Here is a 229,474-nt window from a genome sequence, read left to right as displayed (position 1 = left end):
GTCCAAAGCAGAACATCTCAAGGGTCGGTTGACTTAACAGTTCAGTGATACCTCCCAGGACTCAAATTTTTCTTTTCCACCCTTTCATAGTCAATGAATGACTGGCACAAGTCAGACTTTATAAGAAGACATGGAAATGTAGAAATTCAAATTGCCATAATTGATAGTCTAGTCCCTGAATCACCTGAAGAAAGGGTGAATTTCCAAGTAAAATCAGAGTTCTACTTAGCAAGGATAAACAGGAGAGGAATCTTGGGTAGATAGTCAACAGTTTCTGTTACAAAAGTCTAGACTATCTCCTTTGTAAATTAAATGATGTCTCTCATGACCTCAAACAAATAAACTGAACAGTTTGGGCTTAAGTTCTATTTTTCATTGGGCTCTTTGGAACTAAAGAGCCCAAACCTAAAACAGTGTTTCTCAGGCTGTCAAGGAGCTCAAGTTCTACCAATTCAGGATTCTTTTTCTATTCATTAACGAACACAATTCGTCTGGTAGAAAACAATATTGGTTGCTTTGTGTAGGCAAGAACATTTCATCTTCCAGTGAATCTTTTTCCAGAAACATGGAGATCATCCATTCGTTGGCAGGGGAAACACTTGAAGGCTGTGCTACTGACCGTCAAGTTACAGGATCCGGTGAGTGATGAGGTAAACACTACTGCCTGGGTTTTTTGTGGAGACTGCCATCCAAGCAGAGGTGCACTTCAGAGGACTCATCTGTGTTGGGAACCTCTGCCTCAGTAGCACTAGAAAGTTTAAATAAATGTTTCCCAGATTAGTATTAGTAGACAATGTATTAGTAGACAATGTTTCCAGATATTAATAAAATAAAACATCAGGGGTCCCTGATGCCAAATAAGTGTACCATCAGGACAGAAGGGCCATGCTTAGAAGGTAAAGGTGAGATACAAGCTATGAAGAAAAACATTGGGAAACAGAATTTCCACAAAGAGGAAATTCAGAAGCTATAGATGTTCTGCTAAGAGCAAGCTTCAGAGACACCTATTCTTTTGGGGTCATGCCATCAAAATTATTCTCTGCAAACAATAAGCAACTGGACTAAAACAGTAGAATTTAAAGGTATTTAATAGGAAAACAAAATTTGTTAATGCCCCTGATACCTCAATAGTAGAAGTCTTCCAATGTTTGAAGATCAGTTTTGAGGTATTTGGAAGAGCAAAAAGGTTGATGGGAATATGTTGTCTAGCATTGCATGTTTGTATTGAAACTTGTTAGAACTGGGGGCAGGCAAAGGGGGGTGTAGGAGTGAGGATGAGGAGTGAGCAGAAGGGGGAGTGCTCAGCATTATTGGCGGAAGTATTGAAATTCACGAGGATGGTTCATTGTACAAATTATAAGGTGTATTCCACCCATTATGGTAGTTCTTATTTCAAGTGTACAACTAGGTAATAAAGAAAACAAAACATCATTTTAGACATTCATCTGGCTGTCTTACAAATACTGTAAATTTTTCATCACAGGTATTAATCATTTTCCATATTTTCTCCCTCCACTCCTGCCATCTTTCTTTCCTCTAATTTTTTCAAGTTTCATAAAGGACAGGAGGGAAACAACCTCAGGAAAGGAGAAATCAGTTAGCTGCAGAATACTGTAAAATAGCTAACAAAGAGGCACTGCCCATAAGAACATTTAGATCCATGCTTTTAGTCATTTCACATCCCATTCTCTTTCACAAATGCATTTCAAGTGAAATAACTTATAAAGTAACATAAGTACATTCCTTATCTCATAAGCCATCAGCCTGAAGACAATTAGACATCGAAGGTGATACCACCTCACACTTCTGAGAATGGCCATCATCAAAAGGAACAGAGGTGAGTGTTGGTGAGAGTGTGGAGAAAAGGGAACCCTCCTGCACTGTTGGTGGGAATGTAAATTGGTACAGCCTCTATGGAGAACAGTATGGAGGTTCCTAAAAAATTAAAAATAGATCTACCATATGATTCAGCAGTCCCACTCCTGGGTATATACCCAAATGGTATGAAACCAGAATCATGAAGACATATCCACACTCCCATGTTCATTACAGCATTATTCACAGTAACCAAGATATGGAAACAGCCTACGTGTCCATCTATGGATGAATGGATAAAGAAGATACACACACACACACACACACACACACACACACACACACACACAGGAATATTATTAAGCCATAAGAAAAGGAGAATCCTGTCATTGGCAACAACACGGAGGGAACTTGAGGGCATTACGCTAAGTGAAATAAGTCAGACAGAGAAAGACAAACTCTGCATGATCTCACTGATATGTGGAATCTTAAAAAAGCTGAACTCATAGAAACAGAGGGTAGTGTGGTAGTTCCCAGGGGCTGGAGTCTGGACAAAATGGAGGGATGGTGGTCAAAGAGTACAAACTTATAAGATGAATAAATTCTAGGCATATAATGTACAGCATGGTGACTGTAGTTAACAATTCTATATTTTATACTTGAAAGTTGTTAGGAGAGTAGATCAGAAGAAATGGTAATTATGTGAGGTGATGAAGGTGTTAATTAACCCTGGTGTAGCAATCATTTCTCAATATATAATTGTATCAAATCATCACATTGTACTTCTTAAATTTACCCAATGTTTCATGTCAATTATATCTCAATAAAGCTAGGGAAAAAAAAGAATTAATCTTGATTTCCAATCATGTCCAAAAATACATGTTTGAGTCTTTGAATCATTCAGTAGGAAAAAAGAAAAAGTAGAGAGAACTATTAGCAAATAACTTATATTTTTATATAAATATTCAGAAAATTGGTAAGAATAGCCAGATTTTGGTTATGGGACTACCAAACCTATGGACTAAGCATGAAGGGAACATTGTTAGTGTGGGTGTCTGATGTAATGCATGTAACCCATGTTTGGACAGGCAACACCTAGAGAAGTTGGTTTCTGCCAGTTGCATTTCAGCTTATTCATCTTCTTTGAGTGACTGGGAGGCAAAATTATACAAAGAATAAAAATTATAAACTAAATATTTTAGGGGTTGAAGAAGACAAATAGTCCCTCTTATCTGTCAGGATACCATTTTATAAGGCCACATTCTCATCCTCTGCTGTTCAGAGTATGTTGCTTAGGGATATTCTTTGTTATTAAGACTCTAAATTTACGATAGTGGCAGCTCTAATATTTTAATTGGTAACTGCCCTCACATAGGAACATATGAAAGAGGTCTGAGTAACCAAAGCAACTTTAAAAACAGGAAAGGATCCAAACATTATACTATTGCCTTACAACATATTATAACATGTATGCAATGGTAATGGATATTTACGTTTATTTATTCATGGTCTGGTCTCAGAAGCCTCTATTCCCCTGATGATGAGAAACATATCTTAAAGTTGCCAAGAAAGGTAACCAAAATGCTTATTCACCTGAACTCGGCCCTCTTGGAAAATGAATCAGCTATTTTAACTTTGAATTCCCAGTTCGAGGACATCTCACCTCTTTCTCTCCTCTCCCTCTCCAAGAGAGTATATTTATGAATGTAGCATATGCTTAGGTATATGCGTGCTGCCTTCTGTATCTTTGCTGGTGTCTGCTGTGAGTGACTGTCCTGTCTGGTCTCTGGTCACACTGCAGCAGAGTCTGCTGAGGATGGCTTGTCCACCCTGCTACTTTGGGTACCGTGGTTCCTTGTCAAGGCTTTCAGTTTTGAGGCTCCCATATATGGCAGCTTTCTTCCTCTTATGTTGGGCCTCTTCTGGCTCCCTAGAGAGGGTCTCTGCATTCTTACATTCCTCTGAGGAGCAAAAGGGCCATCTACTTTCTTTGCACATGGCTATATTATGCACTATTTTGTTGAAGCTAATTTCAAATCTTTCCTTCAGTCATGGCTCCTGTCCTACTAGAGTTCCAGTGCCACGCAGATTTGGCAATATAATTAACGTACAACTTTGCTGAGAGGAAAGAAGTAAGGCCTCTTATGCTGGGATTTTCCCCAAACTTATATGGGTGTAAGCATTGTTCCTCATTTCTGCCCTGGTCCCTAACACCCAGTGAGATCCCCCATGGATGGGATGGGATAGTGACGGGGTAAGGGGGGGGAGTGGTGGTTAGGAAGGAGTTGGGGCAGGATGCCAAAGCTTAAACTCTCACCTATGCCTTTCTCTCTCCTCCATCTCTCCAAGGTCACTATCTAACGTGGCCTTTTCTTGCCCTATGTCCTCCATATTTTTTATGCTATATCTTTTAGTGCAACTTTACGACTCAAGTTTACCAGAGTTGGATCATGATATATACAAGGACAGTTTTATCAATAGAACTTAGAAAAAGCTACTCTCTTCACAAAGCCTGGCTTTCAATGCCATTGTTTAAGTACTTGAAAAGGCTAGATTTTAAGCTCCAACTGAACAATGACTCCTTTGTTCTAAGACTGTACACAGTCTTTTTCAGGAGTAATGGATACTTGTTGCTTTACTGGTTTTGGAGCTGTAGAGAATCATGATTCAAGGAAAATGAAAAAAAAATGTGATGGCTTAAGATTTTCCATTATGTTCCTGTCACAGACATACAATGTTTCAACTAAAAATGAAAGTTATTAGAGAGGAAATAAAGACAAGGAAAATGAGAGGAAAAGAAATGAGGTGATGTGAGGAAATGAGAAGAGAAAAAGGGGAAAAAAAGAGAACAAGGTGCCAGAGGATTTGACATATTGGTCCTGTTTCCCTCTTTTTCCATTTTCTGAATTATCTCTGCTCTGTTGCAGGCAGAAGACAAGAGGGTGCCTATTACAGGGGAGAACCCCGAATATAAAACCACCTATGAGACAATGCTTGCAGGTCTATTCAGATTAGGCCTTTGGAGGTTATAGTTTTGTAGATCACTGGAATTATCATCACCACAGGTCAATCAGAGAAGCCCCCAAATCAATTTCCCCACATTGGATTTAATTTGCTGGTCAAATGTAAAATATCTTTGTTAAAGTCCACAGGGCATAGTTGAGAGTTCTGAACTAGAAGTAGTTTGATTCCCCTTAGGAACTGATTTACGTTTAAAGTACCCCTGGTTATACAAACTTTTATGATATTTTTATTTTCTAATATATATTTGAATTTGCCTTCATTATCTACTTTATTTATGATAATACTCCTAGTAATAAGTGTAGCAAACAGGATAGGCTGGGTTATCCTACAGTAACAAGCAATCATGAAATGTCAATGGATTACAATAACAAAGCTCAATACAGGGAAGCTCTGATGCCATAATGGGGAGGTCCAGGCTAACAAAGCAGTTTTTCTCCAGACTATTACCAGAGGTAAATTAGAGATTGTAACAATGTACATGTTGGGTCTTAAACGTTCCATCAAGGATAATACCTGACATTTCCACTCACATTTCATTGGCCAAAACAAGTCATATGGCTGCCTGAATCAGTGAAGTATAATCTTCCTCCAGAGAGGCCCAGGGAATATTTGGGGGTAACAGTACATTCTATCAAAATAGGTAGCATTTATTTAAATAATTCTTCGGAACCTGGCATTTTTCTAAGACAGGCATTCTTCTAACCCTAACCCTAAACCTAAACCTAACTTTAGCCACTATTTTATACCAGTTCTTGTGGTGGACCTGGACGTGACAGCCAAGGGCTGAAAGTCAAGTAGGGGTGACTTAAACTAAATAATAATTAATATCAATTGAGGCAGCATTAAACATTTTGGCAACACATCCTTTTGCACTCTCATTACTTGGTATCCTGAATTTGACAGGAAAGCAACATGCAGATGTATTCATTTCAAGTTTACTATCAACAGAATGGTTGACTCTCAATGGAATGGTTGTATCTCCCCCAAACACATATACTGGAATCCTAAACTCCAGTGTGATGGTATTTGGAGGTGGAGCCTTTGGGAGGTCATTTAGGTCATGAGGGTGGAGTCCTCAGGAGTGGGTTTAGTGCCCTTATAAAAGAGACCCCGAGAGATCCCTAGCTTTCTTTCCCCCATGGGAAGACAAGGCAAGAAGCCAGCAGGTTGCAACCTGGAAGAGGGTTCTTACCAGACTCCAAACATGCCAGCACTCACATCTCACAATCCCAACCTCCAGAGCTGTGAGAAACAAATTTTTATTCTTTATACATCAGCCAGTCTATGGTACTTTGTTGCAGCAGCCCAAACTGACTAAGATATATTATGATTAATTTATACTATATAATAGAAGGCAGGCATTTGGAGTCTTGTAGATAACTATTCATGACCAGGCAGGGATATGGAAATATTTTTTTATCAGAATTGAAAACTTATATCTTGAAGCTGACCATTTTTGAAGGCTTACAATTTTTTTTTAAATTTCCTCATGAAATTTAAAAAGAGTTCTATTTAGTACTTAATAGATTACACAACAACATTCAAAAATAATATCACAGGTACTTATGAGTAAACATTAATGTAGAAAATATCTTTGTTAAAATTTCATCCATTTCTTCTTATGAGAACTGAAATTATGTTATAATAGACTTCTTTTAAAGTCTATGAAAATAAGAAGTACTATAAATTTAACTTTACTATAATAAAAAGCCTTACATTTTCTGGTTTCCAGAATCTATAACCATACATTATGTTCATCCTTGAATATCTTGAAGCATACATACTAGGAAGTTTAGCATGAAAGAAACAGGCACTCAAGCTGGTGGATAACATAATTTTCATTTTCCTAATGTATACCAGAGTCTAAATTGCATCTTGCCTTCACTTGAAACCCAACCATTCAGTTTATGGTAAACTGACTTGATGGGAAGTTTATCTTAAGACTTATGTAATCTTTGCCCCTTGTGTATCATGATATTTGGGGGAATATATTTTCTGGGGATAACATATGGTGGAGCAATCTTTCCGGTTACCTCTTGTGACCCCGAGTTTGCCTTATGGGGGAAAAATATGCTTCCAATTAAAATTGTCCTATAGGGACACTATTCTTTATGAATTCAGAGTGAAGAATAGCTAAGGACTCCAGTCCGTGTTTGACAGCTGGTGCAAAGCACTTGAATCAATAAAACTGTTATTAATTCCATCCTAAGTACTTGCTATTGGTGCACCTTGACATAATTCTACAAAGAACTGCAGATTTGAAAACCTCTAATACAGGTTATTGTCCAGAATAAGGCCAGTATTCCTGAAAAAGGCCAACATACAGACAAAAATATTATAACATCATATAAATAAAGAACTTCACAACAGCAGTTTGTGGTCACTGTTTTAGGTACTTTGAGGGTCACAAAGAAATTTAAAGACATACTTTATTTCCCTAAATGATACTTCTAGAAAACAAGACATAGAACTTTAACTTAAAGCTATGTAGACCAGGGCTTATAGAAGTTCTTATCAAATACATAAATTCACTTTGTGTCAAATGACAACCATTCTTTAAAGGTCTCCTAGGTTGAACCCTGCATAATGCTAAGTCTACTAAACATTCTTCAGAGTCAAGTAAAATCTAATTACGGGATAATTTATCCTTTTTTTTCCCTTACTGTTCCCATAGCATAGTCTTTCAAGTTCTTCCATATTTAGTTTATCATCCAGTGCAAAGCAGGACAACACAAAGCCTTGTTAATTATTCATCATTTCTCCTTCATGACACATCTCTAGTGTGTTACTATACCCTATTTGTTTTCTGGAACATATTTTACAATTTTACCCTCTGATTCATGACTGAGTATACAGATCCAAAGAGAAAATAATTTTCTCTTATGTTACTAGAGCCCCACATCTCCAGGAAAAAAATCAACTTGACAGGCAATAATGGGGGAGGAGTTGACCATTCATTCCCTTCCTCTCATTACAAGAATATCAAGGTAATTTAAAAAATTTTAAAAGATATGGTTCTCACTCCAAGTGTTCCTTAACAGACAGTCAATAGGAGGAAAGATACATCCATCTCTTTTTTATATTTATTTAGACCTAAAGAATTGAGCATGGTTTGAGAAACATTTACTGGAATAATGAATGACATATCACATGGCAAAATTAATTCCTCTTAAGTAATTTAGCCCTTTTTAAATGTCTACCTTCTTTTACCAAAAATATACATAGATGCAAAGAGTGATTGCTATATCTTATCCATGAGCACCTGGGTGTGGAAGAAGTTTGAGGCTCTAAACATAACTCCCAAGTATCTGTCCATCTGAATTCCTGCATATTATAATTTCTGAGCTCTTTATCAACCAGCTGTGTCCACACACCCACATTGCCCCATTTCCCCCTGTGCTTCTGCCACACTGACATTCTTTGAGTTTCCCAGATGCATCCTTCCTTCCAAAGGGTCTTTACACATAATGTTCCCTTAAACATGAAATGGTCTTTTCCCTCCTCTTCTACTATTTAACAACTTAATTCTTTTTTCAGGTCTCATCTTTTGAATCATGTCCTACAGATGGAAATACTTGACAAGGTCATAACTCTACCATGCACATTTAAAGATTAGTTTCTCATTCATGGCACTTATTCCACATGTAATTGACACTTGATGATACTTTCTATGATCCCCACCATCAGACAGTTATATAAGGGACCACTGGTCATTTTGCTCATTATTATATCCCAGGATCCTCTTTGGCCTGACTGATATAGACAGTTGATTTCCCGGGATCCAGTCTCATGCATATCCATACAGAGAATTATGATTTTGTTTGGGGTGGAAATATACTCAAGTAAAATGCTTGAATTCCCTGTCTTTAGCAGCTAAGCACAGTGATGTGACACAGTTCTGGCCAATGTCAATGAGTAAGTTAAAATTTTCCTGAGAAAAAGAGACAGATGCACCAAGTCTTTTATTGTCCATCCTTCTGGCCTTGAATGTGAATATAAAGACTGGAGCTACAGAAGCTATATTGGGACCATGAGGAAACCAGCATAAAATTGAAAAATAACCTGCTTTCATTGTGGTGAAGCAGGAGGATAGCATTACAGGGTGTAATGCTATATACTCACATAGATGGGATGGGCCTCCACCAAAACGAGTTCAGATGTGAAGACTGATGATGCCAAACACACCAAGAGGGTATGAAGAGATGTATTTCTCACATAGGGATTCTTTCTGAGAAGATCAGGGAAGATATTCAAGCAGGTCTGAAAATGGCTTGTGGAAGGAAGGGGTGAATGGCCCTGAGCTTTACTGTGCTGGGGAGTAGAGCCAAGGGGCGGGGTGGTTCCTGCATAGTTTGAAATTCCCTGCTGGTGATGGCATGGTTTGAACTTCCCCTCCAGCACCAATGGACAGAGCACCAGGGCTTTCTTAAGAGCTTGCCCAGATCTGGCACAGAAGGATAATGGGGTATGGGGGTACTTAAATGCTATCAGTGGTCACGTGTCAAAAATGGAGTCAGACAATTTATTATTTAAGGCGTTAGAAAAATAACTGCAACCATGTACCTCTGTATTCTCATTAGTCACAGAAACATACAATCCTAATTATACAGTAGGTGCTCAATAAATACTTATTATTTTTTAATTGAGGTATAATTGACATTTTAGTTTCAGTTGTACAACACAATGATTTAATATTTGTGTATATTACAAAATAGTTATCACAATAAATCTAGCTAATATCCATCACTATACATAATTACAATTTTTTTTCTTGTGATAAGGACTTTTAAGATCTAGTCTCAACAATTTTCAAATATGCAATACAGTATTATTAACTACTGTCACCATTCTGTACATTACATCCCTATGCCTTACTTATTTTATAACTGGAAGTTTGTGACTTTTGACCCCCCTTTACCCATTCTGCCCACTCCCCATTCCCTGTCTCTGGCAACCACCAACTTGTTCTGTGTACTTATGAGCTTAGTAATACTATATTATATACTTCAAAGCTGCTAAGAGAGTAGACTGTAAATGTTTTCATCACAAAAAAGTAATGGTAATTATGTGACATGGTGGAGGTATTAATTAACACCATGGTGGTGATCATTTTGTAATATATCAGTGCATCAGGTCACCTCATTGTACATCTTAAACTTACACTATGTTACATGTCAATTATATCTCAATAAAGTTGGGGGGGAAAGAAAGCAAGCTACCAAAGATAGGTGACTAGAAAGAGAAATGCACCCAGGGCTAAACTTATAAAACCATGACTGAGGTTTTAAGTCCCATCCACCAATTTCATAGAAAAGGTTTTATTGAAATTCACTAGGTGGCTGCCATGTATATGTCAGTTATTCTTACAAAGTTACCAGAAGAAATTGGACTTCTATATTTTAAGCAAATGAATTTTAAAAAGAAAACTACTGGGGTTCTTGTTGTAAGGTTTTTAGACAAAGTGAAGGAGTCATTTTCCAATGTTGTCTTATAGTGAGAAGATAGGAAGTTTTTATGGGGAGAGGCGTACATTGTTTTTAGCAAAAATAAATCTAAAAATGGAAATATTTCCAAATAAACTATTTTCGGAAGGAAGGAAGGAACAAAGAAACAAAGAAAAAAGAAAGAGCCAGACACTGGTATTCCAATTTAATTGATTCCCCTCTACTTTGGAACATACACACATTCAGAATATGAATTTTATCAGCTGACTCCCAGATGATCCAGTTACATCTAGATGAAGCTCTTGGGGGAAAAAAGAAAAGCAGGTGGTGCTTCTCAGAAAGCTTCCAGAATATCTGCCCAACAATCCAATATATTAGCATCCATGTACAGATAGAGAGGGGTCACCGTGAAACTATGATTGAGAGATAGCTCTTCAGGATTCAGATGACTCAGGATAATGGTGTGGTTAGCCGTGACATGTTGTTGGTCTACTTTACCAATGATCTTAAAGAACTAGCTGTAGAAAGGAAAGTTCAGATGAAACAGTTACCAGAAGTTGTGAGATATTACCATTTGATTCCTAGAAGGGTATAAACCCTTCCCTAAGCCACATAAGCTTGATACTATGGCTCAGGTCAGAGGATGGATGGCTCCCATGGAACCAAAGAATAGTCTTTTTCAGCAAAGCTCACGACTTCATGATCGAAGCATATAGAATGATATTCTGTAGAACAAGGAGAAAAGAGAAGTCTGCCTAACTTGATAGCCCACCAAGGAAACACTGGCAGCTCCAAGGTGGCAATAGATACCAATCCAATCATGCAATCAAAAGAGTAGGAATAAATTCCTAAAGTTTGTGATATTTCTGTCTTTAGGTGATTCAGGATATGGAGACTAAGGCTGTTAAGATGTTCTTTAGACAGGGCTGCTCAGCATAAGTCTCATAGTAAGTTCCTACAGTAACTACAGTCCCATGAAATACAGAAAAGTCAGCTCAGAAGGCATAGTTCAATGACGCAGTGTAAGAAGTGAAGCATGGAAATTTGGTGCCAATTTAAGATTACATGGTTCTGGGGTTTAATAGTGAGCTGTCTCTTTTGGGATCATGGCAGGCCTTTTAAGACAATGCACCCTTTTCATGGAATAGAATACAGGATGATCTTTTATGAGAGCCTCCATGAGGGTTAAACCACTCATAAGGGAGGAGGAGTTCCACTCCAGGGCAGTGCCCTAGAAAGGGGCAATAAAAATGATGATAGTTAACATTTATTGACCACTTATGGGCACTTTGCCAAACATTTATAAGCATTATTTCATGAAATCCTTCCAACAGCTGTGTAAATAAGTGCCATTATTATCCAAGTTTTATATGTAAAGGAAGTGAGTTTTGAAGTGAGGTTTAAAGGGATTGGTAAATCAACTGAGGTTGCACAGCGGTTAAGTAATAGATCAGATGATGCCAAAGACAACTCAGGACAGATGGATGGGCAGTAAGTCCAGTACACCTCCTCTCTTTTGGGGCTGAGCATTTGGGTCAGTGTCTCCTTCTCACAATTGATGTGTATATTTTAATTTGCTGTTATAATAAGCTTGAGGGTTACCACGTATAGAAAATTGGTGAAATCTGTCTCCGATCCAAGCATCCTGGAGAAATCCTGATGACAAGCCTGTTCAATTGGATCTTGCCAGGAAACAGAGTCAAGGGGAGGAAGGTGGCAGGGGATGTGACATTTGTGTCACATACTCCCCTTCTTCTTGTTTGAAATTAACTCATTTCTATTTTTATTTTTCCACCTAACCACCATGTAATAGATAGTTATTGCTCCAGGCCCTAAGGAAGTAAGAATGTTAAACACAGCAAAGACCCTGCCCTCTTAGAACGTGTATTTTCTTGGGGAAAGAATAAAAAATAAACAACTAAATAAACAAGTAGAGAGTTAAATAAACAAGTAAAGAGTTAAATGAAACAAGTTGATGTGAGAGAAAGTAACTAAAGTCTTACTTTAGTTGGAGCTGTCTGGGAAGACTCACTAAGGAGGTGATATTTATGCTGTCAGGACCTGAGTGACCAGAAATCACAGCCAGAGAAGGAGCATGACCCATGACTGGAAGAGAGAATAACCAGGTAAAGGACCTGCAATGGGTCCCAGGCTGACTTGTTCCAGGAACAGAGAAAAGACAACAGGCTAGGACACAGCACACAAGGGGAAGTGCCACAAGGTACTTGGAATACATGGAGCTTCCAATACCTGTTAGATACCCGAGAGGAGGTGTCAAACTGGCAAGTGCTTCTCAAATTTTAATAAACATATGAGTCCTGCAAGGATCTTGTTAAAAATGCAGATGGTGATGCAGTCAGTCTGGAGTGGAGCCCCAGATTCTGCTTTTCCCAGAAGCTCCCAGGTGATGACAAACCTGCTGGCCACGGAACACATTTGGATGAGGGGGCGGGGTGTAAGGAATTTTGCCCTTGTGAGTCTCTAGTTGAACACGATAGAGAGAAGAAGGAGACCAAACAATGAAAGAGATGGTAGGACCTGGGACCAAGGATGTAGTAGGACCCAGGAGAGAGCAGGGCCACAGAAATCAAGAAGTGCTTCAAGAGGGGAGAGTGTGTGGAACACAGGTGTAAAGGTCGCATGAGGACCAGGAAGTGGACTTAGATTTAGCACATAACAGCCCCTGGAAAACTGTTACAGAGTAAGTTAACTTCCTTTTTTTTAAATTGAAGTATAGTTGATTTACAATATTGTTAGTTTCTGGTGTACAGCAAAGTGATTCAGTCATATGTATATATGTATATATCCATATTCTTTTTTTTCTATTCTCTCCCATTATAGGTTATTGTAAGACATTGAATATAGTTCCCTGTGCTATACAGTAAATCTTTGTTGCTTATTTATTTTACATATGGTAGTGTACATCTGTTAATCCCAAACTCCTAATTTATCCCCCCCCCCACACCTTTCCCCTTTGGTAACCATAAGTTTGTTTTCTATGTCTGTGAGTCTGTTTCTGTTTTTGTAAATAAGTTCATCTGTACTATTTTTTAGAGTACGTTAACCTCTCATACTGCTCTGGGTGGGTTTCACACATTACCATTCTTCTCAAGCCCTCACTCTACCCCCAGTCGTAATGCTGGCAGATCTCACTTCCTACCTTCCTGAAAAATATAGAGACCAATTAGCAAGATGGACTACTTTCCCCTTAAAACCTACTCCTCTCACGTTTGAAACTTTTTCTATTTCCATCCATTCCTCCAGTTTCAGAGAACTTGGATACATCTCCTTCCTGAGAGGTGTGAGCTCTTCTGCCTTCAATTCTCCCACCCTGTCTCACCAGGAAACGTGCTCCTACAGGGTTCTCTTTCCCCACCACCGCACGGATCCACTTAAGGTCACCCATAACCTTGGCTTGTGTATCCTAATGGTCTTTTCCGCACGTAAGTGGTTAAGGGAGGGGCACATGATGATGTTCTGCCCAGTGAAACAGGAGAAGAAGTTTGGGATGGGGTGGGGGAAACGCTCTTCATTGATTAAAAACAGGCATTCCAGAAGAAAAAGCCTTCAGCGGAGGCTGAGCCCTGTGGGAAGGGTGAAGCCCAGAAGTGCTACAACCATCTTGCAACTCCCAGGTGCAGGAGCCTGGAGGTGCCAACAGGGAAATGGGCAGAAACTCTTATCTTGTAACATAATTGAGTCACGAAGCTAAATGATGGTGGAAAAGCAATATTTCTGAGAAAAGTGTTGCTGCTTAAGCCCATGGAGTTGAGGTTTTCTATTGCCTGCAGTTTAAAGCAGCCTAACTGGTGCTTCTACCAGAGCAGGAGATGCCTTCCACTGGAGCTGCTCACAGGCAGGACGTAAATACAGTTTCTCAACCTTCTCTTTCTCTCCCTCCCTCTCTCCCCACCGTCTCCTCCTCCTTCCATCCTGCATCCCTCCTCCCTGCCTTCCTCCCTAGCCCCCCCTTTCATCCCGAGCTCTATACCTCCAAAACTATTCCTTTTTAACTTTTAGACCTGCCCCACACAAGCATAAAACTTCTATCTTCTAGTCCACAAAAGCACTTTGCAAACGATTATGGGTATTCACAGCAATTCTTCACATGCCTATTTAATACAGATTTCTGGAGGGTTCCCAGGCCTTATTTTATCTCTCCTTTACTGCTGTGATAGGGATATTGGTGGCTTACGTATTCAATGCTAAGTAATCTGTCACTTGCATGTCTGGAGTTCATGCACATAAATAGAAATGAATAGCCATATAAGTGTAGCTAAAAAGGTATTTATTAAATGTTATAGTGATCAGAATAAATAACATAAAAGGGCATTCTGAATTTTCTCAGCAAGTCATAGGCAGTTTCCATTTCTTTGCTTTATGAATTTCATGAATCCAGAATTTAGAAAATTTCTACGCTTTACAGTAGTCTTAAAGGGCAGATGTCATAAAAGTTTACTTCTATATGTATTTCATAATTGCTTTGCCATTCCTAAGCTTTCACCCAGGGCAAACCCTGGTGTGGGTTTATGTGTGGGTGGGTTGTTTGGGTAGGTCCTACAACAATTCCAAAGTTTCCTAGTTAGTGGAAACATAGCTTTGAGGGGATTCTGCCTATGGACTTCGGGCAGCTTTATTGATTATGTGATTTTTTTCCCCCAAAACCAGAAAAGAAACTCTCTTTAAGTTAGCAGAAGGGTTTAGATGGTTTGGGTGGAGAAAGGATAACAGAGACCTAAAACACAAACTTATCCTGTGATGCGTGTGATTAGGAATCTTCCAGGTGTTCTGGGATATGAACTGGTAGACTGATGTGTGTGCCATGTAAGTGTGTGCTAGGCTGCACCTGGGGTTCTCACGACTTGGTCTGTCTTTTGGAGAGTCCGTGGTTTTTATTTCTAAACAACAAAGTTTTGCCTTTCACTGTTTCTCTAAGCAGTTTGCATCAACTGATGCTTTGCCGAACATCTCAAAACTAAGAATTCCACAGTTGCATAAGAGAAAGGAAAAGTCAGTCTCCTCAGAAGATGGGTAGGTATCCTGTTGTGCACACTAGGGCACGTGTCCCACTCCTGCCCCGGGGTGCAGTGTCATGTTCTTCCTGAAAAGAGACGATGTAAGAGATCCACAAAGAGCTGCAATTTTGCTTGCTCTCTGCACTGACCCTGCCCCAGCACTAACCCAAATGCAAGGAGTCATTCAGTTCTGATGACAAGCTCCTGCTCTGTCACCCATCATGACCTGAGCCTTATCCATAGGAACTTAGTTTTTGTCAATTTCCAATATGCTTCCCTTGTGATCCTTTTCTTATGATTGTGTATCTTTAAAGTTAATGTAGGTATAATCAGTACTTCTCTTATTTTCTTGAATTTATTTCTGTGGTTTTGATGAATATTTAACAGAAAGCTCACAATGCTCACTTTCATATTTCAAATTCTATTCAAATTTATTCAAAGATAAGATCACCCAGTATCGTTGGAGAAGTCTACATAAATAATAAAACTGACGATTCAGATCCACATGGAATAATATTGTCCCCATATGATCTGCATAGGTTACAGAAATGTTTCTTTCTTAACATAGCTGTCCTGTGTCTCTTCTCAACTTTGATATATTAATTTTTGCTATTTCTGGCAATGCTATTACAAAAGATAAAATTTCAGCCACTTCAACATTAAAAATAACCATAAAAAGTCAGCCCCAAACAGATGTGATTTAATCAAACTGAATCAATGGAAAAGTTGTTTTTTTTCATGAATTTTAATAACTGCCTTAATATTCTTAGGATCACAGTGACATTTCTTGGACAATTTGGAAGTGAGCTGAAAATGATAAAAGTACATGTATCACTCTATTCTCATCACTGCAACTTAGACATTGGGATGAAAGTTGTACCCCTTATTTCTCAATAGCCGAGTAACACGCTCCTGGTTTTCACTACAGCTGATGAGAGGGAAAGCAAGGTAAACTGGATGCATGTGACAAACATGGAAGGTAATATGTTTCCAGGGTGTGGCAACATGTCACTGACCACAGCCTCTTGGAACAAGATAAAGCCACTGAAATAATTAACAGATGTTAGCGTACTTGAAATATAAAAGTTCTATCGCTAAAAATTATGTAGGGTCAGATGGAGATTTGGCACTTGGTCCATAATTTAACTGACTTGGCAAATGGGAAGTTGAGATCCAGAGGCACATAACGCATAATATGGAGCCCACACACTTTGCACACCATGCAGGAGCTCATAAACTACTGATGATATGTACGCTGTGCTAAGCCAGCTTGATTAAGTATTAACACAGTTTTTGATACTTAGGGAAATCTGAAGTCAATTTTCACGTCGACTAAATTAAAAAGTTATTTCTATAAGAGCAAAAGAGTAGACTTTTCTCCAAGTTCAAAGCATGTCCACAAATTTTATTATTTAGCCCCGGCTTGCAATTCACCTGATGGCTGGTGTATCTTCCGGTCAATTTTTGTAATCTATCCAGCCTACTCTTTTTCAAAGTATCTCTTTTTTTCCCCCACTCTTGTCTATTACTTCACATTTCAGAACAAGTTGGCAGTAATGATTTTCAGATGAGTATCTGTAGCTGAAATGGAGCTCCTCAGCCTTAACTCACAAATGCATTCAAGTCAAGCGTTGAATGAGGCTTGTGCTACTTTAGAGTTTGTAGTTTTATTCACAGCTTTGCAGATGAAGTCACCAGCTTCCATCACTTTGTAAAGATTCACACCCTGGTGAGACAAAGATGACAGTGATACCAGGTGGGAAAGGGGGTTAAGGAGAAAGAAGACAAAACAGATTCCTTTTAATTGTATTAGTAGTTACTTAACCATTTAAAATTACTAAACAAAATGCTGTTCATTATTGATGGGGGGGTGGCATTTATCTCCATGAATTATGTAGCTTTAGATTTTTCTGCTTTATTAAAACATATCTTGAATCTGACCCTAGTATAAAACCATAGGCTAGTCACACCTGAATAACTCAGTGTAATTCGTGCTGATATCTAAACTCTACAAAGGACAACAGTGGAACCAGAAAGACTCTACAAAATATCAGTGAAGGGCAATGAAAGTGATAATCATTTGGAGGAGTTCAAAGATAAGGACTTAGGGGGAAAAAGAAACCCTCTTAGTATATCTTAGGATATGAAGAAACAAACCTGATAAAGCTGTAAGAAATATGGGAAAGATGAATGTATAATTTTTAACCATGTTCAGAAACACTCTTACTGGCATGAAATTGAAGGAGGTAGTCCAATAAAATGAAGTAGTATTTAGTACACATCTGGAACTTGTTTGCCTGAGAGGCTGTACTGTTTGAAAGCATAAGTAGGATCAACAAAGGCTTTGGTAAATCCATGGATGACAGATCGACAGTTGAGTATGAAGGCCAAGTTCAAGGCAGGCTCAGCATCTTGGGCTTGGTGGAGCCAAAGATCACCATCGAGGTTTCCACCCTGCACCTGTGCTGTCACTGTGGGGGGGTTGGGGGGGTTGGAGGGTGGAACGGGGGCACAGTGTTAGGTGGATTAACCAGAGATTTGCCCCATGTAATATTTCGTAAGCTCCAATGTCCTCCCTCAACTCAGACTAGAAACAACAGGGACTTAAAATCAAACAGACTCAGGCTCCCTTGCTATTAAGGAGTAGTTTTTAAAATTTATGTAAGTTTGTCGTTTTCGTAAAACAGACAAGTATAAATTCTCATAAGGGCTTTTCATACAAGTGATCAAAAAGAGATCATCATTTTAATATAGGTAGTTACTTCTCTCTAGAAACTTTTAGGGCACTGTTTTGTTTGTAGTTTACTTCTGTTTAAAAATCATCAAAGGGTTTCCCTGGTGGCGCAGTGGTTGAGAGTCCGCCTGCCGATGCAGGAGATACGGTTTCGTGCCCCGGTACGGGAGGATCCCACAAGCTGCGGAGCAGCTAGGCCCGTGAGCCATGGCTGCTGAGCTTGCGCGTCCAGAGCCTGTGCTCCACAACGGGAGAGGCCACAACAGTGAGAGGCCCATGTACCGCAAAAAAAAAAAAAAAAAAAAAAAAAAAAATCATCAAAAATATTTTGTAAAATGACAGGTAAGTAATTTTCACTGTTTCTTTTTATTATGAAGTTGTTTTTAAGGTACTAACATGTGCTTTGGTTTTGTCATAGTAATGGTTTTGGGTGGAGTATCTGTTAGGCACATTTTGGTTTTACATCCTTAATCTAGTAATATGTAAATTTTGTAAATAATAAGCTACATGTGTGTCTTTCATTTCTGAATTACATCTAACAAAAGATAATAAGATTTTAGTCACCAGCATTCTTCTTTGCTTTCCAGTACCATTTATAGCAGTTACGCAGTGGGATTGGTTGGTATCGTACTAAAGGATTCTGTTTTGGCCTTCCTCTACCGTTTTATTTAATGAACAGATACCTTTATGAAATAATGTTGCATTTATTCTTAAATCTTTTAGCACTTAAACCAGGTGTTTAAATACGTCTCATGTACTATGATCCATTTTGGGGTTTCAAGAACTTCTCGAAGAATATGGTTTCTGTCTTAAGAGTGCCTGTGGTCAAGCAGGCAATATGGAGCCCTAAACAGGAAATCCAGTACTTCCACTAAAGTCACTGAGAGAGAGAGATGCTCGGATGATCATGAGGGCAGAGCTGCAGGGTAGTCAACCCACTGAGGAAAAGGGTATGGAAACAAATGGAGAGGAGTGTGTCAGGGAAGGGTGCCAGGAAGGTAAATCCTAACCTGAGGCTTGTACGGACAGTATGAGTCCTTGAGAAGAAGTAAGAGGAATGAGGCGCTGTCAGCAGAGAAGAGTACGAGACATCTGAAAAATACCATGGGATACATGGAAAGTAATGGGCCGACGTGACTGGAAAATGTATAAAAGGTGTAGAACACAGCCTTGCTTTTCAGAAAATGGGAATCCACTGATGAGTACCCAAGTGGGAGCAAGGGATATTCATATTTGTATTTTAGAGAAAATCTTTTATGGTAGCAAGGAGGATGAATTTAAAGGCAGTCTGAAGCCAGCAGACCAGTGTGGAGGATGAATATCCAGGAAAGAGATAAGAACTTGTGCTGACGTGGCTACAGCAAGGATAGTAAGGAAGGAACAAACAACCAAAATACTTTAGAAGTTGAAGCAGTAGCTCTTGGTAGTTGACTAGGCATGGGAGACATAGTGATACAGGTTGTACAGAGAATCTTGTCTTGTTGGCTGATATCCAATGTAACAACTGTCCTTGAACTGTGAAATTCTTAGGAATGGAGACATGGCTTATTTGCATTTGGACCCGCATGGCCTGACACATATAAGCAGAGTTCATATGTTGACTCAGCTGAGTTCAACCAAGTCATTTAAATCTTCAAGAAAGGATTTCTATGAATTGGGAGTTTGGGATCAGCAGATGCAAGCTATTATATACCGGGCAGATGAAACAACAAGGCCCTACTGTATAGCACAGGGAAATGTATTCAATATCCTGTGATAAACCATAATGGAAAAGAATATTAAAAAGAATATATATAGGCCTTCCCTGGTGGCGCAGTGGTTGAGAGTCCGCCTGCCGATGCAGGGGACACGGGTCCGTGCCCCGGTACAGGAAGATATCACATGCCGCGGAGTGGCTGGGCCCGTGAGCCATGGCCGCTGAGCCTGCGCGTCTGGAGTCTGTGCTCCGTAACGGGAGAGGCCACAATAGTGAGAGGTCTGCGTACCGCAAACAAACAAACAAACAAACAAACAAAACCCAGCTATATAAGGTGCTATCTGCCAGGTGACCATATTCAATACTTTAATAAATTATCCAAAAGTCCAGTGTTTCATTAAATCTATTTAAAAAGAAAAAAAAAGAATATATATATATATATATATATATATATATATATATATATATATATATATATATATATATAACTGAATCACTTTGCTTTACAGTAGAAATTAACACAACATTGCAGGTCAACTATACTTCAATAAAATAAATTTTAAGAAAAGAAAGTATTTCTACTTCTGTCACGGTCATACATTTCTAATGGAAATGATGGAAAAAATCAGGCTACTTTGTAATAGCTATTTCTAACCAGAGAAGAGAGGCTCCTGGTGTTTAGTGCCAAGCAGTATCAGTCTTTCACTGAACATTATTGAGGGTCTCTAGGCAACAGGCACCTGTGAATCAGCTGTCATACTATATTTCTGCCTGCAGGGGGACCTAGACACAGGAAGAAGATGGTTCTACATCTTCAGAGGAAGACACAAAGGTAGCCTGGAAACACGGAGGAGAGGAACCCAGCAGTGTGGGCCTCGGAAATCAGCAGGGAAATGCTAGAAGGTGCGTTTTTGAGGATGGTGGTGCCTCATTTTCCAGGTGAAATCGAGTATGGGCAGTAAGGCTATTCCAAGGAGTGGTGAAAGCAGGAGCAAGGGGTGGATGTGAGAAACCGAATGCCACAGGGAAGGAGACTGCAGACAAGCTGGCTGCTGCAGGATTATTGCTCAGTAGAATGAGGGAAGAGGAGAGAGAGGAGAGATGGAGAGGACAATTCCATTCTGCAATCCAGGTGATGCTTTACGTCTCAGAAAACATTTTGAACTTCTGATAATCTGTGAACAGTTTTTTACCTTTTATGTTTTATCCTTAAAAAAAAGAAAATCTGCCTTAGAGACTGGTAGGCCGTTTTAACAAGCATATGGCAAAACAAGGTACTAATTTTGATGGGTTATTATAGAGCATGTGACTTTGTCAGGTAGCACTTGTAAAGAGAGTATTCTTGCTCACATGCTAAGTATTATTAAGCTCTGGTCCTACACTGGCCATTTTAAAAGTGCCCTGGGCTCTCTTTCAGAAGCCCTACTTGTCACCATGAGAAAATCAAGATCTTAGTTCTCCTCCAAGGAAAACAAAACAGCAAAAACAATAATCATAATAGCAAAGACAGGCTCAAATTTGCAAAGTGTGTGAAATCAAACTGGATACTAGATGAAAAAGGACTTTGGAGGTCATGAAGCACCATAAAAATGTGAAATGGTAGCATTATTGGTGATCTAACTATAGCAATAAGTTACTTTATAAAGCCCGCCCCAAGAATTTTTTATTGTATTTTCCCACTATGCATTTTAGCAAAGAGCAAAAGTGTAGTAAAACTTGAACTCAAAGTTGCTTCCCAAATCCAAGAAGCATTCCAATTTGAATCTGCAAGGAATGTATGAATATTAAAATATGCTAAATTAACTTACTGTCTTGACCCCCAGGCCATTAAGCATGTAGATCAAATCCTCAGTGGCTACGTTTCCAGAAGCACCTTTTGCATAAGGGCAACCACCTAATCCGGATACTGCAGAATCCACCACATTAATCCCCATCTGGAAAACAAATCCAAACACCCAAGGTTTGTCTCTTTATGGCATGTAAGTTGTTGCATCTCTAACCTGTTCCAAAGAGCAAATAAGGAAAATCTGAACCGTGATTCCAACCTATTCACTTACCCACCTGCTGCTAGAACAGTCCCCGAGGTGCTAATTTCTTTTCTGACTAATCTCATCTTTTAGGCTAACAGACACTCTGCTAAGGATCTCGGGAATGAGAATAATCTTAGATCAAAATTGAAATGGTGTTTTCATTGATAACAGAACAAAGGTAGGGGATGAAGACTGAAGTAAGATAAATACACACATGGGGTGTATTTTCCAACCTAATTTTGAGCTTTAGTCTAAAAACCTTATATAACCAACAGGAAAGATTTCCAACATCCTGACTCAAAATCAAGGTGCCTTCGAAGACAGACGGGGGTTCGGGGGGGGGTGGAGAGCTGTCCTTATGTTTGAACTTGTATTTTGTGGGCTCAACGTATTCACTCAATTCATCCAATTTTTATTGAGCCATTACTTTATTTTGTGCACAAAACCCTGCTGTTTTGGGAGAAGTGAAGAGACATTTGAGAGGCAGGACATCCACCACTAACAATTGTAACAGCTCACATTTGCTGGGTCCTCACTAAGTGCTGGATATTATTATTAATACCTCATGATACTAACTCACAATTCCCACACAAACCCAGGAGGTAGATACTCTTCCATCATCCCCAAATCACAGATGAAGAAACTCAAGTACAGAGAGATCACACATTTTGCCCAAGGTCACCTGTGTCTCCAGAGAATTCACATTCTGCTGTGATTTGTGGCCTCTGGAAACATGCAAGTTGGTTCATGTTATGAGTCTGGGGATATTCAAGGTGGAGATCTCTGTGGACTGGAAAAGTTGTGAAAGACATGAGCACAAAAGGGTCTGAAAGGGACCCTGGGGATCAGATTTGAATAACATAAGAAGAGAGGCAAGCAGAGCAGCCCTCTCTGGAAAGGGACAATTGGGAAATCAGAAGCCATTAAGAGGCTAATCTGACTCTTCACTCCTGGACATTGAAGAAAAAGTAACATGAGCTCATCTAAAATGAGAAGTGCTGGGAAACAGAGCCCTTGGCCAATCTGCTAGATCAGCAGTTCTCAGTCACAGAAGCAGAATCACAAATGGCTGTTACATCCCCAGAGTTTCTGATTCTGGAGGTCTGGGCTGGGCCCTGAGAATTTGAATTTTTAACAAGGTCCCAGATGCTGTTCTCACTGCTGCTCTGAGGAATCACACTTTCTTTCTTTTCCCTTTACTTTTTTGATAAACTTTTTATTTTAGAATAGTTTTAAATTTTCAGAAAATTTGGGAAGAAAGTACACAGCATTTCCATACATTACACACAATTTCCCCTATTGTTCACATCTTACATCATTATGGTATATTTGTCACAACTAACGAACACATATAATATGTTATTATTAACTAAAGGCCACACATGATTCAGATTTCCTTAGTTTAGAAGCTAATGTCCTTTTCCTTTCCAGGAACTCATCCGGGTACCACATTACATGTAGTTGTCTTATCTCCTGCTGTGGCTGTGACACCTTCTCAGACATTCTTTGTCCTCATTGACCTTGACAATTTCGAATTGTTACTTGTCATGTGTTTTGCACAATGTCTTTCAAGGTGGGTATGTCTGATGTTTTCTCGTGGTTAGACTGGAGTCCTGAAGTTTTGTGAGAGCAACACAGGGGAAGTGCCAGTCTTAACACATCATATCAAGGGTGCGTACTATATGGTTTACAACTGATGATGTTCACCTTGACCCCATGCCCCCTTTTCCATATGGCACTTTTTGGAAAAAAGTCACTATGTGCGGCTCACACCTAAGGAGTGGAAAATACCTACCTAACTTATTTAGAAATTTCCCATATGAGAGATTTGTCTATTCTCCCATATTTATTTATTTCTTCAAATATTTGTTTATATCAGTAGAGACTCATGGGTATTTATTTAATACTTTGGGTTGTAATCCAATATTCCTTTATACGTCTTGTCACTCATGTTGTTTGAGATTTAGCTGTTGGGAGCTCTTCAGGTGGCTCCTATCTCCTTTGACATGCCAAGGGGGCTGAACATTTTTTTAAATTGAAGTATAGTTGATTTACAATGTCATGTTAATTTCTGCTATACAGCAAAGTGATTCAGTTTCATATATATGTATATATATGTATATATATGTATATATATGTATATATATATATACACACACACACACATTCTTTTTTATGTTCTTTTCCATTATGGTTCAAGGGGCTGCACAATTTTACTGTTCTGAATTTTCTCTGTTGAGAAGTAGAATGTTTACTAAAGCTCCCAAGGTCAGAACCATAGTCCAAAAGCCATAGATGCCTTTGGGACTAATGCAAAGTTTACAGATATAATTGGTTTGCTTCTGTACCTCCATTTTTCCTCATTATACTACTCAACATGGGAAGGTGGCAATGGCTCTTCTTCCTTTATCACGACCTCTCTCAAAGCTCAATCATATTTGGGTGTTAATAACTGACCAGCTAAAGTACTGGTCCATTTAGGACAGTCTACATTTGCAGTGAATCAAAATAGTAAGTTTAAAGAATTATGCTCTAGGAGTGAAATCTGTGGAATTGTCCAGTTGTTGGAAAAGACAAAGGTTCAGACACTGAGCTCATCTCTGGAAGTCTGCCAGGACATCAAATAGGCAGAGACATTCTTCACCTATAGGTTAATATTTATCTATTCAGTAGAATTGAATCTATCACTCCAGGAGAAAGAGGTTTCAGTGGTTCCCAGTCCTTACCAATTATAATCACCTGGGGACCTTTTAAAACTAACAGCCAAGTTTCTCCCCAGAATCTTTATCTAGGAATGGGGCCAAGCATTGGTATCTCTTTAAAGCTCCCTCCGGTGATCTCTTGTGTAATTAAGTGTGGGAACCCCTGAGGTAAGGTTCTCATCCATCTCTGACTTTATCAACTGTGGGTATGAGTCAGCTTTCATTTAGAGATGCTCTGTACCCTGAGGCAGCAAAGAGTTAATCAGGACAGATCAACTTTTCAAGAAAACCTGTTTTTGAAAGAACACCCCAAAAAGTATGAGGTAGTGAATGTCAGCAGTACCAGCATGAGAGGTGAAAGATGGCTTCAGTCTACCACGAGGGCTTATGATTAGTGCAATTTTCTGTATGTGCATTAGACTTTGATAAATATCAATGACAAAAAGGAGGTGTTGTTGGAGCTGAAGGTAAACAAGAAAACTTAAACTGGTAGGAAAATAACCTGGAACATTTTTTCTGTTGAGCAATTAACTAGTAATTAGTCTTAATTGCCAATATCCATTATCCTAGAAATTTCTATCAAAAAAGTACTTCCTAGGAATATTTCACAAATTCTCAGTAAATAATAAGGTAAGAAATAAAAACAAATAGATATATATGGATGAGTGTATGTGTGTCACTCATGAAACACACCCCTTATATATAGATTCATTACAGTATGTTTTATATGAATAAAAATTTGAAAACCAGCCAAATGTCTGTAATGGGGACTAATTTAAATTAATTAAGGTGTAGCTGTAAAATGGAATGATAAATGCTACATAAATGCATAGTTAAGGGAAAGAAACAGATTACAGGACATTATAATGGTGTATGGAACCATAATCCCATTTTCTAAAAAAAAAAAGGTAGAATTTGGATGATATACCAAAATGCCAACAGCAGTGATCACTGGGTGTGTGACCCTAGGTAATTTATTTTATTTTAATTCTGTTTGTCTTGTTTTCTAATGGCCCCACAATGAATGTAATTACAAATATAATTAGAAAAAGAAAAAGAAAGGTTTCTGCAAACTGTAGCCTGTCCTAGAATGACAGTAAATAAATGAAAATGAGAATAAATAAACCTACGACTGAGTTTATTGACCAACAATTTATTTTGCAACTAACTGATCTTTCTAGGATTTAAGTGTGCAGGGCTAATCTGTGTGCATAATTTCGTAAAGGCAGACGTGATCTGGGTGAAAGCCTCCCTGGAAAATGGTCCTTCCCTCTTTCCTACCATCACATTTGCTCTGGAACAGATTATATTTCTGTGAGTGCTAGTCACAAATCAATTGAATCAATTCTAAGAGCAGTATGTGGATTTAAAATTTCAATAAGCAAATTTAAAGAGAGTTTATTAAAGTATACCTTAGCTGTGAAGGAGAATATTAAGATATGTGTTCCTTTTAAAGTCTCTTTTCAAAAAAAAATCACAGTACTTTAAAAATAGAACTTTCTACATAATATCCTCTCAATTCTGTCCTCTATCAAATGTGCAATTGTGTTCCCCAGAAATACATATCTTCTCAATGGATAGTGTTACCCATACACTAAGTTAGATAACGTTATTTTGGAACAAGCTGCTTTGTAAATTTCTAGTCATAGTCATCTAAGAAAATTTGATTTCACTGTGTATGTTTTCTTTACCTCGACTTCCCTATTCCATTAGAAACGGTACATATTATGATGTAAACAAGTTCTTAACAGAGCAGGAAGAAAAACATTATTTCTTCTCTGTTGTTTATGGTAAATAGAAGAAACATGTATTTATGTTTGCTACTGAAATCATAGTATTATAGAAAATGCATTGCTATAATATCCTCATGTATTTGATAATAGTAGATGGGTTGCATAGCTTATATTATCATGCAAGAGACTGCATTAAAAGATTAGTCTTAGATATTTCCTTTCCCATGTCTCCAAATCTAAAACACTGCTTTTCAGATGGTCAGATTCCTGGCGTGTGTGTGTGTGTGTGTGTGTGTGTGTGTGTGTGTGTGTGTAAACACACAAGCACAAATGGTTTTCTGCACCATACAGTATGTTGCAAAACAAAGCATTTGAGTTTTGTTTTGAAGGAAATATCTTCAGATTAATAACCACAAGATGGCGATGTAACACCAAAATCCACCAAGTTAAAGTCGAGCAATGAACTGCCACTGTGCTCCAACCCAGAAACAGCAAATACGTAAGTAAATAGCTTTATATTATGCAAATAAATATTTTGTTACCTCTAAAATAAGGAAAATTTTACTAATGGTGTGTAGCACATCTGTGGTTCAATGTAATCAGTATATTTTTTATTATTCTTCCTTTGATTTGAACATGTTTATTGAGCATGTTCTATGTGCCAGGGACTTGGAATACATACAAAGCTCTGTAGCTCATGGAGATTAGTGTTAGAAATTAATATTACTATACATTTTGTCTGTCACTGAGAAATAGTTCACTATTGCCAAATGAGAAACGATTCTCTCTAGAACTCAGGGAGCTAATTCTCCCTAAAATGAAACGAATACGGAACTCAAAGGGTGGAGGTGACTTTGGCTTCCATTTCCCTCAAAGCTCATGACCAAAGCTATTAACACAGTGACCCAGGTTATGAAAAGCCTGGTGAGTGCGGTTATGGGCTCCATCTGCTTGAGCTCCCAGACGTGTACTTGGACTTAAGGCTGAGGAAAATGGATAAAATATGAGTGACCACTTCTTCTGGAAAATTGCAAATTAGCTGTAGATATAACACGAGCATTATCACTCTGTACTACAATCTCAGGTGAGCTATGAGGAGAGTTAACTTTGTTAATTTTACATAGTGCTTGGATGCCCAGATCATGCTGATACAATAACTGAAAGTATCATCTCGACTTTTTCTCGTGCTGTAAGGACTTATTCTCCAAACAAAACTGAGAAATATGATAAGAAGAGGAGTCAAAGAAATCATTTTCCAAAACGTATAATCGTCCATATATGTCTGATTTCAAAATATTTAATGAAATCTACAATTTTACGTATTGAAGTTAGTAAAGTATTAAGGAACATGTAGAAGAATTTTGGCAATGTTATTTTTTGAAATGATGTCTACTTTTTTTGCCAAGACCAAATTTTTCTTTAGAAATCTGTAATAATGTTACATTTGAATTAAAATAACAAGTGAATCTCTTACAGGGAAATTACTCATTGTGGGGATTTAAGTTACTCATGAGGAAAAAGGCAAATATTCATGAAGGATAAAATATTACAAATATACTCATTTTTCTAATATTTTTCCCTTCAACTTGTTCCTCACAGCTAATATTCCCTCCAACAGAGGATTGTAATTACCCACATGTGATGAGCTACTTCTCCCCCAGCAGCCAGACCAGTGTCACTAGTGGGTCACAGCACTCTTTCCAGGGAGCCCAGATCTTGCTCTGAGATGCTACTCACCCAGAACTCTAAAGAATTACCATATATGGAGTTTTGGTACCAACTACTTGCCATTCATGTGTACTGTGAACATACCATGCTTTGTAAACCACAGATAGTGAACCATTGGCATGCATGAATAAAGCCCAGTGTTTTCATACACTGAAGTTATACACCAAAATTGGTATGTAAATCATGATACCTTGCTGTTGGGGGTGAGTAAGCTACCGTGATGGATTATTAACGCTTTCATAGACCATCTCTTGTCTTTGAAAAGGGTTTCCTGCACGTTTCACTCCTTCCTGCCTTACCACACATAATGAGATAGATTATATTTGTACTTTCATGTAGTATATTTCAAACTGAGATAGAAATGGGGGTGTGTACATAGAAGGAAATAAGGAAATGGAAAAACATAAGAAAATTCTCAATTTCAGTAGACTGAGAAATAATAAATACTATTAGTGAACATTGATTGAAGGCTTATTATATCACAGGTACTGCACCACATACTTCACATATGAGAAAACTCCACAAAATCATGGTAAGTGGGCAGTAATTCATGCTCATTTACTGATGAGGAAACTGAGGCTTAGAGACGGGAAGTGACGGGCCGTGCTTCACACAGTTAGTATGAGACAGAGTTTAACAGGTATAACATTTGTGTGCTACTGTTCAGTATTAATAGTTAACTGACTATGTGCTAATTAAATGCCAGTTGCATTACTAAACACTTTACACACCTGGTTGCATTTAATCCTTATAACAACTCCAGGGGGAAGGGTGTGAATTAGGAAGAGAGCCATTGACAAATCAAAAGACTTCATTTTCTGAAGATGTGGTACGTATATGCAATGGAATACTATTCAGCCATAAAAAGAATGAAATAATGCCACTTGTAGCAGCATGCATGGACCTACAGATTATCATACTAAGTGAAGTAAGTCAGAGAAAGCCAAATATCATATGATATTACTTACATGTGGAATCTAAACAACGATACAAATGAACTTATTTACAAAACAGAAATAGGCTCTCAGACTTCAATAGCAAACTTATGGTTACCAAAGGAAAAGTGGCGGGGGGGGGGTAATATTAGGAGTTTGGGATTAACATATACACACTACTATATATAAAATAGATAACGAACAAGGACCTACTGTATAGCACAGGGAACTCTGCTCAATATTCTGTAATAACCTACATGGGAAAAGAATCTGAAAAGGAATGGATATATGTATATGTATAACTGAATCACTTTGCTGTATACCTGAAACTAACACAATATTATAAATCAAGTATACTCTAATTTAAAATAAAAATTAAATTAAAATTTTAAAAGGAGACTGAAAACAACAACAACAGAAACTCAATTTTCTCATCATACTTTCTTCAACTCTCTGAAAAAGTTTCTACACAACTCAACATTATCAAGAAATTGAGAAAGTAAAGGATTGTTGTCCCAATGGTTGTATTTCTAGGAAGCTAGCCCAAGAAAATAGCCAGAAATATTAATATAGACTTATGTTCAAGGATGACTATTCTTTGTATTATTATTTGTAACAGTGAGAAAAAAGCCTGTAAATGAAATGTACAACAGTAGGGGAATAGTTAATAAGTTATGTAAGACAGTTATGAAACAATTAAATGGTTTTGAAGAATAAATAATGGTATGGAAAAATGCTGATAAGAAAATGGAAGATAAAAGAGGAAAGTAACTATATTTGCTATAAGTCATTTGTATTTCCAGATTGTTAACAACTATCTGTAATAAATATATACCACTTGTAATTAGTACAAATGAGCCATATTAATAAATGTGTACCCTTCTTTCTCAATCATTTCCTTCTTCTGCCAGGTCAACACCCCAAAGTACACTGGCTGACCTCAGGCTCTATTTTCTCATTTCCTGGGTTCAATCCAAACCCTACAGATGACTCCTCTCAGAATCATCTCCTCTTTTCTGTGTGTGAGTGGATATCACTGGCTCCCATGGGCACTCCTTCAGTTACCATCCATGCTCTCCAATCTACTGGCACAAAATAAAATACAGATTTCTGTGCCTTACCCAAAAATCTGAATTTTTTTCTTGTAAAGCCCAAGTATATGCAACTGTTTCAAACTCCAAGGTGACTTTTATGGATAATAAAGTTTGAAGATCTCTAACCTTTCAGTTTAGCGGTTCATCTGTAGCAGACAGTACTGGCTTTTTACCAAAAAAATCTGTCTCCTCTTCTTCTGGGACTCAGCTAGACAACATTACCTAACTGCCCTTCTGTGTAGGTGAGGCTGCATGATGTGGGTTAGCCAATGGCATGAGAGCAAAGTGATGCAGGTCATTTCCAGAACAAGTCCTTTCAGAAACTACGCGTCTTCTTCCTTTTTAATAGTCAAATGCCCATGACAATGAGGCCTGAGGGAATGGTGTAGCCACAAAATGGAAAAAGCCAGGTCCCTGAGCGAACACCTGGAGGAAAGATGCCCACTGCCAGGAACACGTGCAGTGGACCATCTAATGAGTGAGGAACAAACATCCCTGTGTTTGAGCCATTATTTATGTTGGGGGGTTCAGGGTCTGCTATATCAGCATACCCAAGTAGAACTAATACACTAACTGATATGGTTGGATTAAAATCTGCTAGCTATTTTCTATATGCTCTATTTGTTCTATGTTTTGTTTTTCTTCTTTTTCTATCTTTTGTTAATTGAGCATCTTTTATGACTTTATTTTATCTCTTCCTTAATATTTCTACCTCTTCTTTAAGTTGTTGATTAGTTACCCTACGCTTTATAGTATAATTTAATACAATTAAATTAATATTATTTAATTAATAATAGCCGACTTTCAAATATCTATGCCACATGGAGGGAAGGATCTTACAGTATTACATATAATATATTCTCAATTCCTTCCACCCATCCCTGGTGTTACTGTTTCCCTACCTTTTACTTTTACATGTGTAAACTCACAATACCTTGCTACTTTTTTTCCTTTAGACAGTCGGTTATCTCTTAGAGCAATTAAAAATAAGAAAAAAGTAATTTCATCTTGATTTATTTCATTTCTGAGTTCTCTGAAGGAACTTGTCTAGCAAAGAAGAGCAGAGATTCAAATCCTGGTATTTAGTCAATACTCACTTTTTGGAATTAGAAGGGAGATGAATTAGTGCAGGGGGAAGTTCAGTGTCATAGGACAGGGTAGAAATTTCCCTAAATATACCACAGTGACGAATGCTGAAGGTAGTTAAAGAAAATGAGACCAGAGAAAATTTATTGGATTCATGCCATTGACAAAGGTTGAAATGGGTCATTTCAGCAGAGATAGAACAAGAGTGAGGTGGCAATAGATTCAAAAACAGAGAACCTACAGCCTTGTGCTTTCAAGATCAGTTTCAGGAGACAGATTTCTGCTTGAACCTGCTCTGCCACCTGTTAGCTGTGCGATCTGGAGGATGTTACTTTACCTCTCTGTTCCCCCAGCTGTAAAATGAATTTAATAGTACTGATTCACGGGCTTGTTCAGGATACAATGTGATGTTCCACGGAAAGCGCACATCCCATAGCTTGGTACATAACATGTGAGAAGTCTTGGCTTTCACAAGTATATGACAAGGATATAGAGGCAGACGGAGGATGTGTGTGTGACAAATGAAGAGAGTTGGGGCAGATTTCAGTGTGGAAGTATGCAAATGGAGAGACAGGTGAGTTGGCAGCCATGAAGGATAGGGTTCACTGAATGGGGGTAAAGAATGAGGCTGCACTAGAGGAGAAAATTAGCCAAAAAAGCCTTAGGGAGGTGGGGATGAGTTTGAGGTTAGGGCAGAAACATAGAGCTGAGCCAGGAAATTAATAGATAAAACTGTGCCATGAGGTAGGGCAAAAGGAGAGGACAGACAGAGTGCCAGAGACTCTTAAAGGAACAGTGACCCCAAAGCTTCCAAGGAAAATCAACAGTCAATCTTCTCAGAAACACAGTAACTGAGTTCATCGGCTGAGAGTCCTGGAAAGAGTTGACCATCTCATTCCAGCTCCTCGTAGACCCAGCCTTTCCCCGCTCCCATGATGCTCTCAACGTGTGGAGAAAAAGTGATGAATGGAGACAATGGTAACAAAGTGAGGGGGAAGAAAATGGGACACAGATGGATAACTAACACTGTGTAAATATTAAAGATTTTGCACCTATAAAGGTAGAAGTCACCATGTATTTTAGTCAAAATCCCTTATACGATTAATTGATTAGTGGATTGATTCTGGTTTAAAGGGAAGGAGCTAAGCCCCAGAGCTCTTAGGGGTTTCCCCAAAGTCGCAGCGGTCTTTGGCGGTGGAGACGGGTCTAGAATTCAGGCCTTTATGCTTCTGGAGTTGCACTGGTAGGAGATAAGTAATTTCCAGTTCCAAAATGGATGTTAGTGGGAGGCCTGCCTAATATTGTGAAAATATAACTAAATGTTCAGAAAAGAAAAAAGAACGTTAAGAGAGAAAAAAAAAAGAAGAATTGAAAACACAGTGGTGCTGACAAAGAACTAACAGCGTTATCAATACTCACAAACCAGACAGGGCTTGTGATAATGGAAAGATTACACCTTTTTATTTTCTTTTTTAAGTCAAAGCAGCAAGCAATATACATTAGCATAATGAGGTCAAGAACTTCACGCTACCTCACTCCATGATACCCTCAGTATACGGCATAATACTTAGAACAGAACAAGTTACTATTCAAATGTTTTTGAAAGTGTAATTGAACAAATTCAAATATCTTGAAGAACAATTGCAGGATCAAGGCCTGAGTGCAAGTATGACTACACATGGTGTGAACTGAACTTGATCTAATCCAACTGGAGACACAGAACGATGCTCTGAGGATAGCAAAATCAATGAGCCATGTCAGTGGATCACTACCTACTTTTCTCCCTAAACCTTCTTCTCTTGGAAATGCCATAAAGATAAGTTTATGGCACCTGCTTGTTTGTTTGCTCAGTGACTCTTTGTTAATCTTGGCGGCAGCTGTTGGAACCAAAATTGAGTCGGTCACAGGCTCCTCCCCCAGAATGTGGCACAGAGACAAAGACAGATTCTGTCTTTCTAAGAGGTGAGATGTACAGCACATGAGCTATGGACAAGCAATTTTTTCCATGGGCGACAAGCAGCAGAGTAATTTGGTCTGTAGGAGGGTGTGGAATAAAACATTCGAATTAGAGAAATGCCACCTGAATTCCAGGCAGCTTTTTGGTCCTTCCTGAGATCCAGCTTCATTTCCTCCCCACCTCTGTTTTTTTGTTTTTGTTTTGTGTGTGTGTGTGTGTGTGTGTATAGTCATCTTTATTAAGACATCTAGATTCTCATGGGTGTCTGCTTTTCTCTCATTAGAAAATCCACGGTTTATTTGAGAATGGTAAAAAGGGACACTATCTTAGTGTCATTAGGACAAGTTTTCACCTCATAGGAAACCTGAAAGGGGCTCTGGGCCTCCCAGGTCACCAGACTGCCTTAACAGACCTGCCCACACTCAAGTATCTTCTGGAATTCCTTATAAATTTCAATGGGCACCCAGGCAACAGAACATTCTATTACTCTGCTGGATTTTAAGGTGCAGGTCCAGGGTTAAATATTGTGTCCAAGCTTAACATTTTAAAATTGTCCAGGTTTATTTTCCAAAAATAGTGTATTACTCACTTTACCAATCTCCGTACCAAATAAAGGATCCCAAAGCATTAAATGATAACCACAAAGAAGTTCAGTGAGGCTCCTCTTCTCTCCCCAAATCAAATTATTTGGAATCCCAAGCAAATGCTAGTACCACAAATGCAAGGCAGTAGTCTTTCCCAAAAAGCCCCACCTTTGTTTCTGAAATAACATTTAATGAGAGCTGTGCCAAGTAAACCATGTAGTAATCCTAGGAAGTACATACTATTATTATCATCCTCATTTTATATGTAGGAAACTTGAGCCACAGAATGTTTACTATGACCACACATAGTGACACATATTGGCTAAGTGGTGAGAGCTGAGATTCAGAATCGAGTGAGAAGGCTTCCAAATCTCTGCTCTTTGCTTGTCTTATTCCTTTAAGAGGTTTTCGTGACACACCCCTATATCCTCATAATACAGTCTCTTTTTTGCTTAAGGTAGCTTGAGTTGGCCACTGTTGCTTGGAAACAAAGAGTAGTAACTAACACATCATTAAGTTAATGACCTGGCAGACCAGATATTCATAAATACAAAGAACTACAATGCAAAGTAGAGTGTGGTAGCTATTATGAAAATTATAAACGAAGCTGTCAGACACATCAGTGAGATGGTTTCTATATTTCATCATGAAGCAAGGTTGGGTGGGGTACGGTTAAAAGTTTGATGACTAGTTTGGCTCTGAATTGGGCCTTGAAGGATGTTGACAAGTGGGGGATGGTGATGGAAGGGATATTCTACAGGGAGGAAACAGCTTGAGAAAATACACAGATGATGAACAGGCCAAGGGTACACTGAGATTTTAATGAGACTTTTATTGTAGGGAGTGTTGGGGTGTGGATGGAGTACAGCTCCTAATCATGAGAGGCCTTGGATGCCTTTCTGTACGAGCTAAACTTTATTCTCTAGAAAATAAAGACCTACTTAAAGTTGATGAATAATCGTGCCATCATCAGCATTTTGTTTCAAGCAGATTTCGGTAGCAAGGGAGCAATAACTGAGAAGGATAAAAGGCTGAGAAATAATCTAAGTAGAAATACTAGTCAGAAAATTAGTGCAATGCATCCAATCAATGGTGGTGAGTATTTAAAGTGAAGCAAAAGTATAAAAAAAAAAAAAAGGGGGTTTTGTTAAGGAATAAATTTGAGATAAATTTATGAGATAAAATGGTGTCTAAATAAATGAAGACTAATAGTAGATAACATACAAAGTAAAGTAAGGCAGAGAAAGACAAATATATGATATCACTTATATGTGGAATCTAAAAAGATGATACAAATAAACTTATTTACAAAACAGAAACAGACATAGAAAACAAACTATGGTTACCAAAGGGGAAAGGGGGGATAAATTAGGAGTTTGGGATTAGCAGATACACACGACTATATATAAAGTAAACAACAAGGACCTACTGTACAGCACAGGGAACTCTACTCAATATTTTGCAATACCCTATAAGGGAAAAGAATCTGAAAAAATATATATATTCAGTTTTATATATATATATATACACACACACACACACACATATATATATATATATACACACATATATATATATGTATATACATATATATGAGGTGTCGTTAACAGAAGCCCTGTGATTTCTAGCTTAATAGCTAAGTGGAGGGTGCTCCATGAATGGGAATCATCAACTCTAGCGGAAGGTAGAAGCTGCTTTCTTGAAAATCATCATAGATAGAGAAAACTGGATATTTAATACATAATGTTTCTTAAAGCCTTCGTGATTGTTCCAAACTAACTTTAATTCCTTTCTAAATCTTTCATTACATACCCATTTCCACTTGCTTGTCTGCTTTGGGGATGATCTAATGGATTGGTAATGCTCAAACTCATGATTCAGTATTCTTATAACTCAAAGTATTGGGCTCCATGGGGCAGTAAAAGAATTTTAAAAGATATAACCATGTGCTTTCTGGGACCCTGAGAAGAGTCCAAGGCTCCTCCTCTCTGCTGAGTACCAGGGATGTGGTTGTGGGTAATGTGTGACAGAAATCCCAGACACATTTAGAGGAGCCCCAGAACAGAAGGGACTGGTTCTGCTTCCAAAAGGGTGGGCTGGAGCGGGATTACAAGACTCAAGAATCTCCCATCCAGCTGTGGGATGCCAGGGCAGCAAAGGCTAAGTGAGGTGCCTGGCAAGTGGGACTCAAGGCAGCTGGAAAGACAATAGGGCACTCACGCCTGGCATAGGAAGCATACAACAATTTCTCATTTTCCCCAGTGGGGCTGAGAGATCACTGGTGGGCAGGAAGGAACTAGGATCATGACCAGGAAGGTTCAGAGAATAGGCCAACATCCACAAACCATGGTCACAGTACCATCACAAGGACAAAAGATAAACAGGCTAGATAACTCCATCTCAGGGCAACAAGGGAGGACTAAGATGCCATCAGACCAGGTGACCCTTGCCCCATGGCAGGATGATACTTCAGCTCCCATCAAACTTAGCTCTCCTGTAGGAACGAGAGGAAAATGTGTGCAGGAGAAACTTGAGACACTATTTTAAATAAGAAATGACTGAGCTGATTAACAGTAAGCTGATGAATGTATTCAGCCATTTATTAGGAGATATTCACATGGGGGCATTTAAATGGACGGATTCATTAAACTGGACATTGTCATATATTTACATGGATAATAGGGTTTAAAATATTTTATAATATTATTTCACTAAGTATTAACACCCACCTCTTTATTGTTCATTTTAAATAGCTCAAGTTCAACTTGATTTCTAAATGAGTTACCAAGGATCTTGCTTACGCTAGAGCCACCATGATCAAAATATCTCACAAGATAGTTACGGTAACAATGGTATTAATTTTTCTAAGCAGTGAATACAACTTGAAAAAAGAGAAAAAGCTGAGTACACATGAAATCAAGAATGGATTTCTCCCCAGTTAAAGCCAGTTATTCAAAAAGTTGAGAAAACAAAAGTAGGTATAATTACAGTTAAATATATAGGAGATGAAGGAGGTTTGGAGCCAACCAACATATCTGGAAAACATGATACAACTAGTGTTTGAGGCATTTGTGAGTATTTATCTTGGGTAAAAATTCAGAGGTAGATGATGGTTATAGTTACATAGTTCAAGATCATTACATGGGCAAAAAAATAGACATATTCTGTATAATTCTAGAGGAAAATAGGCAGAGGTAGATTTTGGTTGATATGAAAAATAACTCTCTAGCCTTTCAAAGCTCCCCAAACTTAAATGAGCTCACTCTCAAAATAATGATCTCCCTGCCACTGAAGGTATTAAAAGACCATCTAAAGGTTGTAGAAGGAATCTCTTCTATGGTGACTGAAGCTTATTGACTTTGATTGTTCCTAGGGTTTTATCCAATCCTAAGGCTTTCTACAAATGCATGTTGAATGTAGCTTGTTCAATAACATCTAATTCTGTCATACAGCTATAAACATAGCCAAATAAAAATAAAATTAAGGGCTTCTGCTATTGTAGTTGAGACAACACATCACTGCTGTAGGTCCGTTCCTTGGAACATATGACAGGAAAATTCTAAGCAAGACAGTGACTTCTTGGGAAGGCCACATGCCATAAGCCTCCAGATGGCATCCAACTGGGATGTCCAGTGCTAATAGCCAAGAAAAAGTCATATAAAACACAGTTTTAAAAGAAAAACACTTGTTGAAGATTCTCCTTAAAGGTGCCAAACCCACACATACTTGGTATTTGTGGCCAGGCTGCCAAATACCATAGACATATAAAAGCTTCCACATGACCTGTAACATATTTTAGGATTTTTTTAACTTTAATACTTTTAAGTACCTAAAATTCAATGCCACCATTTGTTAAGAATGAAAGTAGAAAAGCAGATGGAAATCTTGAGATCTGAGTCCAATTCAAAAGCTATTTCCCTCACCGGCAAGATAACATTCAGAGAAAAAAAAATCACTTATAAGATATACAGGAAAATATACCAAATATCAATCATGAAAAAACAAAACAAAACAAAACAGATTGGCCAAATATCTTCTCTGGGCAAGAATACAAGTTAGGCTTCTCAGCTTTCCCAACAGAGCAAGAAAAGTGCCATCTGCACCTCTGTTCTCCAAAGGACACAGCCTTGTGCCAGTCAAGATGTTTGCTCCCAGAGGTCTTGCTTGTCCATCGCTGTTGTGCATCTTATCACAGGGGACTGATCCTTGCAGGTTGCATTCCCAAGCTCCCATGTCTGCTGGACTCCTGCTGGGTTCAAACAGAAGGCTCCATTGAATGGAGAAGAATAGCATCCCCTCTCTGACTGCTTCAGGTGGTACCTCTGTGCTCCAAAGGCCCCTGATGACCATGGTTCCAACTCCCTCCTGGTGACTCTGGATGATGAGCTCCAGTAACACTGTCCTCTTCCTTTCTTTTCCTTTCCTCTTCCATTGTCCATCCAGCCTGGGGGCCTCAGTGCGGTGCCAGTGGTGGTCCCCTTGCTGTTGCTAATCTCAGGAGCGCCTCCTTAGAAGTGAGGCACCCAGGGAGCAAGATTTTAGGAGACACTCTCAGGGTTGGGCAGAACAAGGTCAGCACCTGAACATGAATGCCTCCTAAATTTTGTATCCTAGGTGCCTGGCTTGCCCTGCCCTAATCCAGGCCCTGCTTATCTCCGGGTTACCTCACTGTCTGCTGTTCAGTTGTAGCTTTCTCCCTTTGCCCGTATAAACAATTCTCTATATTCCATTGCTTATATGTAACCGGCTTTCTGGCTGGACCTTGACAAATTCTGGCATCCCTTTCATGGAGTTTAATCATGAATTTGCTTCTACCTAGCTTTTGTCAGAGGCATACTAAGAGAATATTAAGACACTTTAAGAAATATACGTCCATCCTTTTCTAAGTATTTCAGTTCTATCTTTATGTCAATCTAGCTCACCAGAAAGACAGATACCTGGATCTCATTAGCTCAGACTGCTGCAGAGATAGCTTCCCTGAATCCCATTTTAAGGTTATTCTCTTGTCTTTTATTGACAGTCAGTATAAAACATTAAAAAAATAGATGTCTTTCCCCACATTTATTCTAAAAACACCTGCTGAAGATATTGTCCCCTAATTTTACTATATTGTATTATGTATTAATCAGGGTGACTACGTTGAAATATTTGAGGGAAAAAAAGAGGGAACATTTTTGGGTTAAGTGGAAAGAGTTTGGTGGAGCTGATCTTGGGAAAAACTAGACCAAGGACTTCAACAATATTTTTCTTCCTTCCTCTCTCCCCTTCCCTTCCCTTCCCTTCTCTTCCCTTCCCTTTTTCCCCTTTCTCTCTCCTTCTCTTTCTTTCTCTCTGTCTCTCTCTGTCCCTGTCTCTGTCTTTCTCCTCCCCTTTCATTTCTTTTCTCACTGTGTTGGCTATATTCTTTCACGTCTACTATGCCAAAAGTTACAGGTCTAATATAAGAAAAGTGAGCACTTTTTCATGAGCTCCAGCCAGAAAATTCTTGGGAGAGGAAAATTTACTGACCTTCCTTGAGTCACATTTCCATCCCTGGACCAGTTACTGAAGCTGATTCACACCCAGGAGGGGAGGGGGATGTGGGTGGAAATGCTGTGATTTCTAGGCCCTCCCAAAGAACCCCATGGTTGGAGTGATGAGGGTATAGTTTCCTAGATGAAGGGAGATGTGGCTGTGAGCAGACCAAATAATAAATAGTCTCTAGATACCATTTTTTAGAAGCAATTCAACATCTTCCATTTAAAGTTCAATACTATAAAAAGTTTAATGAGTGTTAAGCTCTCATGCATCTCCTTTTGTCTTTGTTTTCAGGGGATTTAAAACATGATTTAATGCTTGGTAGTGACAACTGCTCACTCTATCACTGAAAAGATATTTGCTGAGTTCCTACATTTTTCTGGGTGCCAGGTATACAGTAATGGAAAATAACACCTACAAAATCTGGGCTCTCGTGGAGCCAGCTGTGTGGTGGAGAAGGAAATCACCTGTGATGGTCAAACAACAAGAAGAATGCAGGAAAGCAAGGGCAGAGATGCTCGTTTCGGTCATTCTTTCCATGAACACTGTTCTGCTAAGAGGTATTTGAACAGAAACCTGCATGAAGCAGGAAAGTGAACTAAGAATTTATCGGAAATAATACTGTTACAGTATTATAGTGTTTAATGAAAATTAAACAAAGTCAGAGCAGATGTCTTGAACAGGGAGGTTGCTGGTATGTTTAGAGAGTAGGAGGGGACCATTAGGACTGGAATAGAGGGACCCAGGGAGGCAACATGAAAACATAACAGCAGACACGTGGCAGGGCCAGATGGTGTGGACTGATCTTCCATCTGGTCAGTATAATCAGTGTGTCCGTTTGGAGACCCATCAGCATCTTTTCAATGATAGGAATAGAATAGAAAATATCTTTGTGTGTTGAACTTTCTTATCTCAAAACTCTCTGCTGTTTGACAGGCCACAATGTGTTGAATTAGTAAACCACAACTGACAAGGGAGCATGTTCTGAGCCAAAGCTCATATGAAGTAATTGACAAATTCATTGGGGTCATTTTTTTAATTATTTAATTAATTTATTTATTTTTGGCTGCGTTGGGTCTTTGTTGCTGTGCACGGGCTTTCTCTAGTTGCGGCGAGCGGGGGTTACTCTTCATTGTGGTGTGCGGGCTTCTCATTGCGGTGGCCTCTCTTGTTGTGGAGCACGGGCTCTAGGCATGCGGGCTTCAGTAGTTGTGGCTCATGGGCTACAGAGAGCAGGCTCGGTAGTTGTGGCCCTCAGGCTTAGCTGCTCCACGGCATGTGGGATCTTCCCGGACCAGGGATCGAACCCGTGTCACCTGCAGTGGCAGGTGGATTCTTAACCGCTGTGCCATAAGGGAAGTCCCATTGGGGTCATTTTAATGCTTTCTTGTCAAATAAAATATGTTTACTTGAACAAAAGTCTCCTGTATTGATTACAGAAGATTTGAGTTTCTCATTGGACTATATGAATTTCATAAATATCTACCAGTTGAACAAGTTCTAATTTTACAGGGAGACCTCCTCTGCTGTTAAAATTACTATGGAAGGATATAGCTCTTAGAAGCACATTCAGTTTTATGTAAGTCAAAGAATAAATCAGGAATTCAGCCACTATTGACTATTTACTCTCAAAAGGCTTAGTGTGCCAATATATATAAGATACAGTCTGACTGAAAAGACTTATGATCTAGTAGAAAATACATGATGTATAGGTGAATACTTAAAATAAAAGAGAGACTGTGAGAAGTACTAATTTAGGTCAATTAGGAAAAAGTTGTATGAGTTCAAGAAGGACGGAAATGATCTCAGGCTGGGTTAATCAGAGCAGGTTTCATAGACAAAATGACATCTGAACTTGGCCTTGAGGAGTAGGATGATTCTACAGAGTATGGGGCTTGGGGAGCAGTCCTTAAAAAACAACTAAAAACACCAGTGACTAAACTCATTAATATCAGTCTCCTGTTTGCTAATGTTTAACGTTAGCCCTGACATAACTCTGGATCCCCCCTGTGTGTAGCACAGTCTGAATTATCCCAAATCAGTCACTATTTATTAAAACATATTTATTAAGTGATTTCTATGGAAAACTCATCATGGGGGACACAAATAAAAGTAAGATGTGGTATTATAAATAATTCTAGATGCTTGATAGAATGGATTTTTAAGATAGCATTATGATGTATGTATGTCTTCTATATATAAGAATATATAGGGCTTCCCTGGTGGCGCAGTGGTTGAGAGTCCACCTGCCGATGCAGGGGACACGGGTTCGTGCCCTGGTCTGGGAAGATCCCACATGCCACGGAGCGGCTGGGCCCGTGAGCCATGGCCGCTGAGCCTGCACGTCCGGAGCCTGTGCTCTGCAACGGGAGAGGCCACAACAGTGAGAGGCCCGCGTACCACAAAAAAAAAAAAAAAAAGAATATATATATCCTTATATATTCTTTTAAAATTTCAGTCTGCTACAGTATTGAATACGTTTATGATAGCTATATATAAATATATGTAGAGACAGGCATATCTATATTAGCTATCTATGTGTGTGTGTGTATTTCAGCTACACCACGCAACAACTGTTTAATTTAGAAATTTTCACTTTCATTATGGCTAGTGTCTACAGGACGTCTGTAAGTACTATTGCATTTCTTTTTTTTTTTTTTTTTTTTTGCGGTACGCGGGTCTCTCACTGTTGTGGCCCCTCCCATTGAGGAGTACAGGCTCCAGACGCGCAGGCTCACGGGCCCAGCTGCTCCGCTGCATGTGGGATCTTCCCGGACCGGGGCACGAACCCGTGTCCCCTGCATCGGCAGGCGGACTCTCAACCACTGAGCCACCAAGGAAGCCCACTATTGATTTCTTAATAGAAGTATGTCTGTTCTTGCTCAGTATTTCAGGCCAGTACCTAATCTTGTATCAATTACTCACATCACCTCACGTGTCTAGGAGGGATTTACATCAAAGTTTGTGAGCCATCTCACAGATGCATGCGTGTTTCTCTAAGACACAGACGTATTAGAGGCTGTACAAGGAGGAACGCTTCCAGGCATCATATCTCACTAAAGATGAGAGGAATCCAAAACCTTACACAAAAAGAAGCACAGTACAATACAGTTATCTATGCAAAAAAGTGCTAGCTATTTACTTCAATATATGTAAAACCCCAAATACTATTTTCAAGTTGGTACTTAGCTCTAAACTGAATCATGCATGTATACAAATAATTCATTTTCACTTTACCACAGACAAATGCCAGACAACTGAAATTCATAGAAAACACTTAAGTCTAATTTTATTCAAGTTTTTGTCCCTTTCACCAACCACATATTTATAAACATGATTCAAAACCAGACAAGGCTTGATGGAATCCTATGTAATTGTAATAAGGGAAGAACAAATCTGGCTCCATATCAGATTTGTTTCTTGTACTTTAACCTTTGCACTTTGTGGCCTGTGCTTAGTCATGCTGGCTCTGTACCTTATGTAAAAGAATGTTGCCTATAGCCTGAAATATACAGGATAGCCTGTTCTCAGGGCTGTGACTTTTAAGAGTCCATTCATATAGAGATAAAAAGTTGCAGAACAGAGAAAAACGTTTGTCTTGTTGGAGGTTTGCAGGAACATTGTGACCTGACCTATGTGGACAACTGCAAGAACAAAGGATTCCGGCACCAAGAAGTTTGCAACAAGTAACCACACTTCTCCCTCACCTAGCCTTTAAAAATGCTTTGCTGATACCCTTTGAGGAGTTTTTTTGTTTTGTTTTGTTTTGTTTGTTTTAGGCAGGAGCCACCCATCTCCTTGTGTGGCCCTGCAATAAACCTTTCTCTGCTCCAAACTCTGATGTTTTGGTTTGTTTGGCCTCACTGTGAGTCAGGCATACAAAACTTGCTTTTGGTAACAAAGATGGCCTCTGATTTTGTTTTTAATTCTTCAGTAACTGGATATTTGACTTTAGAAAAGTCAATTATTAGCTATAATCACCATGCTGTGTAATGATTCCCAGAACTTGTTAATCTTGTAACTGGAAGTTTGTACCCTTTGATAAATACTCCCAATTTCCTCTACCCTCCTCCCACCCACAGCCCCTGTTAAACATCATTCTACTCCATTTCTCAGAGTTTGTCTTTTCTAGATTCCACAATTAAGTAACATCATACAATATTTATCTTTCTCTGACTTATCTCACTTAGCATAATGCTCTCAAGGTTCATTCAAGTTGTCACAAATGGCAGGATTTTCATCTTTCTCATGGCTAAATAGTATTCCATTTACACATACAAACACACATACACATGCATAGTATCATCTGTTGATGGACACTTAGGTTGTTTCCATATCTTTTTTTTTTGGCCGCATGCCCAGTTTGTAGGATCTTAGTTCTCTGACCAGGGATTGAATCCGGGCTCCCTGCAGTGAAAGCACCAAGTCCTATCCATATCTTGACTATTGTGAATATTGCTACAATAAACATGCAATTGTAGGGGTGCAGGATTCTCTTTGAGATAGTGATTTCATTTCCCTCAAATGTACACCCAATCTTTTGCTAGATCATATAGTAGTTCCATTTTTAATTTTTTGAGAGTTTTCCATACTGTTGTCCATATGGGCTGCACAAATGTACAGTCCTGTCAACGGAGCACAAGGGTTCCCTTTTCTCTGCATCCTCTCCAACACTTGTTATATCTTGTCTTTTTGATGACAGTCATTCTAAAAGGTGTGAAGCTATACCTTATTATAGTTTTAATTTGCATTTTCATGATGATTAGTGAGGTACAGCCCCTTCTTTGGAAAAAAAATTATATTTAGTTCCTTTGCTCTTTTTTAAATTGAGTTGCTTTGTTTTTTGCTATTGAGTTGTGTGACTTCTTTACATATATTGGATATTAATCCCATACCAGCTAGATGATTTACAAATATTTTCTCCCATTCCATATTATCTTTTCATTTTGTTATTTCTTTTGCTCTGCACAAGATTTTTGGTTGATGTAGTCCCACTTATTTATTTTTGCTTTTGTAGCTTGTGCTTTTGGTGTCCTAACCAGGAAATCACTGCCAAGACCAATGTGAAGGAGCATTTCCCCTATGTTTTCTTCTAGCAGTTTTATGGTTTCAGGTACTATGTTTAAGAGTTTAATCCATTTCAAGTTACCTTTTGTGAGTGGTATAAATAAGGGTCCAATTTCATTCTTCTGCATGTGGTTATCCTGTTTTCCCAACATGATTTATTTAGGAAACTATCTTTTCTCCATTGAGTATTCTTGGCTCCTGTATCAAATGTTAGTTGACAGTATATGTGATGGTATAATTCTGGACTCTCATTTCTGTTCCATTGGTCTATGTGTCTATTTTTATGCCAGTATCATGCTATTTTGATTACTATAGCTTTATAGTATAGTTTGAAATCAGGAAGCATGAAGCCTCCAGCTTTGTTCTTTCTAAGGATTGCTTTGGCCATTGGGGTCTTTGGTGCCTCCATAGAAATTTTAGATTTTTTTTTCTATTTCTGTAAAAAAATGCCACTGGAATCTTGATAGAGATTACATTGAATATACATTCTCCAGTTTAGGATCTTGGGAATGAAGAGGAGAAGGACTAGAGGTGAGGCTGGGGTTGCAGGCCGAGGGCAGCCTGCCACGGGTTTGGATCTACTTTGATGATTAAGGGTACCATGGAGTCACAGAAGACTAAGCAGAATATGAGTTCTTATGTCTAACAATGTACTTGATAAAGTAACAATGGATTCCAGCTTCATGACTTGGGGATTATTTGAAAATGAATGACCCAAACTCGTCTCACAGACACATGCACACACACATACACCCAACAAAGTAAAAAAACAACCAGTCAAGTCTAGCTCCTAACAAAGAACAGTATCCTACAGAAGGTACTCAATAAATGTTGGATGAATTCCTTCAAGGAATACTGAAAAGTTCTTTCATAATGAAATATTGCCACACTCAAATACCCAACTAAATTTTAGACTCAGGGTTGATAGAAGAAGCCAAGTTTCAGTGGAAAGGTGGAATTCTTGAGTGATGTTCCCGATTCCAGTATGAAGGTGAAGCTGACTGTTAGCTGAGGAATGGAGCCAGTAGGAAAGTTGAGAAAAGCTAACACTTCCAGTGCCTACTGGGGACCTATATCCATTTAATCCTCACCATCACTCACAAGTAAATACTATGAATACCCCAAGTTTACAGATGAGAAAACATGGGGCATAGGAAAATAAAGTAATTTGCCCAAGTCAACATTGGAACCTAGACCTTAGACTCCAGAGGCCCTGCTTGCAACCTGTATGCTCCTCTCTCCCATTCAGGGGCGAAGATACCATACCATACCAACCAGAAAAAAACTGAGTTGGCTTAGAAGCAATAGCTGTGCTTTATTACTTTAAATTAACTAATGAATTCATTTATGTATTTACACATTTATTTTAATGAGAGACCACACCAGATGTTTGAAAACAGGGAGAGCAAACCTCTTAAGTAGCATGGATTTAGTGGGAAATTCTGTAGACCTATATGTAGTTGTCCATATTTGCTTTATTCACTGATTCATTTTATGAGTTTCAATCCAGGCTTTTAGGATATTTTTTGTCACTGGAAAAAAATATATTAATGCTGAAAAGAGGGATTTAATGAAAGTAAAAAACTTGGAAAAAAAAAGACAAAAGACAGTGAAGAAAACAAATAAAAAACCTTGAAATAGCAGTTCAAAGTAAGGAAATGTGCTAGGTGAAGTGGGGAGTGGTAGGCAGCCCAAACCATCACGGAAGCTAAAGGGAGGAAAACCCAGTCCAAATCGTGGCTACAGTGTACTGCTGTTCTATATGGCTCATGCACACAACAAGATCGAGGCAGCTTCTACGCTCCACGGACCTTGAAGCCAGACATTTATACAGTGACCCTAAAAGTCACTTATTGATAACACGCAAATATATATGTAAAAATAGTTCTTTTGTTTTATTTCTTTGATTATTTGAAATATTTAATGCAATGGGAGGGAGGGAAGAAAAGAGGGAGTTCTTGATCAGGCGGGAGAGTGAGTGAGCAGAGGCAAAGGGGAGAGAGAGAGGAGAGGGGAGGGAGAGGACAAGAAGAAGAATGACTTGCTACTGTTCACTAATTTTCACCAGCCAAATGGAACACATGTAGAAGGGGACAAATTACAAAGCCCAAGTGTAAACACAGAATCCAGGAGGCTTCTTAAGCCATGGGCTTGATGCAGGTGGATATCCATCTTTTGGTCCATGTGGGAAATGAAAATTCTATTCTTTATTCTAATGCCATTAAGTTATTTACAACTTGATCTGGAGGTTTCATATTTATCATCATGAAGTATCAAGCCAAATGTCCCTTCTTCGGGAACACCAAAGATTAACAGATTAGAATGTTTTCCACATGTCCATTTTTACTGTCAAGAGAGTTTTAAAGAAGTTTTCCAGCTTCCGCAACTAAGCCAGATGTCAGTGGGTCCCACGGTGAAACAAAATTGGCAGAGCAGCCTTCTCATGACCCCAGGGTTGTTTTATCAGGGATCAGTTTAACATCTAAGAGCCATTCTTTGCTGAAGACTGTAAAGTTTCTGGGGTCCAATCTGCCACAATTACAGAAATCTGCTGACTTGGTTGAACCTCTGAAACCCAGCAATTTTTCTTATAACCTTTCTCACACGGAGCTGTAATTGTTGTTTGTGTTGGCTCAAGAAAAGTAAAGGGTCTCATTTCCACTGTATGTTTCCGGTCTCTGGTTTCAGAAACATCCATAGAGAATATTTTACCAGCCACATTTTTTGTTGTGTAAACAAGCCCTGGTGATTTACCCTATTGGTCACTCCACTGTGTTGACCATAGGCTGAAAGATATCAGATGAACACTTTCTAAAATAACTGTAAAATAATATTTTTTATTTTAATTGATAGCTTTGGTTCAGAAAATCATGGCCAAAAATCCAAATGTGGTTATACTGATATATTTTTTTTCTTTCACTTCTCATTTCTGTTATTGTTTTGTGTGTGTGTGTTGGGGGGGGGACATTTTATTTTATTTACTTTTAAAATTTTTTTAACATCTTTATTGGAGTATAATTGCTTTACAATTCTGTGTTAGTTTCTGCTGTATAGCAAAGTGAATCAGCTATACGTATACATATAACCCCATATCTCCTCCCTCTTGTGCCTCCCTTCCACCCTCCTTATCCCTCTCCTCTAGATGGTCACAAAGCACCGAGCTGATCTCCCTGTGCTATGCAGCTGCTTCACACTAGCTATCTATTTTACATTTGGTAGTGTATATATGTCAATGCTACTCTCTCACTTTGCCACATATATACAATGGAATATTACTCAGCCATAAAAAGAAACTAAATTGAGTTATTTGTAGTGAGGTGGATGGACCTAGAGTCTGTCATACAGAGTGAAGTAACTCATAAAGAGAAAAACAAATACTGTATGCTAACACATATATATGGAATCTAAAAAAAAAGGGTTCTGAAGAACCTAGGGGCCAGACAGGAATAAAGAGAAGACGTAGAGAATGGACTTGAGGACATGGGGAGGGGGAAGGATAAGCATTTCTGTTATGGTTGATGTAAAATGTGTATTTAAAGTAGACAGTTTAAAACATAATAAAATTAACCATACTTCTACTTATCACACAGTTTAAGAAATAGAGCATCACCAATCATTGTGAATCCCCCTGTTAGCTCTCCTTGTTAGCATGTCTCCCACGGCCTACTCCCTCACAGAAAATTCTGCAAATCATTATTTTGTTTTTCTTTATAGTGTAACACTGTAATATGATTGCTAATTTTGTCTGTTTTTAAACTTTACATATCCAGAATATTACTTTATATATTATTCAATAATTTGCTTTTGTTCATGTGTTATTAAGTTTTGGAGATCAATTACGTGATCACACAGAGCTCTAGATATTACTTATCAGAGAATACTTCCAAGTAATTTGAGGTGGAAATTGGAACTGATTCAGTTTTTACAATTATGAACAATTTTGCTACAAACTGTCTTGTCATGTCTCCTGCTGTACATCTACAAGAGATTTTCTAAGTATATGTGAAGGAATGAACTACTGGATCACAGTATGCACATACTCAAAATTACTATAAAAAGTCAAACTTGTTCAAAAGTGGTTGTATAACCACATATTCTTACCAGCAGTATGTGAGATTTTCTGTAAATCCACATTATTTCCAACACTCGATATTGTCTGACTTTTAAATTTTTGCTGATATACCAGCATAAAATGGAATCATGTATTTTAATTTGCATTTTTTCTGATTAATAACAAGGTTAAATATATTTTATGGTTATGTGGTATTTGTGTTCCCTTTTATGCATAACGGTCCTTTGACCGTTTTCCTGTTACTTTCTTTCCTTCTTCCTTTCTCTTTCTTTCTTTCTTTCTCTTTCTTTCTTAAAGAAACTCTTTAAGTATAACATGCATATAGAGAAGAGCACAAATTTTAAGTATACAGAACAATGAATGACTTCACAAAGTGAAAACACCACCCACATCAAAAAAGAGAATATTACCAACACAGGGCACCCCTCTCATGTCCCTCCCACATTATCTCATTCCCATCTTAACATCTATCACTATGGATTGGTTTTGCATGTTTTTGAATGTTATATAAATGTAATAGTTTAATATAGACTTTATCACATCTGGCTTCTCTTGTTCAACATTTTTTTTTTAATTTAACAATGTTGATTGTTAAATGCAGTGTTTTGTTAGTTTTCATAAATGATAAATATAGATACCACAATCTCTACGTAAATTCTTTTACTGATGTACATTTGAGTTGCTTCCAATTTGGGGCTATCACAAATAGTGGTAGTGTAAACATTCTTGAACATATCTTTCAGTGAATATGTGTACACATTTGTGTTGGTATATATTTACAAATAGAATTGCTGGGTTCTAAAATATGCATATGTTACAAAGTGGTGTACCAATTTAAACTCTCAAAGCATCACGTGAAAGTACCATCTGTTTCACATTCTTGCCAATACTTGGCAGCCTTGATAATTTTAGCAGTTCTTGTGGTTGTGTAGTGGTATCTTATTGTGGCTTTAACTGACATTTCTCTGATGAAGTTGAGTACCTTTGCATGGCTTAATGGCCATTAGTATACCTTCTTTTGTGAAATGTCTCTTCAAGTCTTTTGTTCATTATTCTTTATTTTTTCATAGATTAGTAAGATTTCTGTATATGTTCAGTATACTACTGCTTTGTTAGATACATGAACGGCCAATATCTTTCCCCACATTGTAGCTTCTCTTTCCACTCTCATAATGGATCTCCCTGTTTTTTGTTTGTTTTTTGGTAAGGGGATTTTCTTTATTTGAGGAGGCACTGTTAGTTTTTGAGGCAAAGGACCCCAACGTACAACAGTACACGAAGGTCACAGCAGCCGTTCAGAATGCAATCCAGTGCTACTCCTGTCACCTATGAGAAAAAAAGAGCTACTACCCAGACATCACTGGATTGTTTTCCCAGGAGGATAGATAGAATTGAATCCAGCAAGGAACCAGAACCTCTGCCATCAACGTCAGGCATGAGTAAAATTACAGCTTGCCCATGGATCTCCTTGTTTTAATAAACTTTTTATTTTAGGGCAGTTTTAGATTTGCTGAAAAAAATGTAAAGATAGTACAGGGAATTTTCATATTAACCACATCCAATTACCATATATAATTTCTCCTATTATCAACATCTCTCACTAGCATGTATTCTGCTGTCATTGGTATTCTACAAATATCAATTAGAACAAACTGATTGATAGCCTGTTCATATCAACTACTGTATCCTTACTAATTTTCTGCCGTCTTGAGCTGTGAATTACTGCAAAAGGCATGTCTAAGTCTCCAACCATAATAATGAATTTATTCGTTGTTTTAGTTCTAATGGTTTTACCTCATAAATTTTGATGCTGTGCTGTTAAATGCATACACATTTACAGTTGTTATTTTTCCTGGATAATTATCTTTTCATCATTATGTAATGTACTTATTTATCCCTGATAATTTTTCTAGTTATAAAGTCAGCTTCGTCTGAAATGAATATTGCTACCCCAGCTTTCCTTTGATTGGTGTTAGCATAGTATGTATATATTTCTCTATTCCTTTACTTTTAGCACTTCCGAGTTTTCATGTTTAAGATGGATTTCTTGTAGACAACAAATAGTTGGGTCTTTTATTCACTCTGACAATCTTTGTGTTCAAATTAGTATATTTATACTATCACATAATATGATACTAATCATATAAATGATTACAGTTGGATCACAGGTGGATTAATATTTTCTTTGTAAATAAAAATGTTTTGTAAATGTTTGTAAATGCATTCTATTAATTGCATTTTTTTTCTATTTTTCTCCCTCTTTTTCGTCATTCTCTGGTTTTAACTGAGCATTTTAAATGATTTTTATACTTCTTTTTAAAACAGAGTGTTTTCCCTAGAGTTTCCAATACACATTTCTAACTAGTTTAATTTTACCTTCAAATAATACTATACCATTTCATGCACAGTGCTGATACCTTATACAGAGTATTCCCACTTCCTCCTTCCCATCCTTTATAACATTATTCTTCATTTCACTTATCCATATGCTAAAATTGACCTATATTTAGTAACTATTATTACTTTAAACAAAAAGTTTCCTATTAAATGAATTAAGAATAATTAAAACAAGAGACTCTATTCTACCTTCATTTATTGCATCTCTGATGCTCTTTCTTTCTTATGTAGATCTGATTTTCTGACATATAATTTTCCTTTTCTATGATGAATGTCTTCAACATTTCTAGCAGGGCAAATCTGATGATGAAAGCCTTCGGTTTTTCTTTGTCTGAGAAAAGTATTTGTTTCTTTAGCACTTTTGAAAAGTAATTTTGTTGATTATACGATTCTAGGATGGTGGGGTTTTCTTTAAACACTTTAAATATTTCACTCCACTCTCCTGTTTTCTGATGAGAAATCCAATGTAATCCTTAGCTATGTTTCATTATATGCAAGATGTTTATTTTCTTCTCACTTGTTTCAAGATGTTCTCTTTGTCTTTGGTTTTTTGCAGTTTGAATATGATATGCATAGGTGTTGATATTTTTATATTTATCCTGTTTGGTGTCGTCTGAGCTTCCTGGATCTGTGGCATCAGTCATTAATTTTGGAATATCCTCAGCTATTATTGTTTCAAATGTTTCTTCTACTCTGTTCTCTTTTCCTTCTCCTGCTGGTATTCCAATGGCACATTTGTTATACATTTTAAAATCGTCCCACAGTCCTTGTATAGTCTGTTTTGATTTTTCACTGTTTTGTTTTCTCTTTGCATTTCCTTAGATCAAGTTTCTATTGACTTATCTTTAAGCTCCCTGACCTCTCCTTGGTCATGTGTAGCCTACTGCTGAGTTTATCAAAGGTATTCTTCGTTTCTGTTACAGTTACACTTTTTTTAAAATTTCTAACATTTCCTTTCAATTCTCTCTTAGAGGTTCCATCTCTCTGCTTGTATTTCCACCTCTTTTTTGTATGTTTCTCCTTTTGCCATTAAAGACATTCATATATTACTCACAGTTAGTTTAGATTCCTTGTCGGAACATTCTAACAATATCTAACCGAATTCTAACCGAATCTGGTCCTGATGCTTGCTTTGTCTCTTCAGGCTGTATTTTCTTCTTGGTCTGGGACCTGCCTTGTGATTTTTGTTGTTGTTGTTGTTGAAAACCAGATATATTGTATCTGATGATAGGACCTAGGTAAATAGGCTGTGTAAGTGTGAGAGTTTGTCATTCTGACTAGGAGTTTGGCTGTGTTTAATGTTTGTTGTAGCTGTAACAGCCAGAGGGTTCAAATTTCTCTAGTGTCTTTGATTTTGCCTTCCCTCTTCACTGTGGCCTTCCCTAAGTGTATCTCCTCAAGGAGAGTCTGCATCTGCAGCTCTTTTATCTGTAAATCACTATATTGGGGACATGTTGGCATGATGATAAGTTGTAGGGGAAGGGAACCTTTCTATAATCTTATGAGTAAATCTCAGATGTTTAGTTGGCCTGTGTCTCAGGAGGTGACCTTCACATGTGGAGTTGATACCAAAATTTAATAATATATCTTCTTATGGACAGAAAATTCTAATTTTAATGTATCCTGTTTATCAATATTTTCTATCATTAGTCCCTTATTATGTAACATGTAATAAATCTCTGCCTATACAAAATATTATCTCTCATGCTATTTTTTTCCTGACTTTGATTTACAATCCACCAGGACTTGATTTTGTGTACAATGTGAGGTAAGTGTTGACTGGATGAGCTGGATGTCCCCCTGGGCTCTTTTCCCACTGGAGGTACCACAGGCTCAGGGAAGACCTCACAGCATGGTACTGCATGGATCTGGAGAGGGCAATGCAACTGGCATGTATTTGTTCCTCATACCCTTCTAATGCAATCTGTCTTGATCTCTGTGGTAAACTGTGGGGTGGGGGGTGGGGGTGTGGGTGCTTTAGCCTTACCCCCATGATCTAGGATTCTCTCAGCACTGTCTTGTACATGAAGTTGTTGGCTGCCCTTCTTGTGATGGGGAGCAAAGTTAAGAATGACCTATCTGGCCATCTTGATAATGTCACTTCCCTAAACTAATTCTGATTTAGGCTATTCTCTCATGGGACTGTACTAATTGAAAGATTTCATCCCACTTAGTTTCTTTTAATGAAAAATATATAAATTCAATATGTCGAGGGAGAAACCTTCCTCTAGAAATGTATTCTTCACTAGTATTTCTACCTAAATTTAAAACTTTGGAAGACCATGGATTTGAAATGCCCCCATGTCTCTCAATTTGTCTCTTTCTTTCCCCTTATCTTCTAACAGTGAATGGAACTCTGCATAACTTTAAGTGGCTTTGACATTCAATCAAGGAATCTCAGAGATCACTGAGTCAATTCTCTGATCTTAGAGCTGAAGACACCAAAGTTATGGATGTAGGAGCCATCTTCACCCAGCTTGGACTTTGTATACGGATCACTTCCTGTGCAACAGGAAAGCTCTTTACCAGCCTGTTCACATTCTCTATGGGGGTTTTTACTGTCAGTCAGCCTAGTATCTGCTGAAAAAAATTTGCCAATCCTGTTGTCCTTAATCACACGTATGAAACACATAGAAATGGCACCATTTTCCTTACATTATATTTGTACTTTAGTGCTGCGTATATGTTTACATTCTAACATATGTCTGAAAGTATGGGGTGTGGCTTATTTGAAATATGGGGTCCTAATAAAATTTAAGCAGGCTGAATAAATTTCCTGAACCATTTTCATGGAATATGAAATTACAAGTCCCCTGCCACTCTCATCCTAACCTTTTCATTTCTATAACTGCAAGTGATCCTCAGGCAATATTATCCTTTCTCTCCAGCTTTGATATAAATGCTTTTTTTTTTTTCACTTTTGTATTTTCAGAGCAGGTCAGTACAATGTAGAAACTCACTTGTAGACATTTAATGATTTTCTTTCCAAACTAAAGAAAAGAAAACACTACTTCAGTGTATGGAAGCCTGAACATTAAAAGGATATACAGAAAGATAATTACAAGTGTACTTTGTAGATACATTCTACTCCTTGTAGAACGTATCTACTTTGTAGATAGATCTATTCTAGAGTTTTTTTTTTTAACATCTTTACTGGAGTATAATTGCTTTACAATGGTGTGTTAGTTTCTGCTTTATAACAAAGTGAATCAGTTATACATATACATATGTTCCCATATCGCTTCCCTTTTGCGTCTCCCTCCCTCCCACCCTCGTTATCCCACCCCTCTAGGTGGTCACAAAGCACCGAGCTGATCTCCCTCTGCTATGCAGCTGCTTCCCACTAGCTATCTATTTTACGTTTGGTAGTATATACATGTCCATGCCACTCTCTCACTTTGTCACAGCTTACCCTTCCCCCTCCCCACATCCTCAAGTCCATTCTCTAGTAGGTCTGTGTCTTTATTCCCGTCTTGCCGCTAAGTTCTTCATGACCTTTTTTTTTTCTTAGATTCCATATATATGTGTTAGCATACGGTATTTGTTTTTCTCTTTCTGACTTACTTCACTCTGTATGACAGACTCTAGTTCCACCCACCTCACTACAAATAACTCAGTTTTGTTTCTCTTTATGGCTGAGTAATATTCCATTGTATATATGTGCCACATCTTCTTTATCCATTCATCTGTTGATGGACAGCTGTTATTCACTTTAACTCAGCAGAGTTCAACAAAATTCATTTTAACCTCCATTGCCTAATCATTTAATCCATAATTCCTCTACTTACTAAAGACCACCATCTCTATTTGAGTCCTGAATTACTAAGATGCCCCAAGTTCTGTTTACCAATTTACCATGACCTAATCCCACCACAACTATCTCCTCCTTCAATACTTAGATCATGTTTCTAAAACTCAAATGCTTGCAGGAGTAAACAAATAAGTGGGACACATGAAACGAGATCTAAGAACTTAGAGCACACCCAGTCAGTCAGTGTGAGCTGGAGAGGCTGGCCCTATTTCAGGGGCTACTTGTACCTTAGTTCCAGCCTATTTTTGTCAAGCCAGAATATGAACACACTTTGATAACCAAGTTAGCACTTCATGAAAAGCCACAGCAAAGCAGGATTCTCGTGAGAATTCTTACCATTTAAGAAGGTAAACAATCAATGGCTGTATACCTATTATCTGTTTGTTTAACATTGCGCATCAAGATTGAAGGAAAAAACAATACACATATTTGCCATATTTCCTTACTAACGCTCTCTTTCCAATTGCACATTTCAAGTCAAATGGCCAAGAGGGTCTCCTTTTCCGCCTCCTCCTTACTGTTTCTCCCCTTTTTTGCTCAATGCACATATAAAATTTCCTTAAGGAAACAGTGGTTTCATTTTCACTTCTTCAAAATTTAGTGATATCTTGCCACCTAGACCACACATGAATTCACTCACCTGGAATTTCAGACAAGAACACATTTCTGGTTTCCTGATATCGTGGTTTTAAATAAACACCATAACCACATTGGCAAACCTAGTAATATTTAAAAATCACAATTAACTTTAAATTAACATGGTTTCAGACACACTGGGAACTCTTAAACCTTGGGGAGTTCTATATTTTTATTTTTAAGCAAACAAGGCAACAATAAAGTACGATGAACTTCAGAAAGTTGCCTTTATCTCTTTAATGAAGTTGTCTCAGCAATCAAAAAGAATCCTCTTTCTTTTTAACAATTTTTTAGTAGATTTGTTATGGGTAACACTGTTGGCCTTCTTACAGCTGATGTGGGTCCTAATTCTTTTCACTCTAAGGTCTGTTATCTATAAAGCCTTGTGTATTTTCAAGGGGAAATGTTCCAAAATGTCTATGTAGAAAAATAAATAAGATTTTTCTTTCCTTACAGAATAGAAACAGTATTCTTTTAATTTGGACCTTCAATGAAAACAGTGGGTTTTGGTTACTGCAGCGAATGTTTCCTTTAAGAATGTTTACTGAACTGCAAACATTTTACTAAGAAATGTGAGCTTTATTTAGTTATCTGTTGTTATTATGAGATCAAAGTAAAAGAATCTAATTCTCAGAGCATACTCTTCAAACCTCAACTTTTTTACCTCAGGAAATTGAGGTCATAAACATATTTTCCATATCCTGCAAGGAAAGTTTTTCCCCAAGAAATTGCTCAAGGTATTCAAACATTTACTATAAATAGATTTAAATGTTTTAAACACAACTAAATACAAGAATGCTCTGAGAAATTTGAAGAAGTACTATTGATTAATGAAGAAATGAGTCTTGGTGAGACATAATTTCTGGAAGTTATGCTCACCACTATACCACCAATGTGAGACTTATAATTTCTGAATGAAGGGAGGAAGAAAGATTGATAGAACACAGGAAGAAGCATTTCAAAATCAGGAAGAAAAACAGTAGCACATATTACAATGATTCTCAACCAGGGAGGAAACCTAAATTCGTAGGCCTTCCACATAAAGAAAATCACCAAATTTCATTTTTATACAAACAAAAACCTGGATAAAAGGAAAAGCCTGTCAATTTCTTGGATGGGGAGATGAAATTCTTAAGTCAATCCTCTCTAAATTAGTCTAGGTATTTAATAAAATGGATATTTGGGGGATGAACTTTGGGACAAATTCAGTTTAAAATTCAATTAGATAAAGTTTATAAAAATTTAAACAGGTTTGATAAAATGACAATAAAAGGGTCATGCGATACTAGATTTGAAATCTAACATAAAGTCATGTTAATTAAAAGTATGGTACTTACACACATAAATGACCAAAGGGACAGGAAGAGGTAAGATAAACTGGGTTGGCATCCTTGTTCTACTACCTTTCAGATAAAGGGTTTTGGGCAACTGACCTAACCTTGGAAAGCCACAGTTGCCTCATGTAAAAAGTTATAGTTATAAAAAAATTACTTCATAGGATTGTTACAGGGACAAAATAAAATAATGCATGTAAAACATAGTTTAAAAATTCAATAAGTATCAGCCAATGTTTTCACAGAATAGAAACTCTAGAGATCAACTCAAGAATATAACAACATAGTATGTGTCATAACTGAATATTTTGTATCTCTGAGGAAAAAATAGGTTATGTAATGAAGGGATAGCAATGTGTTTATATAAAATATAGATTCTCATCTTGCATCATGAATAAAAATACAGTACAGTTGGATGAAAGACTTGATTATAAGAAATAAAGTCAAAGAAAAGATAGGTAATCAGTTTATATAAGTACTAAAGGTTTGAAGAACTCAAGGTCCTTCTCAGCAAAATTCCAAAGGCAGAAGCCATAAAGTGAAGACAGTATTATCAGTGTTGGTCCCCGTCTTCCTTTACCCAGCATTTCACACTGAGGATCACCTCCTCTTTGATAGACTTCTTCCTTTAGGGTCTTGCACTCAAGACTGTCTTGGTTTTCTACTACCTCATGAGTCACTCTTTCTGTCTCCACAATATCCTGTTTTCTCTGATCTCTTAATGATCAATATTTGGTGCTCTATCCTTGGTCCTCTTTCTTCTCTATCATCTCATGCATTCCTTGGAATTAAATACTATATATACTCTGTTACTTCTAAATTCATATCTTTAGCAAAGACTTCTCACCCCAAATCAATTCTTATATAACCAACTGCCTACATGTAAGGGTAAGGGGAGGGGAGGGAGTTATAGGAATCATGAAGTGCAGTTTATGTAGCTCAATATGCTATCAAATATTAATTTGTTTTATGTATATACATACATACATACACACACACACACACACACACACACACACACACACACACATCAAAGAGGCAGACCTCAGAGATCCTGCAGATTTGGTTCCAGACTACCACAATAAAGCCATAATAACACAAGTCACATGAACTTTTTGGTTTCCCAGTATATATAAAAATGATGTTTACATTATACTGTAGCTATTAAGTATGCAATAGCACTATGTATAAAAAAAAAACAATGTATGTACATTAATTAAAAAATAATGCTGTTGCAAAAATGGCACCAATAGACTTGCTCAACACAGGATTGCCACAACACTTCAATTTGTTTAAAAACATCAAAATAAATAAATAAATAATAAAGCGAACACTAATAAATTGTGGTATGCCTACATACATATATATGTATTCATGTATATATGAATGAGAATGACCTATTTTGGTAGCTAATACTAATCTTCCTTCTGAGCTAGGATTATAAGTAATTACTTTTTCTTTATACTTATTTATATTTTCAAAATATTTGAACATCAACATTATTTTTTAGCCATTAAAAACCAACCAATAGGAGGAGTGATGTCACTGTGATGACAACATAGGTCATTCCTGCCTTTGCTCACCCTTCCAAGAAGAACAACTAACAACTATTCATGGTCAAGACACCACTGTGAGAATCCTAGAACACAGGGATGAGGCTGAGCACCCCTGCACCACAGACACCAAGAGACCCCATTAGAAGGTAAGAGAAGTGGCTACACATTGATCACCTTGCCTATCCCCCAGGCTGGAGCAGCATTATGCTGAGAGCTCCCTCCTGAGCCTATGACACCTCCAGTGGGAAAGAGAGCCCAGGGAAACATCCAGCCTCCACCCAGTGTTGTGGGTCGCTTTCTGGGAGCCCCTACTTTGACTTCACTCCACAGGGATTTCAGAAGAATCTTCAGGGATCAACCACTGGGAATCTGACCATGACAGAGAAATTGGGTGGGAGGGCGGGGCTTGCAACAAGAGGACGTGGATCTTGGCAGCTCGAGTTCCTACCTGCAGAACCTAAGCAGTAGTGCCAGCCAGCAGTTTTGCTCAACTGCAGAAACCAAGTTTCTGTTGCAGTCTGACCAGGGAAATGGATGGGTGCAGGTCTGCCTAATTCAGTTCCTCAAATAATGACCTGAGTTTTGGTGGCTCTAAGAGCGTGATTTGCCCATTGCCAGGCAAGGTAGCTGAGTCACAGCCCAACAAGCTTCAGAGTGTGACTGAAGGACCTGACCAGAAGGGCTGGTGAGAACACTTGGAAGCTTCATAGTCTGGCAACACTGGAGCCGAGAGGCAGGCAGGCAGTGCTGATCGTCCACAGAGCAGAGCTATTAATGGGCAGGGAGGTTTCCCCTGCTCCACCCTGGCAGGGGAATTAATCCATAGCCTCACCCTTGCCATTTCTATTCAACATAGTGCTGGAAGTCCTTGCCAAAGTAATCAGGCAAGAAAAAGAAATAAAAGACATCAGAATTGGAAAGAAAGAAGATAAACCATCTCTATTTGCAAATAATATGATTTTATATATTGAAAATCCTAAAGACTCCACCAAAAAACTGTTAAATGTAATTAACAAATTCAGTAAAGTTGCAGGATACAAAATTAATGTGCAAAAAATCAGTAGCATTTCTGTACACTTACAACACATTATCTGAAAAAGAAATAAAGAGAATCATCCATTTAAAATGGTACCCAAAAAATACCTAGGAATAGGGTCTTCCCTGGTGGCACAGTGGTTGAGAGTCCGCCTGCCAATGCAGTGGACACGGGTTCGTGCCCTGTTCTGGGAAGATCCCACATGCTGTGGAGCGACTGGGCCCATGAGCCATGGCCGCTGAGCCTGTGCATCCAGAGCCTGTGCTCCATAATGGGAGAAGCCACAACAGTGAGAGGCCCGCGTACCGCAAAAAAACAAAAAACAAAAAAAACTTAGGAATAAACTTAACAAAGAAGTGAAAAATCTTTACTCTGAAAACTACAAGACACTGATGAAAGAAATCTAAGGAGACACACATAAATGGACAGATTTCTCATGTTCACAGATTGGGAGAATTAATATTGTTAAAATACCAATACTACCAAAAGCTATCTATAGATTCAATCCAATCCCTACCAAGATTCCAATGACATTTTTTATAGAAGTAGAAAAAACAATCTTAAAATTTAAATGGAAACAAAAAAGCAAAAGCAATTCTTTGAAAGAAGAACAAAGCAGGGGATATCACAATTTCCTGATTTCAAGCTATACTATAAATGTATAGTAATCAAAACAGTATGGTACTGGCACAGAAACAAACAAATAGATCAATGGAACAGAATCAAGAGTCCCAAAATAAACTAAGTATATAAGTTCAACCAATATTTAACAAAGAACCCAAGAATACTCAATGGAGAAAAGACAGTCTTTTTTAATAAATGGCACAGGGATAACAGATATTCACAAGTAATAGAATTAAACAAGGCCCCTGTCTTAAATCATTCACAAAAGCTAACGCCAAATGAATTAAAGACTTAAATGTAAGATCTGAAAATGTGAAACTCCTAGAAGAAAAAGTAGAAAAAATGCTTCTTGACAAGGGTCTTGACATTGATATTTTTGGATATGACACATAAATATAAGCAACAAAATTAAATATGCACCCCAATGTTCATAGCAGCACTATTTACAACAGCCAGGACATGGAAGCACCTAAGTGCCCATCAACAGATGAATGGATAAAGAAGATGTGGGGTATATATACAATGAAACATTACTCAGCCATAAAAAAGAATGCAATTTGCAGCAACATGGATGGACTGAGAGATTATCATACTAAGTGAAGCAAGTCAGACAGAGAAAGACAAATATCATATGATAACAGAATCTAAAAAAAATTATATAAATGAACTTATTTACAAAACAGAAACAGACTCACAGATGTAGAAAACAAACTTATGGTTACCAAAAGGGAAAGGGCAGGGGAAGGATAAACTAGGAGTTTGGGATTAGCAGATAAACACCTCTGTACATAAAATAGATAAACAACAAGCACTTACTGTATAGCACAGGGAACTACATTCAATATCTTGCAATAACCTACAAAAAGAATCTGAAAAATAATATATAAACATATATAGGTATAACTGAATAATGTTGCTGTATACAATATTGTAAATCAACCTACTTCAATAAAAAAATAAAATAAACAAGTGGGACTATATCAAACTAAAAAGCTTCTTCACAGCAAAAATAAAAAACGATCAAAAAAGTGAAAAACAAACCACTCACTTGGAAAAAGGATGTGCAGAGCATACATCTCATAAGGAGTTAATATCCAAAATAAATTAAAAAGCTCATAGAACTCCATATCAAAAAACCCAAACACTCCAATTTAAAAAATGAGCAAAAGACCTGAATGGACATTTTTCCAAAGATGATACAAGAATGGTCAACAGGTAAATGAAAAAAAGCTCAATATCACTGGTCTTTAGGGAAATGCAAATAAAAATCACTATGAGATATCACTTCATGCATTTTAAAGTGGTTATCACCAAAAAGAAGGGATAACAAATGCTGGTGAGGATGTGGAGAAAAGGGAAAATTTGTGCACTGTTGGTGGGTTTGTAAACTGGCACAGATCCGAGACAAAACAGTATGTAGACTCCTCAAAAAATTAAAAATAGAATTACCATATAATCAAGGGATTCTAATTCTGAAAATCTATCCAAAGGAAATGAAAAACTATCTTGAAAAGATATTTGTACCTCCATGTTCACTGCAGTATTATTTACAATAGTCAAGACATGGAAACAATCTAAGTGTCCATTGATGGATGAATGGATAAAGAAGATTATATATATATATGAATATATATATAATATTGTATTATATATTATATAATGGAAGAGTACATATAATATCATATATAATATTATATAATGGAATATTATATATAATATTAAATAATATATAACATATTTATTATATATTAATATATTAACATATATTTATATAAAACATATAAAAATATAATGTAATATATAAATATATAATCTCGATTATATATTAATATATAATCATATATTATACATTATATATTACAATTAACATATTATATAATATTTAAAAAATAATGTGACTATATACCACAGCAGTGGTAACTATAGTCATCATGTTGTGCATTACATCTCTAGTACTTTATTTACCTTACTACTGGACGTTGGTACCTTTTGACCACCTTTCTGCAATTATACATTATACATATAATATATATAATATATAACATTAATATATCATTAATATGTTAATATAATTTAACTTTAATATATTATATTATATCATAATATAATATTATTAATATGATATTAATAAAATATATTTTATACTATATAATATATGTTAGTGAAATATATATTATATAGTATATTTCATTTATACACACTGTATATTATATATTATGTATTATATATTACATATATTCTTATATTATATATTAAACATTACATATATTATTTATATTTCATCATATATAAAATATTGATTGTATTTAACAAAATATCAAATATTATGTGTAATATATATTATAAAATATAATTAATATATTAATATATGATTATTTATATTAATATAATTATACAATATATTATTTATATAATATATTTATGTATTGCATTATATTGTATATAATATATACTATATATAAAAACATTAATATTATATAATATATTATACATTATATAATATATTAATATTTCTAACATATGATATAGGTATATTAATATATATTATCTTATATTATTATAATTATGTAATATAATATATAATATGTAATATATTTTATATATTATATATATACGCACACACACACTTGTTTTTGTCATTAGTGGTGAGCCTACAACCATGAATTGGTTACATTACAATAGGCCAAAAAAATAGTTATGAGAATAATACTTTATGTTCAATACAAAACTACCAATTTCAAGCCAATATTCTTAAGGAAAAAATCTGGGTCATGTTACATTAATGGGCAAGAGTATAAATATTCTAATGTTTCCTTGTAAATAGATATTTTTGTGAGAGAAAATAATAAGTAAAAAGAAACTTGAAACGATATTCAAAAAACAAAAAGCTTAGTGTGTTCCTATACAAACAACAGAGCAAAACAGCAAGATTTCCAAATTAAAGGCGCATGTGTTAAGATGTGACAAGTACTTGATTGAAAATAAGGTATTGAAAACGAGATTAAAACAATCGGATGAGATATTTACAGAATGAATTAGAGAGGTGCTCGAAAAGGTAGTGAGTGCTGAAATTTCCACCTTTTACGTCAAAGGAAAAATCATATCGTATCCTGGCCCTAATCCCCATCAACAATGATCAATTTTTGTAACATTTGCCTAACTGATCAGCATGGATTAATTGCCATGGGAGAGGCAGAGCCGTTTGGGGCATCTTCTTTCTCGGTGAGTTTCAGGCTTATGATCTAAGTGTAACTCACTACATAAAGATTAAATACTTTCATATTTAGCATATTAGAATCAAATTCACACGCATTATTTTTAAACACTGATTACTTGAATTCCCGTTTAAAATGCCATCTAGCTCAGAAGGAGTTTTTTTCTAACTGCCCCTTCTGTGTATATAGAAAGAGACAAAAGCTATATTATCTCTGAAAAAAAACCTGACCGATTACCTATAGTCAAAATCAGAGAGAAGTTTATATTAATAAAAAGATGTTGGAGATAAACAAAACAAAATTATTCACGTTTTCTCATTTTTATCACTAATATAAGCAATCCAGCCACTTGCAAAAAAAAAATAATAGAAAGGAACTTTTTTCACCTTTTCTTACTGACATTTATGGCTCAAAGCCCTGTTTTTAAGCACTCAAAAATTGGACGGTGTTAAACTTCTGCTGGACTCCCTGTTCTCTTTTATTTACTTATTTTTGTCTTAAAAGTAGTTTTTAAATACTTGATAGTATAGTTGATTTACAATATTGTGTTTACCTCTTTTATTTATTTTTTGATGATAACTTACACCTCATCCCACCTGAGAATATTTTCAACATAATACTGTCCTGGAGAAAGTTAATTGTGTAGCAAAAAGCAAACAAGCAAGAAAACAAACAAAAACAAAAATACTATTTCATACTCAAAAAGCTTCTGGAGGTACTGAGTTCAACTAAACACTTTTCTCCACAACAGGACTGCTCCGAGATTTTACATCTGAATCTAACATCTAAGACAGTGTCTGATAAAATGAATATTTGTTGAATAAATTAGTGATGCATTTTGTAAAACCTATGTAGGAGCATCCAGTTTTCAACTTTTTGTTTTCTTTCTTGCTTGCTGATTTCTATTTAGCTCTTTAGTAGATGTTGAATAAATGAATAATATCTAATTCATGTATTTACAAATTTACACATTTGCAAAGCAATGCTTTATGCCTCTGGCTCCTTGAGTAATAAAGGTTATAATATTATTGCTATTAGTATATCAGCAGTAGTAATAGTTTTAACTGTAATGACGGTAATAGTACGAAGTATCAACCAAATGCAGTCACCAAGACAAATGTTCTAGAAACTCTGCACCTCATCTCAGTTTTGTAAAATCTGAGGACATAGACATCATTGTACACATTCTATAGGTATAGAATTGAGAAGAGAATTTGGAATTCTAAAAATTTTCTTTGAGAACCTCAAAAACAAATTACATGAGGAAATTGTTTGGTAGCATTTAAATGTGGTTTAGCAAGAGTCAGTATAAAGAAATGAATGCTTTGTTGTAAAAATTAGGTAAATGATTTGGTTCTTCTAAAAGAGAATACTAAACATATGGAAAACATCATGAGGAAAGACACATTAGCTAAATGTCTATTAAGTGTAAGAGAAGAAAAAGGCACATGGCATTTCTTTAGGGGAAAGCTAAATATTGCCTGTTCTACTCTCTTTGCTACCAGTTAATGGGGTACTGTTACTTGTGATATTGGAACTCATTTGTTTTACTCTGTTTTTACCCAGTTATGAAGACTCAGATCATTTGAGTGAAGAAAAACAGAGACTGTGCAATTGTTTAGTGTTAAGTAGATTAAGTAATTTGTTCACTGGTGTTTTACTTAGGTACTTGGGAATATGCAAAAGGGTGAGACTCAATTTTTACATAAAAAATTAAGACAAGTATATTGGGCCATGTACATTTCTTCCATTACTGAAATGCTGTATATTTTGTCACCTCATTTTCTTGCTTTTTTGGGTTTGGGTGGTTATAAATATCCCCCACTCAAATCTATAGTGTCAATTATTTCTCTATATTAAGGAATATCTGATAATTATGAATTATTGACTCATACAACCATGTACTGCCCTATAAGTCATATGTTTAAGTAATAAAAAAAATACAATAAACCTGGGAACCCAAGAATGATCCTTCTATTACATTATTAGTATGTGCTTTCCAGACTGAGGGGGATGTTCCATTTATAACTCTCATTTGTTTCCTACCATCATGGCCAAGTTTCCACCTACTACATGTCTCCTTGCCATCATTTTAACTTCCAGTTTGGAGCACTGTAAACTGTTTCCTAACCCCTAAATTAAAACAAATGATATCCACTCCACATGCACCAGCAATCTGACTAGAAGCCACTTCAAAGATTCCATTTTAAAGAATGAAGTATGGCCACTGCTTCCTGAAGCCAGAGTTAGCCTAGTTCATAACCAAGTGGGATTTTCTCTGACTTCCCTTCTACTTAAACACTGGCAGGTTTTGTTTTTGTTTTTGTTTTTATTTTTTTCCTAAGACATTTTTTCTCCTCTGCTCAAGGTAATCCTGGTTATTTTGTTGTTGCTGCTGCTTTTATTGGGAAGGGCCCAGGAGGACTCTGCCTCACTCAGCGTTGCCAGGGACCAACCAGTACACATATGTCTGCAAAGACATTCCAAGACAATGCTCCGCTGTCTGTGTGAGCATACACCTCCCCAAACATTTACAGACTGTCTCAGCTACACACACTTTCAAAGAGAGCAGAAGTGTATATTTTTTCTTACACTGGCACTGGCTTATCAAACTGGATGAAAGTGGATGAAACTGTTTGAAAATGGATGGCAGCAAACACAAACTCTACAACTCCAACGTTAAATTGTTCATTTAAACTGGCCACTCGGGCTGCATATTGCTTCTTACACAAGCTGCTCTTACCCTCTCCTCCACCCACTTACACTGCCACTACACGTCAAGGTCTGGGCAATGCAACACCACCACGCTCCAAGTGCACTTCCCCAGGCCCCTCGCCTCCCTTCTGCCCTCCCACCTCATGTACATGCTTAGAGCTTGTGCACATAGTAAAAGAACAGAAAACACAATGACAGATACTTGTGGACACGTTTCCTGCTAACTTGTGCCAAAGAGCACAAGAGATGCCAAAGAGCAAAATATCCACCCTTCCCCTGACAGACATACACACACACATACACACCTAGACATACAGATACACATAGACACATACACACCAATACACATATACATGTACACACACATGCATACGCACATATGCATATAAACATATACACATGCACACACAGAGACACACACAGGCATACATACACACACAGAGAGACATAAACACACACACATACACATACACACATAGACACATACACACACACACACCCCAAATAATTCAGCTTAAATTGAAGATATGTTCCTTCTGAAAAGATTTATATTCTTCCTGACCATCTGTAGGTGCTACTAATTCACACCCATTTGAAAATAATTTGACTGCTTGAGTCTTTCACATTCTGCAAGCAATGTGAATTTCAACCCTAAACTCACAACAGGGTCAACAAATAGTTATGACATGTAAAGGGGGCTTGTCTATTTCTCCTTCACCCATAGCCAAGGTCATTAGAATAAATATCCTTGCTGCCTTTTCCCGTTGCTAGGTGGTTTTTGCTGGTTCACCCTTTTTGACTGAAGGTGTGGTGTTTTTTTGCGGGGTGAGGGGACTCAGCCTTATACAGGTTCTGGCCTGTGCTCCCCATCTTGCTTGGGCCCAAGGTCCTTTCCTGTCCCCACCCCGTACTGCTGTTACAGTATGGATGGGCAAATGCTCCAGAATTGCAGTCCGCATCTCTTTGTAAATGGAGATTCTGCAGTTCATCTAATTCAGCGAATGTTATAAAGCTCAGGTTCCCCTCTGAATACAATAGTCGTCTTTCAGCTCCTAGGACATGCTCTTCCCTCTCCAAGGCCTTTTGCCCGAGTGGTGTTTCATGTGCTTGAACATTCTTTTCACACATTGATGCCCATACACACACACAAACGCATGCATGCACGCACACACATACACACACACACACACACACACACACACACACACACACCCCTTATTGAGGTTCCTTTCTTCTCATTCTTTATATCTGATTTTAAATCTTACTTTCTCAGACAGCCTTAACCGTCACAATCACAATGGGGTAACAGCAATATTTTGCAGTGGGGCATTTTCAACAGGCAGAAAGTTTCCAGAATCAGATCTTTGGGTTCCCAGAATGTGCACTATAGCCCTGGATCCCAAAACCCTAAACTCTCACTCATTATATAATAAATATGCTACATGAATAAAACATGACTCAAGCGTTACCGTCTAGAGGATATATCCATATGAGAAATGAGAGAGATGCACAGACACACACACACACAGACACACACACAGACCTCTCCAGGAACTTGCTGGTGAGGAACACTTAATAAGTTACAGTTGCAGCTGAACACAGAATCCTGAAGTGATGCCTAGTTCTCTATTGTTTTAGAAACTAGAATAGAGAAGGAAAATTGTCAAAACGCCCCAAAGTCCATGGGATATCATTTTTTCTTCTAATTCAATACAATGTTCCTTGCCTGCTTCCAGAGGACAAATAAGGATTTGTGCACATATGTTACAAAGTCCAAATAAGCCCTTGTGGGGCTTGATATTCACAGGTTTTTTTAACTTCTTCCAAACAACTGTGCACTGCAGGATGATGACATTAAGCTTTATATATTGATTTTCAGCCTCACCAAAATGCTTTCAGACACTCTTATCTTTAGTTGTCAAAATCTTGGGTTCGAAGAACATCCAGTGAAACTATTTTTATCCGAGTTTAAGAAATAACATCAATTTAAAAATAAATACATTAAAATGCAATTTATGTCTATTCCTTTCAATAAATACATTAAAAAGAACTGAGGTATCATTAGAATGTAATAAGCAACTCTTAATCCTCCAACTTTCTAGCTCTCTTGATTTTGATCAGAATATACTTGATAAAAACCAGGGGTTCTTTCAAAAGGATGCTTGCCAACATCAAGAAGACATCTTGAACAAAATAGTCTGTATTTCAGCACACCTCCTCATCACAGAGCACCAAATTATCCAAAAGAGCATAAGTTACATGATTACAACAGTACACGCTACTATCTCTGTGCTTTGCACTCCTCAAAAATGCCATCATTTTTCAATCTATCAACTTTTCAGGCTGAGAGCAAATGGGAGTTGAAAAAAGCAGACATAGCTCTGAGAAGATTAATACTTTTAAAAAGAACAAATTCAGGGATTTTATCAAATCAAATGAACAGTAATAAGAGACATCATTGCCCTGAAAAGCATGGGCAATTTACAAATATTTCCTGAGTGCACGTCGTGTGTCAGGTACTGTTTAAATGTCTCTTGATTTTTAATCTAGCTTTTCTTCTGTCATGTCACACTGCCTCCCTTCTAGTTTTCTACCAACCAAGTTACAGCTATTCAATGTTCTCCCTTCATTCTAAACCTAACCACAGCGTTCAAACAATGGCTCGATTAATGTATACTTCTACAATAACAATTTCTTACTGGGTCAGCATGTTAGAAAACTAGGAGAGAAGGCTTGGCATGGAGTCGGAAGCCCCAGTCTCTGGTCTCAACTCCAGCACTTTGTAGCTGTGTGATCTTGGGCAGGTCACGTAACCTCCAAATCCCGTTTCCTGATACGTAACAGGTTAATGTTATGTATACTGCAAAGGTTGCTGTGAGGGTAAAATGAAATAACATACATGGAAGAGGTGAACAAAGGGCTTGGAACACTGTGGATGCCCAATAAGTATCAACACTTGAATCTCAAAAAAAAAATGTTATATTCATAGCAATTTATAAATATTGTCTCACTAAATCTCTTAATATGTTTATATGGCAAATAAATATACACACTTTTATACATACACACAAATAATACAAAATACCTGAAGGGCCGTAAGGATATTTGCTAAGGCTTGTCCGTATGTGTCATGACAGTGAACAGCAAGAGCCCTGGGTGGGATTTCTTTCATGACACTTTCCAACATCCTCTTCATGCTTCCTGGAGTTCCCACTCCAATTGTGTCTCCCAGGGAAATCTCGTAACAGCCCATGCCATACAATCTCTTAGACACCTATCAAGAAAAGTGACAAGCTAGTAAAACAATGGAAATAAACACACTCAAACCCTGTTGTTCCTTAGCAAACATCATCTAGAAGTAAACATCACAACTAAGATAACTTGCATATCCATGGAAAATGTATATTTTAGTTTTCTAGTCCTTTTCCTTGCTCATTAAATCCCAAGCATTATATAAAACTTTGAATGACATTCCTGTAGTTATCTTTCTCTAATATTCAAGTTTGCCTCAGAATCGTATCTATCTAAGTAGCTACATGTTCATTTATGAAAGTATAAGCTACAATTTCATTTATGGGAGGCTTATTTTCTCAGCCCTTTAATCAAACAGAAGCATCACAGATTTACTTTGGAACTAGTATTTCTCAAGGTGGTCAAGAGATGTCAATCAAGTAGCTTTGTAATCAGTACAGACACTTGATATTTTTGGCTTAAATTTTCTAGCTCATAAATAGATGCTCTTGAGTTTGGTAAACTTTGTGCTCCCTTCAAGCCAAATAACTAATGTTACTTTCAAAGAGCAATATGAATTTTAATGAAGGCAGCATGGTATGTTGATAAAGACATGGCTTCTGGAATCAGACAGGCCTGGATTGAAATCTCAGCTGTTACAAATGCTAGTCATGCGATACTGGGCAGAAGATGAACATTTTGAAGCCTCAGCCCCTATTCTGTAAAATACAAACAATAAAACACCATTATTTAGCATGTTTTCTAAGCCTTACTAATTAATTTTTCAAAATCACAATAATAACGATGAAGTGAGTGTTGACATGTTTGGTTGTGAAAATGAGAATATATAAAAATCACTTTGTGCAAAATCAGACACATGGTCACCCCTTAACTCATGCCTTATGTGTGTCTTTGGTGCTTATTTTACATCAGGTGCTGCCCTAGATGCTGGGATATGATGGGGATGCAGATGTTAAGGGTCCAGGCTCAAGGTATTATGGAATCTGGAGTCAAGTGAGGACAGACCCTAATCAATTCCACTCAGGAATGTGTAAGCACAGCTAACATAATAATTTTGGAACAAAGAAACAGGATTCTAAGAGCATGTAGCAAAGGAAATTGACCTAGATCTGTCAAGCAGGAAGGGCCTCAGTGACAGCCTGAGATAAAGTCAGCATCAACTTGTCAAAGAGGTTGCGGAGGAAGGGTGTGAGAAGAACATTCAGGTGGAATTTCAGGCGGGTTAAATCACTGGTCGGGGAACTAGAATCCCCCATGCCACGGGGTGTGGCCAAAGAAAAAAAAAAAAAAAGAAGGAAGGTCAGATGCAAAGGACAGATGTGACAAGAAAGCAAAAACCAAGGGGGAATGGGACTCCATAAAGCTGGGGAGGAAGGCCCGGGGCAGAGCGTACAAACAGTACACACAGCCTTGCAAACTGACCAGGTTTAGGATTTTGGTTGAGGTGTCTATCATAAGAGCAGTAGAAAGCCTTGACCAAATGTGGAGTAGTGGTGACATAATGGGATTTATGTTTCAGAAAGGCAGTATCAATACAACATCAAAAATAGTTTGAAGGGAACTCAGAAGGGCTACCTAGTCCAGGTAGGAGACAATTATTGGATGGACACTTGGATAAAAAAAGCATAATACTGATTCTCCTCTTCTCCTTTATTTAAAAAGGTACATACATTCAACTGTTAAATATACAAGTCTTTGGAATAATATAGAAAGCATGTAGATGACTAACTGAATTTCTCTCTTCATTTCCATCTGTATGTTTTTGGCCTCACAAAGATAATTAATCACCTCAAAACTGTCTATTAAATGCTGGAATTTCTTAATGGCCACATAGAGAAGAATGAGGCTTCCATCCAAGTGGCTGGAGGAAAATCCTAAGTGTGGGGTCAAGGCAATCCAAGGGCTACAAGAGTGCCAGGGATGCTGACTTAAGGAAGGGAAGTTTTCACATGGAAGAGGCTTGAACATGTTCGAGTATCAGTGGGAAGGGCTCTGCAGTTGCATATACAGGGGAGTAAGAGACAGGAAGGGCTAGAGGTTTCAACAGAGGGAACACAGTCTGCAAGAGTCATTTTGGAAAGGAGACAGGGAGTTGTTCCACACAGGGTAGTGTGGAACAGAAGACCAGGTAAGGTTGCTGGTCATGAATTCCTAATGCTTCCAATCTGCCTGTTCCAGGATTCTCTTCAGCAACACCCTGGATATTATGGAGCAGGAATGCAGAGCCTGAGACTGTGTGTGGTCTGTCCAGAGGTGGCACAAGCCAGAGGAAGAAAAGCAAGGGGTGGGTGTATAGGCAGAGCTGGATTCAGGTTTTGTGGAGTCTGAAGTTATACTATTTTGGAAATGTTCTTTAAGAAAAGAATACATAAGGACTTCCCTGGGGGCGCAGTGGTTAAGAATCCACCTGCCAATTCAGGGGACACGGGTTCGATCCCTGGTCCAGGAAGATCCAACATGCCACGGAGCACCTAAGCCCATGCACCACAACTACTGAGCCTGTGCTCTAGAGCCCGTGAGCCACAACTACTGAGCCTGCGTGCTGCAGCTACTGAAGCCCGCGTACCTAGAGCCCGTGCTCTGCAACAGGAGAAGCCACTGCAACGAGAAGCCCGTGCACCGCAATGAAAAATAGCCCCCGCTCACTGCAACTAGAGAAAGCCCATGCACAGCAACAAAGACCCAACACAGCTAATAAATAAATAAATAAATAAATAAAAATTAAAAAAATAATAAAAACAGTAAACTGATTTTTTAAAAAGGGATATATAGTTGTGAATACAAATTAATAACAGAGCCTTAGAAGGGTCCCATGCCAGCGAAGGACTGCAAAATTTCAGCTTCATAAAGATGCAAACTATTATACATAGGATGGATAAACAACAAGGTCCTACTGTATAGCACAGGGAACTATATTCAATATCCTGTGATAAACCATATGGAAAAGAACATGAAAAAGAATACATATGTATAACTGAGTAACTTTGCTGTATAGCAGAAATTAAATGTAACATTGTAAATCAACTACACTTCAATAAAATTTTTTAAATATTTAAGTTTCATTATTTTATAATATTGATATATCTGCCTCTGTGGGCAATTGTCTTGCTTATTAATAGATGATGGTATATCTTTCACTGGAAACATCTGCAGTTCAAATGAATACACAAAACAGGAATTGCTTTAGCCAAACCGAAAGTTTATCCTGTCTAAAGTTTGATATTCTAACAATCCCATCTTCACTGCTTCGGCACCACATCCCTAAACTTATAAAAATCAACCTTAACAGCAGTGCACAAGAATATGCTATTTCATATACAAGTGAGTTTCTGAGTATAATATAATTTCAAAGACAAGCATTTTGTATTCATTGGTATCAATTAAGAAAAAGGAACAGGAAGTAGAAAATGAACTTCAATAAGTAGGTCCTTAATGACTATAATCAATTGCTGTAAAATTGCTCTGGAATAATAGCAACTTGAATCTCAGCAGAAAGAGCTATAGAATCTCAAAGGAACAAAAACACAGAAGCAGTATATACTCTGATACAAATGCCAAAATACGCAGGAGACAACAAAGGGACAGTACCTGAGCAACCAAGGCAAAGTTTGAGTATATGTGAAAAAACCGCCCCAGAATTCTGATAGAAAGTAGAAAGGATGTTCAATATGTTCTATTCACATAAAAACAAATCAGGTGTTTTTATTCCCTCAAACTTTGGACACCCATATGATAAGAATCAAATGTTAACTCTGGACAGTGATAAGCACTATCTAAGTCTTTAGTGTTAAAATAAAACTATTATCTAAGTGATCAAATAAATGCCTCCCAGTCCATGGCTCTCCTTGGTCTAGTTGTGCAAATGCAATAAACATTAGGAAAAACAGCCTACTTTTTAAAACAGTACACATCATTTTACCATGAACCAGAAAACCAGGCATATATCTTACTTCTGTTACTTTCTGCGGTGTGATGTTTCCTTCATATGGACAGCCCAGGGCACAGGATACATACCTAAATTTAAAATACAGAGCCATATAAATATGCATCTGGTGGATAAGCCATTTCCTAATTTCCAGTTTATAAAAATGAAGAAATAGCCAAAGAGTCATCAAGAAAATTTATTTTACTCTATTCCTTCATTATTATTCTCAGACCAAACAAAAACAACTGGGAACATTTTCAATTTAACTCACATTTTAATTTTTCTAATAATTACAATTTGATATACGTTATTTGATGGCAGATGGGAATAAGACACGTGTTTATCTCGTGAGATTGCTTAAACTATAGCAATACGTGGCATTCAAAGCAGAAAATACCAGTGAAATATATTGTTTTATTTCAATAAGTATATACATTCAACTGTTAAATATTCAGGTCTTCGGAATCACATAGAAAGCATGTAGATGACAAACTGAATTTCTCTCTTCATTTCCATCTGGATGTTTTGGCCTCACGTAGATACAGTCATTAATCATCCCCAAACTCCCAGAACTGATCACAACCTCAAAGTTCACCTTGTTTATCTCTCATGGGGGTACCTAAAAATCATCCCCAACAGAAGAGTGTCTAGTCTATGTTTAAAAGGCTCCAAATAAAGATATTCCATAAGCTTCTTCAACAATTTAATATAAAAAGTCAAGCCTTTCTTGCAAGGATGATGATACATTTCCATCTTAAAGTATGAAACTAGAAAAAAGCCTCCTTTAGCTATTTTCAGCTCAACACCAATCCCATTTTATTAAAGTTTTCTCAGAGATTTTACAACACTTGTATTAAAATAATGCACCATGTGTCTGATCATCAGGAATGAAGCAATTCACATGAGGGAGAGAGGGGTTGTGGGGAAGAAGGCTGGAAACCGTGTTCTTTGGGCCAGAATATGAAAGGCTTTAGATAGCAAGCCCTTGAATACTGTGCCATGGAGCTGAAACTTTGAGATCCCTGAAAATTATTTTGAGACATTCGTATGACAAGATCAGGTTTGCTTTCCAGAAATGCAACTCTTCATAAATTCTGGAAGTGGGTACCAAAGATGCAGGCAAAAACATGAGCAAAGATGATCCCATGTTTCCTTGATTGAATGTATATATATATATATGTGTAACTGAATCACTTGGCTGCACAGCAGAAATTAACACATTATAAATCAACTATACCTCAATTTAAAAAACAATGTTGTCAATTGGAAGATACACTAATTTCACAACAGGTTTTGGGGTAAAAACATGAAATATAGATTCAATAATTCAATACATATTCATTGATCCTAAAGATATAACCAAATTTCAAAAGTATTAAAATGTGAATAAAAATTGGGTTTTGGAATTAAAATAACTAAGCAGTTCCATAAGCCAGGCAAGCAGTTATGAGGACAGAGAAGGAGAAAAAGAGGATAAAGTCAAGTAAAATTTGAAAGCCTATGCTGGACAGGAAACTCATCTCTCTGCTCTTTCAATCACTATAATTTGAGCTTAATATTCAAATAATTTGTATAAATTTACTCAAGATATGCAGCAAAGAAAATGTTCTTATGTGAACATAGTACTGGAGAAGGTGGCAAGGGATGAAAAAGGATTTTTTTTTAACATCTTTATTGGAATATAATTGCTTTACAATGGTGTGTTAGTTTCTGCTTTATAACAAAGTGAATCAGTTACACATATACATATGTTTCCATATCTCTTCCCTCTTGCATCTCCCTCCCTCCCACCCTCCCTTTCCCATCCCTCTAAGTGGTCACAAAGCACCGAGCTGATCTCCCTGTGCTATGTGGCTGCTTCCCACTAGCTATCTATCAGTTCAGGTACAATGATGATAATGTGTTGAAAAGAGAAGTACATTTATTCTGAACCCCAAATATCTAGATGTGATTAAAAAGAAAGTCCAAGCTATTCATTTACATGCAATCCCTCTAAATGCAAAAACAAAAACAAGCAAAAGAAACCCAACAAATGTAAGACAATATAAAACAAACAAACCTCTCTAGCATTCTCTTAACTGAAAAGTAACAACCTGGCTATAGCTGCCCCTTTATGCCATGACCCTAACTCTCTCTATGTGCATTTTCACTCCCTAGAGTTTTCCCTCTGAGTCCTTCCCTGGTCTATGGTTGGCCTGGTCTTCATTCTCCATTGCATGTTATCTTCATATGTTCTTCTCCACCCTTCTTTAACCTATTCACATGTGGGGCTACTTTCTGTAAAGTGAATGCAATGGTTCTTAACTGTGCTCATTAACTGTATTTTAACACTCGAAAACAGAGGTTGGCAAGCTAAGTCCCAGAGGCCAAATCCTGCTCATGGCTCTTTTGCAAATAAAAATTTTATTGGAACAAAGCCATGCCCATCTGTTTACCTATATTCCATGGATATTTTGCATTATAGCAACAAAATAGTAGTTGCATCAAAGACAATCTGACCCACAAAACCTAAAATATTACTATCTGGCTCTTTATACAAAAAGCTTGCCAACCACTTGTAAAAAGTGAGGGATTTTTGTGAGTGTGAAATGGCCTCCCTCATGATGAGAATAGGCTACCATGTCTGCTTTGACTGGTGGCAGAAGTCAGTTTCTAGACCTCTGCACTTCTCTGACAATCTATTACAATGCTTCTCAATCTTGACTGTACAGAATCACCTAGGGAGCTTAAAAAACAAAACAGACACTGGTGGGTAGGACACACTCCAAACCAATTAAAGCAGAAACTCAGGGAATAGAATCTAACCACTAATTATTTTAAAATAATTTTCAAAGTTCCGTTAAGCTGCCAAAATTGAAAACCACTCAACTATTAGCAATACTTCCTCACCTGGATTGTTGGATTGACACCCTTATGTAAAAGTGATGTTACACAGCCATGAGAGTATCTAATCTCAGGGATTTCCTCACTGCTACCCCACAGCATCTATCTTTGATTGGACCCACAGCATTCACGACATTTATCCATATTGAATTGGCTGGTGGTTGATTTCTTATAGACCTATTCCAAATAGTTTCTACTCTGCTGAAGCTCTGACCTGCAACCTCTCCATTTCTTTTTTCTTTTCATTCCTTCCTTCTGGCTCAATGTCCATTTTATTGAACTACAGCCTTTAGTAATTTTTTCAGCAAGGATAGACTTTTGCAGACTACTTTGCCAACAAATGGTTTTATTTCACTTTTATCAATGTATAATAGTTTGGCTAGGTATGGAACTCTAGGTTGACAGGGTTTTTTTTTTGCCATTTTGAACATATTATTTCACTATTTCTCATCTCAGTTTTTGCTGATGAGAATTTTTCTGTCTAATGAAAATTCCTTTATTTTTATAGTAATTTTTTCTCTACTGCTTTAGGATTATCTGTTTATACCTAATATTCTACATTTTATAATGAGTATGTCAGGACTTGTTATACTTCTTCAATATTAACATTAATACTTTTGTTCTCTTCTAGAAAATCATCAAAGTACTAGTTCATCAAAATATCTATTTTCCCTGTTTTCTCCTTCTGGGAATTCTATTAGGCATTCTCTCTTAATTTCACTTTCAAAATTTCTATTATCTTTCTGTGTTTCATGATTGAAGTTTCCTCAAATTCTACTTCCAGACCACTAATCCTCTCTTCAACTGTAATCTGCTGTTCAATGCGATTATTGTTTTTAGTTAACACATGTATTTTTCATTTCCATTTCTTTTCCTTAAATCTTCATTCTTTTTTCCATAAAGACCTGTTCTTTTATTATGTTCTTCCTTTGCCTTTATAAATAGGTTAAGCATTAATTTACAATATCCTTTTCAAATTATTCTATGTCCTTCTTTTCAGTGAAAATTCTCCTGCTTTTTCTTTTTCTTCTGCTTATTTTTCTTAGGATAGCTTGTTTCCTCATGTGGCCTGTAATTTTTACCATTAGTGCGTTTTCATGGTGATTTCAGTTTCTGTAGAAGGTCCTGAAGTGACAGTCCTGGTTATTTTAATGTTCCTATAAAGGATATTTAATTTCCTTTTTCTCTTGCCTTGCAGACTTTACCAGTTCCCAGGCAAATGCCTACCTTCATTTCTCAATTTGGGTTTCCACAGTACTCATATGTCATAAATCCACAACCCATAACACTGGCACATATTTCAGTGACTTTGCACTGGCAAGGAAGTGCTTCCAGGCTCCAAGAACACTCAGTTCCAAATCCAGTCTTAGAAGAACACCTATCTTTTCCCATATAGATTTTAAAATCCCATTTCCAAGCCACCAGGGATTATATCTGGAATAGATACCCCCGTGTGTTAGTGGCATCAGCCTGCATTCTTACCACACTTTCTTTGATGAAATCTGAGGACTTTCTTTTCTTTTCTGAGCTTGGCTATATGTTTTACAAGTTGTTATATTTATGTGTCTGTAATGGGAACAGAAAAGGGAGTCTCTGTATCAGCTCAGTCCCCTATAGTCTCTCTTCCAGGAACAAATTCCCAATATTCTTATGAACATTACAAATCGATTGCTTGACACATTCACATGGCATATAAAGCTCAATAGATCCAAAATGATGCTCATTCCTGTTTTCCCCACATTTGCCATTAAAAAAAAAAAAAGATACAGTCATTTTCAGCCACTAAATCACTTGAAGGTCAGCTTTGAGAACACGTTCACTAACCAGCATTGGCTGGTTCTTCCCTCCAGGCTCTAGAGCATATGAGCTCTGCCAGCGCCAGGCCACATGGACAGAACAGTACCCAAGTCCCTCCCCAGGGTGGTCACAGACGTCACCTAAGTGCCCTCCTTGCCTCTAGTCTCACACCACTCCCTCATTTGCACTCCAATATCTGTTGCCAAAATAATATTCCTAGAGCATATTTTTACACTCTGAAAATCCTTAATGGCTTGCCATTGTCTACTGAATAAATTTGATATTCAAATTCAGCAATTTGTGAAGACTCATCTTTCTACCTCTCTTGCATTTCATGGCCTCAAAAGCTCTTATTACAGTAAATATAAACTTCTCCCTCTTATCCAAACATTTCTGGAGATTTCTCTTCACTATGCCTTTGCTCTTTGTAGATTTCCTACCCTACCTGAGGAGGCCATCATTTCTGATTATGTTTCCACATTTTTACCCATTTTTAATGATTTCACTTTATTGACACCTCCATGAAGGCTTCTACAAATAACTCCAGAGAAATTTAATACAGTCTTAATTTGAACTTTCATAGGATTTATCTGCATGTCTCTGAAAGTACTTGGCTCTTTTGACCATATAATAATTATCTCTATACATATGACTTCCCCAGTCTGCTGGGAACTCTTGGAAGTTAGGCTTTTTTTCATTTTCATTATTACACATAGCATCACAAGAGAGCACACTATATAAAACAATATTTCTTGAATGAATTAATGCAAAAATATGTTAGTAAAGATGTCATTTTAACCTTCTGAATAATTTCTTATGAAATTCCTAATCTTTACAATCAACGTATAGCCAGATTCAGGTTCTTAACATTCTAAATTCTGTAGTCAGAGATGACAGCACATATTTGGGAGTTCAGACTTGGAACCATGTTTTAAACATTACGTAGGATGACAGGGTAATGCAGGAATCACCAACCATATTAAAACCAATTGTACTAAAATTACAATAAACTCTGGATAGAAATGTGAGTTGTTTTATTTTTATTTGTGCTTGCTGAGGCCATCTATCAATATTATGCAAAATCATGATAAAATATAAAACAGAAGCATTCAAGCTTTTAACAACTTTACCTAGCAGAACTGAATCATGAAAAATAACCTACAGTTAGGCCTTACTCAGGTCTACCTTCCCACAATTAGCCCATGTTCCTCAAACCACCCTGACATAAAGGAACCAAAAGACTGAGTAAAAGCCTTCAATAAATATCACAAACACTTGGAGTGTAGTCAACCACTGCTATCCTCAGAAGAGAAAAACAATGCCAAGGGTGATGAGATGAGATGACATGTAATGTCAATTAAAGGTAATTAAGACATTTAAATATAGGAACAAGTTTGATGAACCCATGAAGAATATATCAACCTACAAACAATATAAAATAGCATTCCATTATTAACAAGCCACTTATAAATAAAGTTGAGAGTCTATCATGCACTTATCTCTGTGGATGATATAAGAAAGAATGACCTTCCCTTGGTCTCAAAAAGCAATTCTGCTAAAATTCTCCTTTTGCTCTAAAATGCAAATTTCACGAGAAATGACAAAACACATTCTTTGCTCAAAAGCTGTACGTGAAGGCTATTAGATGTTACTTCACAAACACAACTTACACATATTAACTGTAGCTGGGTATGTGTTATCTGGCAGACAGCCGTGACAGAATAATATGTGAGGCTAAAATAAGTTGAACTCAAACAAAACATATGTACAAAAGAAAATAGTTTTAACAGATGTCTCACTATTAGAGTTTCATGTGCCATATTTTGGTAGATGATGATTTGAATTGCTCTTCCACACCAATGCAAAGGCCTCAGTTTAACAGTAGAAATTGGAAAGAAACTTTGACCAATAAACTGTCCACTTATAGGAAGATGGTGCCATATATGCAAGTGAGTTCCACTGGGATAGATTACCTGATGGAACACATTTGCTTCATCAATGAGAAACACTGCCTGCCAGTCACTGTGTATTTAAAACACTAAGCCCTAAACAAGGAGGATCATTATCTTACTCAAGAAGGCTGCTATTTCAGGATCAGGATCCATAATGACATTTTGCATGAGGCAGGGGAAGGATAGAAAATACATGTTCACACGACCTAGATGGTTTGGCTAACAAACAAGTAGGCTGCAAATTCTTGAAGAAACGTGTTGAGTTACAAATTCTCTCTCCAAGGGAAATCCAGTGAAAGCTGACCATTTTGAGAAAGAACACTGAGCCCTGACTTCACAGCTGTTAGAAATGGTTGCCATTTTAAAGGCTAGAAATTATACAGAGTTAGGCAACCAGTCAAAAATAACTAAGCACAGGAAGAATTTCCTAACATTGAGGGTCTTTCCTCAAAGAAATTGGTCACTGATATAAATGATACAGAATTTTATTTTATTTTTATTTTATTCAGAAGCATTTAAAAACTGATTGGGTTTTCATTGGTTTTGTATAAGAAGAAAGTAGGTGATGAAGGTGACAATAGGTGAAGAGCTATATAAAATATGTACCTTAGACTCGTTATGGTTCTATGAAACCCTGATTCCTTGTCTCCTCCAAAATATCTATTAATATTAATCACATTGCAATATTAATCATATTGCAAAACATTATCACATCCTAAAACTGTCTTTGTTTTTCCATACCTAAATGTTATCTGTGGCTGTCTATATTAGTTTAATCGCTAATTTGCTTTTTATTCTTCCTTCTCATTACTTTGTATATCTACTTTTTCTGGGAATTTGAGAATAAATTCAGCATTGACAGTTCATGGTGAAATATTTTTGCAATTTGTATTTTTTTTAACAGTGGGTGAATAACTTTGTTTGGCTCCTAAAAATGTTATCAGTTGACTTCTTTCAAAATTCAGTAGGCTCAGACTTTCAGGAAGTTAATCATGGATCAGATCATTCTAGGCCATTTTATAGAAGAGGCCTAAGATGTTATCATGTAAAAGCACATTGCTTTGATATGCACACCTGCTGACTTTGTGAATTTATAACATGTTTATAAGCATCTAATAATGAAATGAATAAGGCACCTTAGAGATAGTTTCCTTTCTAAATTAATATTTTCACAAGAGTGAGCATGTGATTCTTGTGACATCATTAAAGAGAAGCTGATACTCACTTCAAACAAAAAGGAATAAAACCTGAATGCCTGAATTGGGGAATTGGGATTGACATGTATACACTGATGTGTATAAAATTGATGACTAATAAGGACCTGCTGTATAAAAAAATAAATAAACTTAAATTTAAAAATTAAACAACAAAAAAAAAAGAAAAAAAAAACCTGAATGCCTTACATGATAGATGAGAACACTACTTCATATCAGAGGGATTTCAATTTTAAACAGATTTTGACAAACCAAGGGATAATTCTTTCAATAAATGCCATTGATAAAAAGAAAGAAAGTGATTAAATTTATAACAGGCTTCTATTTTTCTCTGTCTTTTTAATGTTTTAAAAATTAAACAAATAAGAGAAAAATAACCTACATTTTTAAAACATATGTGAAATACACACACATTAAAGAATGAAGTCCAAATTGTAGACATTTCATTGCTCTCTAACATACACTGTATGTGCAGCAGTAGTTAGCTGACTCTGCATTTTATGTCAACGATCTGGCACCATGTCTTTCCCCAATGTGTCCCATATGTTTCATAAAGTTCAGAGCATGTATAAAAACGTGTACATAGGCATATGTATGTGTGTGTTTCTGGGAGGGGAGGAAACAAACAATAGCCTTCATAATTTTAATAAAAGTTGCTATTTAGAACATATGAAACTTTACTGTTTTTATAGAAGCTTAAATGGCTTTAGTGAGCCTTTATAAAATGTGTCCTGCCTCATGGCCTTTAAATCTGACAGCAGCTGGCGATATACATTTTCTGGGTGATGGTCCATGTTGATGCAGCTGTTGCCATAGTAACACTGGCTGGAGCATCTACTTCAGATTCAACTAGTTGAGCATGGCTCTTTCTCTTAAATGAGTACCAATGACCTATGACTTTTAATAATGAGTACCTACCATCTAGATTGCCAGTGAAAATAGAATCTAATTTAAACTCTGTAAAAGTTTGGGAGAGAAGATAATTTTCAACTGCACAAATAGTGAACTCATATCCATCCATCCGAAGGCATAGCTCTAAAAATGACTAGTGTTTCAGAAAATCAAGGACTTGTTCTCCAAAGGAAGGAAGTCTGCATTGGAAAACATACATCTGTCTACAGTATAACTACAATAAGTCTCTGATGTACTTTCACTGATTTCATTTGGCTGTGGGTGAGTTCTCATCCATCTGCACTTCTGTACTCTTCTTATCAAAGCCTGAAAAACTTCTTAGGTTGTAGCATGGTTAGAAGTTTCTTTATTGATAGGATAATATTAAATGTTCAGCAATCAGTATTAAAGGGGAGTTAGGGTTTCTATTAGCCTTATTAAGTTACCTATTCTATTTTATAAAAACTAAAATGATAAAATTTGTTATTATATAATTTTTTCACATCCATCTTTCAACATTAAAAAAAAAAAACACTTCCCATTTGAAGCATAAGCTTACATGTACCTGACTTCTTAAAGTTTTGTGTTTTTTCAACCTTCCAATGTGAATTACTTTGCTCCACATTTAAACATAAATTGAAATAGAAGAAGAGCATCTTCATTTTTTCCTTTCCTTTAGAGGGAAGAGAGACAAAGCAACTTATGTATGTTTGAATTTAGAAACTTAAAGGACATCTCTCCTTTTTGATGGTGGTTATGTAACTTTTGCCTTAAGAACAGACATCCTTTATTTTCTGTCTATGGAAATACATTATCTTGGTTTTTAAACTTTCTTGCATGCCCTCTGAATGTTATGTATGCATGTCAGTTACAAAAATATCTTTATATATTTAAAAAGTCATGTTGGAAATTTATTAAGGAGAAAGGAAAAAGAAGTTTAAAAAAAGGAAGCAAACCAACAAGATAGCTAACTATGGTGTAATCTAATTCTACTTGCTCTCCAAATGACCTTGGTTGAATTCCAATCCTTTTCTAATCCAGTCACTCCAAATTGGATCCACTTGTCTTTCTCATTAATGACTGAATCTTTCTTGCCACTATGAACTTTGCTTACTTCAACCATAGGAAATACAACCGGCATCTAAGCCCAGTGACAGCACTCAGCCTTCTGTTACAAACACTATGCATTTTAATTTATGATGATACAGCATGTTTATCATATCTCCATAATTATAAAAATAGAAAATTAGCTAATGTCTGAGAAACAACTTCTTTCTTAAGTAACAGCGAATTTATTATACATTTCACAGACATGGGCCTGAGTATAGAGCCTGTTTGCACTAGATGCTCCCCTGCTGTCCTGGAAGCAGACAAGAACCAAACCAGTTTCCTCTCTCTTCTCCTTCCCCAAATAATTTTGCATTGGGGGTCACACAGAGAAAACCTGGAAGTCAGCTGTTAAGGGGAGGCTGAATGGGTGGAATGATGGGCCCAGCGTCCCAGTGCAGTTCTCAGTGTTACATTTTACATAATCTATTGAATTTCTGTACAATATATTCTTTGAAGAAAAAGCATGGTTCTTAAAAAAATTTTTAAATTTGGAAACCACATTAGATGATTCCTTTCCAAATGTTACTATGAGTTCATAACTATCTATCCGCTTACACTAGGCTGAGATCCAAAAATGGCTGCATTTGGATAATTTTGAATTAATAAAATGAGTAACAATGTCAGTTGCGATGTTGGTCCCTCTGACCTCAAATGCATGACAACATAAGGGTTAGATACGCCCTCATAAATTATCAGCTGATATTAATGAGGTAGTTATAGTAATAAGTATATAATCATGGCCCTGATCACATAAGATCAGGGTATAAATAAGATACCCTATGTATATTATTATATGTCATAAAACAATGTCTAGATAGTTCATAAAGAGCTTTAACAATTGATGTTAATGAACTAAATAGAATTTGTGGGATTTCATAAGTACCCTCGTGTTGGAATATTCATGTGTCTTGCAGACTTAACGACCTCCTCAAACTTCTCCATACTTTCTTCAATAGCACAGTTAATATTCTTCTTGCTAAAGGGTTCAGAGGCAGCACCAAAAACAGAGATCTCAGTGGCTCCAGCAGCAACCTGAAAAATACAAATCAAAGGCCAAAGCTAGTAATTCCAAAAACATAAACAAGAGCAGCAGAAGCAATGTTAACTACTCTATAAAAGAATACTTGAATTCTTTAACATTCTGCTTAAAATTTTAAATTAGATTTTTCTCAACTTGCTGCATACACACTTTTGAAATGTAAAAATATTTTATGATAGCACAATAATTCCACAAACTACAACACTCATAAATCACAGAATATACAATGATGATGTTCCAATTTAATTTTGCCTTTCCTAAAAGTTATCCTCAGTAATATTTTAACCGTACTTATGGAAAATACTAGCACCGCAATGAAATCTCTTGATATCTATGGAAAACTTTATTTTTACTTAATTATTAAAATCGAGGCTAGTAAATGCTTTCTGTTTTTCTTCTCTTCTTACCATCCAACAGAAAAATATTTTTCCAAGTCATCATTTAGATTTTGCTCCAAATTTTCTCCCTATCTCTTAACCTCACTTCCACTGTTTCATACCTTGACTGTGACAACCAAACTCTTGCGTGTCTTAAGACCTTAATCCTCTTGCAAGTCTTCAAATCCAAAATGTCGACCTAATCAATTCTCCCTTTTGCCCCTTTGGCCATCTTCTCTCCTCCCTCCAGGCTTCCCAGTGCTTGTTTTCAACGTCAAGCTTCCTAGTTTTCCAGCTGGATTTTTAAGACTTTCTATTAATATATCTCTAGCACTGTGCCTAGATTCCCCTTTCTCTATGATACCCTATTAATACATTAAGAAAAAAAATTCTGTCATCTCTCCTCCAACATTTTTTTAAAAATACTGGTTTCCACTCTTCCATCCAAAATAAATTTTTAACCTTTAAAATTAAAATTCTGTGGATAAACAAGTTCCTACTGTATAGCACAGGGAGCTATATTCAGTATCTTATGATAAACCATAATGGAAAAGAATATTAAAAAAGAAAAGAGAATATTAAAAAAGAAAAGAATATTAAAAAAGAAAAGAATATTAAAAAAGAAAAAAGAATATTAAAAAAAGACGTATATATATATATATATATATATATATATATATATATATATATATATAAACTGAATCACTTGGCTGTACAGCAGAAATAAACACAACATTGTAAATCAACTATACTTAAAAATTTTTTTTTAATTTAACTAAATTAAAGTACTATTTATTGAACACCTACTATATGCTGGTGTTGTATTTTGTATGCCCTATTTCTAATCCACAAACAATTTTGTAAATGAAGTATTATTATGGCGATTTTATAGATGAGAAAACTGTGGCTCAAAGAGGCTAAAACACTAAGAGGAGGTCTCAAGGCTAGTAAAAGTTCTGGGGCCATGTTTCAAACACAGGCTTGCCTGACTCCCAAGCCAAAGTTTCTCCTATTACTTTCTATGCTACCCTGAGGGTGTACTCTCATATCTTTCTCAAGGTGGTTACATACCCTACTTCTTTAGGACCGGATGACAGCCATATTTATAATTTCTTAAAATGTCTCTGTCTTTCTTTACAATGTGATAAAATTTGTATTAATTCAAATAAAAGTGGTTTCACAAGATACACTAATAGGTGATACACCAACTAGCACCCACAATTTCAACTTCATGCAACCCAGTCACAAATACAAAAATGAAAAATATCCATTAATACCAAAAATAGCTGCTGCTCAACTTTTACAATAAAGCCATGTAAGCATAACACCTCAAACCTTTACTTAAAACTACACTGATTCTTCTAGTATGTGTAATTACGAAAGCTTCTCGGCATATAAATTCCCAAGGCACATAGGATTGGAAGAAACAAACTGGAAGACAAATAAGGAAAGTTGGTAGAGGCAATTCCAAAGACAGTGATTAGCACCATGTAGAGGGTGGGAGCAACAGCAACCTCAGAAAAAGTGACAAAAATAATTATCCACTACAATAACATTAATAATTATAATATTGTATTGGGAAATCTTTGTTATATTTTGTATTCCTTGTTTAAGTGGGGAGCACAAAATATACTTTCAAAAGAATTTCATCAAAATGGGTAATTGTATTTCTATGTTTTAATTCTTGAATGGTTAGACTGGAAGAGCCATTATGTGGAGCATTTTAGTCCCAAAAATGCCACAAGGTCACTGATCTCCATGTACCTGTATTACGGGTATTAGTGATAGTATTTATGCAGGATAACAAGGGAGTCATATCACACCAATTTAACTTTGAAAAGATCTTTACAACAAGACGCATATCAGTTTTAGAAAGATTAGTAGCACACTTACAGCACGGTGGAAACCCTGAAGATTAGGAGTAAGGACAGGATATCGAATTCCTGGATATTGACGAATGCCCTTCATCACTTCAGTGTGATCTGCCATCTTAAATACACAATAGTTATATAGAGATATGGGGCTTGGAATATTCTATCAATCATGTTTTTAGTTTTTCAGGAGGTTATAATAATACAGGCAATTATATTCTATCAATTCATGTTTGAAATAGCAAAATCATGCCAGATAAGTAGTTCTCAATGTCATAAATACATAATAACCAGATCTGGGTGTAACGTCCTCACATAACAGGATCTGTTTAAGTGACTGATAACAGACAGCCAGGAATTCTGAACTCCAGTGTTTTCACGTGACTGATCTTTATTCTCTTCCTTTCATTTTATGGTCAAGACTCCAATACCCCTGATAGTGGGAAGAGTTTGAAAGGCCATAGGCTGTGCATTTACCTTCTGCATGAAAATTTTACGTCCAAATAATTTTTAACATATGAAATTTTACAATATTTAGTAAAGTGTAAATTACACATATCTATTAGAAGAATTTAACAAGGTTGAGACCTTAGTATATTATTGGTTTTAGTTAGTAACAGTCATAATGCTTTACGTAGTTCTATCCTTGAGTTACTATTTGTTCTTGTAACGTGAACAAATAAATACAATGGAGCACACAGCAGGAAACTTATCCTACAAAGACTTTATTTTGTATATTTTCTATGAATCTATTAAAAAAAGCCAACTTTGAATTAAAATATCAAATTTACCAGTTTGCTACGAAGTCTATAATTTAGCCTCCTAGAGCAATAACTGATGATCAAATCCCATAATCATCACATAGAGAAATTACCATTGACATAACCATGAGCTTTGCATATTGAAGAATAATAAATTATGGCATGAACAATAAATATAAGGAATAATATATAAACAATGAAAAGTATACAAAATGAACATGGAGAAAGCTGTAAAAACATGCACCAAACCAAACTTTGTATCTTCAGTATGGGAATGGTTGAGGGAAGACTTGTTTTTTCTCTATATACTTTGACTTGTTAAAATAAGCATGTATTGTTTTTAATTTAAAAGGAAATAAAAGTAAATTAGAGTATAAATGCTTTTATTAGCATAGCTACACATTTTTTTTTAAATGTGAAATGTTACAATATTTACTCTTACTGGTCCATTAGTCTTATTGACTCTGAGTTAAATGCCTGTAGAATTCAATTTAATACTTTCAATGATTATTATTTGGAATAATTAAATGAATTTTTAAATACATTTTAAAATTAAATACTTAAGATGCAAAAAAGCACTTCCCACTGACTGCCATCATGCCTTGTTGACATTTAAGCCTTCATGTTTCATTCAATCCAAACACATTTAATTCTATCTAAAATGTGATTCTTGTTCACTTATTTCTTAGAGATCACAGCCACCATTGCCCGCCCCATAGCTGCATCTTTCACAAAGACCATCCACCACAGACATCTACGATGCATAAAAGCCAAAGCTTATTTTATTCTAAGCCTATTTCACTTTAACCCAGAGGTTTATTGAACATCAGCTGTGTCCAAAGCCCTATGCTAGGCCCTGTGGGAAATATAAACACTGGAAAGTAACGTCCTTGCACTGAGCAATTTGCAATATAGTTGGGGAGATCAAAGAGATGCACTAGGAAAGTTAACAATTCAAAAAATTATACTGGTTGTGAACAAGAGCACAGTTTATAAGAGCTCAGAATGGGGAAAGGTTGGCAGGGCCTATACTAATCTAGGAACGTTTAAAAGAGTATATGGGATAAGAACTACAGTCCCTAATATGACATAATGACATTTTTTTAAAATGGCCACAGCAGTATTTCCAATCCCACATGTTCTTCCAAAACCTCACCGATCTCCATAAAGAAGTGGATGCTATTTATCATCCACTTGAACCTAGGCAGGCTTGTGACTGCTCCAACCAATAGAGCACAGCAAAAATAATGCCATGTGAATGATGAGGCTAGCTTATGAAAAAGGATAGAGCTTCTATATGGCTTTCTCCTTGCCGGGAGCCACCATGGGAAAGTCAGCTGATCTGCTCTGAGAAAAACTAGCTCCTGCAGAGCAGCCACAGGAAGAGGCCCACATGGAGAGTCCCACGTGAAGAGGAGGTGAGCACCCGGCCAACAGTCAACACTAATCCTAATCCTAAACTTAACCCTAACCATAACCCTAACCCTAACCCTTAAACTTGTGATTGAAGGAGCTCCAGGTGATTCAGCCTGAGGCCCCAGACTCTGTGTACCAGAGACAACTTTGCTCCTGTACCCTGTTCAAATTCTGACCCTAAGATTTGATGAGCATGGCAAATGTTTATTGACACCACTAAATTCTCAGATAATTCATTACAAAGCCATAAAGGCTGAAACACTGAAAAATCAATAGGGCTGGAAAAGAGGAAGAGGTGGGTGTAGCAGTAGGAATACACTATCCAGCTAGAAAAGATTATTGGTAAACAATCAAGAAATAGATTATAAATTAAGACAGGGGGCCACACACTTTGATGTGTCTTGAGTTAGGTTCACATTATTCTAAAAATTCAGGATTTATTGTGAAGACAATAGACAGCCATGAAGAGGGGGTGCTGAATTAGCAAGGGAAGACTGGGATAGATGCAGTATTTTAGAACGATTAACTTGGGAGAGGTGCAGAGGGTAGTCAAGAGAAAAGAGAGGCAATTCTCAGGCAATGGTGAGGATGCAGCTTATGACAGGTTCCATTGCACTGAAATGGCACTGGGAATGGAAGTACCAGAGAAAAATTAATAGGACACAGTGGCTGGTAGTATAAGGAAGGTGACTTTAATCAAAAATGTAATCCTCACTCTTTTATAACTTCTTTTAAAAATAGTTAACATTTGTGCAGATTTCAACATAGTTCTTGATTATATATCCAGTTTGTGTCTGAGGCTAGAGTGTGAGCTCTGTCTCTCTGTCTCTGTCTCTCTGTGTGTCTCTCTCACACACATATATATGCAAACATGCACTCACAAATTATCATAAAAAATTTAGAGCACTTATTTCTAATTTCAATCAGAAAGACAAGTAAAGTTACTGCTAGTTTTAGGACATTGTAATGAAATCTAAAACACTCTTACTAGAGAATAATGTTCATTGATATTACTAATACTTATGTCTAACTAAACACAGTATGCTTATTTATGAGACACATTTACATTAACATGATAACAGAAATCAATAAAGAGTGCTTCTCAAACCAATATGCAGTTAGAGAATAAGGTGTGGCAGTGCATCACAGCATGAAGGAGACAAGACAAATTTTAATCTTCAAGAAATATAGGCCATATTAACCTGTAAGTGAGTATTTCACTCTATATGTAGTTTAACAAAAATCTTGAATCGTTATGTAGAAATTTATGTAATTAAACTGTGACTTAATAGATATTTCAATCAGCAGAACTAGAAAATAAGCAGAGATGACAGTAACCAAATTCCCAGGTCATGAAAGCTAAACTTTGATAATCATTGAAATTAATGAAATTATGATAAATACATTAATTAGAATCCAACAAATCAGAACATTTTCCTTTTTAAAAACAGCCACACTATAATGAGGTCATTTAAGGCATAATAGTATTCTGGCTAAATTGGGTCAATAAAGACAATTATGTAAAGAGCTTTAGGAAATCATGATAGGATATAATTTTATTACACTGAATAAAGTAGAGCAGGTTTCAATTAAAAGTATAAAATCCTTGCTTTACTTTATTTTTTTACTCAGAGAGTTTATATTATACTTCAATCTTGATGTTATTTTAATGTCTAAAGTCTAACTATTAGTCAAACAATAATAGAACTATTCCTTTACAGTACTATTTTGACATCTTAACAAAATCTTTCTACATCTGGTTTGAATTAACATATTTTTAAGATTTTGCTGTAACTTTTCATTTAAGATCATAAAAATTCCCATTATTTGGTTAGTAACAGGATTTGCCATCATCTGGCCATGGTGTGGGAATGGCCATACCTACCTAGCCAATCAAACAGGCTATACCATGGTGAATCAATTGTTCTAGGTATCCAAATTTTGATATGGATTCAAATAGTCACAATAATTGTGCAATAATTTGCAAGCATCTTAAAGATATGCAAAGCATCACAAAAATTAGAATGTAATTTTTAGAGCTTTTATTTAGAGCTTTTATTTTACTTGCTACTAACTCTATCATGGGGTGATTATATTTGGACACTCCACATTACACATATGTAGACATTTTACTAATACTTTGTCATTATCTGAATATAATAATCTCTCCTAAATATTTATGCTTTCAATGTGTTCTCCAGACAACAGCAATGGCTAAAATATAGTTTAAGCGTTGTTAAGTGCTCATCCGAATTCCCTGAGATTATTGGAATTTCAAAATAATGCATATGAGTATATATTTTACAAATAGACTATAAAATTTGTCATTGGTGGATACAAAAGCTAATTTTAAAATATCGTGAGACCTTAAAAATGGACTTTTTAAATGCCCTTCAATGTTTGAATATTGACTCATTTCAACATTTTATACACTTACAATATATCTAACATTATGGCATTAAAAAATGATGCAGAGGCAGTCCATATACATATAATACACAGGCTAGTGGTGGGAAATGTGTGTGTATGTGTGTGTGTGTACATACCAAAAATACAAAATAATACAAATGCCATGTGATCTGAAGTTCTATGAAGCAGGTAAGGAGGTATTTTTCTTTGCAACCTAAAGTAGAATAATGACAAATATTTAAGCTAACCCTTATCTAGGCCAAATGTAAATAACTCATGGGCATGTTTTTTAAAGGAGCAAAATATTCATAGTTTAATGGAGTAAGACTATGCATAAAGTATGAAATTATTAAAAAATAGTCATAAAGCACAACTATTCATATATTATATATGCAAATATAATTTCTATGATAAATTATACTCTAGTATACTATAAAAGGAAAGGGTTTAATAAGCCCAAACTTAAAACATAATTGTTTATTTAAATTCTTCTGATAATTATGGAGATATTCTATAGAGATTAATTTTTAAATTCATACCCTTCTTTCATTTTCGAGTCCAATGAAATGAAAAGTAAAAGTATCTATACCCTTTACCTCTCTTCTGAATAACAGTTGATAGAGAAAACAAAATATTCATTGAGTAAATTTTGTTCAGTTCCAACTGAATATATGTTGTGTGAGACGTTCATTTAGAATCTAATCACTGATGAACATTTTTTTTTCCTTTTCCCAGAACAAGTATAATTACAAAGATATCACATTGTTCAGGTCACTAAGTTCCAGGGGTGCATTTACTATAATTTTTTTTTATGTGAAAGTCTCACACACGTGTATGACACATAAAACTTTTTCCTTTATGATTTTAACTCAGTAAGAGTGAGTCAATAAGGAGAATGCAAACTTCCTGAGAGGAGTTGAGTTGTTTTGCATCACCACAGAAATTATTCAACACATCATGGTGGCGCTGGTGAGGCACCTGTATTGTGTGATGGAGTAGAATTACTCAGAGTTGAAGTTAGCACTGTTTTTAAATGGCAAATGTGTTTAGAGTAGAATCTAAAATCCATGTAATCTAAAATCCAGGTAAGATACTCCAACTTTTTTTTTTTTTTTTTTTTTTTTTTGCGGTACGCGGGCCTCTCACTGTTGTTGCCTCTCCCGTTGCGGAGCACAGGCTCCAGACGCGCAGGCTCAGCGGCCATGGCTCACGGGCCCAGCCGCTCCGCGGCATGTGGGATCTTCCCGGACTGGGACACGAATCCGTGTCCCCTGCATTGGCAGGCGGACTCTCAACCACTGCGCCACCGGGGAAGCCCTCTTCAAACATTTTTAACCACCATGAGAGGGACAGTTTCTGTAGAAGAAGAAGTAGACAGAGATGGAAAGGATGAGGAGAATCACCCAGTGAGTGGGGGAGAAGGGACGGGACCCTGTCTGACTGTAAAGCACACTCTCTAAATCCTCTTTGTTAAGCACATCCTCCATATTGTCTAAATATCTTCAAAAATCTCTAACTTTTGTAAATTTTACTGAAACACACGACCAGGTGAGCACATTGCTAGGGCCCCATCCAGGGTCTTGGGAGGAAACTGTACAAATATTTTGTGGTAATTTTTCTGTCTGTATCGTATATTGAGGTTCTAAATAAAGTTTCATCCAGGGTGAAAAAAGTTCCATTGATTAAAGAAAAATAATAACATTTCGGAGACTCCAAGCCTGGTTGAAATTTCCTACCTCGCTCTTAGTCATATCATCAAGATAGTTAAGAATCTATCTGAAATAAAGATCTATGGTGTCTACAGTATTTCTTCTCCTTACCATTTGAGTTCAGTTTGGCATGTCTTATTCTTGGTATATCCATAATATTTCTGGGTATATGTATTTTTATAAAGTCTCTGCTAAATAAACCATCTTAAATTTTGCCAGGAAATAGATTTATCCTCATGGACCTATAACCCTCACTAATACACTGTGTTGAATAATTTTTTAAAAATATATTTGAAGGATTTTTTTACCCCACTCTCACCCAGGACAGCATTCAGATCTCTTCAAAATGAGCAGACAATATCAGAAGGTGTTTGCATACTATCTCCACTGGCTAGATGATATCTCATTTATGGTAATACTTTTCCTTATGCAGCAGGAAGGATGGATACAGGACGTGTCATTTCTTCAACACATGCCACAGATTACTATACAAATGTAAATAATGTGGTTTCAGAACCTATAACTCAAAACTCAATTTGAGCAGTAACTCCTCTTAAAGGTACACATTCGTAAATTCAGCCATGAGAAAAAAAATGGGACTAAGCACCCTTCCTGACAGCCATAAGTGAAAACGCTCTACCCAGCCATGAATAGCTTATAGCCTGGGTACTCCAACCCTGTCTCATTCACAGACTCTTTCCACAAACCCCATATATCTTAGCCTCAGTAGCACAGAGGAAATCTTGGTCTGCTTGATGAAGTAAGACAGTTTTAATAAATCACAGTCTTACAATAATAAACACAGGAAATCTCTGGAAAATTGAACATCTAGTTTTTTGTTTTTTTTTTTTTCTACCCAGTACCCTGTCTTGGCTGCCACTGCTAAAATGGTCTGACACCATACTCACAAAACTTCTTAAGTCCAGAAGGCTAAAAACTAATTTGGGCTGTGTATAATTTCCTGTGCTTCCTTATTCAACATTACCTTTGTGTTCTAAGGGCCTCTGTACCGCCCTCTATGGGAAGGAATGTGCAGGCTTCTCAGGAGTGACCCAAGCAAGTAGCATACATGACCCACACTCTTTTACTGTGAAACCTGCAAGCCATTTTCATCATAATCTATTAATGTCTACAAATATTCATTTTTAAATTATAAAATAAACGCAATCTACCCAATGGATTTGTGGGTTATACACTAGGAGACAAATGTTCCAGACAGAGAAACCAGAGTCATCTTATTCAATAACATTTCCCGTTTCCTAAGGCAAACATAACAAATATGCATTAGTGATTCTTTGTTTGGGTCAATGCCTTTGGTGACCACCCTCCTGGTCGTCCCATGTCAAAACAATCATGTTCCCAACATGACTCTGAAGTAGGGGCAAGAAGTCTCAAAGCTCCCAGTATAATTTTCTTTCCATTCAACTGTGTTGCCTCTCATATATCATGCCTTTGTGTTTGTTAATAACACTGTCAACAGTGTTATTTCTCATGCATGGGAGCAGAAGTGACTTTTAAAATACTGTGTCTAATTGTATTCATTCTCGATGACTGTAAATGGACTTTCCCCTCTATACTTACACTTCCTTCTGGAAGCCCCACTGCCCACAGTGGAGAGCTGCGCTGGTGAGCAGAGGGGAAGCTTGGGAGGTTTGAGGCAGACCATCTCACTGGCAATAAGAGAGCGCTGTGGCAAAAAAGTTCTTGTTATGCTGGCAAGCAATGCAGTCACAATAGCCTGTAAGATCTAACTGCAATGATTTGACATCATATGGCTCTGAAGAGCTCTGTCTGGCTAAGCACTACAGAAGACAAAACTTGAAAAGCCTGGACAGACAACCTCTTAAAGATAAACTGTTGAACATATTTGGATTCCTAGGTTCTATTTTATGACAGCTCATTTACAGATATTCACTTGATTTTATAACCCCATTATATGAGTCAATTTTTTTTTTAGTGATTTCATTCTTATTACCCATTTTAACTTTACAATTGGATCATTATACAGATATTGCTATCAACCACACATTATTCAATTTTTGATTACAAAAAAGAATTCAATGCAGTGTTTAACAGAGACACAATAAAAGCAGTGAATGGGTGAATAAATGAATGGAAAGAATCCAAGGCATAAAGGATGAAAATACTTTGCCAAATCATATCAGAAATAAGTAAGAGTCAGGTCTCAGATTTTCTGTCAGAAAATGTGTATGTTGTTATTTCTAACCAGATGCAATGATGTCACTGAAAGCTCAGGAAACCTACAACCTGGAGGACTTGTGAAGAAATAACTATTTTGGGACTACTAAGAAATATGTTTCTTACTATATACTATAAGCCGAATTCAATACATGATGCATCGGTCTTGACTAAGAACAGTGTTAAAATTTCTTGATAGTCCCACATCACAGCAGTACAAGGTCTGGAGTAAGTAGTATTAACGCTCTCAAGTTGTTAGTGTGAATTTGCTTCAATATGTTGATATTTCAAAGAGTACTTAATTTAGTTTATAAAGCAAACAGGAATGTGAGTGCCTAGAACAATTAAAGCAGCTCAGTTTTAAACTCTGAACTTTTGCCTTTACAAATTTGAAGTTATCCAAGATATTTATAAAATGAACAGCATTCTTCAAAAGAATGTCCTATACATTGACGATGAACAAATAGCTAAAATTCATAGATGTTACAGAATATTCTATTATTCTAAAAATATAATTCCAATCAGCCTTTAATTTGATAAATTGGAGATTCAGGATAAATGAATTTGGATAAAAATTTTTAAGTATAAGAATGTAAATGTTTTATATTTACTCTAAGTGAATAATATACATTTGTATTCCTTTTATTTTATCAAATATGGAAGAAGTGAAATGTTAGCATATATATGTCTCATTAATGTGTCAGTTTGAAATATAAAACTAACCTATTGCTTAATATTATTTTTGGAATGTAATGTTACTTCTAGCATTCAGATTTATCTAATTTCCAATGTTTACTATTCCATATGACTCCTAGAGAACTTTCCAGCAATTTAACCAGGCAATATTAGATCAGTGTGCGTGTAGTGTGTGTGTGTGTGTGTGTCTGTCTGTCTGTCTGTCTGTGTGTATATCTAAAAATTAGGAAAAAATACTTTATTTTTATTTTTAAAAATTAACTGGAATAATAATTCTTTATAAACATATCAACAAAGCATGTCTTTTAAAACCATAATCAATTTAAAAATAATTAGTATATGTTTCATTTTCCGTGTTCAACGTACAAGGATCATGAATTCTTAAAAACAAGTGCTGCTTGGCATACTTAAAACTTATGATCAAAACAGTCCACATTTAATCTTAACACTTTAAACTTTAAACCTGGTTTTCACTAATGGCTGTGATTCTTCCTGTGAGAGTCATAACCGTGGCACCCAGGAAATACTTTAGTTCCTTGGAGTCTGGTCCACAGGACAAACCCTGCTTCTCTTAAAGTGGATTGCATGTTAAGTGGCTTAGTCAGGAGTTATATCAATGGAATTAGTTTATAGTAAAATAAGATTGACAAACTAATCAGCATAATGCAGAAAATGCCATTAAAAAGTTAGAATCCAGTCTTTCTGTGCCAAACTGTACTCTATTCAGCTTTTATGCAATTGTATTATATGCAAGACCTTTCAAACTGTCGCTGCATACTGATAATTCATGGTCCAATTTTAATATAATTTTAATCATATACAAAAATGGAATTTTCATATGATCAAAATGCCTTTGAAAGTTTCTTTCTTTCATGGGTAAACTTAGACAAAATTTGATAAACACAATATAATTGAATAAAAATTGAGATAAAGTATTTTATTTGAACACTTTTGGTACATTTCATAAATCTAAGAACCAAAACAAATTTTTAGTCAAAATGTAATTGATCAGATTAAGCAATTAGAAAAGCAGTGCATGCTGAGCATAGTAAATCTTTGAGTAGAATCATAGTTTTTGGCCTCATGGGGAAAAAAGTCTAAAAAAATATTGAATTATACCCTATGATGTGAAAAAAATAAGAAAATCTAACCAGTAGAATTGTGACATTATTGCTTTTCGTTATAAACTTTGCTTTTTTCTTTGCACACAGAAGTGAAATTACATCTTAGGTCGAGAATGAGTTACTGTTGAATGCCAAGTAATATGTACAGTGCTAGCAACTCATTTTTTTTCCAATTTTGTTCCAAAGTATAACCTTAAACAAGTTCAAAAAGAAAAAACATGTAGTGCTCACCATCCTAATAAAAAGAAGAAAACATTTTCATATTTCCATGTTCTTTTCTGAGAGAGACAAAGGTGTTTTAAAAATCTGTGACTATGCTTTAGGCAATTTGCATGCCCTCTGTGACAACAGTAGCAATGACGTAATTGAAGGATGGAGCCACTTTAAAATATTGCATTTCATGTTAATCACTCAAATACCAACCTGACTCCCATGTGAGGCAACACAATTGTATATAGGGAGTGGATAGGAGTCAGGTAAACATTAGCAGCCCTGAGAGTACTAAAATATATATATATTTTTTTGGAATTTGGGGGTTTCACAATACAGAACCTGCTTTTCTATCAGCTGTATTTATTCTTTAATTATCAGTAAGAAAAAACACATGCAGAACTAGATTAATTACTAGATCATTTTAAAAAACATAAGTGTCACAGATTAGAAAAATGGCTCCAATGATATCTCCCCACCCATGTGCTCCTCTACAACGCCCCTCCCCAGTCAAGAGGTGGCATGGATCCCCTCCCTTTGAAACTGGGTGGCTTTGTAACTACATCAACTAATATGGTATGGAAAAGTGATGCTAGAAAATTTATAAGGCTTGGCTATGAAAGGCATACCATGTTTGCTTGTCTCTTGCAACACTCACCTTTGCAACTCTAAATCACCATGTGATATCCTAACTAGCCTATCTGGGTGAAAGGACTCCTGTAACCCCACGAAATGGGAACTGCGGTCTTGTAAATTTCACCAGGCTCCTCTCTGGCCGATGGCAGAGGGCAACTCCTCTAGGATATAGGGGATGAGACTCGCAGAAGATGAAATTACCTTGCCAAGGACACTGTGCCTTATAAACAAAAGAATTCCGGGGCTCTCCCCAGAAGCTCTCCACACCAGTTCTTCCACTTTCTCTCTCCTTCAGTCACGCTCACACACACACACACACACACACACACAAACACACACACACACAAACATCTCTGCCAAATTACCCCCTTCCTTGCCTCTTCACACACCCATCCCCCTCAAAAAGAGCAGAACAAGAAAAAGAAGCCAGGGGGCGCTCAGGAGCAGAAGCTACTGTCTCCTGCACCTCATCCATGTAAATCTAAGTCTTAAAACTTCAATCCAGTAAATGTGTTTTCATTACCGATAAAGCATTAATTGCATCACCACTAAAAGGAGGGCAAGGAAAAGTTTACACATTCCTTCCTGCTTACACTGTGCTTGGGCCATATTTTTAAGTGTTAGACTGATTGGTAAATAATTTTTACAGCCTTTTATGTATATTTCTTTCTACTTTACAGAGAAAATCTATTTCTGCCCCTTGCTGATGTGGCCAGACTTGGGACCTACCCATTCCAAAAGTTAAAAGTTAATGAGACAGAGAGCAAATATTTATAACTGAGACTTTGTATACGACAGACATAAACATACAGTGTCTTGTACTTTTCATGTATTCTTATTTTTAAATAAATGGTATTCAGTTTAATCACTCATGTGAATGAACGTGTTTAAAACCAAATGGCTACATTAAAGATAATGGAAAACTCTAGCTCACCTTCAAAAATTATTGTATTTATAATGATTTAAAAGGCTCATTACTGAGAGCCACATTCCAAAGTTGCAGTAAACCCATCGAGTTTTTATAAACACATTTTCTTTCTACTCTTACTGCTGTTCGCTCCACTGAAGTGAGGGGCTATGTGGACTCATTTCAAATGTCCTTAGATTATATGTCACTCTAAGGAAACCCTTTTTCCAGATAAGTTGTAAAGAACATGTATTTTTTAATGGCAAGTATTTTATCATTTCTGGCCATTTAGATTATAGGTGTGGGATCCTGTTTTATATGGCACCCTGCTACTGTGGAACTTTTCTTTCAGCTGCTTTAGTTAAAAAAGCTGTTGCCAAACAAAACAGTAGGAGGGAAGCTGTAAAAACGTTTTGAAATGCTAAAAAAAGAAATAAGTGAGCAAGCAGCAATCTAAACATAAACCGGAGGACTCTTCCCATGACCCACGTTTAAGGGAAAGAAACAGAAGAAGATGCAGAGAATTAACAGAATACCAATTTCGAGCCACATCCAGGATCTTTAGAAGGATTAGAAATTATTCAGAAAATTACATGTAAGCTGGTGCACTAAAATCATTCTGTCACAAATCTCAGACATTACTCTGAGCTACACGAGCCTGGTGTCATGACATTTTCTCAAAAAATGAGAGGTCATAGAACCTGGAAAAGAATACATTTATGTATAACTGAATCACTTTGCTGTCCACCTGAAAATAATACAACGTTGTAAATCAACAATACTTCAATAAAAAATAAATTAATTTTTTTTTTAAAAATGAGAGGTTATAATATAAAAGTTCAAATTACCATTATGAGTTAGTTCTGTTGATTTAAGGCCTTTTTCGTTAGCAACAGAACAATGAAATTGGCAGTTACATAATGAGATAACCTCCAACCACAACAATAGAAAAGGCTCACTCAGGCAAGCTCAGTGAAATCTAGAATCCAAACACCACTATAGAAAAACAAATTGTAAAACATGGGATGCTCTCAAGACTGTTCTTTGAAAAACCCTTGATGTGCTATGTAATATGTGACCAGTATAACTTTGGAAGTTCAATTCGATATTATCTTTGATCCAGGCACACTGCTCTTTTACAGATATGTGATTTATTTAAAACACTCCTTTTTCTTTTTTTTTTTTTTTGACTTGGAATGCATGTAACCAGATGAGTATTAAAAGTGAAATATATAACATATTCCTTAGTATTTGAAGGATGAGTACCTTTATTTTCTTTTCTTTCCGAGCCAATATTTAAACTAAACACATACTTCAATCTTTAAGAAAAAGGCTGTTTATCCCAGAGAAGGTAACTGAAATGCATGGAACCCGGAATAAGTCAGTCAGTTGTCTGTCGGTCAGGCATACGCTCAGATAACACTGATGAGCCTGGTTGGGGCCAGGTGCCCTGGACTCTGGGCATCCACAGACAGGGACCCATTCATGGGCTTTATTGCCCTAAACCCTCCCAGGCTGCAGGCTTCATTGTTGGGATTCCCAAGGTTCAAGGAGGTTAAGTCACTTACTCCAGCTCCAGACAGAGTGTAGACAGAACACAGAACAGAGGTACCTCTGCCCTGCCACAGCTGTCCTCACGAGCTTGTGGAGAATTCCGTCAGTTATTCAATAATACTTTGAGCCTAGGCTGAGTTCATTACATCTCAATAGATTAAGTCAATGAATCATGTTATTTTATAGTCCCATCAAATGTATCTACTTCCTGTGAGGCCAGAAGGCATTTTCCTATTACTGCTCACAGAGGGACGGCCTTCCCTTTGTTTTGTCCCTTTTTTCTTTTAAGTAGCTGTTCAAGGAGAAGAGTGGCTCTCTGCAAGGGGCTCTAGTCTCATCCTTTGAAATGTCCCGGGGTGTGTCCTAGATCAGACTGAAGAATAATCCATCAAACAATTCCAGTACTGTGGAATAAGAGAATTTCCTGAGCATCACTGTGGTAAAGAGGCGTATTTTGTAGGCAGCTTCACAAAACCATTGGGAAATAAAAGTATCTTGAAAAGGACTAGGAAAATATAAAATCTGAAATATAACTTTGGTTGGTCATCATTAATGTTACCTGTCCTCCTTCCTAAACTTTACTCTGAAATTACACCAGCATATCCAGTTTCTCTCCAACAATAATCAAATATGTGAAAAGAGCATTAACTAAATCAAATAAAGAGGCAATGTCATGAAGACTTAAAGATGATAAAGGGTCTCACATGACAGCTAGTAAAATAATAATAGTTCACATTTTACAAAATGACAAGTCAAAGAAATATGTCTAGTCTCATCAAGCTGTTTGTGTCTTCTTAAGGAAAATATTTGTGGCCTTCGTAACACAAGACCAAATACATGATCAAAAAGTAAGAGTCACTTGTCCATGCCAGAGAATTGAGCCATGTTATTATGGTTTCAGCTGATGGATTCATTATTCATGTCACGATATTTATTGAGCACCTACTTACTGCACCAAGCACTGGGGATACAAGTGATGAACAAGAGAGACACGGTCACTACCTCCATAACTCTCAGAGTCTGGGAAGCAGATCATCAGACAATATTTATAAAAAATATATAGGATTATATACAGTGGCAACTGGGATGAAGAAAAGTGATTGTTTTGAGGAGAAATCAAAGTAACCCTGATATTTGAATACTGACTCTGTGAAAAGTGATGTATTACTAATACTATTAATCCTTTTGTGGTTTCTGTTGTTTCCAATACCTTGTAATTAAAAGGGCTTTAATGTTTTAAGCCTTCTTACACCATCTTGCTATAACTTCAGGGCAGTGTAGAAACTGAGATGTACATAAATGAATATAGATAAAGTGCTGTATAGCTACAGAGTCAGGATGTAAGTAGGAACAAGAGGCAGTTTGGCTTCCCAGGAGCTTCTGCAAAAGGAAGTAGGGCCAGGTAAAGAGACCTTGAACCTCAGGCCAGGTTTCCAGACTTTTTTAACAAGGAGAAGGAAGGTTCTAAAGAACTGGGGTTGTGAGTTTGGGGAGGCTAGTATTTCTGGGAGATTATCTTAGAAGCAATAGGCAAAATACATAAGGAAGGGAGAAACAGTGCTTAGGAATATCATTGAAGGGACTATCTCAATAATTAGTCCATAAGTGTATGGATTACTAATACATCCATGGGATTGAAAAGAAGAGACTCAGGAATAGGCTCTCCTGAGGAGGAAGAATTTTTGTAACTGACCAGTAACTGGTCAGTAACTGACCAGATATAAAAGACTTTTGAGAATTCAAATTCAAGATTCCCTAAGGAACAGTTAGGCTATGAGCATAAAGTAGGATCAACAATGATGAGTCTGACTTTGAACCTGCTGAGTTTCAGGTGCTAATGGCACATCCGGCTGAAACTTATCAGAGAGGACAGGACTGGAAATATAGAATTGTCATCCGTTCAGAAGCAACTTTTGATTTTGGAAGGGTTGGCAAAGAGGAAAGCACAGGCAGAGAAAATTACTAAAGAATCTCAAGGGAACCTTAAACTTGGTGGTGGGGAAATGATTGTCAGGGGTGACAAAAAGAGCAATGGAGGGGGATAAGTGAAGGAGGATTATAGAGGAAACCAAGGGAATCAGATGAAGAAGTAATCAGTGAAGTTAAGCGCTGGGCAGAGACTGAAAGATCCAAGGAATGAGAACAGGGTCCAAGGAATCCAGGGATCCAGGGAATGAGAATTGGATTGGGAAAGGAGTGGGGGGGTGTCACTGTTTGCTAATTATTAATCACGTTTCAAAGATCAGGGCCAAGTCTCAGAAGTGATGATTGCTGCCATATGCCAGACAACTCTGGATAAGGCTCTATCCTCTTCAAGAGAAGATTCTGGATGACTACCTTTGCCTTGTCTTTGAAGAATACATATATTTTCATCAATATATATGAATATATATAACCCTCTAGCAAATATAAGCATTAAAAAAGAGAGAGCATGTCTACATTTCTCACTGCTTAAAATAGGATTATAATGGGGAAGGTATCAGGCAACACTCAGCATTACTTCCTTCTAACAGACGAAAAAGATAAATCACCTGGAGATACTCAGATCACTCATAAAGTCAGTAAAATGGTAAATGGAGGACAGGACCCTAAACTGCTATTAAGAGTCTTAGCTTCTACTCATTATATCAGACCATACACTCTTGCAGGTTTAGGATGGAGTTCCAAATAACTTCTTTTGTTTTTGTTTTTGTTTTTTGTTTTTGCGGTACGCGGGCCTCTCACTGTTGTGGCCTCTCCCATTGCGGAGCACGGGCTCCAGACGCGCAGGCTCAGTGGCCATGGCTCATGGGCCCAGCTGCTCCGCTGCATGTGGGATCTTCCCAGACCGGGGCACGAACCCGTGTCCCCTGCATCGGCAGGCGGACTCTCAACCACTGTGCCACCAGGGAAGCCCCAAAATAACTTTTTAACAACTAAGTCCAAATAACTTTTTAGGACTTAATTTATATATTTCATTAAAGAGGTTTTTCTTTAATTGTATCTTAATGCATGGGCTAATAATTACTAATATGCTATGCTCTTACAAAATATATCAGGCTAATATCACAATGTATATCACACTGTTCACTAAATCTTGTCAATGTTGAATTAAGAATCTAGTTAAGGAATTATGGATTTGCATACCTGTGGTATCCATCGGGAAGACACAAAGCTTGTCACTTCTATTACAGGCAAGCCAGTTTGGGAAAGTTGATTGATAAATTCAATTTTTATATCTGTAGGAACTATAATCTAAGAAAACATTAAGAATTATAAGTAATTTGCATAAATTATTTATTGAAGCATAAACAGAAAATTAATTCCTAACTGAAAGCAAATACTATTTAAGATTTATAAATTCAAGTAGCAACTAAGAACAAATGTAATCATCTAACATATGAAATCCATATGTCTTTAGATTCAATAAATATTTAGATTTAGCATTTTTAAAAAACTGTGTAAAATTAATATCAAGTTACCTTTTCATTCTGCAATCCATCTCTAGGTCCAACTTCTACTATTTTCACATATTCAGGGAGTCCAGATGGCTGGGATGATTCCTAAAATGAAAAATACAAGGCAAGAAAAAGAGATAACAGGTCATCAAACTTGTTTACTTGAAAAGTCAAACTATTTCACTTTGTTGGATTAAGTTCTCACCCTGGAAAGTTAAGAAAGGTAAGAAATTGATATAATGATATAATCCAAATACCAAGTTTATGTTATTAGCAACATGAGGTCATTTTTTTTTACAACCCAGTGATATTCAGTCTAATTATGATTAAAATCCAAAAGATGAATTTCAAAGATAAAACTGCGGAGAAGGTGACTTACTCAGAATCTAAAGAGACAATCTGCTGAGTAATTCTATGCGTGATGATAAACGTACCATTGTTAGAGTTCACTAAGAAATTAGATCTTTGTATTAACAGACTTCTACCAGCCACAATCATCCAGATGCCATACCCTGAACTTGCCAAGTATGAATTCAGTTTTCTGGCCTGTGTCAGAGAATAAGATGTGTTGTTTATTTCTTGTCTGTGTCACACAGCACAAGCAGCATCTAAATGCAGCTTCCTAAAGGACAAACTCCCCCGAGGAGGACCTAATCCTTGATATTCCCCTCTGTTCCTAAACTAAGTATTATGGTCACATCATGTTTAGAAGGACACTAGTTTGAAACAGGAAAAATGGAAACTGACTTTCTCAACTTCATATTGCAGTTAAAATCAGCAGTAGGCTACATCTTTCCAGACTGGACAAACATAACCTCCTGGTATCTCTGAGCCCAGTTAAGTGTGGGTAACCAATCATCAAGGTCTTCTAATGGATAGCTGATGGAACTGACCCAGATCAGCATGACCTGTACTTCAAAGTTATTTTTTTGTCTTGCCTTTCATAAAGGATGATGACTGTGGGCTGACCAGTTTTCATTGTCTCACTCTGTCCTTGTAATAATCACAGGCATACACCGATAAAGTGGCTATTTTGGATGCACAACCCAGTTTGTTTCCACCACACAGCACAATGCTCCCTGCCCTTTCTAGGGTCCATAGCTGTTACCTGGTTTTATTAGCATTCTGTGTTAATTAACTCAGCAAGGGAACCCAGATGATCCCTGTTACAATGTTTACATACCACCCTCCACAATTTCCATGAAATCAGGCAATTCAATAAGCAAAAATTAACTAAGAAGGAAAAGAATTCTCATCTCTGCATCTCCTGAGCCGGCCGTGATGCATGCAGTTGGGAGGGTGGAGGTTTGAGCGAGGACACATGGGGTCCCTCAGCTTTAGGCTCAGTTTTGGATGACGATCATGAAATCATGCCTTATTTACAGGGTGGCCATCATTTCAACCAGGCAATAAGATAGTGGGATGGCATGGGAAGGCAGAGTAAAAAAGAGAAGTTCATTCCTCTTTCTTATTACCTCAGTCCTAAAATTGCAGGGATGAAAAAACAAAAACAAAACTAGGCAATCTTGAGCCATGTGGTCTCATTATCACTGATTGTTTCCTGAAACTCATTTTCAACAGCAATTAGCTTGGAGTATACATGGATGAAGAATACTACTTTATTAAACAGCAGTGTTTAACCCCCAAAAAGGAACATAGTGTTTTTTAAGGTAATAACAATATGCTGAGTACAATTAAAGAGCTTGGGACCTTCCTTCGCATCACTGGTATAGCTGGCAGAAGTAACAATCTGAAGAAATTAAAGTGTAATCTCCCACTAATTATAGCCATTTAAGTCAAAGCAGAATATGTGCATACTTGATATTATTTTACATTTCTTCTTGAATCTAACACTCCCATTTTGTCTTCTAGTCATGGATCTGTATTCCCTCTATCTGAATACCCAAGAAATCAGAAAAAAGTTATAATGTGTTCCGTAAGTTCAAAGAGTAATAAGTTCCCCTTTAAACAGCATATAAATAAATATATAAATAAAGTCAATACATAATTGTTGAGTATGTGTGATGTGAGAGCGCTATCTTGGTATTTTCAGTGTCATTCTGGGCATTACTATCTCTGTATTGACGTTTCTAAGCAACTGCAGCTTTACATAAATAATGCAATGCCTACTGAGCAAATCCACCTAAATGTTGTAGAAGCACATAATTTTCAATGATGCAAAACTGATCTCATGATTTCTCTGCCTCATTCCTCTCCTCAGATATTCTCCCACCACCTACTATCCGATTCCATCTCTCTTACCACTTATATCTAATTGGTACCTAATTGGTATTTTTATTACTGGTTCTATTTTGGCATATACCCAACACCCAACACTTAGCTTGCACTTAGTAATTGTTTGTTGATTGTATCAGTGAATCTCTTGTCACTGGCTGTATTTAAATTGTCTTCCTTTTCTACTTAGTCTATTGCTGTAGCTTCCTAAGTATTCTCCCTAATTTTGTTTTTCCATGATTAAAATGCTTCAGAATGTACCAGTCACCTTTGGAGAGATCTATCAACCTAAGGTAAAAGATGATTCCTGACTAGCCTCTCACCTTCTACCACACTCTACTTCATGCATCCTGTGATTTTAGTCATGCTAAAGTCATGTTCTGCTCACTTTCACGACTGTAGACATGAAGTTGCTATTGGTTGGAAATAGCTTCTATCTGTGGGGAAAATTTTTCACCAAAACCATTTCTCTTCTTCACAGACACAGGACTGGACCTCATTTCTCCCCTAAGAGTTACGTTTGAACAAGTTCCAGTTGATGGAACATCAACGTGAATGCTATGTACCGCTTTTAGGCTTGGCCCATGAAAATATCCCATGCACATGCCTCAATGCTCTTTCCCCTCTAGCCAGCTTGATGCAGATGAGTATGGCAGACTTGGAAGCTGATAAAGACAAAAAAAAAAAAAATTGAAGGAACCTACACCAGAATCACTGCTTTAATAAGAATCCCATGCCTATAAGAAACAATTATTTTGTCCCTCATAGAGATGAAAATAGATGTCAACTCTCTTACACCATTGAGGGTATAGGTATATCTTTTATAGCTCCTAATTGTGAAAAATTATGAAGGGTCTGAAATTTTACCCTACTTCCAAGCTAACAAGTGAGCCTGCCATGGATGCTGGTGGAAGGCACAAGACTCATTGGTCAGAGAAGGAAAAAGCGGCTTATCACTCACAGCAACAGCAGTAGCTAGAAAATCAGGATTTGTGCTGGTTCCCCAAGCCCCAACTCCCAGGAAAAAAAGAGGACCATACAATGCTTGCCCAGACAATGGGTTACATTACACGAAAGGAACCCCAAGCACAGGAACCTTGAACCTTTGCTAATGGGCAGTACGCATTTCGTTCCTTGGTGACATATACACTGTGTTTATCATGCTTGACCATGAGTATGCCTGCCTTTGATCTGAGAGAAAGACACTTCCCCTTGGCTCCAGAAGGAGACACTAGTTCTATCATTCAAAACTATTTTGCATTAAAAAAATCCTTGAAAAGAGTCTGGAACAAAGGTAATTATGCCTCTGCTTGCAAGAAATACAATAAACTTATGCAGAATTATTTCCCAATAATATCCACTCTTCATTTTTACACCATCCTGGTTTATGGCAAATTTTCCAACTAGTAAACCACTCCATTGGCCCCTCTGATTAACTAACAGAGGCTGGAACCAAATCCACTCATTTTTATCTCAGAAAACATTTAATTAAGGCTACTCTCAACAGACCTTCAAGGAGCAGGAGAAGGCCAACTTGCAATATTGACTTCTGCCATGCCACTCCTCCCCAGGGTCCTGGATCCAACCAGCGGAACAAATCCTATACTGTAGTGGCCTCTGCATCAGAAGCTCAGCGTTGTTTACTTTGTGCCTGTTTTATGATGGTGGATGTGTTACCACGTTCAATGCTATGATTTATCCAGGCAGCAACAATGACAATATAGGTGATGGAGGCTTGATCCACAGCGTGATTCCAGTGTGCCTCATCAGAGTATGTGCTTCAGATGATCCACCAGCAGCTATAATTTATTGCCATAATTCATAGCCTCCCCCAAAAGGTGTCTTTAACATCTTAGTCTACAGTTTCCCAAATGGCAGACAAATAAGCTAGGCCAATGACCCCAACCCAAGAGTCAATAAAAACATGGCAATGGCCTCAAGTTCTGTTGAGGCCAGTAGAGCAAGTAGAGCAATCACATCCCCTTTCAGTTCTGCATGGCGGCTGGAGAGGTTTTACAACTGCAGGAGCCCAGTGGTCATCATCAGATTTCAGTTCGGCCAAAACATCATCCAACCAGGCTAAGAAAAGCACCGTGAAGAGAAGGGCCCCCACTGAGCCGGTAGCTTTGTTCCAGGCAGTGGAACAGGCAACAGAGGGCAAGGGTTACTTTTTGTGGGTAAAGCTGAGATTGCACTGGGGACAGGCCAACCACTTTCTCGAATATACAATTTCCATTTGATTAGTGTGGCCTGTTGGAAATGTCCAACCTCGTTAGTCATTGACTCCAAGTTGACCCCCCAAAATGGAAATAGGAGCCAGAGAGTCACAACGGCCTCCCTAACTCAGGTGTCCCGTTTCAAAAAGAGCTCCAAGGCAAGCCAACAGCTGATTTTTAAAAGAGACTTGGATGGCTGTGTCATGGCAGTAAGGGATCCACAACCCCCCAAAGTGCCACCAGGTAGAGGCTGCCTGACTTTGACAGAAGCTCAAATTTGCAAAATCACCAGTCACAGAGACTTAGAGATCAAAGAGGTCAGGAGGATTTGGGGACCCCCAAAGTTATGTTCACTTCATTACATACAACTCTTCCCATTGAGATGATACCCTCTGGCACTTATGGGACACAGAATTACAATCACAACACACATCAGTTTTTACTATACATTCAGACATGCAAGCAACAACAGGCGAGTGTACTGGCCATGAAGGCCCCACCCACAAGGCTGCGTCAGGTCTCCTTTCCCACTGAGAACACTGCCCAACCCCATCAATTGAATCAGGACTCCCACCCCCATGGGACTGATAGGATGGTGACTTGGATGGCTTTATCAGACAGAACCAGGAAGGTTAGAGTCCTTGCTCTCCCCACCATTCCCTAGCACACTCAGACGGATGACCTCCATGCACCAGTAATCAATTTTTTCCTTAAATAGCTGAAGGAGGAAGGTTGGGAAAGATGAGGGGATGCAGAAGGGAGCAATCAGCACAACAGCTGCCACTGGCTCAATCCAATGAACTTGCAATGTCTTTGGTCCACACAAAGCCCTGTATCAGGCAGCAAAAATCATCATTCCTGATGCCATCTATTTTAATCTTGGGAACCCCTGGCCTTAGCATCCATAGCTGTGTTGGTTTCCAGCAGGATCACTGGTTTTTTTCCCTCTGGCTGTCAAGTGCTAAACTTGTACATGCTCCATCATCAAGATACCATCTCTTAAGTCTTCATCCAGTTACAATACAAGGACTAAGGGAGTCTTGCAAGGTAGCAAGGGTGACTCTGAAATTCATCTACAATTCTTTGGGTCCTTTCTCATTCTCTAGTGGGTGGCTTTTCAGCATCTTATACATAACCTGGGGCAGGAGTACCCCACATACTAGTCAATGACTCATCTATGGCTCCTCACATAGGAGTTTGTCCGTCCCAGTGAAATCTCCCCAAAGTTTCTGTATAGCAGCCAAGACTCACAGCAGACCTTTTGCTGCCATCTCTAGTTGTATTAAGTTACGGAGGACAGACTGCTGGATGGGCTAAGAAGGTCCAGCTACTGTTATTCCTTATTAGAAGCATTAATTATCCCATCCTATCTCCTCCCAACTCAGCCAATCAAAGTTCTTATGATTCACCTGGCTTCTTCCAATAATGCTGGCCAAATTTCTTCCTTCTACACTCCCAGTAATTTTTTTTTTTCTTTTTTGGTACGTGGGCCTCTCACTGTTGTGGCCTCTCCCGTTGAGGAGCACAGGCTCTGGACGCGCAGGCTCAGCGGCCATGGCTCATGAGCCCAGCCGCTCCGTGGCATGTGGGATCTTCCCGGACTGGGGCACGAACCCGTGTCCCCTGCATCGGCAGGCGGACTCTCAACCACTGCACCACCAGGGAAGCCCAACTCCCAGTAATTATTGATGGACAGAGAGAAAAGAACCTTCAACCCACCCAGGACTCATCTTAGTGCCACTTTTCACGATGGATGAACCTGAGGCTGACCAGCAGATCTCCAAGGAAATTTCCCATCTCTGAGAAGAGTTAGGACAACCAGGGCACCACTCAGCCTTTGAACCTACTTCCCTGAAATCAGACAGAGGCCATCTTTCCCAATTCCTCATCTTTAATAGACAATAAAGCAGAGGACCATTCGTTGCTCAGTTGACTAAAATCTGGGCAGCATGTTTGTTACCTGTACCCATGGACTTCCCTCAAATCCCTTGAACCACCTGAAAAGCCTTCATTCTTCCTTTTCCAGGAAGTGTCTCTCTCAACATTCCATCTTCATCAACAAAACTGTCAAACCTGTGAAGGGCTGAGATTTTATCCTACATACTAAGCAATAAGTAACCCTGCCACAGTGTTCTGGATGCTGGCAGAAGATATGCAACTCTTGAATCAGAGACAAGAGGCTTTACTACTCACCTTAATAGCAGTAGCCAGAGCACCAACAGCTCTTGTACCAGTTCCCTGAGCATTGCAGGGACGGTGCTTGGGGAACATGACCATTTCATAAGGGGCAACAAGCACGTCTGCCCTTTGCTTCGAAAGGACACCCTACTATCACCCAAGGCCATCTGCTACACAAACACCTTGAAAAGATATTTCCAAAGGAACTAGTAGAATATGCAGAAATGTGAGACACCCATGAAGAATCATTTCTCAACACTGTGATTACCTTAATTACTGTCCTCAATCAAAATGCTTACTCATTAACCAAGATTCAATCTGTCATCTACTCAAGACTTTTCTGACCTCCCAATATAGAATTAAGTACAGTTGACCCTTGAACAACACAGGGGTTAAGGGCGTCAGCCCTCTGTGCAGTCAAAAATCTGTGTGTAACTTACAGTCAGCCTTCCATGTATACCCAACTCCCTCCCTTCCACAGTTCCTCCCTACCTGTGGTTCCACACCTGCTGATTCAACCAAGCGCACATCCCATCAGGTAGCACTGCATAATTTACTTTTGAAAAAAGCCCACATATAAGTGGAACCCCACAGTTCAGACCCTGTTGTTCAAGAGTCAACCATAGTTTCATTTCTATGACCCAATAACACTTTGTAGAGGCTTATTTTAAAATAAATCTGTAATTACTTCTTTGCCTGCCTGTTTGCCATTTTTCATTTTAAACTTTCAGGATGGACATATACTAAGCGCTTAATTAACACTGTTTGTTGAATGAATGAACAAATTCACATCTAAAATTTGGAAAAGCAAGGTTAACCTTTCATTTATATTGAATACTACACTTATTAGCCAGCATTATTATAGCTATTGGATATATGGAAATGATCCAACCACACAAAAAATCTCTGTCCATAACAAGATTATATTTTAGTGGCACAGTGATCTGTGTGTTACCTTCTGGGACGGGGGTCACTGGGGACGTGGCACTGTTCTTATACATTGCATATATAAGAGTTGATGAATGACTTATAAGTTCCAAGGAATTGCAATCTAGTTTGCAGAAGTGAGCACCATCACCCTTAAACAGGTTTTTGGTCTAAATTTATTCTTATGGCAATAAAATCCCTGTTACTGAGTTCACTTTATCCTGTTTAATGTAGAGTAGTGTATGATACTAGTGAACAACAAAAGGTGTATTATCCAGAATGAGGGTTTCAAAAAGCCAAGTTACATGGCTGAATGTATGCCCACATCTGGCATCAGATTTCTAATGGTTCACTTTCACAGGGCAACAACCAAAGCAATACTATCTTGCATTTATATGTTGCTTTATTATTCCAAAGCACTTTTCTATCTACATTTCATCTGTGGAGCTACTCTGTGGGGTAGGCAGACTGAAAGAGAGATTAAATGACTTTCTAAGGTTACCTAACTATGGTCCCTGGCTCCTATTCTAGTTTTCTTTAGGATGAGGTTAAATACATCACCAACTATTGAAAAAGCTTTGGTTGAAAAAGTAATAATGAACCATTCTTTCATGCAGAACATAAATGGGCTGCTTTAACACACATTTTTCAATCTTACATAAAATTAAATGGAAGGCATATTTTGATGGGAATTTCTCTGAAATCTTTAGGGTGTGTGTGTGTATGTTATTATATTATATATGTTTTCTATGTATTATATAATACATATATACATATGCATGGGTGGCTTCTATATATATAATGGGTGGCTTCTATATATACAATCAACCCTCCAGGTGGTGACAGATATGATTCCTCATTATTCACTCTACAAGCACAACTTCTTTTTCCCTAGGAAATTGATACCATCCACAGTAGAAATTTTTAAACAGAATTTTATATGTTCTACTCATTCATTTCTTGAGGAGTAATTCTATGTGTACAAAAAGTCTTTATGGGTATTGAAATACCCTGTTTCATAGCCAGTATTCCCCTGGAGAACGGCTACAATGACCACATGAAATGCTCCCACTACACAGATGAAATGTCTGAATCAGGAAACTGCATGATTTTCTTTTGAAATTAAATTGGATTTTTTAGGGGGCATTAGATTTCCACTTTTCCAAAAGAATCTCATTTTGCCATCTCATCTGACATATGCACATAGTGCATCTTGCAGTAATGGTAAACCATCCACATTGTGCTACTTGTTATTTCTTAGATATTAATTTATCTTTTAATGAAACATAGTCAGAAACACATAAAGCATTATCACAGGAACCTTGGTTCTCTGGAGCAGTCTAAAGATGGTTCTCTCCCTGGGTGCCTTTCTGGGATGAAGGGCTGAATCAACAAAGCTGATATCTGAAACCTTTCTTTCAGAATAACTGTGCCCCAAGGTCAATTCAAAGGTAATCTCTGACAGTTTAAGAAGAATTTATTTGTAGCCAAGTGAAAATAAATTTATAATAGACGACTAAGTCAAACTCCATGAACAACACATCTTATTTTCCTGAATCAAAAGGTAAAGGAAGGTATCCACTTACCTTTTAGCAATTATTGGACAGCCAGAAAGAAAATGTGCACTACTTCATTCCCAAATGCATTTGGTCAATGTTTTAACAGAGATTAAAAGCAAGTTCTAAAATGTGAACAGTCCTCTGTATGTATGTGTACTAATGTTTGTTCTTGGCACCAGATGGAAAATTAGTACTGAGTGTTAGTGTAGATATATAACATGATTAAATATGAATTCCCTCTGGAAATATATAAATTTTTTGAACACTTAAATAAATCAAGAGGAGTCACAATAAAGCATAAGAATATTATATAAGGGGCTTCTGTCATATATGGCAGATTGAAATGTAGTAGAATGATGGCAATATAAAATCACCCAAAATTATTTATTAAAATAAAAAATAAGGCTATTAACATCTGTGCCACATAATTCACTTCCTAATTAAATAAATTCCATTTTTAAACGTGTCGAGAAATAAATGTATACATATGTATTTAATAATCATCCATTAATTATTGTTTTAATACAAAAAAACTGCATTTTAAATAAGATAGTGTATGAGAGCTGAAAATAGAGAATATTAAAATAGATTTTGTAAACAGTTTACGAAATGCAGACAGTAATAGAATAAGAGAAACAAAAGTAAAATGAAGCACATGTAAGAAGAAACAAATTGAAGAGATCAAGAATAGCAATTTTTAATGAGAGAATTCAATAAACCGTCCTATAGAAGCATTAACATAAACTTGAAAGTTCGAAAGAGAAAAACTTCCATGTATTGATAGAGCACAAGGCCCCCGCATACCTAGTTATATTTCTTTAAATGGTGACTTTTATTGACATTATTTACTTTCAAGAAATACCATTATTTATTCCTTTATTCAAGGCAACTTAAGAATCGAAAAAAATAAACTATGGAAAAATCTATAGATTTTTCATGACTATTATCATTATTACTTAAGGATAGTAATAAAAGTGTTAATTAGAAAATCAAAAGAAAATGTTTGACTTGAAATACTTTAAGTATGAAAAGTTTCCTTTTCCTCAAGGTCTTCACTAATAAAATTTTTATGAAACCACTAAGATTACTTTGCTTTTTGCAAACACAGAAGCAGTAAAATTGATTGAAAATATATGGATATTTTTGGAAAGGCTGAATCTCCGAGGATAAAATGCAGTATGTCATATAAGATACCAAGTTTCATCATGGAAATATTTTTAGAATAAATTTCTGAAAACAGTGGTTTAAAATAAAAATGCAACTAACTATATTAAGCTAGTTATACAAGCAGCATGACCTTATAACTACAAAGGTAAAAAAAAAACACTACTGGGATATATAATTTTGTCAGAGTTTTAGAGTTTATACTCCCAAGTGGTACAGCAATGCTTCTGCTGGGGAAGCTTGGCTTATTATTTGGTTAGGAAGACACAATTCATTGTTCTAAATAGTTATTTAAATTTGGGTTGTTATTATTAACAACAAGCCATTATATTGCTTTACATGACTTTCTTTATTTATGCCATGTTGGTTGTATAACAATAACAAAACGGGAAATCATATCATAGATATACCATGAGTTTTCAGCTTTATAATGCTTGCATTAATTTCAATAACCCTATTCAGCCATCCACAGAATCCATTCAGACTCTGAATAAAATTTTTCAGATCTTAATGAAGCCCCCTTCATCAAAACACTCCCTTACATAATATGTATTTTCTGATTGGCAAAAATCAATTGGAATGCATGAATATTTGCATGGTTATATACACTAGCACCAAAACAGATGATCTAAATAATAAAGTGTGGTGTCTTACACCTCATGATGTTTAAACAGTTTTTGATATTTGATGAACTGTTGTGTGCTAAAGGTGGCAGAATAAGAGGTGGATGAGATACTACCATATGTTAGTGAAGATAGGTAAAGTCTGTATCTTTGGAAATTTTTATTTCTATTATTAATGGACGTTCTGCTCAGATACCCCTTTCAGGACTAAGACATTCCCAGAAGCTAGAGGTTTGGCAGCCGATGCCATTTCACTGAGCCTTGTGTCAGGAATTGTCCTCAACTAAAGAAATCCACCTTACCCCAAGTCATGTCCCCTCTCCATGATCATCCACTGAGTGGTTGATGCAGGGACATAATAGCCCAGCTCCTTTGCCTGAGGGAGTACAACTCACCTTAGGAGAGGCCTGCGGGATGGACCCAGGCCTCCCTCTGCTGGTCCTACAGCTCTTACTTCCCCACAGGTACCGAATCAAGGGCAACAACTTCCTGAATGCAAATCTTTATCTGAGACTGTTTCCTGGGAACTAGACCTAAGGAAATTGGTGCCAGAAGTGAACGGAGGAAGCAGTTTCTAAAATGGGATTTGGGAGCTACCTTCCTGGTTATTTTCAGTTGGTTCTCATCCATGAAGTAGTTTTGACATGAACACTCCCCGGAAACCTGCGGCAATGTTTAAAGATTATTAAAAGACGCACTACTGGGGGTAGTTTTGCCCCACAGAGGACATCTGGCAACGTCTGGAGACACGTTTGATTGTCAGAATCACTGGGCACTGCTGGCAACTAGCGGGTAGAGATCAGGGAATACAGATAGAACCGTTACAGTGCACAAGACTGGTCTCCAGAACAGAAGTATCCTGCCAGAAATGTCTTCCGATCCAGGCATGCTGATCTATACAATTGAAATAAACCAAGGATGTAGCTGACCAGTTAGCTGAGGTTAGCTGCCTCCATAAAATTTCCCTTGCCTGGTTTCCGTATCTGAGCCAATTTTCAGACCAAAACCCAACTGCCTGAAGAAAAAGCCAGATTCCCAGATCCTGTACTGCTACAGCAACTATTTACAGTAATCCATCTAATGCTTCCCAAAGGGACCTACAGCCACTTACTTGCGTAAATGAACACTGTGTGAAGGGGATACCAAACATTACAGTCTCCTGCACATAGGGCCCAAGTTGACATTGATACTCGGGACCCAAAGTGTCATTATGCTCCCTTGTTAGAATGGGGAGTAGAGGGACCACATAATATATGGAGGCCTGGGCCCCTACGTCCCCATGGTCATTTCCAGTCCCTGAATATATAGTTGGAATAGACGTATTTGACAGTTGGAACATCCTGAACCATACATTCATTCCTTGACCTTATAAGACCTATCACGGGAGTCGTTTTTGTCATTATCATAAGGGCAAGTGGAAGCCTCTGAAAATGTTCATTCCTCCCATTCAGCCAAGACAGGATGGAAGGGAGGGAGGAAGGGAGGAAGGAAAAGGGGGTGGGGGAGGGGGAGGGGAAAAAAGAGAAGAAAAGAAAAAGAAAAAAGGAAAGGAAAGGAAAGAAAAAAGAAAAATAAAGGAGAAAAAGGAAAAAAGAAAAAAAAAAGCATTTTGTGAGATCTTGGAGAAATGGCAGAGATTATTGCCATCCTCAAGTATCTAAAGAAAAGGATGCAGAAGTGATGAACATAAATCCATTTATTTTTCCAGCTTTATTGAGGTTTAATTGCCAAAATTTTAAGACACTTAAAGTACATATTGTGATGATTTGCTATACTTATACATTGTGAAAGGATTTCCTCCATCAAGTTAACATCCATCACCTCATATATTTACTCACTTTTTTTGGTAAGAATATTTAAGTTCTACCCTCTTAGAAAATTTCCATTACATAACACAGTGTCGCCAACTACAGTCACCATGTTATACATTACACATTAGATTTTCAGACAGTATTCATCTTATAACTGAAAGTTTCTATGCTTTACCAACCTCTCCTTATTTCCCCCACCCCACCCTCTAGCCCCTAGCAACCACTTTCCTGCTCTCTGATAAACCCCCTTTAATCACCAGTACAGTGGACTACCAAACTCAACCCCAATTGTAGCTTCTGTGCCAGTAGTGTTATCTTTGCAAAAACAAATTAACACTGCCTCAGGTACAGGTATGTAGCCACTGTTCGGGATAGTGCATTGTTTTCTATAACTGATGGAAAGGAGACCATAAAGAATTTCCATTTGTTTGGGACAAACCACATTAGACGTTTATATAATTTTCCCAGGGCTATAATAACTCTCCTACCATCTGGCATATTTCAAGGGGTCTAAACTATCTGGACATTCTGCAGAACATCACACCATTCCACGACATCAATGAAGAGTTAATCAAAATTCTAACAGTATGAAAGGCTACTCAGTGTGCATTAAGAAATTGTAAAAGTAATTCAGAGGTCTTTGGGGTTGTTTTTTACTGCAGGCATCCAAAAGCAAACAAAACAAAATAAAAATGACTGCAATACTCAATAAAGAACTCAAAGCATCAAACAGCCTGATGAATACCATAGAAAACCCACCTCCATAGGACATTGTATTAGCCAAAAATGTCAGGCGTGAATATGACCACTCCTCCATTTCAGACTCAGAGTGGAAAAGAGTAAATCAAACATGGCAGTTTCTCACAATGGGTCCTGGTACGGGCTCCTGACTTTGCAGTATAGCCATCTCCCGCAGTATCTCCGATCTAGGTACATACCATCAGTTAGATACTACTGTCCAGGTAGGGACCACTATCTAGCTCCAGACATCCACTATTATCAATGATTGAACCCAGTACCCAAGACAAAAATCTATTTGCCATCCCTGGTGTGATGGAAATGTTCTTCTCAGCACTATGTACTTCCTTCACTCCTCTAAGAAATGGAGATCATAATAGCTATAAAGAGTGTGGCGAAGCCAAGCTTAGTGCTGTACCTGTAATAGCCATTAGACTCATCAGAGGTACAGGCAATCATTTTTTGTTCATTGATTCACTCACTTAATTTTGATTGGACACTTAACATATGCAAGACCCTATGCTAGATCTTGGTCAAAGAAAAGAAAGTCCATTTTGGGATGGAGATCAAATTTAAAAAGTGTTACTCTAGTGAAGACATTCCTAAAATAAAGCCTTACTTACTCTAGTAGCTTTGTTTCTAACGCCACTACCGAAGCAAATCTCAGAAGTCCCTTAAAAATGAAGGTGTAGTAAGCCAGCCAGAGTGGTGGCAAAAAAATCCTGGAGAAAAACCACCTGGCTCCACCTTGTCCCGATGCTCAGACCTGAGAAAATCACTGAATTACTTGTCCTCATTCTCCTCTGTTTAAAGTGGGAAGTTGACTCCCCTCTGAGCCAAATGGCACTTGGCCCTTTGTTCTGTGAAAATTAAATGAGGGTGTGAATGTAAAGCATTTCCCACAGTGCTTGGTGAGGGGTTAACACCCGATCCATGTTTATCTTTTGCCTTTCTTAAGGCTAATTTGAAGACAGAGAAAGTACTTCTAATATATTGAAAGGTAGGATAGCTTAAAATTATTCCATTTAGCATTTTAAAATGGACCTACTTTGCTTAAAATGTGCAGTGAAAGGATTCATGGTTGATAGCAGAGCAGATTACCTTATACAACCCGAATAATACATGGAAATTACTCAAGGTCTTTGCAGCAAGGAGCTCCAAACACTTTGGAGACATTATCCCATTCTGGAGCCCGCCAACAATTTTCTCCACCTCCAGTGCGGACACCACCAGCTCCACCCATCCTGTTCCACTTGGCAATGTCAACCTCAGTTTGAACCTTTAAGAGGCAACAGAGGGGCACTCACTTCATCATGAGGGTAAATAAGTGTTCATATTCAAAACCTGGCAGCATGATGCCATAAACGAGCGTGGCGGTCACAGCTATTTACTTGTTGGAAATGTTTTTATGGAAAAAATACAAATTTAAAAGGCAAATTAAATACATGAATAATTCTGATTGGCATCACATCCTCAGAGGCAAGAGTACCCCAAAAGCCCTTTATCTTCTTCACAAGCTAGGTTTTAATTTTTTCTTTCACCCCAGGGAGCTTCATTTCAACTTCAAAGAGTAGTTTGGGGGTATAGGAGATCTACATTTTTTTAAATGTAGATCTTTTTGTGCAATCAGAGCTGACAGATGGATGGTTAGACATTCATACCACAGCACAAGGTTTAAGTGGACCCACACCCTTGTGCAAAAGAGACTTCACAATGCCTAAAAGTAACTCATTTTGTCATTATTCTTGGAGGACACTGATTACTCTAAATGTCACTAAAGCTAATGGAATGGAAAAGCTTCTTGACCTCAAAATCTGTCAGAATTTTCAGAAACCATACCATTTGGGACATTCAAAATATGAAATAAACTGTGGAAAACTAAAGCAGTGGAGTGGGACTTTAGACAGTTTTTTAAAAGTTATGCCAAGGGAGGCATGGAGCCCAGGCAGGGGCCCTACTTGTTCAAGTCCAAGAATACTTATGTCGAAACCTAAGACTAAAGTTAATTCTCCTGCAACCTGTCCCCCTGCAGGCTTCCCCATCTCAGTAGATGGCCCATCTTTTCTTTTAAACTGCTGCTATAGCCTGGATGTTTTTGTTTCCCCCACCCACCCCCGCAAATTCATATGTTTAAACCGAATCACCAATGAGATAGCAGGTGGAGGCAGAGCCTTGGGGAGGTGATTGGGTCATAAGAGTTGGAATCTCCATGACTGGGATTAATGGTCTTATACAAGAGACTCTGGAGAGCTCCTGCTCTACTTCTGCCATGTGAGGACTCAGTGCAAAGACAACTGTCTACCAACTAGAAAGCAGGACCTCACCAGACACCAAATCTGCCAGCACCTTGATCTTGGACTTCCAGACTCTAGAACTAGAAGAGATAAATTCCTGTGGTTTACAAGCTTCCCAGTCTATGGTGTTCTATGATAGTTGTCCCAACAGACTAAGATAATCCCTAATGCCAGCCTACACATGGACTCAACCTGGACACCCCTCTTCTTCTTATACCCTTTATCAGATCAACAAGCAAACCATGTTCTATCTTCAAAATAATCACTTCTCCCCTGAATGACTGGGAGAGATTTATAGGTGGTCTGTCTGCTCCTCCCACTTTTTTTTTTCTTTTGGTAGCAGATGGACCTGCAGAGATTTAATCGATGTAGAAAACACAGGATTGTCACCAGAGTGGGTGGTAACACATGAGCTATCCCCAAAGTACATAGAACGATCCAAATAACAAAATGGGCATTCTTCAATGTGGTAGACTGATGCCTAAAAAGTATCTGAGGGGGTAACAAGCAAATTGGATCTTAGTTTCTTATTCCAGGACAAAGAAAGGAGGGGTGGGATGGTGGAGAGTTGGTTCTATGTCTGTCTGCATTCTTGACACCCACTCTCCAAGGCTCATTCTTTTAAAACAGAAATCCAATCACATCACTCCTCTGGTTCAGTACCCTCCATGACTTCCCATTTCCATTAAAGAAAAACCCCATCCTTACGTCCATGACATTGCACATAACCCCTTTCCTGATCTCCTGGCCCACCCCTCCTACACCCCAGCTCTGGCCACACTGAATTCATTGCTGCCCCTTGAACCCCTTGGCATTTTACACCACCCCCACTGGACTGTTCTTCCCCTGTACATCTCTGTGGCTCACTTCCTTCAAGCATCTGGTCTCTGAAAAGTCTACATAATATAATATGAAAAAAAATTCACAACAACAACACTCCTCTCCACTTTCTCACCCTTAATCTTTATAATGATTCTAGCATTCATCACCACCTAGCATGTTGTACACGTATCTGTTCATTTGTCTACTGTCTACCTTCTAACTCTTCCTATTAGACAAGCAGCCCCTTGAGGGTTCACTGCTGTATCCCAGTCATTGGAACACCTGGCATACACACCATGTTCAGTGAACACATGTGGAATAAATAAACAGGTATGATTCATCCAACCAGAGTTCACATAAGTTATATTACAGCTTTAGAAACTAACAAAAATCCACTATCCATAGTGCTCCCAGAAACACCGAGGAAGACAACTAGAATCACTATTTGCACTCAAACTGTGCAAAGGAAGCCTTCAAAAACACTTGGATATCAAGCATTTAGAGAAGAGCTAACACCTATCCTTCTCAAACTCTTCCAAAATATAGCAGAGGGAGGAACACTCCCAAACTCATTCTACGAGGCCACCATCACCCTGATACCAAAACCAGACAAGGATGTCACAAAGAAAGAAAATTACAGGCCAATATCACTGATGAACATAGATGCAAAAATCCTCAACAAAATACTAGCAAACAGAACCCAACAGCACATTAAAAGAATCATACACCATGATCAAGTGGGGTTTATTCCAGGAATGCAAGGATTCTTCAATATACGCAAATCAATCAACGTGATACACCATATTAACAAATTGAAGGAGAAAAACCATATGATCATCTCAATAGATGCAAAGAAAGCTTTTGATGAAATTCAACACCAATTTATGATAAAAACCCTCCAGAAAGTAGGCATAGAGGGAATTTTCCTCAACATAATAGAGGCCATATATGACAAACCCATAGCCAACATCGTCCTCAATGGTGAAAAACTGAAACCATTTCCACGAAGATCAAGAACAAGACAAGGTTGCCCACTCTCACCACTCTTATTCAACATAGTTTTGGAAGTTATAGCCACAGCAATCAGAGAAGAAAAGGAAATAAAAGGAATCGAAATCAGAAAAGAAGAAGTAAAGCTGTCACTGTTTGCAGATGACATGATACTATATGTAGAGAATCCTAAAGATGTTACCAGAAAACTATTAGAGCTAATCAATGAATTTGGTAAAGTAGCAGGATACAAAATTAATGCACAGAAATCTCTTGCATTCCTATACACCAACGATGAGAAATCTGAAAATGAAATTAAGAAAACACTCTCATTTATCACTGCAACAAAAAGAATAAAATATCTAGGAATAAACCTACCTAAGGAGACAAAAGACCTGTATGCAGAAAATTATAAGGCACTGATGAAAGAAATTAAATATGATACAAATAGATGGAGAGATATACCATGTTCTTGGTTTGGAAGAATCAGTATTGTGAGAATGACTATACTACCCAAAGTAATCGACAGATTCAATGCAATCCCTATCAAACTACCACTGGCATTTTTCACAGAACTAGAACAAAAAATTTCACAATTTGTATGGAAACACAAAAGAACCCGAATAGCCAAAACAATCTTGAGAACGAAAACAGGAGGAATCAGGCTCCCTGACTTCAGACTATACTACAAAGCTACAGTAATCAAGACAGTATGGTACTGGCACAAAAACAGAAAGAGAGATCAATGGAACAGGATAGAAAGCCCAGAGATAAACCCACGCACATATGGTCACCTTATCTTTGATAAAGGATACAGGAATGTACAGTGGAGAAAGGACAGCTTCTTCAATAAGTGGTGCTGGGAAAACTTGACAGGTACATGTAAAAGTATGAGATTAGAACACTCCCTAACACCATACACAAAAATGAACTCAAAATGGATTAAAGATGTAAATGTAAGGCCAGACACTGTCAAACTTTTAGAGGAAAACATAGGCAGAACACTCTATGACATAAATCACAGCAAGATCCGTTTTGACCCACCTCCTAGAGAAATGGAAATAAAAACAAAAATAAACAAATGGGACTGAATGAAACTTCAAAGCTTTTGCACAGCAAAGGGAACCATAAACAAGAAGAAGAGACAACCCTCAGAATGGGAGAAAGTATTTGCAAATGAAGCAACTGACAAAGGATTAATCCCCCAAATTTACAAGCAGCTCATGCAGCTCAATAACAAAAAAACAAACAACACAATCCAAAAATGCACAGAAGACCTAAGTAGACATTTCTCCAGAGAAGATATACAGATTGCCAACAAACACATGAAAGAATGCTCAACATCATTAATCATTAGAGAAATGCAAATCGAAACTACAATGAGATATCATCTCTCACTGGTCAGAATGGCCGTCATCAAAATATCTAGAAACAATAAATGCTGGAGAGGGTGTGGAGAAAAGGGAACACTCTTGCACTGCTGGTGGGAATGTGAATTGGTACAGCCACTATGGAGAACAGTATGGAGGTTCCTTAAAAAACTACAAATAGAACTACCATATGACCCAGCAATCCCACTACTGGGCATATACCCTGAGAAAACCATAATTCCAAAAGAGTCATGTACCAAAATGTTCATTGCAGCTGTATGTACAATAGCCAGGTGATGGAAGCAACCTAAGTGTCCATCATCAGATGAATGGATAAAGAAGATGTGGCACATATATACAATGGAATATTACTCAGCCATAAAAAGAAACGAAATTGAGTTATTTGTAATGAGGTGGATGGACCTAGAGTCTGTCATACAGAGTGAAGTAAGTCAGAAAGAGAAAGACAAATACCGTATGCTAACACATATATATGGAATCTAAGAAAAAAAAATGTCATGAAGAACCTAGGGGTAAGACTGGAATAAAGACACAGACCGACTAGAGAATGGACTTGAGGATATGGGGAGTGGGAAGGGTGAGCTGTGACAAAGCGAGAGAGAGACATGGACATATATACATGACCAAACGTAAGGTAGATAGCTAGTGGGAAGCAGCCACATAGCACAGGGAGATCAGCTGGGTGCTCTGTGACCACCTGGAGGGGTGGGATGGGGAGGGTGGGAGGGAGGGAGACGCAAGAGGGAAGAGATATGGGAACATATGTATATGTATAACTGATTCACTTTGTTTTAAAGCAGAAACTAACACACCATTGTAAAGCAGTTGTACTCCAATAAAGATGAAAAAAAAAAAAAAAACACTTGGAAAGGGAGCTGCATGGGGTGAGGAAGCTTCGACCAAAGAACAGTGGGCCAAACACCTGGACCACTGCTTTTCTAAAGTACAAAATATCCTGTGATTTAAAGGAATATCCATGTTTCTGCTGAACAGACTCCCTTAGGGCAGGGTGGGGTAGAGTAGAAAGTCTCCATTGGCATTACTGACTCTGATATATTAAGATAATGTATCAAGGGTCTTGACCCCTGGGCTTCCCTGGTGGCGCAGTGGTTGAGAGTCTGCCTGCCAGATGCAGGAGACACGGGTTCGTGTCCCGGTCCAGAAAGATCCCACATGCCGTGGAGCGGCTGGGCCCGTGAGCCATGGCTGCTGAGGCTGTGCATCTGGAGCCTGTGCTCTGCAACGGGAGAGGCCACAACAGTGAGAGGCCCGTGTACCGCAAAAAAAAAAAAAAAAAAAAAAAGGGTCTTGACCCTGAGGGTCCAAATACCTACCAGTGTGCCAAATCTCTGGGAGGTTCTCTAAATTGGAAGGAGAAGAGCTGTGATCGTCGTTATCAGTATCCACTTACTAAAGGCCCCATGGAATTCTGGGAGTAATGATGAGCTGAACTTTCTTTTGTCCATTCATTTGATGAGCTCTATAATATAGCAGTGAACAGAGCAGACAAAACACCCTTCATGGAGCCTACAGATTGCAGCCAAAAGAAAAAGAAGAAGGCGGAGTAAAGGTCTGGGGAGGGATAAATTAGGAGTTTGGAATTAACATATACACACTACTATATATAAAATAGATAACCAACAAGGACTTAGAGTATAGCACAGGGAAATCTACTTGATGTTTTGTAATAACCTACATGGGAAAATAATCTGAAAAAGCATGCATATATGTATATGTATAACTGAACCACTTTGCTGTACACCTGAAACTAACACAACATTGTAAATCAACCATACTCCAATATAAAATAAAAATTAAATTAAAAAATTTAATTAAAATTAAATAAAGTAAAAAGGGAAATATATAGTGATAAGTATTATAAAGAAACCAAGGCAAAAGGGGAAGAGGAATTTGGGGGACAGGAGCCATGCTGCAATTTTCCATAAAAAGGTGTGCTTTGAGAAAAAAACTGAAGGAGGTGGGTGATGGGGATAGGTGCAAAGCTCTACAGATATCCTGGGAAAGAACCTTCTAACAGCCAGTGCAATGTTCACTGAACTGATCATGGGAAATGCATCTCATGTATTAACTGTTCTTGGAAGGCCTGGAAGAAGAGTAAGCAAGGAGTAAAATAAAAAGATAAAGGGACCAGAAGTACAGAGAAGGCCCAGATAAAGACTCAGCCACAGGCTGATGGAAAAGGACTGGAGGGCTTTGGAGGAGAGGAATGATTTAAGGGACATTGTACTGGGCTTCTTCTGGCTGCCGTAATGAGAATAGGCTAAAGGAGGCCAGAGTGGAAACAAGGAGAGCAAAAATTAGGTTACAGCAATAATCCAGGTGAGAGATGATGGCAGTGTGGATTAGGATGGTTTGGGTAGAGATGGAAGAGGAGACCCTGAGGGTTCAAGAACTTTTCACCGTGACAAACTCAGTCTTACTGGGCTGGGCAGGACAGATGAGAACCTTATACCTGATTCTCCCTGGACGTTTGACAACGTAAAATTCAGATAAAGTCAGAATACTTATAAGAGGAAAATCCAGAGTCCAAAATATAAGATAAAGAAAATTGTTAAGTATATTCAAAAATCTGCTTCTCCATGAAACTCCTTTCTAACTTCCCCCAGAATACTACTAAATATTTTCCTACAAGAAACTTTCTCACGTTTTACATAGTTAAATTCAATCATCCAAACAACACCAATATTTTGTTCTGCTTTACTCCCTAGCATCCAAAATTGAGAGTTCACCTGCATCTACTAATTGATACCAAATAGTCTTATATAAAGATGCATTTTTTTCTTCCATTTACTAAGCTTGAAAGTACCATATGGCTATGTTGAATCTTTTTCCCACTTTAGGGGATGCTCTCCAGAGCCAGGGCACACACGTACTTGTGTCACTCTTCCTATGACAGCTAATCCCAGGCCAGCCCCCAGCAACAAAGCCACATTCCAGGTTGCCTGGGGCATCTCCATCCTCCAGGACAGTATTTGTCATCAGCATCCCCAGCTCTGCATTTGGGAATTTCTAGATGGCTTCTCTCCCACCGAGGGCTGCACTTGCTAACACACTGACCCCTCCCGGCCCCAACGCAGATTAAAACGTTATGTTGTGCTTCCCGAGAGGGCTCTGAGCCCAGCTGATGGGTTCGCTAATGGCTTTATTATACACGCCTTCCTTTCCACGTGGTCAATTTCATCTAGAGATGCTTTATCTCGAACCCCAGAAGTGGCTCTCGTGTTGGGGTTGTGAGCTGGCTGGTGAGGGGTGGTTTGAATTTCTGATCCTTCCTAAATCACATCGTGTGTGTGTGTGTGTGTTCATTCCCTGTAAGCCAAAACCTTGCCCTGCTTAAATGTTCTCTGTATACTGGGGGTGTAGGGTGTTAATAAATTATGTTGCCTGAATACTGTACAGCTGGTCTCCATGCTGTACTTAACAGTGCTTCATATCCTTGAAGACTGTGCCTAATTCATTCCACAACCTTCTATTCTCAAGCTGAACAAGTGAACAACAGGACACTTAGATAAAAGTGTAACCTATTGGGGTCAGTCTAAATACCCCTGCCTCACCCAGGATTTGGTTGGTCCTCATTTAAAGAGACAGAGAACTAAGAAAAGGTCTGCAAAGCAATTAAAATAGCAGCTTACAGAAAGGGCGAGAGAGGATAAAAAGCACTGGGAGTATAAAAACTAACGGACAATTTTCTAACTTACTAAGTAAAGTGTTACCCTACAAAGACTAGTGTTTCTGTTGATTTTATTTAGCACAGGAATTAATTGAAACCATAGGTTGGGAATGAAGATGAAATTTTCTTAAAGTGAGGGCTGTTAAATACTCAAAAAGGTGATTGTTAGATAAATGCATTATCACTGTCTTAAAAGTAAGGTGGCCTCGGGATTTCCGTGGTGGCGCAGTGGTTAAGAATCCGCCTGCCAATGCAGGGGAAACGGGTTCGATCCCTGGTCCGGGGGAAGATCCCTCATGCCATGGAGCAACTAAGCCCATGCACCACAACTACTGAATCTGTGCTCTAAAACCTGCGAGCCATAACTACTGAACCCTTGTGCCACAACTACTGAAGCCCATGCGCCTAGAGCCCATGCTCTGCAAAAAGAGAAGTCACCCCAGTGAGAAGCACCCGCACCACAAGAAAGAGTAACTCCCACTCGCTGCAACTAGAGAAAGCCCGCGCTCAGCAGCGAAGACCCAACACAGCCAAAATTTAAATTAAATTAAATTAATAAATAAAAGTAAGGTGGCCATACATCCCTTTTAATTTGAGGAGGTCTTGATTTACACCTAATGTCCGAGGGTAATTAATACTATTTAATATGCCTGTGTTTGGACCATATTATGTGATCATCTCACTTAAATTACCCCTGTAAATTTACTTGGAAGAAATACAGGCTTAATATATTCCACATCCCTCCTCAACACACCAGAATGTACAGCTTTCACAGTAAAGATCAAGCTTCCTGTCCCCCACGGCATATAATTCTCATGTGACTACATGTGACTACAATGACAAAGAACAACCACAAATAAGCAAAGCCACCCCTCCCAGAACCCCTGTATCTCAATACGTGGACAACCCCCAGAAACTAAGCCTTTTCCAGTCTCTGCTTCTATAGAGCATTTCTCTGGAAATGAGGGTAAGCTCCAGGCAATGTGAAAAAGGAGCCCTGTTCTCAGCCTTTCTTCCTCCAGAGCTGCTTCTTGACTCTTTTTAAAAATGTTCTTTCTATCCCTCAATAAGTCCACCATCCTCAGAATTATCCAAACTGCTGCTCCTTCCCAAATCTCATCAGAATTTGCCTGACCTGGTACTTAATCTGGCAGGACTATGATCCTGGTTATCTATCTATCAGGGCTACAGGTGGAGGTAGCCCTGAACAAATGTTGGGCAGCTTGGCATTCCCATCTCTTTCACCTACCAGTGGAACCAACCCTAAGACACACTTCAGCAGTCTGAGCTGCCTTAGGTTTTGACTTCTCAGGGCCACCTGATGAAATGACTGTCCTCAGGGAACACCAGTCTAAAGAGCCTGATACTCACCAGGACTGGACATGAAGAGAAGCCAGAGAAGTATTTAAGTGGAATTCAATGGGACTTTTTGTTCCAAAGTTTTATTGAGAAGCAAATACTATATATTCAGCCCTCTTTTTAATTTTCCCAGTTAGTTTGTCCTTGAAAGTGCCCAATTAGATTTACACTTTCTTATCACCCAGAAAAAGAGCCTGCCTAGAGCTGTGACAGGAAGGTTAAGTCTCTCTGGTAGAGACTACCATGCACACACTCACATCCGGTGGAATCATTTGAGTGAATTCTGGACAATGGGGCAAAGCAAAGTGTGTCACTTCACTCCAGAAGTGGTAAGAAGTAGATATGTCTTTCCCCTGGTCTCTCTCCCCCTCCTCTAAATGGCATAGAGCAGGGCAGTGCCACAAGAAGAAAGACTTTGGCTCACTGATGGCCAAATCACTCAACCTGGACTTGAGCAAGAAATCACCTGTGATGATTTTGAGGCACAGAAAATGTGGAGTTGTGTGTTGCAGTGTTTACACATCCTGGCTAATGAAACCCATCTCTTAGATTTTGAGCCTTGAGTAGAAATGGAGTCTTGTGTCTGCTGAGTCTCCAAACATTGAGATTAAAGGATCTTTAAATGATTTCTGGAAGGGATGACTGCGGGTAGAGCAAGGCACTCACTTCCATAACATTGCCTTCTCTTTCTCTATAATATCTAACTCTTCCAGATGCTCAAGTATCTGGTATCAAGAAGAAAAACTTGTATTCAGTAGAAACTTGATTTTGTTTTTAAGGATAAACATGAGCCTTTGGGGGAGAAATAAAACTGTCTTTCATCCCGTATCATCTAAACTGAAAAGAGAATTTTATTCATTCATTCATTTATTCCTTTATTCACTAATTCATGCATCCCTTTATTCACTAATTTATTCATCCCTTTATTCACTAATTCATTCATCCCTTTATTCACTCATTCATTCCTCCCTTTATTCACTCAGTCATTCATTTGCAGTTGGGAGTGGGGAACTGTGAGTAGGCAAGAGGGAAGGGCAGGAAGAAGAGATTGTGTAAAACAGTTTAAAGCAACGCTGTCTTTACACATTATGAATGAGTTAGCACCAAATTGCTAAAGTAAAACCCCTCGCTTGATTAAAGCCTTGATTTCCACTTCCAAAACCCAGAGCTTTCTTAGGATTTTAAAGTAGGGCCAATATAATCAGAGTAAGACTGCAAAGGTGTAATAGCAGGATGTCTTTCCAACTCTAAGACATGATTTCCAGTGGCTCGGAATAACGAGATTTCATCGCTGTCCTTTACTGTTCCAAAAAAACACGTCCCAGTATGTTCTGTATTATGTGAATCTCGTGTTCTATTTCATGTGATATCTCTAAGCTGGTCTGTCCAAATTCCAATTCCAGCTTTTTCTAAGTTCTGCTGTGATCTACGGTTTGTTCTGTTAAGTCTTTTCCATAATCCCTCCACTCCATATTATATATATACACCTTCAGTGCTCCTTCCCTCCCTCATATCCTAACACCTTCCCTTAATCGCCTCTTAATCATTTGCCTGAAAAGTAAACTGTCCAGCCACTTATTGTTTCCTTCCAGATGCTGCCGTGGAATGACTCCCCATGGACTTCCTGAATATTCCATCATGGTCAGTTGGCTGGGCAGACTGTGAGTGCAGCACTCCAAAGATTTTAAGCTCTTTCTTTCCAAGAAAACTCAGAGCTAACACCATTGTTTCCTCACAAAAACAGCTAACATCTGCAGACTGGAGCATCAAAACAAAAAACATTGTGCATGGTTCTGCTAAAGTTGGATGCAAACTTTCTCGGCCACTTTAGGCAATAAATCAATGTTCTTCTTTTCAATTTCTATTGAAAAATAAACCACAGTGGCTGATTTTCAATTTCCCCTCAGAGGAATACTTAACAAACGGGTTACATGCAATGACTAATTAGTCTTTCTGCCTTCCATCTAAGCAAAGTCAGCTTCTATTTGGAAATCCTCTGCTCTATCTTAAGCCAACTTTTAAAAAAACTATATGAATTATCTAAGAAACAGACACAGACTCACAGGCACAGAGAACAGACTTGTGGTTGCCAAGGGTGGGGGAGGGATTGATTAGGAGTTTGGGATTAGCAGATGCAAACTATTATATATAGAATGGATGGACAACAAGGTCCTACTGTATAGCACAGGGAACTATATTCAATATCCTGTGATAAACCATATTGGAAAAGAATATGAAAAAGAATGTATATATGTGTATAACTGAATCACTTTGCTGTACAGCAGAAATTAATGCATTTTAAATCAACTCTACTTCAATAAATTTTGTTTAAAAATCTATATTATTATGCTTAAGTGCTTAGCCCATCACCATCAACTATAAAATCAATATAACCCCTCTATCAATATAATGTTAAACTGATAAAATTAAAATTCCAATTGTTATATTAATACCCATTCTAATTCTGTACCTTGAATAGCACTTTCTAACTTCTTCCTTTCAAATGCCACTATTTTATTCCTAAGTGGAAATGATTTCTCTTTCCTCACTTGGACCATTCCAAGCTGGTCTTCTCAGCATACACTAGAGTCAAAAATGAATGAGATTATAAACCATAATACCAGATTCTCAAACAATTCTATAATATCTCTTTACAAAGTTCACAAATCATTTAAACATTTTTTTATCCCTCTTTAAATGTACAGTGGTATTTTATAAATACCAATAACAGGAACATCTACATATATTAGAGATCACTAAAAGAAACACATACACACACAGAAACTATTTTAATGCTGGGTAGTTTGAGAGAATGAAAGACGGTTGTTCAGAAAAGGCCTCAGGCTCTGCTGCCCCTACCACCACGCCACCTGCCCTCAAGGTGTCTCCTTTTAGTCCTCGTGGAGGGAAGGGGCTGGGACCTCAAACCTTAGGTGGTTCGGTCAGCAGTAATGAGTCCAAAGTCACATACTACAAATCTAATAACTTAAAATGGTCATTTGAAAACTTATTTGAGATAATATATTGAAGTCTCAAGGACCCTCAAAGATGACAGCAGAACAGGCTAAGCAGTCAACTACAAGGCAGGCAGGACAAACAGAGCTGCATTGTGGAAGATTCTATCCTAATGAATGCCTTGTCCTACACGCCCACTTTTCAGGGGTTCCTCTCAGCTCTTATCATATCAATCTCATATACAATGTCCTCAACTACCCCAGGTCAGAATTTCCCCAAGTGCTCTAACTCCAAAATTTATGCTTTGATATATTCCCATTCACCCAACAGTAATAAATATATACTCAGTTATATTCATAGACATAAACCTACAAACTTGAAGACCTACATCCATGCACTTGCAGACATGTTTGGATATGGATGGTGTCTCTTTCATGCACAAGTTGATAAATATATATATATATATATATATATATATATATTTACAAGAACAAGTTCATGAGCCATAAATTTTTGCTTTCATGAAAATTAGAGCAACTAAAATTTATCAACACTTGAAAAGTATTCAAATTTTTAGCGAATAATAACTAATAAATTATAAACTAGTGTTCTAGGAAAATATTGATATATGCTAGCAGGGACGTTAAAGCCAAAATGGAAAAAATAAAACACACAGCCTCTAGACTGAATATGATTACACTCTGCCTCAACAGTAATACAACTAGTAAAACTGTATAAGAATCTGTTCAGTTTTCCTGACTTTCAATTCCTGTGAATTCTATGGTATATGAGATTTATATATTTTACTAATGATTAGGTACATATTCGATTTTTTCACACTTACTTTTCCTTCCTGGAAATTAATAAGATATCATTATGTTATAGCATGTCTCAGTGCAGTTTCATTATTTTAAACTCTCTAAAAGAGTTCTCAGAACAGACTTGTTGTTGCCAAGGGGGAGGGGGTTGGGGAAGGGATGGAGTGAGAGGTTGGGGTTAGCAGATGTAAGCTTTTATATATAAAATGGATAAACATGGATAAACAAAGTCCTACTGTATAGCACAGGGAACTATATTCAATATCCTGTGATAAACCATAATGAAAAGAATATTTTAAAAGTCTGTATATATATGTATAACTGAATCACTTTGCTGCACAGCAGAAATTAACACAACATTGTAAATCAACTATACTTCAATAAAAAAATAAAAGAGTTCTCAGCATTCACTTTTTACTGTCCCTACTGTTCAACAGAAAATACCTCCAACAATACTATGAATCTGAAAACAGAAGATGGTTATTACATGTAGTTTGACTAGTTAAATCATTTGATACCAAGTTTTACATGTGGCTTCATTAAAACTATTGATAGCTAAATAGGAGTTCACACAAAATGAATGACAAGGATCGTCTTTGTCTTCTCCTTCCCAAGTTTGAGAAGGAGTTGCTGGTCTTCTTTCACACTTGCTTTTAGGAAAAAGAAAAGTGGCATCAACTATCCAGGGACTTGCAGCTTCCCCAGAGGTGGATGCTACAGCCTCCAAGCCTGAGCCCCCCTGGAACTGAGGCAGCCCCATGGAGAGGGGAAGTGACCATGGGAGCTCCTGACCCCTCACCAATCTGCACTCCCAGCCCAGGTTTGAGAAATGCTGAGCAGTAATGCAAGGATAGCAAAACTGCAGGAAAGATCGGTGTGAGAGTGTTCAGTCCTAACTCATGTTCAGCCCTAACGTGCCTGGGTCTGGTTTCTGAGTTACTCAGGCTGAGTTTCTCAAATGGAAGATACTGAAGTCCTTCTCCTGAGGGCACATTCTTGGCATTAGAACAACTGCTTTGACAAATGACAGAAAATTATCATTTTCTATGCTTCAAACAACCCATGTCTTATTAATAAAAATTTTTATTAACCTCACAAGTGTACTTCAGAACATGTTAGGTCACTGAGTTGTTTTCTGTTTTTGGTTTTGTTGCATTGTAATATGTCTTTTCTCTACACACTATGGCTTTGGATGGCCACTCAAAAAAAAAAAAAGAATAAAGATTCAACAGTTAAAGTAAATAGATTTTTCTGACAGAAGTTATCCAGGAACTTTCAATATGTATATGAAGTCTGTATACACAATATTTGGTATATAGGCAACAATACATTTTAAATAAATCTGACCTTTTTGATATGATGGTACTTGCTCATTTGACCTACTTACTAAAAAACTAAGGAAGGATGCGTGTCTCAGAAATATCCTGTAAAATTATTAACCTGAGCTCAGGAGAAAGAGAAGGCTGCTAGTAGATCAGAGTGAAAGGCGGAGATCATGAAAAGTCACAAAAGTCTTTGGAATCATCATAAAAAATCTGAATAACTTGTCTCTGAAGAAGAGTGATTTATTCAGGTCCGTCCACCTGAGGCTTTAAATACTGGATCTCAAAATAAACTACAGTTCAAAGCTAAGCTATATCATCCTAAGCCATTTGTAACCAACTTCAGTGATAGATTAAGCTAGAACTTTACTAACATGTTAAAAAGAAAACACATTAAACAAATGAGTACAAAATAATTTTCCTGTAACTGAAGTTCCTACTGTTCAATTGACTGACATGATGTAGTGAAGAAATACAGGCTTTGGAACCTTACACAGACTCAAATCCAGTGCCTCTACCAGGTATTTGGCCTGGAGAAAGTAAATATTATTCATTCCCTTTCCTCATATTAAAAATGAAAATCGCAGGACCTTCTTTGCAGGTCCTATAAGAGTTCAGAAAGTATGTAAATTCCTTAGCAAACTTTGCTGATAAAGAGTGGTTGTTGTCCAAATGTCCACTGAAAGATGAATTGATAAAGAAGATGTGGCACATATATACAATGGACTATTACTTGGCCATAAAAAAGAATGAAATAATGCCATTCGCAGCAACATGGATGGACCTAGAGATTATCATACTAAGTGAAGTAAGTCTGATGGAGAAAGACAAATATCATATGATATCACTTGCATGTGGAATCTAAAATATGACATAAATGAATCTACCTATGAAACAGAAACAGATTCGCAGGCATAGAGAACAGACTTGTGGCTGCCAAGGGGGAAGGGGAGTGGGGGAGGGATGGAGTGGGAGGTTTGGATTAGCAGATGCAAGCTTTTACATATAGAATGGATAAACAACAAGGTCCTACTATATAGCACAGGGAACTATATTCAATATCCTGTGATAAACCATTACAGAAAAGAATATGAAAAAAAATATGTATAACTGAATCTCTTTGCTGTACAGCAGAAATTAACATAACATTGTAAATCAAAAATAGTTCAATACCTATGTTTTCCTCTAAGAGTTTTATAGTGTCTGGCCTTACATTTAGGTCTTTGATCCATTTTGAGTTTATTTTTGTGTATAGTGTTAGGGAGTGTTCTAATTTCATACTTTTACATGTACCTGTCAAGTTTTCCCAGCACCACTTATTGAATAGGCTGTCTTTTCTCCACTGTATACTCTTGCCTCCTTTATCAAAGATAAGGTGACCATATGTGTGTGGGTTTATCTCTGGGCTTTCTATCCTGTTCCATTGATCTATCTTTCTGTTTTTGTGCCAGTACCATACTGTCTTGATTATTGTAGCTTTGTAGTATAGTCTGAAGTCAGGGAGCCTGATTCCTCCAGCTCCGTTTTTCATTCTCAAGATTGCTTTACCTATTCGGGGTCTTTTGTGTTTCCATACAAATACCAAACGTAGGGTGGATAGCTAGTGGGAAGCAGCCGCATGGCACAGGGAGATCAGCTAGGTGGTTTGTGACCACCTAGAGGGGTGGGAGAGGGAGGGTGGGAGGGAGGGAGATGCAAGAGGGAAGAGATATGGGAACATATGTATATGTATAACTGATTCACTTTGTTGTAAAGCAGAAACTAACACACCATTATAAAGCAATTATACTCCAATAAAGATGTTAAAAAGTAAATAAATAAATTTATTAAAAAGTAAAAAAAAAAAGAATAGTTCAATAAAATATTTTTTTTAAAAAACAGTGTTTGGTGGTATCATCATTATCATCATATAATTTCCTAAACTCTTATTAATAATATTTATTAACAATTAGCATAATATTATGTCTCTCATATATTCTTAACTTTGTCCCATGCAATAAGCCAGTTGCAAACCTATTGCAATTATGCTAAAATAATACTCCTGCCCCTAAATAATAACTGGTTATCACTATGGCATTCCCATCTAAAGGTCAACATCTATATAATGCTTCGGAGAGCAAATAGATTTAAAAGATCCAGCTCTTAGAGATGAGTATTTATGCAAGCTTCTGTTCCATCTCCTTTAGCTCAAGTTTTCCCTTCAACATTTTCTACAGCATACGTTCAGCAAAATTACAGTGAATTAAATATTAAAATCTTGTCATATGAGAATGGGAACTAAGTGACAGCAGACATTCATGAGTGAACCTCTGAATCACTCCATCTGTTTCTCCACCGGTTCTGCAAATGTCTTCTAAACTCACCCCTAAAATCTAGGCAAAGAGAATTCCCAATTGCCCTCAGCTTTTATGTGTGATCAGGTCCACAGCTTTCTGCAAAACGCAAGGTTTGAACGGTGACATAGCATTTTAAAAATCAGAGAATACTTGGTCCCTACGTAAAAATTCTGAAAAAGTAGAAATTGTGTCTAACTAAAATAAGATTCATATTTTGACTTCAAGATTCAGCTATGATCAGCTTCTATTTCACAGTGAAATAAATATAGATTGAGGAAAGAATTTAAAAAGTGGATGCCAAACTCTGCACATCCAGTGGGTTACAGACATACAAAAGTATTGGCAGAGAACCCCTCCACTTCCTTCAAGATCCATCTGGAAGGAAACCCCAGAAGGAAAGATGTCTGACAGACATGTTCTCTTTGGGGTTTCCTGCCTCCTTGTCTTCCAAGCTTCCTAGACCCCATCAGTTGTTAATAAAGTTCACCAAAAAGACTTTCTGAAAGGCTGATTTCACAGTATAAAACTTATATTAAAGACATTTTTCTCTAGTTGAAGTTTCCTTCCATCCGCATTTCCCTACTTCACAAATCCAAGAAAGCATGAATTGGAAAGTTGCAAGCTTAAGGTGACATTTGATGTGCTATCAGTGGGATACTCAGACCAAATGCTGAATCCAACACCAGAGACCATAGCTTACACATTGCAACAGAGAAGCTGCATCACTGTGAGGGTATCATTATACCCCTCGACGTCTCTACTCCTTCTCCTGTAAAATGGAGTTATGAGAAGATGCATATCATATGCTGTGTGGATTAACCTAATAAAAACCTAGATATACAAAGTGAATGAAAAGCTAGATTTGAAGTTGGTTTTTCAGAGACAGTAGTCTGCCATCTTCTCGGTCTGCCAGCTTTCCAAACAAAGTCTTATTCCCTGCCTCAACACCTCATCTCCGATTCATTGGCGTGTTGTGTGGTGAGCAGAGCGAGCTTGGACTCAGTAACGCACTCGGCTTAGCCAGCAGGAGGCTTGCTGCTCTTGGCTAGCCAGCCCCCGTCAGGGAATATTGGGGCAAGGCGCTAGCAGCTGCCAGGACGGTTTGTCCAGAGGACCTTCCCTTCAGAGTTCCCTGAAGCGGCACCAGCTACCCCAGTGCTTGGCAGTTGAGGCCAGGAACCGACCAACTTCCATTTCGGGCTACGAGTTGACGGACTCGATTTGATTCTGGAGGGAGACGGGGTTGCACTACAAGAAGCTCCTGGCTCACCCCTGGTTCCTGACCAACACGTGGCCAGAGAAATTGGGAAGAAGCCTCTGAAGAGACTCTTGTGGCCTACCACTGAATGAAGCAGATCCTGACTCAGTATTTCAGTAGAGTGTTCCAGAAGCCCTCCTTGAGGAATGCACTAAAAAATCAGCTTCAGAAACCAAAATAACTAAAGAGACATTGCAGTAAGAAATACTGTGTGCAACGCCGGCCTCTGCCGCTGCAGGCTCGCCCTGCACTCCGTGCCCCTCGCTCCCCACCCCCCCGCCTGACTGGGCCAGAGCCCCCGAATCAGCGGCTCTTTTAATCCCGTCCTGTCTGAGCGGAAAAACAGACGCCCTCCGGCGACCTACATGCAGAGGCGGGGCCAAATCCAAAGCTGAGCCCCTGGGAGCTGTGAGAACAAAGAAGAGAAAGGGAAATATCTCCCAGCAGCCTCAGAAGCAGCGGATTAAAGTTCCACAATCAACTTGATGTACCTGCATCTGTGGAATACATGAATAGACAACGAGTCATCCCAAATTGAGGAGGTGGACTTTGAGAGCAAGATTTATGATTTTTTCCCCTTTTCTTCTTTTTGTGAGTGTGTATGTGTATGCTTCTGTGTGAGATTTTGTCAGTATAGCTTTGCTTCCACCATTTGCCCTAGGGTTCTATCCATCCCTTTTTTTTGTTGCTTTTTTTAAAAATTTTTTTTTGTAATAATTATTTTTTATTTTAATAACTTTATTTTATTTTACTTTATCTTCTTTATTTCTTTTTTCCTTCCTTCCCTCCTTCCTTCCTTCCTTCCTTTCTTTCTTTCTTTCTTTCTTCCTACTGCTACTAATTCTTTCTCTCTACTTTTTCTCCCTTTTATTCTGTGCCATGTGGATGAAAGGCTCTTGGTCCTGCAGCCAGGAGTGTGTACTGTGCCTCTGAGGTGGGAGAGCCAACTTCAGGACACTGGTCAACAAGAGACCTCCCACCTCCACATAATATTAAATGGCAAAAATCTCCCAGAGATCTCCATCTCAATGCCAGCACCCAGCTTCACTCAATGATGAGCAAGCTACAGTGCTGGACACCCTATGCGAAACAACTAGCAAAACAAGAACACAACCCCACCCATTAGCACAGAGACTGTCTAAAATCATAATAAGTCCACAGACACCCCAAAACACACCACCAGACGTGGACCTGCCCACCAGAGAGCAAGATCCAGCCTCATCCACCAGAACACAGGCACTAGTCCCCTCCACCAGGAAGCCTACACAACCCACTGAACCAAACTTAGCCACTGGGGACAGACACCAAAAACAATGGGAACTACGAACCTGCAGCCTGCAAAAAGGAGACCCCAAACACAGTAAGATAAGCAAAATGAGAAGACAGAAACACAAACCGCAGATGAAGGAGCAAGATAAAAACCCACCAGACCTAATAAATGAAGAGGAAATAGGCAGTCTAACTGAAAAAGAATTCAGAATAATGATAGTAAAGATGATCCAAAATCTTGGAAATAGAATAGACAAAATGCAAGAAACATTTAACAAGGACCTAGAAGAACTAAAGATGAAACAAACAATGATGAACAACTCAATAAATGAAATTAAAAATACTCTAGATGGGATAAACAGCAGAATAACCGAGGCAGAAAAACGGATAAGCAACCTGGAAGATAAAATAGTGGAAATAACTACTGCAGAGAAGAATAAAGAAAAAAGAATGAAACGAACTGAGGACAGTCTCAGAGACCTCTGGGACAAAATTAAACACACCAACATTTGAATTATAAGGGTTCCAGAAGAAGAAGAGAAAAAGAAAGGGACTGAGAAAATATTTGAAGAGATTATAGTTGAAAACTTCCCTAATATGGGAAAGGAAATAGTTAACCAAGTCCAGGAAGCACAGAGAGTTCCATACAGGATAAAACCAAGGAGAAATATGCCAAGACACATAATAATCAAACTGTCAAAAATTAAATACAAAGAAAGCATCTTAAAAGCAGCAAGGGAAAAACAACAAATAACACACAAGGGAATCCCCATAAGGTTAACAGTTCATCTTTCAGCAGAAACTCTGCAAGCCAGAAGGGACTGGCAGGACATATTTAAAGTGATGAAGGAGAGAGACCTGCAACCAAGATTACTCTACCTAGCAAGAATCTCATTCAGATTTGATGAAGAAATTAAAACCTTTACAGACAAGCAAAAGCTGAGAGAGTTCAGCACCACCAAACCAGCTTTACAACAAATGCTAAAGGAACTTCCCTAGGCAAGAAACACAAGAGAAGGAAAAGACCTACAATAACGAACCCAAAACAATTCAGAAAATGGGAATAGGAACATACATATCAATAATTACCTTAAATGTAAATGGACTAAATACTCCCACCAAAAGACACAGATTGGCTAAATGGATACAAAAACAAGTCCCATATATATGTTGTATAAAAGAGTCCCACTTTAGACTTAGAGACACATACAGACTGAAAGTAAGGGGATGGAAAAAGATATTCCATGCAAATGGAAACCAAAAGAAAGCTGGAGTAGCAATTCTCATATCAGACAAAATAGACTTTAAAATAAAGACTATTAGAAGAGACAAAGAAGGGCACTACATAATGATCAAGGGATCGACCCAAGAAGAAGATATAACAATTGTCAATATTTATGCACCCAACATAGGAGCACCTCAATACATAAGGCAGATACTAACAGCCATAAAAGGGGAAATTGACAGTAACACATTCATAGTAGGGGACTGTAAAACCTCACTTTCACCAATGGACAGATCATGCAAAATGAAAATAAATAAGGAAACATAAGCTTTAAATGATACATTAAACAAGACGGACTTAATTGATATTTATAGGACACTCCATCCAGAAACAACAGAATACACATTTTTCTCAAGTGCTCATGGAACATTCTCCAGGATAGATCATATCTTGGGTCAAAAATCAAGCCTTGGTAAATTTAAGAAAATTGAAGTTGTATCAAGTATCTTTTCCAACCACAATGCTATAAGACTAGATATCAATGACAGGAAAAGATCTGTAAAAAAAATACAAAAACATGGAGGTTAAACAGTACACTACTTACTAATGGAGTGATCACTGAAGAAATCAAAGAGGAAATAAAAAACTCTAGAAACAAATGACAATGGAGACATGACGACCAAAACCTATGGGATGCAGCAAAAGCAGTTCTAAAAGGGAAGTTTATAGAAATACAAGCTCACCTTAAGAAACAGGAAACATCTCGAATAACCTTACACCTAAAGCAATTAGAGAAAGAAGAAGAAAAAAAAAAAACCCAAAGTTAGCAGAAGGAAAGAAATCATAAAAATCAGATCAGAAATAAATGAAAAAGAAATGAAGGAAACAATAGCAAAGATCAATAAAATTAAAAGCTGGTTCTTTGAGAAGACAAAAAATTTAATAAACCATTAGCCAGACTCATCAAGAAAAAAAAGGGAGAAGACTCAAATCAAAAGAATTAGAAATAAAAAAGGAGAAGTAACAACTGACACTGCAGAAATACAAAAGATCATGAGAGATTACTACAAGCAACTATATGACAATAAATGGGCAACCTGGAAGATATGGACAAATTCTTAGAAATGCACAACCTGCCAAGACTGAATCAGGAAGAAATAGAAAATATGAACAGACCAATAACAAGCACTGAAATTGAAACTGTGATTTAAAATCTTCCAACAGACAAAAGCCCAGGACCAGATGGCTTCACAGGTGAATTCTATCAAACATTTACAGAAGAGCGAACACCTATTCTTCTCAAGCTCTTTCAAAATATAGCAGAGGCAGGAACATTCCCAAATTCATTCTACAAGGCCACCATCACCTTGATACCAAAACCAGACAAGGAGGTCACAAAGAAAGAAAACTACAGGCCAATATCACTGATGAACATAGATGTAAAAATCCTCAACAAAATACTAGCAAACAGAATCCAAAAGCATATTAAAAGGATCATACTACATGATCAAGTGGGGTTTATTCCAGGAATTCAAGGATTCTTCAATATACACAAATCAATCAATGTGATAAACCATATTAACAAATTGAAGGAGAAAAACCATATGGTCATCTCAATAGAGGCAGAGAAAGCTTTCGACAAAATTCAACACCCATGTATGATAAAAACCCTGCAGAAAGTAGGCATAGAGGGAACGTTCCTCAACATAATAAAGGCCATATATGACAAACCAAAGCCAACATCATCCTCAATGGTGAAAAACTGAAAGCATTTCCACTAATATCAGGAACAAGACAACATAGTTTTGGAAGTTTTAGTCACAGCAATCAGAGAAAAAAGGAAATAAAAGGAATTGAAATCGGAAAAGAAGTAAAGTTGTCACTGTTTGCAGATGACATAATACTATACATACAGAATCCTTAAAATGCTACCAAAAAACTACTAGAGCTAATCAATGAATTTGGTAAAGTAGCAGGATACAAAATTCATGCACAGAAATCTCTGGCATTCATATACACTAATGATGAAAAATCTGAAAGTGAAATCAAGAAAACACTCCCATTTACCATTGCAACAAAAAGAATAAAATATCTAGGAATAAACCTACCTAAGGAGACAAAAGACCTGTATGCAGAAAATTATAAGGCACTGATGAAAGAAATTAAAGATGATACAAATAGATGGAAAGATATACCATGTTCTTGGATTGGAAGAATCAACATTGTGAAAATGACTCTACTACCCAAAGCAATCTACAGATTCAATGTAATACCTATCAAACTACCACTGGCATTTTTCACAGAACTGGAACAAAAAATTCCAAAAGTTTTACGGAAACACAGAAGACCCCGAATAGCCAAAGCAATCTTTAGAATGAAAAACGGAGCTGGAGGAATCAGGCTCCCTGACTTCAGACTATACTACAAAGCTGCAGTAATCAAGACAGTATGGTACTGGCACAAAAACAGAAAGATAGATAAATGGAACAGGATAGAAAGCCCAGAGATAAACCCACACACATATGGTCACCTTATCTTTGATAAAGGATGCAGGAATGTACAGTGGAGGAAGGACAGTCTCTTTAGTAAGTGGTGCTGGGAAAACTGGACAGGTACATGTGAAAGTATGACATTAGATCACTTGCTAACACCATACACAAAAATAAGCTCAAAATGGATTGAAGACGTAAATGTAAGGCCAGAAACTGTCAAACTCTTAGAGGAAAACACAGGCAGAATACTCTATGACATAAATCACAGCAAGATCCTTTTTGACCCACCTCCTAGAGAAATGGAAATAAAAACAAAAATAAACAAATGGGACTGAATGAAACTTCAAAGCTTTTGCACAGCAAAGGGAACCATAAACAAGAAGAAGGGACAACCCTCAGAATGGGAGAAAATATTTGCAAATGAAGCAACTGACAAAGATTAATCCCCCAAATTTACAAGCATCTCATGCAGCTCAATAGCAATAAAACAAACAACCCAATCCAAAAATGGGCAGAAGACCTAAATAGACATTTCTCCAAAGAAGATATACAGAATGCCAACAAACACATGAAAGAATGCTCAACATCATTAATCATTAGAGAAATGCAAATCAAAACTACATTGAGATATCATCTCACACCGGTCAGAATGGCCATCATCAAAATATCTAGAAACAATAAATGCTGGAGACGGTGTGGAGAAAAGGGAACACTCTTGCACTGCTGGTGGGAATGTGAATTGGTACAGCCACTATGGAGAACAGTATGGAGTTTCCTTAAAAAAACTACAAATAGAACTACCATATGACCCAGCAATCCCACTACTGGGCATATACCCTGAGAAAACCATAATTCCAAAAGAGTCATGTACCAAAATGTTCATTGCAGCTCTATTTACAATAGCCCGGAGATGGAAACAACCTAAGTGTCCATCATTGGATGAATGGATAAAGAATATGTGGCACATATATACAATGGAATATTATTCAGCCATAAAAAGAAACGAAATTGAGCTATTTGTAATGAGGTGGATAGACCTAGAGTCTGTCATACAGAGTGAAGTAAGTCAGAAAGAGAAAGACAAATATCATATGCTAACACATATGTATGGAATTTATGAAAGAAAAATGTCATGAAGTACCTAGGGGTAAGACTGGAGTAAAGACACAGACCTACTAGAGAATGGACTTGAGGATATGGGGAGTGGGAAGGGTGAGCTGTGACAAAGCGAGAGAGAGACATGGACATATATACACGACCAAACGTAAGGTAGATAGCTAGTGGGAAGCAGCTGCATAGCACAGGGAGATCAGCTTGGTGCTTTGAGACCGCCTGGAGGGGTGGGATAGGGAGGGTGGGAGGGAGGGAGACGCAAGAGGGAAGAGATATGGGAACATATGTATACGTATAACTGATTCACTTTGTTATAAAGCAGAACCTAGCACACCATTGTAAAGCAATTATACCCCAATAAAGATGTTAAAAAAACAAAAAAGCTAGATTCTTCTTTTTTTTTACCTTTACAATGATAGCCGATAGCCATGAAAGAAAATAATAGACTTTCAAGTTTCCAAAATGAACACATGAATTTGAAAAACAGACACTCTATTCCAATACAAAAAATAATAAATAAGAGTGAAAGCTACTAATTCTTGTTTACAAAAATAATAGCTTTGATATAATTAAATACATATTTTTGCCATTTAGAAAGTCAATGAATGTGGCTTAAACCAGCTGAAGTTTACTCTATGAATGAATTTTTACTATATCCAAACTAATTTATTCTGCAAACATTTACCGCGATCTAAGTACTTAAGTCTTCTGGATAACAGAAAAGGTAAATAAAACATAGTTTCGCTCCTTGAGAAGGCCTCAGTCTAGGACTGCAAATATTACATATTTACTAAAGAGATGTTTCCACCTACTCAACCATCTTTGGGAAGGAACTGGGCTTCAATGCAGAAAACAAACATGGGTCCACCGAGCAGTATTCAAGAACTGGGGTTGGCAGGGGCAGCAGTGAAGAACACAAAGAAATACTTATAAGAAAAAGTTTCACCACAAGTAAAAGGCGAGTATCCATCTTCAAATCAAGTATGAAAGTAATAATAAGGAAATTTTTAAAATTAGGGATCTTTAAATTATTATTTTTTGTAAAAGATTAGATATATGAAAAATAGATACATACTTAGATAGATACATAGATTGATTGATTGCTTGATGGATGACAGATAGATGATAGATAGATTGATTTATTGATGGATGGATGGATGGATGATTCATGAAAGATGATAGATAGATAAATAGGTAGATAACAGATGGGTGAAAGAAAGAAAGATAGATAGATAGATGACAGATAGGTGATAGATAGATATAGTTAAGGCAATTTTTAACATTAGGGACCTTTAAATTATTTTTTTATGATAGACAGATGATAGATTGATGATAGATATATAGATTGATTGATAGATGGATGGATGATAGAGATAGATGATATATGGATGACAGATATGTAGTTGATGCAGCTACAGATTGATAAACACAGATACAGATTGATATGTTATATTCACACACATATATATTTACCACATAGACTACAATCATCATCATTAACTCCCCCGGCCCTGAATTAGAATAAATGTACAGGCTTGTGTTTAACTGAATTGCAAGAAAGGATTGTGGGGGGTGGGGGTGAGGGGAAGTGGTCCAAATAAAAAGCAAAGACAAGAAATGAGCTTTCAGAGGAACACAGCAATGAAGAATGAAAATGTGGCCTGGGCTGCACCCTTGGGACAGAATCTCCAGTGGTTCTACCTCCCATGTGACACTTGGCCCTCCTGCCCCACAGCATCCTCACCACCCGGCAAGCGTCAGGGCCAGGGTATAGCTCTTCCCCTCCCTGGAGCAGGTGGAGAAGTGCCAGCTCCTCCTTTCTAGAGCATGATTGCAACTCACAGCTCCAGCCCCTTCATCACTACCTAGAAACAACAGCTTTCACTTAAGTTTTATATTTTTCAGAGAGCTTTTCCATTCTTGCTAATCTTGGCTTTTACATAAATTACATGAAAAAAAAAGTCCAAAATATGCCTCTAGGAACCTGAATAACTTTTAAAATTATCCTCCAGTAAAATTCAAGTAAAAATCAGTCTAATTTCAGAATGAATGTGTTTAGAAATAATATCTGGTGATCAATATTTAGTTTCTATGAGAAAAGAACATAAACATTGGCTCATACATATGGTTAGATCCAGGAGAAGAAATCCCCAAACACCTGAGCCTTCATTTAGGAATGAATTCTGATCACTATGAAAAGGAAGATGGTCCCAAAGGGAAAAATGGCAAACTCCTGGTAATTTAAAGACAACTTCCTGCCTGCTGAATGATTACGATTACACTCTACACTGTTGGAAAATATGCCAATGTTTAGAAATGTCCTGGATGGTCTCATTAAAGCATCCCCATGTAATTGTCCGGTAAGGACCAGAGAGTCAAATATCCACATGCACAGGAAGATAACCTGGGTGCCCGAGGTAGTTAAGTATATGAGTAAAGAGTACAAATCCTGTTTAAGGCATTCATATGTACTTATCTTTTAAGTGTAGTCTTGATCAAACAAAACGTTTCCAGAGGTTAAATATGGCTCACCTGTGTAGCAGCAAATTTGCATCTCCTACTTAAACTAACAATCGTAAGACCAGGAAACTTGTTTTCTTGTGTTGCTTTTACTGTGAGGTCTTCAAGCAGGCTGGACAACACTTTCAAATCAGAATTTCTGCTAAAATGATATTCCCCACATATACGAGTTTGTACGATCTCTTTTAAATACCATCTGCTCCATAAAAGTGACCCATCAAGTTATGGGTCTGCACAGTCTAGCCCCTTGGTTGATGAGGGAAAATGAAAAGAAACAAAAATAAAAGCTAAACTTGGAAGAGGAAAATGAAGAAAGAAGAAAGGGTCAGGGAAAGTTACAGCCCAGAGTGAATAAGCAGAAAGGAAGCCAGAAGACTTGGAGGAGCTCAGAGCTAATGAAAAAAACAAGAACACAGGGCAGGGGGAGGAAAGGATGTGAAAGCCAGCTGGAAGGAGAGAAAGCAAGGAAGAGAGGAGCTAACAGAAATCCAAGGACAGAAAGTATTGGAGATGGGAGGGAACAGGAAATTTATTGGAAACCAAGTTGTTTTTCCTTATGCATCCAATGCAATTCTATTCCAGGCAGAACTCTAGTCTCACCTTCAAAGAGGAGAGAAGGGAAGTCAAAACTCATAGGAGCCTTTCATGGGCTGGAGCCAGGAGCTCTCAGAAGACAGATTAGAGGAAACATGAGCCTATAGCTGACGCTTTGACAGAAGATACAGAGATGAAGGGGCAGCAGCATCACTCAGTCCAGCATTTCCCAAAAGGTAGGTGAAGCAAAAACAGTGAGAGCTGGGCTCCAACACAGAGCTACTGAATCTGAATTTCTAGCACATTTAATAAACACCTCCATTGACTCCTATCACCAGAAAGGTCAGGAAGCACTGGTATAGTGGTGAAAACTGGGAGCTCTGGAACCTCAGCTGACTGAATTCAATTCCTAGGTCATCAACTACTGACCATGAACAAATTATTTAATGTTTCTGTATCCCAGCTACTACACCTATAAAATGGATTGTTATGGGGACTGAGTGATGGCATGTAAAGCAGTTAGGCAGTGCCCAATGCATATTGAATATGAACCAGGAATGAATCAAGACAAAGCAAAAGATAGCATTGTAAAGAAAAGGTTAATAATAAGAAGAAAATATTTTTACACACTTCAGAGCCATTAAATGGAAAGATCCGAAATAATCTCATATCAATAGAGATAAAATACTGTAAATTTAATCACTCATTGATTCATTCATTCATTTAACAAATTTTATTGACCTATGTCACACATAAGGAGGGAGTAAATAGCACACTGTTTCCCCAAAGCAAGATACTTAATTTAGGCAGCATATTAATTTTTATCTTAAAAAAATATCTTTCACAATTTTTACTTAGAGTGAAAATCATTATGTCAGTTTTTCTGTAAAATATTATTTTTCATGAAGCAGCCAATCTTTTAATTCAATTTTTGGACTTTAAATTGTTACCCTATACAAAGTTCAAGCTATAAGATGAGTAAGTTCTAGGAATCTAAGGCACAGCATAGTGATTAACACTACAGTTAATAATATATTATATCCTTGGGGGGGACCTTGAAGATGGCGGAAGAGTAAGACGCGGAGATCGCCTTCCTCCCCACGGATACACCAGAAATACATCCACACGTGGAACAACTCCTACAGAACTCCTACTGAAGGCTGGCAGAAGACCTCAGACCTCCCAAAAGGCAAGAAACTCCCCACGTAACTGGGTAGGGCAAAAGAAAAAACAGAGACAAAAGAATAAGGACAGCACCTGCACCAGTGGGAGGGAGCTGTGAAGGAGGAAAAGTTTCCACACACTAGGAAGCCCCTCCGCGGGCGGAGACTGCGGGAGGCAGAGGGGGGAGTTTCGGGACCGCGGAGTAGTGCACAGCGACGGGTGCGGAGGGCAAAGCGGGGAGATTCCTGCACAGATGATCGGTGCCGACCAGCACTCACCAAACCGAGAGGCTTGCTGCTCACCCACTGGGGCGGGCGGGGCTGCGAGCTGAGGCTCGGGTTTTGGTTTTGGACGGAGCTCAGGGAGAGGACTGGGGTTGGCGGCTTGAACATAGCCTGAAGGGGTTAGTGCACCACGACTAGCCGGGAGGGAGTTCGGGGAAAAGCCTGCACCGGCCGAAGAGGCAAGAGACTTTTTCTTCCCTCTTTGTTTCCTGGTGTGCGAGGAGAGGGGTTTAAGAGCGCTGCTTAAAGGAACTCCAGAGACGGGCGCGAGCCGCGGCTAAAAGCGCGAACCCCAGAGACGGGCGCGAGCCGCGGCTGAGGGCGCGAGCCCCCGAGACGGGCGCGAGCCGCGGCTGAAAGCGCAAACCCCAGAGACGGGCGCGAGCCGCGGCTAAAACCGCGGACCCCAGAGACGGGCGGGAGACGCTAAGGCTGCTGCTGCCGCCACCAAGGGGCCTGTGTGCGAGCACAGGTCACTCTCCACACCCCTCTTCCGCGGAGTCTGTGCAGCCCGCCACTGCCAGGTTCCCGGGATCCAGGGACAACTTCCCCGGGACAGCGCACGGCGGGCCTCAGGCTGGTGCAACATCACGCCGGCCTCTGCCGCCGCAGGCCGGCCCCGCACGCAGTGCCCCTCCTTCCCCCATCCCCCAACCCCCGGCCTGAGTGAGCCGGAGGCCCCGAATCAGCGGCTTCTTTAACCCCGTCCTGTCTGAGCGAAAAAACAGACGCCCTCCAGCGACCTACACGCAGAGGCAGGGCCAAATCCAAAGCTGAGCTCCTGTGAGCTGTGAGAACAAAGAAGAGAAAGGGAAATCTCTCCCAGCAGCCACAGAAGCAGCGGATTAAAGCTCCACAATCAACTTGATATACCCTGCATCTGTGGAATACCTGAATAGACAAGGAATGATCCCAAATTGAAGAGGTGGAATTTAGGAGCGAGATCTATGATTTTTTTCCCTTTTCCTCTTTTTGTGAATGTGTACGTGTATGCTTCTGTGTGACATCTAGTCTGTATACTCTAGCTTCCACCATTTGTCCTAGGGCTCTATCCGTCCATGACTTTTTTTTAAAAATTCTTTTTCTTAATAATTAAGTTTAATTGTAATAACTTTATTATACTTTACCTTCGTTCTTTCTTTCTTTCCTTCCTTCCCTCCCTCCTTTAGACAACGAATCACCCCAAATTGAGGAGGTGGTCTCAGGGAGCAGGATTTATGATTTTTCCCCCTTTACCTCTTTTTGTGAAGGTGTATGTGTATGCTTCTGTGTAAGATTTTCTCTGTATAGCTTTGCTTCCAACATTTGTCCTAAGGTTCTATCCGTCCCTTTTTTTTTTTCTAAATATTTTTTAATTCAATAACTATATTATACTTTATTTTATTTTTACTGTATCATCTTTCTTTCTGTCTTTTTTTCCTTCTTTCCCTCCTTCCTTCCTTCCTCCCTCCCTCCCTCCCTCCCTCCTTTCTTTCCTTCTTTGCTTCTTTCTTCCTTCCTTCCTTTCCTCCTTTCCCTCTTTCTTTACTCATACTTCTACTAATTCTCCCTACTTTTTCTCCCTTTTATTCTGAGCTGTGTGGATGAAAGGCTCTTGGTGCTCCAGCCAGGAGTCAGGGCTCTGCCTCTGAGGTAGGAGAGCCAACTTCAGGACACTGGTCAACAAGAGACCTCCCAGCTCCACATAATATTAAACGGTGGAAATATCCCAGAGACCTCCATCTTAACACCAGCACCCAGCTTCACTCAACGACCAGCAAGCCACAGTGCTGGACAACCTATGCCAAACAACTAGCAAAACAGGAACACAACCCCACCCATTAGCAGAGAGGCTGCCTAAAATCATAATAAGGCCACAGACACCCCAAAACACACCACCAGACGTGAACCTGCCCACTAGAGAGACAAGATCCAGCCTCATCCAGCACAACACAGGCACTAGTCCCCTCCACCAGGAAGCCTACACAACCCACTGAAACAACCTTAGCCACTGGAGACAGACATCAAAAACAACGGGAACTACGAACCTGCAGCCTGCAAAAAGGAGACCCCAAACACAGTAAGATAAGCAAAATGAGAAGACAGAAAAGCACACAGCAGATGAAGGAGCAAGATAAAAACCCACCAGACCTAACAAATGAAGAGGAAATAGGCAATCTACCTGAAAAAGAATTCAGAATAATGATAGTAAGGATGATCCGAAATCTTGGAAGTAGAATGGACAAAATGCAAGAAACAGTTAACAAGGACCTACAAGAACTAAAGATGAAACAAGCAACGATGAACAATGCAATAAATGAAATTAAAATCACTCTAGATAGGATCAATAGCAGAATAACTGAGGCAGAAGAACAGATAAGTGACCTGGAAGATAAAGTAGTGGAAATAACTACTGCAGAGCAGAATAAAGAAAAAAGAATGAAAAGAACTGAGGACAGTCTCAGAGACCTCTGGGACAACATGAAACGCACCAACATTCGAATTATAGGGGTTCCAGAAGAAGAAGAAAGAAAGAAAGGGACTGAGAAAATATTTGAAGAGATTATAGTTGAAAACTTCCCTAATATGGGAAAGGAAATAGTTAATCAAGTCCAGGAAGCACAGAGGGTCCCATACAGGATAAATACAAGGAGAAAAACGCCAAGACACATATTAATCAAACTGTCAAAAATTAAATACAAAGAAAGCATATTAAAAGCAGCAAGGGAAAAACAACAAATAACACACAAGGGAATCCCCATAAGGTTAACAGCTGATCTCTCAGCAGAAACCCTACAAGCCAGAAGGGAGTGGCAGGACATACTGAAAGTGATGAAGGAGAATAGCCTGGAACCAAGACTACTCTACCCAGCAAGGATCTCATTCACATTTGATGGAGAAATTAAAACCTTTACAGACAAGCAAAAGCTGAGAGAGTTCAGCACCACCAAACCAGCTTTACAACAAATGCTAAAGAAACTTCTCTAGACACGAAACACAAGAGAAGGAAATGACCTATAGTAGCGAACCCAAAACAATATATAAAATGGAAATAGGAACATACATATCAATAATTACCTTAAATGTAAATGGACTAAATGCTCCCACCAAAAGACACAGATTGGCTGAATGGATACAAAAACAAGACCCTTATATATGCTGTCTACAAGAGACCCACTTCAGAACTAGAGACACATACAGACTGAAAGTAAGGGGATGGAAAAAGATATTCCATGCAAATGGAAACCAAAAGAAAGCTGGAGTAGCAATTCTCATATCAGACAAAATAGACTTTAAAATAAGGACTATTAAAAGGGACAAAGAAGGACACTACATAATGATCAAGGGATCGATCCAAGAAGAAGATATAACAATTGTAAATATTTATGCACCCAACATAGGAGCACCTCAATACATAAGGCAAATACTAACAACCATAAAAGGGGAGATCAACAGTAACACATTCATAGTAGGGGACTTTAACACCCCACTTTCACCCATGGACAGATCATCCAAAATGAAAATAAATAAGGAAACACAAGCTTTAAATGATACATTAAACAAGATGGACTTAATTGATATTTATAGGACACTCCATCCAAAAACAACAGAATACACATTTTTCTCAAGTGCTCATGGAACATTCTCCAGGATAGATCATATCTTGGGTCACAAATCAAGCCTTGGTAAATTTAAGAAAACTGAAATTGTATCAAGTATCTTTTCCGACCACAACGCCATGAGACTAGATATCAATTACAGGAAAAGATCTGTAAAAAATACAAACACATGGAGGCTAAACAATACACTACTTAATAATGAAGTGATCACTGAAGAAATCAAAGAGGAAATAAAAAAATACCTAGAAACAAATGACAATGGAGACACAACGACCCAAAACCTATGGGATGCAGCAAAAGCAGTTCTAAGGGGGAAGTTTATAGCAATACAAGCCCACCTTAAGAAGCAGGAAACATCTCGAATAAACAACCTAACCTTGCACCTCAAGCAATTAGAGAAAGAAGAACAAAAAACCCCAAAGCTAGCAGAAGGAAAGAAATCATAAAAATCAGATCAGAAATAAATGAAAAAGAAATGAAGGAAACAATAGCAAAGATCAATAAAACTAAAAGCTGGTTCTTTGAGAAGATAAACAAAATAGATAAACCACTAGCCAGACTCATCAAGAAAAAAAGGGAGAAGACTCAAATCAATAGAATTAGAAATGAAAAAGGAGAAGTAACAACTGACACTGCAGAAATAAAAAAAATCATGAGAGATTACTACAAGCAACTCTATGCCAATAAAATGGAAAATCTGGAAGAAATGGACAAATTCTTAGAAATGCACAACCTGCCAAGACTGAATCAGGAAGAAATAGAAACTATGAACAGACCAATCACAAGCACTGAAATTGAAACTGTGATTAAAAACCTTCCAACAAACAAAAGCCCAGGACCAGATGGCTTCACAGGTGAATTCTATCAAACGTTTAGAGAAGAGCTAACACCTATCCTTCTCAAACTCTTCCAAAATATAGCAGAGGGAGGAACACTCCCAAATTCCTTCTACGAAGCCACCATCACCTTGATACCAAAACCAGACAAGGATGTCACAAAGAAAGAAAACTACAGGCCAATATCACTGATGAACATAGATGCAAAAATCCTCAACAAAATACTAGCAAACAGAATCCAACAGCACATTAAAAGGATCATACACCATGATCAAGTGGGGTTTATTCCAGGAATGCAAGGATTCTTCAATATACGCAAATCTATCAATGTGATAAACCATATTAACAAATTGAAGGAGAAAAACCATATGATCATCTCAATAGATGCAGAGAAAGCTTTCGACAAAATTCAACACCCATTTATGATAAAAACCCTCCAGAAAGTAGGCATAGAGGGAACTTTCCTAAACATAATAAAAGCCATATATGACAAGCCCACAGCAAACATCATCCTCAATGGTGAAAAACTGAAAGCATTTCCACTAAGATCAGGAACAAGACAAGGTTGCCCACTCTCACCACTCTTATTCAACATAGTTTTGGAAGTTTTAGCCACAGCAATCACAGAAGAAAAGGAAATAAAAGGAATCCAAATCGGAAAAGAAGAAGTAAAGCTGTCACTGTTTGCAGATGACATGATACTATACATAGAGAATCCTAAAGATGCTACCAGAAAACTACTAGAGGTAATCAATGAATTTGGTAAAGTAGCAGGATACAAAATTAATGCACAGAAATCTCTGGCATTCCTATATACTAATGATGAAAAATCTGAAAGTGAAATCAAGAAAACACTCCCATTTACCATTGCAACAAAAAGAATAAAATATCTAGGAATAAACCTACCTAAGGATACGAAAGACCTGTATGCAGAAAATTATAAGACACTGATGAAAGAAATTAAAGATGATACAAATAGATGGAGAGATATACCATGTTCTTGGATGGGAAGAATCATCATTGTGAAAATGACTCTACTACCCAAAGCAATCTACAGATTCAATGCAATCCCTATCAAACTACCACTGGCATTTTTCACAGAACTAGAACAAAAAATTTCGCAATTTGTATGGAAACACAAAAGACCCCGAATAGCCAAAGCAATCTTGAGAACGAAAAAAGGAGCTGGAGGAATAAGGCTCCCTGACTTCAGACTATATTACAAAGCAACAGTCATCAAGACAGTATGGTACTGGCACAAAAACAGAAAGATAGATCAGTGGAACAGGATAGAAAGCCCAGAGATAAACCCACGCACATATGGACACCTTATCTTTGATAAAGGAGGCAGGAATGTACAGTGGAGAAAGGACAGCCTCTTCAATAAATGGTGCTGGGAAAACTGGACAGGTACATGTAAAAGTATGAGATTAGATCACTCCCTAACACCATACACAAAAATAAGCTCAAAATGGATTAAAGACCTAAATGTAAGGCCAGAAACTATCAAACTCTTAGAAGAAAACATAGGAAGAACACTCTATGACATAAATCACAGCAAGATCCTTTCTGACCCACCTCCTAGAGTAATGGAAATAAAAACAAAAATAAACAAATGGGACCTAATGAAACTTCAAAGCTTTTGCACAGCAAAGGAAACCATAACCAAGACCAAAAGACAACCCTCAGAATGGGAGAAAACATTTGCAAATGAAGCAACTTACAAAGGATTAATCTCCAAAATTTACAAGCAGCTCATGCAGCTCAATAACAAAAAAACAAACAACCCCATCCAAAAATGGGCAGAAGACCTAAATAGACATTTCTCCAAAGAAGATATACAGAATGCCAACAAACACATGAAAGAATGCTCAACATCATTAATCATTAGAGAAATGCAAATCAAAACTACAATGAGATATCATCTCACACCAGTCAGAATGGCCATCATCAAAAAATCTAGAAACAATAAATGCTGGAGAGGGTGTGGAGAAAAGGGGACACTCTTGCACTGCTGGTGGGAATGTGAATTGGTTCAGCCACTGTGGAGAACAGTATGGAGGTTCCTTAAAAAACTACAAATAGAATTACCATATGACCCAGCAATCCCACTACTTGGCATATACCCTGAGAAAACCAAAATTCAAAGAGAGTCATGTACCAAAATGTTCATTGCAGCTCTATTTACAATAGCCAGGACATGGAAACAACCTAAGCGCCCATCATCGGATGAATGGATAAAGAAGATGTGGCACATATACACAATGGAATATTACTCAGCCTTAAAAAGAAATGAAATTGAGCTATTTGTAATGAGATGGATAGACCTAGAATCTGTCATACAGAGTGAAGTAAGTCAGAAAGAAAAAGACAAATACCGTATGCTAACACATATATATGGAATTTAAGGGAAAAAAATGTCATGAAGAACCTAGGGGTAAGATAGGAATAAAGATGCAGACCTACTGGAGAACGGACTTAAGGATATGGGGAGGGGGAAGGGTGAGTTTTGACAGGGCGAGAGAGAGTCATGGACATATACACACTAACAAACGTAGTAAGGTAGATAGCTGGGGGGAAGCAGCCACAAGGCACAGGGATATTAGCTCGGTGCTTTGTGACAGCCTGGAAGGGTGGGATGGGGAGAGTGGGAGGGAGGGAGACGCAAGAGGGAAGACATATGGGAACATATGTATATGTATAGCTGATTCACTTTGTTGTAAAGCAGAAACTAACACACCATTGTAAAGCAATTATACCCCAATAAAGATGTTTAAAAAAAAAATAATAATAATATATTATATCCTTGAAAGCTGCTAAGAGAGTAAATCTTAAATGGTCTCAGCACAAAAAAAAAAATGGTAATTATGTGATGTGATGCAGATGCTAGCCAATGCTATGGTGACAATCATTTTGCAATATATGAATGTATCAAATTTGTATACCTTAAACTTACACAATGTTATATGTCAATTATATCTCAATAAAGCTTGAAAAATAAATACACAAATTGTTACTGTCAACAGTTTGCATATTACCTGGAATGTAACCACCTCAAAAGCTTTGTAATATGGTAAATGAATATATTTTTTCAATTCCAATTATATTGCAAAATAGGTGTTTTTTTAATATTTCCCCTGTTATATTAGTAATTTTTTAACTAGCTTGTTCAGAACAAACTTCTCACAGAGAACCAGAAAACCTGGTGAAAATATTAGTGAAAAACACTTCTTTGATAGCCTTTGGAGTCTCCCAGGGAGGGTGTACTTCAGTGGCCAAGATACTCGCAGAAGAAAAACACAGAGGTGATACCAAAATTCAGCATGAACTTTCCTTTTGAGGCATTCGCCAATTCTATGCAATCAGGTGAGAAGCTGAGAAGAGCATCAGAGCTTCCAGGGGTCTTAGAAGTTGGAGAGGAAATATTTTTGAGTTCAGGTTCAACAAGGAGAAGACATTCTGGTAAACACTCTAGGCTTTTAGTTAGAACCCCTGGAGAGCAACAAAATAAAAGTAAGCGTGAATAGAAAAGACAAGCCCTCACAAATGAAGTAAGTCCAACCTTGAATCAGCTAAACATCTGATTGGCTTAAGGTAAGCTACCCTTGCACTTATTGCCTGTTAGAAGCAAAAGATAATCAATCCTTCCTGCACCTCACACCCATCGGAATGGCTATTACCAAAATGACAAGAAATAAGTGTTGGTGAGGATGTGGAGAAAAGGGAACCCCTGTGCAATGGGAATGTAAATTGGTGCAGCCACTATGGAAAACAGCATGAAGGTTCCTCAAAAAATTAAAAATAAAACTATCATATGATTCAGCAATTCTGCTTCTAGCTATTTATCCCAAGGAAAGGAAATCATTGTCTTGAACAGATATCTGCACCCCCATGTTCATTGCAGCACTCTTTGCAATAGCTAAGACGTGAAAACAACCCAAGTACCCATTGACAGATGAATGGATAAAGAAAATATGGTGTGTATATCTACACAAAGGCATATTATTCAGTCATAAAAAGAAGGAAATCATGCCATTTGCTACCTGATGGACCCTGAGGGTATTATGCTAAGCAAAATAAGCCACACAGAAAGAGACAAGTACTTATATGTGGAATCTTAAAAAAAACAAAATTAGATACAGAGAACAGACTGGTGGTTGCCAGAGACAGGGTGTAGAGGGTGGGCAAAAGGGAGTGGGGGGAAGGTAATCATTTCTGGATGACTCAGAGCCTCAAATTATGTCTATAACATTTTCATAACAGGTGTCTAACCTAAACTGAAAAATTAGTAGGCATTGCAAGAGGAAAGATACATGAAAGAGACCCACTGGAGATCTGAATATTGGAGTTACCAGACATGGAACTTAAAATAACTGATAAGTATTCAAGAATTCTTGATAAGATGGAGAATTGTGGCAGAAAGCTAAAAATTGGTTTTAAAAACCATATAGAAGTCCATTAATTCAAAAATATAACTAAAATTAAGAACTCACATTAAATCAGCAGCAAATTAGACAAAGCTAAAGAGGGTATTAGTGAAATGGAATAGGTGAGAAAAAATATTCAGACTGAACATGGTGAGAAACAAAAGATAAAAAATACAAAAAATGAGTATATGAAATAAATGGGTCACAAGGAACATTCTAAGATTCTTCAAGCTATAGGTCCAAGCTGGGGGGTGGTTAAAAAAGAGACAGAAGCAATAGTTGAAGAGAATTGATTGAAAAATTTCCAAAACATATGGAAGCCAACAAGCATCAAGATCCAAGAAGTGCTATGAATCATTATCAGATATAAAGAAACTACCTGTAGACTCATCATAGTCATACTGTTGGAAACCAAAGATAACAAGAAGAGAATGAAAGATATATTATCATCAAAGAACTAAAAGTAAAACTAACAGCTGATTTCCCTCTGGTTTGTCTCTGGTTTCCATTTTATCTGTTGAGAAATCTGCATTTCGTACTGCTGTCATGTCACGTATTCTAATTCTTTATATGGAACATATATTTATACTCAATATTCATTATATTTATGCACATTGCACACGTATATACATAAATGTAATTCAAGCAAAGAAAAACTGAAAGAAATTATCACCACCAGATTTTTACTAAAGAAAGTATTAAAGCAAATATTTCTAGTTGAAGGGAAATAATTTCAGATGAAAGAATGGAGATGAAGAAAGCAATAAAGAGCAAAGGAAAGAGGAAATATGTGCATAGGTATAAATGTATATTGACTATAAATACATATTAAAATATACCATATAGAAAATTAATATATACAACAATAATATAGAAAGCGAAGGCAGTAAAGGGAGTTAAATTATCATATTTTTAATAAGTTGTGATAGAACTAATTTATATAATATTTTAATAAGTCAAGGTTGTACGTTGACATCTTATAGGTAGCAACTACCAGTACCATAAAAACAGTACATAACTAACAAGCCAACCCAAGGGAAAAATGAATTTTAAAATTTACATAATTTCAAAAGAAGTCATAAAAAAGAGAAACAGGGCAGTAAAGGACAAAAGAACACCTGAGACAAACAGAAAACAAACAGTGCAATGGTATTTTGGTTCCTTTCTGAAAATTCCTCCCCACTCACTCTAAGGTATTTTGTAAATGTACTAACAGCTTCAGAGTTGTAAACTGAAAAGCATATAGTTACTTTAATTTTTTAATTAAATTTAAGCAAAAATATTGTACATTCCAATTAAATTCAAGTGACGGTTTAACACTAAATACTTGGAATCATAATATTTGCTGACAGCAAATGTAACTTAAAGGATCAGGATATAATGTAAAATAACTATAAATTTAATCTCACAAAGTCTACAATTTTGTCTTTAAAAAACTAATATATTTTAAGTGTTGTTTATGATAGAATTTAGGTCCTTAGGAATTTTATTGCTGTAATGGGGTATTAATACATGAAGATATTTAGCTACTGCTTAAGCAGCACTTGGAAATCAAAGAAGGACTACTTTACAGGGAACCTAAATTTTAATCCAAACTTTAAACCACGAGTTAAGCCAGCTTCATCATATCCATTTTAACAGAGACAAATATAGAAAATAAGACAGGCCCTAAGAGATAGCTTGAACCATAGAAGGATCAATTTTAACCTCCTGGTCTATTAAGGAAATCTGAAAAACCAATGCCATTAGTTACAAAAAAAAAAAAAAAAAAGAGAGGAAGAGAACTAAAGAATTTAATTAGTGGAGCTGTGGTCGTGCAAGCCTTTAATTCACATTGACCCATTTTATGTTTGGTAATAAATTGCTAAACTTCAAATGTGTATATTTGTACTTACACACACACAATATTTAATTTTATCTTAATAATATATTGGTAGCAGAAAAAGGGCTAGGTTTTGAATCTTTCTATTGACTAGCACAGTATTCTTTCAAAATAGAGCACTCTGTCTGTCCCAACTGCAGCCAAATTATTTCAAAACTTAGGGGTCCTGCCCATGATTCCCTCTGCCAGATTTAACAGTGGAGAAATAGTTAAGCTCTGTGAATCTTTTAACAGCTTCCAGAATCCATTTTCAACTCTTGCCCCATCAAAGTATGACTAGATTCTATAAAAAGATAACACACAACCCAAACGTCCATCTACATATGAATGGATAAAGAAGATGTGGTATATATATACAATGGAATATTACTCCACCATTAAAAAGAATGAAATAATGCCATTTGCAGCAACATGCATGGAACTGGAGATTATCATACTAAGTGAAGTAAGTCAGAAAAAGACAAATATCACATGCTATCACTTATATGTGGAATCTAAAAAAAAATGATACAAATGAACTTATTTACAAAACAGAAATAGACTCATAGGCATAGAAAATAATCTTACAGTTACCAAAGGGGAAATCAGGGTGAGAGATAAATTAGGAGCTTGAGATTAGCAAATACAATCTACTATATATAAAATAGATAAACAACAAGGTTTTATTGTATAGCACAGGGAACTATATTCAATATCTTTAAATAACCTAAATTGGAAAAGAATCTGAAAAAGAATAGATACATATGTGTATGTGTAACTGAATTGCTTTGCTGTACACTGGAAACTAACACACCATTATAAATCAACTATAGTTCAATAAAAAAAGGTAAAACACAAACAGTAATAATACCCATCTAACAGCACTAAGACCAAACTTTATTGACACCTGTCTTAATTCTCATCACTTTGGCATTCACATAACAAATAGTTAGCATTTTATTACAATGTGCTAATCATCATTTTGGACCCTAAAAAGTGCAATGAAGGATTTCACGTTCCCCATAAATCTGAGATGCTTATGCCCTAGAAGGAAAAACATCCATTCATTTGTTCATTCAACAAGTATTCATTGGCCATTAAAAACTAATCAGACATTTTGTTCATTGCTGAGGATTTTGTGGTGGAATTTTTCCTTACTTTTATGATACTTAGAGTCCGGTAGGGAATTAAACATAAAATGATCACAACAATAAATGTAAAATTCACATTATTTGTAATGAACAGTGCAAAGTAAGATAACAAGAAATGCTTGCCTTGGGAGTCTGGGAAAGATTTCATGAGGAAGCAACATTTGAGTTGAGAGCTCAAGGTTAGTTATTTGAAAAGAATCTTCCTAGCAGAGAGGAAAACAGGTAAAGATCATGTTTCCAGAGGAAAGATGATTGGAAAACTCAAAAGAAGGACACAGTGGCAAGGATAAGAGAACATAGCTTAAGAGGATGCTGCAGAGAGATGCAATGAAGAGATCACCTGAGGCTTCCAAGAACACATTAAAGATTTTGCTTGCTATTCATTCCTAAAAGCAATGAGAATTCACGGAAGGTTGTGAAACGGGAGAATAGCATGATTCTGTGCAAAACAGAGAACTTCTCCCAACTAGCTGTAGAAACAATAGGTTGAAGGATCGCAAGAGTCTAGTAGTTCATTGGAGAGAGAATGCCACTTTAAAATTGATAGCAGCAGTAGAGTTGGAAAAACAGATGGATCTGTGAGAAATTCAAGGTAAAATTGCAGGACTTAGTGATACTTTGGTTATGGGGGAAAGAAGGAAAGGAGCTCTTGGTTTGTGCTTCCAGGGCTGAATGAATTGCAATGGCATACCCTGTGATAGGAAATTCTAGAGAATGTCTGGGGTTGGAAGGGGAAGAAGAACGTGATTCCAATTTTGCAAATGTTGGGTTTGAATTACTTTTGAGATACCCAAGTGATGATGTCAGGTGAGCAGGTGAACATCAGGACTGGAGCTTAAGAGAGAGATGGTAATATGAATCTGGAAGATATGGGTATACTAATAGTAAGAGGAACTGTGAGTGTGCATAAAAAGTCATGAGGAATCTGAAGATTTACCCCTGAGCCAGTCTAGTTCTAGCCTGAGGAACCAGAGAGGTAGGGCTTAAAGCAGCAACAATGTTGTTAAACACAAGCCAAAGAAGAAGGTAAATTTCAGAGTGTGGTGTCATTGCTGCTGTGTATTCAATAGGACATGACCTAAAACATTACCATTTCACAACACTGGAACTAAAACAGAACTATGCATAAAATGCCATGAGAGCACAGAAAAAGGCTAGCAACTCTGGAAGGAGAAAAGGGTTGGTCAAAAGAAGTGATATTTAAGCTGTGTCTGAGGAATAAATAGGAGTTTCTCACTAAAGCAGTCCAGGGTTAAAACAGCAATGTTTGGAGAAGGTATTGCTATTTCTCCAAAAAGGAACAAAAAGTCTTTATTACGCTGATGAGTGTCCAAAAACCCTATTCCCCGCATTCCTAGATCAGTCATCCTAGTCATTTTCTTTCTTTTTTTCATCCTAGTCATTTTCAATTACCCTGTTTCCACATCCCTGCAAGGCAAAGTAGACATCCTCACCTAGCAGTCTAGCCTCTGTCATGTTCCCCAAAGCCCACAAAATTAGAATATGGGGGTCGCGGGAGAGAAAAATAATATTAACCCAGCAACAGAAGTCATATAAAGTCTCAGACTTCGGGACTGGAAGGTAAGGATTCCTGATTCTGTAACAGAGTGAATATGAAGGTTATATTATCTTTACAATACAAAGATCAAATGAGAAAGCAGGAAAATTAAATAGAAGACAAGAGAACATACAGGAAGATAAAGAATTATTTTCCCTTTCTTGATTGTCAGCAACAGTCTTTGAGTCAGATGACCAGGGCCATCTTTTAAGTAATGAGGAGCAAAGTATCTTTTAGAGAATCCACAAACGCTGAACTCCAATCTGTAGAACTAAAATTACAATGTCACATATTGATACATTGAACTGAAAATACATTAACTATAAAACTATAGAAAAATGGATGCCTAATATTAGAATAGTTGATTTTAAAACACAAATTTAAATTATGCTTACCCACTAAAATATTATGCTTAATACAAATTATTATTTTGTACATAGATGAATCAGTAATAAACATTTTTGTATCCACCAAAATTCAAAAAAATAATAGCTAAACCCTGAGTCTCCCTCCCTTTTCCCACGTTTTCACATTCACTTAACAATTATCACTGTTATTCCTTTGTGCAACTTTAAATTTTAAGCTCTTTTAAGGGAAAAGTCTATTTCTTTATATAGATTTTCTTCATTTACTTGCCATTTCCGGTTGAGAGTGCATTAAATCGCAAGTATGTGGATACTATACTCACTTGCCTAATAATTGTCTTAAAATGGGCTTTCAGGAATCAACATGGGAATACATTTTGGACAGAAATCGCTGTTATTTACCTTTTTTCCCCAGCTTGTTCAAGTGTGTTGAAGCATAAATACATTAGGGATAATTAATGATATGACGGATGATTTCATCCCACCGTGTTTTCCCAACCTTCTGTGTTGGCTTTGTTCCTTTTTCCGCCTCATATTCTGACAAATTCGTCGTCTTTGTCACACAATAATCAGGAGAAAACTGAAAAGAAGGGCGCTATCCTCGGAGGAGTGTTGTATATTACGACTTATCCCTTCCAAGGGAAACACAGAGAAGGAACAGTTTCCTTTAGGCGACCTGCACGTGGCCAAGATAGGGATTTTAATGGGTCTGAGCCGCAGGGGTGGGTCTGCAATTCACCCCAGAGAGATGATGGGAAACCTTTTAAAGGGTGAGGTTTGACATTACAGCACTGTCGCAGGAAGGGCCCAGGGTGAGAGACTACACGAGAAGGGGAGAGGAGGCCTGGGGGATGACGAAAGAGGGTGGGGACCCCCTGGGCCGCGAGGTGGTACCTGCGCGGGCTCGAACGCCCCTGCCACTGAATCCCCGATCCAGAGATGCTCCCGGAGAAGTTGTTGGTAGCTGAGGCAGTGCTTCACCGCGGATGGCACGTTCCCCATGGCCAGGTCCGGGGCGGCTGTAGGCGATGGGAGAGAGCGGGGAGGAGAGAGATGCGGGCCGGGCGCGCGCTGCGGTCCCGCGCCGGCCCCCGAGCGCGCCTTCCGCCTCCCGCGCGCGCTGAGCCCGGCCCCGCTCTGTGTACTGCAGCGGCGCCAAGCCGAGAGCGCCCAGAGCAGGGCGCGCGGGAGACACCTGCGCGCACGCGGGCCACCCGCAGCCGAAGCGCGGAGGAGATATTCCCAGCATGGCGCGCCTGCCGCTCTGCACCCAGCAAGTAGGGCTGATCGCATCTGCACACGCCCCACTCACCGGCTTCTCACCTGGTTCAGAATCCACAGGAAAGAAAGGGTTAGGTCTCCATCAAAGGAAGAGGGTCTGCGTTTTCTTGTCTGGCAGTTTGCTCATTCCCAGCCTTTGGCGTCCACTGTACATGCGTCTGGCCTTGAACTCACTTGAGTTTATCTTCATGACAATAAACTTGACATACGCACACAGATTTAAAAGATAACCAACAAGGACCTACTGTATAGCGCAGGGAACTCTGCTCAATATTCTGCAATAACCTAAATGGGAAAAGAATAGATGCATGTATTCGTACAACTGAATCACTTTTCTATACACCTGAAACTAACACAACATTGCTAATAAACTATACTCCAATATAAAATAAAAATTTAAAAATAAAGACATCAGTCATATTGGCTTAAGGCCCACCCAAACAACCCTTCAAATCAGAAAATCAACCTTGACACAGCACTACCATCCAATCTACATACCCCATGCAAATTTCACCAACTGTATCAATAGTGTCCCATTTGCTCAAAAAAGGTTATATTTTTTAAATATTATGAGACAGGAAATATGCTCAATATTTTGTAATAACCTGTAAGGGAAATTTTATATATATATATATATATATATATAAAATATAGAACACATATATGTTATAACTTAGCCCATACATTTATACTACATATGCCAAGCTTCTGTTTTATTGTTTTCTTTGCTGTTTTTCTCTTTGCTTCTCATATTAAGGTTTTATATTTTGAATAAATGATGCAGATCCAAAGTCTTCATATGGAAGAATTTCTTTATGACCTTTCCTTTATTTCCTTGTTAGGGCCCCACCTTAGTTATTTCTGCAATGGTTTCTCTTTATATGGAATTATTATATCAATTATATCAATCTATGGCATATGCTAAAATAAATTTCTTGGAGAGTTAAAAAAATCTGAATCATTTTGCTGTACACCTGAAACTAACACAACATTGTAAATCAGCTATACTTCAATTTTTTTTTACAATGTATGAACAAAAAAATAAATAAATATTCTGAGGCAGTTTGCAAGGTTAGAACACTTATATACAACAGTCTAATAAAGAAGAAAAGATAGAAGGTGGTAAATTAGGGGAGATGTGACAGATAACTCAGTAAGTCAGTCAGTTGTCAGTAAATGGGTAGTACAGGTTAAGCACTGAAATGGAGTTCAGTTGTTTAAAGACATGCAGGGCACAAAATTATTGAAGCAGCTAAAGTGATTCAAACTGAAAAGTGTAAACATATCCTTACATCATTAGAAGAGCACTAGTCTTGAGTGGGGAGGTGTTGGGAAGATGGTCCTGGAACAGACCACCTCCCTGCATCCCCCTCTTTCACAATCACACCTACATCTACCCACTCTAGAATTCTTCAGCTGAGTTCAGCATCTGCAATTGAACGGACATCAAGAATAGCCTTGTGCTGCCAAGTGGCATGGCCAGGGGTACCAGTCAGCCCCACTGGTTGTTGCAGCAAATATAAATTAGGAGCTGGCTGATACCTAGTCAACCAGCTCCTAATTACACATAAAAGGATTCACAGATTACTTTGTACATCATAGTATAAACATACTTAAGGAAATTAACAACCAGAATAAACAAACCTTCATTCATACTTGTGAGGGTGGTGAGACTCCCACTGGTAATAGAAGTAAAGCAGTTAAGGACAGAAAAAGACAAACAATGGGAGAGGGATCTTTTGGATCCTTAGTGAAACAGGACTGGAAAGGCAAAGAGGATAAAGTGATCTTATAGCTGTCATCGCTTTGATCAAGGAGAGTTAACTTGGAGAACATGATCTGAGCTGCCAAAGTGAGGTCATGCAACTCTTGGAAGCCTTTAAAACTCTCTAACGCACCAAAAATTCCAATTATTATTTATCTGAACATGACTATTTTAGAGGTATATATTCATAGGCCTAAATCTCTATGATAAGTTGTTTTCGGTAGAGCTCAACTGTTATTCTTCCAACACAGTTGAAATGAAGCTTAGAGGTTGCATCAATGCCTATTACCACTCTTCTCTCCTTTTTGTAATTCTATAACAGGGAACATGATATTTGAAAGAATTTGAAAGGGCCCAATTTGAACAACAGTAATTTAGCAAGGTAATTTTATCATGGAGTCAGTTGTTTAATTATTTGTCATCAGTCAGACAATTAATATTGAAATCTAAACTTTTGAAGAATATAACCTCTAAGATAAGCCAGATATTGTATGATTCTCTGCTGTTAAGAAAAAGAACACCCAGATATAAACCTTACTGCTTAATAGTTTTCTAAATGGGGAAGTTTAGAAAATTTCTTATCTCAGTTAGGGACTTCCCTGGTGGTCCAGTGGTAAAGAATCCACCTTCCAATGCAGGGGACGAGGGTTTGATCCCTGGTCGGGAAACTAAGATTCCCACATGCCGTAGGGCAATTAAGCCCACGCACCACAACTACTGAGCCTGAGCACCTCAACCAGAGAGCCCACGTGCCACAAACCACAGAGCCCACGCACTTTGGAACCTGCACATTACAACTAGAGAGAAGTCCAAGCACTGCTAGTAGAGAGGAGCTCGCGTGACACAATGAAGAGCCCGCGTACTGCAACGAAAGATCCTGCATGGCACAACTAAGACCTGACACAGCCAAAAATATAAAATAAAATAAAGAAAAAAAGAAAATTTCATATCTCAATTAGCTCACTATAGTAATACAGGTTTGTTTTTTTTTTTACAGAGAAACCTTATAAACATAAAAATATTGAATACAGTTTTATTTTCATGCATTTCATGTGGAAATTCTATATCAAAAATTGAAATTCTGATTCCTGTAAATACCAAAACCGTTAGCAATAATAAGGACCAAATAAAGACTATCTTAAGAATGTTTAATCTCATATAAAAGGGAGTGAAAGTAGATGCACTTTTGCTGGCCTGTAGTTTGATGTTAAATCTAATCATAAATGCTTAAAATTTATAAATTCAAAAAGCTTCAACTTATAAATTTGAATAATATTAGTGTACATATTTTCTGTTTTTATGATTAAAATGAAAATTCTCAATAGGTACCCCTGTTAGTGCAAACCTAAGAAGCTCTAGGTAAAATAAGAATATATATATATATATATATCTTTTCATATTCTTTTCCATTATGGTTTATCACAAGATATTGCATATAGTTCCCTGTGCTCTACAGTAGAACCTTGTTGTTCATCTATTTTATATATAGTAGCTTGAATCTGCTAATTCCGAACTCCTAATTTATCCCCTCCTCCTTTCCCCCTTGGTAACCATAAATTTGTTATCTACGTCTGTGAGTCTGTTTCTGTTTTGTAAATAAGTTCATTTGTGTCATATTTTAGATTCCTCATGTAAGTGATATCATATGGTGTTTGTCTTTGTCTGCTTACTTCACTTTGTATGATCATCTCTAGGCCCATCCATGTTGCTGCAAATGACATGTTACATGCAAAATCATTCAAGTTTACCTGTCTCTCCTGAATTACTCGACTCCCTTCGCTCTTTAACCTCCTATCCCAAATCTCATCTGTCAACCAGGGAAGTTAGTTAACATCTTGGACCCACCCATCCACTGTCTCTTTCTGTTCTCCTATTGACTTGTCTTTGTGCCCCTTCTCTTGGAAGGCAACACTGTAGTGCAGTGGTGAAGCTTAAGTGCTGGTTTTAGATTCTCCGTGATGAGAGTCTGGCTCCACCCGTTGGCAAATGTGTGACCTTCACAAGTTCTTTAGCCACAGTTTCTTATCTGTAAGAGGGCAATGATAAAAGTTCCTACCTGACAGAGCTGTTACAAAGATGAAACGGGCTAGAATATGTAAAGTACTCAACACAGAGTCTCTGGCACATAGTAGACACCCAATGAATGTTAGCTATTATTACTACTGTAGCCTGGTTTTCTGCTTTATTTTGCATTCATAAATCTAACCTGTATAGCCTGAGACATTTTTGAAAATACATATCTGGTCAATACTTCTAAGATTAAAATCCTTAGAGACTTTGCAGAGAAATTGTTTCGTAAATTGATACACTTTTTCTTGATGAGACTCTTAGTTATCTTTCCAGTCCATTTTCTAAACTCATCCTTCACTCCAGAAATATCAAATTATGTGTAATTTCCCAAGTTTTAGCCCCTTCCATGCTCTCGAATCATTCTAATCTTGTTCTTTATTATAGACACTTTGGGAAATACAGACGATGCATAAAGATAAATCACCCATCATTCTAATGCTAGAAATACTTTAATATATTTTCTTTTAGAGAAAAAAATAAATTAATATTTCCTATCTTTGCTTTTTATTCTGCCCTTTTCATTTAACATTGATTTAAATTCTTTAAAACTAGGATGCTAATGGCTATGCAATATTCATATATATATATAATATTTTCAATAATCTTTTAAAGTATAGCCTTTTACTTATCTTTGAAAGGGAAGATTGGTGGGTAGACTGTGACCTTGTGAATATTTGTATAAATAATTATGTAATTAATGTTCCAAAAATAGCATGACTGTGGAAAACTTCCACTACCGTTGTATTTCTGTCAATTTCTATTTATATTTTTTACAAAGTTTTGCTTTAAGTATACAGTATTTCCTTGGTTGGAGATTTGCTTGTTTAAGTTCATCTCTGGTGATGGTTTTTTGTTGTTTTGTCTTTTGTTATGTAGGAGGAGTTCTATGGGAATCTCGTACGGATTATTGCAATACCCCTAAAGAATGGTTTCATGTTTGCTTGGCCAGAATTTCTAATGAGTTTGGTTTGACAGTTGTAGGATTTATTGTTCGCTAATATCTTAGCTTGGGGTACCACAGGATATTATGAATCTAAAACTTAAAACTGGCAAATTCCCTGGTGGTCCAGTGGTTAGGACTCCACGCTTTCACTGCCAAGGACCCAGGTTCCATCCCTGGTCAGGGAAGTAAGATCCCGCAAGCTGCTCAGCATGGCCAAAAAATAAATAAATAAACTTAAAACCATACACAGTGTAACTTGGCTTCAGTTTTCTTGCAGGGATTTAATTTCTCACTCACAGACTTAGGTGAACTTTTTCCATCTCCCATACATGGAACCACCTTGGGAGACTCAGTGGTTCATGATCTTGGTTCCCGACTCTCAGATGACAATTGGTTTAGGAGGACCTTCCCATGTGATTAAAGCCCCAGCCTCTGGCTAACAGAAGCTGTGTCCTCTGGTGAGTTTCTTGGAAGTATTAAGCCCCTGAGTATAAACGTGATATCAGTTTTTGAGGGGAGGGAGAGGTATATCTCACATCAGCTTAGTTCTCCATATTTATCAGAATTGTAACTTGAAAATTTTTCTGTGATTAGTGTTTGCACATACTTTTGAATACATTCTGGAATTCCTGTACCCTTTAGGAAATAAAGGGTAGGAACCAAGAGATGCTGAACTGAAATGAGAACATTCAGTTTATCTCAGAGGGCCTGAGGATCTTACAATATAGTTCTGACATCTTGACTAACTCACAAGAGAGAAAACTAGACAAAAACCACATTCTCCCATCCATCTCCTTATCTCTTTTCCATTTAAAATGACAGCAATAAATTATAGAATGGTGCATTGCTTATATCCTAATCAAAGGTTCTCAAAAACGGTGGCAAGTCCTTGGGAAAGAAGGGTCCACTTACAATAGGTTATCATGTGAGTCCCTTTGGTCTCAAAGATGGGTATTTAAGGTTGTCTAAGAAAACAGGATGGATAGAATCAGAAGCAAGTGAAAAAAATTAAAATTGTAATAGCAATAAATGCAAACCGGCATGTAGCCAAGGTACCTACCAGGCAGGAATCAAAGACACATATGGTAAGTCTCAAACAATGATGCCATAGGACTTTGGCAAGAATCATGAGAGTAATGTGCTCCAGCCTTAAACAATAAAAAGGAAAGAATGAAAACAACTTGGTTACCAATACTGGATGATACCTAAGGGGAAGCAAAGCTTTCATAATCTCAGTTTTATTGCTGAAAAATTTAGATAACTTCTCACAAGTGTTATGTCTGGCTGATCTAAATTGATGGAAGGATAACAGAGTGTTTAAAAACATTCTTGGCGTTTGGTCACTAAAATCAAAGTTCCATTAACAATAGCATCATTCTGAAATAACACATTCTTTCAAGAATAAGTAATGAAATCTATTTTACGAAAATAGCACTCCACCCCAGGTGATGGATACCTGGCATTGGATACAGAAATCAGAACAAAGCTGCAAACCACATTTCTCCAGATGTAGGAGTCTATTTATTCTTTCGCAGATTCAAAAGGATCCAAACGCACTAGCTTTGCCAACTATATTGTAAAATAAAAGATATAGACGTTGACAGCTCATTAACTATTATTAGTTCATTAGATGGCTGCATTGCACCTAATTTTTGCCAATAGATACAAAAGCATCTTTTTATTACACTACCTACAAATTCAGACCCTATTTGAAAAGTTGTTTTATCAATCAGTGGTATATTCTGATGAGTTATAGTAAATGTGACCTTAACAGGTAATTTATATTAATTCTTACCCATGGACAGTATCATCCTTTCAATCTGTATCAATTACTATTGAATGAAAAACAAGTCATTATGAGTACAAAACAATTGATTACAAGTACAAAGCACTTGGTATTTTGCTTTGCACATAGTACATGCTCAATAAACCTTAGCTTTCTATCTTTTTCCTCTTTACAAATCAAATCAATCAGTCCACTGTTAAGAAGGGATATATGATGTTGCCGCAATTAGAGGGAATCTGTTAAACCCAAATTTAATGATTTCTATAGAACATTAGTTTAATTCACTGAAGAAATTTTTGTTTTTTTTTTAACTTGATACTCAATAGCTAATGGGAAAATAAATATGAACAGATATATAAGATATGCCTTCTTGACTTTAAAGACCTCACATTCTAGTGGCAACATCTGAAAAAACTAATTATAAATATTAGATGTAGCAGATATATCTTCATCAGAGAAAAGTAAGAAATTAAATTCTACAGTTGTAAAATCTAGATAAGAAAACATTTACAGCAGAATTTTCATGTTCATCAAATGTTTATTGAATAATTAATTGCATAATAAATATAGGGCATTATAATACTGTGTGGAAGGTAATGATGAAGAACGCAGTCTTTAACACAAAAAGTCTTCTAATTTAATAGTGAAATAGGATGTCACTCAAATATCTACAACAGAGCATCATGTTGATAAGTGCCAAGTGATAATATAAGTTGAGAACCATGGAAGCAAAGAGAGTAGACTCCAAGTTCAGTTAGGAAAATAAGAGAAGACATCAGGAAGGGGCACATGTGAGGGGGTTGGGCAGACAGAGCCCATCATGGAGGAGGGAAGGGGAGGAGGGGAGAGATACATTAATATCAATAGATAAGCGGCTGCATTACCACCAAAAACTATCAAGATGTGTAAATAACTTTCAAATAAAAATCTTCATAAAATTACCAGATTTAATTTTTTGTCCGTGATTATTCCACTATGTATATTGTAAGTAAAACGATCATTTCCTATTTTGCCACAGATGAATATAAACACATAAATCCACCAGAAGTGCTAAAGAGCTAACTTTATTTATTTTGCAAGTCAGACTTTAATATACAGCTGTAGATTTTTAAAAATCATCCCTGTTTGTGTCTTTCTTGTTCTCCATGGGCAGGAACGGAAAGATCATAATTATTAAGTGAACAGACCTTTGAAGCACGTTGCTGGGTATTTTAACTCAGTGCATGAATTATCATCCCCATTTAACAGGTGAAGAAACCGAGGCTCAGAGACCTTGAACAACTACACTAAAGTATAAGAAGAAGTATAAGAAATGGACTCAAATTTGTGCCTGTCAAAGCCTTTGCTCTTTCTCTTTCATCTCATGTTTTTCAAGAATAGATAGTAAAAAGACATTGTTCACACACAATCGTGTTCCTCAGAACGTCTTTCAGACACGAAAACCCTTGCTCTCAGAAGAGGTTAAAATGTTTCTAAGGGAGGTTCTTTAGAGCTAGAACTTGAACTCAGTCTTGACTCTGCATTCCAGATTTCTACCCTATAGGGAAGAACCAATCTCTTCCTTGAAACCCAGGGACCTTTTCAGGTTTGACAACATTAAAAGTACTGTCCATGGGAACGATATAAGGTTAAAGAATTCTCTTAACAACTTCAGCAGCCATGCCTGTTCTGTCTTATTAGAGGGTTTAAGCCTCAGCCAGAGGTCTTTTAAGAAAATTTGTGGAGGGCTACTTCATCTTGCTAACCATGGGTGGTGGTGAGATTTCTCTTTTTATGAGCCATTCAAGCCATGGACTTATTGTGGCTATAAGTTTATCAAAACATACACATACCTGATGGTAATTATGATTTTCGAGTTCCTGCTCACTTTTTTTCCTTTCCATTATTTTCTCTCTGTGACCTGGCCCACTTATTAGTATATTTCCTCACATACATGTTTGTTTGCTTTCCCTGAAATAATTAAGTTTTACTCTACCACTTAAGGAAATTTTTCCATCATGGAAAAAGTAGTTGCCTTGACAACAGTTTCCCAGAGTTCTCTTGAGAGTCCAAATCTCTGTAGAATTCACAATTGATTGGATAATGGAGGCCCTTTCTTACTAAAATGCCATCACTCCAACTACATTTTCATTAAAAATTATAAGGGCAGAAAGTCACAAGTGCTTTAATAACTGGCATTATTCAATGCCCTGCATTTTTCTAGCCTCAAATCTCCACTAAATTCACAAATGCAAATGCATCAATATGAATCATATGAGCTTTCAAGGCAATAATCTACAGTTATTGTGTAATGAAATATTAATTTAGCAACTTTCAAAAACTCATATGTGATATTTGGATAACTTTTCACTCATTCATTTAACGTTCAAAATTAACTAAAATGTTATAAAGAAGCCTGGGGGTGGAGGGTGACTGAACAGGAGCCCTCCGAGATTTTCCTCTTCCCAAGTTTCCTTCAATGTCATCTCTTTCACCTTCTTAGTCTGTGTTGTAGGAACTCATTTGCTACCTTATTTACTTTATTATTTCCTCAGAAACTTTTTCCTACCCCATGATTATATATTCATGGAGATTTCTGATGCTTGGTAATTCATAGTTTGCTTAACAGAAGCTTAGAAGATAGAGAGTTAATGTTATGATTAATCAACATTATTTGCAACATTTTGAAAAGGTTCGTTGGCCTTTAAACTTCACCTTCAACAACAGAATAACTTAAATTGGTGTTTCTCAACCTCAGCCTTATCGATAATTGGGGCCTGATGAGTCTTGGTTGTGGGGTCTGTCCTGTGTCTTGTAGGAATTTTAGCAGAATCCCTGACCTCTACACAGTAGATGTCAGTAGTCTCCACCAAGTTGTGAAAACCAAAATTGCCTCCAGACTCTGCCAAACTTCCCCGGGAAGTAAAAGTCACCACTGGTTGAGAACCATGGGTTAAAATGATGAGGATGATAACCAAACCTTATCATGTGCCAGTAACTATTCTAAGTCTATAACTGAACATTATCTAATTCACAGGAAATGTTCTGTGATTCCCATGTTACAGATGAGAGGGCTTGAGCTCAGAGAAGTTACTAAGTCACTTAGCATCATGTGGCTAGTGAGTAAGCCAGCTGGGATTCAAATTCAAGCAGTGTGACTTCGGAGCCTGTATTTTTAATTATCAGTCTACAGCTGCTTTTTGAAATAACACAAGCAAGAATGAAATCCATCAAAAACAAGGATCATTTTGGGTTTAAATTCTTTTCCATGATGTCCAACATTTAAACATTGGAAAATAGACTTCCTGCAAATTCAAAAATCTCTCCAGATAAATAGGTTCCCTTATTCGCCTAGTCATGTTCACTGAGCTTGTGAAATTCTATCAAACGTGAGATTTCCCAGACAGAGAGTTAAAGCTCAGGTCAAGGAGTTAGAGTCCTTGGATCACATCCTGGCAAAACCATGGTCGTGAGTATAAGACCCATGACTATCATAGAAATGCTTACATGTTTTATTACTTTATAGCATCATTCACATAGTGAGGGTCTGTTTATGTTTACTATAATTAGTTTAGAAGAAAATAATTAAAATTACTTCACAGCATTTATCCTATGTCCCTTAGCATTCAAATATCATTTTATCTTATTTATTTATAGTATTTGTACTATGAATAATAGCCAGCAAAACTTAAATTTCTTTTTCCACTTCTCCATATTAACTGTGTGTGACAGAGGTGCTATTTTCACACAAACGAAAAATTATCATACAGCATAATTTATAAAGGTTTAACCTTTGAAGGTGTTTTCATAAAATGTGATTTCTCTCTTGCTCTAAAGCCTTCTTTTAATTTGTTTCAGGCTGACCATAATTTGTTAATAGGAATATAGTGTAATAAGCAAAGTTTTACATTTAATCAAGCACAATTAATTTATATAATGTTAAATAAATGGTATATATTACCTCCTTTCAAGCTTCTAGGAAAGTTGGTTGAAATAAAAATAATGACCTATACTTATATTTATTGATTGATTTCTCTGTGCCGTGCACTATCTTAACAGTTCTTCATGGGCTAACATTTAATCCTCATAACAAGCCCTTTTAGGTAGGTACATTGAATATCCCTATTTTGGAATGAAAAATTGGACCCACAGAGAGATTAAAGAGCTTGATCAAAATCAAATAGCTAGGAAACGTTTAGCTGGTTTATAAACCCTAGTAGTTTGGCACCAAAATTTTGCTGGTATCACTTATGTATACTGACCTTCTAAAGTGGGGGAATTATCACCACATATAATACTATTCATCATTGTAGTAAGTAAATGAATTAAACTAGAAAATCTATCTTATACTGACACAGTAGGAAATACGTACTTGGTCTCTCAGCCTGTGAAATTCTTGGCAGTGGAGGGTTAGAACTCTATTTTATGATTAAATGAATGAATAACTGCAAAAATGGTTTTGAATCCAACGATTCTAAATTATTCCTTAGACATTTCACTTAATTTCCTTCTTCCCCTCTCATTAGCTCAAATATCTGGATGCTCCATGCCCTTCACACCATCTATGTCAGTGAGACGAAGTTTCTCAGTTTGCTTGGTTCAGCCCTGTGTTATCCTTGTCCTGGTGTCCTTTACTATTTAGAATTTCCTGAATTTCTCATGTTTAACAAAAACTTTCATTTAACAATAGTATTAAAATAAACAGAATGAGTTAAGTCAACCTCTTCTGTGTCCTTCCAGCGCCTGCCACAATCTCATCTTGTGGTGCCTGAGACATTTGTTCCGAGAATGGAGCTCTCACTTTAACATGTGGTTAAATCTGTAAGATGACCGGCCGCAAACCTCTTTCTTTATTTGATCTTTTCCAGTTGCAACAGATAACTGCTATCTCCCTTCCAAGGACAGCATGTGGCGTGCCAGCTGATAAAATAAAACGTGCTTTGTGAGAAGCAACTATGGACAGCTGATGCCCTCTGCTCTCGGATGATGATGATGAGTGAAGAAATCTGTCCATCTGTCTCTATTGGTCCCTTGTCCTTGGCAGTTAGTTAGTTGCCCCATAACCCCTTCTTTGTCTTGTGAGATGCCTGAAGCTGTCAGGATACTAATCATCTTGGTCAATGGGAAACAATGAAAATTATAGGCTAAGCACACATGAATTGTGTAAGGGAATGGAGGCTGGGCAGCTCTGCTACGGGGTATAATGAGTAGCGAACACTCTATATATTGTGGGAGTTTTAAAAAATTCATTGTGCAATGCAAATCTATAGTTGTTTACATTTATAGTTGTTTTATTTATACTAATACTTTTTATTTTGAAACAAAGTCTTTAGATAGCAATTGCATGAGAAAATAGAAATGTGCATTTAAAGTAGTAAGTGCTGAATTTCTATTTCTCAAGCAAGTTGACAATGCACTTGTAATTTGAATAAAATGTGTTTCACTATTTACCATCTTACCATGAGAACTGTACTGACCACATGAAAATCAGAAGACATAAATTGACAATACAAGCATCAGCATTTTAAGAAGACAATGCCCAAAGACAACATCTAAACACATTCAAGTGTAGAAGTGGAATATATATCAATCTATAAAGCATACTTTTTCATTTAGATAAATTATTATTAAAAATTAGTCCTGCCTGTTTACTTTCTTAGACTTTTTGGTGTGTGTGTGTGTGTGTGTGTGTGTGTGTGTGTGTATGCATGTGGATGGTAAACAGAGGACTGTTAATATGTTCACTCCATGAGGAAGAGAACTTGTAAGATATGCCTTACATTATTACTTTGTCTTTGGAGATTTCAAATAGAAAATCAGCTCAACTAATTACAACCAAAATTTGATTTTGTTTTCCATCTGACTCATGGAATCAAAGCTGTCAAAATTTATTCTACCAAGGTAAAAGATCTGTCTTTACTGTGAATGCTATTTTACGTTCAGTTAAAAGTTCAACGTTGAAGATACATTTTTTTCTTGCTGTGATAATAAAAATAAAAATTTTGGTGGAGTACAACAGTATAGTAAAAGCAATGTTCTTTCTAAAGAACCTATGGAGAAAAAATGTACTTGGAATTGGCTGAGAAGCACAAATAATTCATGAATGTGGTCAAACTGGGGAAATATTCTACTAATCACAGTTGAAGATATAGATGTCAAAGTTTACATATATTAGGAAATATACCATTGGACCACAATTTTTTGCAATGAAGTGATATTCAAAACAAAACAAAACACTGCAGCTTAACGATGTAATATTTCTTCTTCACTGATCATCTTTGATCTGATTTTTGAAAATTAGAGCCTTTGTGTACAACTCTGTAAACCAGTCTCAATCTCTAATATGTATAGAATATTTTTGTAAAAGTTTCCTTTAAGTTGTGTTAGCATTTTGTTCAAAAAGAGTTGGAAATCTTTAATACATATGTTCAATTAATGGAGTGGCCAAGACTTCAACTTTTGAAAATTTTAGTAAACTGCTACTATAGAAAATAAAGCTCACAAAGAGAATTCTTTAATATTTATCTTTACTACTTTAAGCTAAATGTTGAAATTTAAATGATATATAAAATTTAAATCCAAAATTGAATAACTGAGTTTTGTGATATCTTGAATTTGGGGAAGAATCTTCTGATAAAATTCTTATGTTTTCTTGCATAAATTTATATTTGGTGTGGGAATTAAATGAGAAGGTTTATACTTTCCCAACATGTAATTTGGAAAAGATTCAACTAAATAGATATTGAATAAGATATTGATATTTATTTTGCAAGATATTGAATTTGAATAGAATAACAAACATTCATAGAGACAACTTGCTTGATGAGTTTTATCTTTCAAAATTTATTGTCAGAACGAAAGTATTCTAAATGCAATTAAAAAGACATTACTTTATAATTAGTTGGGTTAAAATGTTTTAAAATTTGAATAAAACATACAAATTAGGAATACCTTGTATTTGGAAGATCTTATTCTGTGCTTGCCAGGCAGAAACTATAAAAATATTTTCTCTATTAAAAAAATATTATGATCCATTGAGAAGAGTCCACTAAAGTGATAAAATTTCTGTTTTATTAAACAAAATATATAACTTTGGAAAAGAATATAGAAATGTCATGGAAAATTTTGATGTTAAGTCTGTATTGAAAAAGCATACACATACACACATTTTGGAAAATATCAATGATATGCTATTAGAGGAGGATGTGATTAACAAATGGATTAAGTTCATGAATAAATGTAGTTCTTAGATTTTTGTAAATGGTCAGGAAATTACTACAATGAAATCTGTTTAAAATATATGGGAGTATATTTTTATTTTTTTAAGAAAATTGAAAAGAATTTTTTGAAAAGCTATTTTATTGGTGACCAATATATTGGTCAATAAACAAATATAATTTTAATTACATTTATGCACTTTTCAAATTCAAAAGGGTCTCAGTTTGGACAATAAAATCATATGGGCTTTCTATATGATTAAAAACACAGCACAGGTGGGAACTTGCAGTACGATTGTATCAGTTTTCTGTCACTGTAACAAATTACCAGAAACTAAGCAGCTTAAAACAACACACGTTTATCACCTCACAGCTCCATATGTCAGGAGTCTGGGCACAGCTTGACTGGGTCTTCTCCTCAGGGTCTCACAAGGCTGTAATCACAGTAAGTGGGCTGAATTCTAAACTGGGGGCTTGTCGAAGAAGAATCCGCTTCCAAGTTTATTTGGGTTGTTGGTAGAACCCATTTCTTTGTGACCATATGATTACAAGTCCTGACGTTTGCTGGCTGGAGGTTGGAGGCTGCCCTCAGTTCCCAGAGACCACCCATAGTTCCTCGCCCAGTGGGTTTCTCCAACAGGGCTGAGGGCTTCATTGAACCCACAGGGGCATCTGCTCCAGTCTGCCAAGACAGCCCCTCAGACGGGGTAATACAACCGCAGCAATGATGTTCCATCACCTCGCTCTGTCAGTTAGAAGCCAGCCTCAGATTCTGCCCACACTCGCAGAGAGGGGATTACACAAAGGTATGATCCCAGGAAGTGGCATAATTGGGTGTCATCTTAGGGTTTGTTCATAACAAAGATGCTATTAGATATATCAAAATTAAAAAATGAATGTTCTGGTGTATGATTGCATATTACTTATAACATTGTGATGGTTTTAAAATATGTCCACAAGTTCTTTGACACCCCAACCCTGAGAGGTGGTGTCTACACCTCATTCCTGGACTCAGGACCAACCTGCGTTGACTCTTTTCTAACCCATAGAACCCTGAGGAAATGATGTGCCGTCACCTCTTAGACTAGGTCAGAAAAGGTTACACAGTTTTCGCCTGATTCTCTTCAATCACGTGCTCTTTGGAGGACACACCCTTTCAGAACCCAGACCTCATGCTCTAAGGACTCCCCATCACGTGGAGAGGCCATGGGTAGGTGCTCCAGTCAACAGATTCAGCCCAGATGCCAGAATGTGAGGGAAGAAACCATTTGGAAGTAAATCTCCAGGCCATAGCTCTTCAAGGCCACAGCCATCCCTAAGTGTTTCCAGCTGAGGCTCCCAACATTGTGGAGAAAAGAATATTTGTCCTCTCTGTGCCCTTTCCTAATTCCTGATTCACAGAATCCATAAACACAATAAAGTGGCTGTTGCTTATAGCTCTGGGTTCAAGGTGGTTTGTTGCACAGCAATAGTAACTGTAATAGAATATATATTGAGGACCGATGTACAATTTTTGACTAAACCATGAGGTCAGGAAATTCTGATATAACTCAAAATGTCTGGCAAAACTATTAATACAAAAATAGTGAAAGTTTGGGAACCTCATAGATTTGCATTTTAAAATCCTTCCAAGTACATTTTCCCATATAAATTTAAATTACATACTTTCTTTTTATTTGATTTTATTTGATTTTCATTGCTAATGACATTTATTGTTTTCTTTCTAATTTTACAGTAATACATGTTCATTGCAGACAATTAAAAATACATAAAAGCATAAAGTAAAAAGTCACAATCACCCATAATCCCCAACCCCTAGAGATAACCATGATTAGCATTTTGATGCATTTCCTCCCAGTGTTTACATAATTTTTTTAAATCGAGGTAAAACTGACCTACATCACTGTTAGTTCCAGGTTACAACATAGTGATTCAATACCTCTACATATTACAAAATGATCACCATGATACGTCTATTACCATCTGTCACCATACAGAGATATTACAATATAATTGACTATATTCCCCATGCTGTACATTTCATCCCTGTGACTCATTTTTTGTTTTGTAGCTGGAAGTTTGTACATCCTAATCTCCCTCACATGTTTCACTTATCCCCAAACTCACCTTCTGTTAATCACCTATTTTTCCTCTGTATCTACATACATACCTACTTAATACATTACATACGTACTTAAAATTTTTTCTTTCAAATCTGTTATCAACAATTAGTTAATGAAGCTTACATCACTAGAAGCTCGATTTTGCTTTAAACTATTGTCTGCCAAGTTAAGCATTTTACATTTGAAACAGCTGTGACAACTGTATTTAGTAAGTAGATATTGAAAATCAATGACAAATACTAAAATCCACATAGCCCATAACGAAAGCCAGTTGTTAACTTATCAACATGGAAAAATATTTAAATACTACCAACGAAATGAAAAATATATTAAAATAACATGTGATGTATAAAAAGTACAATGTTATGTGTGAAATGCAATGATTCTTGATCAGCGACACAATGTGGGTATCACTGGCTTTTCCACCTTTCACAAGGTCAAGTTGCAACATTTTGGTGTTATGAATAATGCAAGATATTCCTTGGAACCTAACATAAGGAAGTAAAAATATTGTGATTTTTGGCTTTCATTACAAACCCCATGTCAACAAACTTAATAATAATTTAATAAAGAAATTCGGAAAAAAATCTTGGAATCATATGTACTTTTATTTTATAAAGCCCAAAATATGATGCCTCTATGAGACTTCCCCTTTCATCACAAGAGTACTAAAAACATATTAAAATAAAAGGTTAAATATGATTTACAGCAGCTTTCTATCTGTAAAGACATAGCTTCTTCCATAACAAAACAGTTCTTATGTAAGAATTAATCCCAGATTTTCAAAGCTGTGTTTGAAAAGAATACAGAAGTTGTTAAGAGGGAATTGAAATACAAGATATATTTAAAACTCATAAAAGGAAGAGTTTGTAAGAGCTCAGGGCTCATAGCCCAGAAAATTAAATGTCTGGATTCTGTGGAAGTCCAAAAAAACAAATCCCTCTACTTATTCCATTATCTTTGAGGAATGGTGGAATGGAACACCAGTGACAATGGCAAAATGAAGCAATTATGTTCTAAACCAAGAACTTAAAATATTAATTCCAGGTAAGATACTAACTGAAATTATAAATGGGACAATTTGTAAGTACAGAAAATGGAAATGGAAATCATGCCAGCACACTTTCACAAAAATAAGGCATTTTAAACTAAACGCATTTTCTCTTTTTTTGCAGATTTACTAGCCCAGTAAGACAAGGAAATGGAGTTGAATATCTGAATATTTCATCTTAATAAGACAAAGCACACAAAGGAACATGATAACTAAAAGCATATATTTGGGAAAATCTGTCATAAGAGAATGAGATGGATTGTGTGTGACTTCAAAGATTAAAATCTGGATCAGTGAGTGAAAATCAAGGTTCAATGTAATGAAGAGTAGGTTTCCCACAATAAAAGGATGGTCAGCTAACCTGCAGGTATCAAGGGCATATAAGGCATATAAGGCCTTCTCACTAGATGTGTTCAAATAAAGATGAAAAACAACCCCCAAACTAAAACAAAACAAAGTAAAACAAACAAACAAAAAAACCCAACTTTGCTGTAGAAGGGCCTATTGGTTATCCATGTCATTAGGCTTGCCTTGTGTCCTGTGTATACAGAACATGTCCTGTATTTAATTATTTTGTTCTGTGTCCTGTACTAAATTTGGTTGGATACCTTAAAAGCCCTTTATTCAGATTTTGTCCAAAAATTACAAAACTATAACAGACCTATTTTTGTGCCACAGTATTGGTGCTTAAATCACTTAAATTGAGAACATTAGCTGAAAGCCATACCTCACAAATAAAGATCTGTACAATCTCTTATAGTTTTTCCTGCAGTTTTAGCTGAGGGGACTCAGAATTAATTAACTGTACTTATTTTTCATGTTCAAAGAAGGGGAAGAAAAGAACTTTGCTATGGGCAGAGTTCTAAGTCATGTCAAGTAACCATCACTAAAGAGAGAGAACTTGGAATCTGTACACAATCTCTGATATCTTCCAGTCAACAACAGCCACACTTCTGAAAGGTAGTAAATGAATGAGAAATATGTGCTTCTACTAGAAATATGTTCTTATTCCCAAATTGCAAGCAAATTTTCAAGGGCCTAGACAAAATCTGCAATAATTAAAAAAAAAGTTCTGATTCCATTTACTATTACAGAGATTATCAAAGATATAAATGTCTCACTTTATTCCTGCATAGACCAAGGCTGCAAGTAATCACAATGCAAAAAATTCTCCCTTTGCTCATGAAATATTTCTATTGTGAAATATCTTACTTATAAGACTTGAGAAGCAGTAGAAAAATTTCCAGAGAATCTCTTATTAAGTTAGCAGTTAATGAGAAAAACAAATGTACTGTTTTGGGGGGAGGCAATACAAACATAAATTTGTGAATGTTTGCTTGATGATATAGACGTGTTTATTTGAAGTTGAAGCAAAGCATGAAAGGAAGATGTTGGCTGTCTTGCCCCTTTTCTAGTAATGCTCCCCAAGCATCATTGGATGTCCTTTCTATTGACACTGAAGTAATTGTTATAAAATTATTGTCTTACTTCAGTATTTGTCCTGTTCAAGATACAGGATTAAAGAATTTTTGTGATTATGCTAGCATTCAGCATTCTTTAATGTTCTTATAATCAAAACCCTAGGGATCTCTTTATCACATGCACTTGAGAGAATCCTCAATTTACAAGAAACTCTGAAATGTGTTTTAATTCTGAAAAAAAGGCCCGCAAAATTCATACTGACATTTTTAATAATCCATTAAGTGAAGCCTAGAATATCTCTTTAATGATAGGATTTTGCAAATTGAAAGAAGAGCAAACTGTGTTATTGAAGTATCCCTCTGTTTATAAGAATGTGTTGACTGTGTTAAAGAAAGAATTAATAAAAAATGTATCCTAAGTGTCAAGGCTATTCTTCAAAAAAAATCAGTATCACTTAACAGGAAAATATTCTCAAAAAAAATTAGTATCACTTAACAGAAAAATAAATTCTGAGTTGAAGGATATAATTGTTAAGGTAGTTGTCATGGCTATTTTTTGAAATGGATTTCATTCCTTAAGGAATTCAATTCTTGTACAAGGATGTTAGTAAATACTCTTCCAACATGAGAACATGAAATCATCATGTGTAGCACTGAAGAAGAAGGGAATAAAAGTTGATAACAATGTCCTTTATTGTTAGTGGACAACATTTTAAAAAGTTGTTGATCAAAATATTCAGTGTCATCCTGAAGAATGGTAAAGCAAATTATGTCATTAAAAATAGTATTATGTGCTTCAAGGAATCACATTTGAAAATCAATTATCAGAATTGTTAACTTTACACAGTAAGTACTCAGTATATCAACTCATTATGCTAATGTTGACTGTGCTTTCTCTTAAAGAATGTTCAATGGACCAAAGAATAAGCATTGGGTATGATGATTATAGAAGCTATGTTACAATGGAAATAAAACATAGACTGCAACTGCAAGGTATTTGATAGGCCAATTATGCAAAATAAGCAACTGTTCCATAGAGCCAAACCATCAGGGAAATATAGTTAAAGAAAGAAGTATACAATTTAGATACTTATAATTTATTGAAGATAAATAATTTTAGTATAGATATGCCCACACAAATTTTGTTTTATATCAATGAAATATACATAGCTAATTAGAAATAATTCAAATTTAATTGGACATCTATTATAGTATATTTATTAGCTAAATCTGGCAACCAAATGACCACAGATAGCAAAATATCTGTACCACACACTTGTGAATGTGAATTGTGCTGTGAATTGTGAGTCTGCAGGTCAGTTGAAGGGCTCTGCTGATCTGGACCAGGCTTGGTTAATTTTAGGTGGGCTTCCTCCAGCATCTGTATTCACTTGATGGGAAAGTTAAGGGCTGACTGTTGGAGGATGGCCTCACTAATTTGTCTGGCTGTTTTCTAACTGTTGACTGGGGCTATTGACGTGGCTGGGACATAAGACTCTTGTCATTCTGTAGGATAGCCCTGCCTTGTTCTCACAGCAGTTGGGAAAGTTTCCAAGAGAAACAATGGATGCATACAAGGCCTCTTAACTGACACACTATCAATTCCGCGGCATTCTATTGGCCAAACAAAGTCCCAAGTTTAATCCAAATTCAGAGGGCAAGATACAGACTTTACTCCTTGAAGCTACTGATTCACCCTGCAAAAGGCTTGACTACAGGAATGAATGGAGAATTGTGGCCATTATTGCAATATTTACCACTCAGGGATTCAAGTACTTGAGCTCTAAAATCTATTTTTTCTCTTGGTAGGTGAGCACACTTTCTAATTGTAAAATGTTCTTGATTAAAAGATGAATTGGATGTAAATTAATGCTTACGAAGACTGACTTGGCTATTAATCAGTGACTTTGACCAAATTTCGTAATTAGTATGTTTTATAATGTTAATTTCTCAAATTAAAGGCTATGCAATATAAATATTTAAATCATAAGTAATATGATTTAAGCTTTATGATATAAATATATAAACCATAAGTAATATGATTTAAACTTAATAGGTTTTCCTACTTTTTAGCAATTATTTTCTTTTTTATAATTTTTAAATTTTATTTTATTTACTTTTTTATACAGCAGGTTCTTAGTAGTCATCAATTTTATACACATCAGTGCATACATGTCAATCCCAATCACCCAGTTCATCACACCACCACCACCACCACCCCGCTGTTTTACCCCCTTGGTGTCCATATGTTTGTTCTCTACATCTGTGTCTCAATTTCTGCCCTGTAACCTGGTTCATTTGCACTATTTTTGTTGGTTCCACATATATGCATTAATATACCATATTTGTTTTTCTCTTTCTGACTTACTTCACTCTGTATGACAGTCTCTAGATCCATCCACATCTCAACAAAAGACACAATTTCTTTCTTTTTTATGGCTGAGTAATATTCTATTGTATACATATATGTACCACATCTTCTTTATCCATTTGTTTGTCGATGGGCATTTAGGTTGCTTCCATGACCTGGCTATTGTAAATAGTGCTGCAATGAACATTGGGGAGCATGTGTCTTTTTGAACTATGGTTTACTCTAGGTATATGCCTAGTAGTGGGATTGCTGGATCATATGGTAATTCTATTTTTATTTTTTTAAGGAACCTCCATACTGTTCTCCATAGTGGCTGTATCAATTTACATTCCCACCAACAGTGCAAGAGGGTTCCCTTTTCTCCACACCCTCTCCAGCATTTATTGTTTGTAGATCTTCTGATGATGCCCATTCTAACTGGTGTGAGGTGATACCTCATTGTATTTTTGATTTGCATTTCTCTAATAATTAGTGATGTTGAGCAGCATTTCATGTACTTCTTGGCCATCTATATGTCTTCTTTGGAGAAATATCTATTTAGGTCTTCTGCCCATTTTTGGATTGGGTTGTTTGTTTTTTTAATATTGAGCTGCATGTGTTGTTTATATATTTTGGAGATTAATCCTTTGTCCATTGATTCATTTGCAATTATTTTCTCCCATTCTGAGGGTTGCTGTTTCATCTTGTTTATGGTTTCCTTTGCTGTGCAAAAGATTTGAAGTTTCATTAGGTCCTATTTGTTTATTTTTGTTTTTATTTCCATTACTCCAGGAGGTGGATCAAAAAAGATATTGCTGTGATTTATGTCAAAGAGTGTTCTTCCTATGTTCTCCTCTAAGAGTTTTATAGTGTCCGGTCTTACATTTAGGTCTCAAATCCATTTTGAGTTTATTTTTGTGTGTGGTGTTACAGAGTGTTCTAATATCATTCTTTTACATGTAGCTTTTCAGTTTTCCCAGCACCACTTATTGAAGAGACTGTTTTTTCTCCATTGTATATCCTTGCCCTCTTTGTCATAGATTAGTTGACCATGGGTGCGTGAGTTTACCTCTCGACTTTCTATCTTGTTCCATGGATTTATGTTTCTGTTTTTGTGCCAGTACCATACTGTCTTGATTACTATAGCTTCGTAGTATAGTCTGAAGTCAGGGAGTCTGATTCCTCCAGCTCCGTTTTTTTCCCTCAAGACTGCTTTGGCTATTCAGGATCTTTTTTGTCTCCATACAGATTTTAATATTTTTGTTCTAGTTCCATAAAAAATGCCATTGATAATTTCATAGGGATTGCATTGAAACCGTAGATTGCTTTGGATAGTAGAGTCATTTTCACAATATTGATTCTTCCAATCCAAGAACATGGTATATCTCTCCATCTGTTGGTATCATCTTTAATTTCTTTAATCAGTGTCTTATAATTTTCTGCATACAGGTCTTTTGTCTCCCTAGGTAGATTTATTCCAAGGTATTTTATTCTTTTTGTTGCAGTGGCAAATGAGAGTGTTTCCTTAATTTCTCTTTCAGATTTTTCATCATTAGTGTATAGGAATGCAAGAGATTTCTGTGCATTAATTTTGAATCCTGCAACTTTACCAAATTCATTGATTAGCTCTAGTAGTTTTGTGATGGCATCTTTAGGGTCCTTTATGTATAGTATCATGTCATCTGAAAACAGTGGCAGCTTTACTTCTTTTCCAACTTGTATTCCTTTGATTTCTTTTACTTCTCTGATTGCCGTGGCTAGGACTTCCAAAACTATGTTGAATAATAGTGGTGAAAGTGGACATCCTTGTCTTGTTGCTGATCTTAGAGGAAATGCTTTCAGTTTTTCACCATTGAGAATGATGCTTGCTGTGGGTTTGTCATATACGGCCTTTATTATGTTGAGGTAAGTTCCCTCTATGCCCACTTTCTGGAGAGTTTTCTTCATAAGTGGTTTTGAATTTTGTCAAAAGATTTTTCTGCATCTATTGAGATGATCATATGGTTTTTATTCTTCAGTTTGTTAATATGGTGCATCACACTGATTGATTTGCATATATTGAAGAATCCTTGCATCCTAGGATAAATCCCACTTGATCATGGTGTATGATCCTTTCAATGTGTTGTTGGATTCTGTTTGCTAGTATTCGTTGAGGATTTTTGCATCTATATTCATCAGTGATATTGGTCTGTAACTTTCTTCTTTTGTAGTATCTTTGTCTGGTTTTGGTATCAGGGTGATAGTGTCCTCGTAGAATGAGTGTGGGAGTATTCCTTCCTCCACAATTTTTTGGAAGAGTTTGAGAAGGATGGACATTAGCTCTTCTCTAAATGTTTGATAGAAGTCTCCTGTGAAGCCATCTGGTCCTGGACTTTTGTTTGTTGGAAGACTTTTAATCACAGTTTCAATTTCATTGCTTATGATTGGTCTGTTAATATTTTCTATTTCTTCCTGGTTCAGTCTTGGAAGGTTATACTTTTCTAAAAATTTGTCCATTTCTTCCAGGTTGTCTATTTTATTGGCATAGAGTTGCTTGTAGTAGTCTCTTAGGATGCTTTGTATTTCTGCGGTGTCTGTTGCAACTCCTCTTTTTTCATTTCTAATTTTATTGATTTGAGTCTTCTCCCTCTTTTTCTTGATGAGTCTGGCTAATGGTTTATCAATTTTGTTTATCTTCTCAAAGAACCAGCTTTTAGTTTTATTTATCTTTGCTATTGGTTTCTTTGTTTCCATTTCATTTATTTCTGCTCCAGCCTTTATGATTTCTTTCTTCCTGCTAACTTTGTGTTCTGTTTGTTCTTCTTTCTCTAGTTCCTTTAGGTGTAAGATTAGAATGTTTATTTGAGATTTTTCTTGTTTCTTGAGGTAGGTTTGTATAGTTATAAACTTCCCTCTTAGAACTACTTTTGCTGCATCCCATAGGTTTTCGATTGTCATGTTTTCATTGTCATTTGTCTTCTTTTTGTATCCAGTCAGCAAGCCTGTGTCTTTTGGTTGGAGCATTTAATCCATTCACGTTTAAGGTAATTATTGATATGTATGTTCTTATGACCATTTTCTTAATTGTTTTGGGTTTGTTTTTGTAGGTCCTTTTGTTCTCTTGTGTTTCCCACTTAGAGAAGTTCCTTTTGTATTTGTTGTAGAGCTGGTTTGGTGGTGCTGAATTCTCTTAGCTTTTGCTTGTCTGTAAAACTTTTGATTTCTCCATCGACTCTGAATGAGATCCTTGCTGGGTAGAGTAATCTTGGTTGTAGGTTCTCCCCTTTCATCACTTTAAGTATATCATGCTGCTCCCTTCTGGCCTGTAGAATTTCTGCTGAGAAATCAGCTGTTAACCGTATGGGAGTTCCCTTGTATATTATTTGTCATTTTTCCCTTGCTGGTTTCAATAATTTTTATTTGTCTTTAATTTTTGCCAATTTGATTACTATGTGTCTCAGCATGTTTCTCCTTGGGTTTATCCTGTATGGGACTCTCTGTGCTTCCTGGACTTGGGTGGCTATTTCCTTTCCCATGTTAGGGAAGTTTTCGACTATAATCTCTCAAATATTTTCTTGATTCCTTTCTCTCTTCTCCTTCTGGGATCCCTATAATGCAAATGTTGTTGCATTTAATGTTGTCTCAGAGGTCTCTTAGGCCGTCTTCATTTCTTTCCATTCTTTTTTCTTTATTCTGTTCCACAGCAGTGAATTCCACCATTCTGTCTTCTGGGTCACTTATCCATTCTTCTGCCTCAGTTATTCTGCTGTTGATTCCTTCTAGTGTAGTTTTCATCTCAGTTATTGTATTGTTCATCTCTGTTTGTTTGTTATTTAATTCTTCTAGGTCTTTGTTAAACATTTCTTGCATCTTCTCAATCTTTGCCTCCATTCTTTTTCAGAGGTCCTGGATTATCTTCACTATCATTATTCTGAATTCGTTCTCTGGAAGGTTGCCTATCTCCACTTCATTTAGTTGTTTTTCTGGGGTTTTATCTCGTTCCTTCATCGGGTACATAGTCCTCTGCCTTTTCATCTTGTCTGTCTTTCTGTGAATGTGGATTTTGTCCACAGGCTGCAGGATTGTAGTTCTTTTTGTTTCTGCTGTCTGCCCTCTGGTGGATTAAGCTGTCTATGAGGCTTGTGCAAGTTTCCTGATGGGAGAGACTGGTGGTGGGTAGAGTTGACTGTTTCTCTGGTGGGCACAGCTCAGTAAAACTTTAATCCGCTTGACTGCCCATGGGTGGGGCTGAGTTCCTTCCCTGTTGGTTGTTTGGCCTGAGGCAACCCAACACTGGAGACTACCTGAGCTCTTTGGTAGGGCTAATAGCGGACTCTGGGAGGGCTCACACCAAGGAGTACATCCCAGAACTTCTGCTGCCATTGTCCTTGTCCCCACAGTGAGCCACAGCCACCCTCTGCCTCTGCAAGAGACCCTCCAACACTAGCAGGTAGGTCTGGTTCAGTCTCCTCTGGGGTCACTGCTGCTTCCCCTGGCTCCTGATGAGCACACTACTTTGTGTATGCCCTCCAAGAGTGGAGTCTCTGTTTCCCCCTGTCCTGTTGAGGTCCTGCAATCAATTCCCACTAGACTTCAAAGTCTGATTCTCTAGGAATTCCTCCTCCTGTTACTGGACCCCCAGGTTGGGAAACCTGACATGGGGCTCAGAACCTTCAATCCAGTGTGTGGACTCCTGTGGTATAAGTGCTCTCCAGTCTGTGAGTCATCCACCCAGCAGTTATGTGATTTGATTTTACTGTGATTTTGCCCATCCTACCATCTCATTGTGGCTGTTGTTCTTACAAGAGGGAGTGAGAATACGTCCTTCTACTCCGCCATCTTGGTTCAGGGCCCCTAGCAATTATTTTCTTATACTTTTTTCCAATCTAGACAAATGAAATCTATTCAATACTATAGCTTTTCCCCTTATAGACCTTTTCTTATAACCTCCATGAAAGCTTCTCTACTTTAAAATAGGATCAATATGAGTAATAATATCTTATTAATAAAATAGCTATGTTATCTCTTTAATTTTTTTATTTGGTTCTAGATCTCTTAGCTTGCTAAATAAAATATATGAAGATTACAATTTTAAAAATTCTTAGCCAAATAATGAAATCAGCAAAAAGTAAGTGTGTAGAGCTTAGAGTAGTATAGAACTGGTATTTTATATTTGACTCTTTGGTACCAAAAGAAATTTCATAGATCTTTTAGTTTGAGAACAATTGATTGAATGTTGTTTACATGCACACAGAAAAATCGATAAGTAAAACTATAAGAGAGAATAGGGTTTTTCCTCATTTGTTTTAAGAGTATTTCCATTCCCAGAGAGCCAAAAAATGTTTTACAACCTGTAATTATATTTCCTTTTAAAGCACAATCTTTGATGATACATTTCCAAAATTCATACATTTTCTTGACTCATTCGTATTTTCTTCCACAATTAAACACAGAATCAGTAAGATTAAGGCCATAATCATCCAAGTGGAACTAAAAGTTTGTAACTTCTTATGCATCTAATAATTTTGGGTACTGTTTCACTCATAAAATTTATGAGAATTCTGTTTCAATAAGTAATATCAGTCCTTTGGTATTTTTCATTCTTTCTACAAAAAAAAAGTAATAAAAATAATCGTATTCAACAATCGAACAAACAAATACTTACATACAGTTTAAGAAATGACCCCAAGGAAGACAAACTTTTGGCATCACTGTATGATGAAACCAATTGGTAATGAGTCAGCTAATGTCTAAAGTACATTTTATCTGAAATTCAAACATATGAAAATTTAGCTATCTATATAATTTAATAGAATGCCATTTTTTTTAATGATTTTTTTTTCTAAAACAATGGTTTTCAATCTTTAGCTTGCATCAGAATCACCTGGAGGGTCTGTTAAGACAAAGACTCACCCCAGAGTCTTTGGTTTAGTGGGTCTGGGGTGGTGCTTGAGAATTTGCCTTTTTTAACATGTTCACATATAATGACGATCCTGCAGGTTCAGGGCCCAAAGTTTGAGAATTACTGATTTCAGAGGGACTTGAAGAAACAGGATAAAAATTATATAACTCATTATCCTTGAGTCTCCAGTCTACCACTTCTTTGGATCAATTACTCTATTTTCTAGGTACCTTAATCTAACTGGCTACCTCTCTGTGCTAATCTGAAAGCAGATGCTACAATTAAGGATGATATGACTAAGAAAAGTTTGAAATTTTTGTCATCTAGAACATTGATATCACATCCCTAACTTATTCTTAGTTGATAATTTCAGACACTTGGTAATGACTTTGAACTGCTTTATTTCAAGTTTATTTAGGTTATAATTTATTTTAGGTTTTATCTCTAGTTAATCTCCATTTTGAAACATAAGATAGGGAGACATTCTTCAATGAACACCCTTGCTACCTGTGTTTATCTACTCATATCTGGGTTTCTCATTGTTCCACTTGGGAGAGTTATAGCTTGCCATTTTAGCTGATAAAACCTCTTGTGTTCATTCAACACAAGAATGTACAGATTCTGAACACTAAACTCTTCTCAGTGGTCTCAGTATTTGCTTCATTCACTTCATGATCTGGGGGACAGAAATGTTGATGCCACCAGCTTACTCAATTTTGTGTCTTCTTTCAGAAAATTTGGTGATTTCCTTCCTATGGTTCGTTAACTTTAGTGTTTTATTACATCTCATCAGTCTGAAAGTTATTAGGTTACCTGCTTAAGCTGAAAAATCCAAAGTTATATAACATATTTATGTTTCCCTAAATTTTATTTTTTTAAATCAGTAATTTATCTTGTATTTTATGATTTCTTCAACAAGAATGTTCTACTTTTTCTTAGTAGGGGCAAACAAAAGAGCAGAAGTATGAGAAGCATTCAACTAAAAGAAAAAACTTGATTTTATTCCATAAGTACATAAAAATGTTATATTTATTTAATATCTATTTCCATAGAAAAGTTGTTTGTTGCAGTGTCTAGAGAGTTTGGTGGGGAGAAAGGTCATTCATAAAATTGTCTCCTCCAAAATTTTCTGCCCCTTTTTCCTTTTAAAGTAGAAGAAAGTCAAGTACAGCAGAGAACTGGCCCTTTAGTGGCTGGCTCTACCACCAGTGAATGTTTTATCTGCAGATGTCTTTGCCAAGTTTCCTACTGACAAAGAAGCCCTGAAATATGAACCTTTAAGTCAATTCCTCAGAAAACAAATATTACATATAAATTAGTTTGAGGAAAAGAAAATCACACACATTCTTTAACTTCCATAGTTATTTTGTAACAAAACAAAGCCCTTCTACCTCTGCCAAAGTATGTGACAAACACATAACCAGCTACATTTTAAGCCTTAGGACTGAATTTGTATTTCTAGATTAGTTTCAATTAACTTTTGTATTGTTCAAGTTATCTAAGTGTTTATGTCATAATTTTTAAACTACATTCTCAAAGATTATACATTTAGCTTCCTAAAACTTTCAAAGACAAAAGAAATTTTAAAATATTAGTGTAGAAATACTGATACTTATACTAGGGAAACATATTATAAACATAATGGAAAGTCAACGGAATTTTCAAGGGCTACTGGCATATAAAGCTTGCAGTTTTAAGGTTTTTTTTCCTGATTTTTAAATTAAAAATAAATGAAATGTTTTCCTTGAAAACATTCCAGTTGGCAGAAAACCTAAATATACAGAACAATTATTAGGAAGATAAAAGCTATGAAGACTTCACCCACTCTGAATGCAGGGACTTATAGTACTATTTTAAAATCACTCTTGGATGGAGTGGAAAGTTGAAATTAGCAGATGTAAACTTTTATATACAGTATGGATAAACAACCATGTCCTACTGTATAGCACAGAGAACTATATTCAATATGATAAACCATAATGGGAAAGAATATTAAAAAAATAATGTGTGCATATATATATACGTATATGTATAACTGAATCACTTTCCTATACAGTAGTAATTAACACAACATTGTAAATCAACTATACTTCAATAAAAAATAAAATCACTATTTTCATACAGTGGGCATTATATTACAGGTGCATTCTAAGCCTATTTACATGTATTAATTTTCAACAATCCTGGGTAAAAGTGACCATTAAAAAATGAGGAAAGTAAAGTCTATGGTCAGTTAGTCATAGATCATGTACTGTTGGTCATAGTATTTAATTTGTTGATATTTGAACCCATCATGTGCTGTGTATGTGATGGACAAGGAGATCTGCCATCAAGATTCTCCCAAAGAAGAATTTGTAGCCCCAGCTACTAGAAATGCAGTTGGCAGAAAACCTTCAGCTGGCAGTGCCTGCAAAGATTATCTCAGCTGCAGGAATCTGCACCCTCCCCAGGGCGGCCTCTGTCCAGTGATTGATGGAACAGGGGTAAAAGACTTGGTCATTCTCTCCAAGATAGGCCAACTCTGACTAGTCCTATTAGCTCCAGAGGCTAAGGTCAGGCATACATTTCAGCTTGACTATTCACTCAGTCCTTCCCCTCTCCCCTCCCTTCCCCAGATATTGATTCCAAGAACACTTCCTAATAAATTTCTTATGTGCTAAACTCCATCTCCGAATCTACTTCTCAGAGAACCTAACCTGGAACATTGTATCTGCCTAATAATGAAACATTTGTCTACAATACACATTTCCAATTACTCTTTGTAGTGTTTCAGTAAGCATCCTTGTACATATATGTGTAGGTATTGGTGAAACTTCATACTCAAATGGATATGATTTTTTAAATTTCAAGGCTAATTTTGCTTCAGTTTAGTATTCCATAGCCTATCCTAAGGATTTATCATATTTTGATTTGCAAAAGTCACATTTTTTTTGAATTTTAGAAATTGAAGTATAGTTGACTTACAATATCATGTTAGTTTCAGCTGTACAGCACAGTGAGTCAGATATATATATATGTATGTATATATGTGTATATATATATATGTATGTATGTGTATATGTATGTATGTATGTATGCGTATTCTTTTTCAGATTTTCTTTCCTTACAGGTTATTACAAAATATTGAGTATAGTTTGCTGTGCTACACAGTAGGTCCTTGTTGGTTATCTATTTTATATATAGTAGTGTGTATCTGTTAATCCCAGCCTCCTAATGCAATAGCTCTCTAATTGTAAATCTCCCAACCAACTACAACAGTAAATTTTTTAAGACAAATGATCTCCTTATCTATTCTCTGTGTCATTTTCTGCAGTAATGATTGAGCCACATCACCACTGCAGCAATTCGCAGAATCACCTCCCCAAGCCCCTGACTTAGAAATCCGTTCCAAATGTTGTACTATTATTTTTTTCATAAATCATTCCTAACTGTTATATAAACCTTAGGATTAGGTTTTCATCAATATCATATGTGCTTTGCAATTTTCCTCCACCAAAATAACAATGCAGTACAACTTGTAAAGTTTACTTTTTTGAAATAGATGTAGTAGAAAGTCTTTATAATTTTCCTATTGGGTAGGTTGAAAAGATACACGTTATTGAAAGGCTAGTCATCCAATACAAAGATCATCCTTCTCTGTACTTCTGTTGCTGCCTTTTGAATATTTCATTTCTCTGTAAGGCCTCTGCTTCCTGGTTAGCTAAGAGAGCCTTAAAGGAAACAAGGAAGGAGAATTCAAGCTACTGAATGAAGTTCATTTCTCTAATCAAAGATTCGGTTGAAGGATATTACAATTTGAAAAAATATATAAAATTTGAGATGTCTAGGTGATTTTATACATATAACATATCCCCATGATTGAGATAAATAACCCATTAAAGTTTTGTAGAAAAAAGGTTTTTTTTAGGGCTTCCCTGGTGGCGCAGTGGTTGAGAGTCCACCTGCCGATGCAGGGGACGCAGGTTCGTGCCCTGGTCTGGGAAGATCCCACATGCCGCGGAGTGGCTGGGCCCGTGAGCCATGGCTGCTGAGCCTGCACGTCCAGAGCCTGTGCTCTGCAACGGGAGAGGCCACAACAGTGAGAGGCCCTCGTACCACAAAAAAAAAAAAAAAAAAAAAAAAGATTTTTTTATACTTTATACCTCTAATGGACCACCCTACATTTAGAAAGAGAAACTAAGAACTATGTGTTTTCACAGTCAGTTAATGGCAGAGGCACGATTTGAACCCAAATACCTGGATTCCTTGTCCAAACTTCTTTCATTAGTCAATCAGCATTTCATGGACTACCTACTCACAGTTCTTCATTTAATCTTCAGCACAGTGTAAACTAAGAGTTAAGCAAATTTTTCCAGGGATTTTTTGGCAGGTCTCCCCAAAAAAGGCTGATCTATATTTCTACACCAAAGTATGGGTATAAAGCTCTAGCACTTCAGCCAACTGGAGACACAGCAAAGGCCACCAGCACCAGAGCTCCCTGGGTGGGGTTCGCTGTGACTGTCACAAGGCCTGACTTTTTCCTCTATTCACTCTTCCTTATATCTCCTTCTTTTTCCACCTGTTGATCCCAAGAGCACTCTTTAACTTCAGCTAAACTACATCTCAAAACTCTACTTCTTTCAGAACCCAACCTGCAAGACAGAAGATTCTTTGAAATTCTCTGATATTAAATATTTGTGAGATGAAGAGAAAGCAAGTCTTCCTGTTCCTCTAATTGTGATTTCTACTTTCATCTGAAAAACAATATTTTTTAAAAACGGTTTTTTTCTTTTAATGTAGCTAACTCTAGCCCCTCTTCCTGCTGGACCGAGATCATTTTCTATCTTCTTAGTAAATGTTAATTTACTTATTTTAGTAAGCATCTAGGATACAAATCCTGGCAGTCTCCCCAGTTTTCTCAATTATTACACAGAGTTGGTCTTATTCTAAACCATTTCCTTGGTCAACTGGAATCTATTGCCAGCAATTAACTTCTGACCTTCCTTCAAAAATCTTAGAGTGTCTTTTAATATCCCTTTCATGGGATTCCACAGTTACATATATTATCTTTACAGACAGTCAACACCCTGTACTTGTCTCTGCCAGAGATAAATTCTAAGTTTACTGGTGAATAAGTCAGTGGTTCCAGAAAATTTGCGCATGTTTAGTTTCTCCCTTACCCTGCTCCAGATTGAAACCCTGCTAACATCTATGTATTTCTGCTAGAGAATCAGATCATTTAAACAAAGGTACTGAAAATGGAAAAGAAGTTAGAAGAGCACTGAGCTAACTCATCTAAAGTTGATCTTAGGGCAGCCAAGACCAGTCAGAAAAATTCATCAGGGACTTCCTGGTGATGCAGTGGTTAAGAACCCGCACACCCAATGCAGGGGATCCGGGTTCCATCCCTGGTCAGGGAGCTAGATCCCACATGCATGTCGCAGCTAAGAGTTCACATGCCGTAACGAAGGAGCCCATGAGCTGCAACAAAGGAGCCCGTGAGCCACAACTAAGGAGCCTTCCTGCTGCAACTAAGACCTGGCACAACCAAATAAATAAATATTTTTTTAAAAAAAGAAAAATTGCATCAAAAGAAAGAGAAAATAAAAGCCCGATTCATTCTGGTAAGATAATGCCTCTTTTTCTAATTTATTTTTCATCCAATGCATGTGGGAAAATCAAAGAAAAATATCTGTCTTCCTTCCAGTCTCACCCAAAATAATTTCTAAAACTCACACTGTGGAAGACCTAGAGTCTTATAAAATTTGTTTGAATAACAATTCTTAAAGTTGCATTTAAGGATATTGAAAAGTACTAATATTTCTGTTTTAGTGACCAAAAAGATGTTATAGTCTGAAAAATAGTATGATTAAATACTAATATGACTTTAATATTGTATTTTTTCAAAATATACACATTTTCACCATGCTATTTTTCTATTTAATATTATATACAGCCTTATATGTGGAAATGTGTAGATGCATTATATAAATAAATTTCATTTAAAATGATTATATGCTGTGGATTGAATTGTGTCCCCTCAAAACTTATATGTTGAATCCATAACCCCCAATGTGATAGTATTTGGAGATGGGGCCCTTGGAAGGTAATTATGTCATGAGGAAGGATCTCTTGCATGGATCCCTCGTGATGACATTAGTGCCCTTATAAGAAGAGCAAAAGCCAACACACGCTCTCTCTCTTTCTCTCTCTCTCCCTCCCCACCATACACAAAGAATACAGCAATAAGGAAGAAGGTAGCTGTCTGATAACCAAGAAAAGGGCCTTTACCAAACACCAAATCTGCTGCCACCTTGAACTTGGACTTCCCAGCCTCCAAAACTGTGAGAAATAAAAGTTTGTTATTTAAGCTGCCCAGTCTATTATATATATATATATATATACATATATATATACATATATATGTATATATATGTATATACACACATATATATGTGTGTATATACATATATATACATATATATACATACATATATATATTGTTTTTCAGATTCTTTTCCATTATAGGTTATTTCAAGATAGTGAATATAATTCCCTGCGCTATATAGTAGGTCCCTGTTACTTACCTATTTTATATGCAGTAATGTGTATCTGTTAATCCCAAACTTCCAGTTTATCCCTCCTCTCCTTTGCCCTTTGGAAACCATAAGTTTGTTTCCTATGTCAGAAAAGACCCATTTTTGAACATGGAACTTCCTACTAGCTTTATAGGAGCTAATTCCTAACTAGGAAAAAATTAGACATCTTTCCAAAGAAGACATACAGATGGCAAAATAACACATAAAAAGATGCTCAACATTACTAATTATTAGAGAAATACAAATCAAAACTACAGTGAGGTGTCATATCACACCAGTCAGAATGGCCATCATCAAAAAATCTACAAACAAATAAATGCTGCAGAGGGTGAGGAGAAAAGGGAACCCTTCTATATTGTTGGTGGGAATGTAAATTGGTATAGCCAGCAATCCCATGCCTGGGCATATACCCAGAGAAAACCATAATTCAAAAAGATAAATGCACCCCAATGTTCATTGCAGCACTATTCACAATAGTCAGGACATGGAGGCAAACTAAATGTCCAACAGCAGAAGAATGGATAAAGAAGATGTGGTACATATATGCAATAGAATATTACTCAGCCATAATAAAGAATAAAATGTCATTTGCAGCAATATGGATGGACCTACAGATTGTCATACTGAGTGAAGTAAGTCAGACACAGAAAGGTAAGTATCATATGTGGAATCTAAAACAAGGTACAAATGACCTTATTTACAAAACAGAAGTAGAGTCACAGATGTAGAAAACAAACTTATGGTTACCAGGAGATAAGGGGAGGAGCAATAAATTGGGAGATTGGGATTGACACATACACACTACTACATATAAAATAGATAACTAATAAGAACCTGCTGTGTAGCACAGGAACTCTACTCAGTATTCTGTAATGGCCTATATGGGGAAAGAATCTAAAAAAGAAAAAGGGCAGATATATGTATATCTATAACTGATTCACTTTGCTGTACACCCGAAACAAACACAACATTGTAAATCAACTATACTCCAATAAAAATTTTTTAAAAAACTAAAAGTCAAGAACAGTCTTAACTCTCATATGAAAGAAACACTTAGAAAACTGAGACCAAAACAGATTTTTTTTTTAATTTCAGGAGGAAAACCCCAAACCAGTAAAGACAAAAGAATAAAAGCTCATGAAAACTTATTTAATATTCTTAGAGAGATAAGAGACCATATTTTACTATGTAACAAGAAACTATAGTTATAGAAACAGAATCTTTAACAACAATGACAAAAGTGCTATTGGAAATTTTAAATACAATAACAGAAATGAAAAACTGAATAGAAACATTGGAAGATAAACTGAGAAAATCTTCCAGAATCAAAGACAATAAAACAGGGAGAAAAAAATAGAAACGAAAGGATAACAAAATTTGAGAATAAGTCTAAGAATTCGAGTATAAATAGTGAAAGAGACATTTAAGAAAGAGAAGACAGAAAAAATAGAGAAGAAATTTTCAGATAAATAATTCAAGAATTGTTTTAAAAGTTAGGAACATTAATATTCCAGATTACTGCACAATAGTTTAAAAAGGACTGACGTAGGGTATATGATTTTGAAAACTTACAACTCTAACAACAAATATCATAAAAGCTTACAGAGAGGAGAGGAAAGGGAAGAAGAGTTCATATGCAAAGTACTTGGAGTGAGAACATTATAGGACTGTTAGATAAGTAAATTTTAAGTTACCTTTTTAGTAATTTTAGTAATAAAAGTAACTTTTTCTTGTACTGGAGCAGTAGAAGCTAAAAACCATTGAAAGTTTAAAGGCACTGAAAACTAAACACGTTGAAAATGCTGAAGGGAAATAATTCTCAACCAGAATTATACATCCAGTGAACCTGTATCCAATATGAAAAGGAGATAATGACATTTCTCAGGCGTGCAAAGTTTTGAAGTTTTGACTTCTCACTCAACTTTTCTCAGGAAATTACCAGAGGAGGTGTTTCCTACAAAGAGAAGACAAAACCAGAAAAGGGGAAAACATGGAATCCTGAGATGATGGATCGATTACAGGATGACGGAGACCATCGGCAGCTCTCCGGAACAAGCCAGCAACACTGAGGTGGGAGGAGGGAGGATTCTAAGAGGGATGTCACAAAGAAGATAAAATTGATAGGACGCTGGATGCAAGAACTTTCATGCTTGTTTCCATGCACTCACGTATTATGAGGTTGAATATGCGTAGTACTTGTAGTGAAAAATGTTTTGATCTAGAAGAATTGTGCATAAATGCATCAAATGAGTACTTCCTGTAAAACAGTATGTAAAAAATGTAATTTTGCTTTTTTTTTTTTTTTTTTGCGGTACGCAGGCCTCTCACTGTTGTGGCCTCTCCCGTTGCGGAGCACAGGCTCCGGACACACAGGCTCAGTGGCCATGGCCCACGGGCCCAGCCGCACCGTGGCACGTGGGAACTTCCCGTACTGGGACAGGAACATCAGCAGGCGGACTCTCAACCACTGCGCCACCAGGGAAGCCCTAATTTTGCTTTTAATATAAACTAAAAATTATATTTCTGCAGAGTTAATAAGGCAACTGATTCTAATGCCTTTTCACAGATTTCAAATTCAAACCAAAACTGAAAGAGTGGACGATTTCTGTAGGCTACCTAGACTTAAATTTGGTCAATTAAATGCTTTTGATTCCTCCACAAACCAAGGAGTTAATGAATACCTTGTAATGAACTATTCACACCACTACAACTAAGAACAATTCCCCCAGTAAAGAAAAAATACGATAAAGACACTAAGATCATGGTTGTCTGCCAAAAGCCAAGATGACAGTACAGAATCTTTCAGAAGTGTGCTGTCCAACAGATAGCCCACACCTGGCATTGGTACTCAGGACCCCTGCAGCACAGTGCATTTCCCATTAAGTCCCCTGACTCTAAGTGAGAACTAAAGGATGCTATTGTTAGAGCAATTGTCTCATACATTTAAAAATGTAAACTGGAAATAAAATAAAATACTTCATATGAAAAAACAGCTACAATTTATTGATTTCCTTTGTACCATTACTGGGTACCACCTCCACAACTGACTCTGGAGTGGATTCATGTGTTCTGAATACAACGTGATATGTAAAGGAATACATCTTAAGTACAAATTAAGTTTGGTGTAATAATGTTTATACTCCCTGCTCTCTTATGTCAGGTCTGGTACTGACACTGTAGTTTAGAAATCCTGAAGAATAGCAAAGGAAAGGGCAGAACACTTCAAGGATATGTTTTATTCTATTAGCCTTACTTGTGTTCTCATACTCCTGCATTGAGAATAATCTCTGTGAATTCCTGTGTTTCCTAAGCATTGAGGTTTTTCTTTCTTTTTAAAAATTTTAACTGAGGCCAGGACTGAAATAGATCAATACATTAAGAAGGCTGCCCAATAAAGAAACAGTGAATGTCTAACGACATTTGAGCCAAGCTGAAGGATGCATTTAAAACAAAAAAAAGGTTAGAGGACCATTTTTACTTGCTTCACATTTCACCTTAGTAAAAATATACCATATGATGGCAATCCAAAGAAGAGTAAATAAAGTTCTAATCCATCATATGTAACAATTTTTATACTGAGAGAAAATGGCGAATAACATAGCTAGTCATAATAAGCTAAATTAATCAGGGCATAACCACTGCATCTTTATTAATTGAATGAACATATTTTAATATGTTTATGTTATATATGTAGTTTTTATTAACTAATAATTATTATCTATATTTAAATTTTAAATAAAGCTCTCTATAATATATGTAATTTATTAATTGAAATTTTATTTTTCTTGTGCATAAAATATCAAAAAAAGCAAGCCTGACATTTTGGATCAAGGTAGCAGAATAGATTTCTTGTTCCATTTTAGATTTTTATGATAAAGTCATGTCAATGTAAGTTTTTTGGATGTACTAACTTTCTTTCTAAGGGACCTATTCAGCACATCAATTGAGAGACAGGTGGATTTTGTACATATTTACATGATAGCATATATCATATCACAGGGGATGCTGAGGTCCTGATCATGAGTAAAATACAGTAACAGGTACCATGTCTGGTAGGTAATCAATACATTTTGGTTTAGTAAAGGTATTATTGTATTCTTCCTTGGACTCTTCTAGAGATTTCTGGAATAGTTCATTCTCCTGTGAGTTTTATTGACTGGCTGGGCAGACCACATATCTATACATGAAGCAAAGAGGAAGCCACATAAAGCACAAAGCCCTCGCCATCTCTGAGAGGATCATGTAGAGTCCTGTTTGAATCTCTGTATTGGCAAGGATTGGCATTTGGGGGGTGTTAAATTTTATTACTCCACAAAAGACTGTAATGTGAATATAAAGCAAAGGACTAAGGTATTGGCCAGTTTGCTGACGAGTAAGTGACTCACTAGCCCACACCAGCCTCAAGCCTGTATGATTCAGAGGTCTGCCTCACCAAGTTACATGGAACAATTACATGGACTTTTGTGATCTTGCAAAGGTCAAAACCACCAATGTAAATATGAGAATGTCTATGGTCTAATATGTGGTTAAGTGTGCCCTTGAGTTACAGGAATCAAAAAAATGGGTAGGCCAAAATGAGTTTGTCTAGTCATTAATTGTTCATGGAAGAGAAGTACGTAGCCTCAGAAGAAGGGTGTGTTTGAATAAGCAAAGAGAGAATTCCAAGTACATAAATGAGCATAATTTAGGAATAAAGGTCAAAATGAGAATGATGACCGTGAAACAATGAAGAAACCAATTGAATGCAAGTAGAAGGTAGATGTATGAAAAGATGGAAAATGAGGTCAGGAAACTATTGAGGAATGATATTATGCCAAAAAAAAAAAACATTAAAGTTAATCTGAAAACTTCAACCTTCATACAGCAGGCTCAGGGAACAACTTGGTTTTTCAGCAAGATAAAGTGATGCAAAGAATAAATATAAAAAAAAATAAAGTGATGCAAGCAAATAGTGTTTTTAGAAAAAGTAAGTCAATGTTGGTGAGCAGAACAGACAAAAGAGATTACAATTTTATAGCAAGAATCATCATTGAAAAACTCTGAAGGAACTCATTAAACTATGGGAAATGAGAAGTGATGAGGAATGTAGAAATCTAAAAACATTAAAATTGTATTTTGGCCAAACTTTGGTGACTGGATTTCGGCAAGGAGAGATAAAATTGCCAAAAAAATTGTTTTTCTTCTAAGCCAGGTTCCTCAGGTGTTGAAAATATCTTCCAAAGAAATTTGCAAATCTCAAAACATCTAGCTTTGACAATTGCTTCAGCCTGCCTTTTAGCAAATATTACACTCAAATCAGTAATGTAGTCTCGTATATTATTACTGTCAACACTTTCACACTTATGAAAGAATTAAATTTTTAATTTTTTTGTCTAAAGTTTTACCATCACTTTTTTTTACCTGAAAGAAGGTGAAATGTTTGCTAAAAACAGCATTGAAACCCCCTTGTCAAAGACAGAAAGCAAAGTTGATGTGTAATGAGCGAGACTCAGAACAGGGCATCCTGGATTAAGTGTCAACCAGCAGTTGAAAGTAGGGAGGCCATTAGCCAGATGACAGATATAATAAAATTGATAGATATATAGATATAGATTTTACTGAAAATGTGTGTGTGTGTGTGTGTGTGTGTGTGTCTGCTCAATGTTTGCTGAAACATCTGTTTGGCTACAACAGCCAGCAAGAGTAAAAGAAATAGGAAGGAAAGGGAGATAACAGAGTAGCTTTATGTCTGAAACCTCAGAATCCCTGAGTAAGGTTTTGCCACTTGACTTTAGCACTCTTTCCTCAAGGTTACTACTGCGAACCCAGCAGGAATTTAAGACAAAGAGGAATTGGAGAAATGACTTGGAACATCTTAATCCACGTAGCCAGAAGTGATCAATGACATTTCTAAAATAACTAAGATGATTCTGCCCAACATTCCTGCAGCCAAATGTCTGTGATAATGAAGGGAAACACATCACAGCTCCTTCCTGAGTAGATCACTCTGTTGAGACCTCTCCTGAATTCCAAAACCTTACTTGGTTGAAATAGTGGTAACCCTCATGACACTCCAAGTAAATTCACATCCATTTGTGGTACATAGTTCTTATCCTGGAAAAAGGAAGATATCTTGGAAGATCATTTTATTCCCTAGAATATGTTTTACTTCTCTTGCTCACCACCTAATGGGGCCTTTTGTGAATACAATCAAACACTGTTTAATATGAGGGTGGAAAATTGCATCACATGAAAGTAATTTGGAGATGACGATTTCTACATATTCTAAAAATAACTGAGACAGTTTATCATCTTTAAGGCACACGTATCCTGAGTCTCCAAGTGAACAAACCTCCGAATGCAATAACTCAAACCCTCCCTAAGGGATAGTTAGATGTTCCTACAAACTGGAAATAAACTGACCTAGACAAAACACTTAAAACTATATCATCTGGATAGACAAAATGATCTGATTCTAATACATGTGTAGTCACATCATTCTGGAGAGCTGTAATTTACAGAAAAAAATTGTATGCCCTGACAACAAAAATAGAAGAATTGAACTATATGTGGAACTTTTTTCCATGTAAATTTTCTCTTTCCATCCACATGCAATAGAAAGCTAAACAGACAACTGAGACCTAGCTTTGAATTCACATAATTACACAGCTAAGGGAAACACTGGCTAGGTAAAGGCCAGCCCATAACTTAGTCTGCAACATCAGAAATCAGAGAACTAGGCAAGTTCTCTAGAAGTTACATATGATGAAGAACAGATGTTCCAAGACTAGCTAAGTGTCCTCGGTGAGAAACACTCCATTTTAGTGGAATATACTAGCTGAAAACAAGGAACTGAATTTCATATATATTTTATTTAATTTTCTGTGGTTGAATTGACAATCATATCAAATTACTAAGACTATGTACCTTCTTTCCAAAAATGCATACTAGCTGTCAGTTAGATGCCATTTTTACAGAAGGTCAATTTTCACTTTTGCTTACGTTTGTGGAGAAGTTCCATCACTTTGAATTCTCTGCCAGGCATCAAAAGCAGTATTTCATCTTTACTCATCTCTAAGGGAATGTGGCCGGGGTAGAATAAAGGGCCAGGGCAGAAACTCTGAATGAAAAATTCTTTGTCTCAGTTTTTTGACCCTGAACACAGAGATACGGTGATGTGTCATAAAGAATGTGACCAGAGGAGCAGAGTTAAAGTTTTAGAGAATTGTTGTAGCCAAGAGAATGGAGCACAGAAGCTACTCTGGGAATCTGGCTTGTCTGCTAGCATTTCCTGCCATCTGACCCAGATGTTCAACTACTGGAGGCACCCAGGAGTTCTTCCACAGTGCACTGAACCACTGGATAGATCCAGACTCCACTCTGAAATGCTGAAACTGTAAATATCATCATCAATGGAAGCACTGGCTTTTAGGATGTGTTTTTCACCTTCAAAACCAATCAGTAATATGACTCAGGATGTGTTACAGAACCTACTCACACGTTAATAAAACTGAGACCATCTCCAAGGGAGATATAAGCAAGGATTGGTCAAAAATATTCGAAATTAGAAATAGGCATTTTGAGCATTTCTAAAAGGTTGTTGTATCGATAATATTCTATAAATATGAGGCATAGCAGACACATCAATCTTCAGATAGAGATCCGGATGGAATTCAGGAGAGATAGCAATAGAACTTTGAAGGATAATATGAAGAATGAGTCCAACTTATAGTAACACGTTCTCACTGAGAACAGACGGTCGAAGTTTCCTGGCTTTGCCTTTGGTAGCTCTCTTGAATTTCCATATGTCCTTCTTACTATAAATGCTTTGTTTCCAGTGTTACAGCTGGACACACAACCTAAATCTTTTCAACTCAATTGCTGGTAAGCTAAATAGCTTATGGCATAGTGTAAGGGTTCATATTTCTTAAGTTTAAGCAATGAGTTGTTGCCTGTGGGGATGTGTTAAACTAACATGTGAATAATATGCCTCTAGAGAGTTCAAACCAAGAGGTGCCTGGTATTCACACCAGGTCCCCCAGGTATTTTTCTCATAACAATTGCAGACCAAATAGTATCATTTAAAAATCTGTGCAATAGTAAAGAAAGGAAGTTTAGAGACCAAGGTGATGAACTGTTTAACAAATTTAATAAAAGGAAAAAAGTGCTGTATAAGAAGGTGGATGGAAGAGGGTTCCTGGCACCATTACTCATATCTGACAGACTCCCTGGGGTGAGGGATGCTGTAAGGAGCCTCCTGCCATGATACAAACTTTTAAAACCCCAATTCAATTGTCCCTCAAAAGTTGAAAGAAGTGTGATAATAAAATTACTTCTCCCACAAAAAACACATTTGGAAAGTGACTTTTAAAAAGTCAATTGAAAAATAAAAGCAAAGAGATGATTCTCTTTTTGAAATATACATATTCAAGACATTTCTTCTCTGAACATCTCTGTTAATACTCATTTAAATGTTTCAGCCAGAGAACTAGTAAATGATTATCTGAGTAGAGACGACATCTGATCATCTAGTTTTCTGTATCTCTCCTGGAATAATGAAGCACAGGATAAATAATAAAATGACACATATGCCCACTGGTCTTTCTTCTACAATTTGATGTGCACACATACATAAATGTACAACGTTGTTGACAAAATTACCCAGTAGAGAATTGGGAGTAAACTATTTGTCACGACAGTGGGTTTGTGAGTTCAAGGCAAAGGGCAGTGAGAAGGTATACAGGGAAGATTGCCCAGTGGCTGCCCAAAGCATCATTTATTTTACCCATACTACAGCCAAACGTTGGAACTACAAAACTCATCTTCACGTGCTCTAAATGACTTTGCCCCTAGAATTCAATGCCTAAAACTGATACAGTAATGTCAACATTGCAATCTTGATCATTTTGCTACAGTTTGGTTAGGAGTATAGAGTAGGACAAAGTGATACTAGAAATTAGAAATAAAGACATTTTAGAAACAGGAATTTCATCCCATTGAGAAAAAGTTTATCAATATTTGCCAAACTAACTTAAATGACAAAGAGCAGTTCAATACCAGAAAAGTAAACCTCAAAACAAAACAACAAAGTAAAAAAAAAAGAAAAGTTCAATCTGAATTGAGTCCTGGATTTTTCATTTTCAACTTATTATCTTGAACTGTCATTATCATGAACTTCTTGAAAACTTTATTTCTTCATATGTAAAGTGTAGGTGGTAAGCCTGCCTAATCTACATGTTCTTCTACAAATGACAAGAAATAGGGCAAGGGAAAAATTTATTTTGATGTATCCCTGACCTTCTTCTTTTTTTTTTTTTTTTAGGTAGCCTAGTAGTTTTCAAAAGTATATACAGTAAAACAGATTGATTAAAGGGTTTAGGAAATTAAAATAAATGGAAAATAAGAACAGGAAAATAAAGCCAGGAATATAATAAACACTAAATTTATACCATACAGTCCTAAATATTGTTAAAGCTGAGCCACTATTCTAAATCTGTGTTTCCTAGCAGCCCAAGTGAACTCTGAAATGATAATATTTACATCTGAAAGATAAAGACTATTTTTTTCAGTTCATATGTAATTGCTCTGTAAATTCTAATTGTAATTAGTAATAATTATTTAAACTTTCTTTGCTTGTTTTCTTACTCATGAAATGTTAATTTTACCTACTGAAAGGATAGTTGAGTGATTGGATTAAATAATTCATGTGCCTGACATATAGTGCAATCTCACTAAATACTAGTGGCTATTACCACTAGCAACAACATTTTTTTTTTGAGTTTTTTTTTTTTTTAACATCTTTATTGGGTATAATTGCTTTACAATGGTGTGTTAGTTTCTGCTTTATAACAAAGTGAATCAGTTATACATATACATATGTTCCCATATCTCTTCCCTCTTGCATCTCCCTCCCTCCCACCCACCCTATCCCACCCCTCCAGGTGGTCACAAAGCACCGAGCTGATCTCCCTGTGCTATGCGGCTGCTTCCCACTACCTATCTACCTTATCTTTGGTAGTGTATATATGTCCCTGTCTCTCTCTCGCTTTGTCACAGCTCACCCTTCCCCCTCCCCATATCCTCAGGTCCATTCCCTAGTAGGTCTGTGTCTTTATTCCTCTCTTACCCTTCAGTTCTTCATGACTTTTTTTTTCTTAAATTCCATATATATGTGTTAGCATATGGTATTTGTCTTTCTCTTTCTGACTTACTTCACTCTGTATGACAGACTCTAGGTCTATCCACCTCATTACAAATAGCTCAATTTTGTTTCTTTTTATGGCTGAGTAATATTCCATTGTATATATGTGCCACATCTTCTTTATCCATTCATCCGATGATGGGCACTTAGGTTACAACAACATTTTTATCACTGCCATGAGCACTACCATCACTACTTTTACTGATAACATTTTACTACCACTGATACTATTACTAGCAGGACAATGACTTAGTAGCAAACAATTAATTCATCTATTAGTTCATCTACTAGAATTTTCTGAGTAGAGAAATGACACAACTTGACTTAAACTTAAAAATATTACTCTGGTTTCTGTGGGATGAAAAAGAGTAAGAGGCAACTTGTAAGCGGGTTGAGGGAGAACAGTTAAAAGGCTGTTGCAATTGTAAATGACCTTGTTTTCTTAATTTCTTTTTCAAAGAGTTTACTGCAAGTGTATAAAATGCTACTGATTTTTGTATTTTTGATTTTGTATTTACAACTTTACCGAATTTGCTTATTAGTTCTAACAGTTTTGTGTGTCTTTGTGTCTGGAGTCTTTAGGATTTTCTGTATATAATATCATGTCATCTGCAAGCAGAGACAATTTTACCTCTTCTTTTCTAATTTGGATGCTTTCTTTTTTCCTTGTCTAATTGCTCTGGCTAGGGCTTCCGCTATATGTTGAAGAGAAGTGGTGAGAGGGAACATCCTTGACTTGTTCCTGATCCTAGAGGAGAAGCTTTAAGCTTTTCACTGTTGAGTATGACTTAGGAATAAATTTAACCAAGGAAGTGAAAGATCTATACACTGAAAACCATAAAACACTGATGAAAGAAATTTAAGAAGATACAAATACAGGGAAAAATATCCCACGTTTATGAATTGGAAGAATTCATATAGTAAAAATGTCCATAATACCCAAAGTGATCTGCAGATTCAATCCAATCCCTATCAAAATTCCAATGCCATTTTTTCAAAGAAATAGAAAAAAAATCCTAAAATTAATATGGAACCACAGAAGACTCCAAATAGCCAAAGATAATTTAAGCAAGAAGAACAAAGCTGGAGAGGTTACATTCCCTGTCTTCAAAATATATTACAAAGTTATAGTAATCAAAACAGTATCGTACTGGTATCAAAACACACATATAGACCAATGAAACATAATAGAGAGCCCATAAATAAATAAATGCATGCATTTACAGTCAAGAAATCTGTAACAAGAGTGCCAAGAACATACAATAGGGAAATGGCAGTCTGTTCAACAGTGTTGGGAAAGCTGTATATCAATATGCAGAAGAATGAACTGGGATCCTTATCTCATACCATTTATAAAAATCAACACAAAATGGATTAAAGACATAAGTGTAAGACCTGAAACTATGAAACTAATTTCATAGTTTTCACTATGAAGAAAACAGGGAAAAATCTCCTTGACATTGGTCTGAGCAATGGCTTTTTGAATATGACCCCAGAAACACAGGCAACAAAAGAAAAAATGGACAAGTTGGATTGCATCAAACTAAAAGCCTTCTGCACAGCAAAGGAAATAATCGAGTTAAGAGCCAACCATGGAATGAAAGAAAATATGTGCAAACCATACATCTGATAAGAAGTTAATATCCAAAATAAACAAGGAACTTGAACAACTTAATAGCAAAACAAACAAACAAACAAACAAAAAACAATTAAAAAATGGGCAGATGACTTGAATGGACATTTCTCCAAAAAAATGACATACAAATGGCCAACACGTATATGAAAATCCCTCAATATCACTAATGATCACAGAAATGCAAATCAAAACTACATTGAGGTATCACCTTACACCTGTTAGAAGGACTATTACCCAAAAGACAAAAGATAACAAGTGTTGGGAAGGATGTGGAGAAAAGGAAATCCTTGTGCACTGTTGGTGGGAATATGAACTTGTACAGACATTATGGGAAAAAGTATAGATTTTTCTCAAAAAATTAAAAATAGAGCTACCATATAATCCAGCAATCCCACTTCTGGGTTTATATACAAAGGAAATAAAAATTTTGAAGAGATATTTGCATTCCCATGTACACTGTTGAATTATTCACACTAGCCAAGATATGGAAAAAGCCTAAGTCTCCATTAATAGATGAATAGAGGGATTCCCTTGTGGCGCGGTGGTTGAGAGTCCGCCTGCCGATGCAGGGGACATGGGTTCGTGCCCCGGTCCGGGAAGATCCCACATGTCATGGAGTGGCTGGGCCTGTGAGCCAAGGCCGCTGAGCCTGCGTGTCCAGAGCCTGTGCTCTGCAATGGGAGAGGCCACAACAGTGAGAGGCCCGCAAACCCAAAAAAAAATAAATAAAAATAGATGAATAGATAAAGAAAATGGCACATATATATACCATTTATTATAATATGTAAAATAAAATATGTATTCATATAGTAGATTGAACTTGAGTGATACGAGGGGAAATGAAGAGAAGTGGAGAGATACAAGGAATATTTGGGAGAAATAATCTATCACTCATGGGAGGATATAGGTGGTGAGAGAGAGTCATGTTAAGGGTTACTTCCATATTTCGGGCTTATGTAATTGACTGGTTGGAGATGTCATTCCTTGAGAGAGAGATAACAGAAAAAAAATAGAGAGTGGGAGCAGGGAAGGGCAAATGGCTATTTGTTAAATGAATAATGCAATAGAATTATATGATACACCTAACTGAAACAGTGTATGATTTCATTGGATATTGTCTCAATTACAGACTCAAAGACTCTCAAGGAATGAAAACCTGTGAATCTATTCTCTCTTTCTCTCTCTCGCTCTGTCTCTCTGTCTGTCTCTCTTTCTCTCTCCTTCTCTCTAAGGGGGCAACCCAGTCTACAGAAGTAGAATCAGAAACATATGTCTTAGACGTCAAAGTGAATGCTAAAGAAAATAACTGGTGTAATTGCTTAATTGGTGGTTGGCAAGTAACTGAGAAGGGAAGGAAATGCAATTAGAAGCTGGTGATTTTCCGTACCTTTCAGATATCTATCAAATTCTTTCTTCCTCTGTTCAAGAGGTGTACATGAAGTATAATTTTTCATTGACTGGTTTACTGATATATTTACATTTTTTACATTTTCTGGGATGTTGATTTTCTTATAAAACAGTGAATTTGCCTGAAGTTCCACAGCATGGATCTTCACTCTTCACTTTATGCTGTGTAGGTACCAGATAATCCTTCCTCAATACAGCTGAGAGGTAAATGACCCCACAGTACCCCCCAGGCATAAGGTTACCAAAGCATTTCTCAGAGATGTGGCAGTTTATAATGTAGCTGTAAGATCATATAGTTACTAATCTATCTTTATATTTTGGAAATATCACTCTCTGACCACATGACAGAGGGCTGCAGAATTCACAATTCATTTAATACACTACATTCACAGGGTATTATGGTACCAATGTCATAGAGGGGCAAAGCTACTTCAAAATAAATGTATCCAGGCTTCCCTGGTGGCGCAGTGGTTGAGAGTCCACCTGCTGATGCAGGGGACACGGGTTCGTGCCCCAGTCCGGGAAGATCCCACATGCAGCGGAGCGGCTGGGCCCGTGAGCGATGGCCTCTGAGCCTGAGCGTCCGAAGCCTGTGCTCCGCAACGGGAGAGGCCACACAACAGTGAGAGGTCCGTGTACCGCAAAAAAAAAAAAAAAAAGTAAATGCATCCTTTAGTGTTTTCATCCAGGCTAGACCCTCCCCCCAATTCAGGAAGGAGTCAATTGAACAGCTGGTTAGCGAACTGAATTCTCAATAATGCACCTGACACACCTGAATGACTAACAAATATTTAGTAAGTATTTAGTAAGTAGTTATGTAAGTTTAGTTACATAATTAACAAGTAGTTCGGCATTCTGTCTGCCGTTTCAGAAAGTCAGGGACAAAACCAGTGTACTTAATGCCTCTCACTTTGCTTTTACTTTTTTTCTATTTTTTAAATTTGCCCAGGTCCCTTCAGCTGTCTTCCTCCCCCTCGATCTGCTGAACAGTTTTGTCTTTGTTATGGTTGCAGCTTCTTCAAAATGAAACGCTAACTACAGCACTTCTCTGAAGTTTTTTCTATGCTCCTGCACAAGTGATATCACCAAAGGAAAGTGACTGATCCTTGTTCATCCATAGAGCCTTCTGCTGACACTTTGTAGGTGGCCCTCAATAAACACAAAGTGATCGAAGTACAGATGAACTCCCATTAATCATCTTTTGATGACTGGTTCAATTATCTCAAAATTCCATGTCCACTTGCACACACACAAAAAAATAATAATAATAGAAAAACAAATAACCAATGGGGCAAAAATTTTGAACATATAAAATAGATAAAAAACTGATGTCTTTAAATAAGAAATGCTTCTATAAATCACAAAGAAAAAAGTCAGAGATCAGATTTTTTTAAATGGGGAAAGAATATAAATATACAGTTCATAGGATAGGAAATACAGAGGGTTTTTAAATATCTTGGGAGATGTTCAATCACACTTGTAATTAATATTAGATCTTAAGAACTTATTTATTTAGACTTTGGGACTGACAAAGATAAAAGTTGGAGAACCATGTTAATACAAGTGTGGGGAAGTGACCATTGTCTTACATTGTTGGTGGGAGTGTAAACTGAAACAAAGTTCACAGAGGAAACCTGGGCAACATCTATCTAAACTAAAATTTTAAAAAAATCTTTGGACATAGCAATTCCACTTTTTAAAAATGTTATCCTATAGGCATAAATACAGGATGTTCATTTTAGCATTGTTTGTGATAGCAAAATACTATAAACCAAAATGTTCATCAGTTGGGAATTTGATGGATGAATTATGGCATGTAGCCATTAAAAACAATAAGGCAATTGATAACTTGATTCTAAAACATGTCTCTAACCTGGAAAGCAACAGGTATAATAGTTATGTGGATGGCTACTATGTATTTTTGAAAGATGTATAACAATACTTACTTACCCATGTATTGACTGTCTTCAGATGGATACATGAAACAGTAACAGTGGTTATTTCTTGGAAAGGGCACAGGAGAATGGGGAGCAAAGGATGAGAGAGAAACTTACTTTTCAAATATCTACAGAGATGAGTTACGTATGTGCAGATATGCATTAGTGAATATACTATCAAAGCTATGTCTACTAAGTAAAATGTTATATTTTTAAACAATCAACTGAAATATTTTGATTTAGCTATCTATTATGGCCAGGTAACAAATTACCCCCAAACTTGGAGCCTTAGAAGAATTAACTTTTATGTACAAATTTCTGTAAGTTAGGATCTGGATGAAGCTTAGGTGAATGCCTCTGGCTCAAAGTCTCTCATGAATCAGTACAAATTACTAGCCAGGCTGTAGTCATCTCAAAACTTCATTAGCACTAAGGATTCACTTCCAAGCTCACTTATATCATAGTTGGCCGCCCTCAGTCCTTTTCTACGTTGGCCTCTCCACACACATAGCAACTCCTCACCTACATAGCAGCTGGCCTCTCCCAGAGTGAGTGATCAGAGAGAGAGACCAAGAAAAAGGCATGATCCTTTAAATAAGCAAAACTTAGAAGTGTCACCCTATTCCTTCTACCATATACAATTCTTTAGAAGTGAGTGAATAAGTTTAGACCATACTCAAATGGAAAGGATTATATAAGAGTATGAATACAAGGAAATGGAAATCGTTCAGCCTGTTTAGGAGCTGCCTACTGCATGGTTTTACATCTCTATGTTAAGGGGATAGACATGTATCTAAATCACGCAAGAAAATTTTAATTTTGCCTTCATGGGCAATCTTTTCAATGCTCTTGGTTTGATTTTTAGAAGCAAACTGTTATCTTCTTAAATAGAAACTGAAAAGTATGGTGGATAATAAGTTAGGTGATGTGATTTACTCCAAATAAGGTTGTGACCGTAAAGTAAGAATATACTCCCTGCTTGAGTCATTGATGTTTTCATTCATCACAGCAGCTACAAGATAATTTTCAAGTACGCACATTTTCCTAATTAGGCTGTTCCTTTATGTTGTGGACAGGGAAATGGTAGTCAGATTACAGTTGACTCAGGAATATAAGATTTAGGAGGAGATTCCTGGGCAGAAACAAGGGGTTCCCCTTTCTTGCTAATTTCACTAGCACATGATCTGTCTGCTTCCCCCATGCAACAATTTTGCAGCTGGAGAAGTTGCTTTCTCATCCAAGTCAGCTCCAAACCCTTCCTTTTGTTCTTCTTGGGAAATCCTCTTGAGCTTTTAACTGGAATTAAAACATTACTGAAAAGTCATCTGTCTCAAATTTCAGCTGTGGTGCAAAAGATCGTCCTGTGAACTGATCTAGTTACAGGAGGAAGTTTTTGAAATCATTGTTAAAAATCCTCGATGTAACCTACTCTAAAGTTTGGTAAATCAATGGAAAGTATCATTGAAATGTCTATTTTCCTGAGCTCTAGTTTATATTTTATAGCATAGGGAACTATAACTATATTCAATATTTTGGAATAATCTATAAGGGAAAAGAATCTGAAAAAAAATAGACATATATGTATGTATGGTTGAATCACTGTGCTGTACACCTGAAACTAATACAACATTGTAAGTGAATTATTCTTCAATAAAATTTTTTTTAATTATAAAGACAAAACAATATAATACAGCCACTATGAAATTGGACAAATCCGTAAATCCGAAACCTACAGGAAGGGCCACATGGCCCCACAATATCCATACAAGAATCTACTGCTCCCTTGACAAGAACATACGCTTCTGACAATGACAGAACATAGAGAAGGGAACCCCTATGCTCATAAATTCTCAGCTCCCAAGCTTTCCCTCCACAGGAACACACTTTTGTAAACCCACTTCTTTGGTTCTGAAACAATTAGAGACTCTGCAGCCCCAACTGTATGCTAAAAAGTAATGTAACCAACGTGACCCAGCCATGAAAATAATTTTTACAAATAGGGCCTAAGCCCAGCATTAACGAAACTCTGCAATATGCCAGAAATAGGATCCCATTTCAAGAATTAATCCACAGGGTCCTCAGTAATAAGTTAACCCTGTTCATGGAAAACCACATTTTATCCACTCAAAGTATCAGAAATCAGTGATCTTTCCGAAGTGCCTGAGTTAGTCAGGGGAGGTACTTTTTCTGAGTTAGTAAGGGGAAGCACTTTTTCTAAGACCTTAAGCAAAAACACTTACATTCTTTTTTTCGCTTGTTGCCATGTGAAAGAAAAAAATAAAACCTACATGTTACATCTAATGTTACATGTTAAAGCTTAGTAAAGATTAGAGTTTTATTTTTTTATTATGGGAGACCAGGCCACAAATTATCACAGATTCATAGCAGGATTCATTAATTTTCTGTTAATATTTTCTAACAGAGTATGAAGGACTCACACAGATATTCTTTCCAAAGCAATAAAATCTCAATTATCTTCTCTGAGCTATCATCTTAAACGTTTGATTTATACCGAAAGGAAATAAATCTTACTGCATGGGAGTCAGCCAGTTCAGAAAGCTGCACCAGTTAAACATTTCAAAATTTTGGAAACATTATTTGCCAAAGCTGCATGGAACACCCTTAAACAGACAGACAAAAAGACATTGTAGTCGAGTCTCTTTTATCATAACATTAGCCACAGAAGCCAGAAAACATTCACAATATTTTTCAAAAGTTTGGACTTCTGTACATGATGTGCTTATACAGACTAGGTTATAATAATCATGAGCTGAGTTTCCATTGACCTTTGCCCTGACTTCTTAACTTTGAAGAGCCCTGTGACTTCTGTTTGAAGATAAGCATAAGGGTTTCCAGCAGAGATAGTCCAGATTCCAGCTACCTGCTAAGACCACAATATACAAGAAGGTGGACCTGTTTAACATTTAGAAGCCTTTCAATTTATTTCTACTTACTTACTAAGAGTACATAATGAATCAAAAAATATCCACTTGTTGCAAACAGATACTTTCATTTTACTCGGCATTGAAGATTCTTTGAGTATCTTAGGAGATAAAATGAATACATTTTATTATCATATCAAAGAAAAAGCATTCATAATATTAAGCATAACTAAAATTTACTGAACATTTACTATGTACCAGGCTTTACATTGATCTCCATTCATCCTCTCAGTAATTCTATGAGCTTGGAACTGACATTATCACCCTCATTTTACAAATACAAAGCATGGGGGCAGAGAAGTCAACTTGTCCAAGATTGCTCAGCTATTGAGTAACAGGAGAGGGTACAAGGCAGGCTTTTTTCACTTCAAAGTCTGTGCTCTTAACCACTACACGTTAAGATGTAAATATTACAGAGGGCACGAATCCAGTGTGTGTGTGTGTTTGTTTATAGCACAGTCCTATAATGGAAACGTGACATTATGAATTCTTAAGCACAATAGTACCAGTATCTATATAATGTTTTTCTCATCAATCTATGGTCAATGTCACAATAAAAGCACTTAAAAATACCAGTTAATTTCATTAAACCTTCTAGGTATACAAAACACATTAGTACTTTTATCAGCAAAATTGATTACACAGTGTTAGTAAATAAGGCAGGATCAAAGTTTCTTTTGCTTTATACAATATATTCAAAATGCAGTAGACATTTATCACATTTCCTGGTTGCCCAACACGTTTTGAACATCCTCAGTGTGCCGAAGGGATTTCCCTCCATGAGGTAGTACCCATAGAACTCACTTCCATGGCCTTTTAGTGTTAAAAATACAGGCATGGGACTTGATTTGCACATAAAGGTGTGTGACATGATTTTCATAAATTAGATTCACCTATGAGAGGCTTGGATTTAGAATGAGTGGTTTGAGCAAGAAAACATTGGAGATGAAGATGAACACTGGTTTGGGTTCTGGATATGGAGATTGACTTCCTATGACAGCAGTAACCATTGTGGAAAACCCAAATTTCTGTTCCCTGCTAAGCTGTTCCCTGGTTAAGCAGGTTCTGTGATGGAATTAGCAGCATTGTCACTGGAGCATGGCCTCTAGACTCATTCTTCAATACTCTCAATTCCTTATGTTATCCAATAACCTAAAAACAAAAAACTGCCAGAGTCAACTCCCATCATTTATATTTAAGAACCCCAAGTTGGGGGTTCTGGGTCTGGGTGCAGTGGAAGTAAACACACGCCACCCTGTCTCCTTCCCTGAGAACAACTATAAAACCTGCACAGGTTGAATGTGCCACACTTGGAGGACTACGAAAAGTAGACACACCAGATGGGCAGAGGAAACGCCCTAGAATTCAGAGTATCACCAAACTTGTGGTGACTTGACCATTCCTTCCCTTCTCTTTGGAATCAAGTCAAGCCCTCCTGGACTCCTGCCTCCAGAACCCTGAGGTAATAAGTGAAGTTGATTGAAGCCACTAAGTTTGTGGTAATTTGTTATGAGCAATAGAAAAGTAATACAAGCACATAACTAAAGAGCTTTGACATAAAACCAAAACTGATGGAACTGAAAGGAGAATTAAAGATTTTAGTCTCTAGTTGAAGACTTTAACTTCCTCTCTCAGTAATAGATAGAACTAGTAGACAGAAAACCAGCAAAGATATGTAAGAACTTAATCTTGAGATTTGTCACTTATTTATTTTTAAATGGTAGAGGCTTTCAACTCAGTCCTTGGAGGAAGGAATAGATGGAGTCAGATACCCAGATTAAACTTCTGTTATATACACATCTGAGACTTGGGGATTTTTGTCATTGTTACTACAATAACATCTAGCTTCTTTGGTCAATACAGTCTATCAAAGAGGTACTATTTAAATAATTACAAAATATTCATGTAATAAGATTCCATATGAACATTAGATAAATGAGAAAGCTCTCTGGATACTGATGTGGAATGATCTCTAAGATACATTGTTAGTTGAAAAAGATATGGTACAAAAGAAAGTAAAAATCTGCTAGCAGGTAAGGACACGTGTTTGTGTGGATGTGTGCTTGTGATCAGCCTGGGAGGGTGAGTGAATTGACACTTTGGGGGACAGAACTGGGTGCCGGGGAACAGAGTTGAGAGGGAGCTTTTCAATGTATACCCTTTTTGTGCTTTTTGAATCTTAAACCTTAATAATGTATTACCTTTTCAAAAACTAATCTTAATGTTTAAAAAATCCGTATTATCCTGATCGTGTTTAAAAATACTTTTATAGAAAAGAGAGGAGAGAGAAATAAACCAGTATACTACTTTGAAATTTTTCTGCCTTAAAATTTAGTCTGCATACTTTTCTATGTCTTCCATGTTGTCTAGAATAAATATAAAAAATAAATTTCATGAATTTAAGTTTTATAAAATAAAAGTGTACTTATTATGCTCAAATTCTTAGCCTAAAGAGTACACTTTAATTCCTTGTTTTGGCTTTCCAGATTTTGCATCATTTATACCTAATCTAATTTCCTAACCCACACTATTGGCTTCCTTACTAAGCCTCCAATTATAATCAAATGGAACCACTTCCTCTTTCCTTGAATACATCTTGCATTTTCTTGCCAAAGGGTTCAAATATACTGTTTCTCCTGAAAAACCCTGTTTCTTTCAGAGATTAAGAGTATGTAATAATGGAAAAGAAGAACAAGGCCAAGTTGGGATGTAGACACTTTGAAATTGACATTCACTGACATGTCTTATTACTTAACATCAGGTTTAAACATAAGAAGGACTACTCAAGAGTGCCTATACCTCACTAAAATTACTATTATGTAATTGTATAGTATTATAATAGTCTATAGATTTTATCCCATTTGAATTTTCCATTTTGGGTTATTAATAATTAGCACTCCTGCATGCTAAATGTAAAATGATTGGTTTTGCCATAGGAACTATTTGGCTCTAAGTATTACCCATTAGCATGGAAAACTGTGAGGCGCACAAATATTGGAATTTTTTTTTAAGTTCTGCTGGACTAAGATTTCCAATTTTCTCAAATAGATAATCATCATTGATGACTCAGTTTAGCCAGTGGATGACCCTAACAGTCTTCCTCAGAAGCTCTAGAAGAAGAAGCTTAGCAAAGTGGGCTCCAAGACCTCCACTGATATAAATACTAATATGCAAACTTTCTAGGGAGCCATTGTCCAAATAGAAAGTGTTTCTCTTGCCAACATGATTTCAGAGTCAGCTTGAAAGTCCAGAGTTTTCCAACTCTGTTGAGTGAGGCTCTGCCTCCTTGTAGCTCCTGTGTAAATGTCAAGGGAGACAGGAAACGGGGTTCCTCTCTACATGGGGAATCTAGCTATACTCAGCCTAAGTTTATTGTTTAGAAACAAAATAGACATATTGTGGAGAGCCAGCCTCCAACTGTGAGCTTCATTGCGCCTGTATTAGTTGTTTTATATGGTTATTGTCTTCTTCCTGTGTTCTATGATTGTCGAACATAAAAAAACACTACCCACATAAAGACGAATGATGCAGTGTGACCAAAAAACGTTAAACCAAGACAGAAGTAATGCTTTAAAGAGCACAGGTGTAAATATACAGCTTGTGAGAAGATAGTAAACAACCATTAACAGATTTAAACAAGCAAATAAACAATAACAACAAAAATACAGGATTGGAAAGCAGTCATGTTAAAATATTCCAAAGGTCACTAATACATTACAACTAAAGTATGAGTAATGTGTAACAGAGAACTCTATGTCAGTGGTGATGTCACTCAGGGGATGATGATAATAATAAAAATAATAATAGAATTGCAGTGCTAGTGATAATACGTATTGTATGTTCATTGTGTGTCAGATATTTTACAAAGTATCAAATGTATCAGCCCACTTAATTCCCACAGCCACCCTGTGATATTGTGGTCAGCTTTGGTTTTGTCATTTTATAGATGAAGAGATTGAGGTTTAAAAATATTCAGTACTTCCATGTGTATCAGAGAGTTAATAAATGCCAAAGGTAAAACTCAAAACCCATGCTCTTAACTGCTGAAATATATATATATATATAATATATGTATATATATACATATCTACATATACATACATGTATAGCATATATACAGTTAACATCTATGAATACAAATAGAATAAAAATAGATTCAGAAGTTTGAGAGTAAGGAGGGAAGAAAGAGATTGCTTCAAAAGTTACTCGCATTTTGCAATGTTTGTACATGAAAATGTGTAGATACATATCACCATTTTCAAATTATTCTCTAGATGTCATTATTTCTATATATCCTGACTCCAACAAGGACTTTAGTGAATTAGTAGGGTAACTTTTCAGGAAAACTGAGATAGTTTCATGACTCATTCTGACCTCTACTTACAAATAAAATACCTAATCTAAGATAGAATGAATGATTTGAAAAATACTTAAATTAATCTAGGTCATAAGTCACAAGAAGAACTAATTTAAATGAAATGCAATACAAAATTACTAAATTGTGTAAAACAAGGAAAGAATCACATGGAATCTGTAAATGTAATGTACCATTCCTCTATGTTATTATCATAATTACTTGAAATGTTATGCAAATGAGCTAGGCAACCATACCTTTGTGATAAATGTGGTCTTTTTGAGACAACTCTTCTCAATTTGGGGCTCCCCACATGTGAGGCCATGGCAGTGTGACTCTAAGATCACATCCAACAATTTTAGCAAGAGTAATAGAACCTATGAGGAAAATTAGGACTTGAGGTTTTCAAATGAACTGAAAAAGACAAAGTTAAGGAGGAAACAGTTATTGTAATAGGGTGATGTCCAACAGCTGTTCTCTTTTCCCAGTGAACGAGGAGGAAGAGGAGACAGGCTTCAATTATGACAAGAGAAATTTAGGTTTGACATCTGCTGAGCTGATATAATGACCCCATATTTTTTGAAGCTAAAAGAAAAAATCCATGAGTTAATGTTTGAAAATGTTTTTAAACAATTTCATAAAAGACAAAAACTGAGTCACTCCAATACATTCTCCAGGAAAGAAACAAAAACATTTACTTGTGCCTAAGTAGTATTTTGTTTGTTGCATCATCTGATAGTATGCTAAATAAATATTTTTGATTAAAATACTTAAATGAAAAGTTCCATGTAAACATAGGCATAAGGTAGAACATAGTCATTAAAATTAGTATAGAATATACTAAAAGCTCTTTACAGGGAGTTTCAAGAATAAATTTTATGTTTTAACACAGGCAAAAGAAAAAATGCAAACATTTTTATCTGGTCTATTCTTATTCTTTCCAATAACACTGATACTAACACTGCTAGTAATAATAAAAAGTTTTTCATTCTTGGAATAAATTATGAATCTTCTCAGGTGTCAGTGGCTATGTTCTAACTAAGGTATCCAGGAATGTTTGTTTGTTTGTTTGTTTTAAAGCTGTAATGACTAGCTATCTTATTGTAATTCTTGGGATTCTAGGTTCCTAAGGCATTTGAAAGATCAACAAAGTGAGTGAAATAACAAGCAGTTAATGAATTTAGGCAGGAGACATACACAGTGATAGTCACTGACTTTCTTTTCTGTCTTGCATCAACCTTCTTGAAATCCTTAAGACTCCTTTAATAGATCTGACCTAATTATGGCATTCTTTGGGTGTGTGCATGTGCTCATTTTTATTATTTCTGCATGCAAAATAGGGTCTTCCCTGGTGGCGCAATAGATAGGAATCTGCCTGCCAATGCAGGGAACACGGTTCGATCCCTGGTCCAGGAAGATCCCACATGCCGCGGAGCAACTAAGCCCGTGCGCCAGAACTACTGAGCCTGCGCTCTAGAGCCCGCAAGCCACACCTACTGAAGCCCACGCACCTAGAGCCCGCGCTCCACTGCAATGAGAAGCCCGTGCACAGCAACGAAGAGTAGCCCCCGCTCGCCGCAACGAGAGAAAGCCCGCGTGCAGCAACGAGGACCTGACACAGACAAAATTAAATAAATAAAATAGGAATGTTTTTATTTTATTGTTCATTTGAGAATTGATAGTTATGCAATTATTTCCATTTACATATCAAAGTCTCCAGCTCCTGTACTACAGTCCCTCGGGTCAAGAACGGGATGCTTATAGCACCTTCGGCCAATTTTGCCTAAAGTTTGGTCTTATGTGTTTAATTACTTCTACATATTTAAGGCATATGCTTTTTGAGAAGGCACACTACATATTTTTAGAATTTCATCACTCAAGGCCACAGCTGGTTAATACCAAACACCACTCATTTCCAAACTTTTAATGACCGTCAAAGTACAATTCTGCATGTCAGAGAAACGATATTCTTATGCTCAGTTAAGGGACAACATAAAAACAGGCAAAGATAAACGAAAAATAAGGTGCTACGCTGCAGCTACTATAAAGAACTGGCAATACAGAGGTGTAGCAAATGCTCTTTCAATTCTTTTCTTCTTCTTTTGTAAGAAAAGCAAAACAGTGTGAATATTCAAACAAGATGCCTTCCAAAATTTTGACACTAGTAAAAATCTGTAAATGCTAAGTTCATTAAATAGCCTTGCACTGAGGAAGTGCTGATGGCAACAGGGTAGCCTAAATGTCTGGCTTTTCCTCACCCCTTCTGCGTGGCCCATTTCCAAACGTTTCCTTCACTCACTCTACACATTTGCCCAAACTTAATAACGTCAGTGCAGGCCCAGCATGAGACCGAATGTGGAGATTAATCTTTATAGCACCTGAAATATCCAAAGTTATTATAATCCTCATACACTTTCTCTCAAAAAATGCTTCAGACAAACATGTGTACTAGAACTCTCCAGTTTGCAAAATGTTCAAGTTGTCCACTGTTTTCATGTAAGAACCACAAGTGAAAGCTTGTTTTTAAGAATATAAATAGTTTCTTAACAAAGGAAATCGAGAGACAATTTAAACTGCCTATATTGATTGAAATTAAGTTCATAAGAGATGGTTCCCATATGCAGGGAAAAATGTTATGTCTGCTTTTGTATTTGCTTAACACTTGGGGCTTATTTATGACTTCATATACTTGGACACAGTGGCAGTTAGCACATAGTTACAATGGTGGAGAGAGGTGGTATTATGGTAGATATAATCTGAGTGTTAGCAAATGTCATCTAATTGTTATTTCCTAGGCTTTATCAAGCCCAGATAACAGAAAAAGTCAATGATATGACTTTACAAAATATGTCCTGTATAATATTTTCACAGTCTGAGATATACTGTAAGGAGAAATTTACCCCTTTAAAACTCACACATCTAAACCCAAGACAGTTTTTCTTACAATACTAAAATCTACTAATACCTACTGGCTGCTATTTTATTTTATTTTATTTTTAACATCTTTATTGGAGTATAATTGCTTTACAATGGTGTGTTAGTTTCTGCTGTATAACAAAGTGAATCAGCTATACATATACATACATCACCATATCTCCTCCCTCTTGCATCTCCCTTCCACCCTTCCTATCCCACCCCTCTAGGTGGTCACAAAGCACCAAGTTGATCTCCCTGTGTTATGTGGCTGCTTCCCACTAGCTATCTATTTTACGTTTGGTAGTGTATATATGTCCATGCCACTCTCTCACTTAGTCCCACCTTACCCTTCCCTCCCCATGTCCTCAAGTCCATCCTCTACATTCCTCTACATTCCGTTACAGTCATTCTTCAACTAAAATATGTCTTAAATATGTCACAGAATGCTATAATCCTACTTCAGACTCTCCCTGCTATCAAATGATTACATAAAGAGGTATTTATTTTGCCAAATAACCTAATCACATCTATTTACAGCTCAATCTTTAGCAATTGAGCGTAAGTGTGAAGCAACCTTCAAATGATAATATCACAGTGGCAATACTCTCTTTCCATGGCTGTTCACATGCATCTTGTCTCATTCTCACATTTATCCCATAGGTAATGATAGGAAGCATATATTTTAGGCATCTTGGCTGACTCAGTTCTTCCACCTGTCATGTGAAAGATCCTAATATTAGGGTCTGACAATGATGGTGGTATTGATGATGATGATGACTTATCTGCAGGCACCCAGTGAGACTGTGTCCTTGTACCACAGACTAGACTCAAGGACACACCCCAGCCCCCAGAATCTTCCTACAATGCCATGCTGAAAACACCTACATGGTATGTTAACAGCCAGAAAGCTACCTTATGTGAAGAATTATTAACCTCCCTGGGTCAGGACATCACCTCATGGATGGCTGGTATTTTGAAAGGCAAGAGCTATGGCTGAGATAATGTTACTGACATTATCCTGATGCACAGTGAGGCCAAACAAACCAAAACGTCTGAGTTTGGAGCAGAAAAATGTTTACTCTGGGCCATGCAAGGAGACAGTGGCTTGTGTTCAAAAACCCCTAACTCTCAGAAGGGTTTCAGCAAAGTCCTTTTAAAGGCAAGGTGAGGGAGGGGCATGGCTGGTTGTTACAAACTTTCTGGAGTCAGAATCCTTTGTTCTTGCAGCTGTCCCCATAGGTCAGGTCATGATATTCCTGTAAACCTCCAACAAGAGGAATGTTATACTCTGTTCTGCAACTTTTTATCTCTATATGAATGGACTCTTAAAGGTCAGAGCCCTGAGAACAGGCTATCCTGTATATTTCAGACTATAGGCAACATTCTTTTACAAAAGGTGCAGAGCCAGCATGACTAAACACAGGCAACAAAGCACAGGGTTAAAATAAAAGGAACAGATCTAATATAAAGCCAAATTTGTTTTTCCCTATTACAATAATATTAAGTAGGGATTTAAATATTTGGCATGGACCAATATATTTACTCTGGAAGGGTCATTCCAGGTCTATCCTTGCCTTTCTCTTCTAAATCCTTTATCATTATTCTTCACCTAGATTAAAAATGGAGATATAGCTGCAAAGACTTTTGAATTTACCAAGGACAGGAAAAGACCAATGGCACAAGCTGTAGAGCCCCATTGCATATTATTATACACTCCAGAAAAATGGCATGTGGAATAAAAGGAAACACAGGGGATAAATATAAAATTTATTTATGATTTATGGTCTTAAGGGGACCAACTAGAAGGACTAGAAGTGAAGGACTAGAAGTGAAGTAATAGTAAAACGGACCTGCATTGTCAGGTATAGAGCTTGTGACATCCGACCCCCCTAGTGATACTGAGCAAAAAAGAAGAGAAGCCACAAAGAGAAGGTGGCTGTTTCAATGGGATGTGATCTCATTCACTGCCATTTAGTTTAAAAAAACACTAGTTTTCTATCATTTAGAAAAACAATCATCTTAGTGATGTTTCAGTTTGTTCCTGTCCTTGGAAAATACAGAGTCTGAAAAAAGACACAAGGCTTCGCCAGAATTCTCTGTATTAACTAGTTAGGAAACAAATGAGATGGGGGAAAAGGAGAAAAGGAAGAGAGTGGACAGATCTCCAACACTTAAGTATTATTAAATATTTATTTGTATTTTGTATGATAAGTTGGGTGTAGTTTCTCCTATGAATACCCACATGCACAGTGCACACCCATGCATCTCACTCGCTGGGCTTAGTTGCCTCGTGTGTTCTCTACAGTGTTGCTATTAGACTCTAATTGGCTCTGGGTCACATGGGCATCACGTTAACATGCAGGCTCTGATTTAGGAGGCTTGGGCTGTAATGAGGTACCCATGTTGCTTGTGCAGAGATCACACTGTGATTAACACTGCTTCTCACTCCACATTAGCTTAAAACTGAAGGTCTTAATAACACCTGCTTTACTTTCACAGAATAGATTGTAATAACGAGGTTACATATTTTCCCTTACTAAATTTCTAATGAGGACTTGTATCTCCAAAGACTAATTTCCCACTCTAAGCAGATAATAGCCAAAATGAAACATGCTATAATAAGGAGCAGTGCTGCAATATCTTCAAGATAGATATTAAGCAGGTGGTTTCATAATGAAATCTTCCAATAAAAATGGTGAAATAATGGAACTGAAGACTGTCTACCTACACACTCCAGGGTCTACAGAGTTGCAATTCTTTTCAAGTGAGTTTTAGCAGCAGTTGTCTTGTTTTTCAAATAAAACCCCTCATACCTCTGTAGTCAATATCCAAACATATGAAACAAATCAATGGGAAAGAGAATGCCTTTCTTTGGACGGTGTCCTTGTGTAATGATGCTAGAAAGGTGGTAAGTACCACTGGGAAAGTCCTCTGGTGTGAAAACAACTTTTCCAGGAAAAATGCCCTGTTGCATTAAACCAAGCCTGAAACTAGAGTCTCACACATAAAGCAAAACACAAATGAGTCTTTGCTCGTCAAGACTTGTTTTCAGCTCAATTAACTCTGTCCCTTTCAGTCCATTGACCACAATGCCAACAGTGATTTTGCTTAAAGATCACATTTATGATGTTGCTCTCCTGTCCAATAAAACCTTCAGTGCTCTCCATTGCTTTAGAAAAACTGCACGTTTTTATTAATACAATGCTCAAGGTTTGGAATTAAGCATGCCTTCTAATTTACCCTATGACACAAATCTCTTGACTACCCTGTTTTATGTTCTCCAGCTCCAAAATAAGGACATGCAATTCAGCTGAAAGAAATTTATAAGAAACTATTTAATTAGATAAGGTTTTTTGGCAAAATGATTATTTGGTAAGAAATGAATCCCACAAAGGACTTCCTTTGAAACATCACTGAGAATTTTTATAATCTCTTTTGACTTTTTATTTGGAATTTTTGTTGGTTTTGAAAGATTTTATACTTGTTTGATTTTTTCAATTTCATTTTCATTCAAATATTGTTTTCCCTATTTATATTAGTCATATTAATTTAGTTTATAAATCAATTTGTATGTGTATGCCAGAGTAATAAGATATATAAACTCAGTAGAAATAAAATAAAATGAAAATTTATACATGTTCAAAATACTAACTCATTATCAGAGCAGGTGCAATAAATTGAAAAATAGGAAAAAGAAGGAAGGGCTTGGATAAGATAATCCTTCTAAATAACAGATCCTTTGCTTTAATTTCTTTATTATGGGTTTATTGATTCCATTCAATTACTGTTGTCATTGCTGTTGTCCAAATTACTAATGTATAAAGTAAAATAAAATATCACAGTTCTACCATAAGTATAAGAAAATTGGCTGATACAAGAAGAATATTAAACAGTCATAAAACTATTCAAAGTCAACCATAATCTACACCTACTTTTATATACTTCCAAATATATTTCTATGCATCTATACATGAATTTATAAGATGGAAGGTGGCTTTGTCCCAGGAACTGTGTTCAATATTTTACTTATATAACCTCATAGAATCCTCACAGCAAATTTAAGGGTAGGTGTTATCCCAATCGTTCAAATGAAACAATTGAGATTTAAGGATGTTGCAAATTATCCCACTGTGTTGTTAGGTCATAATTTGTTTAGCCAATTCTCTATCCTTGGAAATGTAATCTGTAACGTGACAGTTTTACTTCTATCCTTCCAATCTGGATACACTTTATTTCTTTTTCTTGTCAGATTGCTATGGTTAGGACTTCTAATACTATGCTAGATAGAAGTGGTGAGAGTGGGCATCTTTGTCTTGTTCCTGATCTTAGAGGAAAAGCTATCACCTTTTCACCATTGAATATGATGTTAGCTGTGGGTTTGTCATAAACGGCCTTTATTATGTTGAGATATATTCCCTCTACACCAACTTTGATGAGAGTTTTTGTCATTAATGGATGTTGAATTATGTCAAATGCTTTTTCTGCATTTATTGAGATGATCATGTGGTTTTTATCCTTCCTTTTGTTAATGTGGTGTATCACATTGATTGATTTGAGGATATTGAATGATCCTGGCCTCCTGGAAATAAATCCCACTTAATCATGGAGTATGATCCTTCTTATATATGTTGTTAAATTCAATTTGCTAATATTTTAAAAATAATTCTTAATCCAAATAAATGTACAATCTGTTGAAAAATAAATTTGATTACTAAAAATATCATAGAGAGAGGAGTTTCAAGATGGTAGAAGAGGGCTTCCCTGGTGGCACAGTGGTTGAGAGTCTGCCTGCTGATGCAGGGGACACGGGTTTGTGCCCTGGTCTGGGAAGATCCCACATGCTGTGAAGCGGCTGGGTCCATGATCCATGGCCACTCAGCCTGCATGTCCAGAGCCTGTGCTCTACAATGGGAGAGGCCACAACAGTGAGAGGCCCATGTACCACAAAAAAAAAAAAAAAAGATGGTAGAAGAGTAAGATGCAGACATCACCTTCCTCCCCACAAATACATCAGAAATACATCTACATGTGGAACAACTCCTACAGAAAACCTACTGGACACTGGCAGAAGACCTCAGACCTCCCAAAAGGCAAGAAATTCCCCACATACCTGGGTAGGGCAAAAGAAGAAAGAAAAAACAGAGACCACGAATGGGACCGGACCTGCAAGAAATTCCCCACGTACATGGGTAGGGCAAAAGAAAAGACAGAGACAAAGAATGGGATGGGACCTGCACCAGTGGATGGGAGCTATAAAGGAGGAAAGGTTTCCACACACTAGGAAGCCCCTTTGCGGGCGAAGACTGCGGGTGGCTGAGGGGCGAAGCTTCGGAGCCACAGAAAAGAGTGCAGCAACAGGGGTGTGGAGGGCAAAGCGGAGAGATTCCCGCACAGAGGATTGGTGCCAACCAGCACTCAGCAGCCTGAGAGGCTTGTCTGCTCACCCACTGGGACAGGTGGGGGCTGGGAGCTGAGGCTTGGGATTCGGTCGGATCCCAGGGAGAGGACTGGGATTGGCTGCATGAACACAGCCTGAAGGGGGCTAGTGCACCACAGCTAGCTGGGAGGGAGTCTGGGAAAAACTCTGGAGCTGCCGAACTGGCAAGAGACTTTTTCTAGTTGCCTTGTTACCTGGTGCACAAGAAGAGGGGATTCAGAGCGCCACTTAAAGGAGCTCCAGAGACAGGCACGAGCAGCGGCTATCAGCGCAGACCCCAGAAAGGGGCATGAAATGCCAAGGCCGCTGCAGCCGCCACCAAGAAGCCTGTGTGCGAGCACAGGTCACTATCCACACCTCCCCTCCCAGGAGCCTGTGCAGCCCGCCACTGCCAGGGTCCCGTGATCTAGGGACAATTTCACCAGGACAACCTCAGCCTGGTGCAACATCACGCTGGCCTCTGCCACTGCAGGCTCACCCCACATTCCATACCCTCCCTCATGATCCAGCCTCATCCACCAAAACACAGGCAAGAGTCCCCTCCACCAGGAAGCCTACACAACCCACTGGATAAACCTTAATCACTGCGAACAGACACCAAAAACAACAGAAACTAATAACTGGAAGCCTGTGAAAGAAGACCCCAAACACAGTAAGATAAGAAAAATGAGAAGACAGAGAAACACACAGCAGATGAAGGAGCAAAGCAAAAACCCACCAGACCTAACAAATGAAGAGGAAAGAGGGAGTCTACCTGAAAAAAGAATTCAGAATAATGTAGTAAAGATGATCCAAAATCTTGGAAATAGAATGGAGAAAATACAAGAAACATTTAAGAAGGACCTAGAAGAACTAAAGAGCAAACAAACAGAGATGAACAACAAAATAAATGAAATTTAAAATTCTCTAGAAGGGATCAATAGCAGAATAATTGAGGCAGAAGACCAGATAAGTGACCTGGAAGATAAAACAGTGAAAATAACTACTGCAGAGCAGAATAAAGAAAAGTGAATGAGAAGATTTGAGGACAGTCTCAGAGACCTCTAGGACAACATTAAACACACCAACATTAGAATTATAGGGATCTCAGAGGAAGAAGAGAAGAAGAAAGGGACTCAAAATATTTGAAGAGATTATAGTTGAAAACTTCCCTAATATGGAAAAGAAAATAGTTAATCAAGTCCAGGATACACAGAGTCCCATACAGGATAAATCTAAGGAGAAACATGCCAAGACACTATTAATCAAACTATCAAAAGTTAAATACAAAGAACAAATATTAAAAGCAGCAAGGGAAAAACAACAACTAACACATAAGGGAATCCCCATAAGGTTAAGAGCTGATCTTTCAGCAGAAACTCTGCAAGCCAGAAGAGACTGGCAGGACATGTTTAAAGCAATGAAAGAGAAAAACCTACAACCAAGATTACTCTACCTAGCAAGGATCTCATTCAGATTTGACAGAGAAATTAGAACCTTTACAGACAAGAAAAAGCAAAGAGAATTCAGCACCAACAAACCAGTTTTACAAGAAATGCTAAAGGAACTACTCTAGGCAGGAAACACAAGAGAAGGAAAAGACCTACAATAACAAACCCAAAAAAATTAAGAAAAGAGTAATAGGAACATACATATGTATAATTACCTTAAATGTAAATGGATTAAATGCTCCAACCAAAAGACACAGACTGGCTGAATGGATACAGAAACAAGACCCATATATATGCTGTCTACAAGAGGCCCACTTCAGACCTAGGGACACATACAGACTGAAAGTGAGGGGATGGAAAAAGATATTCCATGCTAATGGAAATCAAAAGAAAGTTGGAGTAGCAATTCTCATATCAGACAAAATACACTTTAAAACAAAGACTATTAGAAGAGACAAAGAAGGACACTACATAATTATTGAGGGACCAATCCAAGAAAAAGATATAACAATTGTAAATATTTATGCATGCAATATAGAAGCACCTCAATGCGTAAGGCAAATACTAACAGCCATCAAAGGGGAAATTGACAGTAACACAATCATAGTAGGGGACTTTAACACCCCACTTTCACCAATGGACAGACCATCCAAAATGAAAATAAATAAGGAAACACAAGCTTTAAATGACACATTAAACAAGATGGACTTAATTGATATTTATAGGACATTCCATCCAAAAACAACAGAATACACGTTCTTCTCAAGTGCTCATGGAACATTCTCCAGGATAGAACATATCTTGGGTCACAAGTCAAGCCTTGGTAAATTTCAGAAAACTGAAAATGTATCAAGTATCTTTTCCGACCACAATGCTATGATACTAGATATCAATTACAGGAAAAAATCTGTAAGAAACACAAACACATGGAGGCTAAACAACACACTAGTTAATAACCAAGAGATCATGGAAAAATCAAAGAGGAAATCAAAAAATACCTAGAAACAAATGACAGTGAAAAAACAACGACCCTAAACCTATTGGATGCAGCAAAAGCAGTTCTAAGAGGGAAGTTTATAGCTATAGAAGCCTACCTTAAGAAAAAAGAAACATCTCAAATAAACAACCAAAACTTACACCTAAAGCAAGTAGAGAAATAAGAACAGAAAACCCCCAAAGTTAGCAGAAGGAAAGAACTCATAAAGATCAGATCAGAAATAAATGGAAAAAAATGAAGGAAACCATAGCAAAGATCAATAAAACGAAAAGCTGGTTCTTTGAGAAGGTAAACAAAATTGATCAACCATTAGCCAGACTTATCAAGAACAAAGGGGAGAAGACAAATCAATAGAATTAGAAATGAAAAAGAAGTAACAACTGACACTGCAGAAATACAAAGGACCATGAGAGATTACTACAAGCAACTATATGCCAATAAAATGGGCAACGTGGAAGAAATGGACAAATTATTACAAATGCACAACCTTCTGAGACTGAACCAGGAAGAAACAGAAAATATGAACAGACCAATCACAAGCACTGAAATTGAAACTGTGATTAAAAATCTTCCAACAAACAAAAACCCAGGACCGGATGGCTTCACAGGCGAATTCTATCAAACATTTAGAGAAGAGCTAACACCTATCCTTCTCAAACTTTTCCAAAATATAGCAGAGGGAGGAACACTCCCAAACTCATTCTACGAAGCCACCATCACTCTGATACCAAAACCAGACAAAGATGTCACAAAGAAAGAAAACTACAGACCAATATCACGGATGAACATAGATGCAAAAATCCTCAACAAAATACTAGCAAACAGAATCCAACAGCACATAAAAGGATCATACACTATGATCAAGTGGGGATTATCCAAAAAAATGCAAGGATTCTTCAATAAACACAAATCAATCAACGTGATACACCATATTAACAAACTGAAGGAGAAAAACCATATGATCATCTCAGTAGATGCAGAGAAAGCTTTCAACAAAATTCAACACCCATTTATGATAAAAACCCTCCAGAAAGAAGATATAGAGGGAATTTTCCTCAACATAATAGACGCCATATATGACAAACCCGCAGCCAACATCGTCCTCAATGGTGAAACACTGAAACCATTTCCACTAAGATCAAGAAAAAGACAAGGTCGCCCATTCTAACCACTATTATTCAACATAATTTTGGAAGTTTTAGCCACAGCAATCAGAAAAGAAAAAGAAATAAAGGAATCCAATTTGGAAAAGAAGAAGTAAACCTGTCACTGTTTGCAGATGACATGATACTATACCTAGAGAATCCTAAAGATGCTACCAGAAAATGACTAGAGCTAATCAATGAATTTGGTAAAGTAGCAGGATACAAAATTAATGCACAGAAATCTCTTGCATTCCTATACACCAAAGATGAGAAATCTGAAAGTGAAATTAAGAAAACACTCCCATTTACCACTGCAACAAAAATAATAAAATATCTAGGAATAAATCTACCTAAGGAGACAAAAGATCTATATGCAGAAAATTATAAGACACTGATGGAAGAAATTAAAGATGATACAAATAGATGGAGAGATATACCATGTTCTTGGATTGGAAGGATCAAAATTGTGCAAATGACTCTACTACCCAAAGCAATCTACAGATTCAATGCAACCCCTATCCAACTACCACTGGCATTTTTCACAGAACTAGAACCAAAAATTTTACAATTTGTATGGAAACATAAAAGACCCCGAATAGCCAAAGCAATCTTGAGAAGAAAAAAGGAGCTGGAAGAA

At 37.1% G+C, this 229,474-nt stretch overlaps 1 protein-coding gene across 3 annotated transcripts; it reads right to left on the bottom strand.

Annotated features, from left to right (window-relative positions):
- Positions 1-16,922: 16,922 nt before the first annotated feature.
- On the bottom strand, positions 16,923-161,013 carry HMGCLL1 (3-hydroxy-3-methylglutaryl-CoA lyase like 1). 3 transcript variants are annotated; one of them, XM_065885296.1, is made up of 9 exons: positions 160,906-161,013; positions 102,951-103,031; positions 102,616-102,723; positions 85,891-85,986; positions 83,465-83,613; positions 72,760-72,823; positions 68,643-68,831; positions 21,537-21,662; positions 16,923-17,024 (listed from the first exon to the last, which is right to left on the bottom strand). In XM_065885296.1, the coding sequence occupies exons 1-9, from the start codon at positions 161,011-161,013 to the stop codon at positions 16,923-16,925; spliced, it is 1,023 nt and encodes a 340-aa protein (XP_065741368.1). The 3 variants fall into 3 exon arrangements, with proteins under 3 accessions (XP_065741368.1, XP_065741370.1, XP_065741371.1); XM_065885298.1 differs by lacking the exon at positions 85,891-85,986; XM_065885299.1 differs by lacking the exons at positions 72,760-72,823; positions 83,465-83,613; positions 85,891-85,986.
- Between the last annotated feature and the right edge of the window lie 68,461 nt (positions 161,014-229,474).

The sequence above is a fragment of the Phocoena phocoena genome, chromosome 10, assembly GCF_963924675.1.
Source record: "Phocoena phocoena chromosome 10, mPhoPho1.1, whole genome shotgun sequence".
Classification (NCBI taxonomy): domain Eukaryota; kingdom Metazoa; phylum Chordata; class Mammalia; order Artiodactyla; family Phocoenidae; genus Phocoena; species Phocoena phocoena.
This window is presented reverse-complemented; position numbering and strand designations above follow the sequence as displayed.

Coding starts and splice junctions, on each gene's coding strand:
- HMGCLL1 (XM_065885296.1), bottom strand. CDS start 161,013: ATGGGGAACGTGCCATCCGCGGTGAAGCACTGCCTCAGCTACCAACAA. Junction 83,614..85,890: donor TTCAGGGTTTCCACCGTGCT/GTAAGTGTGCTA, acceptor TGTATTTTTCAG/GTTGCTGCTGGAGCCACTGA. Junction 17,025..21,536: donor ATGGCCTGGGGGTCAAGACA/GTAAGTTAATTT, acceptor TTGTCTCACCAG/GGTGTGAATCTTTACAAAGT.